We start from the raw sequence: 288,358 nt of genomic DNA, 5'->3' as shown, positions 1-288,358 counted from the left end.
TCAGCTTAAGAATCATTAAAATAGTAACCCCTCCACCAAATAAAATCAGGAAAATTTTTTCCTCCCGCAGTTCTGAAGACATGGTAAACAGCTACATGTATGAAAACCAAAAGGCTAAGACCAGGTCTGGCCGAGTCAACAACTATTCAGAGACCTGACCAAAACTGAACAGCAAAAACCCACAAGAAATCATTCATGCAGAGGAAAATGGTCAGCATTGGCGAGGGTCTTCGTGCAGAGAAGGGGAGACACTCTATAGAGGCCCATTGAAAAACACTAGTAATAATGATCAAAGAACTATCTTTTGATGCTCACTCACAGATACACGTTTAAGAATATGTCAGAGAGTGTTTCTTTAGAGTCGTACACTGACTTGCTCAGGGTTCCATGACCAGCTGACAGCTAAGGAGAACTATCTGGGAAGCCCTGTGGGTAAGCTCATTATTAGCTATGTCATCGTCTCAGGTTCTTAGCCTGATCTGCTTCAGGTCTTGATTTTTCTCAAAATGCAAAGACAGACACTGCTTGAGGCAACCTCACAAAGGGATGGTTTATTGATACTGAGGAATCAGTGGCTGTTGCTTTGTAGTCCTTTTCCCGCATCCCGCAGTGGCTTCCTCTGAATCTGAGAATGCAGGCGGGTGTCTCCACAGAAAAAGGCCTTCAATAGAGAAGATGAAGGGAAGTCACTCTCACCCCCTTCCTGATACCTGATATGGTTCTTTCTCACACACTTAGTGTCCATCACCTGTGAATATCATTCTGCACCCAATACATTGAAAGAAGGAAAAATATCACCTTTTCCTGGTACTTGGGTAAGTAGGCATTATTCCTAATGCTGCCAAACAAGCCAGCCAGGATGACTAGTAAAGATATTAAAAAGAGAATTACTTCATTTTGACAAGAAATTTTTAACCTTATGAATCAAATACTTTCAATTTCCAAGAAATTTGTCACTACAGATTTCTTATAAAATTCAAGACAACATATATAAACAAATCCCCTGAAAAAAAGCTCTAGCATCCTAAGAGTGGACACGTGCATACACCGTGCGTATTCATGAAATAAATGAAAGAATAAAAGTGAAGTCTCACCTGATATTGGTCAGCTAAGATGGAAAGGATTGGATTTTAGAATAAAAAACTCACTGTAACTTCTGCTGATATTGAGAAGTGCAGGTAGCAGCTGGCCTGATTTTTAGATCGCCAATTTTCTTGAGGCTGATTTTACTTCACAGTCTGAAGATAATTAGATGGATAACTTGTGATAACTATCTAATTGGAAATGAGAATCTCTAGGAATAGAAAACTCTGGATTACTATTGAAACAAAAATTTTTCAGAAAAATAGCTAGGAACTTAGTTAGTTTCCAGAACACATATAGAGAATTTTTCTTTGTTTAAAAATCTTTTTTAGTTTTTTGAGGTTATAATATAATTACATTATTTCTTCCTTCCCCTTACTTTCTCCAAATCCTGTCATGTATGTTTTCTTTCTTTAAGATTCGTGGCCTCTTAAATTGTTTGTGTGTGTGTGTGTGTGTGTGTATGTGTGTGTGTGTATGTTCCTGATATATATATATATGTGTATATATATATATTGATATATCATATGATACATATTCAAAAATACATAAATACAACCTGCTCAATCTGAATGTTACTTTCTATGCGTGGTTTCAGGGCTGACCATTTGGCTTTGAATCAACAACAGGTGAGCTCTTCCCTGGGGGAAACTATTTCTTCTGCTCTTGCCTTTCCTCAGTTGCCTGTGGTTCTCTCTAGACTTCTGGCTTCGTGGGCTTATTCCCTCCACCAATGTTAGCATATCTTTGTTGGCACCCTTGTTGAGGCTATGCTTAGGCAGGCATGTTGGTGAGCCTTCATAGGTGGAACTTCTGATATTTCTAGGAGACACAACCTCACAGCAGACTTCCTCTTCCTCTAGCACTTATACGGTTTCTACTCTCTCTTCCTCAGTTTCCCTTAGGTACAGGTGTTGTGTCGTAGATGTATCAGTTGGGACTAGACTTCGTAATCCATCATTTTTATTGATTATGGTTTTCTATAATGATCTCTGCCTGATGCGAAGTTTCTTAGATGAGGGGTGAAGATTGCACTTATCTATGGATATAAAGACAATATTTAGAACATAAAATTAGGGATTATGCTGATTTAGTAAAATTGTAGTTGTATGTCTGTCTCCAAGATCCATGACTTCAATAGTGGTACACACACCGTGATGTAACCAACAGCTCTCTAATTGGTCTTAATACCTACTCAAAAAGACGGAAATTGTAACTGATACCGAAAATATGGGCCAACTATCTAGTACTAGAGAACTTAAAAAATAAAAAGATTCTTTGGTGACCACACTAGGATTATACTCTTCAGTATTTACTCCAATTCTAAGTAGTCTTCTCTATACTATGAATCATTCACTCATGCTGCTGTAACAAAAATACCTCAGACTCATAAATGTATGTATAGCACACCTTCATACTTAGAGTTCTAGTGGATGAGAAGTCCTTGATCAAAGATCTTCAGATGCCGGTGAAGGCACATTGTCTAGTTCGGGATATCTGTCTTCTCACATCTGTTCGCAAGTTGGAAGGGGGCAATAGTGTCCAATAGAATCTTTTAGGAGAGCAATATCTTCATATACAATGACTCCACTCTACCAAAATTCCTATCTCTAAATATTACCATTTGGGTTTGAACAAATGTTTAATTAGTTCATTAGATTTGAACATTTTTAGGGAGTAAGAATATTCAATCTATTGAGATTAATTCTGGAAGAGTCAAAAAGTCTCTTGTTATTGTAGGTTTTAAAAATAATAAGCTATACCTTATTTAATTACATGTATCTTCCCTATGAATAATAACACAATAGAGTAAATTAAAATGTCAGAAAAATAGACCCAAATCACATGAGAATTTATACACTTTTACATGAGATCTGGGCCTTTCTAAGTCTCTTACATCAAAGGGACTTGGAAGTCCAGCTAGCAAAAGGCACTCAATATTCATATTTGAATGTAAAATAATTGAGTTTCATTCTTAACTAATTTTAATCTGGGTATGATTATCTGTTTTACTGCAGCAAGCTTGTTTTTCTCAGGTTAATATGAATTTTAGAATTTAAATGTCCAAGGAATCCACGTGCATCCTTCAGTAATTAACTTACCCTGTCCAGGCTACCCAAAGTGGTGTGATGAGTCAGGACAGAAACTATGTTTACAGAATCCATAGAATCCACTCCAGTAACTCACCATTCCAGATCTTTTGAAATTTTCCAAAGAAGAAAGGCCTCTGTATCTACTTTTCAATGTGTTGCTGTCCGTCTTATTGTGCTTTCAAAGTACACAATAGAAATTTCATGTTGGCCTCATTGCTTCCCTGTGTTCTTTCCTTCCTTTTAACAGGTACTTAGTATTGGGGATTGAGTATGTTGTCTAAATCTATGAAGTTATCACTTCATTTTCCTTATCAAGCACCTATGCCCCAACTCATGAAACACAAGAGTTCTGAACACCTCCAGGACAAAGTGCCCAATATCATGTCAGTGTCCACATAGTTATTGCCTAAATGAGCCAGTGCTCTGCACCAGCACAATCTTAATCTCTGTCTGTGGTTTTTCTGACAGAAGGCAACCGATTCATATGTGGTAAGAGTTGAAAGCAGATATCAGGAAGAAAAAAAGGATCATCAAGCATTTTGACTCTCATATGCTGTGTGAAGAGGCCTGAGGGAGATCATCTTTGAGCCTGCTTGTATCTTTTAAAAAAGCTTTTGAGCATATGAATATTATTAAACTAAGTGTGTGCTACCTCAGCCTTAATTAAGAGGAGAGGCAAAGACAAAATATCCAAAAATGAAATTTAAACAAATCCCTGAGATGTGGCCACTTCTCCAATCTAAAGCATCTAGTTTCTGCTGTTAGAGCCTTTCAGTGTTTTCAATTGCAACCAGCAGGAAACCACAAGCGATTTGTTTTAGGGCAAGTGAAGCACTTTTTCTTTAGTGTGTCAGTTGAACAACTTCCGGATGATTGAATACAGGTAAGTCTGGATGGCTTAAAGATGAAAAATACAACCACTGCCCTTCGATACTCGTTGTACCTCCCAGGAGAGGCACTGTGAGGAGAGAGACAGGGTGGAATATACATATGCTTGAACTCAAAGGAAACAGTAGATATAGCTAAGCTATTCAGCTTGGAAAGTTCAACAGAATGTCTGACATACTGCAATATTAGAGACCAGACTGTACCTGATAACTTAGCAGTTCATTTGGGGAAATGGGCCTTGACTTGGAAAACATCAGCAAGTGCTTAGAGTTGGGAACTTTGTGGGTCTCATACACACTAAAAAAGCTTGATTGTCTTCCTTGAGTAATATCTAGCATTGCTGATGCCCACATACTGTAGGCATTCCATAATAGCAGTGCAGACAAAGTTATATGTGTTCCCTGTGGCTCCTAAAGTCTCATCCCCCAACACCAGGGTTAGGACTTCAGCATGTCTTAGCTGTGTTAAGAAAGCTACGTTTGTACAGAGGAACACAGTTTAATCTATAACAGAAAGAATGGCCCATTTAGGATTTGAGCACTGGAAAATATGCCTGTGCTTTCAAAAAATTAGCTCTATATGTAAAGGAGGGGAAAGACAAGAATCAGGAGTGTCACCTAACGAGTTATTGAAGTTGTGAGAAAGAAAAACTTGAACCGATATGGAATGGTAGAGAGAATTAAAGGAAAACTGAGCTCTGTAGGCATTTCAACTTAAAGACTTGGCATCAGATCCAATACCACTGGGGGAGAGTGAGAGAAGATTCTAGGGGATTCCCAGGTTTTAGCTTGGGAAGCAGATGGGCTATGATATCATAATAATGCAGAATGTAGGGATAGGAAGATGTTGTTCTAATGATATTGTTAATGCAGCACTATTAATAAAAACCTAGAGACAGATATTGGGGTTCAACATGAAGCTCAGAGAAGCAAATCAGTCAGCCATTGGCTGTTACTTCTACCTCATTCCAAAATGGTAATCCTGCCTCCAGAAATATCAGAATGAGACTATGAGTGAGATCTGTTCCCTCCCATTTTATAATCTTTTCTAGTGCTGGGATTAAAGGCTTACACCACTACTGCCTGGATTCTATAGCAAACTAGGCTACTAGGGTTAAAGGTGTGTGTTATCACTTCCTAGTCTGTAAGGCTGATCCGTTTGGCTGTTTTACACTCTGATCTTCAGGAAAGCTTTCTTTATTAAAATACAAGTGAACTATCACTACAGCTGAGTTCACCCCTGTGCATAGACTGGACCTAGGATCCTTGAGAGACCAAAGGACAAGCAGAGCCAGGTTCATGCAATCTCCCAAGGAGAATTTTTCAAATATGTGCAAACTAGTTACATGACTACTGAACTCATGAAATGTGCCCAAGGAGCTGAGTTTTTAGTAAAATGTAATAAATTCAATTTTAATAGCTACAAGTGCCTGGTGGCGATCGTATTGGGAAGCTCTGCTCAAGCAAGTGTGCTTCATATTTTTAAGAGACATGGAGACAGAGAAAGTATCAACTGGACACTGTTGCCGTACAATGGTCTTGTACTTTGTAAAGATTTGTCACTAGCATTTTAACAAAATGCTGATTGGCCAGTATCCAGGCAGAAAGTATAGGCAGGGTGACCAGGCACAAAGTAGAGGTGGGGTGATGACAACAGGAGAATTCTGGCAAGAGGAAAATCTCAGTCTGCAGTCGTCAACCAGACACAGAGGAAGCAAGATGAGAATGCCTCACTGATAAAAGGTACCAAGCCACATGGCTAAACAGAGAAGAATTATGGGCTACTTTAATATGTAAGAGTTAAATAAGAAGCCTGAGCTACTGGCCAACCAGTTTATGATTAATGTAGACCTTTGTGTGTTTCTTAGGAACTGAACGACTGCAGGACCAGGCAGGACAGAAACTTCTGTCGACAAGACACTGAGTTCAAGTGCTCATAGGCAAGAGGGAAGTTGATAGAAACTACCAAGAAGCAGAACAGCTACTGAGAATGGGACTATGACTTAAGAACATCAGCATTTAAATGGTCCACTGTTGTAAGAAGCTGCTTGTTTGTTTCCAGCTGCTCAGCCTTGTAATAATCACACAGAAACTATATTATTTGCAATACTGTTTAGCCAATAGCTTAAGTGTATTTCTGGATAACTCATATCTTAAATTAACCCATCTCCATTAATCTGTGTATTGCCACAAGGCTGTGGTTTACTGGGTAAAGTTCCGGTGTTTGTCCCCAGTGGGGCTTCATGGCTTCTCCTGACCCTGCATACAGAGAGGAATCCCACATCTGTCCACCACAGAAGAGGGCCAGGAAATAGCTGCTGATAAATAAGGAGAAGTGCAAACTGGTATAATGTTGCACATACATGGGAATTTTTTCAAAAAGCATCTACCATGTCACATGTACCATGGAAAAGAGCTTACCCAAGTCAAAGTCAATGAACAAATTTGTTAACTAAGAGAAAGGTCACTGTGATCCACCCAAAGGCTGTGGTTTTAACTCCTTTTATCTCCTCACATGTAAGACCTTGCAAAAGTTTATGGAGGAAAGAGTAGGGAATTTCCAAAGAGTTTCTCCATGGAATCCAGACTAACATGACTCTAAAAACAAACCCATAGTGGGAGGGCCCAGGATTGTTTTCCCATGGTATCACCAGTAGAGGTTCTGGGACTTTTAATGTCTCTGCTAACAATAATATTCTTTTTATAAAAGTTACCTAACTATGTGTAGAAGTGGCTAGAATGCCTTCTAGCTTCCAAAAGAATAATTTATGGATCATGAAGTTTCAGGGATTTTTCCCTGACTGTACAAACTCCACATGGTAGACAACAAGTGGGAATTCAATTTAACTATCGTTGCACACCAAAACATGCCTTCAAACTGAAGACATTTACATTCTGCAGTAACAATTGTTCTGATATCTGCCTCCCATTTGGACTATTATTCACTTAAGGGTTTTTACCATAAAATTAAATTGTTATCTTAAAGTAATGTGGGATTGCATTATCTTCTATGGCACTCTTAATTTAAGTAGGTTTACTTGCAGGAGCATATTGTGTGTGATTGTTTGCAAAAGAGTGAGCAACTTAAAGGAAGCTACACTACTGAACTAGAACCCTTCACAGTCCCTAGAAATAGTCAATGGCATCTGTGTATTATCAGAAATAAGGGGGGCTTCCAACACCTTATGCTCTCCTCCTCTTTCAATAGGAAGTTGTAGTGAACTCAAGCTTCCGAGGCTCTTGTGCAGGTAATCATAAATGCTCTAATGTCATGATGACAACAGCCATGTACTCCCTAGAAAGACTGGGTTCAACAATACTTCCAGCTCTTCCATTCTTCATGCCCCTTCTTGTACATTCTTCTCTGAGTGTAGGTATGAGGAGAGGATGATAGAGATTATGTTTTCTCTCATTTAGGAAAAAAAAATTGAACCACTATGCCACAGCATCAATAACTTATTCCCAAAAGGTTGGTTACTTATAAGTTGGGATAGCAGCTATCACCTATGCAAAAACAAGCTTCCCTGACTTGTTTTTGTGTAACTTTTCCTGGGGAGACATGATTGAAGACGGCACCCACATGTCTATTGAACATCGTACCTTACCTGAGAAGCTTCTTTCTAGGAAGACTGCTCAGCCTCATGCCTTATCACTCACTGCCCTTCCTAAGGGCAATGCAGGTCTTGCTATTGAAATACATGCTCTTGTTTATCAGTCCTGTGTGAGGTGTTTCCATACTCCTATGTCAAACCTCATTCACCAGTGGGGTGTCTCATTCATATAAAGTAGAGGAACAAATTCCAACAGGATTTGCCCTGTGGATTTTTCACCATGATTTTCTCTTTAGGCACAGAGTTCGAACATTTGTTTAGTTCATTTGTACCATACTTTCCTGTGATTCTGTCATGTCCTCACTTGGGTACCTAGTGTGACAGGAATTCTCCTGAAGGATCACTAACAAATATCTTTTCAAAAACTATGGCACTAGTGTTAGACAAAAGAAATGATTCTGTGCATGCCTAGTTTGGTGAACCAGTGAGCTTAATTGGACTACCTATAGAAGCATGGATGAGTAGTGATTTATAGGGTCATTGAAAACCAAAGCACAGACATCTACACCAAAGAAGATGTCCACCCTAATGCATGTATATGCATGCACATGTGTCTACACACACACACATATGCTGTGGGATAATGCTCTTGTACACTGTAAAGATTTGTCACTCATAATGGTTTAATAAAAATGCTGATTGGCCAGTATCCAGGCAGGAATATAGGTTGAATAACCAGACTCTGGTTTCTAGATTCTGGGGAAGAGAAAAGGCAGAGATGCAGTTGCTAGCCAGACACAGAGGAAGTAAGATGAGAATGCCTTACTGAGAATAGGCACCAAGCCACATGGCTAAATTATGGGTTAATTTAAGTTGTAAGAGCTAGTTAGTAATAAGCCTTATCAATAGGCCAAACAGCTCATACTATAAGCTTCTGTGTGTTTATTTAGGAGTGAATGGCTGTGAGACCAGTGAGGACAGAAACTTCTGTCTACACACACACACACACACACACACACACACACACACAATTTTTTTTAACTTACTTACTTATTTATTTATTTATAAAAATTTCCACTTTCTCCCCTCCTCCCAATACCCTCCCATTCTCCCCACTCCCTCCCCCCTCCCTCCAGGTCTAGGAAGGTGAGCATTCAAACAGACTAGGATCCCAAAAAGCCAGTACATGCAGACAAAACAAGACCTATTGCCATTGTCAATGGCTTCTCAGTCAGCCCCCATGTCAGCCACATTTAGAGAATCTGGTTTGATCACATGCTCGTTCAGTCCCAGTCCAGCTGGCCTTGGTGAGCTCTCATTAGATCAGTCCCCATGTATCAGTGGGTGAACGCACTCCTCGTGGTCCTGACTTCCTTTTTCATGTTCTCCCTCCTTCTGCTCCTCATTTGGACCTTGGGGGCTCAGTCCAGCGCTCTAATGTGGGCCTCTGTCTCTATCTCCATCCATCATCGGATGAGGGTTCCCTCTGATCCTGTCTTCCTTGCTCACGTTCTCCCTCCATCTGCTTCTCATTTGGACCTAGGGAGTTATTTTGCATATCACCATAGAACCTTCATCTGGCGGTGGATGGAGATAGAGAAAGACACACACACACACAATTTTTATGTGTGTATGTGACCTCAGGTCTGTACTCATGTACCTCTTGAGTTTGTGACACCTTTGTCCTTCATGTGCCCTCCCCACCTTTGATGGAGGAATGTTAGGGGCACAATTTTGTAAGGATCTCATATACATGATCACAATTATTCCCAATTCAAGATGACAACATTCATGTCTTCCCTGGAAAACAAAGCTCCATAGCATCTACAAAAAAATTGAATAATTTTTTTATAAAACTTAGATAAATATTTCTGCCTGTCAAAAACTTTGAACCTGGGACCTGATTTCTTAAGAAGGGAAATCAGCAGTCTAGGGAGATTTTGTAATTTTCATAGATTATGTGTGTGCCTTGTGGTTTGAAGGAAATGCCCCACATAGGTTCGAATATTTGAGTACTAGCTGATGATACTGATTTGAAGAGTAGAAGCAAAAGAATGTGGAACCTCTAAAGGAAATCCATCGCTGGGGGTGCACAGTGCAGATTTACAGCCCAATTCCATTTCCTGCTCGCTTTGTGCTTCCTCTTAGAAGACGGGAGGATCCCAGCTGCCACCATGGAGCTACCTGCATCTTGCCTTACACACCCATGATACACTGCATTCCCTCAAACTGTCAGCCACTAATGCTTCCATCCTGAGGTTGGTTTTTGTCAGCTCTTCAATCACAGCAAAAGGAAAAACAACTAATAAATCTTAAGGCATGACGGGGGAAGCTTCTACTAACAGAGGTTTATCTCGGGAATGGTGCATGCATTCTTCCCATCATGGGATACCTAAAAGTCAACCTACTTTGCCATTTGACGTACAAGGAGGAGGAAGCAGGTGCTACATGCCATTTGAGCACAAAAGCAAGCCAAAAGAATCTGTGAGTTATAACAGTCTTGGTTTGTTAGGCTTTCTGATCTTTCTGTGAATGTCACATTCCTCAATGGTCCTCTTGGAGTACTCACGTTGTATGCAAGATCCAAACATGTGAGTCTGTACATGTCACTGTCTGTGGCTTACAAGTTTTCTTAGCAATGGGAATATACCCTTCCAGAAGAGCAGAATGAGTCAGATGCTGCATAGCATTGGAAAAATAAAGTTCAAACATTTACAAAGAGCTGCATGTTAGAATAGACTTTACACGCACTTGCAGAAAAGTCTCATTTTTTTTCATTGGAATTCCAGAAGCTAGTTACAATGGCGACACCAGTATGAGGCTAGTCCAGATGATTGTCAATGGAGGTACTTCCTTCTGGACAGGTCTTTAACCAGTATTTGTTTAATTCTGCAAGTGCCACCTTCAGCAGTCCCAACAATAACTCTTAAATCCTGAAGTTAACTCCCTCCATATGAAATGCAGGATTATTTCATGTATATATATTTCCATGTATAATTTTCTATTTTATAGCTGCCAGTGCCTTAACTGGGTTCTAGATTGTTTATGTGATCTGAACCACATTAAAAGAAAATATTTTTGAATAAAACAAGGAGATAAATAATACACTTGGATTGTATTTATTTTTTCACTAAATCGGTTTTATAGATCTATTTTCTTAAAGCTCTAGTTTAAGATAAGAAAAGAACCCTTGCTTTTTATGGCAATAGTTCTTGAGGAGAAAGCTGGGTTGTGATGTAAAGGCTTTTGTTCTAAAGCTTAGGTCATCAGATGGAGGGAGCACAAGGGTGGGCTTGTAAACTATGACTGTGAAAACCCAGAGTCATGTCAATAAAATTCCTAGAGTCTAAACAGCAGTGGTTTAAAAATAAAAACTGCAACATTAGGCAGAATAGAAGAACATGTGACTCACAAGCATGTTTGTGAGAGATGCCTTGAATATTTGGGTATTGTTCTGTGATTACTAAGGATGTAAAACTTCCAGAATTTTGAAATTAGTAAGAAAAAAATTCATAAAATTTCCCCCCAGGAAAAAAAATTCAGTTCTTTTTCATAATCAAAGTAACTAAATGATTTCTCTGAAGGACATCTTCCTGTACCAGTTACATATTTGGAAATAATTTAAAAATTAACAAACCAGGATTTCTTTAAAGAATCTATAATCTCTTAATTTAGTCCACACTCAACTGTATTTATAATCATAAAATGCAATTATGTTTATTTAACTTCAGCATCGCCATTATGTCAAAATGTGCCTTCGTTTTTGACCAAAACACAAAAGCTTATTAAAATACTGTTTAACATATTTTTTCACTGCTAATAGATTCTACATTTATCTTTTTCATGTTGGATTCCTGCTCTATTTTTTTTCCAAGACTCATAAAAGCTTCTCTATCCTTTACCATGTTGTGTTTTATGGGATTTGGGAATAACTTCAATATAATCATTTGCCTGTCTGTCTCCCCAAAGGATTGCAAGAAATTGCAGACACCTGAGTGTGTGCTGTGGCGACACTCTAATGGGGCTGAGGGAAAGACAGGAGGCAGGCTAGGAACCTTTGCTTTATAATCCAGTCAGATGCTATCTCTCCCTTGCTGGCCTCAACTAGACATGAGGAACAGTGTGTGTTAAATCATTCATTGAATGAATGAAAATTCCATCTGCCCATAGCCATGTAATCCAAGAATTTGCAACAGTACCATTTATTACGTTGAATTATATAAAACTAAGATGCTGTCCTGTCCTCCCTAGTCCGAATATTCCCGATAGCCCATTCTGTTTATTGCCCTGAAGATACCAGTGTATTTTCACTATCCTTTGACTATCTCTACCTTTCTAGGATCTCTAGGAGACCAGATACAGAAGTTCACATTTTATTGTGAGAATATATCATTTCTCACTTTCATCTCCTCTTCAGCTTTTATGACACTTGAATTACTCTCTTTTCTATCCTTTCTCTGTCCTTACATATTTATAATTGACAACATATTTTCTGACTCTCTTTTAATGTGTGTGAATTTATGACATATGAGTGTATGTGTATGTGTGCATTTTTGTGTGTATGTGTGTGCGTGCGCGTGTGTGTGTATGTGTTCAGGCATGCTGGTACTATGAAGCACGTGTAGAAGTCTGAGGGAAAACTTGGTGTTAGTTTATCATTTCTTCATGTTGGGGTTAGGGTCTCTTCCTATCGTGGAGTACTTCTAGATGTCTGGCTGGCATTTTTCCAAGGATTCTCCTGTCTCTCCCTCCCATCCCACCATAGGAGTTCTGTGATTACAGATGTGTACTGATGTGCTCAGCTTCACATGGTTTCTTGGGATCTAGACTTGGGTCATCATACTTACACTGCAAGTGACTTTATCCACTGTCCTTTCAGCCCACCATTTCCAGTTGTGATAGTTGATACCAACCGGATGTTTTCCCTTTGCAGATTTGATCAGTTTTTCTCTGAGACACTTTTCTGTCTACTACCTACTGCAAAGGTCAGTCATGTACCACTGAACAGCAGATCTGCCTTCTAAGGAATACATCATTAGACAGTTTCACCACTGTGGGAACAACATAGAGAAGTTGTGCAAGCAAAGATGGCTATAGTCAATATACCAACATCATGCAATGTTTATGTGGGAGTCCCCTCTGTGTGTTGTGATTACCATTAATGAATAAAGAAACTGCTGTGGACCTATAGCAATGCAGAACTTCAGTAGGCAGGGACAGCTAGGCTGAATGCTGGGAGAAAGAAGGGTGAAGTCAGAGAGAAGCAATGGAGACAGGCACTGGGAACTTTAGCCAGTAAACCACTGCCACGTGGCGATACACAGATTAATAGAAATAGTTTGAATTCATATGTAAGAGTTAGCCAATAAGAAGCTAGAGCTAATGGGCCAAGCAGTGATTTAATTAATACAGTTTCCGTGTGATTATTTCGGGTCTAAGCTAGCTGGGCAGTGGGAAACCAACAAGCGGCTACCTTCTCCAACACAGTGTGGCCACCATCATATATGCCATACACATTAGACCCAAATGTCAGTACTTGACACATGTAATTTGCGTTTAAACAGAGTCTATTACCAATTTATACACTTATTTATGTATAAACAAAATATGTTCAAAGAGTGCCTGCTGACAGAGCAGTAGCCTTGGTGAATTTCAAAAAGCTACCATCCTTTATATAAAAACTGGAATATACTCTAAATATGTTGTAAAAAATGTTCTCCTCACTTAGGAGTTTCTATTTTTCCTTTACTGCCATTCTTTCTTCAAATAGTCACCAAGAATCTTTGGCTTATAACAGAATTCTAAAAAATGTTCTTACTTTATTTTGTGTATGGAGGTATTTTGTCTGCATATATGTCTCTGTGTTATGTGCATGCTAGGTGCCTACCATGGCCAGAAGAGGGCATCAGATCCTCTGAGACTGGGTTACAGACTGTTGTGAGTCACCATGCAAGTGGTAGGAATTGAACCCAGATTCTGGAGAGAGAGCAGCAAGTGCTTCTAACCACTGAACTGTCTCTCCAACCCCCATACACAGGGACTTAAGAACAACTGGTTCTGATAGAGGTTAATTGGGCACTTTATAGAAGCATTTGGTCCCATATATTTGGTTTGATACTTTTTTTAAAATCTCATTTTCCCTTGCAAAACACCTCCTGACAGTGTGTAGTTAACTCCTTGTACCAATCACAAATGTTCTCATCTTGTGGTGGGGAGGGGCAAAGAATGATGAAGTATGATAACCAATTTTTCTATAGATGCATGCAAAATCCTATCCGGTTTTAAGATGACCATTAATATCCTCTCAGAGTTGTGGTTGAACTGTTCTTTAGTACAATATGTACTACTTTCCTGCTAAAATAAACAGTGGGCTTCTGCTTCAAGGTAGAATTTAACTAAGATTAGCTATTTAGGACTGAAAGTAAGTCATGCCTGCAAAGTCTGAGTTCCCATGTATTTAGCTGTCTTTCTGTATGTTTGTACCACAGTGCTAGAAGACCAGGAGGAGGCTTGTCGCTTTCCTCGGTCACTGCCACCTTCATGCTGCTCCATCTGAGCAGGCTCGGTAGCGTGGCATTGAGGTTCTTGTTTCTAAGTGGACTTGAAAAAGTCAATAGGTAACACCAGTGCCAGTTAGCTGAAAGGATCCAAGGAGAGAAAATGTATAAAGAGGGGAGTTGGTGTTTCTGTGTTTTCTGGTGCAACCAATAGCTGCTAACTGAGACATATGGGGTTTCTGCTTGAAGTGGAAGCCATATTCTGTTTTTCCAGTGTGCCAATACAGTGTAGTATATCGATAGTTCCATGAGTCATCTGTTTCTGCAAGCCATATCTAATGTCAGTAAATGGTTCTTTGACACATTGTCTAGCAAGAATACTTACTTTTTATTATAATTGTGTTTCAATTTAAACACACACACAGATAGACAGATAGATGATAGATAGATAGATAGATAGATAGATAGATAGATAGATAGATAGATAGATAGATTTACCTTTTAAGTTTAATACGTGAATTTTATATGGGACAATATCAAGAAAAGTATTTTATAGAAACTTCTAGGTATGAATACTTCAAGCTTAGACTATCATTTTATTGTTTTGTAATTATTGGATGCTATATATTCCATTGTGATTATATACTTTCAAAAGTTCTAGGAGGATTACTTACCCATTTTAAAGTCAGCCTGAAGGACTCAGCAAATCTTGCTATGTGTTCCTGGTAAAAGAAATATCAGCTTTCTTGGAATAAATCCTGCGCACGCGCGCGCGCGCACACACACACACACACACACACACACACACACATATTTATGTATGCATGCATAGACAATTTGTGAACAATGAAGAATTGTGAACTTCCTTCTAGAATTCCTGTGGATAAATCCACAGTGGGATGTCAAGAAGAGCTGTCAGAGGGCTTCCCAATTCTCCCAGCCCAGACTATTCCTCAAAGTTGTGTGTAATTTCCATTTCAGGGTGGGCATAAATTCTTATCACACCCAGGGAATCTTGCAGACAGAGAAAGCAAATGGCTGAAATAATCATGAAAGGCGCATCTGTGCTAAACAACCTGGATGTATTCGTCTTACCCCTCAGGGCTGCGGTATGAGTGAAGAAAGTGAGGCAGGTAAAGATTCCTGCTGTAAAGCCTTCTGTTCTCTTCCACTAGAGGGAGAGGGAGTGGATGTGATGCTTCAGGGCCCGGCCGCACGGAGCTCCATGTGGCACTCTAAAACACCTTCTCCTAGAGGAATGGAACCTACGCAAACAAGAGAGAGATTTCAGAGACCTCTCATCTTCTTAAACATCAGAGTCCAGAGCCTGGAATTGTCCCTCTTTCCTGGTCCAAAGTAAACTGTTCACCTCAGTAGAAACATACTGGCATCAGAGCCAATTCCTTGAGGACATGTGATGGTGTGTTGGTATCATGATAAGTTGGAGGCAGTTTTGAGATCCATAATTGAGTTTCTACTTACAGTTTTCCTTATAGACTTACTGTTTGTTGTTCCTGAATATTCAAAGGACTTAAATCTTCAGAAATATGGCCACAGGTGGAACTGACTGAGACATAATTTAACCAAGTCATTTATTTTTGCAGGTAAAGAAATTTGTATTTTAGAAATAAATTTTCTCCGTGTCTCTCTGTCTCTTTACATACCATAAGCACATATGGGTATGAATTTATAAATGAATATTTATATAAACTATATTGAATGCATTATTTTCTAAATAATGTCTATGTAAAATAGATACTATTATCTAAGTACATTTGGAGAGAGAGGGAGAGACTAAATTCTTGTTCGTAGAGAAAGAGAAATGAACTGAGCATTCTCTTTGAAGAATTCTTTTCCTTTAGATGTGTGTGTAATTGTGTATATGTCTGTGTCTGTATATGGGTTTGTGTATGTGAATACGGGCACCCACAGAAGCACCAAGTCCCCCCGGAGTTAGGGTTACAGGCCTTTGTGAGCCACTTAGAAACAGTGCTGGGAACTGAACTCAGGTCCTCTGCATGAGCAGTGCATGTTCTTAGCTGATGAGCCATCTCTCTAGTCCTCCGGGAGATTCTTAATTCTTTTGTGTGTGTGTGTGTGTGTGTGTGTGTGTGTGTGTGTGTGTGTGTGTGTATTCTGTTTTATTCTTACACATATTATTATTGGATCAATTTATGATAGAAAAAAATACATCTAGAGAAATTATTTCAATGTTCAGTAGGATTCTTAATTCTTTATTCCTCAACAACTTAGAAGCTACAGGAGTCCTCATCACATGACCTCTCTGGTTTCAAAGACCAGCATAGGGCTTTCAAATACAAAGAAAATGAAGTTAGCTAGAAGGAAGAATGAACTTTCAAGGACTGGAGCTTGGCCTAACTCAGAAAGCCTGGTGGTTACCCTATTCTGGGAAATTATCACAAGAGCGATGGCCAAGCAAGTAAGTACAAAGGAACGGAGGCTTTCTACAGCCAAACTCTGCTCTCTGCTCTGAAACACATCCCCCTCACTTGTAAAATACAGTCAAATCAGCTGCCTCTTCAAGATACGCTAGGAGAGCCAATCAGTTCTGTCACTGATAAGGCTTCTCCCTAGATGGAAGCAGTGCAGCTTGGGGGCTGGCCTTTCTTATGATCAGCCCTGAGGGCTATGGGAGAATCGGGGAATGAGGGAATTTGCCACTGGTCTGCACAGAGGCCTCTCCAACTGGTCTGTCTATGTGAGTCAAGATTATGGCACCCATACCTGTTTTCCTCTCTATTAATTATGACAGTTTTTGCATAGTCTTAGCAGGGCTGAGTCACTGTAATGAAAAGCCCAGGCCTAATAAGTGAATATTGCAATGCTTACCCTGTTGTGGAGCAAGAGGGTTAGAAGTTTTTAAGGAATGGTGGGACTTGCTGCCTGGGCCTCTGAAGAAGTCCAGGAGTGAAGGCTGTGGGGAGTGTCACCATTGCCCCATGTGTGTCTTTCCTTCCTTCCAGCTCAAGGTTCTATTAAAAGCCCTCATTCTTAACACTTTGTTCTCTGTCCTTTGCCAGATTCTGACTTGAGCATGCGCACATTGAGCACGCCCAGCCCAGCCTTGATATGTCCACCGACTCTGCCAGGATTTCAGAATGGAAGGGGTTCCTCTACTTCTTCATCCTCCATCACCGGGGAGACAGTGGCAATGGTTCACTCCCCACCCCCAACCCGCCTCACGCACCCACTCATCCGTCTGGCCTCCAGACCCCAGAAAGAGCAAGCCAGCATAGACCGGCTCCCGGACCACTCCATGGTGCAGATCTTCTCCTTCCTGCCCACCAACCAGCTGTGCCGGTGTGCACGCGTGTGCCGCCGCTGGTACAACCTGGCCTGGGACCCGCGCCTTTGGAGGACTATCCGCCTTACGGGCGAGACCATCAACGTGGACCGTGCCCTGAAAGTGCTGACCCGCAGGCTTTGCCAGGACACCCCCAATGTGTGTCTCATGCTGGAGACTGTTATTGTCAGTGGCTGCCGGAGGCTCACAGACCGGGGCCTTTACACCATTGCGCAGTGCTGCCCAGAACTGAGGCGCCTGGAAGTCTCAGGATGTTACAATATCTCCAACGAAGCTGTCTTTGATGTGGTGTCCCTCTGCCCCAACCTGGAGCACCTGGATGTTTCAGGTAAATGGAAACTGAGCTTAAAACCTATGTGTTCTTAATGCACCACCCCAGAGTAGAGGATACACTGCTACCTTTACAGGGTCCCTTCTCTTATTAATGTTTATTTTTATGTTTTTAAACTTACATGTAATTGCGTGTCTGTGTATAGTGTGGGCATATGAGTGCGGGTGCCCACACGTGCCACAAGAGGGCTTTGCATCCATTGGAGTTGGAGTTAAAGGCAGTCGAGGGCTGCCCTTTATGAGTACTGGAAACTAAACTCAGGTCCTCTGGAAGAGCAGTGTGTGTTCTTAACCACTGAGTCATTTCTCCAGCCCCCAGTGTCTCCTTGCTAGCTACCAGAGATGGACCAGAGTTCATAGTAGAGAGACTTTAGTCAGAACATACCTCACTGTGGACTCATTACTCTGAAAGCCACAAGTAACCCCTGCATTGAACATCTGTCCCTTGAAGGAACTGTGGGCACCTTGATCCTGATAGATTGGGTCAGTCTACCTTAAATGTGACCTTATACTCCAGAACAACCATGCACAATGGAAACCAAAAATCTAATTAAGATAAACAGAAGGAAATATCTAACTAAACAGGCCATTTAGAAACGAGCCTTTTGCATGTGATGTGAGTTAGTTGAGCCTGTGAACCACGGTAAGGCCACAGCAGTGCCCCTGCGTACCACATCATGACCAGACAGTCCGCCGTGAGGAATAAAATGCAAGCCTGGCAGCTGCCCTCACAATGGCTTGTCTTTCTCTAAACAGTGGGAAAGTCTGTTATGGTCAAGTGGTACCCCCCCCCCATTCTCCCTTCCTTTGGGTTGATTTCACAGAACTTTTAAAACATTTCTCAGTTACATAGTACAAGGACAGGGTCCATTGAACCTAACTTTTCATTCTTTTGAAAATGGAAGGAAATCCCCGTATAATTGCTTTACTTAAAAGTCTCTCTCAGGCAGGAAGAATTAAAACCCAGAGTCAAACTTTGGCGCCAGACAAGGACCCAGCCTGAACAACAGCCCCTTTTTAAATCTCATCTGCTATACAGTCAGAAAATGAACATTACAGAGGCTGAGATGTGTAATATGTGTCAGAGTTTAAAAAAAAAAAATGAGCGGCATGATCTTTGACCTCAGGAATGGTTGGGGAAAGGTCAGAAGGTAAAACCCACTGTGCCAGGCAAAGAAATAGAATTTGGGATTTACAAGAATCTGAGGTAAATGAAGCCCTTCAAAAAAAAAAAAAATTCTTGGAAGTAAAACAGCTCCCAGCATGTTCTGTCTTTCAGAAGTCGACATCTGAAAATATTTCGGCTGACAGCCCATTATTTTTGCAGATTCCTTCCCTGCCTGGAAAGCTGCTTATGGCTTTCCTGCTTGAGCTGGTTGTGGGACAGAGCCATCCTGACTGTGTGGTAGATTAGTCATGAGCTGCCATTGGCATATAGAAGCGGAAAACAAGGAGGCCTTCTCAGAGTCGTTCTCCAAGGCACTCTGGGAAACATGGAGCCCTGAGATGTGGAGCAGTTCCCTTAGTGCTCAGAGCTACAGCCTGATGTGTTTTCTCCTTAGCTAAGAAGATCGAGAGACTCTTTCCCATTCTTGCCATCTGAACATCTTACACACCCTCCCCTGTATTTCCTCGGATTAGAGAATGACCGTTTGGAACCCCCTTCTTTGTCAGAGCATGTTACCAGGTGTTCTTCATGTAGAATTCAAGGACTTCTGTTCTCCTATTTGAGGTCGTTTTGAAGTTCTTAAATGGCTGAAGCCACTTGACTTTTTGGGAATGGGATTATTGAGCTCTCTGGCCTGGGTCAGCTTGCTGTACTACTTTACTAACTGTTACGAAGTCTTGCTAGCTGTCCTCTACCTCAATACCATCCTCATGCTTATACGTATTTCTACAGCTTCATAAAGATTGCCAATAACACCACAGATCTGTGCATCTATGCAGGAGGACAAGAGGAGCTTGTGACTCACCACCTTAAGATGCAATTTCACATATTTAAGTTGGTTCACATCACACCAACTTAAGATGCTGGGGAGAGATAGACTTGAAAGGTTTAGCAGGTTGGATTAAAGGATGGGTTTGCCCTCAGCACTCACTAAAAATTTCTTCCATTTCTGGAGAAATTTGGAAGTGGTCATGCCAAAGAGAGGCCACAAGGTTAATAAAACTGCTTTCATGATTCATCACCCAACCCCCATGGTTTTAAGTGGGTTTCAGGTAGTGGCTAACTTTCCAATGACAATAAACTTGAGTATGGAAGGCTCACTTTCTGGTCTAGAGTTCAGTTCCTCTAGATTAGCATTTCTCAGCCTCTGGGTCACAACTTCTACAGGAGTTCTTATTACGTATTTACATTATGACTCATAACAGTAGCAAAATTACAGTTAGGAAGTAACAACAAAATAATGGTATGAGGGTTACTACAACATGAGGAACTATGTGATCACAACATTAGGAAGGTTGAGAACCACTGCTCTAGATGGCATGAGATTTCCTGGGCCATATTTAGCAAGGTAGAAAATACTAACATTTAATGTTACATTTTCAGATCACTAGTAATTACCATAGCCAGATGCAGTATCTTAACATTATCACAAATTACCTTTTATTAGTATTTTTTGAAGTTGTAATGTGACACAGTGAGTACACAGTAAATCCTTTTATTTATATATCTTTACTTGCAAATGTTCACTGCAAAAGTCATTGGTCTGGTTCAAGGCCTCTGATTTCTGCTACATTATTGTTGCTGGGCCCTCATTGGAACTCCTCTCGGTTCCCTGCTGTTGTCCTGTCTTGTGGAGGTCCTGCAGCTTTGGGTCCAGCAAATCACAGATAGGGTAGATATTGGGGTGGGCCAACTCATAATTCTGGTTCTGGGCCTGGGTAATGGCAGGTTTGATCAGCCCCCAGCTCCCCCTTGTCCTCGCCATCAGGGTGAGCTCTCCTGCATTGCTCTGACTAGTTTCCCCCTTGCAGCAATGAGCCAGTTCTTCTGCTTTCATCATCACCACCTGGTCTCCAACACCTGCACCTTCAAGGCAGCTCTACTGTGTTGCCTAGGCATGGCTTAGAGGGCCCTCTCCCAAATGCTGCAGTCGGTGGGGAGCAGGTCCAGCTCTTTCTCTCTTATGACCTCAGGGCCAGCTCTCCCACTTGCCTTAGAAGATGCTCCCCCCCCCAACCATGGGACAGCTCTCCGATGCTCACAACTTCAGACCTGGCTCTCCCACACCTCTGCCAATGCGGTTGGTTCTATTTTGCTCCCATGACAGGTGCAGGGGACAGGGTCTTATGAGTATTTTAAACATAATTAGGATATCTTAAAACCAACTTATTTTGAAAACTAAAATTTAATTGTTGCAAGTAAAATTACCTCAAAGGAGCTCTCTCCAATAGGAGACTTGAGAACCACCCTTTTTTTTTCTCTCCCTAATCTTTTCTTCCTAATCAGCAGAATCCTATCCAGACCATCTGAATTTCCCAACCCCTGGAGTCCATCCCCTCTCCTCCACCTGACTACCTACAGGAGCACTTCATCAACTGCTTTTTTTAACACTTCAGTCTGCACTCCACATATTCAACTTCTGGAGGAAAATTTTTCAAGTTGTAAGTCTTTACTTTCATGCCTAAAATCTCCAATTGTTCTCCATTTAAGACTTACAGGAAAGACTCATGTTTCTCAGTAGTTCATTTAAGGCCCCAGATAAATTGTCCTTGCAGTGAGATTCAAATTCTCACTTGTCCACGGAACTATCTGCAGATCCCCAAACACAAAGGACCTATGCATACATTAATGAATGTCTACCTATATGAGTTCGATACTAGTCCCCTTTCTGCTCACATCCAAAGCCTTCCCAACAACTCTCTTAAGAGATTTGCCATTCCACAGGTGGGATCTCACGTGAGCAGTCTTCCACACCTTATGTCAACTGAGCCAAGGATTTCCTCTTGGTGTCTGCATTTTGAATGTGGCAACTAAAGCATCATTGAATTTACTTCCTGGTACCTGCATATTTACAGACCCATTTCTCTGAAGTCGTGAGCTTTTTATGGGCATAAATAAGGAATTTTTGTTTTGTATTTCGGGATCTTGTATTTTTGGAAAAAGTGCCAAAACCTGAAATGGTGATCTTGAAAGAATTCAAGTTCCCATTGGTTAATATACCAAAAAACATTGCAGAAGCTGTAAAAAAAGACAGTCAAAATCTCCTCATAATTAAAATTAGGGTAGCTGAGACTTCCCTGTGTTAAGTCATTGCAGGCACTCCACTGAGAAAAATGTAACAAACACTCAATAAACAGCAACAATTGCTGTTTCACTTTGATATTTTTATCAGCAATCTTAGAAATTAGTCATCGGTCTTTGCTGATAGGACTACCTTGCATTTAAAGAAAGAAGAGATGCCCTTTACCCCAAATGAAAGCCAATCATAATGCAAAGAAAATTTGTGAGTGCTTGAATCAATACTTGTTCAACCATTGTTGTTCTTCAAGAACAACAATAAGAGTATTCACATCCCATCCCCCTTTATCTTGGACTTTAAGGCAGTCCCCCATGTTCTGACTCCAGACAACCATTCCTTATTTTCTGTTAAGTCTTTCCAGAAACCATAAGATGCACCCCATAAATATTCTCACTCCTCCAGATACTGAGTGGTTTCTTGTTTCTCAAGTTTGGTTTCCTTTGTTTCAATATCGATACTTAATGTCTGTGAATCCAAATTGTTTCTCTTTGATGATCTCCTTAAATAAATCATTTCAAAAAACTCCTTCACAACTGTCTGCGTTACACATCTACTGCAGACCCCTGTGTAACCCACAATTCTACCATATCATAATCATTGCTTACATCCCTCTTACTATTGAAACCTTGAACAATTGTGAAACTTGTTCTATCCTGTGTATAGAAGGTACATGCCTCATCTTTTAAAACTGAAGTCTAATAAATGATTTCTAAGGGTCCTTTCATGTCTGTATAACAGGAATGCATAAACTATCCATTAGCATTACTGAACCATGAAAAAATTATTTTCTTTCCAATGCAAGCTCAACAATTCAATAAGAATTAGAGATAGGTATAATGTTAAAATTTATTGATAGTAAGTCATACAAGCATATCAAAATCATTTCCTGCAACTGTACTAAACAAATATTTTCTTAAATTTGAAACTCCTATTTTTCAGATATGTTTTTGCTGAAATATTGTGTCCTTCCTCATGCACAATAGATTTTTCTGGATATTAAGAATCTAGAAAGGAAACTTGCACCGAAATATTGCATTAAAATTTATTATATAATAGAAGAAAGCAAGAATGCCTTCATAGGCAACCCAGATAGGAAGAAAAATTCAAGATATGCAGGGTTACAGTCATCACAAAGAAAGAAACCTAAAAGAAAAACAGGAAGGGAAGTCCTCAGAATTAACCACCTCCCAGAAACCCATGATGCCCTCACAGAGGAGAACCCCTTCTGTCTTCCATGGTTCTGTGCTTCACACCCTAAAACCCTTGACTTGGAGACATTACATTTGAAACATGTTATTCCCAGGACCTAAGTTTCCTGGTCAGCCTGTCGGGAGATGGGAGAAAAGTCCCCAATAGCACTGTTACAGTGCCACTCACAAGTCTCAGATATTGCATTGACTAACTAAAATTTGGGGTGTCTGAGGCACATGGTTGTGTACTCGCAACAGCATCTGATAAGAGTAAAGAGAAAATGAGAAGAAAAAATATGTAGTAGAATAAGATAGGCTCTAAATATATTTTTATAGTTTATATTAATGGGTATTGACTGCTTACATAATAAAAGTTGGCTACATATGTTTTTGTAAAGTAAAGTGATATTTGATGAGCATTTTATTATTATTTGCAATATTATAATAAACTGTACAATACATGTGTATATGTGTATATATGTATATATATATAATTTTACACATAGTTCTAGGGGACTAAAAATGATGTATAGGAGTTATCCAAGAATATCTCCTTGGGCATTGCTCCCCTATTCTTTAAATTATTATGAATCAGATAAAAATATTCATCAGTACTTTGTAGATGTCATAAGACAACACAAATGAAAGGCATTTCTATTAACTATAAAGTAAACAAGTATTTTTTAATGCAGATATTCTTGAGCTAAGGCCAAAGTCTGAGCATGTAAATGATGGATATTCAAGTCTCCCATCTGATCTATTATGGAGACAGTCTTCTGTAAATCATGTCTTCCCTTCCTCATTCATTCATTCAACAGCACCTACCAAGTGCCAGCTATAAACTGAACACAAGCGGTATGGTCATCAATTTTCCTGAGTACTTTCCCTCGGGAGCATGCATTCCAGAGTGAGGAGACAGCAAGTAAATAGCTGAACAGATAAATGTGCAATGCTACCAACTGGGAAAAGCCCTTAAAATAAAGGGATGCTGGTCTATATGTGCCAGTCCAGGAAAGCAATTGTTGGGTAAACTAGCGTTATCCTGGGGACCTAAGAAAGTTGAAGATGGCTCCTAGAGCTGTCTGAGGAAGAGCATTCCATAATACAGGCCCAGAGACTACAAGGCAGGGGCAGAGGTGCTGTCAGGAAAATGACAAGCACACAGTAGGACCAGTGGTAAGAGCACAGAGAAGCCCTTGGGTGATCTGTTAGACTGACTAGATACTATACTTGGCACAAAATGGCCCCCTTCTAAAGACACTGAGTGAAGATGTTTTGAATGCCATTTTGAGGCCTCTAATGACTTCCAGCAACTGTATGGAAATACTGGGGATAAGGGCAAAGCCAAAGAGGGAGACAGGTAGACATGTTACGGCAACAATATAGATGGCACTGTTATCTTCTATCAATACCTGTTGAATCAAATCCCACACATTAATTTTGATAAGAGTAATAATGACAGAAATATCCCATAATTTCCAAAGTCTTTCCTTATCTGTGGCTTCACTGCATATCATTCTATTCCCAAAGTATAGGACTGCCAGGCACAGCATTGAGATACAGAATGTTTGACCTCCTGGGGAATCAGTGAAAAGTGGTCCTAAACTCATTGAAAACTATTGGCCCAGAGAACCCGGCAGTGGCTGCCCGAGCAAGTTCCAGTGTCCTCTCTCCCTATTCCTCTCTCTCACTTCATTTCTTCGAATCAAGAAGCTACTAGGTCACTACCAGAGCTTTAGGAATTTCTTGAACCTCTAGGGTCACAGTCAGATATTTCAGCATATGATGGTCTTACCCCATTACAGCTTCCCTGCAGGAAAGGGCCTGTGCCCATTTTAAAACAAAGAAACTGAAGTGTGATTTGCCCCAATACATGTTGGTATTTCCAATTCTAATTTCTCCTTAAGCCCAAAATTCATCAAAATTATCAAATAACCTGGAAAACAGGAAATCGTTCCTAAGATCTTTATCTTCAGGAGTCAAGACCATTAGCGTTAACCCCTGGGTTGGGCTAGAGAGAGCTAAGAGTCAGTTCTGGCTCCCCAGAAACAAGTTCCCACTTCAGCAAGTTGTTCTGAGCGTGTGTTCTGTGTCTTTACGCAGGGTGCTCCAAAGTTACTTGCATCAGCTTGACCCGGGAGGCCTCCATTAAACTGTCCCCCTTGCATGGCAAACAGATTTCCATCCGATACCTTGATATGACGGACTGCTTCGTGCTGGAGGACGAAGGCTTGCACATCATCGCAGCTCACTGCACGCAGCTCACACACCTCTATCTGCGCCGCTGTGTCCGCCTCACCGATGAGGGCCTCCGCTACCTGGTGATCTACTGCACGTCCATCAAGGAGCTGAGTGTCAGTGACTGCCGCTTTGTCAGCGACTTTGGCCTGCGGGAGATCGCTAAGCTGGAGTCCCGCTTGCGGTACCTCAGCATCGCCCACTGCGGCCGCATCACGGATGTGGGCATCCGTTATGTGGCTAAGTACTGCAGCAAATTACGCTACCTCAATGCGAGGGGCTGCGAGGGCATCACGGACCATGGCGTGGAGTACCTTGCCAAGAACTGCACGAAACTTAAGTCTCTGGACATTGGCAAATGTCCTCTGGTCTCTGACACGGGCCTGGAATCCCTGGCTTTGAACTGTTTCAATCTCAAGAGATTAAGCCTCAAGTCCTGTGAGAGCATCACCAGCCAAGGCCTGCAGATCGTGGCCGCCAACTGCTTTGACCTGCAGATGCTCAACGTCCAGGACTGTGAAGTTTCAGTGGAGGCCCTGCGGTTTGTGAAGCGGCACTGCAAGCGCTGTGTCATTGAGCATACCAACCCCGCTTTCTTCTGAAGGGACAGCTCCCACGGGGCATGTTTTCACAGCAACGTGAACCAAACAATGTTTTGTAAAAGTTGCCCATGTTAAGCACCCACGCCCACTCACAGCCCCTGTTTCTTCCAGGAACGTTCTTTGGAGTCTGGCTTTTATTTTTATTTCTCATACGCAAATGGGGTCAAGGAAACGGAGAAAAACCAAATTTCTACCACGGTAAACTGGTTCTGGTGGGTTCATTGATAGACGTATCCTCTTCCAAAGGGTACAGCTCATCACGCTGGTCAGTGTGTCTTCAGAAACGGGCCTCACCCTGGCTTCCCTTCCCCCTCCTATACACAAGCTATGCCCCAGAGTTGCTCACCCTTGCATCCAACCCTGCAACAGCTGCAGCATTAGGTATCAGAATAAGGCCCTCTAACGCTGCCTAAGCCCCACTCCTAATTCGCTCACAAAGCAAATTGGGGTTCAAATCACGCTACCATTTTCTGTGTGCAGAGAGCTTCCCCATGCTAATGCATTATGGCAAATCACACGGAATCAGAAGAAACGTAATTCCTCTCTTAGCCCTGCCACTAACTAGCTGTGTGACCTTGGTCAGCCTCACCTTGCTGGGCTTCAGCGTCCCACCACCGGAGGCCAGAGGTGGGGATGAGCTTCACGCCCGTTTTAGAACTGAGAGAATAGTGCCGCCAATAAGCAGAGCTTTGTGTAAGGAGCACTGTAGAAAGCACATGGGCAAGGCTTCTGAGAGAACTGGTTGTGTGCATGAGCTGTGCTTTCAGGCGGGTCTGTGGGGTCACTGCCGTGCACCTAGGGTCCTGTGTGGATGTCCTTGTGCTCTTCTCTGAGACCCAGCACAACTGTGTGGGGGGCTAGGCTTGGGCGCGTATTCTGCTCATGTACCATAGCATTCCCTCTCTCCAACACACACAACCCAGGCAGGAGAGTGCACCATGACACCAAGCCCGCATCTTCCTGTCAGCTTGCATCCACTGAGCATTTTCAAATCCAAGTACAGACCCTTATAATTTTTAATTAACAAGTGAGGTCCCAGGGAGCCCACATCCTTAAAGGCTTTTCTGACCCTTCTCGGTGCACATATGCTATGCTTCAGACACATCTGTCCTGCAGCCAGCGGGACAGATGCCTGGTCCTTGTCATTCACAGTTCGGTTTGACTTCTCTCATCTCCTTATTGCTCCATCAAATGAGCCTACTGGGGTTACGTTTGTAAATGGCTCATTGTACCAATGCCACCTTGCCTGCTGTCTACATGTTTTTCACTAAAGAATGTAAAGCAGGCTTCCAGGTATTCCAATATTGTTCTCTCAGAAGCGCCAGGCATGCAGGAGAGGGAACACACTGATCACACAGATGCTGCTCCGCCCACCGAGGCACTGGGACAGAACATCAAAATTGATTCAAATTTTGAATTTTCAGTTGATGGACTTTTAAATGGTCCCTTCTGAACAAAAAGCAATTTACTAGTTTCATTTTTAAAGAACCAGATAGCCAGAAGACATCCTGTTGCTTGTTTCTGTGAACTCCAGTTGTCTTTTGTTAGTAAACCCAGGACTTCCTCCAATTTATTCTCTGGCCACACTCCTTCCCCTTCACTGTGGAAACAGTTCAACCATCTTCTTCTCAGAGCCTCCATTCGCTGAGCCTCGGCTCCTCTGAGTCAAGCACGCTGTCTTTGTTACAGACCAAGCTTCTACGCTGCTCGACAACTGCACTCCCACTGTAGGCTCCGGTGTGTACTATTGTCTTGTGTTGGGAAGAAGAAGTTAGGCGATAAGTTAGGCAACCCCTCACGAGGTTTCTGTCACTCACTTCATGAGCTCCAGCTTCTGCTCAATTCACACCATCCTCGTATGGAAGAGTGAACAAGATTATGTCATAAGGGAAAGCGAAAGTCTTGGCTAGGGACAGGATCTAGTGACAGCCCCTGAGTGTAGAATCGTAAAAGAAATTGAGCATAGTGCCCCTCTGCTCTCTGACTTGTGGCTCTACCTAAAGTTTGTGAATTGCAGAGTCACAATGGGTTGTCTGTTACCCTCAATACCAGAACATTCCCAATGATTTGGTTTGATACTCCCCAGAATGTGTCAGGGAATTCTAAGTGGTTCCCTGAGCTATTTTTAGCAGCTATCACGGCTGATGGAGTACATCACCTGAACTCTCTTCCATGTGACACTCAGTGGAGATTTCACACTTGCTGACTACCCAGCACGTGTGTCTTCCCCAGTTTCTCTCTTTCCCGTCCCCTTCACCCATTCTGCTCTCCATCGTGGTTGGGTATGGACTGTGACAGAGGTCTCTGGTCAGAGCTCAGTAGGTTTTGAGGACAAGCAAAAGGCCTCATTGAGAAATCTCCTGTGTTAAAACATGGCTTCTTTCCTGGCTCTGTTACATTGAATGCTCATTGGTCGTTGTTGTTTGTTCGTTTGTTTCTCTTTAACTCTAATGTTCAAATCACTGCGTGCTGTACGAGTCTAGAAAGCCTTAATTTACTTCCACCAAGAAATAAAGCAAGATGTTGGCAATCAGACTCAGTTCCATTTCTAATAATCTTGCCTAAGGTTGGTGCTGTTTGGACGTGGGCACTGAAAAGTCATCAATCAATTAATCAATCAATAAATAAATAATGCTTCCTGTTGAAGTCAGAACAAGTGGCTCATTGCTGCCATTGTTCCTTTAAAGTCAGAACCCAAGGTTCTGTTGTCTCCATGGACCTTGGGACTTTGGATTTAAATTAGAAAGTGAATAAAACATTGCAGGTTGACCCAAGACTTAGTTCCTCATCCAAACCCCTCCCACAAGATTGCTGAATTCATAACTTTGCATTTAAAAAGGAGTTACATTGGATGGATTTTATAATACCATGGAGAATCTGGGACAGTGTCCTTAAGGAAATATATTAGCATTCTGTACCAGTGAATATTGTGCAATGCAATTGATAGTATTAAGCTCAATAGATAGCTCTGTATTAATCCAGATCAGGTGTTAACATGTTGATTTCTACAGTAAATAATTAAGATATTCCACTTTTTTAGAAATGTATGGATTTCATAATTATAAATGAATAACCTTAAATTTGAATACACTCTGACTTTCACTACAAATAATTGAGAGAATTTTCAAGGTTTTGCCATCTATTAATGTCTCAGAGTATTAGAATCCAGAAGGAGTTATGGCAACCTGATGGGGAAGAACATAATATAAGTTAGGTAGAAGAAGTGAAATGTCAAACTGTTCCCTCTTTGCCTGAACCTTTATAATTAAGCTAAATTCATATGGAAGAAAGGAAGCATTGGTGAGCTCACTCCTTACTACTTAGAAAGACTTTTGGGGACACTGACCAAATGTAAATGTATTTGTCCTCAAACACCTTTTCAACCTGTATTGCTTTGACAGCTGTCACTTAAACCAACAGAGCTGTTAATTGCTGTGAAGCATTAATTTGGGGTAGCTTAATTCTTGTCAAGATCTGAGAATAAGGTTACTAGTGAGTAAAACCTATTCACTTTGAGATTCTTTGACTTAAAGTTTCATTATTTGTTTACAATTAGACAATGCCTTCCAGATACTTGACTTTCAATAGAATTCGATTTCAAGTTAAAAGACGGAGTAGTTTAAGCGAGAAAGTAGCACAGTATCACTGCTTACCATGCCAACATGACCAAAGAAAGCTGCCAAGTGTGTCAATACTTGACCATTAAGATCATTCCAGGTAATTTTCTTAAGTTAAATATATACTACATGGAGAAGAGATATTGATGTACTAGGTAAATAAATATTGCAATGAAAATACACTAGAAATCTGTGATATTCTCCACTTGGATGCTCTTAGTACATTCTATTCTGGGGTTTGATACATATTTACCAAATCATTCTTCAGCAGGGAGAAATGCCATTAGCAGTGAGCTTGTGGCACTTGTTTTAGTGTATGCTGGTGTTATCACTAAGTCTTGCCTAAACACAACTCAAGTTCCCTCAAGAGCAACGTGGGCTTGTTTCACCTGGGGACATGCAGTCTTTTTTCTCTTTCAGTGCAACGTCATTTCTGAGGCCACGTGTTCATCTTGTGGAGCCCCATTCCAATCCCCAGTTAGCAGATCGGGTTGTATGCTAACAAATAACACCTTGACTCAGAAGTTATACAGGTTACGAGACCTGCCTTTCAATAAAACAGATGTGCTGTCTGACTCAAAAAGCTCAAGAAATGTCTGCGTCTTCGATCCCAATCTTACTGACAACTCAAAAAGCCCACCTTTGTGGTTTCAGTGTTGTTCAAGGGTTTAAATCATTCACGTGTCTGAGGAAAGCGGTGAAGGATTGTGTTGTCTAGCAATTTTTTTGTGTTGTGAAATGGTTGTCTTAGCAGCTACTCAGCTTCTGAATTTTTTTTGTTTTTGTTTTTGTTTTTTGGTTGTTGTTGTTGTGGTGGTGGTGGTTGTTGTGGTTGTGGTTGTTGTTGTTGTTGTTGCTGCTGTTGTTGTTGTTGTTGTTGTGTTGTTGTTGCTGTTGTTGTTGTTGTTATGAATGCCTGACCTTAGCTTGGGTCACTGTTAGCCAGCTTTTCTTAACTTAATCCTTTTGCCTCTGGACTTTTATCTTTTTGTCTTTCTTTTTTCTTTTTATTTTTTTACACTGATGAAATTCCATCCTGGACTACATGGTAAATTAGTACGTTAATAGACACTGGAGATTTCAATCAGTTTTTCTCATGAATGAAAACGTGATCTTGATTAAAAAAAAAATCATTAAGTAACCATTTATTGACCATCTACCTTTTGCCAGACACCATTGCAACCTGTGGGTGAACGAGCACAGCACAGAAGGAAATCGCTGGTACTGTGCACCTGCTCAAAAAGTCTCTAACTTGGAAAGGGAAAAGGAAATTATAGACGCTAATGAAAAACATACTACTGTAGCCAAACTGCCTCCTATGTGCTTACGTTTACAAACATTGGCCAGCATGACTCAGCTGGGGTCAGAAAAGCTTCTTTTTGCAGAAGATAATGGTTAGTGCAAAGACAAATTATTCAGGTGCTAAGAATGAGTGATTATTGAGCAGTCAGCTCCAAATAATATGTCTGCATTAGCTGCTCTATGACCCAGGGACCAACTCATCAAAGGAGACAGAAATACAGTAAGACCAAGCAGAGAGAGAGAGAAGCGGTAGGAACTACCGTCCCCTGGCTATGGCATGGCCATCGCGACCATGAACACACAGTTGCTGTGACTATCTGTACACAACCTGCACACACACATGCACGAGAGAGAGAGAGAGAGAGATATTAATGCTACCCAATATTATCCCCTCGAGTGCTCACTACAGATGCCGTTTTGAACATTCAATAGGATTCCATTCTGTTACTTTTTAATACCCACCTCGCCAGAATGGGAAACAAACCACAAGGGTCTACTTCTCTAAGAGGCCACTGATATTAATTACTTGTTTCCTATAGCAGTATCTTGGTAAATTCTATCAAGGCCAGAACATAATCATCTTTCAGTAAACATTTGTTGGATTAATGAATGAATGTTGTCGTGTTTTTCCATTTAACTCTCTGAACCTAAGTTTTCTTAATGGTTTATTTATTTATTTTTTGTTAGTTTCTTCCATGTTCGTGATATGTTGTGATTGTGATGTTTATACCCCCATTAAACTCTTTGATCACTCTTTTCTTCCTATGACTCCCTTTTCCCATTGTGTAATTGTGTACCTTCCTACCCCCATGGCTTGTGTGTGTGTGTGTGTGTGTGTGTGTGTGTGTGTGTGTGTGTGTTGGTAAATAGAAGCATTATGAGAAAAGGGGCCCTGAAACATAATTTCTTTGAGAAGCTAAGATACCAAAAACTTGCATGCCCCTGCAAACAGCATATGTGATAAAGGTACAAACATGGACCGTCCATATACCCATGAACCTTTGGTCAGGATTTCCAAGAAGCTGACTGTTCCCTCTGTCAATTAGCCTTGAAGTGTTCAGCGGCGGGGTTCCCCTCTGGTATTATTCTAGTTACAAATACCTATGTTGAGGGTGATCGAAATAAGTGAGGCTTCTCGGTTCAGTTTACCATGTCCCTACACTGGAAAATGGACTGTGTCAGTAATCTTAAAAAAATAATGTGTAGCCTACGAAAGACTAAAGCAACAGCTCTGACCGTGGCCTATAATGTCATTAAGGATGAGTTCTTGGGGTGGCAAACGTGAGTTTATTTGTTCAGAGTAACAATGAACTAAACAGCAGAAGCAGCTACAAGTGCAAAAGCAACATAAAGGCTTTTGAATCCTGTCTCTAGGCAGAATGATGGTCGTCATGGTTTCCCAGAACCCTGAGTGGCTCCCAGAATCTGCAGGCCCTGATTAATCCCATTCCCAGATAGACATGTAAAAGATACAAGAGGCAGGACTTCTAGTTACAAAGATGAACCAGTAATTGATACTTTATTTACTCCCATTATTCTTTAAGACACTACCATACACACAGACACACTCTATCAGTAACATGAAAACTAAAAAACGAAGAAAGCATCAGATTGCCACACCCTTTGTTTCTCATGGGATTTCATTTACATTTTGAACAAGCTTACCATGGCCTTTTTCATTTATGGGAAAGTAGATAAAGGGCTAGAACTGTCAGAACTGACAAATGGCCCATTCCACTATTATCTGAGAGCCTGGGGTGGGTTTGGTTTAAAGATATGAAGGTTGATTTTGTATTGTTTGAAAATAACTAACAAATATTCTTAATTTCAACTGTACAGTTTTTTCATGTCTAAGTAGACACTGAGCTAATCAAGATCTATTGAGTTTCCATATTCTGCTACCACTTGGTAAAGTGGCAGAAGAGACCGTTTGGCCCAACAACTATTGAGCATAGAACAGAGTAGAGTGTTCCAATCTCTCCTCTTCTAATCTTGGCTTGCATGTGGTTAAACATGTGATTCATGATTGATCCATATGAGAGGCAGCTGTACAGCAGCATCTTTCCATGAGCGACTGGGCCAGTGGGACTCCAGTTGACTCCCCTCCATGTTTATAATCTTAGCACACCCAAAGAATAATGAATGACCACAAGCATGCTGGAAACCTAGAGATCAAGAGGTTGTGGATTTAGAGAAATGGAGAGATATTCAAATAATAACCTCTCACTCATAGGATGAAAACCAGCCTTTTTCCAGATTCCCAAGTTGGCACAGTTCTACTAGGGCCATTGCCCTGAGACCCCTATGCACACGTGTGTGATGTTTCTCTTTGAAACAGCACACAGAGGAAAGCAAACATGGACATGGAAGAACATTGGACCCTTTCTTTCAAAACTCTATTTGAGATGATCTTACAGGTGATCATGATAGATCATGGCTACACCTTCGGTGGTAGTAAGAAGTTTAGTTTCTTTAGCTTCTCTTAGCCTTAGTGTGTAGACCTTCTGGTCGTGGTGGACGATTCTTCATAGCCGCTAGCTTGTTCTGGACGAGGAGAAAATTGACCGTTCCTATCAGATGTTCTGAATGGTGAGAGAGTACCCTAGGAGCAGTCTCAAACCTTCCTCTCCACGAGGACTTGGACTCACTGGTCACGATTGCCCTTTCATTTTTGTTCTTTATAGAGTCATTTATAGAGTTACGTTTTGCTCCTGTGAGAATCAAGGGTTATTCAGCTTATAATTCCAGCCCACAGCCCATCACTTAGATGTCAAGGCAAAACCTTGAAGGCAGGATTGTTTGTAGGAGTCATAGAGACTGCTTGCTAGCAAGTAGGCTTGTGTTAGCTAGTTCTCTGACACTATTCACCTCTACACGCCTAGGAAATGGTGCCGCCCGGTGTTGGCTTGTCATTCCTTCATGAAGGAGAAACAGAGATGTTTCCCCCAAAGATGTATCCACAATCCACCGGATCTAGGAAATTTCTCAACTGAAACTCTCTTCCAAGGGGATACTAGGTTGGGGCAAGTTAACATTTAAGCCTAACGAGCTGCAATATTCGGGACAGCAGGTCCTGCGTCTTGTCAGGGCAGCACAATAGAGCCAACCGTGTTACCACAGGTGTGGGTGATTCAGGTCTGAAACTGTGAGCATGAGACAGCTGTCCCCATTACCCAGGTGCCTGTGGTGACAAGGACAGATGAGAGTACCCCCCACTCCGTTCCCATTTCTCATCTGGCAGACCAATCCTACAGATGCCCAGGTCCAGACTCAGCTTATGACTTGGCCAGACTAAACATCCACCCCATCTATGATCTGCTGAAGCATGCAAAGGGACCTGACTCACAGACCTAAAGCTCCAGAATCTCCACACCTCCCGGCAACAACAGGAAGAGGCCTAGTGAGGGCCCAGCATCGATAGTGTAGTAGAATCCAGAGGCCTCGAACCAGATCAATGACTCCTTGCAATGAACACTTACAAATAAAGATGTATGGACCAAGGGGTCTCTGGTGTGACTCATGGTGTCACATTGCAGCTTCCATGATGAAATTTTAAATTATTTCCCCTCTTTAATTTTCTCCCTTTTTCTCTTAAATTTTGTTTTATTTGGAGGGTGCTACCTGGGCAGAGGGCAGATACAAAGGGACTTGGAAATGAATGAGATCAAGATACATGACATAAACACATTTAGAAAAAATAAAAATAAAAATTTAAAAAATTAACCCGCACAATGACCATCAATCTGTCTTTGGGAGCTGTTACTGAGCTACAAACAGCCTTTTGCTAGATAAGTTTCAACAATTCATAAAAACAACTTAGAGCAGTTCCAAAGCTCTTTGCAACATTTGTTGATTGAAAAATATCATAATATCAAGAACTTTGTGGACATACTAGTTTTATTGCCCCCAAATACTATTCTCAGGTATCCATCAATGGATTGGGAATATAAATAGCTAAATGTTTAAAACAGGGGTTCTCAGCCTTCTTTATGCTGAAACTCTTCAATACAGTTCCTCATGTGGTGGTGACCCCCAACCATAAAATTATCTTTACTACTTCACAACTCTAATTTTCCTACTGTTATGAATCATAATGGAAATGTGCTTTGGAGGCAGAAGTTTGCTAAAGGATCATGACGCACAAGTTGAGAAGCATCTATTTAAAACATTTTAAATGTAAAGGGACCAGTTTTGTAAAGGGACCAGTTCTGGTTGTAACTGCGCTTCAGCTCACCTGGGCCACTGGAATATCTCCTGTGCCTGCTTCCTCTTCAGTTAGGTTTTGAAGCTTCCAATGTACGTGAATCATATACTAAAAGAGCTGTGGCTACTGTCTGTTTTATGTCAAAATACATCTAACATACAAGCAGATCTTTGCCTACTTCAGGTCAGCATTTTAGTACATTTAGTAGGACTTTGCACATGTGAAGGTGTAATAGCCCAGGAAACCACGTTCAGCTGCCATGCTGTTGTCTTGGCAGACTTAGAACTGTTTGCTGGGCCTTTCTTCGCCCTTCCTTAAAGCTCTCCAATAGAGAGCATTGACAAAAGTCTCAGAATGAACAGAGTTGATCCCTGCTCAGCGTTTTTATTAGCAGTTTCCAAATGCTCCTAAATTAACCGTGGTTCAGTGCTTGTGATGTCTCCCAAGGTGATTTCTAAAGTAATACCTTAATGTCTCCTGTCAACATTCCTGTTGACACTAGGAATCCATGATGAAGGCCCACAGAGTAATCATGGACCAAGATAAATCTCCATGCTAAGTCATCTCATACCCTGAAAGAGCAAACTCGAAAGTACAGTCCAATACAGGCTTTTAAAGAAAGGCCTGCTTTGACTTGTCATAACAAGATCAGGTCCGGTTATGTTCATTAATCACTACATTAGGGCTGAACAGTCTAGAAGAAGTTGCTTCCAGGTTCTGCCATTGATGTTGTGTTGATGCTTCTAGTTTTCTCTAAATTATTGCTTATGAGAACAATAGCAGCTTAGGAGCCAAACTTTTTGGAAATATTCCCATTGTTCATAGTTCCACGATGGTCTGATCTTCATAGAAAAGAAAGACAGACCCGAACCACACACACATATAACCACACACACACAAACACACACACACACACACACACACACACACACACACACAGACATACATATACATGCACACACAATTTGGCTGAAAAGTGCCCGGCATTGGTACCATCATAATAAAATTGGTATTCTTGGCACTTTTGCTTCTTCATTATTTCATTTAGCCTCGGGAAACATAATCATTTCAAGACACAATACAAAATTCAATACAAAACAATACAAAAATCGAAACACGTTTATGAAGAATGCTGATTCTGTTTTCATCAGCATCACCTTAATTCTGTCTCTCTGTCTGGTGAGGAGAATGAAGGAGTAAGATAAACTACTGATCCTGGAATGAAAACCAAAAAGATGTTTGACTCAGGAAATAAAATTGAGCTGCCATGAGAAAGAGCCAAAAGAATAAATAATGATCTGAAAAGGATGAAGACAGGGCTTCATGGCCTGGATATTTTTCTCAGTTCTAGTTATTGTGAGTGAAGAAGAGTGTATTTATCAGTTGCAGTTAAAAGTTCCCCTTTTGCCAAACACAATGTTTCTTTGGTACTCTTTGCCAGTGTGGTAGTATTCAAATGTGTGCTTTGTACTGCCTTTTCAAATCCGCTAGCCAAAAAGTATAGCAGAATGCATGCTGTTGATAGCCAGAAGTAACCAGCATCCCAGGGAATTAATTTCAAAAAAAAAAAAAAACACAACCAAACTTTTTATGTGAAGCCTCTTAGTGTTTTCTGGGTGCTGGAACAGTTAGATCTGACTGTGGAAAGACATAATGAAAGGGCTGAGGGCTCAGAAATACCCCAAAGATATAAAGGTACTTAGCCAGGTGAATGCCTTTACTCCCAGCACTCGAGAGGCAGAGGCAGGCGGATCTCTGTGAGTTCGAGGCCAGCCTGGTCTACGAGAGCTAGTTCCAGGACAAGCTCCAAAGTTACAGAAATCCATGTCTTGGAAAAAAACAAACAAAGAAAGAAAAGATACGAAGGTACCACTATGTCTTATATTATTGCTATTTAGCAATAATAAATTTGCTAAATAAATTGCTAAATAAATAATAAATAAAAAAATAAATTTGCTATTATCCATAGCAAATACTGTCAAGAAGAAGGGGGAGAGACTGTTCATGAGTAGTTTGTTTAGACTAGAGACTGCAGTCGGAGCAGTGGCATAAACTCAGTTTCCACTGATGGCTTGAACAATTTTATTTTTGCTTGAGTCTACAACACAGCAGCTCCTAAGCCTGCCGTGTTTAACCAAAAGGAAAATTGGAGCCTCAGCTGGGAAAAGGCTCAATGCACCTGCCGAATTTTCAGCCTACACATGCTATTAACACACAAAGATCCTTCGGGGGCTATAAAGTTGACCACTTTCTGGACATTTAATTGAGGATATCTTCACTGGTGGTCTTCCCTCTGTTTATGTCACAAGCACACAGAATTAGTGCCTTCGAGGTGTCCATCAGCTGTTGATGTAAGTACAACATTAAGAGGCATTTTGATTAGAATAATGAAGTGTTTCTTAGCCCTAAATGGGACACCTGTATCACAACTTCCCCAAACTCAGGTAACATTCAGGAATAGCAAAGGTAACCAGGAACAGAGGACAACAAAGGTATCTTCTGGACAAGAAAGGACAACTGCACTCCTGAACTAACAGGAATCTTCTGCCATCAAAGGATCCATATGAGATCCACTGAGTCAACACTTCAGCGTAGACAAGGAAGGAGCCCCCGAGGTCCCCAGAAGTTGCTCACGAGGAAGAAAAGTTAGCTCTCTTTCCATGGGATGATGTTCTGGATCCATGCTTGCATGGCTACAGCAAATAGGACCCAGTGTGCTAGGAAAGAGAATAAGAACAAGACAAGGGAGAAAGAGAAAGTTGGAGGGGTAGTGGGGGGGATGGATAGAGTCTAAATATGCTGTATGAAAATATGAAAAAAGGAATGCACTTCCATGTAAACTATTAATAAAATAAAAAATTGTAATGGAAAAGGGAATTCTTAGATGCCCATTAAAGGATGCCACGTTTTGAGGTTCTAGAGGTAGAACAAGAAATAAGATCCCATGCCCTCATAGAGCTTACATTTTAAGCCATCACAACCTGCCTCATGAATTTTCTAATTTTATTTTTAAAGCCATGGTCTCATTGTGTGGCTATGGCTTGCCTAAAACTCTCTTCTTTAACTCATAAAAACCCACCGCCTCTACCTGCACTGTGCTGGGATTAAAGGTATATACCACCAAGAGCATGCCATTCTATTTATTTGTTTGTTTGTTTATTTAGAAAAAGGGTCTCACTGTGTAGCCTTGACTTGCTACATAGACCAGGCTGGCATAAACTTTATGGAAATCTACTTGCCTCTGCCACCTGAGTGCTGGAATAAAAGGCATGAATTATTATGCCAGGCTTTAGTTATTTTTATTTTTAAAAATTTTTTTTATAAAGCATCATTTTAAAAGTTGAGAAGCCGGAGGTAGACTCAGTCAATGTCTGCACTGCCTCATAATATAGACAAACCACGCTACTGAGTAGTCTGACTGTGGCTGCAGTGCTGTTTAACGGCACAGTTAAACTCTCAGTTTCATTTTAATCAAGTTTAAATAAACACCTGTGGCAAGTGATTGTTGTGAGTGTTGTTGTAGTTCTTGTCTCTCTAGGTACAGCTCACACAGCAGAAGCATGAGCAGTGCTGAGGGTGTTAAAATTCAGACCCTGGGCTGCGGTTGCTGCTTAGTGGTAGATAGCTGACATTCGGTCTGACACCCGAGTTTCATCCCAGAACCTCAGAGAGCACACAGAGACATAGGAAAGAGAGAGTCATCCCCCTCATTTTAACAGAATTTGCAGATTAAAGTTTGAGAAACATTAAAGCAGAAAACACAGCAGACAGAAAACTGTAGGAAAGTTTTGTTTCGTGGTGTTTTGTTTTCATGATGGTTTAGAGAGTTTTCTGAAAATTAGCAAGGAAGAAAGACGCATACAGTGTGAGGGAGCTAGCCAGTCGATTGCTTTAGGAAGACGATTCTGAGTTTCAGAAGTGAACATGAAGCAAAGGCTTTTCTTTGAGAATCCTAGGGATTCAGATGAGTTTCACAGAAGTAAGGGTGGAGGGAATCGGGCGGAGGGAGTGAGCATGTGGAGCAAAGTAGGGGGAGTCAGGGTCTCAAAGGTAACATCACAGCTTGGGTTTTAAACAAAATGAAGTGTTTCATTGATTCTCCTTACAAGGAAGTTTCTGGAAACCAACCCACCAACCCACCCAAAATACCATCTTTCCTTCTGGGTCCATCTGACTCTGATTGCTCAGACCCCTTTGCCATCTCATTGCACATACTTGGTTGTTCTCTTTGCACTAAGATTCCTTTGTGGTGAGTGAACCCTCATTAAGGACTTAATTAACTCTTTACCTGTTCTAATTAAGGTTTCTTGAGACCAAAGACATGTCAAATATTCTCTTTGGTTCTGAAATCTGAACAGAGGAGACACCTTATCCCTGTGAAATTTTCTTTGCTGAAAGAAACAGTGAACAAATAAAAGAAGTTAGGTAGTGATGAATTCTACAAAGGGAATAGAGGGATTGAAGGTAAGGCTAGATGCCCGTGTTCTACATGGAAGAGTTGGAAGCTCGTCTCTGAGAAGATACATTGTAGGAAGAGAGAAAATATATTTGCTTTGCAGCAACTCAAAGTTCAATACCTCTTTAGAGGTTTCTCATTGTCTCTAAATGAAGTTAATTAAAACAGTTTTATCATTATACAGTTTCCGTGGTCAGTAAATTTTGGCCACTCTTTACTGAATGCTATGATTCAAGGTCTTTCACTGAAGATAGTAGCCACACCAACGTCGTTAAATAGTTTCATGGGCTGAATATCCCAACCCCATTCTTCTTCAGTGACTGCTGGGAGAATGAGGCTTTGGTTCCTGGAAAGTTGGATTTCTCCATATGGGAACACAGGACACAACATGAGGTGAGTGATTTAAGAATGACGGCAGACGAAGCAAGATGTCATGTGTCTTTTTATTTTATTGATTTTTATTGAGCTCTACATTTTTCTCTGCTCCCCTCCCTGCCTCTTCCTTCCCCCTTCAACCCTTCCCCAAGGTCCCCATGTTCCCAATTTACTCAGGAGATCTTGTCTTTTTCTACTACCCTTGTAGATTAGACCTATGTATGTTTCTTTTAGTGTCCTCATTGTTGTCTAGGTTCACTGGGATTGTGGTTTGTAGGCTGGTTTTCTTTTGATTTGTGTTTAAGAAGCACCTGTGAGTGATTACATGTGATAATTGTCTGCGTTACCTCACTCAAAATGATGTTTTTTAGCTTCATCCATTTTCCTGCAAGATTCAACATGTCATTATTTCTTATGCTATGTAGTAGTCCATTGTGTAAATGTCTTTTTTAATGAACTTGTTTTAGACTAGCATTCTGTGACTTATGATATACACTACCGGTCACAGAGTGTGTATGGGAGAGCTAAGGAAGATGTAACATCTAAGGAAGGGTGAGCTTTGCAGCCACAATGGAGATTGGATACATTCAACACTTGGCATGCTTTGTTTGACAACTACTCAACTGTTTGTTCAGTCATACCGCTAGGTCAATGCTGAGCCTTCTCTCTCAGAGGCCAAGAGAAAGTCAGAAGGACGGGCAGAAGAAGTAGAGAAAGCAAGGAAGAAGGAAGAAGTCAGAGAAGTAAGAAGGGAGATAAAGATATAGAGCAAAATTTCGAGTTTCTCTGAAAAATGATCCAGTTACATTGTCCTAAACAGTCAACAGGAGAGTCATGCGCAAAAAGAAAAAAAAAGAAACAGAAAAAAGAAAAAAAAGAAGAAAAATCATTAATGGCTCGTGTGGCACTATATAGCTTCCTCAGTGTTGTGAGGTTCATTTCTCCCACTCACTGTCACCACTGTTACACAAGGAGGGAATTTTGTAAAGATTTTATTTTCCCCAAGGATAAGAATTACAAGTATTTCTTTTATAAGACTAAAGCTAGCTATAAGGCAGTTTTCATTATAAATAATTGCTTTCATTAAATCTATTTGAAGACATTGTGTATTTTATGATCTGCTATCCCTTGTTCAACATCTGACATTCTTAATTCACTTAAGTTTCTGCAAAATGCCTCACACAATAAATTTCTCCTTGGCTTTAGTTCCAGGAAAAAGATTTACTCTGCAGACAAGTTTGCCTGCTTTCTTTAACAGTCTGGGAAAATGGCAGATCTCAATGTGTCTCTTTGTCTTTCTTTGTTTCTAGGAAATAAAAACATTATAGGCGAAGCCATCATTTTAGTTCTTTCCAGGTAATACCTATTCCTTCCAAAGATTTTCATGTGATTACCAGTCTTTTGTTTTTCGTTGTTTAAAGTTATATACTGTCTCCAGTCCTTTTGTAGGCAAGATTTATATTCTAATAAATAGTATAATATGAGAGCTTTAGCCAAAAGAGAATGATTCCTAGCTCCGACTTGAATGCTATCGTCTGTTGCACAAAGGCATCTTGGCATGCTGAAGTGCTGAGGAAATGTGCTGCTTTAGATCTTTTCTTCATCCTCCTCATCCTCATCATCAGTGAAATACTGAAGATTAAGAATCTTCTGCTGATCCCTCTAGTATCCCAAAACAATTTTTTTGTTTTTGTTTTGTGTGTAATTTCTTTCTAAAAACCACAAAGCTACCAAAAGATGGCTTATATTTGAACCTCCTCTGGAAATGTACTGAACCTGGATGCTGTTTATTAATGTCTCCACTCAATGCTCTTTATTAAAATTGTCTCCATCAGATAGAGACAGAGACACACATTGGAACACTGGACTTAACTCCCTAGGTCCTAATGAAAAGCAGAAGGAGGGAGAACGTGAGCAAGGAAGACAGGATCAGAGGGAACCTTCATCTGACGATGAATGGAGATAGAGACGGAGACCCACATTGGAGCACTGGACTGAGCCCACAAAGTCCAAATGAGGAGCAGAAGGAGGGAGAACATGAAAAAGGAAGTCAGGACCGCAAGGGGTGCGCTCACCCACTGATACATGGGGACTGATATAATGAGAGCTCACCAAGGCCAGCTGGACTGGGACTGAACGAGCATGTGATCAAAACGGATTCTCTGAATGTGGCTGACATGGGGGCTGACTGAGAAGCCATTGTCAAGGGCACTGGGTCTTGCTTCGTCTGCATGTACTGGCTTTTTGGGATCCTAGTCTGTTTGGATGCTCACCTTCCTAGACCTGGAGGAAGCGGGGAGGAACTTGAACTTCCCACAGGGCAGGAAACCCTGACTGCTCTTTGGACTGGAGAGGGAGGAGGAGAGGGAGTGGGGGGAATGGGAGGGTATGGGGAGGAGGGGAGGAAGTGGAAACTTTTATAAATAAATAAATAAGTAAATATTAAAAAAATAAAAAATTCAAAAAATTGTCTCCATCATTGCTGCAATTTGCACACATACACACACACACACACACACACACACACACACGAGAAAGAGAGAGAGAGATGGGGAGAGAGACCTGCTGAGTCTGTTTTTGTTCCTTGTGTGGACATGGTTTCAGGGCTGAACACCGTAAATTGGACAACCAATAGCAAGAGTCATTCCTGAGAGAAGCCAGTTCTCTTTCTCCCAGTTGTTCAGGGGTGGAGGACGGCAACACTCAGACTATACTCAAATCATACATCCAGATATCAGCAACATCCCAACTTACGTTCTGGGACTGTCTTTGTCTACCGTCTGTGACTGCAACAGAGAGGCGAGATTGATTATTTATAAACAAAAGGGATGATTGGTTCCTGGTTCTAAAGTCCAGAGGCATGGTGCGGGCATCTGCTTGGCTTGTTTTGAGGCCCTCCTGACAGAAAGCAGAAGAGAAGCAGCATGCCAGGGAGAGATTGTATGGCGAGAGAGGAAATAAGGGGAGCCAAGGAATCTTAATGGGCTTGAGAAATTCAATCTGCATTTGCAATCACCAATCCATCCTGCCGGAATGAAAGTTTCGAACAAATCATTGATCTTTCTTAATATCTAATTCAGTTTCGAATACTTCTGCACTGTTACAAGGGGGCTGAGGCCCAGAATAAACTTTCACGGAAACAAACATGTGTATATGGAAAACACCACAGTGTCAATGTTACGGCCAACTTATCAACAACTCAGTCCCCTGAAACCTCACTGGTTTAGGTCATGCAAATGGGGGAAAAAACGGGTGCTTAAGACAAAGGTCTGATTTCTCTGTATGATTGTAAAGTACCGTGATTCGCCCAGAGACAACTGTCATGTTCTAGTAATCTTTTAAAATTATTTTAAATCTCTGTATGTGAGACCTACACATTGGTAGAGGCCTGGAGCTGTGGGCAGAAGACAATAAAACATGTGCATAACCTATCAGTCTGGACACAAAAAGTGACTGACACTTCCTTCTTGCTTCCCAAAGTAAGCAGGAGTCATTCTTGGCCCAGGAAATTTCCAATATACTGCATGGCTGCTAAAATCATGGCTGTGGAACCCTAGCGGCAACTGCTCTGATCCTGTGGTTTTACAAAGTGGAGGTAGCTGAATGGGGGAAGGGAGCAGTAGGAAGTGATGGGAAGAGATTTACAACCAGGAAAAAGTCGTTGCCTATAGGTAAGTTAAAGATACACAAGTATGGCCTCTTATCCTATTACTGTTTTTCTTTTAAAACTACAGTAGGTGTTTCCTGTTAATAGAACGGATGTAAATATTCATGTGTCCCGAGGCGGAAGTGCTGATGGCACTTAGCTTCTTTTATCTTCTGTACAATGTGATAGACACAGAGAGGCTTCAAATATTTCCACGCTGGTACACCCTGATAAACATGTTTCTTTTCTGAGCTCATCCGTTGAAGCCATCCTCTCGAGGATTCAAGCCTTTCTGTGAGAGGGGGAAAAAAAGTTTTTACTTGCTGCCTTAAGTGCGCAGGTGCCAGAAAGGCGTCCGCAGCTCGATGACTCTAGAGTCTGAGCCATTTCTCACGAAGGAAGAACTAGCCCGTGGAAACAGTGGCTGTTATTTTTCAGCTGAAGGACGAGGGAGATGTATGGTATCTGTGAAGAGACTGCTCACTGCTCTCCCTGGTTCCTATGTCACCACCGGCGGCTCTCAGCAACTGCTTTCTTTCTCCCTTTATTGTAATGGCCCCTGCCTTCTCCCGACACGACAGCTATCATGGGAACACCAATAGGCTTAGAAAGCAACGCGCCAGCTCCATGCCTTCTTAGCTACCTGTCTCCAGGAGCTGTTCTCTCTCCCCGTTCCTAGCGGCTGTAAGATGACCCCAATATGACATCCTACACCTAAGGAGTCTCTACTCATGGCATGGAAGTTTCATAAATCACTGCTGCCTAATAGTAAAGGCTCCCAAAACAGCTTAGCTGTTACAAATTCCGTTCCTAGGCTGTTACTCATCTTTCACGTGGAAGAAGAGTTGATACCACATTCAGGCTGAAGCTGTCACAAGCAGTCCTATCTTCCACTTATTCTAGCAAGGACTTGTTTATGCTTTCCAAAATCCACAGGCATTTCTCTCCCCTCTTTTTCTCACAAAACATGTAGATTTCAAATTCTAATCACTTCTTGTTCCCGTTTGAATGCACCCATGTGCATGCAGCATGAACACGTGGATAGACTTCTGTATGTATTCTTCTTGTTAATCTGCTATGTTCCTGGCCAATACACCTAGGAGAAAAGCAAAACCATATTTTTACCTCGCTTCCTCATTCCTCACTTGCGAGAACTTGACCCAGATTTCTTCCTTACATAATAACTGGGTGATATGCAAGAGACGATGAAAGAAAGTGTTTTATCAACCTGAAATCATGATAAAATAAATAACAAATGATGTGTTGGTACGTCCTCAAAAGTCTGTATACTGCAAGTCAAAGACCCTTGCATCTGTTTCCATGTTCTGCTGATCCAAATGCCATGGTTATCTTTAGAAATACCCTGTCCATTTTTTTATTTATGTAGCATTCTGTCTTCTTAATCATACATCAGCATTGTATCCATAACCTGATAACATGTACCAACTAAAACTTGCTGACATTAACTCAAAAGTCATAAGGTTTGCATTAAAGCGTTGTGTGGTAGTATTATATCTACTTCACTGCTCTTGGTACATGTAAGATCTTCATTCACAAAATATAGTTCCTTAGCTCAATATACACTACCTCATGAAAATTACCCAATAACTATTTTGGACTTCTGTGAGAGTCTTCAAGGGGGAAAAGGTAAGTATACCAGTGAAAGTGTACCTATGAACTTTGTAAGATGCTTTTCCACTGCCCTTCTACACTCTAAAGCAATCAAAATTCTGTATCTCTAAATATCAAGGTCCCTCTTAAGTGTCATTGTTACACCATGCTTGTGGTTCTGTAATGAGCCTTTCTGCTGAATTCAGAGTTATCAGTTATCTAGGTTTGATTTAAGTTTGAAAATATTCCATCAGCATCCTCTTTTTAGACATTTTTTAAACAGGACCAAATTGTTTTAGATTTGTTCTCCTCACCTATCCCTACTGGTAGCATGTCATGCTCTGAGGACCCTGGCTTCTGCATGTAATCACAGAGAAGAAAAAAACGCCACCTACAGGAGAGAAGGTTCAGTAACGGTTTGCAGAGACTATGAGAGAGGCATAGACTGTCTTACCCTCATCCATGAATAGATGTACCAAATGCTCAATATAGGTACTAAAAAGAGCTGCTCTGTTTGGGGAGAATGCAGCGACTTGGTGATGAGTGAGCGGGCCTCCCCAACTCTGCCAGAGGATCTGATAACTTCTCATGATTCTGGTCATATTCATTCATCAGTGCAGAAGTGACTTCATGTAAGGTTTTCTGTGGGTCATGTTTCCTCAGCGATGCTGAGTACTTATGCAAGCTATGCAACAACAGTGAGGTGGTGAAGAAGGTAGACCATACCAGTCTGAGGAGAAGGAGTCCAGAAGGTGACTGTGATTTGTGGAAGAGATGGAGGATTCTGGAGCAATGGAAAAGCCCAGGTACCTGAGTCCTGATACCCTGTTCTAGAGAAGGCAAGAAAGTCATCCATGGTCTTGCTCAACAATTTAGTGACCATGAAGAAACTGTCCAAACAAGAGGTTCACACTCATAGACAGACATGAAGAGTTGACTTTTACTAGGTCACAACTCCATCCTTTGCTTCACTGACCCCGCCCTAAAATTGTACTCAAATCTCAGGTACCGAAAACAACACAGTAATATGTTTGCTCATTCTCTCAGCTCTGCACAATATTGTGTTGCCTTCTACTGAATTTCACAACTTACTTTCATTAAAGATTAATGAAAATTTGATATCTTTTACAGGTGTCTATTGCTTATTCTTGTTGCAAGATAAACCCACCTGAGACCACTGTGTGGATTCATTGCCAGCCAGAGGCTGCCAGGAGGACTTGCCCAAATCATGCAGCCTTATGGCCTTTGTCCTTAATACACAGAACACATCCTGGTTGCCATGCTTAATTACCAAGAAACAAAACAACAAAAGCCACAAAGCAGGATCAGTACATTTAGGGACTTTCCTGGAACTATGGAATAGGTCTTTGATGGATTAGATCTTTGTTCTCATTTTGACAAGTGTTCAGCCTACATCCTGAGTTTCGAGATCAGAATGTTGCCTCTAACATGGCATTCACTATGCTAAGGTCTAGAGTCCTGTTACATTCTAAACATAAAGCAAGCCAAAGTTTAGTCAAAGAACTTTATGTAAACACCCCCAAACAGTTGAAATTATCCTTGGAAAATCTTATTATCAGAGCGGTGTTCTGTACACAGAGAGATACAGAACTTTCTAAACCTCAAGGACTAGCTGGGCAATTGATGCTTATGAAAAATATTTTATTAGGAATAAAAAAATGAGAAGTACCTGCATAAGTCTGTGATCACATGCAATGTTCAAACATCAAACACATATACCTATAATATACCTTATTTGCCACATATATTAACTTTTAACCTATCTGTTCTTTGGAGACACCTCTTTATCTTATATTTTGGAAATGGACTTGACCTCACATCTTTCTGTAGTTGGTTCTTTTTGTTTTTAACTCTTTACTCTTTTGAAAAGTAACATAGCTTCACAGAGTTAAACAAATGCAAGATAAAAGAATGCAACACATCTTGGCATCATTACACAAATATTCCACAGCATAAAGAAAGGTAATACATCTTAAACCAATATTCCATAACACTCCTCCTAGAGCTTCCCTGAATTCCATGTGAAAAAATGTTCAATTCTCTTCTAGGTCCTGCATGTTCAGGTAAGAAGCCCCAGGATGCCTAGCTACATTGGGCTGAGTTGAAGTAGACTCAGTTGATTAAGCTGTGTCGTATTAGCAATGTCATACTTAGCTCATTATGAAAATCAGAATGACAATAGTTACCCCATTGGTTGCTGTAATGATTCATTACTTGAAGTCAGGTAAATTAGATAACTCAAGAGAATGCTCACAGGGCGTATGCTATCGCCAAAGTCTCTATGTCAAGGTCTGAGAGAGTAGTTTATTACAAATATTGATAATGTTGATTTTGTTTCTAAGCCTCTAGTTTTCTTTTAGGGAACAAGTGTCCTCAAATTTTAGCAGTCACCTGGAAATCTTGCTAATTCACAAACAGCTGTGTCCCAATCCCAGTTCTTTAGGTTTTGATGTGTCCAAAAAGTTCCCATCCCCATTAATTTTTAAGGAATGTTGGCATTTATTGAGGGCCATACCCTGAGAATCACTACTACAGACTATACACGTTGCAAAAAAAAAAAAAAAAACCACCTTTTTTCCTTGGGTAAAACAAATCCTTTTCAGGTTAAACTAAATAAATGTCTTTGTGAGATATTTCAAATCACTTATCAGAATTTCTAAGCAAAAATATACTTTTTAAGACTGGGGAAACATATTATCTCCTTGGGTAGGAAACTCAAAAAGAAGTGAAAAGTAGAACAAAATGACGACATAGCCGGAATTTATTCTTTAGAAGCTGATGTCACTCAGTCTTGCCCTTCAACTTTTGGTATCAATTACGATTTGTTTTATACCTATTGTTTTATTTACAAAACCGAAATAAAAAGTTAAAACTGTTTTGGGAATTGTGGGGTTATAGAGCAGATGGGTCACAGGCCTGGCGGCCCTTTCTTCACTTTCCTTAAAGTACCAGCTGCAAGAACTTCTGAGATCACAGAGAGAAGGAAAATCTTGTCCTCTTAATGGAAAATGAAAATCCTCGAGGCATTTATGAGAGTTGGAAAGGAAGTGGCTTTTCATGATATGGAGAAGAAGTACATGAGGCAGGCACCCAAAACTCCGAGCCTGCTTTCCATCATGTTACACACAGAGGAGGGACAGAGACATGCCAGAGAGTCTGTATTGGATACAGATGTCCTAGAATGAGTACGTTTATTCTGTTCAACTGCCATGGCAACGCCAGCTGTTTATGAAATCATGCAGGAGAGTGAGGAGGGTTACATGTTCAGATGTATATTTACAGTGATTTTTACAAACCTCATTATTTCCAAAGAAGAGCGAGATGAAAGCAGCCTACTTATAAAACCAGACTCCGCAATTAAACCTACCGTCCTCCACTCCCTCAAACACCACTTTTGCAATATCTGAGAGCCAGCCAGAGAGTTGAAGCAATTACCAGAGTGTCCAAGAAAAGCCTCCTTTGATTCAATCAAGTGTCTGCTTTCATAGAGAGACATCACTTACCCAAATGGAATTGAATCATTTCCTTATCAACAATGATGGGCTCAGACTTCTGGTTTTCAAATGACATCTGGCTAGCAGCTACTGAGAGCCTCTCTTAAGAGCCCCTGAAGCTTGTCTCACTTTTGGTAAAATTCTTGCTAAATATTGATGGATTAATCAACTGAGCAACATGTTAAGATCATAGTAGCTCTGAAAATCATAACTTTTTCAAATATTTCTATTCTTTGAGGAAGAATTAAATACTGTATAAAAATAATTTCAGAAAATGGCTAGAATGTCTGCTTGTGACCAAGAAAAGAAAGAAAAATATCAATCAGAATATTGTCCTAGGGTTTCTTTCTTTCTTTCTTTCTTTCTTTTTCTTTTTTCCTTTCTTTCTTTCTTTCTTTCTTTCTTTCTTTCTTTTTTTTTTTCATGGACATGTCACCTGAGCCACTAAGTGTTTTTGGAGGTTTGGTAGCATAGTCTCACTTAAATTCATTAGTTACTGAGAATCCATCTGTTTTCAGAATACTTTTAATACAATGAGAGGGCATATTGAAGAATATACTGTAAAGACTGAAACCAGGGATGGATCAGCATGAACAGACAGTCAACAGATCCAGTCTGCATTAAGTGACAGTTGATTTTTTATGTCACCTGAACTAACTCATAAGATGTTTGGATGGTTAGGAAGGCATCATTTCTGGGTGTGTCTGTACCAAGACTTTAGCATTTGGCCAGTAGGCAAGTAAAGCTAAAACGTTGTCAGTGTAGACTGGCATCATCTTCAGCAGGGACATCCTCTCTGCCAGTGAACACAGAGTTTTTGTTTCTTGGGATTTGAAGTTACAGTACTGTACCTCTATTTCTCATGCCTCTGATCCCAAACTTGGACATAGACCCTTAGTTTTCTTGGTCTTCATGGCTTCATGTACAGGCTGAATCTCATCACTGTCCTTTCTTACTCTCTTTCAGAAAGAATCTTCTTGACTTTGGGCTCTCTATGATGATGGCAGCAACTCTTAAATTCCTCTCCCATGCCATGCATATTTTATTGCTCCGGCTATTTATTTATATTTGTTTGTAAACTTGAAACAGCTACAGTCATTTTTGAAAAAAAAAAAGACTCAATTGAGAAAATTCTCCTACAGACTGGCAAATGAGAAAAGTGTACGGTAAATGTTCTTGATTGGTTGCTATGGAAAGGCACATTTGAATGTAATTGGTCCCATAAGCTCATAGGGAGTGACACTCTTAGAAGGTGTGGCTTTGTTGGAGTTTGAATGGCCTTGTTTGAGACACTATTAAGAGGTGTGGCTTTGTTAGAGTAGGGATGACCTTGTTTGAGGGAGTATGTCACTTTGGGGGTAGGTCTTGAGGTCTCATTTATGCCCAAGCCATGCTCAGTGCTACAGACTACTTCCTGTTGTCTTCTGATCAAGATATAGCCAGAACCATGTCTGCCTGCGTGCTGTCATGCCCTCTGGCATGATGATAGTGGACTGAATCTCTGAAACTATAAGCGAGGCACCCCAATGAAATATTTTTCTTATATGAGTTGCCGTGGTCAAGATGTCTCTTCACAGCAATAACAATCCTAACTAAGACATGATGCCACCCTGGGCAGGTGGTCCTGGGATATACAAGAAAGCAGGCTAAGCAAGCCATGAGGAGTAAATCAGTAAGAAGCACTCATCCATGGCCCTTGTATCAACTCCTGCCTCCAGGTTCCTGTTCTGTTTGAGTTCCTGCCCTGACCTCCCTCAGTGATGAACTGTGATCAGGACAGGGAAGATGAAATAAACCCTTTTCTCCCCAGGGTGCTTTTGGTAATGGTGCTTTATCACAGCATTAGAAATGCTAACGATGGCAGCAGGTGATTTGCTATCTCTGGATAGCATGGGCACATCCACACAAGCAACTCTATTGTCCAGACGTTCCTTCCAGCTGTGTCGGTAATACAATATACCTATCCTTCTAGTCTGGAGCTCTGAATATCTAGGACAGAAAAGAGGTCACATGGCACTTTACTTAGCACACCTGTTGTCTTCACTACAGTTTATCCCTGTGCATTTCCAGGCTTCCAGGAGTCTGAGAATTTCCAAGTATTAAGTACAGATCTTCCAAGTTTCTGGTTCCCAGTGCTTGGAGTAATAATGAACACAGAGGGACACAAAATAAGTTGACAAAAGAAATAACAAGGAAATGGAACTTTGAGTAAGCAGTGCTTGTAAACATTCCTTAACTATATGTAATTATCAAAGGTTTTATAACAACCAGATTCTGTTCAATAGTAGAGCAAGAGCAACACGGATTGATTAAGAAATGAACTTGATAAAATAGAATTATTGCTTTTGGGAAACCTCGGGTTTTCCCCTTAATATATCGAACTGATAGGCTGAGCCTAGCCCATATTACAGAAAGCCATGTGGTTTATATAAAGACAACAAAGAACACATGGAAAGAACATCCGTAGCATGTCTTTAAAGCTATATTACATCTAGATTAGTATTTGACCAAAAGAATGGATACTATGATTAGACACTTTGACACATGTTTCACAATAGAAGGCTTAAGCATTTACTGTTTACATAAGTATAGATAGAATGGAGGAAATCAAAACTGGTAATAGTGGAGGGTTAAACATCAGAATGCTCCTTGCTTTGGAAACAAGAAATGATAAGAGGACCATGAGCAGATTCTAGGGTCTGGGTAGAGTTGGGTAGATGAGGAACTTAAAAGAAACAGTAAACTTGAACCGGAAGACAGAATCCCAGAGGTCCAGAAAGTGCAGATTCCCAGACCCACTCTCAATTTCCCTCTATTCTCCAAGTAGAAATTTCTGTGATCTTAGCCTATGGAAAACCAAGAGGAAAAGGATTCCTGTGAGACTGGGCATAGTGGCACATGCTTTTAGTTCCAACACTTGGGAGGCAGAAACAGGCAGATCTTTGTGAGTTTGAGGCCAGTCTGGTCTAATTAGTGAAATACAGGCTATCTAGGGTTACCCAGTAGGCATTTGTCTCAAAAATTAAAAATAAAATCAACATTAGAAATTAGAGAGATGCAGAGGACCCAGGTTTGGTTCCTAGCACCCATGTGGGATGGTCCACAAGCATTGCTAACTCTAGTTACAGGGGATCTGACTCCCTCTTCATGCAGACATGCATGAGGTTCACATACACACATGTAGGAAAATACCCATTCTTATAAAAATAAATAAGATTAAATCTTCTTTTAAAAAGGGAGTTGTGAGAATGTCACATGGAGAAAGATAAACAACCACAAAGGCCTGCACCAGCAGCCTGGTATGGCACACATGTGTTTGAGGTGATTAAACACATTTAAGCACCATCCTAAAACCTCAGAAGAACAACAAAGCTTCTTTTAAAATTATTCATGATTATAGTCAGAGAAAACATGATATTAATGGAAAATACAAAACAGATGGAATGACAGAGAAGACAGAAAAAAACAAAACACAATAGCAAAAGGATGGGATAGATAACCAATGTAAGGAGGTTAGCAATACAATCAGTTGTAATCCTCTTCTGCTGGAGAAAATAAAGGACAATTGATCGAGTGAAAGATGATGTGCTATAAATGAGAACCGGGAAGGAGCTCCCCCACACAAGCAATAATAAAAGCTATGTTTGAAAAATACATTTCTGTGTTGATAAACTTCAAGGAACTTGAGTTTTAAAATTTAAGAGTGAAAATCTGAAAAGGTTACTATATTCTTGGAGGGAGGAAATCAAGACAAACTACACCCATTCTCTGCCAGAAGCTTTGAATTTCAAAGATAAAGACAAATTTATAAGCTTCTAGGATAGGTTGAGTAAAATTTGCCTTGGCAACTATGAACAGTTTGCTCCTCTGTAACTCCAAGTGCATGAGAACCTTGGCTTCACATAAAGAGAAATATGCAGTTTACAAGGTTGAATTTTCAACAAAAAGATTGTGAAATCCACCTGTTCAAAAAACTATATCTACACTTGGATTAGCTTGAATTGAATGAAAGAATGGTCAAGCTTTACATCTAATATAAATTTCACATATAATTTTGTCTATAATGTGCTCCAGCACACCTATATGGCTTATTATGTGATCTCATCCTCTACAGTCCACTGGACAAAGTGGTTAAAAAAGCATTGTGATCTGGTACTTGACTCAAGCTCATGTTACCATGCCTTCCCGCCCATAATGGACTGTGACTCTCGAATTATGAACCAACATCAAGCCTTCCTCTCTTACATGGCTTATTTTCAGGTATTTAACTATAGTGCTAAAAAAAATTAACTAACATAGAGGTACCGAGAGCAGGATTAGCATTGTGATAAATCTGACCATGGCATTTCTAGGTTTTTGGGACTTGTTTTTTCAGAGTAATGAAGAAGAGCTAGGAATTATGGCATAGAATAGCCCAAGAATATCATAATAGAGTATGGAAGTCAAGAAGGCAAATATAAAGAGAGTAAAGATATTCTTGAAGCTTCCAAAGAGAACAGTGAACTCTACCAAGAACTGTGACAAGGGCCATTACATTTTGGATATACGAGAGATAAATGGCAGATAGATAGATAGATAGATAGATAGATAGATAGATAGATAGATAGATAGATAGATAGATAGATGATAGAGGTTGACCTGTTTTTTTGTAAATTTGACTGAGTTTGGATTATAAAACATTATTCTAAGTTACTCAGTAAAGGAAATTTCAAGCTAGGAGGACACTCAGGGAGTAGCCTGGGTATTTCTTATTCCTGTTAATTAATGAGAGAGGCAGGAGGGAGAGCAGAAATATATTTAAAAATTTGCAGTTTGGCAAAGAAAAGAATATTGGAATGTTCAAAGTTGCAGACAAGGTGAGTGCAAAGGGAACAGCTGCAGTTGTTGAAAAGATGAGCAAATTTGAACAAATCTCTCCCTCTGCACTGGGACAACAGGAGCTATTTCCCCGACACACCAAATTCATTTCCAAGGAAGGAACCTGAACTGAGAATCCTAATTACTCTACAACAGGGATTCTCAACTTTCCTATACTGTGGCCATTTAATGGGGTGGTGACCCCAGCCATAAAGTTATTTTCATTGATACCTCATTACTGCCATTTTGCTACTGGTATGAATTACAATGTAAGTATCTGATATGCAAGATACCTGATATGCGACCCCTAAAGGGCCGAAGAACCACAGGTTAGGAACTGCTACTCTATAGCAACTGACTAAGGTAATGCTTTCTCAGGTTTAGTCACCGATCCACACAGAAGTTATTGCAGCTGTGTTAAGATGCCACGACTCATTTGTCTAGACAAAGGGCCAGTATTCTTTACATGTTGGTTTTTCAGAAATGCAAAATGTAAAAGTTATGGGTTATGGAGACTTATACCAGGCTAGAAAGCCTCTGAAATCATGCAAAGTGAGGAGACACAGTCAGACTCTCTTTAGGGAAATACTGAAAGGTCATGTATGAAGCATTGACCATGAAGCCTAACTTACAATGGAAATCTAAGAATTTAGAGAGCCAGGGTCATGGAATACCCACCAAGAAAAGATATCAGCACAATGTGGAGCCCACTCTTGACAGAGATTTTATGTATTGTAGTTGTCAGAGCTAAAGGAGGTGAATGTATTTGGGTATTTGGGCCCAGATTACATAATACTAAATTCCAGATTTTACATGGGGCCTTGCAGACTTGGGTATTTACCATGCTGAAATTCACCCTTGCTTTCAATTAATATTTCCATTCTATACCTTCCATTTGATACCTAACATTGGCTTTCAACTTGAAACGATCTAGAATCACCCAGGCAACAAGTTTCTGGACATATATATGAAGGAGTTCCTAAAACAAGGTAATTGAGGAAGGAATACCTACTCTGAATATGGATGGCATCTTTCCATGGGTTGGATCCCAGACTTTATAAAAAGAATGGCAAAAGGTGTGTACAAGCATTCCACTTTTTCTGCTTCCTGGCTATGGATGTGATGAGAACAGCCACATGTTTCTGCCACATATCTGCCCCATCAAGAAAGACTGTAACCTCCAATTAAGTGCCAAATAAATCTTTCTTCCCTAAGTTGTTTTGTTAGGTATTTTAACATAGCAACAAGAACATTAATGCTTGTGTTCTTATCCCATGGGTCTGAATTGGGATTGTTCTATCTTTGACAGTTCAGAGATTGTCTGAGTTTCCAAAAGCCCTCTGAATGTGGACTTCACTTTCTGAACAACGTTAGAACTTTTACAACTTGGGAGAATTGGAGAACCGGATTAAGTCACTTTGCATTGTTCGACTAATATAAAACACGGGCCGTGGTGAAACATTATGAACTAAAAAGTGAAGCATTTGGGTGGCAAGAGTAAGAATCAAGTTAGCAAGTCTGAAGTCGGCAAGATCTGAACTCTTGTGATAGTTGCTATTCATCACCTGAATTAAGAGTCACCTACGAGATTCATCTCTGGGGTATGTTAGGGACGATGTTTCCACGGGGTTTGAGTTGAAGAAGGAAAGCCCACAGTGAATGTGATGACAGTATCTCATGCGGGAGGATACTAGAGTAAATTAAAGCGGGGAGAAAGTCTTAGTCAAAAGGAGTGCATTCATCACACTCTGCTTCTTACATCACACACAAAACAGCCCCTGACTCGTCCTCTTGCCTTCTCTGCTATGACTGGTGATTCACCTCAAACCATGAGCAACATCAAATGCTTCCTCCCCCAAGTTTCTGTTGTCAGATATCTTGTCACAGCAATAAGAAATATAAATAATATGCCAAGAATGGCTATCTCTTGAGTAGGTGAAAAACTGAATCAGCAGAATACTGGAAAATTGCCTCTTTTACTTATAAAGGCAAAACTATATCTGTAGTATATTGTCAGATGGCACCTCAAGTTATTTAAATGAAAATTTTTTGTCTCACGAAATTTAATATGAAGATAAGTAAGGTAAGTGTTTATCAACCAGAAAAATAATAAATGTACTCAGAGGTTAATATTATCTTTCAGTAAATAACCTTTTATCATTTTTTCATATAGAATAAAGGTATTTTTTGATCAAAATTAATATATTGTATATCATCTCATTTCAACTATTTTTCTTTAAAATCATGGAAATGTTTTACTAAACAACACAAATGAAGAGCTACATATTCTTAATGCTTAGAGATAAATTTTGTAAGTATTTCTACTTTGTCTATGATGAGCACACAAATTTTATTTACTTTCATTTTATATGAACATGTATATTTCAAATCAGACTAAAATAGGTTTTTAAAAAAATCAAGCACATACAAGTATGTTAAATATTTCAACACCACTGCATAAAATTCACAGTAAAACATAGAAAAATATACACAACGGGTTAGTAGTACTATCTCCAAGATGGGGGAACAAGGTATTTTCCTCATTATTGCAATATTCTAGACATGTTGACAGCAATCATGATTTAGATTTATAAGACCATATAAGAAGAAAACTTGGAAGCAATTTAAAAATGATGTATCTGTGCTGTGCACAGAGAACTAGATGAAAGAAGAGGCCACGTGTTTCACTGAGGAGTTTTATGACCCAATAATAATAAAAATCATACTCATAATAGCAACAGTTACAAGAGGTAGCCTTTATGTGAAGGATATTATGTGTTCAGGACTGTCTGAACTTTTATAGTCTTACTCTTATTTTGCTTCAGAAACAACCTCATGAGGCAAGGTGTACAAAGACGATGACAACCATTTTATATGTAGAAATAAAGGTTAAAAGGAAGACAATGGGAGTAAATAACTTGTCAATCAGCTACGGGAAAGATAGGTCAATGTGAAGGATAAAATTCTGGTTCCAAACCAAAAAGAAACAAAAGGAAATAAAAAAAATGTAGATAATACGCACTCACATCCAATTCAGGACAAGAGTTGCTCCCAAAGATACGGTCAACCTTGCAACAGAGATGTGCCCAAGGCATGAACCATGTTTTGTTAACACTTGAAAATGCTTTATACCTGCTCACTAACTCTCTATGTAAGTGACGCTAGATGACTCCTTCCGTATCTGCCTCAGTGTAGTGGTCATTAAAGAACACAAGGAAAGCAGACACAGTGAGAGAGGGAAGGAGACAGAAAGGAGAAGAGAGGGAAATAGTGATGATGACAATGATGATGGCGGCGACAGTGACAAGAGGCTCAGAAAAAGAGATGGAGATGGATAAAGACAGAGAAAAGGGGAGAGAATAAGGAAGAGGGGAAGACGGAGAGGGAGACTGGTCAGTTCTCAACTTCAAATGAACCAATTACACTATTATGATCTATCCTCTCAGCCTGTTTTATCCTTGGTAGTTCACACTTATTTATGACATTAGTTTTTAGCTTTCTGTCTTTCTAATGACTGCAAACACCAGGAAAATGGAGGGCCAGAGACAGGATACTTTAGGTGTGTCCTGGTTTTTCGAGCATGACTTCGACAAATTCCACCTGAGTTACAGGGATATCTATTACTATTTTCCCTTATGCATTCTTAGATATACTAAAAACAGTACATTTTTGGAGCTTTCTATATAAGTATTAAATAGGCTAATTAATGAATAGTGATCTCCCTTTACCTACCACCTAGGAATTCAAGTATTAGGTTCTCATTTTCCCAAATGCTAATCAAAAGCATTAATGAACAAGATTTTGTTTTGTTTTGTTATCATCTTTAAAGTCAGGCTCTCGTTATATAGACGCGGCAGACCCCAGCCTCACAGTCCTCCTGTGCTTATCTCCAAGACTGAAATTACAAGGGGCACTACCATGTCCAGATCGAAAGAGTATTAGAGAGGGGGGATGGGAATATGATGGATTAGGAAGCCTGAGTTGGGGGTGGAAACGGAGAGCAACGAAAGAGATCTCTTGATAAGGAGAGCCATTGTGGAGTTAGGAAGAAATATAGTGTAGAGAAATTCTCAGAAATCCACAAGGATGATCAAAATTAAGACTCCTAGCCTTAGTGAAGAGGGTGTCTGAAAGGGTCTTCCCCTTTAATCAGATTAGTGACTACCCTATTTGCCATCATAGAACCTACATCCAATAACTTATGGAAACAGATGCAGTGGTCCACAGCAAAGCACTAGGATTAATTCCTGGAGTTCAGTTGAAGAGAGGGAGGAGGAATCATATGAGTAAGAAATGGGGGGTCAAGATCATGATGTGGAAAACCACAGAGACAGCTGACCTGAGTTAGTGGGAGCTTAAAGACACTGGACTGGTAGCTGGAGAGGCTGCATGGGACTCAACTGGACCCTTTTAATGTAGGTGATAGTTATGTGACTTGATCAGTTGGTGGTGAGGAGGGCTCTGGCGGTCACCCAGGACCTCTGCTGGATATATCAGCTAACTTTTTGGAGCCCATTCCCTATGGTGGAATACCTTGCTCTACATATGTCAGGACTTAATCAGGAGGCTAAACATTTTAATGATAAGATTACAGATCAATAAAAAAAGCAGAGGAGGACAAGTATAGGTGAAAAGTCAGCTGATTAAGAGAATCACTAGTCCATGAATCTGTGAAGACACATATGACTGTTAAAGTGAGACCATCACAGCAAAACTCACGGCAAGCTTGTAGGAACCATGGCAACCTATGCTGGGTTTCTGCCACTGCCTCTCAATGCTCATATCAATTCATTTTTGGATAACTGTCTGGTAATCAACTTTTACCTGACCACAGACACAACGCACACCAGAATGCTGTCCCTCTGGTTTTCTACCTACGAATATACACTTTCTCTTTTTTTTTCTGCTTCCTCTACCACCCTCAACATCACATGAGCTTTTCCAGTAGAACTATGCAGTTCTGGACCACCCTCAGCATTGCATGAACTTTTGCAGTAGAACTATGCCATTCTGGACCACCATTGGCATCACATGGGCCTTTCCAGTAGAACTATACTTCTCTGGATCATTCTCAGCATCACATGGGTTTTTTCCAGTATAACTACGCTGTCCTGGACCACCCTCAGCATCACAAGGACTTTTCCAGTAGAACTACACTGTCCTTGGTCACTCTCAGCATCACATGGACTTTTCCAGTAGAATTACGCTGTCCTGTACCACCTTCCGCATCACAAGGACTTTTCCAGTAGAATTACACTGTCCTGGGTCACTCTCAGCATCACATGGTCTTTTCCAGTAGCACCACACTGTTCTGGAGAAAGGTATTCTCAATGACAAACCCTATCTGAACTTTCCTCTAGAAAGCAAAGCAGTTTACTGTCTTGACGTATTATCTGTTGATATCCTCCTCTATCTGCCAGACACATTGCTGTGAGTTCCATCCCTCACTGTGGCCATTGTGTTGTTTCTGCTTATGTCTCTATTCTAGGAAAGAGACAGACAGCAGGCACAATCATTTAATTGGCAATGCAAAGTCAGAGAATGGGGCATTATTCAAAAAATTCAAACCAAACTCTGAGTTAGCTGCTTTACAAAATCTACAAGCAAGCAACCTATTTTAAGTGACACTAGCCAGGCACAGAAAGATAAATACTTCATGAATGCACACTAGCATCTAAAAATGTTGATTTCATAGAAGTGCATAGTATAATATTGGTTACCAAAGACTGTGGCAGTTAGGAAGAAAATAGACTAGAGACAATTGGCATACTTAGATATGATTAATAAATTCTGGTGTCCTAATGCATAGGAGAATGACTATTCTCCAATGAAAATGGTTTATATATTTCAAAATAGGTCAAAAATAATGTGAATATTCTTGCCACAAGGTCACGATAATATTTGAGGTGATGGGTATGGTAAACATTCCCAGCTATTATGTGTTATTTCTAAATGACATTTTAAAAATAAAATGTAAAATATTAACTTGTTAATATCCTGCTCTACGAGGCAATTGATGATATTTCAGCTTTTTTCAACTGCATCTCTGGTACCAGGGCATGGCAGACAATTTAGGTGTGTAAACTCTCAGACACACATGAACCAGTTCAAATTTGAAATGACCGAACTTTCAAATATGAAAATTCTCTAATGTAGGAGATAGAAGGTGACTGTGACTCTATGATGGAAATTGTTGAGAATTCTATGAATTTCTACTTCCTGACTTACCAAACTTTGTTCTCTCCTGATCAGACTGTCATATGTTGTGGTAATCTATGCTGTATGTACTGCCACACTCATAGAGTACAGCACATTTATCTCTCCATCATCATATGCGTCTAGCTCGTGATGTCTCAATCAATCAGACAACAGATATCAAAAACTTTACATTGCTGGGCATTCAGTTTCATTATTGTTATATCCATGTATGCTTTCTTTATGAGTTTGTGGTTTTCTTTTTATTGATACCAATTTTCAGCAATGGAGTAGTTGAAGATTGCAGTTTTTCTATCAGTTTGTCAGAGAACATCATTGATATGAATGTTCGCTACCTGACTGTGTTACAGCCATCAAGCTCCAAATAAAAGTTAATTTGTGTCATAGTTAATAAAACCTTAACCTCAGTTCAGCCGCACATGTATTCAAAACCTGACTCTACCATCCATTTCCTAAAATCCAGGCTGAGATGGCTGAGCACACCTTAAATCCCAGCACTCGGGAGGCAGAGGCAGGCAGATCTCGGTGAGTTCGAGGCCTGGTCTACAAAATGAGTTCCAGGTTAGACTCAAAAACTACAGAGAAACCCAATCTTGAAAAACAAAAAAACCAAAAACAACAACAACAAAAAAATAGACTTGGCAAATTCTCATTGGTAAAGAGTAGATAATAAGGTTCATGTCTTGGACTGCCTATAGAGAATACTGCCTATAAAGAAATATAAAAGCTGTATACAATTTGTTTTCAATACAAAGTAGCTTAATGTATTTTTATCCTAGATCTCAATTCAATAAATTAACTTTAACAATCAATAAAACGCCGGGCAGTGGTGGTGCATGTCTTTAATCACAGCACTCTGGTGGCAGAGACAGGCAGATCTTTGTGAGTTTGAGGCCAGCATGGTCTACAAGAGCTAGTTTCAGGACAGGCTCCAAAGCTACAGAGATACCCTGTTCGAAAAACAAACAAGCAAACAAAAAATCAATAAACCAAAACTGAAAAAAAAAGCTCAATGTTTAATTACTTCTTGTACAAGCATGAGGACTTGAGTTTGGTTCCCCACCATTCATGCAAAAATTATGGTGTAACTCTAGTGCCAGGGAGCAAAGGCAGGCAGATATCGGGCCTCACTGGCTAACCCGTCTAACTGAAATGGCAAGTTCCACGTTCAGTTAGAGAGACTTTATCTCAAAATACAAAGTAGACAGCAGCAGAAATAGGTACTCCAATGTAAACCTTTGGTCTTTACATACACCTGCGTGTTTGAGCATACCCGCACACACATGCACATGCATGTTTATTCCACAAATACACATGTACACACAAAACATGAAACTACAAAACTTGGAGTGAATGCATTAAAACTCATCATGGGAAACTTTTTCCTCTTTATGCAAGATGGTAAATTGTCTGGATTCCAAGAAGCAGCGGATGCCCTGTAGATACATTTCTCAATGCCCAATGATGACATGCGAAGCGGAACAGCATGAGGCACAGCTGCTGCAGAAGGTTTGCAAATGGCTCTTAGAGTGACGTCAGGCCCCACCCAATCTCCTTTTATCCCGCATATGCTCAATTTCCTATATGTATACCCTAGAGAGGTGAGCAGATGCCATTTTCACAGAGAAGCCAAGAGGCCAAGAAGTGTGAATGTTACTCCCAAGCAATAAAATTCAACCGGAAAGCTACAAGCCTTGATGTCACCTGTCAGTTCCCAGTGGGCATACACCCATGACTCCTGAAGGCCTGGGTCTAATCACCACAAACTAAAATAAAGGAGACATCCAGAAGGAGGCTGATTGACCTTAAAAATGTGTGGTTCTTCTCATGCGCTTACCTCTCTAATTGCTCTCCCTTCTGCCTGAAGTCATGACAGCAACAGTGAGTGTAAAACAACAGAGGTCATTCCTCTGAGTAGCTCTGTGTGTCACATGCTCGCCTGTCTCCCCAGAGTTCATTTCAGTGTCTCCAACTAGGAAACTTCACACCATGTTTCCTTCACTCCTCCCTTCCTGCTGTAGCTTTATGATATGTCAACTAAGTTGGCGAGGCTGAAGCGCAGAGTCTGGAATTCTCTCCCTATAATGTGTCTGGGTGAGAAATTCTTCTATGAGGGTTGGAGGAAGGAAGAAAGGAAGCAGGCAGCTGGTGGTCTCTAGACTTCTCCCAAGGGTTTAGCCAAAGAGGTTCTGTTGAAAGGGACTTTTCATATGCAATTAGAATCCTTAATCAGATGACTTATGGTGAATTATGGTAGCTAAACACCAGTCTAACCTTGGGCAGGCCTGACTTAATCTCCTGGGATCCTTGGATGGAAACAAGGGGGTTTCCATGAGATCAGAGACCCCAGTGACCAGAAAAATCTAGAGCTGTCCCTCTTGTCTGGCAGAATCCCCCTTGACTGCCCATCTCTGGACAACAGCATGACCCTGGCCCAGGGTACTCCAGCCAGTTTGTGTTCTGCCCTTTTAACTGCCAATCCTTTGTTCACCTACCAGCTGCACAATCACAAAAGAAATCACTCAATAGGTCCTTGAAAAGGGCAGAGAGATAGATTCCTTCCATGGGTTGCCAGAAAAATACAAGCCAAGTTCACAGCTTTATTTTAATTCATTGAGACCCATTTTGGATTCCTGCTTTCTAAAATTGAAATAAAATTTACATTTTAATTACTTCATAGTAACTTATTACCACATCAAAAAGAAACTGTTGTATTGTCCCTTGGGAGCTCATAGAAAATAAAATTTCGAAACCAATACATAACAATTTTTCCATTTATTTTATAAAAAAATATAATTGTATCATCAAAGTTTGCATTTTAAAAGGTATAATTTTACTTCTGTCTTTTTATATTTATTGTATTTTTAAATATTGGTGTGGGAGAATTGTCTGTATTCTGTCAATCATATTTTAATAAAACGCTGATTGGCCAGGCAGGCAGTATAGGCAGGAAAGCCAGACAGGAAGTAGAGGTGGAGCAAAGAGACTGGGAGTATTCTGGAAAGCAGGAAGCTCCCTCAGCAGTTCTGCCCATACCACCGGAGAGGAAAGATGTAAGCTGCCCAGCTGAGAAAGGTACTGAGCTGTTTGGCTAGCGTAGATAAGGATAATGGGGTAACATAAGTTATAAGAACTAATAAGTAGCCTGACCTAATGGGCTAATCAGTTTATAATCTTATGGAGTCCTGTGTGTGATTTTCCTTGGGAGTTGCTGGTTGTGGGGTACCCGGCGGGACAGAAACCCCAACAAGCCGGACCCTCATGCTATAAAATATGTGTGAGGTGGGGGCTGTGTATGTAAGTCTGTGTGTGAGAGAGCATAGTTGTACTTGAAGGATTTGAATCCCACTGGAGCTGGAGATGCAAGTGATTGCGAGCCACCCACTTTGAATTCTAGGAACTAAACTCAAGTCTTCTATAAGAGCAGTTTATAGTCTTAATTACTGAGTTATTTCTCTAGGCCCTTACCATTTGTTCTGAAATCAAGTTTCAGAAATTTACAAGCATAGAGTAGAATAAATATCTACCACATGTAATTTATTCAGATTCACCAATTTTAACATTTTGTCATGTTTCTCTCTATGCAGATATATATGAATAACTGTGTACATGTATTTATTATTGAAAGAAGATTGCATCATTAAATGTTAGAAGGGTATCTATCACAGAATAAATCCAATCTCACATATTTGATGACATTACATTGTGGTCCTCTCCTTTTCCTTGTTTTAACATGGACATGTGAAGACATTATAAGACAATTTCCTTATTTGCTATTTAGCATGTAGAAGATGCTGTTCCAGTAACTGTTACTTTGGATGGATGTATTTGCTTGCTTTAGACACCCTTATTCTATAGTCCCATGTTGGATGTTGTAGTGGTTTGGATGGGTATGGCCTCCATAAACTCATATATTTGAATGCTTGGCCTATTGGGAGTGACACTATTAGCAGATGTGATCTCACTGGAGTAGGTATGCCCTTGTCAGAGGAAATGTGTCACTATGGAGGCAAATGTTGAGGTCTCAAGTGCTCGAGCTATGCCCAATGTAGCATGCAGTTCACTTACTGTTGCCTATGGATCAAGATGTAGGACTCTTAGCTACCTCTCCATCACTCTCTGCCTGTGTGCTGCCATGCTTCCGACCGTAATGATAATTGACTAAACCTCTGAACCTGGAAACCAGTCCCAATTAAATGTTTCCTTTAGAAGAGCTGCCCTGGTCATGGTGTCTCTTCACAGCAATAGAAACCCTAAGACCGAGGTCCTCCTCATTGCTGTGTTTTTCTTGAGACATGACCCTGTTTCCCACAATATTTATGGACGTTCTGCCACCCATGTTAGAATGCTGTCCCTTGACGATATGAACCGTGAACTCATCGGCCACGTCATCTTCACAGGACAGAACCAAACACGGAGCATGAACTCTTTGCCTGTCGGTTGACAGAATTGGTATGAGAAAACAAAGTGTAGAATATAAAGTTACGTTTTGGGCTTATAATTATAGGATCCTAAAATGCAAATTTCAAATGCAAAAGATGACACACGACTCATTAGTAACTCCTTTTTTTGCTATTATGTAACTAAGGTGATTGATTCATGAAATGGGTGCAGTTATGTTTTCCTGCACATTGTGTAAAGGTGCAGTTTGTCACATTAACAATGCAAAGTGACATCCACAAAGACAGTCACAAAGGCGCTTCCCGTGTTATTGAACAGTATAAACTAGAGTGTCATAAACTTACTTGTAACTAGCCAATGCGCTCTCCCCTTCAAAAGCACCAAGAAGCTGGAGGCAGAAAAAGAAAAGAAGACTTTTAAGCAGCCCATAGCAACGCTCTGTCCAACAGGAAAGAAGAGAAATGAAAGAGAGGGAGCAGTGCCCTGATTACTTGGCAAAATGAGCCAGCGGTTACTTTAAATCAGGATAGTTTAAGTTGTGCAATAAAAAAAAATTGGAGGTCTGTAGAATGAATTTTTTTAAATGATCCAACTAAGTTGTGTCTACAAGAAGTTCATTTCCAATACAAAGACAAAAATTGAAGAGAAGAGGAAAAGACAAAATCAAGAGCAAGTAAGTAAACAGGAGAGGGTAAAACAGTTATTAAAATTTCAAAGATTACAGAATACAAAAATACATGTTAGTAAATGTTAATACAGAAAGAGGGCATAAACACTTAAAACCTTTGTATACATGATAGCAGACCTTCAAAAGATATTAAACATAAATTAATAAATTAAAGAAAAAGGTAGGTAATTCTATAATAACAGCTGGAGGTGTCTACATCCAACTGTTAGTTACAGAACCATCAGACAGGAAAGGACAAAGAAAGAAATCAAGAGCTCAATGTCACTATAAACCAGCTAGCTCTAACAGAGTATCTTTACACCAGTAACAGAATACACGTTCTCAAATATACTTGGAGTATTGCTTGAGGAACTTGAACCTTGTACATTGTTGATGGGAATGGTAAGTGGTATAGCTGCTGTGGAAAACAGAACAACAGATTTTCAAAAAGATTATAATAAAATTACTGAAGGATCCACAATTTCACTGCTGGAACTAACCACACAACCGAAAGTAGAGTCTTAACGAGATCCGAACACACCCATGTTTATAGCAGTATTATTCATAATAGCTAAAACATGGAGGCAACCCAAACATCCATCAGTATATGAATGAATCACCAAAATGCAGCATACACCTACAATGGAATATTATTCTGCCTTGTGATAGAATACAACGCCGAGCTTTGCTATAACATGAAACAACTTTGGGGAACTTATGATATGTGAAATAAGCCAGCTACAAAATGACAAACACTATATAATTTCTTTTATATGGGGTACTTAGAGTAGTCAAAAATCATAAAACTGGAAAGCAGAATGGTGGCTGCCAGCGTCTGGAAAGAGAGGGAAGTGGAGAGTTATTGTTTCATGGGTATAGAATTTCAGCTTTGCAGGATGAAATGAGTTCTGCAGATGGATAGTGGTGTTTCACAGCAGTATGGATGCAGTTAGTGCTACAGAACTGAACACTTAGAGATGACCAGAATGGTAAATTTTATACTATGTGAGTTTCAGCGCATTTTTATTTAAAATAAAATCAGTAGTAAAGTATCCACTAGTGGCCTTCCTTCAAAAGATAACTTTTTTTTTAAACTTTCTATACCAAGGTAACCAACAGCTGAAAACCACAGGGCATACTGTGTACCACAGCACAGCACAGTTTGGTTAAATAGAAAAATGTCCACAAAGCCATCAGTGGGAATACACACTTCTAGAAATGAAATATGTCGGCTGAGCCCTCCCTTGGGTTTTCTCTTCAGACTGTTCTGAGCCATCCTTGCCTTGCATCACTAATTTCTAAGCTATAACAGAGGCCTAATTATGTTCTCCCAACTGGGCAACTTGTGTGGAATTGGATGAAGTTGAAAAAAGAATGTCAGCGAACACATTAATTCTCGAAAATCTTCAAAAGTAAATGGGCTGGAAAAGACCACATGCATGTCTTCTTTGGTTTCCAAACCACAATAGATGTACTGGGAATGATTATTCTAAGCTCCTGCAATAAATGAAATCTAAGGTATTTCCAACAAATAATGATTTCATGGTGAAAAAAATAATTTCACATATTTGCAATCTTATCCTACATGGGTATGTCTTTCCATCTCTTAAAAAAATCACAAAAGTTTGTGAGTGTTCAGAGTAAGAAATGAACCACACAGGAGGCATTCTCACAACATTTACAAATAAAAATCTTACGCGTCCTAGGGTATTGAGTATTTTGGCATTATCTCAGTCTGAGCATAGTGAATTTTGCTAACGGCATCAGAAGAAGCAAAGCCTCACATTCTCTTATGACTCTCCTATGGTATGGTGATTCTTCCTTTTCTCTTTTTCTCTCAGTCTATCTGCTGTTGACAAGGAAGAGACAAAAATCAAATTAAAGAGGGCTATGTGAAATGCTGTCAACCTGAAAGTTAAGGTGCCTAATACTACGATCTACCGTTTTTACTGCATTTTATTTATTGGGGGAGAATGCACGTTCCACAAAGTGTGGAAGGAAGTGAGAGAGTAATTTATAGGAACTGGGTTCCTTCTTCTTCTGTGTGTCCAGAAATACTTGTGTTGCCATGTTTGGGGGCCGGCACCTTTACTCACTGAGCTGTCTTATTGGACCTCATTATAGTCCATTCCTCAATTCAGAGAATTAGGTTCTGAAACCAGGTTCCTTAAGGAAGACTTTAATTAATTAGTATCAATTTCTTACCAACAAAAAAGGCATTTGGAAAATCAGGAGTGTGTTCAGTTTGTGTCAAGGTGACAAACACCTGTGATAAATCAAGTTAGAAAGAGACACAGTTTATTTGGCTGACAGCGTCAGTGGTATCAGTCTGTATTGTTTTTCTCTGTACTTCTAGTTCTGTCGTAGTGAAGAGCCACATGGAAGAAGGCAGGGGAGAACTGGTCTGTTTCTTTCATTGCATTCTGGGAGGTGACAAGAAATTTTAGCAGCCTTGTTCACTTTATCCCTTAAAATACATGCTCTCTCAGTGACCTGGCTGCCTTCCCTCAGACCCATCCACTAAGTGCTCTATCACCAACAGGAGAATATAATTACTCTCACTACCAAGGTTGGTAAATAAGTATTAAACATAAAACCTTGAGGGATATTTAAGAGCCAAAGCCTGAGCAAAAGTCCACATAAGAAAAACAAATATTTCCCTCTCTGCTTCTTTGTTCTTTGTGTATAGGAGGACCACTGGTTTTTTGGAGTTCATCTTGTATCCTGCCACATTACTAAAGGTGTTTATCAGCTGTAGGAGTTCTTTGGTAGTGAATACCATGGTACAGTTGAAGTTAGAGGACAACTTGCCAGCGTTGGTTCTCTCCTTTCATTATGTGGGCTGTGGGAATTAAAGTCAGGTTGTCAGGTCGTTTGTCTGCTGAACCATCTGGTCAGACCAAATTTCTGTCTTTTAAAATAAAAGGCTAAAGATGCAAGGAACAACTACTCTTCCATGTAAGTCCTTAACCGATGTAGCATGTGTGTGGTGACTGGCTCGTTGTTGAAGGTGCTTTCCTCTTTCTAGAAAAATCTTAGAAGTTTATCCAGCATGGTCTTGTCAAAATGGATTTTCGTAAGATCTCTTGAAACAGATAATTATATAAACCCAACAGCACCGGGGATCTTCCTACTCAGCATTTCTTGCTGACCCACTATTCACACTCTCGTTTATAATTACCCTATACTGAAAACAACACAGGCGGCCAGCCAAAACACAAACCATTTCAAAATGCCACTGTTCTTTTTCATGGAATATATTCCTTACAAAAGAGAGTTAAACAGAATTTGTTACATTTTCTTCTGTTAATTCTACATTTCTGATTTAATAGATTATGTTGAGTACTGGTCTAGCCCATGCTAAAAAGGAAAAAGGGGTTTCCCTAGCTGGCCACCTGATAACTTTTACTAAAAGTCTCTGAAATCGGGCTGAAGCATTGTCAGAATCTGGCTCTTATCCTAAGGTCACCACAGGGGCATGGAAATGGGATTTGCTTCCCCATTTCTCTACTTCCAGCTTCCTAAGTTGAATTTCCATTCACGTAGCTCTGAGAGTCTGAGCAGAAAAGAACGGCATCTACGTTCCATAAGTGAAATCAGATAAAGCACCTCCCAAAGACTTAGTTTATCTCCTTTAAACCCATTCTTGCTTTCCCCTCCATTGAGCTTGCATCTGACCTTGGGTGGGAGTAAATGCCAAAGACAGGAAAAGAGAGCACTCTCCATGCAGTGTGACTGTGAGCTGTCTGTGAGCGATCGTTCGTCCCGAGCTGCAGGACCAGTCATCAGAGAAGCAAACAGTGACTAGCAGCAGAGGCCTGGAGGTCATGGGCCAATGGGGAGACAGCAATACAGATTTACAAAGGCCAATGACATTCCAAAAGAAATGCTGTGGAAAGTGGTTCTACAATATCGTCATAATATCTTACATTCCAAGCGACTGGAACTTTTGCTCAACCTCACAGACAGAGTTAATAGTACATGTTGAAGACTTAAGTCTTAAGACAGAGGGCTTAACTAACTAGAGAGTGAGGGTATAACTTAACTACCCAGAGAATGAGGGTATGCTCACACTCTGTTTAACCTGCCTGTAGGGGAAAAAAGTAACAATCAACCTTACTAGCCTTGGATTTCCCAAACAAATGCATATCTGCAATCTTAACAATGTACACTTCTGTACCCTGATCCAGAAAATGTTTGTGTATCATTTGTTGGAAGTTGTAAATACAGAAGTTAAAAACAACTTTCTAAAGTTTACCGTAAAGGTTGAAAGCAACCATTTACGGATATTGCTGGATAAACAGCGGTGTTGTTATCTGGACCAGCTGGGATCAATTGGAGGCAGTGACTTAAGCCCTCACCAAACTCTGTTAAAGATTTCTTTCCCTGTGTTATATTTATATGCTGTTTAATCAATAGAGTGTTTCCCGTTGTCAGAGAAGACAGACACAACCTGTCACATGACAGACAGTACTCGCACACATAGATACATGCTGCACATGTACACACCAGCCACACAGAGCTCCTACAACAGACATGCACACATAGGGACAGACACAGAGAAAATAACAAACAAGATTCACAAGACAGCCTCTAGACACACACAGATTCAGACCCATGAGACCACAAGACAAAGGACAGAGGACACTGGAGCATTGGCATAGGTGATGCAAACCTGGACTCACTCCCTGTTAAACAACTCCAAGGACACTGATTTCATTTCTAATTTGACACGGATGCATTATTGGTAACTCAGAGCTAATCACTAACACATTTTAATCTGTGCAGTGGATTCCATGGGACAGTTTGCACACAGCAGGTGTGGGAGAAGGGTCAATGAGATAGGAGGGTACGCCACTCCATGACTCCATGACGTCCCTGAAGCATTATAATGACCGGGGTATTAGTCTATTTAATACTATCACATCACAATGAAGTCTCTCAGACAGGCTAGCATCACAACAGAAAGAGACTTAATTACAAAATTTCAAAACAGCTTAGTCCAGTTTCTTGTGAGGGCTCTATAACCCAGCAGATGGTAGGACTGTGTGGAACAATGACACTCAAGTCTAATTAGACAAGCCTGTGAGAGACCAGGGGACCAACTCGGGCCTTATACCAACTTGTTTCCATACCCTGCAAGGCAAACTATCCCTCAGTTACCTCAAGCATAGCTCTAGCCTGCCCCCATTCCCTTCCCTTCTAAAAACAATGTTTAATATTTAATTAGAGTATAAAATATTAGGAATAATTATGACATCCCCGGGTAAAATTTGCTTCAGTTGAGTCTCCTCTCCACCAGTTTCATGCTCCCCAGCCCCAAATCCTCACCCCAGTCTTTTTGCCAAGTGTGTGCTTTTGCCCTGCCTTCCCCCAGTGTCTCCTTCTACCATTCCTTGTCCTCGTTTCTATTTTTTCGAGGCTTTACCCACACTTACTCCCATTTGTATACATTCTTATCTATATTATGAACTAGGTTTTGAATATGAGAAAGAAAATGAGGACTTTTTTAAAACCTAATTTTGGATCACCTCTTCAAATAAAATGCTTTCCCTTTTCCTTTCCAATGCCAGTCTCATAATTACTTCCTTCTTTACAGCTGAGTAAAAGGCCATTGTTTATACCCCATTATCATTATTCATTGATGGTCATGTAAACTGGCTGCATATCCTTGCTATCACAAATGCAGCAACAGTGAGCGACTGTGCAAGTGTCTCTGTAACAGTGTAGGGAGAACTTGGGGTGTACACCCAGAAATGATGTGCCTGGTTCAGGTGGTAATTATGTCTTTTTTTCTATTTTTTAAGAAACTTCAGTCCTGAGTTCCATAATGGCTGTACTGGTTTACACACCTACCAGCAATGGATGAGGATTTCTCTTCTCCTGTACCCTCAACAACATCTGTTGTCCTATGTTTTGATGACAGTATCCCTGACTGGAATGAGATAGAATCTCAAAGTAGGCTTAATTTTCATTTCCTTAATGGCCAGTTGAATATATTTCGCACAGTTACTGATTCGATGTTTAATTAAATTGTTCTTAAATGTTCCCTTAGTTCTCATTGTTCCTCTACCTCTGAAAGAACCAATCAGAAGAAAACTACAATGTCGCACCATTTGGGGTCATAGTGAAGGATAAGACACATGCTGTTATCCCTTCTTCTATGGTCCAGTAGCTTACAATATTTTCTTAAATGCTGATAACATGACCATAACTTAGAATAGTATAACAAACTAGAAAACAGTTAATTCTCACAATTGAGGAGACAGAAAGGGCAAGAAGAAAGAGCCTGTAGCTCTAGCTCCTGTGAAGTGTCCTCTTTCTGACTGATACATGTTTGAAGACGTGATAAATGTTTGAGTAGATAGATACGCTTAGTCCAGTATTTGAATTTTGGATAATCATCAATGGAAACATCACATGTTAGCTCAAAATGATAAGAAATTTTTATGTGTCAGTTAGAATATATATATGTGTATATATATATATATGTATGTGTGTGTAATATATATATATACACATATATATATTCTAACTGACACATAAAAATTTCTGTATATATATATATGTGTGTGTAATATATATATATATATATATATATACATATATATTCTTCATCTTTTAAAAAACTTGAGTATAAAATTTAACTTTTCCATGACTTAAAATGTCAAAATCAAGTAAGTCCCTGCTTTAAACAATCCCCTGCACATTCTGTGACTAGAAGATTGAGAGACCAGTGATTGGTGACATATGTGAATCTTTTCAAAATGTCATAATATTAATTTAATAACTTTCTTATGGGAATTCAATTGTACAACCACAGACCTGGAAGAGAGGCAATCTCAGTGTGTTTGAATTTATCTGGAATTCTGTATGAATTTTAATTTATACAATCATCAGAGCATCACAGTTAGATACACTCAGTGAACTATAATAAATCATAGCGACCTTTGGAAATATTAGTGAAGCTTCTAACTTATCACCTGATGTAAGAGAGTCCATCAGATGAGACAGTGATAAAGAACTGGCTAGGATCCAAGTAAAACTTTCAGGTATTTCTGAATTCTTGTTCCTTTATCCCCTGTGCAAGAGTAAGTAGGGGTGGCCTGGTGTTTTTGCAAGGAAGAAATGCAGCAATGAGCTTCGTTTCTGCCTTTTTGCCTTTTCATTCAGTCCTTCACTCTCTTGGATGGAAGGAACCAAGGAGCAACATTTAGATTGATTCCAAGATATACAATGATAAAAGCATAAAATACACACTTATTGTCATATTGGTGTGTTAACTTCTCCAGTAAGGCTATAAAATACTGCTGATGAATAACAAAAGAGAATTAAGGCCCCGGTGATCGTTTAGTTAAATGGTCAAGGAGGAGGTCTCAGAATTTCCTTCTGTACATCTCTAACATCTTTTCATTGTAAGTTACACTGGGATAAAGCAATGTGAGGTCCTCAGTATTCTCCTGACTGCTTTCCATGGTTTCGTCTGCTCTGGGCTCCATTGTTTATGTTCTGTCCTTACATCTCTACTTGAAGTAGACAAGGATGCGAGCTCTGGAACATGTGGTAGGTTAGGCAGGCTGGTTGAGCATCAAGAGAATTTTACATTTCCAATAGCAGTAGGTAAGCATTCCTCCTTCTCCAAATAGTCCCCAGCAGCTGCTAAGATTTTGTCCTTTGAATAATAATCACTCTCAACAGGGTGCAGTGAGATCCCACTATGATTTTGATTTGCATTTCCTTAGGTGTTTATCATTGTTTATTTACCCTTTTCCCTTATCAGAAGACCACGTGTGTTTCTTCTTTTGAGAAATGGTCTGTTCAGACCTTCACACATTTTAAAATTTGGTTATTTGATTATTTTGAATCTCTTACTGGTTTCTAGATACTAATCTCTTGCCACATGCATGATTTGCAAATATTTTCTCCCATTAACTGATTTCTCTGCTCAGGAGTTTCCTTTGATTTTCAGAATCTTTTTGAGTTACTATAGTCCCAATTAGTAAATTTGTAATTATTTTTCAGTCAATGTGGGATCCAAGTACCATTACTGAACCTAATGCTCGGAATCTTGTCTTGTTTTCTTATAGAAGTCCCAAAGTTTGGGATATGAAGTTCAAGTCTTTAATCTATTTTCAGATGAAAGTTGTAACCCATAAAACATGGGAGTTTAGCTCATGTGTCTGCACATGAAATTTTCCAGGACTATTTGTGAAAGATTGTCTTTTCTCCATTGCTATCCTTCTCTGGGTTCTATATACGCTGGTTTGCGTACCCTTACACATATATGTGCACATACACCAATTTTCTGTGTACAAAACATCATTGCTCGCAAAATATGAAATAAGGAAAGGAAGAGGATGGGAGAAGCTTCTCTTCTGTCTTTCCACAGTGGTCTGAGCATCCAAAATAATTCTAGAATCATGAATCTGGACTGATCATTCCTCATATTTGGATATATACAGCTAAAAACTCACCTATGTAAAATAAGGAAGTTAAACTATTTCACAGGAGGTATCTTCACACTTAGTAGAGATATGATTCTGACTGGGGTGAGAGCAAAATACTATGATGACCTCAAGCATCTTTGTGTAAACTACACTCTCCTTAACTGCAATTAGAGAGCCCGATGCTCCCACTGCCAGTTCTTGCCCATCTTTAGTAAGCTGTAATCAAAATATTATAACTGTGGATTGGAGTATAGCTCAGAATTAGAGTGCTTGCCTAACATGAGTAGGCAACCACTTACATCTCCAGCATCCTTGTGTGTGTGATATACAACTTATCTTATAAAATATGTATACATTATAAAATAATCATCACAGTAAAGTCAATTAACCTAACAACCATTGTATATGCCTACCATCCTCTCTTCTTTCCTTATTGGGGTGTTGTGTGTGTGTGCGCACACATGTGTGTGTCTGTGTGTGTGTGAGTGTGTCTGTGTGTGTGCATGTACAGGCACTTAGTTATGATCCATCCTCAGTATATTTCAGGTATACATATTAACTATATTCACAGAGTAGCTTCACTTAGGATTCAGAATGTCTTTATCTGCTGTAGCAGACACTTTGTACTCCTAGAGCTTTATTTTCCCATCTCAAGTATAGCTAGCTATAGTTCTGTCCTGCTGCTGTGAACTTGGCTATTTTAGATTCCACATGTCAGTGAGATTCTAAAGCGTTTGTCTCTTTGTATCTGGGTTATTTCACATTGTATATGCTCTTCTACTTTCACATGTGTGGTCACAACTACAAGATTTCCATCTTTGAATAATATGCTTCTGCTGTCAGGGGGAGGAAAAGAGGGGGGCTAGAGGGAGGGAAGAGAGAGTGGGGGAGAGAGAGAGTTTCTTTATTCTCATCAAAGGTAACTTTGATTGTTCACTATCTTGGATGTAGTGAATAATCCCCACTAAACACAGAGGAGTAGAAATATCTTTGATGTTCTGATTTCATTTCCTTTGTTTGTTCATGCTCTCAGAGATGGGATGCTGGATCATGGGGAGGTTCTATTTTAACATTTTGGAATACGTCCATTCTATTTTCCAGTCTCCCTACATTATTCGTGATCTTACGTACAAACTTAGATGAACATTTTAGGTAGTTTTCTATTAGTTTAGCAGAAAGACATATATCACTATCTGTTTTTAAAAACATTGTACCTTCTCAGAACATGTAAGATTCTGTTTAACCTTTAAAAAAATCTGGAAAAATTAATTACTATTTGCACACGAGTAAAATCTTGAAGTTTTAATCTTTTTTTTTTAACACTTTTTAATGTTAACAATTCCCAGAGTAAAGAAGAGGGTTTGTTCTTCTCTGCAGCAGGCAGGCAGCCAGGAGACGACACAGATCCTAAGTAGAGCAGCTGTTCACATTGGGGGTGAGTTGAGAGTCAACGCAGAAAGTCCGTGCTCCGCCCACCCGTCCACTGACTCACCAGGTTCTATGTGGAAATGGACCTCCTGGGTATTTTTCTCACAATCATTCATTCTTGAAAGGAAAGATGATTCTATAATCGTTTGTCACTGACCAGTCTCCTCTAAGAGTTCTCTGGCACATCAGTTGTCTCAGAAGACTTTGGGAGACAGAGTCCTCAGAGAATAGGAGATATGTTGGGATGAAATATTTAGGGAGTGGGTTCATCACCAGATCCAGAACATGGGGCACAGGTAAATACAGAGTGTATGGCATAGAACCTACAAAACTATCCTAAGGAAACAGAAATAGGGGAGACAGGATACAGGAGAACATCTACAATATATCTTCATAGGCAAAAACCAGAGAAAGATATAAAATTTCCCCAAGGTCACACAATATTATTTCGATAAATACACTAAGTCCTGTTAAAGCAATCTTTCCTTTTGGAAGTGCATGATTCTGAATCATGAAAGACTGGCTTTTAATCATTTCTCAATAATACTCAGGTACAGGAGTTATTAAGGGATGTTTGAGATGCCAACTTTATTTTTCTTAGTCCTGAGGTTACTACCCATGTTCGTGTAGTTTTACAGAGCACACCTTGCCAATGGTTGTGTAATGCATGTTTAAATGGCTAGACACACACATGCATATACACACATACCTCCTCTTGGATTTTCGAAGGAATATCTAGTTTTTGATGCTTACCACACAAAGGTCCATGCCAGTCTGTGTTACTTCTTTCTGGTGTGGGTTCTTTCCAAATTACAAGCAGAAGTTCCATCAATGGGCCCCACATTCTTATGTTCAGACACTGAGAAACTTTCAAAAGTGGTGGGGGGTGCTGGTACTTCTGCAGAGATTTGTAGTCTGAGATTGGTCTCAGACACCAGGATATTGTGTCCCCAGCTTATGTCCACACATAGGTAGACTTGAAAGACACAGATGAAGAACTGAGTTATGTTGAAGGAAGGATTCCACTTCAGAGTGATGCCATCAGAGTCTCTAGGGGCAGGGGGCCAGCAACAGTATTTCCTCCACATTCATTTTTATATTTTTATATTTTAACTGGTGTATATTCATTATGCATACCACTGGGGTTCATAAGGACATTTTTCATACAAGTATATAAAGTACATTGAATATATTCTCACCATATCACCCTCTGTCTACCTTTCCTGATCCTCACCAATGACTTCCCTAGACATTTTGCTTCCGCTTTCATGAAATATGTACACACATTAGTCTATGTAACTACATAAAATGTGAGGAACATAAAAGGGGGAAAACGTGATGTTTGTCATTTTGCAACTGACTTAATTAGCTTGAGATGATTATCTCCAGGTGCATTTTCCTCAAATACCATAGTTTCACTATTTTTAACATTGAAAAATATCCTTTTGTGTTTACATCCTGCATATTTCTACCCATTCCACTGTTGGTAGACACCTTAGTATGTTCCATAACTTCTTCCTTGCATTTATATAAACTCACCATACTTGTGGTAGGTGCTGGTGGAGATCAGAAGAGGGCACTGAAGCCCCTAGAACCTGACTTAGAGGTGGTTTGAACTGCCACATGGGTACTGAAGCCAAATTCAGATCCTCTACAAGAGCAACAGCTACTCCTAAATACTGAGCCATCTCTCAGCCCCCTTCAGCGGTATTTTTAAGATCTCTTAAGTGACAACAATGAATGACCCGGATTGAGGACCTCTGCAATGAAACAGTGATTCCAGGTGAGCTGAACATGTTAAGAGGTGGCTTAAAGAGATAAAACAGAGGAATCCAGGTAGCACCCTTGAGCTCAGGGCACTAAACTCACACTTCTGTCCGCGGCTGGTCATCAGGGTCCTTTATGGGCTTGCTTTATGGAACTCCTCATATCCCTTTAGAGGTGCTATACCCTACCACAGGTCCAGCTGCTGCTGTTATGACTGAAAAAAAGTGGTCCCCAGGGAGGTCCTAAGAAGCAGCTTTTGAGTATTGGAAAGCAGAGTTGGCCAGATGGTTTCCTGCAAATGGGCTCATATGCTTTTAGATGACCCTTTGTGCCCCTGCCTGGGAGGAACATCCTTGCCTAAAGTGGAGCCATGCTCACATGGTAAATCATTAAGAGTGTGTATTCACGTCATGAATCTAGTGTGAGTTCTCTGGGGATCTGAACCTCTGGCCTCTGGGGTGTTTATTTGTGCAGCATGAATCTTTACAGAAGTTGAGAGGGAGTTTATGGATAATAACCAAGCTGGGCTGACAATTCCCAGTGCTGATGAATCTCACTCCTGCTGCTAAAGGCAAAATGAGAGACAGTTATGTGGTCCATTCTCTCCAGCACCTGTCAATCACTCCCTTCACAGTGGAAGAGAACAGGCATGAGGTCTGCAATGTGCTCTAGCAACGAGAGGGCCACTTTGGCTTTCCAGCCGAGCAGTTGGCCCAACATTATACAGTGAGATTCACAATTAGACATTCGGATATTTGAGCAACATTTTGGATGTTCAGGGTACATGTATTCTTTTGGGTAACAAGGAATTTATTGGAGGTATTTATATACCTCTTATTCAAGGGTTATTTGTTGAACCCCGCAACTCCAAATTAATGTTGACTCCTTGGGCTAAAAAAATGAAAGGAACTTCTGTTCAATGGGGTAAACACTGGCAATATTATGGCTACAAGCAGGAAGAGATGAGGTGTGTTCCACAGACCACATAAAACAATAAAAGCAATTTAACAACAAAATGTAGAGGTCAACACAGAACAGTTCTGCAATACTGAAAACATGTGAGCAGTCTGCCTCATGGGCAACGATCTGCCGACTCAGGCATTCACCCAGCCTCTCCTTGTAGCCTCCCTGCATAAGAGCTGTCCTGGAAGCCAGAACCTTCCACCCTTGGAATCAGCTTTTCTAGCCAGACCAGAGAGTCAAGGCAGCATCACCAAGCAGAGCTACCGAGAGCTGTTCAACTCCTGATGATTCAGAAAGAAACAGAACCAAGGGGGTAATTTGCAGTTGAGTCAGGGACTGGTGAACTAATGCCGTAATTCCTTTCAGCTGAATGTGTGTCTTTACCCATTCAAAGAAGCTTGTTCTTGAACAAGAGGCGCCATCTATAGGACAAATCGATTATCCAGCCTTCTACCCTGGAGTCTGAAAAGAACACTACACCAGGAGTCCTCAATGAGGAGTGATTCTTCTCTCCACCAGGGAATTGTTGGTAATGGCTGGAAAAAAAAAAAAAAAGAACTATAACTGGAGCTGAAGTTCGACTGGCTGCTATCGGTACAGGGCAGTGATGCTGCTAAGCATCCTACAGCACACGTGAGAGCTCTCCATGCGAATGGTGAAGGAGGGAACTCTGCTTGGAAACAAGAAGCAGTGAAATTTACGCTTAAAGACAGGCTGTGACCCCACGACCCAAGGTCAAAAATAGTTATTTATTTAAGTATTCTCATATTTCCCCACCACTTCTTCAAATTCCATATCTCCCTACTTTTCTCTATTGTTTTTATAAATTTACCCTCATTTACTCATGATTTTACATTTATAAAATTATAGAAAAGAACCAGATGAAGAGAAATATAATTAAGTCAAAATCAGTCTTTAATGAGAGAATTTTAGCTACTAGTCCCTAAGTAAGAGCACTATTTGAGGTCCTACCCTTCCCACACAACCCAAGCCTTTCAGCAAGTCACTGCTCAGTGCAAGAAGCGGATCACTGAAGCGGGTTCTAGAAGATGGTGGGCCAAACGCTTGCTTCCAAGAGACTCGATTTCTATCCAAAGAGAAATACTCACCTACAGTTGGTGATAGAGCTGGAATTTATAAAAACGTCTTCTGTCTTTTTAAGTTTTTCAGCTATGGGGTATGAATAAATCCTTGAAGTTTTTCTTTCTTTTTTTCCTCCTCCTCCTTCTCCTCCTCCTCCTCCTCCTCCTCCTCCTCCTCCTCCTCCTCCTCCTCCTCTCTCTCTCTCTCTCTCTCTCTCTCTCTCTCTCTCTCTCTCTCTCTCCCTCCCTTCCTGCCCTTACTCCCTCTCTCCCTCTCCCTGTTCCCTGTTCTCTCTTTCCCTTCCTCCCTCCCTCCACCTTCCGTCCCTCTCTTTCTTTCTTTCTTTCTTTCTTTCTTTCTTTCTTTCTTTCTTTCTTTCTTTCTTTCTTTCATTTTAGTCATGGCTTCTCTGTATAGTCCTGGTTGTCGTGGAGCTTGCTATGTAGAACAGACTGGCCTCACCCTCACAGACATCTTCCTGCCTCTGCCTCCAGTGCTTGGACTAAAGGTGTGCACCACCATGCCTGGCAAAATCTTGAAGTCTTATGTATTCAACTTCTATGCTCTTAACAGACAATGGCCTGAGCCTTGGAAAGGAATCAATGTCCTAGTCTTGGAGCCTGGAATACTCTACTACAGGGAATTCCACCCCAAGAATGTCACCTCCAAGAACGCAAGGAGTCAATCCATTTGCGTGGGAAAATGGTCATCTCTCTACACTTACATCGTGTGTCTCTTCTCCTTTCCAATAAGTAAACATGAATATACCTCATTAGACCCAATTAACTTATTGCAGGCTCATGCCTCCTCTATAATGTGAGTTGTGGGACTCGAGAGAGGAATAAAGGAGTTCTACTCCATGAGAGGCCCAATGAGGCCATGGTAGCTGTCTTCTCTGAGCGCAAAGTTTCTCCTTCATGCAAGGGCACCACCGAGCTGGGAACGTACAGTTAAAGGAAATAGGCATGCCTGGAAGTTATCTACTCATCTGCTTTATCATTGTTCATCATTAACAACAGCAGACAATTATACCTTGAAAGTCATTAACATTCAGCCTAGGTCTTCACAGTATCTAAATTCCTGCACTCTGACCAGAGAAGAAAAGTATGTAGTAAGCTGTAATTGGGCATCTTAAAATTCATATTAAATGAGTGATGATTTAATAACTTTCTTCTTCAAATGCCATCAGCAAGAAACTGTACAGTTTTATGGAACGCTTGATTTATTGGTACTGAAGATTGCCTCAGTGCAGCCAGTTTGCCTATAATTTGTGGGAAAGAAATACGATTTAAAAGAAATTAGAAAGGAAAAAAATGAACCAAGGAAAACCTGGCAACAAACTTGTGCAGTATCAATTATAACGGAGAATGGAGAGTCCTTGCTGAACCGGAGTGTAGTTTTGCGTGCTGTGGAATGGCATATCCATGTCCCCAAATCTAGCAGACCTGTGGTCTTTGCTTTGGGTCATGGGTTTCCTGGGTAGTGAGTGTTAGAATGATATGCTCCGCATACTACAAGGTATGGCTGAATACAGTCCAGCATGTATAAGCACCATAAGCCGAGAAAATACTGGGCTGTTCTCATCCCAAGTAGGACTTGGTGAGGTGGCTATAGGAGAATAAAATGGTGGGAAATAATATAAATCACATGTAAATAGAATCGAATAAAATAGTGAAACAATATATTCATTTCAAGGTCAGACATCTTAGCATATCCAAACACTCATTCCATTCCCTAAACATAGTATGCAATGCTGAAACAAAACAATTGGCCAAGTTTGCATATCTTCCTAGATCAGTTCACAATTCAATCAAGGCTTAAGGAGTTCGATAAAAATTAAATGTCTGAGTTATACACATATAGTCTGTATAACAATAATGTTTGTTAATCAAGATGATGCAGGATTTTGATTTGCTAGAAAAATAGCTCACTTATTGCTGGAAAATGCTTTAATAAATATTAATGCTGTATCTAGATAGTGGTTACAGCGCCATGAATATGTAATTGCTTTTGTTAGCAATAAATCAAGGCTAACAGCTATGCAGTTTGGGCCAATTGTTCAGATTTCTCATGTTCCCTTTGGAAGAGGGGAGTTTATTAAATCATAACCCATTTGTTCTGAGTTTATAAAGCTTCGCTGTTGGAGTGAGGGAAAAAGACCCATGCACTTCAAACACAGAGGCTAGACTTACTGCTCAGCTCCTCGTCCAGAAAGGAGGAGATGATGGAAGTTTGAGGAAATAACGGGATTAATTTGTTTGTTTTTTTTGTTTTTTAAGACAGGGTTTTATCTGTAGCTTTGGAGCCTGTCCTGGAACTAGCTCTTGTAGACCAGGCTGGCCCCGAACTCACAAAGATCCACCTGCCTTGCCTCCCGAGTGCTGGGATTAAAGGCGTGCGCCACCATCACTCGGCTTAATAACTGGGTTTATAATTACGCTTTCCTAAAGAATTTTGAAGTTATAAAAATCAAAGGTTACTTCAGGAGGCCAGTCAGGCTAAAGCAGGGGTTACCAGAACTTTCTGGGGATCTACTTACCCTGCTGCACACACCCCTGCAGCAGGTTTAACTTATGAAAACAGTATTCTACAGTTAGATCAGATGTTTGCCTTCTAACACTTGAAATTATCAGCACTAACCTTAGACTATCTCACAAAACCATATTATACTGGCTTGTGTGTGTGCTGGTGTGTTGGTTTATATATGTATGAGTGTGTGTGTGTGTGTTTGTGTGTGCGTGTGTGTGTGAATTCTCACATTTTCAGAGAATCCATACATTATCTGAAGGAATTGTGTTGGCTGTCATCATATATAACCTTTTTCTTATCTTGGGAAATTAATCCAATGGGCCTTTAAATAAATAAAATTCTTAATTTACCTTAAATGCAAATAACTTTGATAACGAGTTGGTTCACCTTTTCTCAGCATACTTTTCTTCATCTGTGAGCAATTAAAGTTTGACCTCTCAAAGGTCATTACCATCCCAGTGATTTTCTCATCTTACTGTAAATGGGAGTGTTGTTCCATCTTTCATTCACATTTAAATTTTATTATATTATTTATTTAAAATTTAAATTTTAAATAAATGAAATTTATTTAAGTAGCTGCTATATGCTGGACACTAAGTGTTGGAGTTACAGCAATGAATGAGAGGGTCTAGTCTTTGCTACCAGAAAGCCATTTTAAATTATTCCACACCAATAGATATTAGTTAGAACACACAATAAGTAAAGAGACAAAATTTGGTCACCAAGAAAAAAGTAACAGAAAGGATTTGAGTTAGGTTTTCAAGATAAGCCTGGCTTTTATAAAGAAGGGACACCGAATCTGAGACCACAAAAAAAGACGAGATCATTGCTGCTTTGGTGTCAATAACTATACTGTAAGACCAAATTAATTTTAATATATTAAATGGGAACTATTTGAATTTGTCTTTATGCCATGCAAGTGCTCAGTGTTCAACAAACATTTTTGAGTTCTTAAAATCATATATATAAACATAGACAATACATGTATGTTTTAAGCAAATGTGGCAAACCTCAAATAAGACTTTGCTTAATGGGATGAGTATATATCCGAATGAAATTCCAGTTCCTGACTCTATGTTCAAACCTACCTGAAGACAAGTAGGGCAGAGAAACAAAGCACCTCATTCATCCACTTAAGTCTTTGCAGGAACTGTCCCCAAGTCAGAAGTTTACCGCACTGGCTGCTAGTTTTTAAAAATATATTTTGTCTGTCTTGTTGAGAACTGTATTACTATCTCTCCTCCTTAAACTTATACCCACTCATACCTTCATTGATCTGTTCCATTTTTCTTCCCAAACCTTTGGAGCGCAGAGCACTTTGGATAAATTAGAAGGGTTCTATGAAGATACACAGAAGAGGCACCCTCTATGTACACCAGGTAGAAAGAGGAGCCCTTCAACTGAGATGTCACAGCCCTTGATCTATCTGACGCTGCTGGGGTAATGACCTGTTACATTTTGTCCCTCGCTACTTACCTCCCTAAGCCACATGTGTGCTCTGTTCCATCCTGGGCTGCACCTCTATTCCTTCTTAGCCATTCCCAAAGATCATGGGACAAGATTTATTGCTTTCATTTGGAGTACTTTCTGCAAAGCAGTCTGCAACATTAGTTCTATCTGAACTTTGCTTTTCTCCCCCCTTGAAACAGGACATCTGACCTCTCGAGCTGGATTTTTATCATATGTAAAATGAGGATATTGATGAGCATCTACTCTTAGCGAACCTATGTAAAGACTGCATGAAATAACTCACACAAAGAACTTAGAGCAATGCCTGGAACTTTGCAAGAAACCCATAAATCACAGCTGTTATTGCTGCTGGTCTTTGTGAGGCCATAGTCTGAGCCAAGGAAGATTAGCCAAAGTTTCATTTTCAATTCTCCATACGTATTATATTTCAATCCCCATCTACAAATGAGGGGTCTCTCTGCTTAAAATGACAAATAGAACAGAAAAAAAGAAGTATGCAGGGTGTGATCTCACTACAGTTAAATATATGACATAATTGCTCTCTGTATATTCAAACAATGACTTAGGCTGTGATTGTTCTCTTCCAACATTTGATGATGGTAGCATCTGCTACCATCATCAGGGTTTTGGAGTCATTGAAGCCTTTCTTCATTCATTCATTCACTCATTCATTTGTAAAATGATCTTTTCTTATTTTACATACCTATCCCAGTTCTGACTCCCTCCCTTCTTCCTGTTCTCCCCACTGTCCCCCTACTCTACGCCTGCCCACTCTTCAGAGAGGATAAGGCTTCCCATGAGGAGTCAACAAAGTCTGACACATCACTTTGAAGCAGGACCAAGGAAGGTCCTTCTCCCTACATTTAGGCTGAGCAAAGTATCCCTACAAAAAGAATGGGCTCCAAAAAGTCAGTTCAGTCACTGGTGATAAATGCTGGTCCTACTGTCAGCGGTCTCACAGACTGCCCAAACCACACAACTGTCACCCTCATTCAGAGGGCCTAGTTTAGGCCTGCTTAAATGTTCTTTTTCTCTGAGAATAACAATCTTGATTCCTTTCAATCAGCCTGCATGACTGGGGTATGTACTCAAAATTTGAGTTTCAATTATTGATTGGCCAAATAAAGACCTTTCTTTATTCAATTCACCCAACCATTTCTTTAAATAACCCCTACAGCCATCAAGTTCCACCATTAAGCTATCAATATTTTCCAAAAACACTGTAACTACTTCATTCAATGGTTTTTTAAAAACTCTATTCTCTACAATTAAACTCTCCCTGCTCATCTGACTTGACACCAAAGGAGCAATTGTCCTGTGTGTTTCTTTTGCAGTCAGGGAAATCATCTTGGAAGAAAGACTGGTCAGAACTTATTAGATATCCTGAGGTTTTGTTTTTGGCTTAAGCAAGTACTCATTTTCTCATAATTCTAAAGAATGGAAAATCCAGGAGCAAAGTTGTGGCAGGATTTATTTCCTGGTACAGTCCCTCTTCTTGGCCACTTTCATATTATATACTCACTTGGCAGTGAGAGACATTGGAACTTAAAAATAAAATTGTGCTGTAAGTTTTTAAAACAGGTAATATGGTGTCCTGACAAGTACATGAGCTATGAAATGCTTCTTTCATCAAATAAATTAACATATTCGTCATCTCACAGTTACTTCGGTGTGGGTGGCAAGGACCAAGCTTTCAGCCAGCAATCCTGAGTACTATATATTAATAATTGTACTCCTCATGTTATATACCTTTCATTTTCCAGATTTCTGACTTTGTGCCCTTTGACCCACATGTCTTCATTCCCTCTCCTTCCAACCACCTCTAGTGACATTTTTTTCTTTACATTTTATGTTTTATATTTTGCCTCCTTTTTTTGGTGTTAGAATCCATATTTAAGTTAGGTCAGCAGGGATTTTTTTTTTTCTGTGCCTGCCTAAGAGAGCAAGCCTTTATTGTTGCATTGACAGCTTACTAGATGTGGCTGCCTTGGAACGTAATCATGAACTCGAGGTGAGTGACTCTTTTCTAGCTCAGGAAATTCTTGAAGACAGCATTTTGGGGCATCTGGAGAGACATGTATTGTATTTTATTGAAAACAGATTTTTTCAAATATATTCAGATTACAGTTTCCCCTCCCAGTTCTTCCACCCCCCACCCAGATCTAGTCCCTTCCTGTCTCTTATTAGAAAATAATTCTCTTGTGTGTTTCTAAGGAATTATTCTAAGGAACAATATTAAAATAAAATAAGATAAAAACAAAACCAAATCCGAATAGGAAAAAAAAAGCAGAAGAAATATAGGCAAAGAAAATGCCCGAGAAACACATAAGATGCAGAGACACACATATTACACACGGGAATCCTGTACACACAGAACTGGAAGCAATAATAAATATGCAAAGGACCTGTATGGTTTAAAAATGCACTGACATAACATTATGGGGCAAGGAATCTTCAATGATGCCAGTGAGTTTGTTTTGTGTTGGGCATAGGGTCTACCATTAAGACTTGTTTGTTTTCCCCATGAGACTAGTTTGCAGAAAGCTAATTTTCCATTTGCAAATGGTTGTCATTGGAGATAGCTTCTGTGTTAGGGCTGGAGATGTGTGTTCACTTTTTCTCTTATCTCTTGGACCCCATCTGGTGCAGACCTGTGCAGGACCTGTGCACGCTGCCACGGCCTCTATGAGTCATATGTGCCTCAGTCCTGCTGGGTTTAGAAAGTCTTGTTTCCTTGATGTCCTCCATGTCCTCTGGCTCTTCCAGTCTATCCCCCTCCAGCTCTGAGGAATTCCCTGAGGCCTGAGGGGAGGGATTTGATGGAAACATTAAATCTAGGACTGAGGGCTCCATGGTCTCTCATTCTTTACAAATTGTTTTGCCTTGGGTCTCTGTGTTTGTTCCCATCTGCTGCAGGAGGAAGCTTCTCTGATGGTGACTGAGCCAGGCACTAATCTATGAGTATGGAAGAATGTCCTTAGGAGTCATTTTATCTCTACATTTCTTTAGTAGACCAGTAGTATTCAATTTTCTCCCAGGTACCTATCCTATCTAGTATTGGGTTCTTGGCCACCCAAACAGTATCAGGTGTGGGTTCCATCTCATAGAGTGGACCTTAAAGTCAATGAAATACTGGTTACTCCTATGAACTTTGTACCACTCTTACACTAGTGTATCTTATGGGCTGGACACCATTGTAGATCCAAGGGTTTGCAGCTGTATTAGTGTTCTCCTTTGGTATTATTCAGAGTGTCTCAAAACCCTCAAAACCATGAAGATTAGTCATGGGTTGAAATCTCTGGGTAGGTGCAAGTTCAACCATTATGTGTTCAGTGAGGTGTGTAGGTGTTAGAAAGACATGTGGTTTAGTTCCAAAACTTCTACACTACAGAATTCGTTACAGAATCTCAGTACAATTTAAAGAGTAAGAACGGAAACATGAAGAGCAACTCCCAGCCACAAGTTGCCCCATGCTTGGTCCTGGACCCTTCTCTTTCCTCCAATAACTGTGTACCCCTAGAAGTTTTCCCAAAATTCCTGCTACTTACACCAAGTCTCAGCAGCTACTTCCCAAGAGGCAAAATCATCAGCATCTTCTCTCCATCCTTGACATTGGTGAAGAAATGAGCATCTGTTTTCTAGCTCTGCCTAAAACAAATCCTAAAAGCAACTCTCATTGGCCTTTGGCACTGTCTAATACGTGTCCTAACCACGCGGGAAGCTCAATGCTTCCATAACTAACCACACAAGCCTGAGTAAGTTGCTGTGGACTGATACATGATATGACTGCCCATTTCCAGGGTGCAAGTCTACTCTTCCACCATTGTCTCTGAGCAGTGAGATAAGGCAGTGTATTCCCATTCAGCTCATACACATAGTCAGGAGGAAATGGTTCCCCCAAACATGTAAGGATAATGGAGGGGAACTGGCACTCAAAAACTATGGAAGCCTATCCCTTCTGCCTGCCTTGTTGTACTGTTTCTTTTCATCAGGGTCCATGTCATCCTCACACTTGAGTCGTGAGCCCTTCCCATGCAGAGGAGAGGTGATCCCATCCCTGCTTTATCACGGAGGTGCTGTTTGTTACTTCCAGTTGTAAGTTCATGGTTATTGGTTATTCTTCAAAAGGCAGAAAAGTTTATTTTTAACATATTGCCATGGGACAATAATCTTTTGAACTTTCTTTTAAAAATGTTTGGGCCCTGACCCCTGTCTTACATTATGGACATGCTGTGGATCTGGTTCATGAATGTATATTTGAACAGTAATAAATATGTGCCCATTGGTTGTAATGTACACCCCGGATTAAGTGAGAAGCAGAAGGAGGGAGAATGTGAGCAAGGAAGGCAGGATCAGAGGGAACCTTCACCCGACGATGGATGGAGATTGAGACAGAGACCCACACTGGAGCACTGGACTGAGCCGCCAAGGTCCAAATGAGGAGCAGAAGGAGGGAGAACATGAACAAGGAAGGCAGGACCGTGAGGAGTGCGTTCACTCACTGATACAAGGGGACTGATCTAATAAGAGTTCACCAAGGCCAGCTGGACTGGTACTGAACAAGCACGTGATCAAACCAGATTCTCTGAATGTGGCCGGATTCTCTGAATGTGGCTGGCACGGGGACTGTCTGAGAAGCCATTGATAATGGTACTGGGACTTGTTTCCTCTGTATGTACTGGATTTTTGGAATCCTAGTCTGTTTGGATGCTCACCTTCCTAGACCTGGAGGGAGCGGGGAGGAACTTGAACTTCCTACAGGGCAGGAAACTCTGACTGCTCTTAGGACTGGAGAGGGAGAAGGAGAGGGAGTGGGGGGAGTGGGAGGGTATTGGGAGGAGGGGCGGAAGTGGAAACTTTTATAAATTAATTTAAAAAAATGTAAAAAAAAAAGAATATTGTTGGTACTTTCTGGTCTCCTTTAACTGTTTATTATTTTAAATTGTGACTTGCCCCATAAAGATTAACTGACTTATAACCAGTTGCTTTTATCTGAGTTGTTCTTTTTACCAATAAAGATTCAGAAGTTAGATGTTGGGGCGAAAACCTGCTAGATAAGAGAAGTCGAGGAGCAACCAACTGACCTTGTTTTTCAGCTGGTGATCGAACAAGAGAGCATCTCTCCATCTGCCCCAAACCACAAAGGACTGCAAATCCCTAAATCCATCCCACCTTGTTTCTGTGCATCTCTCTATCTATCTTCCTGGGTCTTCCGTACTCTCTATGGCTAATTATTTCTGGGTCTTCCCTACTCTCTATGGCTAATTCTTCCTGGGTCTTCCGTACTCTCTATGGCTAATTCTTCCTGGGTCTTCCGTACTCTCTATGGCTAATTCTTGTAACTCATCTCTGGCTCTGCCCCCCCGATCCAAGGTTAATTTTATTAACATAGTCTCGGAGTTTCACAGTGCAATCAAATATCCTGCAAAAATAACCAAAATCTTCTCAAACAAGCATGTACAGGATCCAGGAATAGTCTTCTGACTATTAGTGAAAGGCTAGAAAAAGAGATTTAAGAGTTCCCTTGCCTTCTGGAAGCCAATGCTCTACAAGGGAATAATCACCAGTTGACTGAAGGGAGTCTAAGGACTTAGCTGGCCTTGGTGCTCTGTGAGCATTTAGTCTGCAATGTAATGGCTTCTCTTTTCTAAATTATATGGGGAAGTTTCCAGAGCTGAAAGGGTTCAAGAATATCCCCAACACAAATTCAAAAGAAATGAATCTGCTTCTAACTGTCACACCAAGGGACAAGGACTTGTCCATATGAGTCCTTCCCTACTTCTTCCTTTGTATCTCTCCATCTTCCTGGGTCTTCTGTACTCTATGACTAATTCTTGTCAACTAGTGTCTAGCTCCAACCCCTGATCCAAGGTTAATTTTATTAACAGTCTCAGCGTTTGACAACACAATCAATTATCACCTGCCGGTCTACTCGTTAAAGACCTTTCCATTGTACACTGCTAACGCTGCAGAATTATTTAAAGATTGTATTTACCTTAACATATCTCATAGGTGTAATAAGGGTGAATGTATTTTGAATCTTTAAAATATTGCTTTATCTTTTTTTAAAACTCCCTGGGGAAAACAGCACAAAGAAAGGGAAAATGTTAAGTCCTTTGGTTCTGATAGACCAATTTTTCCAATAATAAAAGTAATAACTTGAAAAAGTTGATATTTACAGATTTTATACTGTCTTTTAAGAATTGTGGGGAATGCTTTACATGTATCATTGCATATTTTGCTGTTTAAACAAGCCTGGCAAGTGGACACATTTTTTCTTAATTCCATTTTGCATATGTAAAACTCAGTATGCTATCAACGTCTTGCAACCCCCATTACTTAATGTTGGTGACAAAAATTAACCCTGACTCCAAACAAGAGTCCCAGTCAACACTTGGGGCTTCGGTTTGGTGGACCAGAGTACAGGGCTGTTTGTGAACCTTTCACGGGCCATTCATTAAAAGAGCTTTTGAAAAATCTGTTTGAAAGACTTTTGGATCTATTGGTTTAATAGCTTATTTATTAGAGTATACACGGGTTGTGGTCAGAGCTATGTGAAGCAGGTAAACACAGTAGCTTTTCACAAAGTAATTCATATGTATGCCATGTTCATTGAGCCGTGTAAACTAAAGTGAAACAAGAGTGAGTCCTTATCAGACTCTTTTCTTTCTCCCTTATGTTGATTGATTTAATATTTGAGTTGCAATAGATATTTGTGTCCTAACTTTAAGCTCTTGGGGTTGGAGATCCTTAGAGAGTTTGACGAGGTTTAAACATCATTTTAGAGAAGTCTCTGTGGTCTTGTGTTCACCGTGCTTCCTCCATCTTCTGAGACTCAGAGAAGTCCTAAGGAAATCTGTCACCAAATTGTCCCCTGCATTCAGGAAAGCAGCAAAAATAAGATCCAGAAAACAGGGGGTTATTCAGCATTCTCCATCCTCCTGGCTTCTCAGTAAAATTCAGCTCCACTTCTGAGGCCATCCCACTCTATCAAAGTGGAGCCCTGTTGCGAGTGTGGCTGCCAGAGAGGTTTGTAGGAATGAAAGCACAGCTTGTGTACTAACTGATACATCATGCACCCCACCCGGCACTGGGCTGTGTCTTCCAAGAAAGGCGTGTATAGGTCATGCATGTGCTCTGGACCCCCTAGATTATCTTGCAATCAGAAATGACAGATCTGTGAGAAGAGGTCCTCAGTCATGAAACTTAAAAGCTCCATCTCAGCTCATACTATGCCCTCCCAGCCTTGGGAGGCTCTGAGCTGGTAGAGATCCTAAGCTGAGCATCAGTCCTTGTCAAGGAAACACAATTCTCAATTTCATATGGAAATACAAAGCCCCAGGATAGCTAAAATAATCCTGAACAATAAAAGAACTGCAGGAGGTCTATTAGCCAAGCATGGTGGTGCACACCTTTCATCCTACATATCACCAAGTCTGTCCCCCCAGAAGACTTGTTCTTTTAAAACTGAATTTATACCTAATCATTGTTTTCAGTCCTGAAGAATGCGAACTGTTGTGTTTGTATATAAAGTATCACAGTGATAATTAGCTTTATTAAATGCTGTTTCAGGGGATGGCAAGATGGCTCAATGGGTAAAGTGCTTGCCTTAAAACCTTACTTACCTGAGTTTTGTGAAAGGAGAACTGACTCACTTGAATTGTCCTCTGACTTCCACATGTAGTCTCTGCCACGCATATATGTATACACACATATACACAATAATAAATATAATACAAATATTTTTTTAAAAAAGGAATTTCCTGATGTTCCTCTCCCTTTTGTGCTTAGGCAGCCCTTAGATAGTTCTCTGATATTTCTTGCTATAAACCAATGTTATCAGTGCAATTTCCTAAAGACTGATGTTCAGAACATAAACTTGATGCACCAAGAAACATTTTCTCCCTTCCTGACCAACTTGCTATGTCCAGACACATGTAGTATCTTTAACACATAACTGCATTTCTTTCTAATAAAAGTCAAAAATGGTTTCTGCATCCTAGTATTGGATAGTAAAGTTTGTCATGAATATATCTCTGCTCTGATTTCAGAGCTTAAGAGGCTTTGAATATAATGAACAACAGATTTTTACCCATGCCATGAACATTTCTGAAGCGCCTAACATATTCAATGGAAGACAAAGAAGGGAAGAGCTGGTATCCATCCTGACCTGGGAAGACGCTCCTGAAGAGGAAATGGTACTCTGACTGCTGCCAGGACTTTTGACTTTCTGGATAGACTTATCTGATACCAATCTCACATGATCATGAAAGTTCTTGTGCAGTTAAGAGGAATGAATGTAAAGGCAAAATCACAATACAAGAGAGAATTCGGTCTCTTTTAACTTTAATACTCTACACATTGACAGCCAATCCTTGGATGTTTTATATCCTTGGGAAGGTGAAGGAATTTGACTTTCTGACCTTCAGAACATGGAAATAGAGTGAACATGGTTTTACATAAACCAATAATCCCACCAGTTGGGAGGATGAGGCAGGAAGATTCCCATGAGTTTGGGCCCAGTGTGGACTATATAGTGAGTTCTAGTTCAGCCTCATTTTTAGAGTGAGACCATACTCCCAAGTAAACATAATAAACGATCACACAAACAATAGCAAAAGTAGCAGAACTGCAGTATGGACCAGGGCTAGAGCTTGCTAATCAAGGACCTCTATCCTTGACCAAGTAAGGAAACTGACCTTCAAGCTTTAAAGGAGATGAGACAGGAAGAGACCATAATGTCTCTAATAAACCCATTCTAAATTCTTATTTCAGTCTGCCTATTCTCTCTTTTGTGTATTTTGTTTCTTTACCTAATTGTCTACATGCTGACTCTTTGCGTCCTTGCTGCTATGCGTCATGTTCATGATGTTCAGGAATAATTTCTATTGCTATGCCTCTCTGGAATGTCTCATAGCCAGGGATAACACCTTCCATTCCTATAATATGTAATATCTTTCCTGATCATTGGACCTAATATTGCATATCATATTTTTCCATATAACAGTTGAGAAGACAAAAACCACATCATATTTCCCACTGGGGTCCTCTCTAGACAGAAAGTGACTTGTTCGTTAACAATTAAGGCTACAAATTCCACAACTGTGGCATCTCCTTGGAAGCATGGCAGTAGTATAATATTGTTACATTTGGGTCATTCATTCTACGTGAAATCTTTTCAAGGTAAGAAAGATGTTGAGGAGATCTTAGTGATTGAGTCTCAGTGGCCCCTGAGTAAAATCTGCACCTAGATCAGTAACCCTTCTCCAGATGGTACTAATAGAGTTCCATGTACATTATCTGTGCTGGTTTTAGAAGGAAGCTCCTAAGCTCTCCTCAGTTCTTAGTCTGGTGTTGATGCATCCCTACACAGGTTTTGAAGTCACTAGTCTATCTACTGGACAGCTCAGCGAATTGTTCCTGAGCAGGTCAAATTGAGCACATCTAGTATTTGTTTGTTTTCACCTTTGGGCACAACACAACCAAAATAAAAATTTGTCCTGATCCAGAAGCAGAGCTCAATAAAAGCAGGAGGTAAAAAGTCAGGGAAGCAATCGGCGGGCCTCAAAGAACTTGGAGGTCAATGTTGTCAATAAAAACATTGTCTAGAATAAGACAGCTATGGAGGATACAAGCACTTATGAGAATGCTACCATCCTGACAGCAAGGTGCACAGTCATAATTTTTTATGAGTATTGCAACACATATAGTCAGATCACTTCTAATATAATGTTTTAATTGGAATCACACATTTATGTTGGTAAGATTTGGTACTTGATCATACATACATCAATGTGCAAATTTATTATTAAGAAAAGTAAATAATATGATTTTGAATAGATCTAATAATAGATCATCCCTTTCAACTGAAACTTTTGCCTGCCTGAAGGACTTAGTAAATTTGGTTCTTCCCGAAGTCAAATGCTTCCTCCTCCACACAGGTGAACATTATGAGAACAGATATTCCTTATACAATTTGATGGAAACAGACTCAGCCAGCTGTCTATCTTCAAGTGAGACATTAAAAGATTTGAAAAAATATTAAAAGTAATGTGAAAGTAGGATGTGCCAGAGGTTAATTTTTATAATATTCTAATGGTTGATTGACAAGGCAGAAAAAATAAGTCAGGAGCTGAGGAAAAGCAGTTCACAGCAAGTGGGAACAAGAAAAGGAGGAGGAGGAAGGGGAGGAGGGGAGGCCTTAGTTTGCAGATTACTCTAACATTTATGTTTTTCTAATTATAATTTTTCTTACTTATCTTTGATTGCTTAGTTTTTGCACAATGTTCAGTTTGTGTAACTTGGTATTCACTTTATGAAGGAATCCACCATATGGCTTATTTTTAATTCTGATCCACTGAATTTGGACTCATTAGTGATACAATTGATAGAAAACTTACAATAAGAAGATTGTACCGTAATATTTAAGTAGCACTCTCTAATCTCATGCATGAAAAACGCAAGATGTTTTACCCCAGTTCCATATAGATAGCACCAAAGAATACACAAGACAAACAGTAATGGGATTCACACCCATGTACACATATTCCACTGCTGTGCGTGGCTGAATGAAAAGCCAGGATGAAATATATAACTTATATATGCAAAGTTGACCCAAAGGTGGAAAGCTTAAGGGATAGAGGTCCCCATCATAAAATTAATTTGAACTTGCAACCAATATTTTGAATGAGGTCAAAGGTGGATTCATCCTCAGAATCTGTATACAAGTTAAGCTGCACGAATTTAGGTCTTGTAGTTCTCACAGCAGAGGACCCAGTGTAGGGCCTGAGAAACTGTGAGATGTTAGTTACCAACTGTTTCAAGCTAATAAGTTTTCATCACTTTGCTATATATTATAGTTAAGACACAGACAAGTCCAGAGAGACCCCTCTTCCTACTGTTTGCACATGGCCAATCTCTTCACTGCCCAACAGTGAAAATTTGTTCCAGTGCGCCAAAATTCTTTACTTAAACAAAAGGAAAGAACATCAGCTTTCATAGCAGAAATTTAATTAAATTGATTGAAGTTGGTATGATTAACGGGAAACCTTTTCTGAGACAAAGCAGCCATAGGCAAGGCTTAAGTGCGTTTGCAAATCAGAGAAGTTTTCAAGTGATTCCTTGAAAACCAGTTTAAATTTGAAACTAAAGTGTAGGGTGGGTTTATGGGATTACGACTGTAAATTTTCCCAAGTTTCTATCAAAAAACTACCAATTCTACGGTAGCGGATATGGGTACGGTTAACATAATTAAATTTGTATGTTAATTGGAATTCAAATTTGATTGAGGTTCACTCAGTTGAAGACTACTCTCTAGTTTGCAGTTTGAAGGGTTTTTCTCAGTGGTTCAGGAATGTATATTATATTTGCATTTAATAAAAGAGACTAAATTTACATGGGAGGAAACCTAGAGCTTATACAGAGTGTAAAACTATGACTTCAGAATTTAGAGATGATGATTTTCTGTTCTCTTGGCTGATGTACCATAAATTATTATGGTTGTGTGTCTCTGGGACTTGGAGTTGTGGGAAAGTTGCACCCTGCAGGACTTTTAAGTGCAAACTATTTTTTAAAACATTCTTCTTATATTCTGCAGTACATCTGTAATTCTAGCTGATGGATACAACAAGTCACCTAGCAACCGATGCAAAGGAGTCCAAACTGTCTCCTTCCAAGGAAATCAACCTAGGAAGACATAATGTGACAATGATAACTCACTATGGGCATGTGATGCATCTCCTGGGAGCAGCACTATGCTGAGATCCTCATTTATCAGGCTTCAAAGAACTAGGGGAAATCAAGACAGCGTAACTTATTCTAGATGCCTTTTTGATTTTTCAGAGAAATCTATGTTAATTTCTATGTTCAGGGAAATAAGTCCTTGTTTCAGAGAAGCCAATGTCTCTTGTGAGGCTCTGACAGCAGTCAGGAAGGGTCTCAGAATCTCAGTGGGTAAGAATCTCAGCTCTCATACCCAAATCTATGTGTGGGAAGTATGTAATCTCACTAAACCAGCTGCTATCAATCTGTAACACTCACTTGTGCTTATATGCTTACTCCAACTGCATGCAAATAAAGAGAAGCAGAGGGGACATTACTACCTACCTCATAAGATCTGATGACGACCTCATGGGTTCTTCATGGTTGAAGTTCATGAAGTAGCAATTATCCTAATAAGGCAAGAAACAAAACATGACAAGCAGAATGATAGGGATAGAGATGTCATACTGATGTGAAAACTGGTGTCTATGCAATGAGAGTTCCAAATCTTACCATGGAAACTGCTGAAAAATTCTTTCATGAAGATTTTGAGGAGAATCCTGACTATAAAATTATGTAATTAATGTTTCTTCCAATTCAGGATTTGACACAATCAAATCACTCTTCTCTCCTCAAAGTTAGCGTCTTGAGAACTTGTACCACCCCTGTTCCAATGACGCTGCTATCGGAAGATTATCTTTAGTATCATATCACTTATATGTCCTTCACTGAAGGCAGTCTATGTACAGCATTTCCTTACTGAAGACAGATGTCATCTTTTCAGGGCTAATATGACTTTCATAAGCAGCTAAATCATTTAGTCCAGTGAGGAAAAGTGAACTAAATAACAAGAAAGTATTTCACATTCTCATACACTTGCTCTGGCATTTTAATTCATAGATTCTAGATGAAATAAACAGATTTAAAATGAAACTTTCTTCAATCCCAGTACACAGTATCTTAGCTGTAACTGCCTTGCAGCCAGTCTTTTATTGCTTGCCCAGCATTATCTTTTTCTCAATCTTTTGTATGAGTCTGAGATAATTAATACCAAAATACATCTTTAAAGTATATCTTTTTATTCAAAAACAGAATTAGCAACCTAGTTTCCCACAGAATTCCCACTTCTCAACCCTTTTTAGACCTTCACAATTTCATTTCCCTGTTTTCCTCTCGATTTGGTCACAGCTAGTCTACTTAATGCTAATTTTTAAAAAAAAATTTATCCTAGTATATAGGTTATATTTACGGCTCATAGTTGGTTAACAGATGACATGTCAGACTGCCAGTGATTAAAGCCACTGTTTTCCATGCAGAGAGATTCACGTTTTCAAGCAGATGCGACAAACTGAGTGCACATTTCCTTTGAGTGTTTGGGTAAGTCCCGATTAGGAACCTGCACACCTAATGTAGGAAAATGGTTGTCCCATTCAATTCTGTGTGCCTACAGTATCAGTGAACCAAATTTGGCTAGTCTGCAAGGGCAAACACAGACATAAGTTAGGCACATGGATAGGAAGGGAACATAGAATTCATCAACAGGAACAGATTTTTTTTTTGTAAACAGCCTTCAGATTTTTATGTGCCAAATATTTCATCCTTTTCCTAGGCTCCACTTTTCCATTATTTCTCTATAAGTCTGGAGGAGTAATAGCCTCAGGAACTATGCTCTGGGTAAAAAACCTTCAGGATTCATGCAAAGTTATCTTTAAATGTTACACCGCTGTTCCCTAGAATGTACTGAAAAGCCACTTAAGGCCATAGGGTTGGTGGTGTCTGCATTGGTGTCTACACTGGCGACTGATGGCTTAAAAGTTGTTGGCCTCCATGCTGACTGAATTGCTGCAGAACAGCCTATCTGGCTCAGCATTTAGTGCAAGATCTCAGCTGGAATTTCCCAGCTACTTTCAACCTAAACTCCCATTCTCGCAGTTCTCTTTGGTGAAGAAGGTCCTTGTAAGGGATTTTGACCCCTAACACTTCTTAGTTTAGGCTAGCATTTGTAGACAGATATACTAGTCCATTTCCTGTTACTATAGCAAAATGTAGCATAATGAACTTGACAAGACAAAAGGTTTATTTGGGCTCATGATTTTCAATGTCTAAGCTTTGGTCAGTTGGTTTTCTTCTTTGGAGCCTCAGGTAATATGAAACATTCGGGCAGGGAGTGAAGGATGTTTGACGTCCTTCCTCTAGACCCAATCTCTCAAAGAGTCCATTACATTCCAATAGTGTCCGAAGCTAACGATCAGTCTTCATCACCAGTGTTTAGGAGACATTTCCGCAAACCACAGCCATCAGTCCCACAGTGCAGCTCACGCCAGTCCTGTCCCTGTGTGGAAGTGCTTTCTAATTGAGGGCTCACTATGGGAAGGCGACACATATTCCATGAACATCTCTACCTTGCTCCAATTCCTCACTTTTATCAAGCTTTCAAAAATTTCCCGACTCTTTTTCCTGATAAACAAGGGTTGTTGCACGAGTTACCTTTTTGCACAAGCGTTTTGGAAAATGAAACCAAACAATAGGAGTTAGTACGCATAATGGAATCTATTTGCCATCCAGACAGTGAGCGCTGAAATACTTGCCGGATCCAAGAAGCTCAGAAAGCAGATGGTAGATGTGTTGATTCCTCCCATCTTTTTCAGATGACAAGAAAAGACTCATAATTATTCATAGGCATCTAGGTGTTACTGTTTGAAAATTGCAGCACCTGAAAAGTCAAAACAATTCCACGACCATTTAATCCAACCTGTGTGTTTTGCAGGTGAGAAAATATTGCAGACTTTTTCCTCTGTTGCAGTGTGTCTGTCTCTCTGTACTGCTCTTATTCTCTTTGTGTCTGTCAGTCTGTCCATCTCTCTTTCACGTTCTTTGCCTCTTCCTATCTCTGCCCATTTCTCTGTACCTTTATTTCCCTTCCCTCCGAACTCTCCCAATCCCAAATATGTGTGTGTGTGTGTGTGTGTGTGTGTGTGTGTACTTCACAGTGCATCTAACCCTCTTCTAAAGAATGTGTGAGCTTGCAATCAAAGATTAATCAATGCAATGTATTTGTTCAACTTCTAACTTGGTGATTTAAAAAACCAGGGGGATTGAGATGATTCATACTAATCTTCAGCTTGGCAGAATCTAGAACCATATAAAAGATAAGTCTTTGGACATATCTGAGAGAAGGTTTCTAGAAAGGGTATGTTGAGGTAGGATGATCCACCTTTAATGTGGATGTCACCATTCTAAGGAATGGGACACTAAACTGAATTTTAAAAATCAGGCTGATCACTAAAATTTGTTTCTTTATCCATGGCTTCTAACCATGATGACCCTAAAACTGAGAACCAAATAAACTCTTTCTTCCTTGCATTGTCTTTGAAAGCATTACGTTTGCAACAATAAATGTTACTATTACAGAAAATTGATCTGAAGAAATGGAGCCATTGCTTGAGTTAACCCAGTCATGCAGCTCTCAGTAAGACTTATGGGATCAGCAATGAACATGGATGGACAGTTATTTCTGTAGCTGGATGAGCATCCTTTGGATATATATGCCCAAGAGTGATAGAGCTGAATCTTGAGGTACCTCTTTTCCCAACTTTCTGAGAAACCATCACATTGATATCCATAGTGGCTTTCTAAGTTTGCAGTTCTACCTGCAGTGAGACATTCTAATGCTCATGGTTATAAACTCTTCTCCATTCCTCCCACAGAGACTGAAAAAAATGATGGATTACCTGGTTTGATGGAGTAATTTTAAGACAGGATAACATTTGAGCTGTGCTTTGACTTCTTATCATATTCTATTCTACAGTGAGAAATAGAAAATGGAAAACTATGAAGCGTGGCTAAGAAAGTCATGTGAACACGTTTAAGACTGCGGGAAAGGAGGACACAGGTGAAGCACTCGTAGAGGTCCCCTGAGGGGCAGGTCCACCCAGCTGAAACCACTCGGAAGGAAAAAGCCTGAGCAGAAGCGGTATTTAGGAAGTGGTCACCTGCGCCAATGCATTCACGTGTACTTCCCACTTTCTCTTCTATCCTAAACAAAATAAAGGCAATACACAGCAAGCCAACAGACAATATTAAACTGAGTAGGGCCAACTTTTGACCCTCCCGCTGACCCACAGAATAGACATTGCTTCCAGGCTGTGACTTTCACCCTGCTGGGAGAACTGAAATGTGGGGCCTGAGCACTACATATAAGCTGTAGCCCAGGGGTTTGAGCTTTGGAGCAGCTGACACCAAAGTCAGGGAAGTGTGGGGCAGCTTAGAGCTCATAGGGATCCTGACCCTGGATGCCCTGCTAGTCACAAGTGATAGGGGAGTTCAGCCAATCACATTCTGTCTGTGAAGTGTGTTGCCTTAAGGCAAAAGTTTACCTATAAACCTGGTGGGTGCACTTCCCCGCCCTCTCTCTCTTTCTCTCTCTCTCTCTCTCTCTCTGGCCTGGATCCACCGTTCCGGATGGGTGGGATTCTGGTGTAAGTTTTTCCTTCTGTTTTATTAAAGCTATATCTTTTGTAAGCTAGTCTGGCGGACTTTTAATTACCGATCGCACTGCGTCTTCATCTGGCGCCAGATCCCTGATTCTGGATATGATATCTGAGAGAAGTCTCGGCAATGGTCCAGGATTCGTGGTGCTCCAGAAACTAGAAGTCTTGAACCAGACCAGTGGCTCTTTGCAATGAGTGTTTGCATGTAAAACGGTTTGAGCACAAAAAAGATACAGTGTGACCCATTGCAGTTTGCAATGCCACTGTGACAATGAATATGTGCTGGAGAGATGGGAACAATGGAGGACCAGATCAGCATGTGCCTGGGGAATAACTAGAGGCCCACGGAGGTGGCAGATGTGGGAGAAGGCTGCAGTTGAATGGGGAGTATGTCCTTGCTGACTGCGGCCTACAGGGTTGTATGCAGCAACCTGAAACTCATGTAGGCTCTGCCCCCAAACTTGTTTCCCAGCTGCACGATCACCTGGCTCTGAGCAAAGTCTGGATATCTGAGAACAGTTCATTTTCTGGATTGGGCCTCCTTAAAATAGTTACATGGTCCATGTTGCCGCCAGAGGAGGCCATGTTGGGGTCTGGGGTCTGTGCTGCAGCTTGAGGCCATGTTGATGTCTGTGGAATTGGGTGGGAGGCCACTTGACACCTACTGCCTGTGCTGCAACTGAGGGCCATGATGGGATCCATGGCATTGCTGTCACTGAGGTCTGTGTTGACTTCCGTGGTCTGTGCTCCCTCAGGAGGCCATATTGAAGCCTGAGGTCTGTTACCACAGAAGGCCATATGGATGTCCGAGGTCTATGTTACCTCCTGAGGCCATGTGGATGTCTGTGGTCTGAGTTATCACCTGAAACCATGTGGCTGTCTCTAGGTTGTGCTGCTGCTGGGGGCCATGTTGTTGTCTGTGCTCTGTACAGCCATTGGAGATCATACTGAGGTCAGTGGTCTCTGCTGTCACCAGAAACCATGTGAAAGAAAGTCCATGATCCATGCTACCCCTGACTGAAAATGTCAAGGAACTTCTTTTGCAATTATATTGATAACTGCTGACTCAATGTTGAGAATTAGAGACATAGAAGGCTTCTGTAACAACCTCTATTCCCATTCCCCCCAAAAGAAACAGTCTAGACAGGGAATCATTGAAGAGAACTCTTAAATTTGTGATAGGAATGGTGACATGTAGGTCTTCACAGTTGAGAGCTTCTGGCAGGGGTTGGGGAAGGTATAAGTTTCCTTTAAGGGAATACTGGCCACTGTGAGTGTGACCATGCTCCAGTGAGTATATGGCAACACAAATTGAACTTGGCATATTTTTTACTCTTCTTTTCTTTTCTTCTTTTATTCAGGGTGGGTGTGTTGAAGTAGAGGCTGGGGTGGACCTGGGAGAATGGGGAAGTGACTGAGATAGTGACGCATTACATGAAATTTCCAAATAATCAATAAAAATATTATGTTGGCGAAAAAGAAGTAATACCCTTAGGTGCAAAGCTAAGAAAGAGTGGATTTGGGGAAGCTAAATGATGATTGCTGACTTGACCGATTGACAGGTTCTAAAGTCTCCCAGGAGACAAGCCATTGTACACAGGAGAGCTTTTAAATTCTGTGAACAGAGGTGGGAAGATCCTCCCTAAAAGTGGGTGGAATTGTCTCAGGGGCTGTGGTCCTGAGCTAAAAGAGAAGGAGAAAGTGAGTTGAGCACCAGCATTCGCCTCTCTGCTTCCTGTCTGAGTATGCAAGGCACCCAGCTGCCCCAAGTGCTTGCCACCACGCCTTCCTTCCCCAACTTCGTGGATTATACCCTTAAACCGTGAGTTACAATAAATAGACCCTTCTTTAGATGCTGCCGAAGACTCAAGGCCTTTGCCTGTCAATTCTTCCCTCACGTTGGCACGTGGTGTACACATTACTATGTGCTACATACAGCTATTGTAGAGAGATGAACCACAGAGTCTAAAACGTTTACCATGCAGCCTATTTGACTGCCAGAAGCATACAAACCCTTGAGACTACTCTACCCCACTCCAATCCCAGCACGAACCTAGGCCTTTGCTGACTTTGAGGAGAGTCTGTTGGAGAGAAGGGCCAATGAGCACAGCCTTGACTTGATTGTTGGCTTCCAACAGCACTTGCCATGCAAGTCTAAATGCACGTGGCACAAACAATGAGGAGACCACTTTTGGAGAGCTCATGTGCAGTGGTTTGAATGTGTCCCCATAAAACTTACATGAGAAACTTAATCCTCAATGTCACATTTTCAAGAGAAGACTAATAAATGATGCTGTGTCCGTGAATGAATGTGGTTCCCTCAGAAATGGAACCTTTACTTTGAGAATTGGTCATGATTACAAGCCAGTTCAATGCTCTTCCCATCTGTGAATCTCAAGCCAAGGCCTCCTTTAGCAACACACCCATCTCTTCAATGGCAGACACTGGGCAAAGACACCACAGTGCCAGTAGATGGGCATGTTCAGTAGAATGATTACAGTCATATTTAATATCATTTTAAATGATTGCATCAACACTTATAAGCAGAAGATGAATTCTGACTGGGTCGGCCTTTTGTTCTCCTGAGATCATCAGAAATTATGTTCTCAAATTATCACAGAAAGTTTCCCAGAGAAATAAAGGACACCATCGACAGCAGAGAAACATTACCAGCATCCCTATCAGCCAAAATTTTAATCTCAATTCTGCTTGCTTCCTTGTCTGCAATTCAAAGAAATAGAGACAGCCACAGTTGGAACAACTAGGATTTTATAATTGTGTATATATATTCTTCCCTTATTATCATATTTATGCATGTAAAATACAAAGAAACCTTCCCTAAACAGATTTATTGCTGATGCTGTTGTGTAACCAGACCAGGCATTCTAACTTTTAATCATCTTCTCCTTTAGATTCGGAAAGCTCCTCTTGTAAGTCGTGGAGTCTGTGCTGATATCTGTCATTTTAAGGAGCATACCTCCCACCTCTTTGAACATAGAAACAGTATTGTCCTTCAGGGTTAGTCAGTTAAAACTGACCTGTAAGAGTTGCAATCACTTCACGTTTCAGTAATTGTGGTTTCCTCCATGTGTAGAAGGAGCAATGAAAAGCTGTGATGATGACCACAGGAATACCAAGAGCTTTCTTCAAAGCACCTTGATAATTACAAAGTGTCCTTACAAAAACTAAACACACACACACAGACACACACACACACACACACACACACACACACACACACCAAACCTGCTTAAATCTTCTAGCCTGTGTTGTGCTTCATTTAACCCAGATGCCAACCCTGAGCAAATAACAACTATTATACTAGATTTTTTTAGCAGAGAAGTAATCCTACAACAGTTCCGGCAAAAATTGAGCAACTCTTCTGAAATGAAAACAGGAAAAATCCTTCCAGGATTGTTTAAGAAAACAAAACAGCCTCAAGTGATGAACTGAACAGGTAGAATTTCTTACTGGGTTTGCTATAAAAATTGAAAACGTTGATTTTTTTTTTTTTTTAGGGCAAAGCCCAGAATCCCAATGCTGAGAGAGAACGCATAAAGCTGGGGGCACGGAAGGTAAGCTGGGTAGCAGCTGAGGAACAGGGGAGGTGGCTGTCGCTGTCTGAGAGAACATTTGTAGGGAGACTGAGTGCTACTCCTCATGGCATTACAGAGCATCTCAAGGGAATGGCACATAATTAGTTCTGTTTTGTACAGTGTTGAGGTCCTCAGCTTAGGTTAGGCCACGGCCCTGAGAGGCCTTTTCCATGATACTTCTACGGCAGGTCCTGCTTAGAGAAAGGAGCATAGGGGGCAAATAAATCAATAAATTGGTTCGAACTGCAGCTTCCCTGGTGCCTTGTCAGCATCGTAGACATTTATCTCTTTCGACCACTAAGCTAGCATGCAGGACACTGAATTTGGCCCTTTTCATACATCTCAAGAAGTAGTGAAAAGTAAAACACTGAAGAGAGTCATCCCCTCCCTCTTTCTCCTCCTTTCTTCCACCCTTCCCTCCCTCCCACCCCTACCCCTTCTTTCCTACTTCCCTCCCATAATTCTTTCCTCCCTTTGTTTCTCCCCTCCCTTTTCCACCCCCTCCTTCTCTTTCTTTCTTCCTTCATCTCTTCTACCTCATTTTCTTCTCTCTCTCATCTTTTTTTGAATTTATAGTTTGCCAAGCTCTACAAATGAAAAGATGGGGTTGAGTAGAAAGTTACGCTTCAGTGCTCACTAGGCACTGGAATACAATTTGTCTAGCCAGCCAGCTGCGGATTTGTCAGACAATAACACTGCAGGGTACAATGAAGAGAGATGAAGGAAAAGTGCTTTTTCTGAGTATAACTTTTCTATGTCTTAAGCTTGCTGTCACCTGTGAATGTCACTGGTAGCCTTTAATGAAGGAAAACCAGAGAAAAGTGGAATGGGGAGAGAGCTAAAGGGAAAAGGGCTTCTGCCAGGCGTCAGCCACCTCAGATGACCCACACTGGCATTCGTGCCAAGGCTGGCTCTACCTTGTTCAATTATTGATGCGAACATTACCAGAAGAGGCAACTTTTTATTCAGCAGTGATAGAATCAATTGTTGCTAGACATAACATGGAATTTGGAGGCAGACAACCTCAATTGACATGTCATTTCCATCACTTACTAGTTGCATTATCTTAGACAGGCTTGTTTGAACTTTCTTTATCCTCAGTTTCCTTGACTATTGAATGAAATTGCAAATGTCTACAGCCCAGAGGAATTTTTAATGAGTTAAAATTAAAGTATACACTTCACAGAGTGGGGAAAGTCGGTACACATTAGCTTACTTTTGTGGTTCCTTCCCTACCACCAAAAAAGGATTCTGGTTAGATCTAGGAGTCTTTGAAGGAAATAAGATCATCCTCCACAGAGCAAAGGTTGTGATTGATCCACTCAACAGATGGACATATCATATCAACTTATTTTCGGACAACTTAAAACACATGGGATGTCTCCCTAACTCAGGAAAATTCTTCCTATTTCATCTCAAAGATACAAATTTGTGAGAAATTTTTGTTTAAAAAATTTAATCCTAGAGAAATATGGAATTCCACGCATGATTTATACCCCCATTTGCTCATTTACGGTATTCTGCATTATAAAGCTGCCGGAAAAATTAACTAGTTCCTTAAAGGCACAAAACTGCTCACATGGAAGCATGTGCATATGCATGATTTGTCTATATATGTGTGTGTGTTGTTATATAAATTTTTAAATAAAATATACTACACATTTTGATCCTATTCTGTTCTCTCCTCCATCTCTTCTCATATACTCCTTGCGATGTGACTCTATTTTGATGGTGTCCAATCAGCCAGTGATGTATATACATGTGTGTAATTTGCAAAGTGAGAAAGAAATGAGATGCCATTGCATGCTTAAGGGAGGGTGAGCAGGGAGTACTTTCTGATTATTTCATTAGAAACACCATGAATAAAGTTTAATTCTTTAAATTCAAAGATGCACCATAGACACAGCAGCTGTTTGGAGACTGTCTTATGCAGTACTTGGTTCTTTAAATTCAAAGATGCACCATAGACACAGCAGCTGTTTGGAGACTGTCTTATGCAGTACTTGGTTCGACAGTCTGTGCTCAATGCCACTAAAAGTTGTTGTCATTTGGGTGAATATAATGGGCCTTAAAGTTTCTTCTTGTTTTATCTCTGCCTCCCCAGACACACCTCCCACATATACTCCTATCAAAAGAATAACAGTGTCCTTTAGGTCCAAAAAGGACAGTTGCTGTGGGACAATGCTCTTTTATCCTATCACTTGTATTATTTTTAATCAAATGTTGATTGACCAGTAGCCAGGCAGGAAGTAGAGGCAGGGCAACTAGGCAGGAAGTAGAGGCAGTGGGACGAGAAAAGGAAAGAGTCAGTCTACAGTTGTCACCTAGACACGGAGGAAGCAAGATGAGAACGCCTCACTGATAAAGGTACCAAGCCATGTGGCTAACACAGACAGAATTATGGGCTAATATAAGATGTAAGCGTTAATAAAAAGCCTGGACTAATAGGCCAACCAGTTTATAACAATGTAGGTCTCTGTGTGTTTCTCTGGGACTGAACGGCGGGATCAGGCAGGACAGAAATCTCTGTCAACAGATAGTGACCAAAACAATCAGTTTCTAAAATATTCATGAACTCTGTGTAGAAGTAGACATTTGAAAAAGTTAAATTTCTGATTATTGGGCATCTCTCTAACCTGGATAAGTGAGATGGATCCAGGCCCAGGTGTCTTCTGGAGTTCCACCCAAATTGACCCTGATTCGGGCACACTGGGTTATCATTTCCTTATAAACTGAGGAAAACACATATTTGGGTTTGGGTTTTGAAGGTGAAGAGGCCTGTTATTTTTCCATGTGGTTCAACTGGAAGATAATAATTTCTCATTGAGTTTGGGACAACATCCCAGCTAACTCTGTGGATTTTGTATCTTCCGTATGTAACTCACTGCCCAGAAATTTCCCTTCCTTGATACCTCTGGAGGAAGGGGTGAGTCTGATGCTACATGATGATTATTATTGGATTCCTGATGTCTATTTGTCTTATGGGTGGCTAGGGTCCTGAAAATATTCAACTGTCTATTAAAGAGTAAAGGCAATTCTTTCTGCTCTTAATCTATACCCATTAGGTTGCGTAAGGTTTTTGAGAAAAGAAAAGAAGCACAGACAATACAGGAGAAAATAAATGTCTACAAGAAAAATGATGACTTTAAAATAGGAACAGCAGTCAGATATAGCAACAGCTAAAGCAGAAGTAATAAGGACATGTGAAGTATAATCTATGCATGTGAGCTCTTGAAAGTTCAATAAAAGGAAAAGAGAGAACTAAGGCAACACACACAGAAAGCCCATGTTCCTGAGTTGAGAGATGGCTTTCAGTGGGCAAAATATTTGTGCAGAAACATGAGGCCCTGAGTACAGATCATTAGAACCCACTTAAAAAATACTCTGGAAACACAATGCTGCAGGCCAAAGTAAAGACAATTAGATCTTAGGAGTTTACTGGCCAGCAATATAGCCAAAGTGATAAGCTGTGAGTTTAATAAGACCTTGTCTTGAAAAACTGGAGTGTGGCAAATAAAGACATTCAATATCACCATCTGGCATTCACATGTGCATGAATGGATGAATGTACCTGTACACGTACATGCACACATGTGCATACCACACAGAAAAAGGAGAAGAAGGGAGGGTCACAAAGAGTTGGACTGATAGAGTTAAGTTAGGGTTATTTTTAAAAGAAAATATTGAGGAAAAAACTTGGGGATTAAATATTTAAAATTTTGTAATATTTCAACATAGATTATCTCCCATATTTCTTTCAAGTATAAGATTGTCTGTGATGTGCAAACAGGCTATGTACTGACAAGATGTATTTTGGAACAATTGAAAGATTTTTCCAGCAACATACCTCATTATACTGTATTACTAAGCTGAAATTTTCAATTTATAGACTATGAACTTTACAATCACACATGCACATATATACATTGTCTTAGGCCTGCTCTGGCCTAGGTCACTGGCTCAGTTGCGTTTCCATAAATCTACCTGGTCTGGATCCACTCCTGCTCCTGTGAAGTTTGCTGTCTCAGGCCTGCTTCAGCTTAGTTGCTGACTCAGTCCTGTTTCCACAAATATCCCTGGTCTGGATCTGCTCCTGCTCCCATAGAGCTTGCTGGCTCAGGCCCTTAGGGGCCCATGTCACTGGCTCAGTCTTGTTTCCATAAATGTCCCTGGTCTGGATCTGCTCCTGCTCCTGTTGAGTTCACTGTCTCAGGCCTGTTCTGGCCTAGGTCGCAGGCTCAGACCTGCTCCCAGGGAGTTCTCCACCTCAGGCCTGCTCCAGTCTAGGTCTCTGGTTCAGTCTTGGCAATCTTTTATCAAGACTAATAAATTCTATATTTAGGGGAAAGCAGTGGTTTTGCCCTACCTCAGAATTAGAGGTGTTAATATGGCAAGGGTATATAGACAAGCAGAGGTTTCAGGGCTCACTACCCTGAGAAACAGTCTCATATTTAATTCTGGATATGTGAATCATAAAGGCATTTTCTTGTTATGTATGTATTTATATATGCATTCTTATATGATGAAAATATTTGTACTGATTCAATTGCCTAAGCAGAATTATCATATCTAACACCTAATACATTTATTGTTCTGTTTTGGCAAAGCATTAGAATGAAACAACTAACATGTAACTACTTTTAAATGTATAAACTCTTTACTTTTTCAAGGCGGTCTCACGATGTAGACCTTCACTGGCCTGGAATTCACTGTGTGGTCCGGAATATTCCTGATCCATAAAGATTCACTAGCATTTTCCTCCTTAGTGCTGGAATTAAAGGCATGTATCACCATAAAATAAGGAACATGCTGGCGAGAACCACCTTTTGATTTTCTGTGTTAAGACAAATAGATATGGGCTTTTCACTCATCGTTTGTGATGAGACATGCAGAAGAAGAGCTGTTTCTTCACAGACAGGTCAGACAAATGCCTTCAAGGAAATAACATTTGAAGCAGCTATCTACCGTCTATCAACATCAAAGTAAGGGCATAAATTATAACCCAAAGGCTAGATAAAACTGCTAGTTCACAGAGCCAGAAATTAGAGGCTTGGGGAGACGGGCATGCATGTAGCATTTCTTTCAAAAAGTAAACACGTATCATTATAATGGAGTGTTTTCTTTTTCACATAGAGCCACAGCTGTATACACTATGCATATATGTGTCTCAAATTCAAAACACACACTAAAATGGAGTTAGCAGCCTGGTTTCATGCACCTAAATTTTGATAATATCAAGGTTATGCCAAGTCTCCCAGCTGCACACAGTGGTAAGAGTCCATCTTTCGTCTGGTCCTGTACAGGGGGTCGTCTGGGCACTGGACACTTTCTGGTGATCTGCAAAGCCGTGGCTGTAGTTTGTTTTCATTTTTCATCCTTTGAGGTCAAGTCTCAGTGGGGAGAGGCCAACACCTGTTAGCCTTTGAATTACCTGCATTAGTGATGAGTAAAACGAGGGTGATGGCAATGCGAAGGAGGAAGAATGACAGTTTCCATCCATGTCCCTTGGTGGAAACTAAGAGGAAGAAGACCAGATCATAGCGAAGAAAATTCTCGGAAACTTATAAGACCCCTGTGTAAGAACTGTGGTAGATAGGGAACAGAGGTGAGCCTTGAAGTTGTATCTTAAGTCTGGTTAAAGCAGACTTAGGAGCTTTCCCTTGAAAATAATAAGGACCAGAGAAAGTATACTTTGGACTTCTGCAGAACAAAGATTATGCACTAGTGGAGTGGAGGATATTCATTACATTTCATGTCACCATGACAAAAATAACCTGTCAATATAATATTGGTTGATGTAAAGAGAGTCTGTTTGGCCACTCAGATCTCAGTTTCCACCCGTCTCTGTGGGGAAGACACAATAGAGTTCACAATGGTGAGTTTCACGGGTAGCAGAGAAGCTTCAAGTAGAGAACTCACGCTTGAAAACCAGGCTGACAGATGCTTTAGGACCCACACCCTCTGCTAGCTAGGCCACATGCCCACCAACTGAATCGACAACCTCCCCAAGCAGTGTCACCAAGTGGACATCATGTGCCCTAATACAGGACCTCTGGGAGACCTTTCACATTCAACCATGTGAAAGCATGTGAAAGTCATTCAGCATGACTTCAAATCTGGATGTACACTTTATCTAAACAACAATAACAACAAAAGGAGTAATTGCATATTGATTATGTAACTATTCTATACCCACGTCTATCTTGTTCTTTTCCATGTAGACTATACACATGCAGGTAACAAGAAGTGTTGTCTATCCTAACAGGTCTTACAATTGGAGAAAAGTAACTCTGTAAGAAATCTCCAAATCCTCTCAGGTGGAAATTAAAATGTGTCTTCTATCATGCTGTGCTGGATGCTGCTGGCACTGCCTCCCTCTCACTGTGGTGTGTGACCTCAGGGAAGAACAGCTTCGCCTCACCTCCTTTCTTTATCTCTTTATCATTATAGACATTGGAATAACAAGACACACAGGATGGCCATGTGAGGATGCAGCCAGATGATAGGGGAGTTCAGCCAATCACATTCTGTTTTTGGGGCGTGCCGCCCTCAGGCTAAAGCCTGCCTATAAACCTAGCAAGCACTCTCTGCTAGCTTTTTTCACCTGGCTCCTGCTTCTGGACGGATCGTTTGGATACTGGTGTAAGCTATTGTAAGTCTTACTTCTGTTTATTAAAGCTGTATATTTTGTATCAAGATAATCTGGGGACTTTTCATTACCAATCGCCCTGCGGCTTCAGTCAGAGATGGCATTTTCAAGCCAGGGAGAGATGTCTGGGATGGATCCTTCCCTCAGACCCTCAAAGGAACCCCCATGCTGGCATGCTGGTCTTGGACCTCCAGACTACAGAACTATGTTTAAGCCATCCAGCCTGTGATCTTTTTCTAATATTGCTGAAGCAGAATAATGCAAGTTCCCATAAGGATTTGCCATGAAGACAAAGAGAGTGGCAGAATGCAGGTTGAGGCAACTCTGGAATTGAACTGCGTGTGGTTACAGCTTCTCCTTTAGATTGTCTGGAGTAGCGCCATCCTTCTAGCACCACAGTGGACGCCTCTATCAGTAAGGATACCCTGGAAAGAAGTGCACTTGCCACAGACAGAGAAGTAAGACATTCCTATCTGTGTCAATTTACAGATTTATTTTGGAAGATGATTGTGAAAATCATCCAAAATCAGCATAGGAACCAAAGGAGCCCATAGTCTCCCCAAAGGTACTGTCGTTTTGCAGCAGATATTAGTCAATACTGTGTTTTCAAAATGCTTTATTTGCTTTATAAAAGTCTTGACTTTTCCACGCAAAGAGAATTAGAGTCTGGAGTGAAATGAAATAGCTCTGGAAGGTCTGTGTCAGCATCTATTAAAGAAGAACTACTTACGGCAGCCACTAAACACAGCATTCACTGGAAGTTGCTTGCACTGGGTAATATATGCAAGTGGTATATGCAGTTCCTTACCATAGACCCAAACTGTTAAGGTTCCAGTGCAGCACAAGAGGCTAAAGGGGAACGTGCCCAAGGCTCTGCATCTTAGCAATGTCATCGCAATCACAGCAGCACCAAAAATTCCACAGAAATCTGATAGTATCTTGCTGCCAATAGCTCAATCTTTTTATTACTAAACATTCTCTTGCTCCTTTGTTTGTGGCGTATTTTTAAAATCACATAGTACAGCTTATGTTTGGGAGAGACCAGATGATATCTCTAAACCCTGAGGTCTGACCCCAGTAGCCTATCAGTTAGCACTTGTCTGCTATGGACTATGTGTGCAACATTTTAAGTACTTCATTAGTCTGAGGCCATGCTCCCTGGGGCTCCCATATTACAAAGGGTATTATGGGTGCTTTCCAAATGTTTCACTGTTATAAATCATTGTTATTAAAATGTAGATGCTGTAGAAGGAATAGAGTCCTAGGATTTTAGATGGTGCTTTTGAAATCTTCCAGTCCATGAATGGTAAGTAGACTTAACCCCAGTGGTAAGTTTATAACAGTTGCTGGTGGCTACCTAAAGCATCCTATTAGTTACTCCTACCCAAGAAAAGTCAAATCCAGTAAGGATGGGTTTACTTTTGGCTTATAGTTTGAGGGCCAATCCCATCATGGCAAGGAAGTCTTAGCAGCCGGAATATACAGGGTAACATAACAGAATTATATGACAACTGGTCACATGGTGCCCATAGCCTAGAGGCAGAGAGGAATGAGTGCTCACATGTAGCTTACTCTCTTCCTTTCTACATTTTATTCAGTCTGGAATGCTAACTGTACTGTAAGATGGTGTTGGGTGCATTTAGGATTAATCTTACATCCTCAGCAAACCTTCCTAGAAATATGCTCAGATGTGCCCCAAATTGTCTAACTGAAGTGAATCTAATTACCATTACACTGACAATAAAAATGAGCAAGCATAATCTTGGGAAATGTGCTAGCACCAAATTGATAGGGAACCTCCTTCAGCCAATGATCTGTAAGAGGCTGGACCACGTTAGGACATGACCTCTTAGGTACCCAGAGAAATCCACCAGCCTTCCCAGGGCTACCTGTGTCCTCACTCCCCTTTCCAGTAACATCTGGAATCTCATGTGAAGTTCAAACCCACAACCCTGGTGCTAAGAGTCTCATGCTCTACCAACGGCACCCCCACTCCCAACACAGTTTTTCCTCAGGGTTGGGAACACTACTTAGGGGTTGATTATTACTTTTATAGGGTAGAGGGTTAGAGTAGAAATTATATAGGCCCAGAGAGCTCTTTAAAAACAAAGAGGAAATATCGAATGGGATAATAGGCAGTTTAGTGTAAGCTTACATTAATAATAATAGTAAGTAAAAAAGTAAATACTTGTGATCTATTATTTATGGACAATTAACATTGGTATAGATTCTTGTATATTGATACAAGTTCAAATTATATTTGTTATTTCTGTTTACAATATTATATTTGTATACCTTTGCAAAGCTATTTTGTCAGGTTGTATAAATGTATGTTTCTACCTCTGTTTAAGGCATTTTGTTTATTGATACAATTTTTAGGATATATTTATTATATTACATTATATATTTCTACCTCCAATGAAAATACTTACAAGTTGTTTACATTTTGAGGTCATTGTCTTCATTTACTGCACAATTGTTTACAGAATATTTAATATTCTGATATAAAGTCTTAGTCTTTAAGTTATATAGGTATTAAGTATTATAGGTCAAATTTCATGTTTGTTATAGTCAGATTAATTAGGTTCTTTAAATACATAGAGATTGTATATATATTTAGGCATAGTTAAGTAAACTTCAACCACTTCAAAGATTTGTAGAACACGGCATTTAAGTAACTTAGAATTTTGTTGACATGAGACACCATTGATCCTGACAGCACCAATCTATTCCTGAGAGAATACTGAGCACCAAAGACACTCCACTTGGAGTTTGTTTTCTTCTAGGCACAACTGGCCTTTGGGCAAGGAACTGCCCTTGCCTTGACCACTGACAAAGTGAATGGTGTCTGGACTGGACAAGAAGCATACAAGAAAAAGACTGTCAAGCCTTGCCAAGACAGGGTAAGATGGTTCTAAAAATTTTCCTGCCTCTAAAAAATGGTTTGTCAGTTATGCTAGGCCTTACCCAAAGTTAGTTGCTTCAACATTACAAATGAGACTTTGAGTGATTACTCTGGTAGCCAGTTGTCTCTGTCATATCCTGCAAATTTTGGAAGCTGCTTGATAGAACTTCTTGTCTATTCAAGTAATATTATCTCTCTTCTCAGGCATTTGATGGAACAAAAGATTAAATAATCATAGTTACCTTCCTCTTATGATTTAACCAAACCATTTTCAATGCAAGACTTAGATTCCTTAAGATAAAATGTTTATTAAACATTTAGTATATGTACCTTGCTTAATATTGTTTATGTTGGGCAATCCTAATTTTATACTTGATATCTGTTCCTAGTGTATATAGTTTTGTACTGGGTTTGAAACTCTCTTATTTAGAAAAAAGAGGGAGGTGATGGAGAACCTCCTTCAGCAAATGACCTTTAAGAGGCTGGATTAGGTTTGGGTGTGACCTTTTGGGTACCCAAGGAAAACTGCTGGCCCGCCCAGGGCTTGCTCTTTCTCTTTCTGGTTCTTGTGTTACACACCTGAAGCTGGACTTCTCGTACCTGATCCATGAGTTTGTCCCTTAAAATAAATAAATATAACTAAAGTGCCTTGGAGTCACCCCCCTTTCCAGTAACACCAAATGTTAGCATAATAAGTATCAATATTAAGACAGAAGCTGGTGTCTTGAGCAGACACAAGTATAAAAGTTATGACCTTTCCTTATCTACAGTCAAGGACAAAAAAAAGATTGAGCCCCCAAAGCATCAAATGGCAGTCAGAATGTCACATACATCCAGAATCTTCTGCAACACCACTGAAACATCCTAGTAGCCTGAGTATAATTTAGTTCTGCCTTTCAGGTGGTGACACTGGACTTCAATCTCAAAAGAAACTGTAATCCAGAAAGTATTGCTATCTGGCTTCCCTTCCTGATACAAACGTGGTCTTCTTTCTTTAGGGGTTTCTACTTTACATCTGTTCAGGGTCCCCTTCATCTGAGAAGCTTTTTGGGAGGGATTGAGACTAGGGACAGGTCTACACATCAATGCTCATCTACAAATTGTGACTCAGCATGAGGTCTGCATTCTGTATGCTCAACTCAAAGTGCTAAAGCTCTGAGTTCTTTGAAAAAAAAGTACAATGGAATATAAATTTCGTTTGTTAGCAATATGCCAAATATAGCTAAAATATTAATGAACATAGAAATATAAAACATCCTGCAGTTAAATTGGACAAACCATGGCGGGGACCTAAAAAATGCCAGAAAACCTTTTTGAAGTACTAAGAGCAAGGAGTTAAATTTTAATTCCTTGTAGCAATTATTTTCTCCCCTGGGGAAAGGACATTAAGAACTTTGTGTGGCAATGACATCTATTTTTTATTATGCCCATGAACAAAGTACATCTCTCCAAACTGCTGCTATTCATTGCTTTTAAATCAGAATAGATGAGCTTGAAAAGATATGAAGATTCATTAGTCCCTGCTCTAAATATTGCCAGAGAAATTATTCTCATCTACTGCAACCTATTGAAGACTCAAAGGACAGTCAAGTAATACCCTTGAGCCGAAGACTGTGTCCTTGTTCATATAAATTCAGAGGCAGCAAGGCATGGTCTCTTTGCTCACTAATCCAAATAATCGTGCATTCTAACCAGCAACGTGCATTAGAACTTCACAGGAAGGGTCATTTCTGTCATTCCAAAATGCTGGGAGAAGAGAAGTTTACTTTTTATGTAGAATTTTAGATATCTTGTAATCTATAGAAATGTGTTATTAGAATCCATGTATGATAATAAAATTATAACCTCTAGAGTACAGTAATGGGATGGTATCTGCTCTCTGCTAGAAACTGGTATGAAAAGCCATGTATTCTGCTGAACACCTGGTTGCTGGTTTTAGCATCACCATTTTAATTGGCACAACATTATAAGTGAGTTGATGCTATAATCATATTTTACAGATGAAATATTGAGACACATAGGACATATATGGATTAATGAGAGGATGAGTGACCAGCAAATGTGAATACTCAGGGAAAGCAAATAGAAACTACAGGGAGTCATGACTTTCCATTAGGTTAACACGAAGGCTGCTCTAGACCATATCTGGTAACCAACTCACATCCTCAGAATTCATATTTTTCCATAGATCTTCTTTATGAATAAGTAGACATGTGCAAAGACAGGCGAGAATCTGGTTCACAGCCTCACATGTCCAACCTGGGAATGAAACCTCTGATCCTTCCCAAATATTGGGAAGACTAAGTGTACAGTTGTTCGCAAGGTGATATTTTAAATGTGCAGTACACACAGATATTAAAATACAAGTGAAGAAGCATTGCCACACCTCATTCATTTATGATATTCACTTCACCTTGCTTTTTTTACTATATTTTGTTATTTCTGTAACAAGGACAAGCATTGCATCAGACACCTTGAATCACCCACAGCATTTTATACTTTGCACACAGTGGGCGTTGAATGCAAGTAAGATTTCCTGATTAAGAGAAGGATCCATCCACATTAATGTGACAGCGCGCCCTTAGCTGTCAAAAACACTCCCCTTCTTAACTCACCCGTGACTCTTGAACAATTTTCCGGATATAAGAGCAACCCCGTCTGACCCCCTTTCCCAGCAGCTCACCTGGGATGCCCTCAGTTCTGCCACCTTCACTGACTCACCCCAGTGTAATGAGGCTCAAGGAGAATGACTCAGCATCTACATTTTCCATTCTTTTTTCTCTTTCACCGTTTGCTTCATTGCTAGTCCCAGTGACTCAGCTTTTGGCTTAATGGAAGCAGTGTTTGTTTACAGCATATATAATATTCCTTGTGCATAACACATTTTCAAAAGTCTTCCACATCTACTGTTTCATGTGACGATGTAGCTTCCTGAGATCACCAGGATTCATCCTTGGGGTTTTATGCCATTGAGAGGACAGAAACACAATGTAACTTGGTCAAGGTCACATAGTTAAACCACTTAACATTAGAACCATATATCTCATATTCTTGTCAGGTTTTGCTTCTTGTTACCTGTGACACTGTTCCCATCCCCCAGGTCGAAGTTTCACCCCACTTTTTCAGACCCCACCTTAGCATACTGAATGCTAGGAAATGGGACTCCAACTTTCAAAAGTTTCATTATAGTTCTTTACATTTGTTACAGCTTTCAGAATTGAAAGCAGTTCTGGGGGAATATTTTTGTTATGAACAAAAAACTGTCAGAAATATTTGATATTTTGAAATGATGTTTCTCTGAAATCTTATAAAAAGTGGATATTCTCTATTCTCTCTTCTATGAAGATTTGGACATGGAGGTGGCATAAGAATATGAAAACTCTGTTTTTTATTTATTTTTTATGTCCCAGAGAGGCATCCTAGAGACAAAGTTACACGAGTAAGACTCCTAGGTTGTATAAACCACGAATGGACAGAGGTGCAAAGGGTTCTATCTTGAGAAAGAAGAAGGCTTGTCTAGGAGGAATTGGAAAGAGAAGGGATTCTTGGAGAAAAAGAGGACGTAGACAGAGATGTGGAGTTGGTGGGCTAAGGGCTTGGCTATAATATGCATCTGTGGGAACAAAGAGGATTGTATGTATTCATGCCTGCTTCTTTCTTTGTTTTATGGTGGTTTAAAAAATATTTTCACCTGAGAGCATTTTGTGGTCTCTTAGGTGGTTACACTAAGGACAAATATACAGCCTCTTAGCTACCTGTACCAGGGTAGGCTTTCTGAGCCTCGACCTTCTGTCTCTGAAACAGTGATGACTTGGTGCACACTGTGGCAGTGCAGTGAAGTGAGATGATCTGCCTGGTGCAGATGGTTGACAGGGAATTTATCTGGATGGATTTCTTGTGCCCCTCTTTCTCCATCCAAAATGAATGTATCCCAAACTGTCTTGATCCCCAAAGTCCGGATCTCTTCAAACACTCTTATCAGTATTTGTCAACCCAGAAGTATGTTGGTTAGGCAGGTAGGTAGGTAGAAGATGGATAGACAGAAGCAAACATATAGATGGAAACATGCTCAGTGTAAAATTGAGCAGCATAGACAATAGAAATTCAAGTATTGTTCTCAACCCACCTGCACACTATGAAAAGTTACCATTTAGTCTTGCTGAAACCAATGCCTGAGTAATTGCAAATGATGCTTGGGTGAGGAGGTTTTACTGAAGGTCCTGGTTATTTATATTTTGTCTTGTTACTGAGCAATGAGACATCACAGGATAAAGGAAGTAGTGGATAAGAGAAATGCATTAAACCTACTCAGATACTAAAATTGGGATCAAATAAAAGCTGGTAAACAAAGAATGCACATTTTTTCTCATTCTGATTGTACCTTTTCAAGTCCTGTAACTCTGTCATGATTTCAATGATGCCTACTCCCTTCACCCCCATACCGCCTCTCCCCTGCCAAAAGTACCCATGACCTCAAATATTACCATGTAGTTGGGAGGTAACTAAAATTACTGTTTACGTGGCACTCAGGAATGCCAAAATTTAATCTGTTTGAGTAGGAGTGAAGGCTGGAATTGGAGAATTCTCAGAACAAACTGAGGGGTAAGACCTGTCAAAACTGAGTGTATTGGAATAATCTATCCAGGTTTCATATTTCTGGAGTAGGAACAAGTCCCAGGACTAGCATTTTTATTGACCATCTCCCATGTTCAGAGGATTCTATAGTTTGGATCTGGAATGCATCACAGAGATCATGTGTGAAAGGCTTGGTCTATAGTGCGCTTTGATACAGTAGTTTTTGAAGTTGGATATTTGGTACAGTGGTTAGAGCATGATGTTTCAGGCCTCGTTGATGTCTTAGTCAAGTTGTTTTATATTAATGGGTAATTTGGAAATGGCAAGAAAAATAGACACGTAGAGGGATGGATATTAGAGGAAGGAATGAGGTCATACCTTGAAGAATGTATTTTCCAGCCACCTTAGTAGTAATGTGTCTCTCTCTCTCCCTCCCTCCTCTTTCCCTCTTTTTCTCTCTAATTTATCTGTTTCTCTTTCATATCTGTCTGTCTCTGTCTCTTTCTCTCTGTGTCCCTCTCTCCCACTCCCCGCTTTCTTTCTCCTAGCTGGCAAGAGATCAGTAGCTCAGGCCCATCATCAGCTCTCTACCACAGTGACTCTGCTTCATCACAGGCTGAAGAATGGTGGGAGAAGCACCTGAATGCAGGGACTGGATCCTCTAAACCTGGAAAAGCTGATTTTCTCATACATTTTTCACAGTGACAGAAGGCTACCTAGTACATGGAGCATCGAGAAAAATGAACACGTCTCAGCAGAGAAAACCCATGTATTAACTGCCTTGCATCCAGAGACCATAGCATCGAGGATTAACACCCACAATGAAAGTGGCTCTGATTTTTCCAGCCAGACTCCTAGAAAAAAAAATGTTTTAGAACAAAACTTCCCATAGTTCAGAACTCCTTTTAAGCTATAAAGTGTTTTATATCTGCCTCTGTGTTGTTGTAATTGTTGCTAATACTTTTGCAAGGCTTATCCGACACTAGGCGCTGTTTAAATGCATTAATATTCCTTCTATGCCAGGGATGGAAATGATCACATGTCATTTCATAAATATAAAACTCAAGGCACAGTGAAGTAACTCCCACAAAACCACACAGCCAACAAGGGGGTTCTAGATATGAGCCCAGGCGTTCTGAGTGAGCTGTTCTCGTTCCTGCCAGCTTTGCTATGCCTCCTCCTAATGGAAGGTGTGTTTTCTCTGGAGAATGAGTCAAGGAAGGACAAAGGTACATCACAAGACACTAAGTTAATGTCACACAGATGAAAAATAGCATGCCTACTGCATCATTTATTTACAAAGCATGAAGCAACATTGGGTATGTAATTCCTCTTTTTGGTCTGCTTACTCTGATCATGTATGAACAATTCCCATATACTGAACACCCACAGTTCCCTAGTTTTAATGTTTTTACCGCTTCGAGGCCATATCTACCCCTTTGGATGCTGACTGAACCCTTGAGTTCCTGAGGTCTTCATTATGGTTGTTTATCTACGCATCTTGACTCATACCTAAATGAAGCAGAGTTCTAAGTTTCACTCCTCCTTTGCCCACCAAGGATTTTTGAAAGACAGATGATCCCGAAACATTAACTTACACTGTACAGTTGATGCTGATTCTTGGTACTTTGAAACAGAGATATCAAGAGATCTTGGATTTGAATGTTCACCCTCTACAGGAACAAATAGAAACAACATCATAGGATCAGTTCCAAGGGCATCTTCTGTGGCACCTGATGTACCAGCTTTTACAAGACAGTTAGAGATGTCTGCTCAGTGGAAACAGCTGACCGGTGTCCGGAACACCTTCTGTGAAGATGACAAGGTTTTGGCGAGTCCAGGGTTGCTTCAGACTGTGACTTTCATGTGAAATGTGAGACAGAGTAAGAAGCACGTCCCCGCAGTCCTTACAGATGACACAGTTGCTAGGAAGATGAAGCAGATGGATTTAAGAGTTTGGAAAATCTGCCTGGCTGCTTATTCCAAATAACTGTATAATGGGAGTTGGCGCCTTCGGGTCAGATTCTGGACATCCCACAAAGTCTTTCTCTCCAGACTTCTTCCAAGAGCACCCCCCTGAAAGGGATGCAGGTACTGTTATTTAAACAAACAAACAACAAAAGAGACACAGTAACACCTGACGAGAATTCCCATGTAGAGAATAAAATTGGAAATTGTTACCCAATTCCAAAGTTGTTTGTACCTGGAGAGTCCTGGATTGCGTACTATTCATGGATCTTATATTTACCACAGGGAGAATTTGGGGCTTCATACTCTACGTTGCAGCTGAGAAGTCTTAGGTGACGCTCAGGCTAATAAATAGCCTGAATAATTAAAAATTAAATATTAAAATTAAATAATTGCAGCACTGAATAAATAAAAACCCTCAAAAGGTATCAAAATAAACCACATGTGATTTTAAAGCGACCTTTCTGACATGGATATTCTATCACTGAGTTGGAGAGAAGTTTTGATGTTAAATTGGATTACATGTGGGAAGTTAGTTTATTCCTTTCTATAAAGGCCCATGTGACCCAACTCTTGTGTTCACCTCTGAGATGAACGAGATAAGAAATAGAGAATGATCTCAAATAACTTGCCATTAACTTATGACACAAGACAACTGTGTCTGATGCCTGTTCAGAAAGCGCCTTCTGAGCTGACAACCAGGAGAACTGTAACGTTCTTGTTTTTCACTTGTGAATGGATTTCCTCAGACCTTTAGTGATATTTGGGGGCTTTTTCTTAAACCTAAGTCCTGGTGCTCACACTACACGTGAACACAGCAGCAAGGCGAGCACAGATTAATCCTTGCCAGGCAAACTTTTACATGTCTCCAAAATAAGAAACATGAGAAAAACTACGTAGGCATTGTCAGACTCATACATCCTTTTAGTTTGTGTTGTCAAAAAAAAAAAAGAGCCCTCAAAATCAGACACACTGCTTGCTGTGGGAGAGGACCCGTTCGGGACTGGCAGGATCAGGTCTCTCCATCTGAATTACACAGAAAATGCAATTGCAGATTGACCAGACAACAGCTCTGAATTCGGCTGTTTCTAATTAGGACGAATAAAAAGAGACGGGCAGAGAAGTGAACCTGAGTGTCATGAGCAGTAACAGTTACTTGAGGATCGGAAATGCATTTTTCCTGGTACCTTGGAAAATTGCTTCATCTGTCTGGCCCATTATTGACACCATAAAATTTGCACCTAATAGGCTCAAGGATGTTTCTGATCAACCACTTCCAGAAACCCAGTCTATAGGAGCTACATGAGCCCAGTCGGTAAAGGAAAAGAATGGATATGATTTCATTTTCATTTATAGTGAGTATTTATTTTTTTTAGAATGCCATACATGAGCACCGTATTACCTTATTCTCTCTCTTTGCATCTTCAACTCCTCCCATGCACGCCCAAAGAATGACTCTTTTGGTCTAACCTATAAAAAAGATGGTTTACCTTCCCCTTACCTTACAGAAAGCACTGTGCTGAGGGTGGCGTGACACACAGATGCCCATCTGATAATCAGTCATTTCATTTGTACCTTCTCATGTTGTCTGCCCTCTCTGGGGCTTAACTCACATTTCTGTTATTGTATTTATAAAAGAAATGAACTTCTAAGCCTATGCAAGGTAGAGACAACTTTTTTTTTAAGGTACAAGGGTAGAAAGAAGAACTACATAGACAAACCACATAACATACCGAAATATTTTGTAGGAATTTTTCACGTTGGAACATCCTCCCCCCACCAAATACACTCCTACTTTCCAGCCAAGAGTGAGATTGGAGAGTTATTTTAATCTTAACTCTATTTGCGGGGCTGGAACATTCCAAAGAGAAGGAGGGTTTTGCTGAGCCTTTTAAACAATTGATTCCAGATGGAGTCTCTCTGTATCATTTCTGGAATTGTTCTCTGAATGTGTTCTAAAGATAGAGTGTACATGTTCACTAAAGCCTGAAGGATGCTGAACTATTCCGCAATACAAGAAAGCAAAACCTTCTGCAGTTTTGGTCTCACTTGGCCAAACGGTTTTAATTCTCACCTTTTTTTTTTTTTAGTTTTAGTTTTTGGAGGTCACTCATTCTCACATGTGTGCATATGTGTGTTCATGAGGTATTCCATACATCAACTCCAGGGAGATAAGATCTGAAGGATAAACGCTGTGGGACAATGGACTGTACACTGTCAATTATATTTTAAATAAATGCTGTCGGGCCAGTAGCCAGGCAGGAAATATAGGTGGGGCAACCAGGCAGGAAGTAGAGGCAGGGCAATGAGAATTCTGGGAAGAGGGAAGTTTCAGTCTGTAATCATCACCTAGACAGAGAGGAAGCCAGGCGCAGAGCAAGCAAGATGTCACTGCCCCGCCAAAAAAGGTACAAAGCCACGTGGCTAACACAGACAAGAATTATGGGCTAATATAAGTTATAAGAGTTAATAAGAAGCCTGAGATACTAGGCCAATCAGCTTACAATTAATGTAGACCTCTGTGTGCTTATTTGGGACTAAATAGATGTGGGACCTAGTGGGAGAGAAACCCCCAGTCCAAAAATGGTTTCCAACGTGTGCATCCACATAAAGACTGAGAGAGCTGGGAGGTAATTCTAGACAAAAAGAACAGAGTTGCATGGCTTCTTGGTAGCTCTTTCTCAGGTGGGCTCTGTTTGCTAGAGACAAGTGTGCCTCATTTAAGAGAGGCTTCCTGACTCAGCTTTAGCTGCAAAACCTTGCAGCTCTTTTAAGAGGACCTGTCACCAAGCACTTAAATGGTGTTTATGAATTGCCAACAGCATGCTTCTTGGTGATGTCAGGGATCTTGAAATGCCATAGAGTTGTGGCAATAAACATGGCTCTGGTACCTTTGCATTGAGGCTAGACTCTCAGAAAGCTAAGGAATGGGTTGGATCCAGCTGTCAAAGCCACGGCTTTAATCCTATGCATATTGCTTAGCAAATTAAAGACATATGTGGTCAGAAAAAGAGAGATATACAGTAAAGATAGATTCAGATGAAGAAAACCTCATGGTGAGACAAAAACCTCAGCCAACAGAGAAGTATAGAGGATCCACTATCCACAGCTCCACTCTACTCAGGTAAGTACTTTGAGACTATCTTATGGTAATAATGTGTGGCTTTTCTTTTGAACTAGATTTTGGCATGGCTAGACTGAGAAGTGTGTGTGTGTGTGTGTGTGTGTGTGTGTGTGTGTGTGTGTGTGTGTGTTGAGGGTAGAGAAGGAAACACTCCGAGTAACTCATTGCCACTCACATTGTATGACATACATCTTTTATTCTATTTGGTTTTTATCCAATAATACTCTATCCAAAACTCCTGATTCAGAAGACCCTTGTTGGATCCCTAGAACCAATAAAACAGAAGGACCATCAGTCATAGCTTCCAAGCTGACTGTCACTGTGCCAGAAGCTAAATATCAGCCTTGAACTGATGCTCTACAGCTCTACACCCTCAGAACGGAAGTGAATCACTGTCCTATTCCATGGCAGTAAGCATACCGTGTAGATAAAACTAATTGAACCAGACCTTTACTTCTTAATTAAAAACCCAGCTTTGAAATGTAGCTAAATGAAAATTGGAATCTCTGTTTTGTGACAAAGAAAGGCTAGCATAGAAAGAGACTTGTCCGGAGAAGTTTAAGAGTGATTTAGGAAGGGGAAAAAGAAATACAGACAGGGAAGCCATCAAACGTATCAAAAAACAGAGAGAAAAAAAAGTAAACAAAAGGAAGTTAGACGTTGAGAATGATACATTTAGTAAACGGGTCCCAGTGTGCACTGTCAATAGAGAAGAGAAGGTTCCAGAACAGCTGGAAATCTTCAGAGATGCTCCAAGCCTTTTGACACCTCGCTGTGGAGAAATTGAGGTTATTTCCCAGCCATACGCATATTCCCAAGTGAGAGTTGAAATTCCCATCACCCTGGCTGTCACCAACCTCTCTCAGTCCTGTAATACAAAGCAAGCTAATAATAACTACAGCAATAAAGTGTGTACTGTACACCAAATATTTAAATCAATTCTTTTAGTGATTTTCAAAAATTGCAAAGCATGTATCATAATTATGTTATTCATTGTACAATAAGAAAATAGAAGATATGGAAAACTTTGTTTTTTAATAAATATTAAAAATGTAATTTTAATTAGCATAAAATTACATCATTCCGTGTTCCATTTAATCACTCCAGCCCTTTCTAGCTACCCTATTTTAAACCCCTCCTATGTCCATTATACTCTCAAATTGATACCCTATTTTTATTCGATTATTAATGTTACATACATGTATATAGGTGTATATGTGCATCTGTTACATAACATATATATTATGTAATATACACATACATGTGTTCATATTACATAACAGCACACACAAACACATTAAAAGTAATTGGACCCATAAGCTCATAGGCAGTGGCTTTCTTGCAATATGTATAACCTTGTTGGAGAAAGTGTGTCACTGTGTGGGTAGGATTTGAGGTATCATACATGAGCCACATACAGTGTCCCAGACAACTTCCTATTGCCTTTGAGTCAAGATGTAAGACTCCAGCACCATGTCTACCTGTACACCACAGTGTCACACCATTATGATAATGGACTAAACCTCTGAAAATTTAAGCCACTCCAATTAAATGTTTTGCTTTATAAAAGTTGCTGTGGTCATGGTGTCTCTTCACAGCAATAGAAACCCTAACGAAGATCTATTCTGCTGGGTCCATTTTTGATGATGGTTTTAAGAATGAGCACTCTTAATTGGAAAGCCAATAAGGGTACTCACCCCTGGGAGAAAAGAAGCTAATTTCCTCCCAGAAATTATTAGTTGCCTATACTTCTTTGTCTAGGGGTGGGGCCACTCAAAAATCCCTGATTCATGTTAGCATGGCCAATGAACCATTGTCCCAGTCTTGCTTTTGCAGCCATTTCTAGGAGAGTCTAGCATATGTGTGGAGAAATGGGAAAAGTTATTTGTTGTTACTGGGATTGCAAATGGGTCCAGCCACTACGGAAATCAGTGTAAAATTTCCTCAAAAAGCCAAAAATACATCTACTATTTAATCCAGATGTTTCACTCTTGGACACGTACCTGAAAAACTCTAAATCTCACTACAGAGATTCCTGTTCATTAATTCCACTACTGATCCATTAACAATAGCCAGGATATGGAAAGAGCCTAGATATCCAACTGATGAGCAGGTAGTAAAATGTGTGTATTTCCACAACGGAATAGTAATCAGCTGCTAAGAAAGATGTAATTAACAGGCAAATTGATAGAGCTGGGAATGACCATTATGAATAAGGGGATCTAGATTTGGGAAGACAAATTTCACAGTTTTTTTTCTCATTTGTGGTTATTAGCCTTAAATCTGCAGATACACAGTTCATTAGAGAGAGTCATACATGTCAAAGAAATTACTAACGGGTCTTGGATTTGCCTTTAAAACATGGGGAGGTAAAAAAAAACAGTAGTTAAAAGGACACATGGGGTAAAGCTTGGAAACAGAGAGGAAGAAATAAAGGGAGAAATAAATTACTCTTAATGCCCTTCAAAAAGTCATATGGAAAGTTCCTTTCTACTGTAGCAACTTCCAAAAATATGTGAGTATCAATATGCAATCTCAACAATATGGCTGCCCAAATAAGACCAGAACAATCACAATTCCACTTGATATGTCAGTATGGATGAGAGATATATCACAGGATCCCACTCCAAGACAAAGAGATGCAGTTAATTAGTGACTACTGAGAGAGAAATGGAGACTCTTCTTCATGGGTGAAACCTCTGATTTGTTACCCAATACCAATTGGTAAGCCCTAAAACTATATGAGCAACACTGAACTGACTTAGTAGGCTTTGTGTGTAATATATTTATGCACATATGTATTCTCTCTATATATATATGTGTGTGTGTGTACATATGAATGTATATCACTGTGTGTGAATATATGTATATATGCAACAACAATAATAAAAGAAAAAATCAAATTTAGATGGCGTCGGGGGGCATGAGATGGGTTGGAAGGAGGAGAGACATAAGAAAATGATGTAATTGTATTTACAATTAAAATAAAATCAATTTTGAAAAAGAAAAATGAAGTGCTGCTATTTGTGGCTGCATGGATAGCACTGGATGATATTGTGTTTAAGAGTAATGAGCCACAGAATGAAAAACAACTACTTCTCCTCCTCATTTTTACGAGAATGTTAGGTTAGATTTCATAGAAGGATAGAGCAGAAGATTAGTCATAGACTTCATAGGGTAGAGGGGTAGATGAATAGAGGGGGAAGTTGAGTAAAAAGGCTCAAAGTACAGTTAGATGGAAAGAATAAGTCTAGTGTTCTACAACATAAGAGGCTGACAATATCTGTTAATGATTTATTATACCATTTATAAAGTACTGGAAGAGACAAGTTTCCCCACATCTATGACCAATATTTAAGGAACTAGAAATACTTAAATTCATCAGTACACACTGCAAGCATTCATCAAACTGTCACTGTGCTTTTTACAAACATGTACAATTATTATGTCAATTATCAAATTCATAAAGATAGTTTTAAAGTTTTCTATTTTCATTCTTGAGTGTTGATGGATTTTAAGACTGTCAACTGAGTTCATAAAGCTGAGATAGAAGCCAGACTGTCTGCACACCTCTGAACACAGCTAGAATTGAGTTAAAGTGGCTCTAAAGAGTAAACAGGATGGATGAGAATTAGGTTTGGCTCAATGACTTCAGGGCACAAAGACACCAGACATTGGAAAATGAAACACTGAGCATCATCTCAATCTTCTACTCTCATGGTGGCATTTCCATGGGAAGTGACAAAGAGCTACTGTCCTTCCTTTTCCCCATCCCATGTCCCTAACTAAGTGCCTATTCTTCTGGCAGGGAGCACATGAAGAAGAGAATATGACTGGAGCAGATGATTGCATTTCTGTCCTGTGGAATGTTGTAATCTCACACTTAGGAGATTTATTCGAGAAGATCTTGTCCTTGATTATATCTGAAGAAAGCCTCTGAGGACCCATAGAACCTTCAAGTATAGCCCCAGTGACACTTACTATAACTCATAGGTCTTCTAAGCTTGTATATGTTACAGAAACAAACCCATATACTGAATTTTAGTGTTATGTTATCAAGTACATACACGCATATGCCCAAAAAATTATTACATAAAAAAGAAGTGTCTCTAGCTATAACTGGAAATGTTTTAATGCTAATTTTCCCAAGCATAAAGGACTTGTATCATAAGGTCCTATAGAAAATTTTAACCTATGATCTTTATTGAATTTAGTTCTGACAAAGACAGAAAGAGACCTCTAAATGATATTCTGGAGTGTTTCTGGTAAAAGAACAGACTGGGAGAACATTTTGATCTTGCACTTTTGTCTGTAAATTTAATTTGCTTTTATTTGGAAGGACATTGATGCAAAGTGTTCATAAACATGATTACCTGGAACAGATGTTATTGAAGTATGATTCTCCTGGGTGCAAAACAAACCTGCAGTTAAAATTCCATTTGCTTTAATTATCTCAAATCAAAGTAAACAAGAAAGTTTAAACCTGTGAACAATGGAGGCTGCATTTTCTCCCAGGTCACTGGGAGAGTCATATGTGTTTGTGCATGTGTGTGTGTGTCTGTGTGTGTATTTATGTGTGTATATAGATATGTATGTACGTACGTATGTATATATACATAGATAGTTTATGTATATGTATATATGTGTATGTATATATATAGACAGATAAATAGATAGATAAATAGATAATAGAAAGATAGATAGATAGATAGAAAGATAGATAGATAGATAGAAAGAAAGAAAGAAAGATAGATAGATAGATAGATAGATAGATAGATAGATAGATAGATAGATAGATGATAGTGTGTGCATGCATCTGTGTGTCTGTGTGTACAATTTTCTACAGGATATTGTGGCACAAGTTCTTTATCTTTGGGGAAAATTAGTCCTAAATATTTATTTCCAATTATAGCTAGATATTTTATTAATTCTTTGAGAATTTCATGTGTACACATAGTATATTTTGATCATATTCACTGGGAGTTTGTGGACAGACTTACACTAATGTATTTCTAAATACTATGATTTTATTTCAGGTCAAAATCCCTGGATGGTGTTTTTAAGTCTTCTCCAAGGGGAGTCTTGGAATTGAGGCTTAAGTGTGCACAGAAAGGCCCTTGCTCTGAGCTCTCTGTTGGAAGCCTGTATAAAGAGCATCTCCCGGAAAGTCTGCAGTCTTGGTTTCTCAGTCACACCATATCCAGTCCAACTCTTTACTGCTTACCCAAGAATATGGAGGTCATGTCTGGAGTGAAGAGACAAGCAAAAGGGATTTGTAGGAGGGGAAAAGAACAGGAGCAGGAGAAGGAAGCTCTGCTCTGAGAGAACAGCTGCCCTCTGCTGTGCACCGTGTTTTGTGATTAGTCCACGGACTTTTCTTTTACAAAGCACCAAGACTCTGCTTACTCCTATCCTTTTGGGACAGTTCCCTGGCCTTGATTTTACTTTTCAGTGACATTTGGTAACTCTTGAAGTCTTCCATTTAGAAGTAGTCCTTTTGGCCTTGGCACTTGCACTTTTTAGTATTTCTGTTGATTCTGTGAAATCCTCACTCATATTCTCCCACCCTCCCTCCTTTCCCCAACCCCCAACTCTCACACACACAGACATAGAAACACATACACAGAGAGGAGGGGAGATAGAGCGAGAGAGACAGAGATCATCTCAGGGCACATCTTTCTGTTTTCTCTTGTGGTGTCAGAACAGAAAGGGAAAGTCAGTTTACAAACAGAAAACGCAAGAAATAGCAGAAGTTGAAAACATGCAGAGACTGCTGGCTTGTTTTGGAAAGTGTATATAAAATCTTTTAGATTTTACACTTTTAAAAATGTCATATCATGAAGACTTCAGAGGGAATTACATATTACTCTCAATCTCCCATTTGCTCCAAGTGATCTGTAGTTTTTAGGACAGTGTTGTTTAAAACAACCTTGTTAGCCTTGACTAATTAACAAGATCAATAGCAGTTGTAGAGGTGTGGATTTAATGTCCACACACCCCTGGAATCAGAACTTTCAGGGTTACTGCAAACAACAGCACTTGCTTACATGATGATATCTTTTTCTTGAACTGATAAAAATTAAGCTAATTGTGTAAAGTATCATGGTAAGACCTTTAATCAACTGTTTCTTCATATATAGGATATTATTATATATAACCATAAAATTTTGTTATGCTGTATGTGATTACCATATTACATATATTACACAGAATCAATTCAAACTTTGCTATTAGCTTGGAATTGGAAGAACTTGGGAAATCATCAGAAATTTCAAGGCAGGGGTAGGCAGATCTCTGTGAGTTGGAAGACAGCCTGGATTACAAAGGGAGTAAACAGTTCCTTTATAAACAGTCAAGGCTATTATACAGAGAAACCCTGTCTCAAAAATGTTTGAAATGTGCAATTAAAAAATAAACTATAATAGAGAACTGAACAAAGTATGTCTTTACACATTTTAAGTATAGGTTATGTATATATGTAGATAGGTAGGTAGGTAGATAGATAAATAGATAGATAGGATAGATAGATGGATGGATGGATAGATAGATAGATAGATGATAGATAGATAGATAGATAGATAGATAGATAGATAGATAGATAGATAGATAGATAAACACTCACATTTGTGTTGTTCACATAAATGTCTGTGTACTGTGTGCGTTCCTGATGCCCCTGACGGGGGAATAGGGAATCCATTAGATCCCCTAGAACTTGGCCTACTGTGACATGTCATGTGAGGGATGTGAAATAAACCAAAATCCTCTGCAAGAGCAGCAAGTGTTCTTTATTTCTGAGTCATTTTTCCATCCCCTAACGTGTGTTTTATAAATGACACATTAATTGCTACATTATAGGTAATTGTTACATTTCAGGCCAAAATCAAATTTGTTTTGTTTAACTCCTCAGGAGAGGGAAGAAGAATATTTAGGCATCATAACAACAACAAAAGGGTGTCACTGATTCTGAGATATGATGGCAGGGATTGGAAAGAACAACTGGGCTCTAATGGAGCAAAAGCAAGGGGTTGGAGAACACAGGTGGGAATGCAAAAGCAGGCACTTGATTTACTATGGTGATCTCTGTGCGTGCGTGTGTGTGTGTGTGTGTGTGTGTGTGTGTATGTTAGCAATAGAACACAGGGCCAGTGTGAGACAAAAACTCTACCACTGAGTTATAATCTAACTATTCTGTCATATATTTAGTTAGTGCAACATATAAAAAATTAAATTTTATATTAAAGAAATATCAGATGGCAAGTTGTAATTACTCTGAAGTGTTTGCGGAGCTTTTGTTAGTGAAGAAGCCGTCTCCTATTTTATGAAACTGTGATCAGCGTTCCTTTCTGGAACCGTGGTTTTGATGTCTCCTGAGAAGAGGGAAAGGACACATAGCTGTCCTGGGGATGCTCTGGTGTCTCTCTTGTTGCACATTACCTGCTCCAGTGGATGCAGAAGACACACTCACGCCCCAGAACTGGGTTTGCAAGTCTTAGTGCTTGTTCATGCATCTTTGTGGCGTTCAGTCCCATACTCTAATACAGGAGGGAACCTGTCTTGACCTGCACGCCCCATCCCCCTACACACAGTGTCCTTACTTCTGTAACGTGGCCCCTTCTTCCTAGAGTGTTCATTGCACCTCCTCTTCTGATTTTCAAATGACCACTCCGGCTTGAGGAGCCAGGTGCCATCGTATCCCAGGGACAACCTCTCCTGATGCCCCATGGACAACTCTTCCACACCCCACCCCTCCAGACTGCCCGTCCCTTAGCTCACCTGGAACTGCCATGGGTGGTGCAGGACTATATAGGTGCTCATTTCTTACCTCCAGGGCCTTAGTCCATCCTGCTAACAGTGCCTAGTCCTAACAGACTGATCTGGAGAAATTCATACTACATTCAAAAGAGAGAGCTTGCTTATAGTTTCTGAGAGTTATCATTTTGGAAGTGATTTTGAAAATAATAATTTAAGATATTTCCAATTCATTTCTTGATTATAAATATTTTTGCATTCAAGATTTCGCTTGAATTACAGTATTGAAATTTAAAAGCTGTTTCTGTCATCATAGAGTCAGGCATGCCATATCCCTGATAGATCTCTCCTTCCTGTGCTACATGACCATGTTGCAGAGAGTTTCTCATCCTAGGGTCCTTCTGTTCTAATACAAATTCACAGTGTACGCTGCCACAGAGACAAGCTAGCTCTATGTTGGAGCACTGTCAGTCTGAAATATGCTGAAAATCTATTAATGAGGTTTTATCAAGACAATGCTCTATACTGAGATGCCAACAGTAACCGAAATTGTTCCCCATTAAGTGCTGTGTTGTTAGACTCTCCAGGAGTCTTCCTCAGAACTATGCCACCTAGTGCCATACTAAAACAAGCAAACAAACTCTGTTTGGAATAAAATTCCTGATACCCTCCCTTCCTGGATCTGCCCCAATGGTGGTAAAATTCTCCTCCCTTTGTGGCTTTGTGGTTTCTCTTCTCATTTCTACAAACTGTCACCTTTTCATCATTTGTGACACTGAACTGTAACTGGAAAAGTATTGTTTCCAAACTAAAGAATATTTTCTATGGGGCAATTATAGTCATAAACACAAACAATAATGTTGATAATGACTCCAGTGCTATTTTTAGGAAGTGGAATAGAGCACATTTTGTTTTTTAAGCTTTTAGATCTGACTTTGAACTTCAAATTCCCAGCAGGCTTAACTCATGTTCATAAGCATGGCTGCCTCCCTTCTTGTACATTTAGTTATTACCCTGAATTATGTGTTAATCATTTTGTTGTAAGGATGAATTATAGATAATTGCCAAATACTACTACTTAGAATTCTGTTTCTGGGAAGTCAAAGGCTTAATTTTTCTATCCAGAGGAACAGAAAGATCTTCACCATTGGTAGGACTTCATTAAGTCAAGGGGTGGGATTAGTGTTCAGTTGATTAAGCAGACATATACTTTTTATAAGAGGAAAATCTGATTATGATAATTCAAGACACTAATTATTTACCAAATTTTATTACAATAGTCTACTAGGTTGTGCTGATGTGAAGGGACTGTGTGAGCCTCTCCCATTACAGCACCTGAAGTATATCAGTGAGCTAAGCTCCCAAGGGCTGCATGTGCTCGGGATGTCTTTGTCTAACATGAACTGGAACCTTACCATCTTAATCTATGCTCTTCTTCCTCCTTTGACATTCCCTGTGCTGATTCAGGGGATTAAATACGAGCCATAGTACCTAGATCCTCAAGGAGTACCTGGGGTACCTGGAGTACCTGGAGTACCTGGAGTAGCTGGAGGCTGTGCCTGAGGCAGGCACTCTGGAACCTGCCTTCAGCATTCTGAACTGACCCATTTGTACTGTGCCTGAAATATTATATGTGTGGCAAAAAGTTTGATTCACAAATATTTTAAACAAACAAGAAAAAATGCCTTAGGTCCTCATGACTACTTCTATTATTTTTTTAAACATGGAGAGTTAAGTGGTGTGTATGACAACTCCAGTAGCTAACTTTAAAAAGATGTGTTAAGTCATAAAGCAAACAAGGAGCCTCTTTTTTTTTCAGAAAAATGTATTTGCAATTCAAATGTTCATATAAAAAGCATAGATTTTAAAAAGTCCATGGATGTACGATTAGAAGTGCTATGGTTTTGCCATTCATTGCAATTACATTCCAAAATGTGCAGGTCCCACTCTCTGCTGCTGCGTGTATCTGTCACACGGACGTCACTCTCATGACCACCTCCCCGGAGCCATTGTCTTCTGACCCATCTTCATGGGCCCGCATCCGATTGAATAGATGTAATAGCACATAGCCACACTGAAACCGTGGTGAGGTTAGCTGCGTGGGGTGGACCAAGTTCCTGTTCCTCAGAGCTGACAACGGTAACCACAAAGTCCTACTTGTGGAAGAGTCTCCTCGGCTGCTCTCTTCAATGTCTGTGGCTTTGTCGTAATTTAATACATCCCAGTGCAAATTGACAGCTCGCCACCGCTTAAAGACTCTGTAAACTGCAGCTCCTTCATGGACAATGAGGCCTAAAATTCAAGGAAAGAAAGTAATTACTGACAAAAGGTTGGAAGCATTATGATGTGTAAAGGAATTTAAAAAATAGACTTATCTGTTCCCCAACATATCAGACAACACAGCATTATTAACAATAGGGTAGCTACAAGCAAACTACTCCATGCTAGGTAGAGGTGTTCATTATTTAGAGATAACTCAGTAACATGTGGAGAGTTTAACTGTCATTAATGTAAATGTTTTCTAACATCCTAGCTCAGAGTACACAGAGAAGGATCACATTGCTTTCGATCATTGGGTTCATTTTTTAAATTCGACATTGTGCCAACCATCTATCATGCAGCACGTTAGTAACTGGGACTGAATAGACCATCTAAGAGATAGATATTAGGGTCATTACCATTTCCCTGCTCTTAAAGCGACAGATGACACAGCCACAGATGCCTTGAGACCATAATAAAAATGTCAAAATCACAGTGGGAGGAAATGGAAGCTTCTTACAGCATGATTGAAGTGAAGAACACTCAACTTTTTTCTCAGTACACATATGTGATCAATGTATAAAATATGAAAAAGTAAGGCTGGAAAAGACAAATGAGACTAGGGGAGCTTATAAAAGTCCTTTGTGTTATACTTCAAATAAAGAAATAAGGACACAGATAATCAACTGTCATTCTGAGTGTTTTTTGCACCCGAGTAATTCAAATTTTCAGATAATAGATAATTTAAGAGTATTCGAACATTTATTGAAACCTTTGGGGAGACAAAGATGTTGCTACCTTAACCTTCAAGATTAGAGAAGTCAAAGTCATAAATAGACTACAGAAGGAAAAACGAGTCTTCACAGAAGGAAATGGTCAGAGTTGAAGTAACAGAAAGGAGCACAAATCAGCCTAGGGACTTAAAGTTTGAAAGAATGAGGGATTGAAAGAGTTCTGATTTACCAGACGCTCAGCAAGTGGGGGTTGAGAGTATGCTTGTCTGGAGAAATTACCGGCCCCTCCCTCTCTTCCCCCCTCTTTCCCTCTCTCCCTCCCTTCCTTCTTTTCTTCCTTTTGTTCTTCTCTTTTCTTTTCCTTCCTCCCTCCCTCCCTTCATGCACTCAGCAGTGAAAACAATGCCAAGCAAGTGATGAATATATCCAGACCTTGAAAAAAGAAGTCACAATTTTATCTATTCACACTGGCTCCTTAGCAGAAGAAAAGTTTCTTGTATATGTGACTTAACAGCTTGCTGGGACATTTACAGGCCTACTAAAAATGTGTGTGACCTGGTACATAAGCATATCTTCAAGGTCAAGTCTTTCATGTCCCAAATAGCAGGGAAAATATGTTCTGTCCACCATGAGAATAAAAAGAAAATCAGTGTTGAAGCTCCATTTCCTAAAGGAATGACAGAAGTTGACCCAGCCAACCAGTTATTTACAGGGAGCAGCCAGAATTACAAGTCAAGATGACTACATTTTAATTGCTGCTTCTATTATTAGCTTCCAGAATTAATCACAGCCAGTGAGTTAGCCTTTCTGACTTTCTCCTTCTTCCTTAAAATGCATTGAAAACACCCAAGTTTTGCATTGAGCAGGAGAGTTTGCAGATAAATTGTAATTCCTCAGTACTGAAGGACTTGGATTTCCTCTTAGATAGTAAGTATATATATATGTAAGAAATTACTATTAATTACAAAATCAATAGTGAGTCTATGGATGTGAGACCTTGTTCACACTAATCAAAAAGCAATTATAGTCCAAGGTACAACACATTCAGAGTGTGTGTGGGGGTGATGAGTGTTGCAGGATGGCTTTATCACAGAAAAACACTTGTTTTTCTGACATTTTATTCCTTTTCCACTAGCTCTCTTTGAAAGGCCAGAAGTTGGATCATTTACAAGAACATAGAGTCACTTTCTAGGAATATATTCTAGAATCACTTCCTTGAATATAAAAACCACCCCAAAGTGTAGGAATAAGTTCTGCGGTTCCCTGGAGTACATTCTGAGTGGTGATTAAAGAGAACCCCTTCAAAGTTCTCAGAAGACACAGTCATTTTTTCTGTCCACCTCCATAGGTGGACATACTTATCATTACATCAGTCATGAATCATGTCTAGATCTTATTTTAATCCTCATAAGTGTTTGGAGCTTCCCTTTGCCTTCTGAAGCTTAAATTCCCCTAAACAGAATAAACCCCATGCTGTCTACAAGGAACCTCTCCTCTCCTCTCCAAAGTCTTTGAAGTTATTTGAGCTAGCGGCTATGGGAAGACAAGACTACCAGGATCTGAAACTAAGGGTTAGGATTCATTCAAATCTACCTCATTGTGCTGAAAAACCAACAGTGAAGAACTCTATCAGTGGTACTTTCCCACTGGTCAAAGGAATTTTTGTCCTTAACATTTCAGGCTACATAATACGAGGCTTGAATTTATATTTCACTTCCACCCTTAACCCTGCAGAGAAAAACAATGTAATTCCTATAAAATATAAATATTGACTATTTTAGGATACTTTTTTATATTTCATATCATAGATGCCAACAGAGTATGAGAGTTGAGGAGTGTGGCGAGCATGTCGTCTTTTTTTCTTGCCAATGCATTTAACTGAAAATATTATTGATATTCAAAGGGCACTTTTGTTAAGCTTAAATAGGTTTTGGTTTCATTGTCATAAAAAATTATTTAAGTAAAATCAATCCCAAATTGTTAGTTGTAATCATCAAGGAAACAGAGCATAAGAAGTGAAGGAGATAATCAAGGACTATGCATTCACATGACCACATGTCTGCCCATGGGCACACATGTTCTCACACATACACACAAGCCATGTTTGTCTCTATCTACTTCCACGCCTGAAGTATTGTAACTAACAGTGAGTTGGACTAGGCGTGTATCTCAGTGGTAGAGCACTTGCCTAGGGATGTTGCAATGCCCTGGGTTCAGTACCCAACACCACACAATAGAAAGAGGAAAGGATTGCGGGGGAGAGACTTTCAAGCTCTCTAATCAAATAAAATTATGTCGGGCATTAACTACAAACCCTCCGGCAAGCAAGGCAATGTGAAGTTATAACAAGGAGATGTCAGTCCTAATGGCTCTATGAGATATGAAATATGCCAGTACCGTGAATTATCTGACTTCCAGAGCCACAACAAATAAATGTTTGCTGTTTCAACCATCCAGACTCTGGTATTTCATTATATCATGTGCTCTGACTTCAATATTACAGAAAATCTATTGTTGTCTTCATTTAAAACTTAAGTAAATCAAATCTGGAGGTTGCAATTTGAGAGAAGTTACATAACTTGTTGCTATCATGTGCACCCCTGTGCTTTAGTGACACTGAATATTGCTAGGATGCTTTCCATCTTATGACAAAATCCCTGAGGTAAATGATTTAATTGAGAGGATGGTTATCTGGTTTTCAGTTTCAGGAGTTCCTTGACTTTTAAGTCCAAATAAGTTGAGCTATACACACATGGTGGTCCAGGGAGGGCTTGGACTAACACCAGATAGCGTGGTACTACTTCCTGGTTTCTCCCACCTTCCACTAGGATCATCAAGTTATGGATTAATAGCATAATAATTAATTGAGTAGGTAGGAGCCCACAACTCCAATCACATCCTCAGAACCTCACCTCTGAAGAGAGCATTAGGGACTAAAACTTCAGCAGGGCCGGGCGGTGGTGGGGCACACCTTTAATCCCAGCATTCAGGAGGCAGAGGCAGATGGATCTCTGTGACTTCGAGGCCAGCCTGGTCTGGTCTACAAGAGCTAGTTCCAGAACAGGCTCTAAAAAACCTACAGTGAAACCTTATCTCGAAACAACAACAAAAGCCTTCAGTAGAACACATGTCTTCATGGGACATTCTATAGCCCTAACAACAGTCTTCAAACAGCTATGGCCCTGACCAACCCCTTCTACTTCATGGGGAAAAAGGCTGTAGAGTCTTTTTGAAAGACAATATCACAATCTGTGAAGACTTTATCGAGTTATTGGGTAAATTATTCTCATCTCAGTTTTCCCAGGATGCGCAGCCATGATGTATAATTAGGAACACAGATCAGAATTAGTTTAACCAGCTGAAAGAAACATCAGTGTTATTCATCAATAATAATGAAATATCTGGTAACAAAGCAGAAATACCCTGTAGTGTGGGGGCTAAGGACTGAAGACAGCCTGGTTTGTACAGTGGTCACTTTACTTCAGAGTAACACAGCACTGTTGTTTCACTTGTTGGGGAGGAGATAAGGGTTCTAAGACCTAGAGATGGGATGTGACGTGGTTCATTCAAGGGCCTGAAGGTTAAATCTGAGCCCAGATACCTGGGTTAGGATGCTTGTAATGTACAACTTCAGACCTCAGAGCCAAAGACCTCAGAAGTCAAAGCCAGGCATTCCTGACCACTGAGTGGTCAGTGGCAAAAGGGAGATTATACTACCCAAGAAGTAGATGAAATAACACCTAAGGCTGAGAAGAAGCCGTTTCCTAGTGAAAATTCAACAAACACACCGAGTTCCCATTCCTTACCCAACTAACAAACTCCTACTGAAAACTCACACAACAGGATTAATAAACCTTTAAAACTGGGATGATACATGTACTACTTGGTTGGTTTTGAGGAGTGAGAATGATATGTTAAAACACCTAAACTGAAAGATATAATTGAGTAGTTAAAAGTGTATTTATCTTTATGAATCATAATAGGCTTCTTTATTTCCATTGACACCTTTTTAGTATTTCCAATAGAACATAAAAAAATGGGAAAAATTTCCAAACGTATGGGGTCAGCTAAGCATTACAATAATTTTTGACTCCTCTTTTATTCTATGAAACAAGCAAGATACTTTATTTGAATATAATGAAATTTTTAGTTATAAACAAAAATTCTCAAACTTTGATTTCCTTAATATTTGTTCTGTAACCTAGTTAAATGGGGAACTCCAAGCTGAGGGAGGAGTGAGTGAGTGAGTGTGTGTGTGTGTGTGTGTGTGTGTGAGAGAGAGAGAGAGAGAGAGAGAGAGAGAGAGAGAGAGAGAGAGAGAGATTGGTGTGTATATGTGGGTGGCATGGCACGTGTATAGATATCAGATGGCAACTTCGTAGAATTTGTTCTTTCTTTCCTTTTATGAGTTCCAGATATGAAACTCAGCCCAGCAGGCTGACATTACAAACAACTTTACCCACTGAGCCTTCTCTCCAGGCCAGATGAGATTCTTCATATGGATAATTTTTATTAAGAAAAACAATGAAAACAAAGAAAGGGCTTATGGAACAGGTTATCATGTTTTATACTCTCTTTACTAATACTTCTATACATTTAATGCGATTAATTATAAATAAGTGAATGAATAAAGATATATATATATATGATTTTAGGAAAAAATATTTTCTTATCTAAAATCGGCTCCACTTATTCCTTATGCCATATTTTCATATTCTTCCATTATTATATAGACATAGCTCCCACTATTATATAGATGATAAGCTTTATAAATTATTCCAGTTTAGCACTGAAGGAGGGTTTTTTAGTCAAATAGGCAATTTAATTCACTGTCACATAACTATTATTAGTGTTTCTACAGAATCTCTGGAGCAACAGAATGCCAATCTTAGATCTTGTTTCCGGTCTGTGCAACCATGGTCATGGGTTAGCTGCTGTCTGTACTCAGATTTGTCTTCCATAAGATGATGAGAATGGCAACAAGGTCCGCTTCACAGTCTGCTGTGAAGGTCAAACATGAACACTGAGGTGAAGGGCTTGGACTGGTGCATGGGTCCTAGCAACTCTGACTTCAGAAATCTCCTAGGATACATTACAAAGATCTTGTCTATTTACTTGGAAGTAGCTGTGGAAACATACAAAGCTTTGACTTCTGGGCCACTCCCCTTAGCTCCTGATGACTCAAAGCAGTGTTTCTCCCCTTTCAGCCTCCAGGGTCGTAGTTATCTTAGGAGGAATGGTCATGGTCCCTTGAGTGAGAAATGTATCTCAAATTAGTACAAAGCCAGGAAGTGCCCAAAGGTCTAGGTATCCAGTGAGAAGGACAGTCGCGGGGTTTGGGGGGGGGGGTTAGAGAGCAGCCTTTTCCTATGTCCTTCTGAATGACGGCAATTGGGTCTTCTTGCAAGTTTGGCCCCATTGTCACGTGATCTGATTTCTTCTTTCTCTTTCTAAGCTGATTTATCTTTCATGACCTCATCATCTCACAAGGCCATAGAACACACTCTAGTTTCTCTAAGATTGGAACTGCTGTTTCCAAGGCTCACTTGTTTTCCCGTCACACAGAGCCTAGCCTAGAAAGCACCCAGGTCACAGAATGCCTCTTTACCCTCACATGGAGCACATAATTACAAGAGATGCGTACTTAGACCCACTCCAAAAATGTCTAAAATCACAGAATGTTTGTTTCCTATGCCTGCAGGATCTATGGAAATGCACGTTCTATAGACTCAGATGCAAAATCCCATTCTGGGCATTGCCTACTTCCTGAAAGCAATATTGTCTCCAAGCTCCTACTCCACTTCCCAGTTCTCTACCCTATTCCCTTTCTTCACCTTGTTACCTATTTTTTTCAGAGTTTTTTTTTTTGACAATTTCATTGTTTTTTTGCAACATTTTTCTTCCCTCTGAGCCAGCAAAGAGCTCAGCCCATCCTGAAGCTATTGTCTCGCCTCCTCAGGTCAGATGCATGGCTACTCTCTCCTAGAAACTCTATTACCAAATCTCACTTTATCCCATATACAGCACTTTATCCCTCTAGAGTGCTGCTTCCTGGGATAAAGTGTACTGTCTGGCTGTATCTTGCAGGGCTAGTAATCTCTGGCCTTGGGAGAATGCGGGGTCACTCCCAGCGGTTCTACCTATTCCTGGGACCAGGCTAATCTCCCAGCGCACTCAACAGCCAGCCGCCAAGTTTATTGCTCTCCCGAGACTCTTCTTCCAATATTGTGCCATCTCTGGGGAGATGCCCACTCCACTCATCTTTCAAATGGTAGAGGCTGACTTGATCAGTGGCATTCTCTCCAGCCATGCTCACTACCACCCCCACCCCGCTTCATTCAGGGGAATGGGCCAGCTGTTACTGGGCGTGGCACTCTTGCCCCCTGGAAGCTGATCTCGGGTCTCTGCACTCTTGGGGACGTCAGGCTGTTCCCTCCCATCTCTGGATCTTCATTCTCTCTTCTGACTTCGAACAAACATCTCTCTTTACCAGGTGCCTATATCTAACCCTACCATTAAAATGTGCAATCCAGTTAGAAACACCTCTCTCAAGCCCACGTTCCTCTAGGTTTTATCCATTTTTAACTGTGTCCTCTGTCGGGCAAGACTCACAAAATCAATGTTTGGAGCCCTCTTGTACCCAACTTCATGTTGCTGCCAGGCTGCGCTTCTCCATGCTCCCCCTACTGCCAAATCGGCTCTGCTCCCCCTACCTGGAATGATTTCTGATTGGGCCACCTGATACTCCTCTCCCCGTCAGCTGACCTTTCCCACTCTGGCCATGCTCCTCTGCCCTTTCTATCTCCCTATTTTCCCAAGCTTCATCTCATCCTGGCCCGATCATTTCCTGTGTAGACACCTGTCTCAGAGACCACATACAAATCTCTAGCTTCAACATCTATCTTGAGCGGCAGACACTCAATTCCAGCTGCTTGCTGGCCACATTCCCTAAGATTCCCCAGACATTCTGACACAAAATAAATGTTGAAGAGGAATCCATTGTTTTTCTCGCCTTCAACCCTCTTTTGATGTCCCAGCCTTCAGGAACTGACAGTAGCTTCTGTGGGTGCCAGCTGAGGGGGCTCTCCCTATATCCCCAGCTGCAACGCCTCCCAATTGGTACCACACTGATCACTGTCATCTGATTCATCTCTTTTCATTCTGGTAGTTCCATACAAGGGCTAAGAAATCCAGAATCACCCTTTCCTACATGACTGTCTGTCCTCTACACCTATGTTTATCAATGATATTTCTTCAGTATCAGGATGTTCAACCCCACAGAAAAGGATTTCTTAAAGTCTTTTTAACTGCAGTCCAAAAGTCAGCCTGATTTATATATCATGCTTCAGTCCAGCTAGGGCTGTGTAGTGAAACCCAATCTTTAAGAAAAAGAAAAGGAAAAAAGGAAGGAAGGAAGGAAGGAGGGAGGGAGGGAGGGAGGGAGGGAGGGAGGGAGGGAAGGAAGGAAGGAAGGAAGGAAGGAAGGAAGGAAGGAAGGAAGGAAGGAAGGAAGGAAGGAAGGAAGAAGGGAAAGAAGGAGCTAAGAACTACTATATGTATGCTTATAGTTACATTAGTCCCAGTAATTGCCCCCTCTCTGGTCCTTTCCAAGCCTCTGCTCTTCTGCGAAATTTAGCTCAAGACTTTCTCCTCCACGTGGGCTTTACTGACCCTATATTAATTACCCTCCTCTTGCCAGGTCTCAGAAATTTCTCTCCTGGCACTTTCTAGGTTGCAGCCAATCTTTTCTTCCTGTGAATGTCTCCCTGTGGCGAGTAGACAAAGTAGCGGGCATGCTAACATCCCTGCTTAGCAAATGCAAAGGGGCCAGATAGGGAATTTTTAATTAATGTACATTGTTGGTTTTGCCTGCATGTGTGTCTGTGTGAGGGTGTCAGGTCCTCTAGAACTGGAGTTACAGACAGTTGTGAGTTGCCATATGGATGCTGGGAATTGAACCCAGGTCCTCTTGAAAGAGCAGCTAGTACTCTTTTTTTTTTTTTAACTCTCCAGCCCCAGGTAACGAAAGTTTCAGGCTGTACAAACCCTCTGGTCCCTGTTGCAACTTCCTATTGATAGCACACATATAAATGGATGAGTCTCAATGTAATGTTATGAGCATTAAAAGTTTCAGTTCAATATAATTTTTATGTATCGTAGGTTAATATTCTTTTGAGGTTTTTATCCATCTAAAATGCAAAAAAAAAGTGAAATTAGTCTCAAAGTCAAAAAACAGGCATTGTGTGCTGACCCACTTTCTGCTTCTTTCTCTGCCCTGCACTTCAGGAGTAACACAATATAAACACATGGTGCGAGCGGCATGCGTCTCGACAGACGACTGACACCCTTTCGGCTCGACAGCGGAGAGACACCACTGAGAGTGTCTTCATTTCCCGTGTATGAGATGGGAGTCAATAAATAGCAGCACACTTGGTCTGCTATTTGGTTAATTTGGTTCATATTTCTTCAGAAGAACTAGGTCTTTACAAGGTCATTAAGATAATGGCTTTCCTGGGTTTTTCTGTTTTCTTCCTCAGGGGAGACCTATATGGTTAATTAGTAATGAGACCATTCCAACACAGCCCAGAAAGCTTGGGTCAAAGATGAGTTCCTTTCTGTTTTAATCCCTGAGGTTCAAAATGCAACAGTATCACTAATAGCCAACCAAGATAATAATCCTTTTAGAAATTGGTAAACATCACTATGATTAAGGCTTAGAAAACCCTATAATTTATACCTCCAGAGAAAGGGATAATGACCTACTTCTCAAAGCTTATGAAGTGTAAAAGTCTGTTTTTCTTTAACCATTTCAAACATCCCAGGGTCACCCTGCCTCTGCCCACAGCACACACTCAAATTGTGGTCACATTCTGCAGCATTGGAGGCTGGGGCTGGTGATTAGGGTGGTGATTAGACTTGGTTGACTTTCTGAATGAAACAGTAGCATTTCCTAGGGTCTGGAGCACGTTAGCCTATTCTGAAGTCAAAGAATAATGATATGTTCGTGTAAATAAGTTCTACTACAACTGAGGAATGGTTTCCAGTGAGCTAGCACAGCGTGCTTTCTGTAGCAGCTGTGGTCAAATATGGCAAAGACTCAGACAGTGCAGTGACCCACACAGCCTATGAGATGCATTCAATGGGGAAACACCAGAGGGGTCAGGCCAAGAACAGAAGAATGTTTTGTCCTTCATATAGAAGCAGATGGGTGAAGGTCTCTTAAGTAGCCAATTTGTAGTACTGAAGGAAGTGGGTACCTGATCAAATACAGTTCTAAAAAAATAAAGAAATTTCCTAGCGTCTAAAATTGTAGTGATACAGACATTCAGGACATTATGGTTATTATGCCTAATGGTGTTTAAGCACCTCCATCATGTCTTTTGAATCATGTGACAAAGGACCACCATCACCCGGCTGATAATTTATTTTTTAACACTTCTGTCTTCTCTGTAGATCCATTTATCAACCAAAACACTTTAAAATATTGTCATTTCAAAAGGCACCAGAAAATAAGAATTAAGTTTTTTTCTTAATTTTTTTTACTTTTATTTTTCTTACTTTTTGTTTCCATACCAGGAGATCTGTTTATTCATTATGTTTTTTTATGCCAATTGCTTCATATTTAGTGAAAGCAATGGAGATGACCCACAGTCTCATTTTGAGTGGAAATTTTTGGTCATTATGAGGGCACCACTGAGGAGGGAATATATTTATGGTCATACTGAAATTTCTTCTTGCCAGAATTATTCATACTTATTCACATAATACCAAGAGTTAGAAAAATGTATTTTAATATTTCCTATTAATATATTAGACCACATGATTATTTAGTGCTCTGCCTTCCTCCCTCCCTCTGTGTGTGTGTGTGTGTGTGTGTGTGTGTGTGTGTGTGTACAATGTATGTGAACACAAACTCATGTGCCACCACAACGGTGTAAAGTCAGAGGATAATTTTCAGTCCAGCCTTTACACATTCTTTTATGGATTTACTTTCTATGGGTATGAATGTCTTTGCCTGCATGCATGACGTATGTGCAGCACATACATACATACATTCTTTGCCTGCGTGCACGTATGTGTAGCACACACATGCTGGCAGAGAAGGACTTCAGACTCCTTGGAACTGGTGTGGCAAATGGCGGTGATCTGCTTTGTAGGCGCTAGGAACCAAACCTAGGTTCTCTGAAAGAGTAGGAAGCATTTGGAGCCACTGAGCCATCTTCGCTGTCCCTGTCCACAATGGTTTTGAGGCTGGGTATCTCTGGGTGTGCAAGCCAGCGATCATGAGCTACATGGCTACTTTCCTGTCTTCACTCCCATTTCCCACAAAAACAGTGGCTTTACTGGAACCTACTGCCATGGTACAGTATTTGGCATCTTACTGGGGGGTCAGAAATGTGAATGCATTGGTGACTGTGACTCAGAGAAGCTTGTGCGCCCAAGAAACTTCAGTCAGATAGTCAACTATAAAGCGTGCATTTCAATAGGGCTACCACCACAATTATAGGAATTGTTGGAATTTAAATAACTGTTTTGATTGAAAATCTAGGCGAATAAAAGTTTATTTGGGGTAAAATGAGCCTCCTGCCTAAGAAGCATATGTCTCCGTGTTGACTGCACTTGGTACGGCAAGAAGAAGAAAATATTTTGATCTGGTTGCCATTCTAGCACATCCCAGTTTACTTTCTAGAATTCATAGACTTGGAAGCATTCAAAAGCAGCACAGTGTGAAAGTCATAACAAACTCAAGTCATTATTTTATACGAGATCAGTTGCATTTAGGGTGTAGACAAAGTCACTGTTGAGTCACCCTGAGAGACTGTGCTTGTTCATGGTGGGTACATCCAAAGGTGCCTGAGTATGTCAGTAGCCCTCCATCCTGTGATCCTGTGCTTTAAAATCAGAAATTTGTAGGGAGAATAAAAGTTAACAGATTATTTTAGCTGGTAAACCAAGTGAGAGAGCGAGGCTGTTTTCTTCAACTATTTTCAGGCAATGGATTCCACACAGAAACAAAGTCAAAGCAGAAGCAGCTGACCCCAGAGCATCTAAGCGTATTGGGGAAATCACAGCCCGTGAGAGTGGGTCGGTGCCGCTCTCCACCACCTTGGAGAGGAAACGTGGAAATGACACACAGGAAACTTACTCGGTCTGTGCATTGCTCTAGGAAAGACGAGCTGCCCACTGCTGTGACTCAGGGCAGCCTTGCTTGTTTTCTTAGATAAAATGGTCATAATGATTTAATGATAAATGCAATTTGGAGAAAGTGAGTCTAATGTTGTTCTGAACAGCTGAAGCCACCAGTGACAAAGTCAGAGAATGGTGCCATTCATGGCTGTCAAGGCGTGGGAAAACAAGAACTGTTCCTTGGTGAGTTCAAAACAGTAAAAGCTAGATAGCGTGTCGTTTAAAGCTATCTTCTAAGATCTATTACACAGGCCCACTGCTCTGTTCACACTCTACTCTCAGGATCTTGTCTGGAGACATGGTTAAAACAAATGTCTGCTACCACAGGATCCCTCATGGCAAAAGTGACACTGAACAGTGACGTCACCATAAGCAGATGGAAGGTGAAGCAAATGGTGGAAAAACCAGTAGAGGAGGGTCTTGAGGTCACATTGCTGGTGAAAAGGATTATCTGCTGTACATGTTTGCAGAGCATAAACATGAACTTCCTCAGAATCTCTGTGCATAAGAACAAAATGATCTGGATTGACATTTCCACAAAGGGACTATCACACCAAGAAGAGGCGGGTGGGCGAGGGGGCCTTGGGATAACTGCAGATTTTACAAGTACATAAAGTATATGCCTCTAGTCTTCTTATGTGCATAGTTGGAAACAGATTAAAGGAACAATGTCAATCCATTTTTAAAAGAAGGGAGCAAAAATCAGTGTTTTCCATATTATCCCAGGAAATAAACAAAACTTATCTTTCAGTCATGTATTTGTCATCAAATTATAGGGTTTATTAGAATTTTTAGAAGTAGACTTTCTAACTCTGAGATATTACATAAACAAAGATGCAGTAAGTTTAGCAAGAAGATATTTCAGAATTATTTGCTGTGGCTACCACAAATACTTTACTCCTCTCTCTCAGAAATAAGTCCCTTCAACCCATGTATTCAAACAGGGTGAAACTTGTTTGTACTATACTTATAAAAATTTCAACTTACACATTGGCCATTTTGTCATCTAAACCAGCATGGTATTCAGGAGCCATATATGTCTACTTAAATTAATTTAAGCAAAACTTAACTTAGAATCTAATCTTCTCATTTATCACAATTTACATGTTAAACAGTCAAACAACTATATTTATGGTACTCAACAGTACAGATTTGGACCACTTTCATATCTATGGAAAATTTCTACCTGGCAGACGTGATCTCAACATTTCAACTTTGACCCTTGGGATAATTTAAAACACTAATAAAAGAAAGATGCTAAATCTTAAGGGAGAAGAAGCATGAATGATTAATAATAAAAATATACAACAAATTCAATGTATCAGAAAATAAGTAATCAAATGCTCTCAATTAAAGATGTCTCCTGGGGTTGGGAATTTATCTCTATTGTAGAGGACTTCCCTACCAAGCACAATGCCCTGAATTTATTCCTAGACCCAGAAAACAGGCTCAGAAAAAACTCTTTAAACTTGTGTTTAATGATTCAATTCTATTTTTAATGATTAAATTTCTTACACATTTCATAAAATAGATGCACTTTAATTTTTTATCCTATAATAATCACCTGTGTATTTTTCTGGATTATCTTTTTTCTCTTTTTTCTTTTTTTTTCCCTTTACCTCCCCTCGTCCTGATTCCCCCATCATCCCCCCACCACACCCCCATCCACTACCCGAGAGAGGGTAAGGTTTCCCATGGGGAGTCAACAAAGTCTGATATATCACTAAGAGGCAGGGCCAAGGCCCTCCCCGCTATATCTAGCCTGAGCAAGAATTATTCTCTAAAAGAACATTCAAACTGTCAATTTGTTTTCCTTGTTTAAAAATGAGAAAGTTTGAAAACCTCGCAGAAGTCCTTCCAGTGGTGGGAAGGGGGCATTTCTGCTTTCATCAGACGTCAGTATTAGCTTGCTTATCTATCACTTCCTCCTTGCAACTTACCCTCCATGCAGCCCCAAAGCAGAGATCATTCCCTGCATCACTGAATGATCATTTACCTGCCTATGACATCACATCCCATTATTTTCCAATTACATGTTTACACACCTATGCTCTCTGTCAAACTAAGTAACAAACAAACAAAGAAAGTCTCCAAAGAATTAGGCTTTGTAACAGCAATGGGAATATTGATACAGCTTAGATATGTGTTCTGAGAAATGGAGGCTGGCAAAAGTTTTTAAAGAAAAATGAAGGGAAGTAGATAAAAAGGCTTTGAAATAACAGTCTTTAACAACAGGGGTTAAAATCAACTATGCTCAAGGATAGTTACCAAGGGAGACACCGGTTCAATGTCAAACAGGGAGCCTGTTTGGCTACAATGTCCTCCAGAGGTATTGTCTGTGTGAGTTTGTGCTGGCTTCTGTTCAAAGCTGTGATTCTGTCGTCTTTGGAAACGGTTGTTACCAGGCACAACATGGACTTGTGTTCTAGGAAGTAGTTTTAAGGTGTAATCTATGTGGTTGTTGTTAGTGTGCACCTTTAATGAAAAAAAATTCAAATTAATTTGTAATGTTGGCTGGGGCTAACACTGGCCATAATCCAGCTGGCTAATGCATCCTTTACTCTCTAACTTCCTCAGTTTCTTAGGGTAAAAACATAACATTTTCATAGTTCTAAAATAAACTAATTAATGAGGTTGCCAAATGAAACAATATTCCATCTGAATTATTTAAAGTTTTTCCAATTCTGCAAATAGATCAGTGAATGATGAGAGCTGGGGTCTGATGAGCCAAAAAGACAACAGAATGTGTTCTCAATATTTATAACACAGATAAAATTCACTTTCTAAAATGTCCCTAGAAAATATGGCAACTATTTTTGTTTCTAAGAAATTTGACTTTTATAAGATGAAAGAATATTCAATTTTTAAAAGAGGAGCCCAAATATAGCACATATTTCCCAAAGATCACTAGTTCACATGCCTGTGTTCTTGAAGGCAGTTCTAATAGTCTTAATTAAAATACTGACAGTAATAGGGAAGAACTCAGCAATGACTGCACACCGCGAAACTCATAGAAATGATTTCCTACTTCAGGGGTAACTGGTCCTTCTTAGTTTTTCAATGAGGTAGGAAAGGCAGTTAGGCTTCCCCACAGGCTAACTTCTGAGCTTAATGATATAAAGTGTGTGTTTGTTGTGTTTAACTTCCTTTCTTAAATTTGTTCTAGTTGGTTCACAAAAATACAAAACTGAAGCTATTGATGGACATACAATGTTCATATTAAGGAAAAAAATAAATCTGTCCTCTCCTGAATTTATTCATTATTTATGGTGAAAACTTCCAAAATCCTTTCTTCCAGGTTAAGGAAGCGCTTCCCCTGCAATATCAAAAGCATGCCACATTTTATAACAGACATCGAAGGAATTAACACATTCTCTGAGCTGCTGGAGGGATTTGGTATGCTGAAGGGTTTCATTTCTCCTCTTTATTTAGAGCAATGCCCTAGAGATTAAATTTGAAGAGATTTGGAATTTTCCAAGCACTTGCATGGGCATTAGCACATTTACTGTAGAGTGCACTCCTGTGTGTGATCGGTCTAATTATCCAGGAAACCTGTACTTAGATTACCATCTTCACAACATTTGCCTCCTTCATTTCTCCTTTGAGACTTAACTTTCATCATTTCCTTTCTCGTTAGTCTTGTATTTGTGACAAGGGAAGAAAGGCAGGAAGGAAAGCGAGAATGCTTACATTTTAAGTGTGCATAAGCTTCCTTCTATAAAACAACAGAGGGTATGAAAATTCCTTGTTAACTTTAGACTCTCATAAGTACAGACATTAATTCAAGTGGCCGAGAGTAACTTTGGTGTTTCTGACTCATGCTTACAGATCCCACCTGCCATTGCCTGCTAACAATGGGTTCTTTCGCAGTCGCTGCTGCCTTCATTTAGATTTACGTGGTGGAAATTGTTGTTCCATTTTGTGGGTAGAAAGACAGGGCCTCGAGTAAAGGCTGGGATTGGAAACCAAGTCATCTGATCACCCAGGCATCATTTCCTGAGGCCCTTGACTCTCCAGCTTCAGGATCCTCACCACTGCAGAAAATGTGGACAACTCAGAGGCCAGCTCCACCTGTCCAGTTTCTGATTCATAAGGTCTGGAATGGGCCTGGTGGTCAGCATTTCTAATCAGTGACAGGATGCTACTCTTGCCAGTGATCTGGGGACCACATTTGGGGAAAACTGTTGCTTTAAATCATGGCTACCTTTCCATTTGGTTCTTTTCACAACCCAGGAGGCTGTGAACCAACTTAAAGCTGGCAAATTCTCCTGGGTGCCCATCAGCTGTCACCATCACGGTGCCTGCAAGGACACCTCACACACACACGCCACACAAAGTTGCCTAAGTCAACTTCTGGTGACTGGTCCAATGAACCATAGCCTAACCTTCCAGTGAAGTCTAATTGAGCTACACTTAGGGAAAGGAGGAAGTTTTCCCTCTTCTCTGACACTGAATTCATTAAGCATGATGAGAAAAAAATGAACAAGGAAAATTTCCCCATGCCCTTAACTTTCCGAGGGGCCATTTATGTTCCCAAAGGAATCTGAGCACCAATTATGAAGCAGGATTTTTAGGGCATAGTCATCTCTACAAACCCACAATATTGCTGTTGGCACTGGCCATTCTTCCTCAGCTTTGGAAAGGGCACCAGTTTGTTCTTGCTCCCTGGAAACAAGTGCAATCCTAACATTACTCCCCCCCCCCCCACTTTTTAATTTCCTCTACCACTCCATCTTCTTTTTGGTTGCAAAATATGCCACATTCAGTGAACACTAACCTGCTTTTTTTTTCTTTTCAAACTACCCTGGAAGCAGCCAAGTTGTGGCAACCTCCTCTTCCTGCCCCAACATTTAACTAGAAGTCAAGATAATTTATACCACAACATTCTGCATATATTAGACGTGCTGGCAGAAATGCAGGTGCTGAAAAAGATGCGTTAGGGACAGTTTGTGAATATTGAACACCGTGGTCTTACCTATGCACACTAGATCCATAAAACCATACATTCCATAGCAGATTTGAAAAAGGATGTCCTTCCTCTGCCACACTGCATAGGGGCTGAAGGCTGACCAGAGGAGCCAAGTCACACTCGCTATTAAGAACAGGGATCCTAGGATTACAGCAACCATCTGAACTTTCTCAACCAGTGTTATAGAAATGCTCTGCCACTAAAAGAGAAACAGAGGCATGTAAGAAAGAGGCGCCGTGCAGACTCAGAGACAAAATTTACAAAATCACATTCTTAGTGTTTCTCGACATAATGCCAGACCCCTTCCAATTTGGTCATTCCCCAAATGAATTTCTCCATCATATCCAGGATAGAAAAATAGACAAGTCGAAATCATTAATGAATTGTCTTTGACTCCATTCTTGTCATTAATTTGCCATTCTCAAAGTTTAATATGGTTTTAGTCCAGATAATAATACTGAGGGTAAATGGTTCAGGAATACTTGGTACCTGGAAATCACATACCCACATGAAAATAAATACCTTCTGACAATACACAGTGAAGATTCCTCTGTCTCATGCTGTTTGCTCCTTCAAATATTTGGTTTTAAAGAAAGGAAAAAATTCTTTCTTGTTCTTGTAGAAGAATGTAAAAATAGCAAATAAACTATATGTGATCATCAGTGAAAATCGTAATTGAAAGTAACACAAAGAGTAATCATACAGGCGTCACAAATCTGGTCTTATCTGTTAATGGTGTAGCTCATGTTCTCAGACATAGTTGCCATTACTAGCAGTAGGTAAGCCTTGGAGCATTCTTGTCAAGATTTAGAATTTGTATACCAATGGCAGATCCTAGAAACACTTGAATGCAAAGCAGCACACAGTAGTCAACGAAGAGTGACTTGGTATAGCCTAGGTGTCAGTATTTGAGAGGAATTACAGGGGCTGACAATATCCTTCAGTGGTCCTATTAGGTTGAGAAGATCAATTAATCTCGTTCTCACTTTTATATGCTTGGGAAACACACAAGACAAAAAAATGGTTGACCCATAAGCAATAAAACGCATAAGAACCTACTCAGTCTGTGGAGGAAAGGTCTGGCTCTTGTCACTTTGGGCTCATTAAAGAACCTTTCCCAAAGGAGCTCAACCTAATATGTCCATTAAATAAATCTGAGTTTTCTTAAAACTCATACTTACCTTAAGTCTCTGCATGTACATGTTTCTAACAGCAAATCTACCTCACTTGTAATTTCCCTCTGCATTCTCCCTTTCCCTCCTCCCCTTTTCACAGATACCTCATCAGCAGATAACCAAATAATCCACTTGTAATATTTTAAATTGGAACTTAATCTCCAATATTTACATATATATTATTGAATTCTTTGTTATTATGGGTTAAATGTCAACATACATTTAAAATAATACTCTAAAGTCATTTACGTAACAGAAGACAGAACGAACCGACAGTAAACAATTGTTCACTGTGATAAACATATTCTTCATTTTAGTGGGGGCTTTTCTTTTATAACTAACACATATGATAATAATAATAAACTATTGTGTATTATTTCCTCTTTATAAGTTAACAGGGTTGCATTTCAAGTGCATTTTTGCTTTTTCCCTTAGCTTCCTGATGTAATTAGAAACACATTAATCCCACCTGCCAGAGATTTAACGGCAAAGCATCTCAAGCTTGTTGTCACCTGGAAAGCGGCCCTGTAACCCGTTCTTGTTTACTGTGGGTTTGTGTTAAAATCTGCCTTAAGTACAGCAACACAGGACGCACCACAGAAAGCAGCCATGCATCCTAAATGGAGGTGGCCACATCTACATGCAGGCAGGATCTTACCCTGAACCAATCACTTGGGGTAAACAGAAACAAAACATAAAACAAAGCATACATTTGGGGGGTTGCTTTTCAGACAAGTCCTCTATCATAGCACTGAATTTACAGTTCTCTTGAGGCACAGACTCCTGACCACTGTGGAATACACCACCACAACTGACTCTAAAGTAACTCATACTTTTAAGTTCACAGAGCAATGGTGGTGGTGGTGGTGGTGGTGGTGGTGGTGTGTGTGTGTGTGTGTGTGTGTGTGTGTGTGTGGTGTATGTGTGTATGTCTGGTGGTGGTGTGTGTGTGTGTGTGTGTCTGGTGTGTGTGTGTGTATGTGTGTGTGTGTGTGTGCGTGTGCCTGGTGGTGGTGATGTGTCTGTGTGTGTGTATGTATGTGTGTCTGTGTATCAATGTGTGTACTTAATTTTCATCTGGAGGTTCATATACCAAGGAGAAAGGACTGAATCACAGGACTCCTGGATTACCAAAAATTCCTGAGTAGGATTCAATGAGTATGTTCTTTTACATGGTCTATATTTTTCTTTTTCCAATAATCTGTGTAATGGAAGAGTGGAATTTTCAAGTTGAAGAGTTCAGTGTTAGGTAAGTCATTAGACTCAGCTTTGGTTAGACCTTGTCTGCAGGTCAAACTTCTAACCTAGGAGATATGCCCCTCACTGGCAGAGAAGCCAAATGAGTAAAGGAACACTTCCAGGAACAAGAAATACGAATGCTTCATGCTTGTCTGGTTGAGGCCAAATTTAAGGTGGCTTGTGTGAATGCCTGGAGTTTGAAGGAACGTGTGTAGGCTCAGGAGAGCAAGCTACGGGAAACAAACTGATCACGCTGCACTGGGAGGGTCAATTATGTGCTGTTACAACAGAAATTTACTGTTTCCTGGGATTTTTCGAATTTAGTTTTAAAGAAGGATAAACCATATATACTCTATAAGGAATCCTCTGTAATTTTCAGAATAACTCAACTTTCTCCATTAACAACACAAACAAACTTCCCAGTACATTTATGTTCCTCACGTGCTGATGAGCGCTAAATGTCACATTGCTTTACTGAACGGCTAGTGAGGACAAACACTGTCAAAGGGTGAGTTCGGGAATGTGGTCATGCGCACAGGGGCTACCCTCCACATAGGAACATCATGTTGGTCGTTTCTTTGCTCTCCCTTGACAACTCCCTCATATTTCTAGAGTTAACTACAAAAGGAGAAAGAGTTGCCTCATTTCTCCCATAAAAATAATAGATCTAGCTTCTATGGTAGGGAATTCAGCCAGCATCATTGCTCTCAGAAGTAAGAGAGTACCCATAGTTTCTGCTCAGAGACCACGAGACAACAATAAAGAAGTAGATGATAATGACCATCTTGGGGCCTGTCTTTCCACCTCATGGTATCTAAGGACTAGACTTCAGTTTGTGAAACATTTGAAACTTGAGCTAGCTTTCAATGGTGAAACATAATTGTCTCCTCTGGAGATTCCATAGTAGTGCATGCCTGAAATCCCAGAACTCAGAGTAGGAGGAAAACTACCATAAAACTGAGCCGACCTGGTATGCTGAGTAACTTCTGGAATAACTAGGACTCCATGAGACCTTGTCTCAAAGGGATGTTTTCCTCATACTCTCCCTTTCTTCCTTTCTCCTCTCCCTCTCTCCCTCCTCTCTCTCTCTCTCTCTCTCTCCCTCTCCCTCTCTCTCTCTCTCATGTGTTTTCTAATGACTTCATGTCATTGATGCGTAGAAAGATGATACAACAGTGCCTAAACCGGTTTCCCATACTTAATGTTATTTCATTTTAGTTCATGAGACTTGATTCACAGTCTTAAAAATTATTTGTATCTATACAACAAACTACTATTTCATTAAAAACTGGAACCAAGAAGGTCCTCTATTGGATGTTTACCGTCACTTAATGTCCTGGAGATAATTTAGTAATACTAACTTCCATGCATATAGGACCACATGTGGCTATCATCCTGCATTAACTCACCGAATTACCATAGCAACTCTGTGAGAGCAGCAACCATCGCCTTAAAGAGAAGTAGATGTGAGCAGAAATGACATGATACTTAATATTGATTACTAACTTGACAGGATTGATAATCACTTAGGAGAAGCCTCAGGGCCTAACTGTGAAGGATTATATTGATTAGGTTAGTTTTAGGTCATGTCTGTGAGGGATTGCATTGATTAGGTTAACTATGGTCGGAGAGTCACCATTCCCTGCTCTTGGGTCTTTGACCACATAGAAAGGGAAAGAAAAACCAGCTGAGTACAGTAATTTGTCATTCACTGATTCTTAACTACAGAAGCAATGTGATCAGCTACCTCACGTGTCTGCATGGTGTGTGTCAGAATAAACCTTTTCACCCTTAAGCTGCTTTTGACAGAATATTTTATTACAGGAGCAGGGAAAATAATTAAGACATAAAATTGGTGCCAGCAGTGGGGTCGTTATTGTGATAAACCTCACTGAGCATGAGGTCTCTAGGCCTCCACAACTATTCCGTGAATGAAATGTGGAAGAGCTTGACAGTTTGTGCTTCAAAACGCTTTGCCTGCTGCCACCCAAGCATAGCTGGTTATTCTGGTGGGGGCCTGGAAGACAAGGAATATGCATAGCAGAGGCCCCCCAGTTCATGAGTTTGGGGGAGAACAGGAACTCTACAGGAACTGAACTAGGAGGCAATTATGTGTTATATTTTGACCAAGAACCTGGCTTCATTCTGTCAATGTCCAGAGAAGATGAGTACAGTTGAATTTAAAGATGATGGACTAATCTGCTTGCTGGAGAACATTTCAAATCAGCAGAACATTTCAGTTTTGAGTATAGCTGATGAGTTTTTATGACTCTTATCCATTTCTGTAGTAAAAAAGAATAAATATTGAATAGATAGATATTAAAAATGTTCAGATTACTGAGGAAGAGAAGGGCTTAATGAAGTTAAAGTTTGCAGCCTAGGTGCACACTGAAAAGAGGGTTGCAGTTTTTAAAGAAAAACACCCTGATCTTCACAGGAATAGTAGGACATGTGTCTCAAGAGCAACCTTCCTCCCACCAAATGCAGCTCAAGAGGGCCCCTGACCCAAGGAAGGGATTGCCTGGGCCAGGGTAACCCCATGATCAGCACAGAGACGTTTACATCTGCGGTCTGGTAAGGCCTGGCTACATCTCAAACTGATGGAATTGGCAGCAGCACCAAGATGATGCCGTCTTCAAAGATGTGAAATATGCAAGATCATGGGATCATAGTGAGCGAGTAAGGCAATGTGTGATGGCATGGGTCAGAATCCAAGCGAGGAGCTCATGGAGGCCATTAGGCAACGTTGTAAAGATGAAGTCTAAATTGCAATGGAGACTCCAGAAAGATGAAGACGACAGAACCAAGAGGTGCCTACGTAGGAAAGTTGCATACACATAAGGGAATAAAGTCACAGGAGAGGCTACGTGTACTGCGGGTAATAGAGCTGTGATAGTGGGCTACCTAAGCTTTTGGCTGTCCCGATGATTCTATCACAGGTCCAAGATGCTAGAACTGAAGCTACAGGATTTAGTGCTTTTCCTACTGGATTTCAATCCTACCTTTGTCTCATTATTACTTGATTTGCCTCCATACTTCCCTTTCAGAAATGGGAATGTTCATTCATTGCTGTTGTAGGTAGGAAATATGTAATGACAGTAAAGATGTTTAAAGTTAAATTCAATGTGCTTCTACATTATATGACATGCCATGAGCCACAGAGGTGTAAAAGTTTGGCTTAAAGGTGTTGTGTTTGGATGTCAAGTGGGCAAAGGTAGAGTTGTGTTAATGTTGACTATTGACATGATCTAGAATCACCTAGGAGGCAAGCCTCTGGGCAGAAAGGCAAGTAATTATCTTAACTAGGTTAACTGAGGTCTGAAGATCCAGCCTAAAAGTGGGCAGTGTCATTCACTTGGCCTGAGTCCTGGGCTGCATGAAGTAGAAACACATGGCTGATCTTGAACATTCTTCGTTCTCTACCCCTTGATGGTGGAAACTATATAACTGGCTTCTTCAAACTACTGCTACCAAGGTTATACCCTTGAACTGCAAAGAAAATAAACCTTTTATTCATTAATTGACTTTTGTCACAGTGTTTTATCAAAAAAGGAAAAAAGGAAGGGAAAGAATATACATATATACATTTTCATGTCCTATATACAAATATACATACGTATACATATGACAGGAAGCTACAATTTCCCTAAGATCCCATTTAGGACTAGAAAAGAGGCATAGGCTCAGGCAGTCTGACTCTGGCAATTTTACTGTTAACATGTTAGATTTTATAATTCTAGTGAATTTTAAGACAATTTCACATATCCTCTATATACTCTTCTATGCAGCACTGTGACATGCCTCTGCTGATGCTCCAATGCTGTTGCCTGTGGTTTGCTGGAAGAACAATCCAGCTGGGCTTGTGACTGAACGCTATTCCCTGCTCTCCCGGGCAACCCTAGATCCACATTCCTAAGAGAAGAAGGGCTGAGCCTGTAAATCCCATCAAAGAGGGCTCTTCAGATGAACATGAATCCTCCATGCTTGGCACACAGTTGCTACAGAATGTAAGGAGAGCTGATCGGAGAAGAGCAAGGGAGGGAGAATGGGGGTAGGAGGAAGAAGAGCCCTCTCAGTTCATTTTACTCCGTTCTCTTGGATGTTATTCATCGCTTTAGGAACCGAGAATTTCCTTCTCCTTCACTTGCTGACTCTGTTTCTCACCAATTCCCACTGAGCTCGAAAGCCACCTCAACTACCCATTATTTCTTACTTCAATCACAGACAGCACTATGGTCTCTACATCTTGCACAGATCACAGGTTTCATGATGGTTGAGGCTGAAACTTACACCCTCATGTTCACCACACTGCTGAACCCACCTACCAGTGCCTGGAAATACAGGCTACTGAAAGTGATTCCAGCCATCCATGTGATCATGACTGGCAAGGGATCATTCTTTTCACACCCATCATCCTGAAGTCCTGGATCTAGCCAAACCACCACTGAATGCAGATTTGTCCCTAAAAACTTAAGTTATTTCCAAATTTCCCTCTCTGCTTCCTATGTCTTCTCTCATCCTTTCTCTACTTGTTTAAGCCTGTACCTTAAAAGAGGAAAACACAGACACAATCACAGCAATCACAGAACAGGTTCAGAGAAGAAAAACCATGGCCAGCAAAGGCAACCAAGCACAGGGCCAGCTAAGACAGACACAAGCTCTCTCAAGAGCATCCCCAGTGCTTTCCAAGTCTGGAAATGATAGCTTCTGAGATATTCCCACATAAGAAAAAGAATCTCACAGAGTTGAACCTCTTTAATTTGAACTAATTTTGAAAAAAAAATAAACTCACATGACAAATTATGTCTTCTCTGAACAGGACCTTTTTAGAGGTGCTTTTATTTGTTCCAAAAAGATACTGACCACACATACAGCCAAGATTAGTAGAGGGTCCATGTTGGTCACTCTTCTTAGAAAATACTGTTAATGTCTCTAAAACTATAATAATGATGATCTTACATAAAGATTATTACTAATTAACTCAGCTTTATTACTGAGGAGACAAGACACAAAGAAAAATCTAAGAATTTTCTATAAAACATGACAGGAAACCAAGTCAAAACAAGGTCTAAAGCTTCCTCCTGTAGAAATGACTTCCAACCAGTAAACCATGTTTGTTATCTAGGACACCACTTAAGAGATGTGTTCTCCATCCTGTTATCTAAAAGAGTTGAGGCCTTTTCTAAGTTAAGAGCCCAGTTTGTTCCTGGAAAGGAGCATGTGCTGAGAGAAAAGCAGCCTGGACTTGGAGAGCGCAGTTCCGTTTGGTGAGCATTAAATCACGGAGTCCCGAGTACTGTGTCGTCTTTGTTTCTAAAAGAAAGGCCAGATATGAATCATAAGCTAATGGCTCTGTAGTCAATGACAGGTGGGGTTACTCACAGGGCTACTCGAGAGAACATCTGTTCCTAAGGGGCGTCCTCATCAGAAAGAAACGAGATTAGACGGTATCTATTTTCAGTCACCTTGGCGTGGTGTTTAGATTGCAGTCCTAGAGTCAGGATTAACAATATGGGCAGGGAACTTGCTTTTGTGGAATCAGAGTGACAGGAAGATGCAATGTCCCCTTGATTACAGGCCTTATTCGTCATAGAGTTTTTATAGGCTGCAAGATAGAAGTGGCTTCATGGATTGAACCAGATCTTCCCTGCAAGAAAAATATCTTCATTACCTTTTCAGAGCTGAAACAAAATCAGACAAAAGAAAGCTGAAACCTGAGCAACTTCTAGAAAATAATCAGAAAACAGAACTCTACTTTTGGGAAAGTTAACAGCAACTCACAGGGTGAAAGAGAATGCAATCATTGACTTCTTGTCAATCAACTCCAGACTATATATGAAAGGGATAGGTGTCATGGGGGGGGCAGAGGACAATCACTTTCTCAAAACTGGCACATGGAGAAGAGGAAAGAATGGATAGCTTGATAGGTTATGTAGTCCAGGCTACCCCTTGAATCTGTTATGCGTCTCAGACTGGTTCTTCTCCCTAAATCCTCCTGCCTTCCATGCTATTCCTCAAAGAAATTAAAGACTCCAGTGAATTACAGTTAAAGATTGAGATGTACTGTTTTTAGGTAGTTATTCCTCTCAAATTTAAATTCTAGATAAAATGGATTTGAAATGTTATCATGAAGACTGTTTCTTTGCTATTTATCACATATTTACAGTACAAATCATTCATCTAAAATGATACTCTGATAGGAAGTACCAATCATTCCAATTTTTATTTTCTTGGATAACAAGAGACAATCAAAGCTCCAAATCTCTGATTGGGTTGAAATTTCTCTAAGAACCAGACAGCTGGAAAATCTGAGCCCACTTTCTTATGTGAAAACTGCTTTCATTCTAATCTCTTGGATACTAGAAAGTCATGGAATTGACAGACACTGTCCTGACTGTAAACTGTCATTTTATTTAACTAAAATGCCTAGACCCAAGTCATATGATCAGAAAAATAAAGCAAGAGGGGAACAGGTTACACAAGTGCTCCAGATATGAGAACTCCACTCTATTGATAATATCCAGAAAATCAATGAAACATTGCCTTCCAAATACCTGGAAATCTGAGAGCAGAATAGATGGGGACAGGAAGGAATCTGACTCAAATCATGTGCAGAGAGGACACACAATATGGGCGAGGACAAAAGAAATCTGGAAGCCTGAAAAGTTCCAAATTCTACCGTAGGAGAAGGCAGAATCAGTGTGAGATGGAGGTTGGGTTATGAAATGAGTCAAGGTAAGCAGAGGATGGGGACTTGGATCAGAAAGGGTGCGACCCAGAGAGCATCTGTGAAGAGCCAGAGGCCGAGACAACTATTGCAGGAGTCGAATGAGCCCGTCAGGGTGGTGTCTACCCACAGTTACCCCCATGGAAATTTGGCCTTCATTTACAGGCCAGTTATTTGAGAATAGGTGAATGATCTTTTAGCCACAAATTGGGAGCTTGTTAAGAAAAAGCATATATATTCCTCTATTATTTTCCTCCTAATTTCCAAAGAACTGTCCATATTTCATCTCTCTCACTTGATTATCTAGATTCTTGAAATCTTGTGCTACATTTTCCCTCCCTGCCTAATTTTTTATATCATGTTACAGCTGTCTAAAGTCAGTAGCCTTGATCTCGCCACACATGATTTAAAGGTGTGTGCTGGTGCATGGTGCATGCTTGGCTTATTACTCCTCTAAATACAGAGTCAATATGTTTACCTGCTGGGCACCCAGGAGCCCTAAATAACATCTGAGACTATAGATGGGCTGAGTTCTTCTCTCCACAAAGATGCAATAACTGTCTCTGCTAAAGGAGACTATTCTAACTTCAGTGTTTTCAAATTTGCTTTTCCGCAGAATTTCCATTGCTGGCAGTTGCCTCATCATCGCAGTTCATGCAGAGCATGCACCGAGTATTCTGTTAGTGGGCAGAATGGTGCCCTCGGTCATGTGGAATGGCAGCAGAAGCCAGACAGCCGCTTCTGTGGGATTTTTACAATGCTTTTGTCTCTTGCCCATGGAAAGGCAGCGTAATGTGGTAGGACAAAGACTAGAGGCTAAGAAGTGGCCCCACAACCAAGTGCTTCACCTCATTGAGGCCTCAGTGGCATTCTATGTAATGACACTTGATAATTGCTTTTGGCACAGTTTGGATATCGTTTTCATACACTGGAAATTTTATAAGAAAAAGGCTGATCAGTGTGTAATTATGTACTTAGGAATATGTATGTATATACACATACAAGTATGTATATAACAACAATTTAAAAAGAGGCCACAAATTTGAAAGAAAGCAAGGAGGGATGTATGAAAGGGTTTGGAGAGAGGGAGTGGAAGGGAGAAATGATGTGATTGCACTGTAATGTCAAAAACACATATTAAAGTCTTTTTTTTTAAAAAAAGGAAGCTATATTCCCAGAGGAGTAATGCATGTCTTACCCAGCCAGTTCTTCTGAGTGAGAGCAGTTATAAGAAGAGGAAGCCTGGCCCTGCAATCTCTTCTGCAAATGCTCCCAATGATGTGATTCTATTTACCTGGAGGGACTCTCAAGAGGACGAAAAGATAGGGCCACCTGATCTGGAGCGTCAACCTCCAAAACTGTGAGTTCAATATTTTCTTAATAAAGTACTCAACCTTAGGCATTTTGTTATATCAAATCAATAAATAAAAAGAAACTAAGAACTCAGACAGTTATCTCAGAAAAGCCCTACATTTACATCATCATAATGAGCTCTACTTCCCTAAACAGAGGGCTGGGGACTGGATCAATGGAAGAAGACCACAGAGAGGCTGAGCCCTGAGGAAAGACACAGTCTGTAAGGTGGGGGGTGATCCTGTAGCATCTACTAAGTGCAATTGGACTTTGCTTTAGCTCCAGGTTTGAGAAGTCGCACTATGGCTTGACACCACCAATGTAAAAGTACACATAGAATTTTCATTCTCTCTCTCTCTCTCTCTCTCTCTCTCTCTCTCTCTCTCTCTCACACACACACACACACACACACACACACACACACACACACATACACACACACACACACACACACACACACACACACACACACACACACCTCTTACACCTCTTTAAGACCAAAACATAAACATCCATTAAAAGTGCATTTGTCAATTGCCTGGCATATGTAGTTTGCATAGAAATTACTAACTTTGTGAAAACTTCCTGTTCTCAGGAGATCATAAGCCTGGGTATACTCATGGAGAAGATGAGTATGGTACTTAGCAAGGAGACATATTTTCTTTTCTGTGGCCATCATGGGGAAGCTTCCAGGAAAAGTAACCTTGAGTCACCTTGAGGATGAGTAAGAGAGTTTGGTGAAGAAGTCCCTGCAGTCTTGTGCGGAGGGTAACATATGTGGAGAGACACTGGGGGGAAAACAATAAGGTTTCTTACTAGAAAGTAGGAAGTAAGGAGGAAGTGCTGGTAGGTTTCCACTATCAATCACAGCTTGTGTCTTTACCACAAAGCATGGAGCATTGCGTAAGCACAACAGTGTCATGGCTCTGGATGTAACAGGGTGACTCAGAGACACCTCCTGCTTAGATCAACCTTGCTCTTTCTCATTCTTCTAAGGATAAGCAAAAATGATGCATCCCAACCCAAGTGTTTTTCTGTCACATGGCTCTTGCAACCATGGAGTGGCAATCATTTCTCTATCCCTGTCAGTAAGGGAACACAATTTGACCAATAGCACATGACAAGAATGAGCCTTGTGTCTACCCCCAAAAAGACTGTCCCTGTGTAGCCAACATGAATTTCCTAGGTTTTACAAACCACAGCAATTAACAAAACTGATTTCCTTCAAACTGGCTCAGGCTACATGTGGAGGCCCTGGGCCAGACACTGTGAGGAGAGGAGCTTCAAGGTATTAGTCAGTTGATAGAGGCACCTCCTGGAAACAAAGTCTTTATCTCCAAAGTACAAAAGCTGGCCACAGTTACATAGCCCAGTCAAAACTCTTGAGACCTCAGAATGGAATGGAAGATAAAGACAGTCTCTTAGACAGCTGGCATGGGTCAGCTTCTTCTTCCAATTGTGGTTAAGAACATGTTGAGACTGATGGTGAGAACATACTGAAACTTATGATGAGAACATGCTGAGACTGACTCATGGTGAGAACTTGCAGAGATTCATAGTGAGAACATACTGAGATTCATGGTGAGAACATGCTAAGACTCATGATGAGAACATGTTGAGATTCATAGAGAGACCATACTGAGACTAATGATGAGAACATGCTGAGATTCATGGTGAGAACATGCTGGGACTCATGATGAGAACATGTTCAGATTTGTGGTAAGAACATTCTGAGACTTATGGTGAGAACATGCTGAGATTCCAGCATGAGAACATGCCTAGACGTGGTGAGAATATGCTGAGATATGGTGCAAACATATTAAGATTCATGGTGAGAACGTGATGAGATTTATGGTGAGAATATGTTGAAGCTCATAGTTGAGAACTTGCAGGGACTCATGGTGAGAACATGTTGAGTCTCATGGTAAGAACATGTTGAGACTCATGATGAGAACATGCTGAGACTCATGGTAAGAACATGCTAAGATTCCGTGATGAGAACATGCTGAGTTTCCATGGTAAGAACATGTTGAGACTCATGGTGAGAACTTGCAGAGACTCATGGTGAGAACATTCTGAGATTCCATGGTGGGAACGTGCTAAGTTTCCATGGTGAGAACACGCTGAGACTCAGAACTGTACAGTAAGTTCCTAAAATTTCACTGATTTGAGTTGTACAATTTTGCCACCTCTCTCTTTGCTGCCTTTTCATAGGATTCCAGTCCATGACTCTTCTGCTTCACCACAAGGAATTTACTAATTTATGACTTAATCTGACCTTTCTACCCCATCTCTTTTGCCCTACACTTTAAGAATTTTGTAACAATTAAAACAAACCAAACAAATAAACAAACAAATAAAATACTTAAAAACTCTAGAGATGCTTCATGGGTGACAGAAGTTTAAAGCCTAAAGACCCCTGCAGTATACACTCAAAATAAATGAGTTGCATGGTATGTAAGTCATACCTGATAAGACTAAAATTTAGAGTTCTGAAATAAATTTAGAGCCTTAAAACAGAAAAAGAGGGACCTATCTTACTCCTGCTTAAAATGGAATAACAGTACAGGGTCGTATGGCTCGATGTTAAAGTTCTTATCTAACATACATAACATCTAGAGTTCAATCCCAATGCCAAAACGAAAAAAAAAAACACATAAAACAAAAGAGCGGCACTTGTTTAATATGGTTGCAATAAGGTTAAATAAAATCATACACACTCAATCATACACACACATGCATACGCACGCAGAAGGGAGAGGCCACATTTAGCTATAGTCTTTTTCAAAGAACAAAGAGCCCTCACTTACACCTTCCTTGAGAAAAGAAAATTCCAGAGCCCTTTTGTTTTCAAGCAACATCTGGTAAAGAATGCCACTGCTGTGCCTGTGTATGGCTGCACCATCCAGCTTCCTGGTTCACCATTCTCCTCACCAGATGATGTCATGTATCACTTTAGCTGAAGTCCAAAGAAATCCCATTCACCAGCACAAGTACTGTAACCTGCAATGTGCAAATTGGTGACACATTGCTCCCTTGTAAGGAGTGCAAGGAGAAGGAGAGCTGATACCCTGTTTTATTCTTTACTTGGGAAACACATTAATAAAGTAGATGAACACCTTTCTGGAATCATTTGACCTTTTCATTGCCTCTCCAGTAAAGTAAAACAGACAGAAGCTATTCCTCAAGGGCATCTTCCCCTCACTTAAACGCTACGTCACTCGCTCACACGAGAATTGCGAATCTACGAATCTGATGGCCTTGCAAGAGTTCAGGCTGCAGCTGCAGTGAGATGCTCAGCTCCCAGACAGAGCCCCTGACCATGCAGCAAGAGTGAAGACCTTATGGTCAGTGACTGCTAGGAGAGTCGGTATTCCCAAGGCACAGGGATGCAGGGAAGTAAGTGTGATGTAGAGGTTTAAAACATAAGAAGGAATAGATGAGGAAGAAAGAACAATGTCCCTCAGAGTTAAAAACACTTCTCAGGATGTAGATTTTTTTTTAATTCGACCTTCCACTTGCCTTTGTTGAGACCTGCGAGTTCTCTTGCCTGCCTCACTCAGCAAGTCTACAAAATATTCAAATAGCATCTCTTTTAGTCCAAAAATCTAGTATAACATCTGATTTCTACCTTCAGATATTGTACAATGCTTGTGAGCAACATTCCTACTGGGTTAGAAATGGAACTAAGCCATGCATTGCATCGTAGAGTCACGAATTATGAAAAAAACTGTGTCCTTCCCAGTGAGCATTGAGTAGATGACAATTCCAGTTATGACAAGCCAGAACCACTTCCTGATGGAAGTAAGTCTTTCTGTAAATGGCAGGGAGAATCTGAATACATAAGTCTGAGCTGAAACCATCAGCCTAAACAAGCACCACAAAGGATATATGTGTGGGTTGCCCATTTAAAACAAGTCTGTGCCTGCAGAACTCCAAAGGATCCATCTCAACAGTAAAAGGTACAGTTGGAAATATGACTGTAGGAGTTGGTCTCCATGGCATCAACAGCAGAATGAAGTATGTCCCTGTAATTCCCACTGACCCATGATTGTCCATCTATACGTCTGCTCCCCTGACAGCATCATGAATCTCACAGCAGAGACTATAAGTCATCGATGCTGAGACCTTGGAACTGAGTACCCCAACACAGAGTGACATCAGAACTTAGACTCACTGGGTCATGGAGCAAAGCTTGGTTTTATCTTAACTGGACAGACAAAATGAAAGTATCTCCAAAGTCACTGTAGCTTCTAGCACACTCTTTCTTAGATGCACATGATATTTTGCCTCTGCTCCACCCTAAAGCCCAAGTTTATTCAATAATTGGTTGGCGTTTTTACAAATGGTGCCACCACCATCTGTGAATACTGCTAAACACTATATGACACACAAGACATACCCCTCAGCAAAACCAAACCATCAGTGGCAGCAAGTTCAAGAAACTCTGTCTATTACTAACAATTACTGTGTCTAGACCTTGGATGTGCTGGTGGGGCTTAAAGTGCGTTTGTTCTAATTCATCCATAGTTATTTCCCGTCAACCCAGGGGAGCTGGCATCGAAGCGACAGAAACCACCTGTGTCATCAATGCCAAAGGAAACATTACGAGAGGGCCCTTACGCTGTGGCTTTGGCTGCAAGTGAGGGAGTAGTGTGTTATTTCCTATGAGAACTTCGATTATCTTGACAAGCACTCCAAAGTAATGAATTTTACAGAACAAAATAAATCTGAACCCTTCTGCCTGGTGACTTGCCCATTACCAGTCTATTAAGCAGGCCATTTATCCATCAACAGATGTGGGGGGCACACTCCCTGGAAGGCCCCTCTGCTTACGTCCTCAGAGAAAAGAGCCCAGAACGAACTCGTGGTTTCACAAAGAGAGAGAGGCTTGAAAAAAAAGCACTGTTGGTCTTTTTCTGAAAATCAAATCACCCTATTATTGGTTTCCAGAAAGTTGTGTCCCCATTAAAGGATAATTTAGTCTCCAGCAAACTTCTCTGGGGAAAAGAAAAAAATACCTATGCTTGGAAGAACTGGGGTTACACTGACAATAGTAAAATAAGAGTACTTAAAACTTCGAAACAATGAATGCTGCTAACGATGTGACCGCCCTTTTCCACACCCTCCATGGGAAGTAAAAATCTTCAGAATGTTTCAGAGCTAAGAAAATGGGAAGGGAAGACAGCGCTGGTTTATGGTGGTGAGTGAGCGATCTTGGAAGACTGTGCTGTAGCTTCTGTCATAAGAGAAAGGGAGCTGAGTGACTGGGACAGAAGTGCTGCTGAGGTAGGGACAGAAGCCAGGTAAAGAGTAGGCTGAGGGGACAGAAGACATCTCAGCTGTACTCATCCAAGTAGCTCGGTGTCAAGGCAGGGAGGGGGCAGGAGACGCTACAAAGCAAGATTCACAGAGCTTGAAGGCCACAGCCCATAATGTCCTCTGAAAAGTGCCTTCTCCTCCCATTACAGCACCACAAAATACAACACAAGGTCAGTATTTTTCCAGGGAGCCGAGGCACCTGAAAAAGCCGCACAGTATTTTTCCCTTGCAGCTCTGGAAGCCAAGCTGTGTTTGGAGCACATCATGGAGACAGTATTTGTAAAATGTGTGCAGATGTCTTTGGGCACACACACATGTGTGATGGGTCCTGTATTCTCCATCTGCTGTTGAAGAGGGGTCAGGACTTGATGACAGTTCTAATATATATAATGTATTTAACTTTTTCTATTTAACCTCAGCAATATGCTTGACCTTCAGAACCTTGGCATTGTCAGCCGAAGGACAAACAGAGATAATAACTCCGATCTCACTGCTCTCCACTGAGCACTGTGACATAACCAAATATGTGGGTGCCTTGTCTCTGTCCCCATTTCCGGGCATATGCCTCTTACATCCATCGGGCTCGCTCAGAGTCACAAGCATCTTTCTGTATGTTAATGAGAAGACTGGGGTCTGGGGGGATCCTTGCTTAGCATCAAGATGATAATGCTTCCACGGGAACCAACTACATAGTTAGAGGACATAAAATTGCATTCCCTCCCTTTGATCTTCAATGAGGAAGAGGAGTTGAAGGCTGACCTGACCATCAAGGACCAGTGAGATAATCACCTCCACACAATGAGACTGCTATTAAAACCTAAGAGGAAGGATCTCAGAGAACTCTGGTGTGGCCCTCAGAGGCACCGATTTGCATGTTTTGCCATGTAGCTTACCTTTTTTTTTGTCTTTTACACTGACTGTCCCTACATCGTATCTTATAGCCCACCAATTCAAATGCAATTAAGGTATTTCTTGATTTTAGGAGTCATTCTTGTAAATTCCTAAGGTGCAATCTCAAGAAAGGGCTTGGAAATCTCTGATCAACAGCTGCCAGATACATGAGAGAGAATTCAACTTGGACCTGCGATTGGCGACTGACAGCCAAGTCTGGGACAGTCTTAGAGGTCTAAACTTAAGCTGACCTGATGCCGACTCACATCAGTCCAACTCACTTCGGTCCACGTGGGTAGCGTCACAACTGAATTGAGCCAGGAGGCCCAGTTACTGTGTCTGCTGAGAACTGGAAAAGTGCTTGATGTGGAAAAACGCCCACACATATGGTGACAGGAGTAAAGCATTGTGGGTACAGAGAAGAAGCAGTGGATTCTTAACAATCTAATATCTGTATTAGTCATCTTTATCATAATAGCAAAATACTTGAGGCAATTAACTTACAAAGGAGAAGACTTTTTTTCTTACAGCTTGGGAGGCCCGAGCCTATGGCTGGAGGGACTTGCTGCTTTTAGATCTCTGATAAAGGTGCAGGATGACAATGTGGAGCAGAAAATGAGGCAAGGAATGAAGCAGGACACTTACTGGCCAGAAAGCAGAAAACCAAGTAACTACATAGAGAGGATGAACTCGAGGTCCTGCAGTCCCCTAAGGAGCATACTCTCCAATGGCCTGAGGCCCTCCCTCGAGGCTCCACATCTGACCTGGCCGTACTACCCGGGAATCAAACCTTAAAACTACGTTAACATTGATATTAACACCAAAATTCAGCATCCTGTCCCTATCCCAAAGCTGCATGCCCGTTTCACAGTTTGAAATGCACCAAGCCCATCTTTAAGACTTGCCAAAGTCTTGTTTGTTCCAGCCTTGCTCTGCAGTTCGAAGTTGCTTTGGGGATTCAAAGCAAACTCAGCTGTGAGCAACTGCAGAAAGTATAAAAGAAATATCCATGCTTATAAGATACAATGGTGGAATACAACATCCCAAGGTGTACTTGGGCATGGTCTGCCAAGGGCATGGGTATCCCTAGCTTGTCACCCTGCAGGCTGCTGTGCATGTGGCCTCTCTGACAAGCTCATGTTGCACACTGCCTGTAGCTTCTCTCAGCAGGTGGTCCTTGCTCCTGGAAGCCTAACTTCCAAAGTCTCTACTGAAGCTTTGACGTCACCTTCACACGTTACCCTACAATGGTTGACGGCCGAACTCTGGCTTATGCACTGTGCAGCCTTTTAGACTGCCTTTTGAAATTTCAATACCAGATACCAAAATCCGTATAGCATGTTGTCAAAATTAGTCTTGCATATATCATCGAGGTCTATTGTTCATATAAGCCATACAGGGTTCTGCTTCAAAAAAGAGCTGCAATGCTCCCTCAGGGACTTTCAGGCTGAACACAAGGAAACAAATCCTATAGTCTTGAGCCCAGAGGGTTCTCCAGGACTCTTCTCTAAAAAGATTCTTCCCTGGAAGGTCTTTGAAAGAATTCTGCATTTCTAAATATCTGAGCTTGTGAGAACTGCAGTCTTGACAACTTCGGAAATGCCTTTGAAACATTTTTCCTGGATGCAGGCACCGAGGGGGTCCCTCTTTTCTGGCGTTTTCAGTTAATCCTAAAATGAATAATGCCTACAGTTTTAAAGCACCCTCCCTTAAAAGCAAAAGCGACAGTGCAGAGAAAAGTGACAGTGTAGAGTCCCTGGTTAAGACACGAACTAAGCTCACAGAGTTTGCTCACTGCGTTCACAACCTGTTCTTCACAAGCGAGTGATTGTTCTGTGTCACCGGATGAAAGGAGAGCTGATGGGACACAGACACTGTCCGGCAACCCTGCTTAGGCGAGTGCCCGCCGCGGGCTCACGGGTGTCAGGTAGGGGAAGGACTAGCACGTCACACAGGAGAGAGTAATACTGGTGCATGAAATGTAAATAAAATGGGTGTGTATCTGCTCTGTGGAGGTTCAAGTACTAGATTGGTGCTCAAAAATCCTCTACTTCAAAGTATCATTTAACAAACACTGAGGAAATGTTCAACATCCTTAGCTATCAGGGAAATGCAAATCAAAACAACTTAGATATCATCTTACACCTGTGAGAATGGCCAAGATCAAAAACACTAATGATTTCTTATGCTGGAGAGGATGTGGAGTAAGGGAAACACTCATCCGTTGCTTGTGGGAATGCAAACTTGTGCAACCACTTTGAAAATAAGTATGGCAGTTTCTCAGAAAATTAGGAATCAACCTACCTCAGGATCCAGCAATACCACTCTTGGGAATATACCCAAAAGATGCTCAATCATACTACAAAAGCATTTGTTCAACAATGTTCATAGAAGAAATTATTTCTAATAGCCAGAACCTGGAAACAACCTAGATGCCCCTCAACTGAAGAGTGGATAAAGTGTGACACATTTACACATTAGAGTTCTACTCAGCAGTAAAAAACGATGACATCTTAAATTTTGCGTGCAAATGGATGGAATTATACAACAATATCCTGAGTGAGGTAACCCAGACCCCCAAAAATGAATATAGTATGTACTCACTCATCAGTGGATACTAGCTATAAATAAAGAACATTGAGCCTATAGTTAATGATCCTAGGGAAGCTAAGTAATAAGGTAAGCCCAAAGAAAAACATATATAGACCCACCTCGAAATTGGAAACAGACAAGATCAACTGACAAAATTGGGAGCATGGGGGTGGGGGTAGAAGGAAGGGGAGAAAGGGAAGAGGAGGGGAGGAGAGTGGAAGAGAACTTGAGAGAATGGGATAGTCGAGATGGAGGAAGGATAGAGATGAGAGCAAGGAAAGAGATATCTTGATTGAGGGAGTCATTATGGGGTTATCAAGAAACCTGACTCTAGAAAAATCCTCAGGAATCCATAAGGATGACCCCAGCTAAGACCCTAAGCAATAGAGGAGAGGCTGGACAAACTGACCTTGCCCTGTAGTCAGATTTAAATATCATCATAAAAACTTTGTTCAACAATAGATGGAAACAGAAGCAGAGGCTCACATCAGAGCACTGGACTGAGCTCCCAAGGTCCAGTTGAAGAGGAGAAGGAATGAGAATATGAGCATAGAGGTCAAGACCATGAAGGGTTCATCTACTGAAACAGTTTACCTAAACTAATGGGAGCTCACCAACTCCAGCTGGACTGGGAAGGAACAAGTGTGGAACCAAATTAGTCACTCCGAACGTGGCTGACAGTTGTATGGCTGGGGTAGACTGAGAGGCCACTGGCAGTGGCACTAGGATTTATCTCTACTGCATGTACTGGCTTTTTGGGATCCTATTCTCTTTGGATGTATACCTTGCTAAGCCTAGATGTGGTAGGGAAGGGCTTGGACCTCCCATAAAGCAAAGTGCCTTACCCTCTTTTAGGATTAGAGGGGGTGGGGTGGGAGGGTGTGTAGAGGGAATGGGAGGAGGGGAAGGAGTGCAAATTTGGATTGGTATTTTCTTTAACCTAATAAATAAAAAAACAGTAAAAAATAAACAAACACCGAGGGCAAAGATGAAATGACTACCAACAAGTCACAGCTAGTGAGTGCACAGCAGAATAAAAGCTACAGGCACGCTCACTATAGAAAGCAACCATAGACTTGGGAAGTCTTCCCAGCCTATGACATAATGATTACTGCATTCCCTAAGGTCTGACAAGAAGATGGGGAGGACCCGAACAGGAGCTACCAAAATAAAAATGATGTAAATGGAAAACACAGTATGCATGCTAACCACACAGCCCAGCACACTAGGAAACAAAGGGGAAATATGTGATATATTTAAAATAAAATCAGCTCCGGCATACATACAGTTTCCTCAAAATCACTGGACCTTAAGGTGATTGACCAAAGTCCCTTTGTATATTGGGCTGGTGACATCTCCATGACATCCTCTCACAAACCAGAAGGAGGCCAACAAGACATAAGGTGCAGGTCACTATGTCACTGAGACAGTCATCACCGGCTGACCAGTGTGCCAGGGGAAGGCCTGCCTGCACTACAGAACAGCAACGAAAGAATTGGGTCTTATTACTGATTGACTTTACAAAGGATGGGGTCTCAACAAGAGAATCTTTTCAGATAGATGTGATCTTTCTGCATTACACAAAATGTATTGATTCATACATGGAATGGGGGTCCAGAAGGGCTCAATGGAAGAACACCACTTACTAGAATTTCAACACCAGGCTGTCTTTGAAGAATCATTAACAACAGAATACATTACTCTAATTCTGAAATTTTTAACCAAGAGGGTATTTTTATTTTCAAAGGAACACTATTATTTTACTTCTATTTTTTTTCTTTTTGGTTTTTCGAGACAGGGTTTCTCTGGGTAGCTTTGTAGCCTGTCCTGGAACTCACTCTTGTAGACCAGGCTGGCCTCAAACTCAAAAAAGATCTGCCTGCCTCTGCCTCCCAGGTGCTGGTATTAAAGTCATGTGGCACCATCACCTGGCTCATTTTCATTTTTAACAGAGATAGTTTGTAATGCCAGAATTAAAAGTAGCAGAAATCTTTTTACAAGGATAACTAAAGGCAAAATAGATAATTTGGGAAATTCTGCACCTTCTCTGCTTTCATCCTCATGGGGGCTATGTTTAAGGTCAATCTCCAGCAACTTAATTTTTCACATATATCTTTGCTTATCTTCCAGAAATTACCATTATTCTGTGTGGTAGTAATCTCTACTTTTCTCCCAGTAAACCTGAATCCCACCCTGTCCCTCAGCTTTGCTACCAGGGTCCGTGTCCTTACAAGGTTTGTTTTGCCATTAGGATGAAACGACTTTCATACTTATTAATATAAAAATTGACTACAACATGGTTGTTCATTTTTAAGGGTCACATTTTCTTTTGACAAGCTGGATTATTGTTTTGAGGATTAAAATCATGGTCTGAAAAATTAAAGAAATCATCCAAGAATTTCTGCTTGTAGCATTTAATTGTCCTCTGTGCCTCAGGCCGTTGTGATTGCTTTGTCCATTTGCCCAGGAAACAACAGGGCGGTTCATAAACGAGATCGTGACTCCTGGCTCTGCAGTGATATTTTTAACAGAAGCTGAGATGGGAATTTGTAAATGGCATTTTGAAGGAAGAATAACTTAAGATGAAATATTTAACCCATCTCCTTATTAAGACAAAATTTGTGAGTCTAATTTCAGCCATTACTTTGTAATGAGTGCCCTCTAGTTCCTTAATTCGTCAATTTCCTCCATGCCGCTTGCATTAGCTGTGCACTTAGCTCCCTTCCTGTGCTGTCTCAGGCTCCGCTCATGTTCTGTGCTGCCAGCTTCCTCCCAGCCAAGGACCACTGTCAAGTGGCTCTTGATTTCACAGCCTCATCCACTTAGGGGAAGAGAATGAGCTCATCAATAAATCTGAGCCCAGAGCCCCACCCCCACTGCAGAAGCCTGAGAAAAGCTGAGCAACATGCCACAGGGAGGAGAGTCATATTGCATATTCAGAAAGCCCACGTGGTAACGGGCAGGAAGCAAGAATAAAACGATTCCTATGAGATCGACATGCCAGTTAAATGGGAACTTGGAGATGTTTACTTTCTTCCATAGTTACCTTTGTCAGTGAAAATGACTCTGGCTTACACTATTTTCAGATGTGCCTTTGGAAGAGCTACATCATACAGCAATAGAGACACAGCTCTGTGGGAAAGCACTGGCGGGCGTAGGATGTGTAACAGAAGACACACTTCAAATGGTAAAGAAAATGATCTCTTTTGTGTTTATCAACTCAGCTTCAAAGGAAAGAAAGTGTTCTTGTCACTAGTGCCTTCAAACGAAGCGTTTGTGTCAGCGACGCAAGGCTTTCTCTGGCTTCTGACGGACACCACCACAAAGCTGGATCTACATGGATAAAAGCAAACTGACCACACACTTAAGTGCCCGGGGCCTGCGGGATCAATGCTCAGCACAGTCCACTACCCTAGCCCCTGCTCACGTGGTCACCTAAACAGGCGTGGAGCTGCCCTTGCCCGTGCTTAGAGCTTGACCAAACGAGGTTTCTCGCAGGAGTAAGTGCAGTCAGTCACTCTACCTCGCGAAGCACGGACGACCGCTACTGGAAAACTGGCAGTACTTCAGTTTTCAAAACAAACAAACAAACAAACAAATGATACTGTTTGCTACTTTTCATGATGACGTCACATCTTGTAATACCTGGAAAGAGTCAACATTGTGTTCTATGTAGCAGCTGTGAGAAAGTGCTTATACCTAAAGACAAATGCTTAAGAAGCCGGACATGGGTAAATGGAAAGAAGCAGAAATTCTTTCCCTCTGATCCCAGAGGGTCAGACAACAGTTCGAAGGTGTTTTAAGAGCACAAAATAGCAAAATCAAGAAGAGTCACTGCTTCCCGGGCAGGACACTTGAGGAGGACAGACAGAGAGGCAGAGTTAGACTCAGTATGAATAGCAATGTCACTCCAGAGACTGGGACTTCAGGGCAGTTCCTTAAGTCACAGAATGGAAATACGCAGAGAAGGACAGATGTGCTAACACTGTCGCGGTGACTGCAGGGATTTCACCTGCTTGATCTTGTTCCTCCAGAACACTCACTCCACACACGCTGGACCAAGAAGATGAGTACAGGACTCTGGAAATCCACAGATAGATTTTTTTCCAATACAGAGATAAATAAAATATGACTCTACCGGCTTTTCTATAGCATGATTCATTGGGGATGCTGTGAATTATTTATTCCTGACTGTCTGCACAGCCTACTTACTCACTAAGCTTCAAAGCTATACGGTAAAATGGTGGAAACTTTCCTTAAACTGGTTCATCTAGGTAGACATTTGAAACGACTATATGATAGTGTGTGTGTGTATGTATGTATATATATATATACATATATATATATATATATATATATTCAACAGCAATGCTTCTCAGGCAACAGAGAATATGCCCCTCATTAAGGTGGAAAGTATATGGAATTGTGGCTGTTTAATTTAAATTCATGTATCTTGCAAAATAAAATTTTTCTTGCATCAGCTTAGCGGTCCCTCTGCTCATACATTAGTGCGGAGACAGGAGATCAGAGGAGACCCTCTCATGTAGCAAGTAGCCTAATAGATGCTATACCTTAAAAAAATTAAATGAAAAGGTCAGGATGTAAGTCCATGCCTATAAATTTGGAGGAAGAGAAAGGGGGAAACTTAAGTGGGTTTGGGATTCCAGGAAACCTCTTTTATTTAAAAAAAAAAAAAGACAAGAAAAGAAATAGGAAAAAAAGAAGGGTATTTTTATATCAGTCACATTTTAGTGACTGTGACAAAATAAACTTTAGGTAACATGGTTAGTTTTAATCGTCTCAAGCTGACACAGTCTTACAACCATGATCCACCTAAGAAGAGAATGTCAGTAAGGGCTGTGTCCATTAGGGAGGCCTGTAAGCATGTGTGCGGCTGGCTGTCTCGGTTAACTGCAGTGGGAGATCTCACTGTGGGTGGCGCCACTCTCTAGGGCGAGGGGAGACGGTGAGCTGAGCAGGAACACAAGCACTGATTCATTGCTCTCCACCCTTGGCTGTGGATATCATGTGACCAGCTGCTGACTCAGGGTCCTGTTACTTTGACGTCCTCAAAATAGTGAATTGTGAGCCAGAAAGTTGTCTCTCCTCTACGTTGTGCTTGCCATGGGATTTTACCATGGCAACGGAAATGTGATTAGACAGATGACTTAAAGGACCAGAGACGGACTTTAGCCCACCTTTTCGTGCCCTTTGGTTCTGGGTTACTTAGTTCTGTTCATATGGGGCCTCGGGCAGTACAGTGGGACATCCAACACTTGACCAAATGGAAAAAAGAAAAGTTTTAACCTCATGATGGTTTTGAGCAGAGAGAGAGAAAAAGGTGGTGAATTCCAATATACCCTTCAAGATCATGTACCCAGGGACTGAGCTTCCTTCAATAGACCCCACCCCCTAAAGGTTCTGCCACTCACAAAAATGTCACAAGCTAGCCACCACACCATTAGCATGGAAGCAATTTAAGATCCAAACTATAACATTTAATCCAAAATGCTAGAAATGTATCAATAAGAATCATCCATCAAGAACAGGGGACACATGGGCTTAACAGAGGGCAGAGCCCTGGTGAACAGGCAGCGTTCTGAGGCCTGTGGAGAATACAGGTAGTAGGAGGCAGACCAGAAACAAGGAATGATTTCAGAGAAGCAGGCAGGACCAGCAACAAAAGGGGCCTTAGCTCTTTTAAGATAATTGAGATTTCTCCCAAGCTGGCCAGCCAACCAACCACTAAAGAGGCCAACAACTGGCGTTTCCTTGTTGCTCTATGCAGCGTGAACCTGGGTGGAGAAGCAGCAGAAACGCCGTTTAGAAGATGATGCGATTGGTCGGACAGGGTGAGCTGGACCAGGGGCAGCTGTGTTTGACGTAGGTGAGAAGAAAAATAAAAGACTAAAATGGAGAGTTCAGAAAGCAAGGGCATTTCAGGAGGAAGACCATGAGTTCTGTTACAGGCTCACTTAAATTCCATTTCTCATTAGATGCACAAAAGACGATGTCAATAGACAGGTATTTATCTATTCACACAAAAAGCTTCCATATTCAATGCAGGAAGCACTAGGGTTTTCAAAAAAAAAAAAAAGCCAAAGCAAAACACAGAACCAAAATAAACCTGAGCATTCTAAGACACAAAGAGAACTCCAGAGAGGTAACAGCAAGAAATGAGTCACACCGTGAGATGTCCAGAGCCCCTTCCAGGCCAGGAGGCCAGGGCTGGCTTCGAGAACACTTCCATGAAAGCAATGAGGAGACACGTCAGCACTGAGTAGAGTGAAGGGCAGGCAGAAAGTGAGGAGACACGGTGTTTAAAGCACCTGGGACAGAGAATTACAGAAGCAGCAAGGTAGATGGAAGGCTTGCTTGTCAGCTTCTAGAACTAAGGGGTGCAGCTGTGTGAGTCTGTGGAACCTGGACCTTTGGAAATAATCCAGCGGAAAGGGACACGTGACTGTGGGGAAAGCTGGGTGCAGAGGAGAGGATAGAAGCCTTGAGGCAATATCTGGACTGAGCTTGAAGAGTGGGAAGACAGATCCTGAATAACTCAATGGTCCCTCAGATGGAGAAATGTCACTCAGGGGCCACAACTCAAACATCTGATAGGATTTGAGGGAGGATTCACTCATACTTCCAAGCCTTAGAGTTATAATAATTAGAAGATTTACAGTTGTCAAATATTTGAAAAGAGGCCAATGAATACTGTGTTTGGAGCTACTGAAGTTCCAGGAAATACACACACGCACACACACACACACACACACACACACACACACACACACACACAGAGTTATGCTGCGTGACTTGCTGACAATACCATTTAGGGCTCCTCAAGTTTTTGAGTTTAGTCTACCAATTATTCCTTTAGAGCAAAAAGCACAAAGTTCTCTTTTATTACTTCTATTTATAGTAATAAAAACTCAATCCACAGAGTCAGGGAAACAACCCAGAATGCAATGGAGTAAAATGAGGTAGCTTAAAACACAACACTAAATAACCCTCCACAAATGGATCTCCGCCTCCCTTGGCTTCGTGTCCACACATTTCTGCTAAGTGCTTTAACCCCGGGCACTCCTACCCAGCAGTCAGTGTGAGGACAGCAAGCACAGACCAGCAACTGCACAGCATTCAAGGCCCCTGGAGAACTCGACAGAAATTCTGAGTAGGGGGTCCTATCTGGCTTCTCAAGTTCACCTTGGCAATTTAAATTCCCTTGATTTTGAACTCTTTTGTTTTCAAGTGTTCTTAATTGAAATACAGTCACATCATTTTCCTTCCTCCACCCCTCCCAGTTACTCTCCTCCGAATCCCTCCCAGGCCCTTCAACTCTCAAGCAGATAGTATCATTACACTCTTTCATTTAACCAATATGCATTGAAAACTCACAGCGTTCCAGTTACACACTGAAAACATTGGGGGAAAGTGAGACAGTTCTTGCCTATATGCCAAATCTCACTCAGGTAAAGACAGTGGACTCCTTTCTGGGCATTCGCCATCTGCTCCTGGGTTTCTATTGGATAGAGTAACCTAGAAATGCTTCTCAATGGTTACATCATCTCAGGCTTGAGCTCAGCTCCAGAGCCTCGGGAAGCTTTACAGCTCATACACGCAAGGGGACAACTGGAGTTAGGAACAAAATCTAAGGAGTCTCTTCCTCTCTTTGGGAATCCAGGCCTGCTGCAAGGCATACTCTGACCAAGAAAACATGGTAAAAGAGACATATTGGGGACAAGCATGGGATAGCTTTCAGGATAATAGACCAACATGGGCCACAGATAAGCCACCCCACATAAGCACCACAAGACTGACCAGGATCCAGCCTCCTGGGTCTGCTACTGAGCCTTGCAGACGAACTGCCTGGCTGAGCCCAGCCAAATTGTTAATAAACAGGTTACTGAGATAAACAAGTAGTGGTTGTTTGAAACCATCAATTTTGTGGTAGTCGTTCAAGTTGGCGAAAGTTAACCAATACACTACTTCTTCACCTTTTGTTCTTGCTACACCAAGCTCCTTATTCTGATGTGAACACAGTGTATCTACTCTGCATTGCCCTTCCTGCCCAACACATCTTACCCAGGTAGACACAGGCATCACTTCCTTCAAATTTCTGCCTAGTTGCACTCCATCGGGGAAGTGAAGCCCTCTGCAACAGGCCAGATATTCTTAAGCCTAAATACCACATCCCAGATGAGAACCTCATGGGGTTTGTGCATAGGATTTACCACCATCTGACACGGTGTTTTATTACATATTTACTTATTTGTTTTTAATCCACCTTGCTCATAATGACAAAAAATTTCTTTTATTTCATAATTTCCTGTTTGCCTTAGCACACACACTGACTGTGACATAGTAACAACATAATACATGTCGGTGACATAAACAAGAAAATGAATGAATGGCACAAATCAGGAAATTAAAAACCGACAATAGACGTTATACAGAAACTTAAAATATGATAACAAGTGGTGGTTAGTGGGTCCAGTGGTGAAATTAGGAGCCACAAATCAAGGTAGCAACTGCGTGGATCCTTACATTCAAGGATTTCTCAATGATGAAGGTCCAAGTACTAGCAATGCTGCTGTTACCAGCGCCACTTTACTACACTGCAATAGCTCAGAGAACAACCTCCATTGCTAGATCTAAAGAGCAGGACTGAAGCTTTTATTCCCAATGAAATAAACATACCTATCCTGGAGCAACCACCTCTATCCCAGCTGCCCATCAATGTCCTGCCCCAGCATCTCTGCAGCTCCAGATCTCAGGTGCCTAACAAGAGCAATGCCAACTCCTTTGAGCACTGTGCTTTCCTAGGCACTGCTGTTGGAGAAGCTCCGGGCTGTGAGCCGCGGTTACTATTATCTCTACACTAGTACTCAGTGGCCCTGTTAACAATAGAAGCTCTGAGACAGAGTTGAGATTCTCTGTCTGATAACTGGGAAGCCATGTCTTAAGATAGGAGAATGTAGCTCCCTTGCTTCCACCTTCTCTCATCCACATATGACCCCTCACATCGATCCCAACGCCTTATCTAGAATCACAAACAACGGAAACTTCTGGTTCCAGATGTCTCAGCATTATGTCTCCCCCAGGAAGCTGTTCAAGCAATGAGTTACTCCTCTTCCCCACTCAGCAGCACCACCAAAGCATGGGGAAGGAGACTCCTTCCAGGAGAGAGCTGAACTGAGCTTCTCCACATTTGTAGTGGAAGACAGTCTGGCCCAGCCTACCTGCTATCTGACTGTCTCTGTTACAGGATATTTTCTTGGTCAGTAATCTGACACATTAGCTCACAGCATCCATGTAGGCATGCTTAATACCTTCCCAATGCCTGGCAGAAACGAGCAACATTTAAGAGAAGCATTTTTCCAAACAAGGAGAAGAATTACACAAATGATACATTTCACACATTGGTATTCTGATTCTGCCCGCTGTTTTTACTGCCCAGTCTGACCTCTATCCCTGTATTCCTGTAGTTTTCTCTCCTCCCTCGTTCCATCACATAGGCTCATAGCCCCGACTTGCCGCTGAATCAGCCACTACATACATTGCATCCTCACTAGACTATACCCTTGGCAGCAAGGCCAGGGCCAGGCACAGCAGGGGTATATTGTCCCTCCTTCAGAAGAGTAGACTTCCCATCAGGGGAGAATGGCACAGAGATGTTTAGAGGAGTTGATCATACACTCATATCCACACACCCTGAAGAGATTGTTCCACGGAGGACATGCTTCATTAATCCCAAAAGGTTGGCCTGTGCCACCTTAATGCTACATTTACTTCTTAAAATGAGTGGTCCTTTTACAGTTGATGCTGAGAGGCTGTGCAGACAATGATTTCCTCATGAACTTGACTCATCCCTTCCGACTGAAACATGCCTTGAATCCATACCCTTTAGTTCAAGCCTTTCCCTCTCCCAACCTCTTCGCCCTGCTTCTTACCACATATGATGCCCTAATCTCCAATGAATCTTCTCGGAATCTCTACACTGAGGTCTTAGTCCGACTGCCTCAAGCTGTGGTTGGCAGCGTGGAATGGGGCACAGTAAGAACAGCTGAGTGGGTTACCACTGAAACTGAGTGGACCTGTTGAAAGAAGAGTGAATGAGGATGCAGGCACACAGGCGCAGCCTTGTGAAGAGAAAAAGATGGCACCTGCAGCCAAGGAAGAAACCTGGAACAGACCCTTCTCTCGCAGCTCCCACAGATCTTGCCAGCACCCTGATCTAGGATGCCTAGTCTCTACTTGGGAACAATAACTCCCTGTTGTCTGAGCAGGCAGCTCAAGTGAACCAATACACCACACCCAGCCTGGGGATATATGCCTCGTCCTGCCTTGTCTCTGGACTTCTGGGGTCTTATGTTTGATTGGGCTTCATGGTGAAGCCATGGTGTGCTGCATTATTATTTAAGCCCTATGTGGACTCATTTTATACAAAGGTCAAAGGTCAGAAATTATGTATTCTTATTTAATTGCACAGACATTTGTAGTAACATTGCCAATGTCATTAGAATCATTATTTGGCAGACTCTACACACATGAAGATGGATATGCAGAAGACAAGCATATGCAGTATTGCCATATTAATAAATAAGTCACGGGCCTCATTTAGAATATAGGTGCAAAAATACGCCTTTTACAAGCCACCATATGGCATGAAATTGTTCAGATATCCATGAGTCAACAGAATAAAATGCTGAAGCCGGGACTGCTTGGGAAAAGCTCAGGCCTTTCCTCTTAAGTAAATAGAGTTGTGATGTGTTGGTTTTTACAGAGCTGTCAAGTGTAAATCAGGCTACTATCTGAATGCAGGAGATGAGGAGAACACAGCGTGCATCTCGTGGGCTTGTTGCAATTTCTGAGCATGAAATTAACCTTGAATGAGAGCAGGGATGGGCTGAGGACAGAAAAAGCAATTAGTGTGAAGTTGTAAAGAAAAGAAAATGAGGAATCGCTACTAGGAAATGGGAACTCAGACTGCTGAGGAAGAGTTATGGGAGTGACTCACAGGAGAGAGGGCAAGAGCAACTGAGAGGGGGAGCCGCAGGAGCCAGCGGGCTAAAACTGCACCGCCTGCATGCAGTTCCTGAGAGCATCTTCTCTGAAATTCACCATGTCCACAGAGCTCCAGGAGGTCTCTGTGATCACCACATGCACTCTCAGTATTCAAGCTCCAGGAATTTATAGGATCATTAATTTATATCTTGAAAATCAAGCACATTTAGGGACAAGATACTACAATGACCTACAGCTGATACGAGTCTATATTTTTCATCTTAATTGGTTTAGGAAGGATCCACTAAAGGAATGCAAACCAGGAGGGTGGGGTGGAGGATAGCTTGGCTTCTGGGATAGGTACTAGGTGGCACAGCTATAGCTGTCTGAATGCCGATGAGAATCAAGTTTCCAAGTCAGGAAGTGGGGTGTCTTAGCAGTCCCTGGTCTCAGTCCCATCAATGTTGGAAGTGCACTGGGAGGTCTCTGTATTGGTGCTGTGATGAAGAGAGGGTAGAAACTGAAGTCTGATAGCAGCTGCCGTAAACAAACCCACTCAGAACAGAAGATTTGCAGAGCCCCTGCAGCCTCCCTCGCATTTCCCTTCTTTGTACAATCACTTCGCCCATTTGAGGGTCCCATCCCGAGCATCTGTCAATGCACTTGAGTTGACAGCACAGACCAGCAAGCTCACCATCACAACAACCACGTCTAGGTTTTGGCTGATGTCTATCATATCTGGGGGTGGGGTTTGTGTGTGTAGTTTTTGTTTTGTTTTTTTTTTCGTGTGTGTGTGTGTGTGTGTGTGTGTGTGTGTGTGTGTGTGTTGCTTTTTTAGAAACAAGGCAGTATTTATTCAAAGCATGCCAGATTTGTTATGGTCTTACTGTTCTAAGATTATTAAAATTCTCTTCCATCAGCGATTTCTTTGGAGGAGTGTTATTCAGCCTCCCTTTGTCAGTTGTGTGAAGTGACATGGTGTTTAAACCACACAGTGCACTAGACAGTATCAATCCACCAGGGTTCCCGTGACTGTGATGGACCACAGTGTGCAGAGACAGCAACGGGTGAAGACAGCGCTGATGACAGCAGATTCAAGACCATCTGACTTGAATGCACAGCAGGCCCCAGAGCTGACCCCCACACTAAACACAGGTAAAGCTGCTGCTGTATGGATGGGGAAAATACACATAGCTGGTCTAGATCAGGAGGGGACATGTTACATATTAAATCAATCATGTTTGTAGCCTAATCCTAGAATTCTCAGGGACTGAGGCAGTCCCCAAATGGCCCTGGGCCGTGTGGCCTTCAAAGCATGGGATTAACTTCTGAGCAAAGCTTGTCCGCCATGAGGAATCTAGTCTCCAGGCTCGCTCCGGGAATGGATTTAAAGCCTGTAAAAGCTGCCAACACCGTGGGACTGGCTCCGCTACCAAGGTCATCCAGCCCATTAACCCTGGCTGTGATAGCTTCGTGGTACCCACTGCTTTGATAGAATACCAAAAGAAAACATTTCAGGACACCTAGAGTGCCCAGCTAGGAAGCAATCCTATTGCACCTGCACCATGAGGTGGGGAAAACGTTAAGTCAATGTCATGAGAATTTTCTCATTCTGATTTATAAACATAACTTCTTGCTTGAAAGTCTCTAGAATGCAATTGGATTTAGATTAATCACTTGCTACAGTTGCTGGCTTGGATTTCTTAAATACTATCACTTTAGTCAGGAATCATTGTGCACAATAAGTATCATAAACTACTACAGAAGGAGAGATTAATGGAGGGATAAAAGATTCATGATTGCAGCTCATCGATGAGATTTGAAGCTGAGGTGGTAGATGAAAGGGGCAGGCGTCCTATGGTTGGTATGTTGTTTGAGTGTGTTACCCAAAACTTCCCTTTCGGAAGCTCTGATGCCAGTGTGGTGACAGAGGAGTTGATGAAGGCTCCTTAGGGATTAGGTCAAGGTAATGAAGTTGTTGCGGGACTCCTCCCCTCAGGGGAATCATGGCTACTCTCCTGAGGGGACACTGTTATGTCCACTGAGGGTTAAGGGATGGCACAGTGGGAAATGTGCTTATTGTGGGAGCATGAAGAGCTGGGCGTGGGTTACCAACGACCAAATGAAAGGCTGGGCAAAATGACCCATGACTGCGTAGTTAGCTCTGGGTGACTGAGACACGTAGATTCCTAGGGCTTGCAGGCCACCTAATCTAGAAAAATGATGGATTCTAGATTCAGTGAGAATGCCTGTCTGAAAAAATATTGTGGATAAGTAACAGAAGAGGAGGTTAACATGCAGCTTTCCTATAGGCAAACACATACATCTCTCTGTACTACCCAGATTAACCTCCCCAGCATCACGCAACACATAGAGTAAGACTGCAGTGTCTCTGGTCTCTGGCTTCCTGTTTCTTCATGGGATTTTCTCTGCCAACGTGCACTCCCTCTCTGATGCCTTTGGCCGTGTTGTGATGCAGCCAAGGAAACCCTCACCAAGCCCCGGCTCCACATCTCTGAACCTGCATAGTGGTGAGCTAAATAACCATCTTTGCTTTTAGAGCGTTTATCTTTCCACTAGCACATCTCCGTTTTATAAAACGATTGACCCTGTTGTACTTTTAACCTCGGGCACTCCACTCATATTTGCCACCTGTTCACTGTGCTTCCCTGCCCCCAAGTCCCACCTTCCGTTAGTCCCCATCTACCCCTCTGCCCTTACACAGCATCTAGCTTTCATATACAAGCATCATTTGCGACTTTTTGGCTTGCTGAGTCTCACTTATTCTACTCAACATGAGGATCTTCAGTCCCATGCATTTTCTTGTAAATGAAATGCATTATTTCATTCTTTCTGGTTGTATAGAATTCCTTCGGGCTCACACACACATAGACACAGACACACATGCAGAGACACACAGAGACACAGACACACACACATCACATAACACCACATCACATTTCCACTATCCATCCATAAGTAAATGGACACATGACTAGTTATGCAATATGGCTTTATAAATAGGGTTTTAATAAACATGGGTGCACAGGAATCCCGTAGCATATGACATGGAGTTCTATGTGTATATTACTAAAGTGGAATGATCAAATTATGTGGCAGTTCCATTTTTGGTTTTCGAAAGGATCCTTCGTATTGACTTCTTCCAGCAAGGCTACACTGGCTTCTGTCCCACTAACAGGGAAGACGGCTCATTTCCTTCTCTCAGTCTCACCTTGATGATGCCCTCCTGTCTGGGATGAAACGTGATCTCAGCGTAATTTTACTTTTTGTTTCCCTGATGGCAATGATTGTTGGGTATTTTCCCATATGCTTATTAGTCATTTGTACTTCTTTGGGGATGTCTATCTTCAATTAATTTTCTTATTATTGATTGGATTTTTAGTTGTTTTGGTAAAGCAAGACAAAATTGGTTAATAAATACAGCATATAAAGGAAAGGGAATCAATAATTAAACAGTTTTTGATTTACATAAAGCTCACTGATTCCAAGAAGTCGTATGCCAAGAATGTACTATATAAATGCCACTAATTAGCAATGTAGTCATGTATTATGTTGGCAGTTAAATTAATTTATAACACATGAATTATTATGTTCCTTATTCCTAGTTTTAATACTTTGCATATTAAATTAAGCTTAGGTTCTTAACTACAAAGTCCCTGTTTGTCATTAGCATTATAATAGATACATTTTAATGCCCTGCATGTACATTTTTTTAAAAAAATCAATTGTTTGTAATAACAGAAAACTCAGTACCATATAGCGGTCCTAAATTTCTTAGGGCAAGAAAAGCTAAATGATACTATATTTTTCCTGGGCTTTGATCCTGTGTCAAGGATTTTAAGTTTCTCATACTATGATGTCTACATAGTTAAGACTGTAATGAGTATTGGCATTAAATAAATTCACCCTACACATTGTTCATTACTAATACAATTAATGTTTTTGACCTTAAGAAATGGTACCTCCTTTGGTTTGCATCTGTTCTTCATAGAAATAAAGGGTCAAATGAGTAACTGATTAAAGTATTAAAACTTGGGGGGTGCATAGCTAAAGAATGATAAGCCTTTACTATCAACATGAGTCTGCCTACTTATACTGGCACAGTTCAATCAAAAGGAAAAGCTTTTCTCCATGATTTGTTCAAACAATGCATAATGAAGTTAGAGCAATATATGTAGAGTTACTTTAAATATTCAAGTTTTACTGAGTATAATGCAAATTCCTGGGACAACAGGACTTAATGAATATTATAATACGTGGAATGAATATTCAATTGGCTCCAACTCACTCCAGTCATGTTTGGAGCTGATATTCACATGTGCTTAGCCCAGACTATCAATCATCTTTAAACCTGCCTTTCTCTGCAGTCAGTTGAGGCAATGAAACCGTGTGGTCAATTAGATCTGAGTACACAGGTGTCACCACACAGGGATGGCAAAGATAAAGATTGTCTTATGTATTCAACATGTGCTCTCCTCTCTGGTGATTCCTAAGGCTCCAAATTCCAGATGGTACCTTTACAACACAAAGGGTATTGGACAGGGACATGAGTGTCTAACTCGTGTCCCTTAACTAGTCTGAACTGTCAACTTGACACAGTTCAGAATGACCTGAAAGGTGTCTCAGTTGGGTGATTATTTTTACCAGGTTTGTCCGTGGACATGTCTTGTTGGGACCAATTGGAGTCCTGGCCTTCAGCTGCTCTTCCCTGTCTAGAGCCTTCTAATTGGAGTTACTAAAAGCTGGGCCTTCCCTAGTGGATCAGAGAATGGGATTTTCACCTGTTGGCCATTGACTGCTGAGTATTTAAGCCTCCAGGATGCTATTAAAAAAGGGGTTTTGTACCAGTGATTGGAGGTCTGTGTGTCTGTCTATCTCTGTGTGTGTTTCCTCAACCTCCAGCCCCTTGCACAAAGTTCGCGAATGGTATTGTAGCGCATAGAGCACAGACGGGAGCGCGAAGTGCGCGGCAGATTCTCTTCATTGGTAATCGATGCAAGGTGGCCTGGTTGATGGTGGGTGGCACTCTTCCTACGCAGGTGGTTCTGGATGTATATGAAAATTAGCTAAGCACGAATCTGTGAGCCAGCCAGCCAGCATGCCAACACGAAGTGTTAGGCCAGGGTTCCTGACTCGGGGTTCCTCCCTTGAGTTCCTGGCCTGACCTCCCCCTCAATGGTGAACTGTGACCTATGAGTGTGAGATGAAATAAATGCTTCTTTCTCAAGCTGGTTTTGGTCAGATCATTTATCACAGCAATAGAATAAAAAAAAAAAGCCAGCAAGCCACTCTGCTGAGGAAGCCACTGAAACTTGATTGCCCACATCAAGCTACTTCCTTGACTAATGCATGTCAGAGAAGGTCTGTAACCCACCTGAGTCAGCACAGTAGACTTGCATTTGCATGTGTAGCTGGCTTTCTAGACAAGGTCTCGATACTACAGTTGCAATCTGGTATTGCTCTACAGAGGACAGAGGCTGTCCAGTGTGTAGGGTCACATCTACTTTGCAGGATTTTATTCTGACCCAATTCCTGGGCACTGTGCATGCTATGCTGGGAGATCAAGGGGAGAGGCTATGTACTAAATACTTTTGATTGGACCTTGTCTTGATCATTTTTACTCTCCTGTCAATCCTAAGAGGTCACCTGCCCTCTGGATTCTAAGTAAATAGGATCAACTGAGGGCAGTTTAGGAAGTCAGAGGGTGAAAATAATAAAATTGTGGTATTGATTACACATGGTAGTGAGCTTCAACAGACCCTGCCTGCCGCCCAAGAATGTGGCAGTTGCTATATTCCACCATATGCCAGCTCATCTCCTTTTTCTAGCCACAGCCCCTGATCCTTATACAAGTGGTTCTCATCCTATGGGTCCCGAACCTTTCACAGGTTCACCCAAGATCACTGGAAACACAGATACTTACATTATGATTTACAACAGTAGTCAAATTACAGATATTAAGTAGCAACAAAATAATGATTCCTGAAAATAAGGAACTGTATTAAAGGGTCACAGCATTAGGAAGGTTAGAAACCACTGCTTTACACCCTGCTATTGCAGGCCTTGGTGCCTATCAACTCTGGCTGGTTTTCACAACCATACCTACTACATTGACAAAACCTACCAGGCAATCCATGACCTACAGGGGGTTGCTGAGAGCTACATGGAGCTCAAAGGGCTAATGCTATTTGTATGGAATTTTCTAAAGGACACTATGAGTAAAGGTTGCACTGCAGAAGAAACAAGTGTAATCACTGAAATGGCCTAACATGGTTCAGTGGGCTTCTTAAGACCCCCAGAAGCACACAGTTGTACCACGACTGCAGTGAGTGTGGTTAATTAGCCCCTCTACCTGTGGGCTTAAAGAACAATGCTTGTCTAGAGGCCGTTCACATGTGGATGGAGGCCGGGGCTGAATCGTTTGCTCAGCTCTACAAAGTTATGAATAGCCATTAGCTTCCAAGCCATGTTGCAACCTGCTAGAGGGAAATGAATTTGAAATGGATAGGATCACACTATAATGAAGGAGAAAGAGTAGCCAGAGAAATAATATCAGATATTCTTTATATTATCAATTGTGGTGGTTAGTGTTGTTAAAATGATAGAATCTAAAAATCACTGGGGTGGTGATCCTCTTGGCATGTTTATGAATTATGATCTTGATTATGATCTTGATTACATTGATTGAGGTGGTAATACCTGACTGTCATGAGTAGTGCCGTCCTTGGGAGGATCTAAAGCAGCTGCATTCACTCATTGCTCTCCCATTCCCGATTGAGAATGTGACATAAGCAGTCACTCCAAGGTCCTCATGTTTTGATGTCCTACCACAATGGACTACACCTTTGAACTGAGCCACAATCAATCCCTCCTTTTTTAAATTACTTTTGTCCAAGTACATTACCACAGAAACATAAAAGTAACTAAGACACAAACAGTATGACTCCAAACTGGCATTGTCTGGGAAAGACTCCTAGGAGAGGGTCGTGTGGGAAAAGGCACGTAGAATACACCCCACAAAGAGAAGTAATGTTAATGTCATTGGTCATGAATCAAACTGTATCCATACACACCTCTGCAAGTGCATCTTTCCGTGACCATCAAAATGAATTCAGAGTTCAAAACAGTTTAGAAAAAAATATGTGAGCACACGTTGGCATCTGTTCATGCCAGGAAATTAGAAACCATTTGGGTATCAGATTGGCACTTAAACTTAAGAGACTAAACTTACCCTGGAATATTATGCCTGGTTCCTCTCAATGACAAAACAGACTCTTTCCTTCAGCAAGTATGGACCTACCCTTCTATCACTGACATTTTAGTTGATGAAGGACCATCATTCCTGACAAGTCCAGGTTGATGGAAAGATGGCTTTGTTTTGGAAGGGACCCTTGGGTTTAGACCATAGCTCAGCATTTGGTGTGAGAACCAAAATTCTTCAGGTATTCACACAGGCCGTACACTGGCATGGGACTGGCAGAGGCTGGCACTCTGCAGTGTGTAAGGGAATAACGTATATAAATAAGGACACAATGCTTTCTTCATCGGACGTGACCAGTACCTTAAACTTTAATGTTGGAGCATTCCTAAAGCCTTTTATAGATATTTAAGATCAAAAGGGGCTAAGGATAGTGCCCATCACTTCCTCTCTATTAGTAGTATTCCCTTGGTGATATTTTCCCGAAACCTGTCAGGCAGACTTCTAGCAGAGAGGTTATGCCTTTGGGTTTTGGGACTTTTGTATTTTTTTCTGTAAAGTAAAATACTAAACAACTTATCAAGTAATAGTTTACAATGAGAAAAATATTTCTTTTTGAATGTTTAATTGAAGTAGCTTTGGTAAATTTAATGATAAGATATTCAAATAAAATATTTATTTTAGAGTTATATTACAGTCCCATTATGCCTTAATTAAGAAAATTAACAACTTGCCGGCTCAGCAATGCTTTCTTTCCATGCTGAGTTTCAGTGACTCTAGGAAAATCTGTATAAATATAACTGTAGAGGGGGTGGGGTGACCCCGATGTCTTTCTAGAGCTTGCTTTGGGTTTCAATAAATAGTGACCTCCAGTTGACATTCATTCCGATGAGTTATATAATTCTTTGGATTGATACTATATTACTATGACTGTTCTAACTTACTTTAACTTTACATGTACTAAGAAAAGCAAGGATCCGAAAAGAAATAAATGAATGTACAGAAAGTATACAGTTAAATTTATGATATAAAATCCAAAATAGATATTTCCTTCTCTTCCCCTTTTTTATGTTTTAAGCTTTATTTTCTTTTAAAAATCAATAAAATTACCATATTTCATCAGTTACAGAGAAAAAGAGAGACCAGTGTTTATTGCCCACTAATTGACAAATATAGGTGGAATCTAATTTTAACAAATCTTAATATTATAACCAGATTCAGCTTGAAAATTAGATCGATCTCTCAGCTAACAACTCACATTGATTGTTCTACATACTCACATAAACATATATTGAGTAACTGTCAGCCTCTGCCACAAATCAGTTAAAACTATCAGAGCTTCACCAAGACTGGGTATACACAGACCTGGACTTGTAACAATTGTACTATGCAAAATATGCCCACACATTGGGAATACTGAGTGCTGTCCTCCTGACATTTGTGCATTTTAAATATAGTTGTATTGTTACATAGATTCTACAGAGATTCTCCCCAGGAGGTCATAGAATATAACCAAGGGGATGCTAATAACTAGAAATGACAAATTGTTCTTTGAAAAAGAAAAGAATCATGTTTGTGATTTAAAAAAAGTCAATTGTTCTGCTGGGGGAACACCTGAAGAAACCAGGTGAAAAAGACAACTACTCAATTCTTTTATGAAAATAATTCAAAAGGCATATCTGAAAGCAGTAGAAGAATGTTCAGGATATGCTTCAAATTTGAGATGTAAATAGGGTAGAATAGAAGCCTCATTACCACAAATCAACCTTCCTCTGCCTCATACATGGACTTTGGGACCCCAAATACTCCTACAACCATGTTATCAGGTGTAGTGTCCCCCCTTACTGAAGCTAGGTCACTAAGTCTTTTACGTTTGACATAATCGTTTCAACACAGATCTCTGTAAGGTTGGGTGGATTTATTAGGAAGATGAAATTGGCTAGATGTTTCATTTTAAGCAAACGTATGCCTCTAATTGCACGTGTAAATCCAGCAACCCTGTGTGTTTTCCATTTATCAAAAGTTAGTCTGATGCAGTAAACTGCAGGGAGGAGAAACTAACACTTTCCCCTATGTAAAACCAAAGCAAGTCAACAGTTAAAGCAACCCATAAATGTTCAAGGTTCAAATCATGGTGGTGACAATCCTTCAATCACAGGAAAAGAGTCATCAGGAGGCATAGCAGAAGTTGCTTTTGTTCAGTAAGTGACCTTATTACCCAACCAGAATTGTCTTCTACGGGTACATGAAAGTGGAAAACAATAAACTACAGCTCAGGATGATGCAAGAGTTTCTACACAGCAAGAAATAGATTCCGGAAATATTTTTAATCCAATTTAGAGTAAAGCAAACACAATGTGGAACGGCACCGGAACAAAAGCGCAAACATAGACTGTAGAAGTAGATGGAGGGGGCTCTAAAACAAAATGTATCTTTATCAACAAGGAGCTGGATGAGGAGGAGACAGGTGGGACACGGAAGACATTCAGGAGTCTCCAGCATACCTGCTGTGGTCAGGAACGAGTCAGTCACCCACTCCAGGCTGTTTTCTCTCAGAAGCCTTCTCAGTTCTAATATTCTGGGCAGCTGAAGCAGGAAGATCACTTTACTGTGTGCCCAAGAGCACTCCCCACCTACACCAATTACACACTCAGCTCTAGTTTTTGTGGTTTGAGGCTTCAGAAACTGAATGCTGGTGAACAGGCACAATTGAAACAGCCCGAGTCATTAAGTCATTGAAAAAGGAAAGTTCACCAAAGTAGAAATACGAGAAGTCAGAGAAGAAGCTCCCTATTTGACCCATGAGTGTCATTTGGAGACTGACTGCAGAAGATTCGTTTTAACAGGAGTTTAGCTGCAGAAACAGTCCAGAGGATGCAGGAGATTGCGTCCTGAGTATGAAACACTTAGGGAAGGCTTACCACAGTGTTGAGAACCAAAAATAAAATCAGCTCTGTCTGAGGTGTCTAAATAGCCAGAGCAAAAGTATGCTGAAGAAACTATAGTGGCAAGTTGGGCACCTTCCCTTTGGTGTGACCTCGAGGACCTTCGGCCTAAAATTCATGATATAATGTATATCATGTATACACGTGTCTGTCAATTAGAAGTTCAATAACTTTGATCTTAATAAGATGCATTGGACTCATTGTTAATAGCATCAGGTAAGAAAAAGCAACTCGGAAGTTGAAGAATGTGAAAACTACAGTAAGTCTAACACAAGCATGACGTCAATACTTACGGAGTAAAACCGTGATAAACTGCAGCAGTGTGAGGATCACTGCAGAGTTGGAGGGGTCCTGCTGGCAGTTCATAGCTTTCAGGGGAATACGATATAAGAATAAAGCCACAAACAGATCGACACATAAATGGGAGAGCATATCAGAAAAATCAAGATGGGGTTTCTTTACCAATGTCTACTGAATGCGTTTACTATTCATTAGTTTTTTTTAAAGTCCCTTTAAGCTATAAAAATAGAAAGGAACAATACTGTTTGTTCACAGTGCAGTGAAACGGAAAATTTATAAAACCAGAGGGAGAGAAAGCCTATCTACCATCTGTACAAAGTTGAAATTCTCAAAACTTAGTTGTCAAAAATGAATTCAAAAGCAAAAATATACAATATTTGCATAATACTGTAAAACAAAAAAATGATCTCTTGAAATCTCCAGAGTCCTAATATATTCATAGGAAAGCCCACTGATCACACTGCATACACTACTTATGTTAATAAGCATGGAATAATAAGACTATTTAAAAAGAATTTTTTCCAACTCAATGAATATGATAAACCCTTAAATAGCCAAAATGGATGCAAAGAAAGGTCAGAAAGTGGAAATCATCCCAGAGCACCCATGGAACATGTGTGTCCTGACAATTATTTAGATTAAATGGGATTTTTAAAGCTTTTTAAATTAAATAATTGTGTGGAGGGGCACATGAGGTCAGGTACTCAAGGGGGCAAGAAGAGGTTGTAAGATTCCCCAGAGCTTGAGTTACACATGGTTGTGAGCCACCAAATGTGGATGCTGGGACTGAATGTGGGTCCCCTCAAAACAGCAAGTGTTCTTGACCTTTGAACCATCCCTTTATGCCCCTTAGAAAACAACTTGATGATACATAAAAACTTAGCTAAGTGGATCTTGTATACCTACAACCAGTTACTAGAAATGAAGATGTCATGATTTTTGAGGCACAGCCTTCCCCCAATGCACTAGACGGCGTCTACTTCACACAAGTGGACCTGACAAATCCTTCAAGGACGGGTGACGCCAGTGTCTACTGTGCCTACGGAAAAGGGTGTGAGTTTATGAGTCCTCTCACACAATCAGCACAATCTCTAAACCAACACCCAAGCACCCACACAGTCATGTTCCCTCACACATGTGTGTGCATGCATCTCTACAAACAACCCTGTGGCCTTATTGTAAAAAAAATCTTAAACCTACATAATCTAAATGGTATAGAACTGTTCAACAGCTAAAACATACATGTCAATAGAACTTCTTGCATGTTTTCAAGACAGCAGACACCAGGTGGAAACCACAGATCTCCTCTCTATTCCAAACATGACAGCCACTGGAGTTTTCTGGGAGGAGCTGGGACCAGGTAGAGGACTTGGGAATGGAGCAATCACTAAACAAACTGTCCCGATGAGAGCTATGCTTCTTCTTCCCATAGATACCACAGAATCTTAGAAGAGGGCTGAAGATCAGGAGTCCACGATGGGAGATGGGGATCTTGGGATTGAGCTTGAAAGATAATCCTTCTGGGACCCCCGGCCTGCAACTCTAGGGTAGCTGTGAGGGTACCTGAGCCTTGTCCTCAACATCAAGAAACCTAGAAGTGTACAGTGTTAGACGCAGGTGGCCGGGAGCAGAGATCTTCATATTAGTATGTCGAAGGGGAGAAACAATATTTTCCCATTCAAACTGAGAAGGAATTTGAAAAATTTAACAAAATTTAAATGTATATATTTAATTTTTAATTTTTTTTCAATTTTTAAAAACCTTATAGAATTAGAGAAGTGGTAAGAACACTAACACCTTAGGAATAGGAAAGACTAAGATTTGTGTGAAACTTATATTTCTGGCATCTTCATAGACGTGTACAAATATCAAGATTATTATTTTTATTTTTTTCCTGAAGTCATGGCAAAGGGTGCCATCCCGCTAAAAAGGAAGGGACTAGGGCAAAGTTCCGAAGCTGAGAGAATCCTTGCACCCTCAACGGTGGATGACAATCTAGTCTACACCAAAAGAGGAGGAAACCCCAAGCGCTCCATCATGCCAGTGTATCTAACTTTCCACATCTACCCCCAAGACTTTATGTACAGGCTGAAGAATTACACAGCAGTGAGCAGACATTCATAAATTAGAGTCATTACTAGTATCACTGCAGAGGCCAGACACCGTGAGTCCTCAAGTTCTGTACAGAAGACAGCTGTGAGTTAGTGACCTATATCCCGTGCAGGGAAGTATTCTTTTAATCATCTTTCCGCTTGAATCATCTCTGGGTTACTAGTAATATGCAATACGACTTAACAGTGGTGGCATTTTCTTGAAACTGTCTCCACTCCACTCAAGGAACAGAGTTTTAAAATCTTCCTCCTGAGACCACGGTGTTTCTGAATAGATGGCTCTTAGGGCAATCAGATGACAAAACAAGTCACAAGGAACTCCGCGAAAGCCTGCCTATACTCTCAAGGCCCACACTGCCCACGTGTTCCAGCTGCCAGCATTTCAAAGGAACACAGTGCAGAGTTTAACTCAGTGAACCAGGTCAAGTTCCCAGTCATGGCTTTCGTTGCCCTTGTCTCTCTCCTTGGTTGGTTCTACTTATAGCAAAGCTCTGTTTACATTCTTTGCATATCGTGTTTTAACGAATAAAGAATAACTTTGTCAGACTTAAAATGGAGCAGAATGCTCTATGCCTACGCTGCCTTTCGCCCCCTTTCTCTGTGTCCTTACTGGTCCTCGGCATTTCACACTGACTGAGGCACTTCTGATCTTTTGCTCTGTATCTGCTTCTCATTTCTGACACAGCACAGATTCATGAGAAGTCAGAAACCACCATCCATGAATGTGCAGGCTCAGTGCTGTTTTGTAAAGACACAAAGTTAACTATCCCACCCAGGTATTCAGAAGTTCCTGGCTTGTAACATGTCACACTGTAACACTCCATAGTCCATCTGAATTTCAAATTGAATGTTTAAACCAAAATTAAGACCATTAATTAAGTTGATGTCTTAAGGTAAAATTTAGCAAATTGATCCATGATACCCAGATCATGTGTGCTTTCCCAGTGTGATTCCCATCCCAATGCACAGTCTCTCTCCATCCTTCCTCCTTCCCAGCACCTGCCTCTCTAGCAGCATCCTTAACAGGCCTGTGCTCTCTAGCACTAACCATTAAACGTCTGTTCATTGCTATTCTCTCTTTCTCATCCTTTAATCCTCCCTCTTGTTTCCCATCAGCCTGCTTGATCGATTTGAGAGTTTAGCGTTTAGTTAAGCCATGCATTCTGATTCTAAATCAAAGCAACACATTTCAATCTGTGTACTGAGTACACAGAGGAATACACAGAGGTGAGTAACGTGGCTCTAAATTCGGAAAATTATGTCAAAATCTAAGAGTCATGTGGGGATCTTCTGGTGCTAAATAAAGATTATAAGTGCATAATACAAAAAGCTGTGAATGTTACTAGAATGGAGCATTCAGTTCCTTATCTAAGTATTTAATATGTTAGGCAAACATCCAAATTGAGTAGAAAGCTGGGGGTAACTAGTAAAGCTTAAGTGTTGATTTGGATTTCAATGTCATGTGCACAACATATGAAATCATCAAAGTAAAACGTGATCACTGATAGCATGGAAGAGGCTACCTGTGGAACCCATGGGGAAATCCTTCCCTTCTGGGTTAGGATAAGGGTTCAAACAGAAATCTGTGGTGTAGGTTAATTGAAGAGAGTTGAACACATTTTAAACAAATATCTTCTACTTTAAGCATAGATTGCACATGCTGGCTTGTTTTCAATGAATAAATCATGGAAACAGGTGAGGGGCTTCACAGTGGGGTAATGTGACAAACACTACTACACATTTGGGTTCGAAGATCTCCTCTATCATTCACATTGCAGAAACTTAGTCCCCAGTCCAAAGTGAAAGAAGATGGCCATGCAAGGCCAAGATGTATGCTGTTACAGTCTTATCAAAGAGTTTAAAGAAATGGGTTTCACTGACAACTGGAAAATGTCACACACATTAACTACTTACACAGCAAGCAGTGTGTAGAGTGACTGCAGAGCAAGTTAAGTTGTGGTTTCTGAGTCCTCAGATCATACTAAATCAGATCTCTCTTCCATATTGTCCTTGTCCTTTTTGATCCTTTGGTGTCAGGTTCCCTCTGCAGCCATCAGGGTCCCACAGCCAGTCTCCCAGGTTGGTCTGGGGTGCCCTTTTGGGTTTCACCCCCTACCTCCATCTCATCTTCTTTGCAGGCTCGTCAATTCTTTAATTTTGTATGTGTGCGCTTTGTGTATCTGTGTGCGGGTGTGTGTGTATGTCTCTGTCTGTCCATCTATCTGTCCATCTATCTGTCTGTCTGCTTGTTGGTCTGTGTCTGTATGTGTTTGTGTGTTGGTGTCTTAGTTAGGATTTTTATATCTGGGAAGAGAAACCATATCCACAGTAACTCTTATAAAGAAGACATTCAATTGGGGTGACTTGCTTATAGTTTCAGAGGTTCAGTCCATATCATCATGATGGGGAGCATAGCAGCGTGCAGGCAGATATGGTACTGGAGCTGAGAGTGTTACATCTTTTAGGCAACAGGAAGTCAGCTGACTTTGCAGCTTGAGCAAAAGAGACCTCAAAACCCACCCTCACAGGGAAACACTTCCTTCAACAAGGCCACACCTCCTTTGGGGGCCGTTTTCTTTCAAACCACCACAGTTGGTGTACATGTGTGTATAGAGACTTCAGACATTGTTTCTTAGGAGCTGGCCACCTTGTTTTGAGTGCGCTCCATCACTTGACCTATCAATTGTTAAATAAATCAAGCTGGCTGTGTGGTGAGCTCAAGGGAACTGTCTGTTCCTCCCTCCCAGCACTGGGATTACAGGAGCACGTAACCATGCCCAACTTTTCTTATTTTAGTACCGAGTATCAAACTCAAATCTGTGCTTCCACAACGCAAGCACTTTACTGACTGATTCTCCCTCTTTAATTTTTGTTAAGGAGTCAATTTATTCATTACAGCTAACATATAGATAGCTACAGAAATCTTTAGGTAATAGGTGGGCCACTTGGAGTAATGTTTCGAGACAAAAAAATAAATTCTAGGGGGACAGGAGTATAGAGGTGGAAGGCTGAGACATAGTGTAATATGCTTTATATTCAAACAAACATTTCTAGACAATTCATTAGTGACTACACCCCACGCCCAGCTAGTTCCCATACCACTCCTTTGTCACATCTCACTTTTCAGACTGTTCTAACTTTTTAATATCCTGATAGAAGAAAGTTATCACCCTTTGGTCTTATATCCTTCATTCAGAAGCATATTGTATTTGTGTGCACATGTGCAATTGTTTATTTATATACTCACATCTGGAGATATTAAAAATAGAAATAAGTTCATTTTTTCCTTCCAGATCTCCATTGATACCCACAAGTAAACTGGTTATACATTTTATCCTTCCCTGATATTGTTAGTAAACCCATAAAAAGAAAAAAAAACTATTAACCAAAGAAGGGGACAGAAATAAAATAAGTTGCTTTTTCATTTTGTTTTGTTGGAATTTAAGAATGAAGAAAAAGATAACATTCCCATTGACATGAGCGTAGTGTGTGTGTGTGTGTGTGTGTGTGTGTGTGTGTGTGTGTGTGTGTTCCTTTCCTAATTATCTAGCTCTTCCAGAATAATTTGAAGTAACCTTGGAGAGAGCACCAGTGTTTTGATGCCAGCATGGGATTGCTGTATTTCCAGTTTCCCATTTATTACGTCTGAGGTTTGTAGTCGAGCTTTATAGTTTTAATTTCTACTTCCCTGTCCTATGTGCCAAGTACATTCTTTGCATTTATCCATATGAATGTGCCCTAACGCGTATACAGACAGTGGTGATGGTTCAGACCAGACAGCTTCTGCCTGACCAGCCGTATAGCAAATGTCTTCTCCTGGCAAATAATGAGACTTATGCCAGGTTTCTAGGCCAAGGAACAAAATACAAATAAAACATAATTTCAGTATTTCTTTGGGATAAGAATAACTTTGTCTCATGCAACCCATATCACAAATCATTGCAAGCCCTGACCATTCATCTTTTAAAATACAACCAGCCTTCCTTTTCTCAGGACCCATTTGGGTTTTACCAGAATCCGGTTTTGTCTTGTAAGGATTTGATCACCAGTGAAACAAGAACAGCTGGGGATGGCCCAATAAATCACCTCCAAACATTGTCTGAGCAGAATCAGACCCTCAACTCCCTCTCCAATCAGAGACACAAATGTAGCCAGGATGTCTCACCACCCCCTCCCAGAGTCTATGAGAATCCTGCCCTGAACAAATTGTAGAAGCTGGCATTAGTCCTGAATTCTGTTTCCTCTACTTGGCTAAGCAGGAATCAACTAGATATATATATGTGCTGGGATTGGACTCTAATGTTACCTGCCACTAGCTGCTAGCTGTGATATCTCTGAACTGAACATATCTGTCCAGTCACTACTATGATTAATCACCAATAATGTTATTTGGACCACACAAAGTGTAAACTTCTTGAGTGTTATGTGATTGTTTGGATTGTATAAAATAACTGTTTGGCACTAAGTGCACACATGTATGTACACTAAATCATCTGTCAGCTCCTGTTATCAGTGTGCTGTTCAGTGTTCTTCTCTGCACACAGACAAGAAGAGAAAAACAGACAGCCCCTCCCCCCTCAGCTTCTGCAGCAGGGTCTTCTGTGTTCCATGGGACGCCTCCCGGCCCCCACAGCTGCCACCCTTTTCTCTCCTTTGTCCTTGGAATACCAGATGTCCCTGTTTCAGTGCTGAGGAGATCTATCCAGAGATTGCTGAGGAGTTCTATCCAGAGAGTGCTGAGGAGTTTCATCCAGAGAGGAGGAGATGGGCAGGTGCCAATGCAAGAATTCCTCCAACAATCTGAAAGGCAACATGACATCACCAGAATCCAGGGATCACGAAACTAGAAGAATTGAACACCCTACTCCAGAAGAAATAGAAGAAATCGACTCTAAGTGGATCTTTATGAAAATAATAGAGGAACTTAAACAGGAGGTGAAAATCTGCCGTAAGGAAATGGAAGATAAGTATAACAAAAAGATTGAAAAAATGAGTAAAGAAATGGAAGAGAATTATACCAAAAAGTTTGAAGAAATGAGTAAATCCGTAAATGAAATTCTGGGAAACCAAGAAAAAACAATCAAACAGGTATTGGAAACAGTTCAAAATTTGAAAACTGAAATGGAGGCAATGAAGAAAACACAAACTGAGGGCTGGCTGGCTATGGAAAATCTAGGTAAACGAACAGAGACCTCAGAAACAAGCATAACCAACAGAATATAAGAGATAGAAGAAAGAATCTCAGACTCTGAGGACACCATAGAGAAAGTAAACGCTCTGACCAAAGAAAACAGCAAATCCAGAAAATTCTCATCACAAAACATTCAGGAACTGTGGGACACAATAAAAAAACCAAATCTAAGAATAATAGGAATTGAAGAAGGAGAAGAAGTGCAGATCAAGGGTCCAAAAATATATTCAACAAAATTATAGAAGAAAACTTCCCCAACCTAAAGAACGATATCCCTATGAAGGTCCAAGAAGCATACAGAACACCAAATAGACTGGATCAAAAAAAAAAAACCTCGCCATGTAATAATCAAAACACAAAACAGTCAGATTAAAGAAAGAATATTAAGAGCTGCAAAGGATAAAGATCAAGTAACTTATAAAGGTAAACCTATCAGACTTACACCAGACTTCTCTATGGAAACCACGAAAGCCAGAAGGTCCTGGATAGAGGTACTGCAGAAACTAAGAGAACATGGATGCAAGCCCAGACTACTATACTCAGCCAAGCTATCGTTCACTATCAACAGAGAAAACAAAATATTCCAGGATAAAAACAAATTTAAGCAATACGTAGCTACAAATCCAGCCTCACAGAAAGTATTAGAAGGCAAATCACAACCAAAGGAATCCAACATTCCCAACACTGCCTACAATAACTCAGACATCTAGCGACCCTTCACAAGCACAATGCAAAGAAGGAAAACACATACACTCTACTACCCAAAAAATGACCGGAATCAACAACCACTGGTCATTAATATCACTTAATATCAATGGACTCAATTCACCTATAAAAAGGCACAGACTTAGAGATTGAATATGAAAACAGGATCCAACATTCTGCTGTTTACAAGAAACACACCTCAATCACAAAGACAGACATCTACTCAAAGTAAAGGGCTGGGAAAAGATTTTCCAAGCAAACGGACCTAAGAAACAAGCAGGTGTGGCCATTCTAATATCTAACAAAATTGACTTCAAACTAAAATCTATCAGAAGAGATAGAGATGGACATTTCATACTCATAACTGGAACAATTCATCAGGAGGAAGTCTCAATCCTGAATATCTATGTCCCTAATATAAAGGCACCCACTTATGTAAAAGAAACACTTCTAGAACTCAAGGCAGTCATCAAACCACACACACTAATAGTAGGAGACTTCAACACACCTCTCTCACCAATGGACAGGTCAATCAGACAGAAACCAAACAGAGAAATAAGAGAATTATTGGAGGTATTGAATCAAATGGACTTAACAGATATCTATAGAACATTCCACCGAAATAGGAAAGAATATACCTTCTTCTCTGCAGCCCATGGAACCTTCTCAAAAATTGACCACATACTCGGTAACAAAGCAAACTTCCACAGATACAAAAAAATATTAGTAACCACCTGTGTCTTGTCAGATCACCATGGATTAAAGTTAGAATTCAACAGCAATGCTACCCCCAGGAGGCCAACAAACTCATGGAAGTTGAACTGTCAACTATTAAATCACCCCTGGGTCAAGAAAGAAATAAAGAAATTAAAGTCTTCCTTGAATTTAATGAAAATAAAGACACAACATACTCAAACCTATGGGACACTATGAAAGCAGTACCAAGAGGAAAGTTCATAGCACTAAGTGCCTAAATAAAGAAAAAGGAGACAGCACATATTGGAGACGTAATAGCACACTTGAAAGCTCTAGAAAAAAAAGAAACAGACTCACCCAGGAGGAGTAGAAGACTGGAAATAATCAAACTGAGGGCTGAAATCAACAAAATAGAAACACAGAAAACAATTCAAAGAATCAATGAAACAAAAACCTGGTTCTTGGAGAAAATCAACAAGATTGACAAACCCCTAGCCAAACTAATCAAACGGCAGAGAGAGAACATGCAAATTAATAAGATCAGAAATGAAAAGGGGGACATAACCACAGACACAGAGGAAATTCAGACAATCATTAGATCTTACTACAAAAGCCTGTATGCCACAAAATTGGAAAATGTAAAAAAAATGGGCATTTTTTTAGATAAGTACCATATACCAAAGTTGAACCAAGACCAGGTGAACAATCTAAATAGACCTGTCAGTCGTGAAGAATTAGAAGCTGTTATCAAAAACTACCTAGCAAAAAAAGTCCAGGACCAGATGGTTTCAATGCAGAATTCTACCAGAACTTCCAGGAAGAGCTAATACCTACACTCCTTAATGTATTTCACAATATAGAAACAGAAGAGTCATTGCCAAACTCTTTCTATGAAGCTACAGTTACCCTAATACCAAAACCACACACACAACCAAGAAAGAGAATTACAGGCAAATCTCACTCATGAACATCGACGCAAAAATTCTCAACAAAATCCTGGCAAACCAAATCCAAGAACACATTAGAAAAATCATCCATTATGATCAGGTGGGCTTCATTCCAGAGATGTAGGGCTGGTTCAACAAACGCAAATCGATCAATGTAATCCATCATATAAATAAACTGAAAGAAAAAACCACATGATCATTTCATTGGATGCTGAAAAAGCATTTGACAAAATTCAACACTCCTTTATGGTAAAGGTGTTGGAGAAATTGGGGATACAAGGATCATACCTAAATATAATAAAATCAATATACAGCAAACAGACAGCTAACATCAAACCGAATGGAGAGAAACTCAAAGCCATTCCACTATAATCAGGAACACGACAAGGCTGTCCACTCTTTCCATACCTCTTCAATATAGTGCTTGAAGTTCTAGCAATAACAATAAGACAACATAAGGGGATCAAGCGGATTCAAATTGGAAAGGATGAAGTTAAACTTTCATTATTTGCAGACGATATGATAATTTACATAAGTGACCCCAAAAACTCTACCAAAGAACTCCTACAGCTGATAAACACCTTTAGTAATGTGGCAGGATACAAGATCAACTCCAAAAAATCGGTTGCCCTCCTATACACAAAGGATAAAGAAGCAGAGAGAGAAATCAGAGAAACATCACCTTTCACGATAGCCACAAATAGCATAAAATATCTTGGGGTTACTCTAACCAAGGAAGTGAAAGACCTATTTGACAAGAACTTTAAGTCTTTGAAGAAAGAAATTGAGGAAGATACCAGAAATTGGAAAGACCTCCCCTGCTCTTGGATTGGGAGAATCAACATAGTAAAAATGGCAATTCTACCAAAAGCAATCTAAAGATTCAATGCAATCCCCATCAAAATCCCATCAAACTTCTTCACAGACCTTGAGAGAACAATAATCAAGATTATATGGCAAAACAAAAAACCCAGGATAGCCAAAACAATCTTATACAATAAAGGAAGTTCTGGAGGCATTACCATCCCTGACTTCAAACTCTATTACAGAGTGACAGTATTGAAAACAGCTTGGTATTGGCATAAGAACAGAGAAGTCGACCTGTGGAATCGAATAGAAGACCCGGATATTAACCCACAAACTTATGAACACCTGATTTTTGACAAGGGAGCTAAAGGTATACAATGGAAGAAGGAAAGCATCTTTAACAAATGGTGCTGGCATAACTGGATGTCAACCTGTAGAAGAATGAAAGTAGATCCACATCTATCACCATGCACAAAACTCAAGTCCAAATGGATTAAAGACCTCAACATTAATCTGACCACTTTGAACCTGATAGAAGAGAAAGTGGGAAGTAGTCTACAAGATATAGGCACAGGAGACCACTTCCTAAATAGAACCCCAGTAGCACAGACAATAAGAGAATCAATGAATAAATGGGACCTCCTGAAACTGAGAAGCTTCTGTAAAGCAAAGGACACTGTCAGTAAGACAAAAAGACTATCTTCTGACTGGGAGAAGTTCTTCACCAACCCCTCAACATACAAAGGTCTGATCTCCAAAATATACAACGAACTCAAGAAGCTAAATACTAAAACTCTAATTAACCCAATTAAAAAATGGGGGTACTGATCTGAACAGAGAATTCACAACAGATGAACTTCGAGTGGCCAAAAGACACTTAAGGTCATGCTCAACCTCCTTAGCGATCAGGGAAATGCAAATCAAAACAACTTTGAGATACCATCTTACACCTGTCAGAATAGCTAAACTTAAAAACACCAATGATAGCCTATGCTGGAGAGGATGTGGAGTGAGGGGAACACTCATCCATTGTTGGTGGGAATGCAAACTTGTGCAGCCATTGTGGAAATCAGTGTGGCGGTTTCTCAGGAAACTGGGAGTCAACCTCCCTCAGGACCTAGCAATTCCATTCTTGGGAATATACCCAAGAGATGCCCTATCATACTACAAAAGTATTTGTTCAACTATGTTCATAGCTGCGCTATTTGTAATAGCCAGAACATGGAAAAAACCTAGGTGCCCCTCAATAGAAGAATGGTTAAAAAAGGTGTGGAACATACACACATTAGAGTTCTACTCAGCGGTAAAAAACAATGACATCTTGAATTTTGCATGCAAATGGATGGAAATAGAAAACGCTTTACTGAGTGAGGTAACCCAGACCCAAAAAGAGGAATATGGTATGTACTCACTCATAAGTGGATTCTAGCCATAGTTAAAGGTCTTTGAGCCTATAATTCGTGATCCTAGAGAAGATAAATAAGAAGGTGAACCTGAAGAAAATCATATAGTTATCCTCCTGGATATAGGAAGTAGTTAAGACTGCAAGGCAAACTTGGGTGCACGGGGTGGGGGGGATGTGGGGGGAAGGTAGAAGTAAGGGGAGATGGTTAGAGAGAAGGGAGAGAGGGAGGATTGGGGATGGCGTGGGGAAATGAGATGGGGGGAGGAAGAATGGTTATGGGAGCAGGCAAGCATATATCTCAACTAAGGGAGCCATTTTGGGTTGGAAAAAGACTTGTTTCTGGAGGGGTTCTCAGGCCCAAGGAGAGGTCCCCAGATTATTCCCTGGGCAGCATAGGAGAGGGTGCCTGAACTGGCCTTGGCCCATAACCATACTGATGAATATTTTGCATATCACCATAGAACATTCATTTGGCGATGGATGGAGATAGAGACAGAGACACATATTGGAACACTGGGCTTAACTCCCTAGATCCAAATGAGAAGCAGAAGGAGGGAAAACGTGAGCAAGATAGGCAGGACCAGAGGGAACCTTCATCCGACGATGGATGGCGATACAAGATCCAAGGTCCAAATGAGGAGCAGAAGGAGGGAGAACATGAAAAAGGAAATCAGGACCGCAAGGGGTGCGTTCACCCACTGATCCATGGGGACTGATCCAATGAGAGCTCACCAAGGCCAGCTGGACTGGGACTGAACGAGCATGTGATCAAACCGGATTCTCTGAATGTGGCTGACATGGGGGCTGACTGAGAAGCCATTGACAATGGCACTGGGTCTTGTTTCGTCTTCATGGACTGGCTGTTTGGGATCCTAGTCTGTTTGGATGCTCACCTTCCTAGGCCTGGAGGGAGGGGGGAGGAACTTAAACTTCCCACAGGGCAGGAAACCCTGACTGCTCTTTGGACTGGAGAGGGAGGAGGAGAGGGAGTGGGGGGGAGATAGTGGGGGGAATGAGAGGGTATGGGGAAGAGGGGAGGAAGTGGAAATTTTTATAAACAAACAAATAAAAAAAATAAAGTGAAATCAGGGTAAAATACTAAAAAAAAAAAGAGAGAGAGAGAAATACAAATCTTGTCCTCAGGTATCTCACAAAGTAGTATACACACACACAAAAGCTTACATCCAAATTCCAGAAGCAAAGACAGATACAGTTCAATTCTTAGGGTCAAAAAAACTAGTTCAATGATTAAGAGCATGTGCTGTTCTTGCAGAAGACCTGGGTTCAGTTCCCAGCACCCACTGTGATGACTCATAGCTCCAGGGAATCCAACCGCTTCTGTACTTCCAGGGCATCTGCATTTATGTGTGTATAGACACAGCCCATGACATGTATAATTTAAAAATAAAATTAGAATGTTTTTAACATAGTGCTGAGGGGGTTCTAAGAGGGAGGTGAGGAACACAGTGGCCTAGAAACTGATGGTGACAAATGGCTTAGAAGACGGGGGCTTTGGATACGCCTCAGAACTCTAGAAAGGATTTCTCCCTGTGGAGAATGGAGTGAAAACACTCAACAGTGAGAAAGTGACAGAAGCAGGAATCTGTCTGTGCTGGGGAATCAGGAGTGACCATGGCCCCATAACCAGTCCTAGGAAGTAGGAAAGGAGCGAGCACACGCCTTGCAGCTCAGCCAGCTTCCAGAGGCCTCCTGCCATACCAAGAAACATGGTTGCCCCTCTGCATTTAACTGGGTGTGACTGAGAGGCTCTTAAACCGTAGTAAACAGGAGGCTTGTGCTGTGTGTTAAGATGTAGAAAAGCTGAAAGACAAGCATTGCTGAGAAGTTCACATCCGAAGCTAAGTGCAGTATTCACACCACAAGAGACTGGAATAGATTGACCTATTAATTAGCGGACACGCGTATTGATAGAACTGGCTGTAGTGGAGAGTGATAATTGCCCAGTATCTACTCACCCAGTTCTTCGTAAAGAACTAATGAAGTTTACTTCAGTAGATCTCATGTTAACCAGAACAAATACAGCACATTTGAGCTTATCTTCTCTCTAGACATGATCATATGAATAAGTTGTGGTTCATGAGATATCTATCATCTTCAGTACTGTAAGCAATTTCTGAGAAATACTCCCTGGATATTGCTAGATGTATCTGGAGGAATTGTCTTTCTCCTCTCCATGCCCCACCAAGGAATGTGGATGTGGTGTCTAGCACTAAAGTGGCCATGGCAGACAAGAAGACAAACTTGAGGATGAACTCCTCACAGTGACACAAGAGTGGAATCCTCATCCATACACAGTAGTAGTTCAGAGGTAGGAGGGAGGCAGAGAGGCAGCTGTTGTCTCTAGCTGATGGGCCCACCATGCCCCAACAGAGAGCTCATGTTCACCAGGACAGGCCCTGTTAAAGTCAGTGTGTCACAAAACATAACAAAAGGGACTTGTGGGAAGGGGGATGGGATAAGGAGGGTAACACCATGTATGTGTATAAAACTGACAAGGAACAAACTCAACAAAAGATTGTCTTTAAAGACTGGAATTTATACAAATGACACAAAAGGAAGGCATACTAATGGCCAGCAAACCCAGGAAGTAGCATTCAGCCTCTCTGATCAGAGAAATGAGAATTAAAATAGCAGAGTATCACTTTTATGTAGCATTAATAATTTAGTAATAATTAACTATTTATGATTTCCTTGACCGTGAGGATATGAGAAACGATCACTGTCCCACAATGCTGATGGAAAACGCAGGCTCCTACAGTGCTGATGGTGGGCAAAATCCAACCCTTCCCCGTCTGATGTGGTTCCACAGCAAGGATCCTTGTGTGCATACAGAATTCACGATTTTACCTTTATAAGAGTGAAGATCAGGAGCCGATAATAGGAAAGCATTGCAACTGCCAAATTCATTCTAAATAATACAATACATTTGTGGGGCGGGGGGGGGGGGGCGCAGGAACATGTGTACTGAGAAGGCAGCCAGCATGTAGGGGTTTCCCGTGAGGAGGGACAAACAGCACAAATGAACACACATACACAGATACACATGTAAACACATCTGCAGAAGCCTGAGAAGTCTGTGGGCCTTTCCTCTTCTCAGGATTTCCCCCAAGGAATCATAGGTAGGATGAGGCCTGGGAGAGAAAGAAAAATCCTACCTGTTTCTACTACACTGGTTAGTTTGTTTTCTAGGTTTGTAAACTGTCAACAATATTATACTGTTTGGAATTAGTTGTGTGGTTAGAAATGAATCAGTAGGCTATATGAGATTTAACCCAAATCTCATAGTGTTGGGCAGTGCCTCGTGAACTCGCTAAATGGATGGGAATCTTCTACTTCTCCAAATTGACTTAACCTTTTAATTTCAGAAATCCTGGCTGGTCCTATGACTCTGGGTACAAAGCAAGAAACACATTCCTAAACTGATCACCCTTACTCATTTGAAGGGTGTCAGTTCTACTAAGCACTCTGCGAACACATAAGAGCTCCCCACGTGGCAGCTGCCATCACTGCCAGCATTTGAGGAGCTAGGGTTTGTTTTGATTTGTGAAGTTTGAAATATAGGAGTCCCTTATCGGAGATCACCAAGTTTCATCTAGTTGGCTTGAAAAGGTGTTTATGTGGTGAGATATAGAAACACACTCTAGCCCTTCACTATGAATGATTTCAACCATATCTTTAAAATGTTTTCAATCCTAAAAGGAGCATACCTCTCTAAAAACAATAAACACCTGCCTAATTTCCATCAGCTTCCACTGCCACTTACTATGCAAAGAAGTAAGCCTTAACTCACGAGGATCCACATGAATGAACAGTTTTTTGTATAAGTCCTGGATACATTTGCCACAAAAGATATCGACTATAATCTAATCACAGCGGCATCGTTTTGTGGACTTTGCTTGGTTTTCATCAAACATTGAGAAGGAATTTCATTACCAGGCTCTCTGATAAGATATGAAAAATGAACTCTCTTACTTCTAAAGTACTGGACAGATTGACTCAAAACTGATGAGAAGTTATATACCAATTTTCTATCATAAAACTGCTTCCTATACACAGTAAGTACCTTATTTGAAGGGCTTTGTCTTAGAACTATAAATTGAAACTGCCTTTACCAATGTGGAATATCTTCTTAGCTCCTCATGAGGAAACTAATCTTCAGTTAGTGAGGTTCTGCCCAGAGATAACCTAGGTGAGTTTAATGCACAGCCCAGAAAGCACCACACACACACACACACACACACACACACACACACACACACACACACATTAAGTATTCCTTCTTTACTCAATAAAATTTTATGCTATGCCATTGAATGTTTTCAGTTTGGAACAGACCCTTTATTAAAACATGAATTAGTTTTAGTATTATAATATTGCCATACAAAATAGTATGCTATGCATGGGCATAAAGGCTTAACTATTGAGACCATTTTATTGACCATACAAACCAGCCTTCAATTTAGCATGTGTTTATTTCATTCACTGCCTTTACTTGCTACAGAGAGAAAAAGAATATTTTCATAATAAGTGTCATGTCATTTTTTTATTGAAGTAGGGTAGAAAATATTATTCAAGTTGTCTGAACTAAAACATATACCCTTAGAAGATATGACTAACAATTAACTGTATCCATTTGCGTTAATGTTATGTTTAACTTTCTAAATAGCCTGTAAAAATTAAACGGATCTATAAATATATTCCAATTTTCAGTAGAGCAAAAGCATTATTTGTACATCTTTATATTTAGTACATTTGATAGTTATTCACTAATCTCTTTTGCAGGGTACATCTACTTTAAATGGGTTTAAATAGACTTTAACGCACAAACTATACAAAAAAGGAGCTCATTATATATTACAAAGGAGATCAATTCATCAAGATGTTCTAACAATTGGAAGATATATACCGTCATACCAGAGCAAATGCATACACACAGGAAGTATTAAAAAGTCTGAAGGGAGAGCTAGATTAATGAAACAATCATTTAGGACTTTAGTAACACACTTTCAGCAAAGCTCAGAACACTGAGACAGAAGTAAATAAGTAAACATCAGACTTCAAATACACTTCAGACAAAATAGGCCTAACCAACAAATAGAGTTATTTCGATAGAGTGTCTCCACAGCGCACATGCAGCATTCTCCAGAATGCACTGCATTTTCGGCTGCAGAGCAAGCTTCACAAATGAAAATAGCATCAAGTATGCTTTTCAACCACAATCACATGAAACCAGAAATCATTAATGGTAGAATTTAAGAAAATTCCAAAACACATGGGCATTGAATAACAAACACATTAAAGAAGAAATCAAAAGTGAAATGAAAAAATATCATAAGACAAAGGACAGTATATGAATCTATATAGGACATAGCAAAGAGAGACCTAAAGTGTTTTATAGTGATAAATTTCTTCATCAAAAAAGAAACGGCCTCAACAACACTACATTTCAAGGATCTAGGAATATATCAAACTAAGTACAAATAATACAAAGGAATATAGAGTATACTCATAAATGAGATCATAAAAGTCTAAATAAGTCCACATAAGACAGTGAAATAGAAAACTAATAAAGTAAGAATTCTTTTGTGAAAAGGTAAACTAAATAAAAAATATTAGATTAACTGGGATAAAAAGAAAATCAGAAACAAAAGTGTTTCAAATGATGCTACTAAAAGACAAACAGGTTAAAGGGTGACTTTGAGCAATTATGTGCCAACAGATGGATAAACCAAGAAATGGGCAAGTTCCTGGATTCATAGTACACCAAGAGTGAATTACAAGAAGATAGGAAATATTAATCTAACAATAACTAGTAAAGAGATTGCATCAGTAGCCAAATAAATAATTAAATAAGCCCAAGACTTGATGGCTTGACTGTTGGATCTATCAAATATTTATACTGTTTCCAATCCTTTTAAACTCTATGACAACATCTGATGTTGGCAATTCACTGCTCACAGTGCTGAGATTTTAAGACACTATGAGAAAAGTTACCAATATCCCTACTGAGAACTACCAACAAAATACCAGCAAATGACATGCAACAGAATATCAAAGATAAAGTGGTGTTTATTCTCAGAATGTGAGAAAAGTTCAGTCTATGTAGAGTATAAATATGACACACCACATTAACATAATTAATAATAAAAATATTATCTTAGTAGATGTGGAAGATGAAATGCACTAAAAAGTTAGACACTAAGCATAGAGAGAGCTACCTTAGTACCACAGAGGATAAGAATGGCTGTCTCATAGGTAGTATCAAACTCAGCACTCAGAAGGGGTTTTTTCATTCTTTGACAGTTTCAAACTTGCATATAAAGAATTCAGTCATTTTCACCCCATCACCTTCTCTCAGCTCACCCTCCCCAGTTGATGTGGGATTTCCCTCAGTATGCTGTGAATACCATTGGCTAATGAAGAAACTGCTTTGAGCTTATAGCAGGGCAGAACAGAGCTAGGCAGGGAAAATTAAACTGAATGCTGGGAGAAAGAAGGCTGAGTCAGGAGAAGCCATGTAGCCCCACTGGAGACAGACACTGGAACTTTACCAGGTACTACAACCTCATGGCGATACACTGATTAATGGAGATGGGTTAATTTAATGTATGAGTTAGCCAGAAATAAGCTTAAGCTATTAGCCAAACAGTATTGCAAATAATATAGTTTCTGTGTGGTTATTTTGGGAGTATGGGCAGCCAGGAGCAAACAAGCAGCCCTTCCTATAACACCTAATGACATTCTTCTTCTCAACAACCCCTTTGTACTTTTGCGTCTTTTCTTTCTGCGTGTGACCCACCGAGTTTATGAGTTGCTTACATAAATGTTGATTTGTTTAGATAAGACACTAAAATCACAGATATCAAAAATGAAGTAATAAATATTAATGAAACTTAAATTTAAAAGATCCTATGTAGCAAAGGAAACTATCCATTGGGATAAAGAGAAAATCTACAGAATGAAAGAAAATATTTGTAATCCATACATTCATGCAGGTAATAGTAAGGAAATAAAACCTGCATTTAAAAAACCCAAGTCAATATTTCTGAAAAGACCAAAACATGTGAAAAAAGTTCAGCATTTCTAGTCATCAAGGAAATGTAAGGAAACCACAGTGAGTTATCATTTTGTACCTGTTAGAATAACTATTATTGAAAAGATTATAGAGGGAAAGAATATAGAGGCAAGGCGTCTCCACACAGTGTTTAAGGATAATATAGTTGTGTAAAGGCATGAGGACTGCTCCAGAAGAAGAAAACAGAATTACCACATAGCCCAAGAATCTTAACACTGGGTATGCTCCAAAAGAAATGAACTCGCTTGGTACCTGCAAGGGCTACTTCACCAACACAGTTCATTACTAAGAACTAAGAAGGATAAAACAGATCATACTCACCATGTGCCAGGAGTGTTGGCCAAGGGATTTAATTTTCAATTAGGAAGAACCCAGTTCAAGAGCTCTATGGAGACTATAGTCACTACTACAGTGATGTGTTCTTAAAATAGCTAAAGGGTAGATTCTAAGGATTCTCGCAACAAATACTAATGCAGTAAGGGTGTGTGTGTGTGTGTGTGTGTGTGTGTGTGTGTGTGTGTGTTATCTTGATTTAGCCTCCTCACTATATATATGTGTGTGTGCATAATGTAAATATATATTAATCATGTAAATATATATTACATGTTTTACAAGATAAGCATTGTAATCTTTATCTGCCCATAAAGTAATTAATTTTAAATGAATAGACAAAAATACGTCAACAAATGATCTCAGTAGTTGAAATCCAGTGGTCCATCTTGAAAAGGTTATGTAAATGAGTAAAATAGGTTCAATAAATGTTATGAAACACTATCATCAAATAGATATTTGCATGCCTAAACTCAGCCCCACTTCCTTGGCTTCCCCAATACAAGACTGAAATCAGAGTTGAAATGGATTTCCCTGAAAGAGACAGCAATGTTCCCACTGTTTGCCACACTTCCATACCCTTCTTGGCACATTAGTGAATCAGTGAGAAAGGTGGGGACAGATGAAAAACAGATTTCTTAGAACAATGCCCTTAAATGATTGCGGTTTTGAGGCCTCAAACCAAGAGAATTTTTGGCTACACTAATCTGAAAAGATAAAATTTAGATGTGTTTGCAGACAAATAATTTTTGCCTAAAACAAACTGTTCAAGATGTTAAAGTGCATTATAACTCTAATGTTAAATTTTTTGTGGCCTCCTAGAAAAGTGAAATGATTCACGTCTCTCCTCCTTCTTCCTTCGATGCCTTTGCTATCTTTAGGATACACCACTAGGGACTCACAACTGCATAGAAAGTATTCGTCACACATCTGCTCACCATGAAACTTCCTCAGAGATGGTTGGTGCCTCAGTAGTCATGGTTTAATTAACGTTCAGCTGGTTGTTAACTAAGAATTAAAGCCGCCTGGAAAACAGTCCTCCCTCAAGCATGACGGCTTGCCATTAGTAAAATAATCAGTAGTGATTAAAAAACCTCAGTTTCAAATATCGTTCATAAGCTTTATATCATTAAAATTGTGTTTCATCTAACTCTCTTTAGACGTGTGGCCCCAAGCAATGTAAAATGTTTTCTCTGAAAATGAAAAAGCAGAAGCTAAGATGTTATCAGTTTCTCTTTTAAATAATAAAGTCTTTCCAATTATTGGTCAGTAGTTACTTTTATACATGTGAGACCAGATAATTATGTTGTTAAAGAATTTATGCCTTCTTCATCAGTTTGATTTTCAGTATATCACAGATATTCTGACACTATTAGGTGCTAATAATTACCTTAACTTTAAACATACCCCACCCAGAAATACAATGAACAATAATAATTGAATGCCCCTCCCTAAAATAAATGCAAGTGAATTTACACTCTGCTTAAGTTCACAGGCTTTCTTTTCTTAAATTACCTTAAAAATTATTCCAAAAATGCCTAAAGAGTTTGACCTCCACCAACAAGAAGACTAGTAGAGAGATAATAGATAGATAGATGATAGATAGATAGATAGATAGATAGATAGATAGATAGACAGACATAAATGTTTTGATTAAAACCCGAGACAAATAGAAAATTTTTATTCACACTTATTAGGTAAACAATGATAGATGATATATCTTATTAACATTGATTTTTTAAAAAAAATTTTAAATAAATTCTAATTTCAAAATGGAAACCTTCAATGATTTAATCTTGGCTTATTCATTTACAAGGAACATGAGAAAAGTACAGAGACCCTAACTCAGAACTCCAGCAGAACCCAGGAACACTATGGCATGGTTCCTCTGAAACACTAGAGGGCAGAGTTGCACAGGGAAGCCTATCTGCCACCAACCTAGAAAGGGATGCAACATGGGGCTTTCTTGCTCTATAGACTGATTTACTCTATAATTCACTGATTTATTTGGGAATAATTTTAACCTTTTAAAAGGTGGCTTAAACTTTTTCAATATGAAACCAACAAAACACAAGAAACCCAGAGACGGCCTCATGAAGAATAATTTCCTATGAATGACCATTCCTCCTTCTTGCCTGTATCCATAACAAACATCTCATTCCTTAAGACATGACTGCTGCTTTTCTTCTGAATAAAAGTCTTAATTGCCAAGGTACACTTGTACACTCTAAAATCTGAAGATATTGAGTTAAAAATGCCTTGAACTATCAAATCTGGGGAAGCAACTATTCCATCTGTGTTAATCAAGTACCATAAGATCAAACACAAAATGTCTCCATGCTATTGAAAGTTTTCCGCAGACGGAGGAATTCTCACACTCCAGAACCTTTTATATCCACATTTTTTATCAATGGCAGAGATGCTAAAACAACATTGGCTGTCTAGCATCCCACTACACTGATAAATGAAATCCATTTATTTTCCAATGGATGCTGGAGGCCCAAATATCAATTTGCACAGCTCCAGGAGCAGTAGAAAAAGTTTTTTCTCACTCCTTAAGTCAATGCATGTCTTTCATGGTGGCCACGTCATTCAAGACACTTTAATATATCTCGATTATATTATGCTGAACATCAGAGCACAGTCTTTCTCCAAATAGTCAAGTTTCTACTGTACATTCAATGAGACAACTGAACTCTCCAAAGCCATTCATCTTAGGAACTATGTATTTCAGTGAGAAAAATTTACAGTTGTCCAAAAAAGAAATCATATATTTTACCTGTTTTCTTATCACTACCTTAAAAAACCAGCATTAAAAGTAACTTCAAGATACAACATAATTATCCATCTATAATATTTGATTTAGTCATTCCTGTTGCATTAAAGAGTTGATAGACATGGTATTTCTGCATCTCACACAGCTTGGCAAGTGGCTGAGCTGACACTGGTCTGCATATCCAAAGTCTATGCTCTTTCAATGATATTACAATAATCCTCATATTATCTCAATGCTTGTAAACGATACGTGGCAATTTTTAAAGGGTAATGGCATAAATGACAATGGCTAGTTGTGCCAACTTGGCATCCTCCTCTGGAGAGCCTAGAGTTACAGAGGATGTTAGCTACATTAAAGCAGTAGTAAGTGTTGTGTTTCTATTTACTTGTAAAAGTTAATCTCTAAATTCTTCATTTCTCATACCAGGTTCTGGGTGATGGAAAGAGAACAAACTAAGAGAAGAAAACCCAGACAGCTCCCTCAGATACTGGTGACGAGGACAACAGCATGAATGTCTAAGTTAACACATGTTCACAGAAAGTTCATTAGAAATTAAAGAAAACATAATCCAGAACATAGGAACCCCTGAGTGTAAATCTTGGGCTCCGTAAATTGATAACTTTATAACCAGGGTATAACAACTATTTGTTGATTTTTTAAAATTTCAGTTATAGGATTCACACACAATAAATCAATCATACGGTCTCTCCCAGAGACCCAGTTTAGATTAAAATGCTAAGCAGAGGGAAAGATTTTTAAAATGAGGAAAAATGTACATCATGGGAATGTGCAATCAGTCACAGAGTCAGAGTGGACAGACTGACATCAGGCAAAATCAACATCAAGACAAAGATGTAGAGTTCTGTGTTTGGAAAGATAGTTGCCCTCAGAAATGTATATGTGGAAGTTTAATCACCAGAGTAGCTACCAAGAGGCAGATATTAAAGAGATAATTAAGTTATGAGGCTCAAGCCGGAGTTTTGTTACATAACTTAAAATAGACTAGGACATAGAAATAAAGAGTATTCTATAATAAAATGGCCAGTATGTAGGATGACATATGAACATATGCACTCAATACAAGACCCCTAAATACATGAAGGAGAAATAGATTTGAAATTGCCTTTCAAATTTCAAACTAACTAACTGCTGGAAATGTCAAGGCTCTGCTTTCAACTAGAAAGGAAATCAACAAGAAAACAAAAAAATGCTAATATCACATAAACAATTATACCGAACACTATCTGATCAACCAGAGAGTGCAGCTTCTTCTCAAGGCCACTTGGAACACTCTTCAAGACAGAAAATGTACATTAGACCAAAATGTACGTTAGGCCAAAATGTTTCACCTAAAACACTTTGAACCAAATGGTAATTATAACTCCAAATTTTCTGGTTCTGTAATATAAAATAGAACATTTGGGTATATTATGGAATACCCACATTATCATTATGAACGTCAACACCCGCTAATCAATTATAGTTCCTCGCAGACATAGGCACCTTTTGGCACTGAGACAAAGGTTATAACAGCACTACCTTCGATCCAATGTCTTATCACCAAGCCCTTAGCTTTTCCAAAAGAGTTTGTTTCCTTTAAACTCTGATGCACTCACTGAGTACAAGTCACTGCTGTGCTCCAAAGCTTTCTACCAGCATCCATGCTTTTACTCCTTCTCTCCAGCCGTGTGTCCACAAAACAACAGCGGCATCCACTGCTACCACTGTAGTACTAGAGTGTATCTCAGTGTGTCCACAAAACAACAGCGGCATCCACTGCTACCACTGTAGTACTAGAGTGCATCTCAGTGTGTCCACAAAACAACAGCAGCATCCACCACTATAGTATTGGAGTGTGTCTCATATGATGTAAATATCCATGCATGGTTACTGAGATCTTTGGCATCCTGAGACTGATAACTTTCTATTTGAGACCTTTTTTCCATACTTTTTATTTTACTTTTCAATTTACATAACAACGCCAGTTCTCCCTTTCTCCCCTTCTCCTGCCTTCCACACCTCCCCTTTCCCATCCCCCATCTATTCCTTAGAGGGGGTAAGGCCTTTCTTGGGGAGTCAACAGGTCTGGGATATCAACCTGAAGCAGGACCAAGCCCCTCCTCCCATATCAAGGCTGAGAAAGGTATCCCACGATAGGGGATGAGCTTCAAAAACCCAATTCATGCACCAGGGATAGGTTCTGGTGTGACTGCCAGTCCTCCACCACCAACAGATTAAGCCGCATTACTGTCACCCACATTCAGAGGGTCTAGCTCGGTCCCATGAGGCTTCCCCAGCTGTCAGTCCGTAGTGCATGAGCTCCCACTATCTCAGGTCTGCTGACTCTCTGGTTTTTCCCAATCATGCTCTTGACCCCCCATTGTTCATCTGATCCCTCTTCCTTCTCCAGGAGCTCAACTCAGTTCTTGGCTATGGGTCCCTGCATCTGCTTCCATCAGTTACTGGATGTAGGTTCTATGATGACAATTAGGGTAGTCACCAATCTGATTAAAGGGTAATGCCCTTTCAGACACCCTCTCCACTATTGCTAGGAGTCTTAGCTGGGGTTATCCTTGTGAATTCCTGAAATTTTCTCTAACACCATGTTTCTCCCTAACCCCATATTGGCTCCCTCTCTCTAGACATTGAGACCTTTTAACACCTTCCCATTGCTCTTCAAATAAAATATGAATTTATCCATACAGCTGGCTCTCAAGTCGATTCCTCCCTAGCTTTGTCAACTCCTCCTTGTTCAGAGTCCTAGCTACATAGACTTCTTTGATTCCCTCAAACACCCCTTTACTTCCCTGTTAGAGTCTGGCTTTCCCATCCCCCACTTCAAATGGTTATCAGAACCAGCAGCAGCATCACCAGCAGCATCTGATCTCAGATGCCACATCCTATAACTTCCCTAAGTCCCCATCTAGCTAAGCTCGCATTTCTCTATGTTCTTTTGCTTTTCCTTAAGAAATGTAGTTTTAGTTTGCCTCTGTTTACAAATACATGCAAGGTTCACACAGAGCCCACGAGCAGTTTTCCTCTTGTTCACCTTCGGGTTGCCATTGCATATTTACTGCAGCTGGTAAACCAGCCCCCACGTTAACACACCAGTGGGTGCTGACTGGTTTCATACTTGGCAACTCACTGTCTCTTTTTGGTCTCCACTTCAATCCTAAGCACTATTCTGGATTCTTTAGTCATCATGCCCTGTTGTTGGAGACCGATCGTTTGTTTCCCAGCCATCCAGACTCATAAAATAACCACACAGAAACTGTATTAATTAAATCACTGCTTGGCCCATTAGCTCTAGCTTCTTATTGCCTAACTCTTACACCTTAATTTAACCCATTTCTATTAATCTGTATATCGCCATGAGACTGTGACTTACCAACTGGGTAAAGTTCCAGAGACTGTCTCTGGCAGGGCTACATGGTTTTTATCTGACTCCACCTTCTTTCTCCCAGCATTCAGCCTAGCTTTCCGCACCTAGTTCTGTTTTGCCCTGTCAGGCCAAGCCAGTTTCTTTATTAAACAATGGTATTCACAACATACAGAGGGGAATCCCACATCAGTGCCCTTTGTCTTTTCTTGTCTCAGATGTTCCTCATTCTTTCTCCTTCCACTTTAAGAGTAGTGGCCAAGTGCCTTTTATGCTCCTCCCCGACTTGTTTTGTCTTGTGTCGTTTTTTTTTTTTGTACATAATTGTACTGAGGTGGGTGTTTCATCACATAATATCAAGGGTATGTGCTATCAACATGACTTATCACTGAGGAAACTATCTTTCCATGACAGGACTGACCTTAATCATGTGACTAAAGCAATGTTTGTTAGACATCACAAGCATAAATTCCTTCCTTTCTATCATACCACAGAGTAATCTATTCCTTGGAAACAAATCACTGAGAGGTGTCCACACCCAACGGTAGAAGGAATAGACTTTTACCTTTCAGGGAGGGAAATTACAAATAAGTTATTTCAAGTATTCTTGAAAGATTTTGCTATTCTTTCACATTTGTTTGTTTGTTTGTTTGTTCATTTATTTCTCTCTGTGTCCAGTCTACTCAAGGACTCCATGGTCTATTTTAGCAAACCCTAAAACCTCCTAAATGTGGAGGATTTGATGAAACTCTCCAAAGAACCAATATTAATAGCTTGTGTGTGTGTGTGTGTCTGTGTCTGTATGTCTGTGTATATATGTCTGTGTGTATGTGTCTGTGTCTGTGTGTCTATGTCTATTTCTTTGTATGTGTCTGTGTGTGTATGTATCTCTCTCTCTCTCTCTCTCTCTCTTTGTCTATGTGTGTGTGTCTATCTCTGTGCGTGTATGTGTCTGTGTACATATGTCTGTTTGTATGTGTCTGTGTATATATTTCTGTGTATATGTGTCTGTGTGTCTATGTCTACTTATATGTATGTGTCTGTGTGTGTATGTGCATGTCTCTCTCTGTGTGTCTATGTGTGTGTGTGTATGTGTCTATGTGTGTGTTGCAAGATTTATGGCAAGAAATTAGCTCACATGATGGAGGCTGGTAGTCAGTAAGCTAGAGACTCATCAGTGCAGGTGCTGGTAACCAAGTTGGAAACTGAAAACCTGAGAAACACGAGCGCAGACAGGATGCACTGAGAGCCCACCAACCTGAAGGACAGACAGTCTGAAGGACAGACAGTCTGAAGGACAGACAGGATACAATTCAGGAAGAGACAGGGCTTCTGTTCAAATACAGTGGCAAGAGAAAATTACGTCCCTGACTTAGAAACAGAGAGGTGGAATTCCTTCTCCTTCCAATTGATGATCTGTCCTTTTGTTCTACCTACAACTCCAATTCACTGGACAGGTCCAGCCAGATTAGAGAGACCCTCTGCTTTACTTCACCTACAGATTCAAATATCAGTCTCTCCAGAAACATTCTCACAGACACACCCAGAATAATGTCTAATAATTTGTCCAGTACACCAAAACATAAAATTAGCCATTATACCCAATTTATTTCACATAGAATTATTACACATTATAATTAACAAGGTTTTATAGTTATTCTCTATTCCTCTTGTTAATGATCTTAGCTCTAGAATCAGAGGCCCTACTGGCTTTAACAAACCTGGCAACTCCGAGCTTACAGCAGTGCTTTATAATTGATAAATAAATGGAAAACTAGTCAATCACAAAGTATTGATTATATAGCACATAGTACAAAATAACCATGATGGAATATTCTGTGGTTACCTCTGGGATGTGAGTAAAATCACCTTCTAGGCCAAAAATAAACATATATGTACTAACTGCTTGTCTTGCTACTATGACAAAATACCTAAAAAAAATCAATGAAGAAAAAAATAAAAGGTTATCTTAGTTCATAATTTAGGGGTACAATCCCTTAAGAAAGCCAAGGCAGCAGGAGCTCAAACAACCTGGACACATCCTATCCACAATTAAAAAGCAGAGAATAATTAATGACTGTAACATGAGGGGCCGACTTGTTGGCGTTTCCGTCCTGCCCGGTACCCCAACAGCCGGCAAATCCCAAAGAGAAATTACACACAGGACTCCATAAGGTTATAAACTGATTGGCTCATTAGGTCAGGCTTCTTGTTAACTCTTATAACTTATATTAACCCATTATTCTCATCTATGTTAGCCATAATGGCTCAGTACCTTTTCCAGTGGGGGCAGCTTACATGTTGCTTCTTCAGTGATCTGCGCAGGAGTGCTGAGGAAGTTTCCTCCTCCCTAGCCTTATCCTATTCTCATTGCCCCGCCTCTACTTCCTGTCTGGTTGACCCGCTTATACTTCCTGCCTGGCCAATCAGCGTTTTATTAAAATACATGATTGACAGAATACAGATAATTCTCCCACACCAAATGACTGCATTACCTCTTTCTCAGCTTGCCTCTTTCTCCACTTCATAAAATCCAGAATCCCATGACCAGAGAGTAGTCTTGTTCATGCTTAGGACAGGTCTTCATATATCAGCTAACTTCAGACTCTCCCCATAGGCATGCCCAGAGGTCCATCTCCCGGGCAATTCTAGACTTGCCCGACAAGTTGGCAATACATACTAACCATAAGTGTTGCCTGTCCTGGTAAGCAACTCACAGTGGCAGGAGCCTAAAGAAGCTGGTCACACTGCAACATGTATCAGGGAGCAGGGAAAGACGAAGTTTAGCACTCAGCTCGTTTTCTTCATTTTATGCAGTCTAGGACTGCAGCTCACATGTAAGGTGGATTCTCACAGCTTGGTTAACCTAACCGGCATGGCCCGAAACTATCTTAATCACAATAGTTCCTCACAGGCATGTCCAGATGCTTGTCTCTTCTGTTACTCTAAATCCTGTTAAAGGAACAATTATTAACTATCACAACTGCACCCTATACCAACTTGATACTCAAGCACATCACTTTTAAGCCTCTAACTTGTCTCCATAGGCATATGGCGCCCTCACAGTGCATTTGCACAACATTAGAAGTCTTCAAAGACTTTAAGACTTCCAACACTGTTTAAGAGATAGAAGAGCAATTCTCATATATGAGATTCAAACACTATCTTAACTATGAGTTCCTACATAGTCAAAAACAAATTATATACTTCAATTTATAATGGCATAGAATTAATACCTGCATAGGTAAAAAAGGGAGTAAAGCAAGGATCAGACCAGATCCCAGAAGGGAAAACAACCAAATGCTACAGCTGTGAGTCTAGGGCTCTGGATGAAATCACCTGGGTTTGAATGGAATTAAGCATCCCCACACCTCCAGGTGTTACCTGCAGCCCATACCCCCAGCTGCTGCCTGTAGCACACACAGCCTCTTTCCTAAGCATCTTTTACCCTGATCCTGTTACTTTCTTTAGAGGAGGTCCCATGGTCCTGACATCTACAACATCTCCCACCTCAACTTTGCACTTTTACACAGACACTCCCAGAGTCTAACATAGTCTAGATAATACCTCACAGGCATGTCCACAGACATCTCTCTTAGCTGAGTCTCAATTTTGTGAAACTGACACTATTAATCATCACACATCCGTTCCAAAACTATCAGCATGCTCACGTTAGACATCTGCATCACTCACCACTCATGGTGACTTGATGGGGAGTTTCCTTATAGGCAACTTAAGAAATAGATGATACTTTTCTTCTTGCAACTTACAAGAATGGAACTTAATCATATTCCACATGAAGATGCATGATTCTTTTGTAAGTCTTTTTCTGTAATGGACATTAGCCTCACAAGTAGCAGGTCAGAGGAGAAGACTTATAGAAGAAAGGGGTAGTCATCACTCACCCTTTAAATCATTCAGAAATGTTTCAGTATCTGTGTCTTCTGTGCTCCACAGCCTGAGAACCACACAGCCCAAAGCTACCCAGTGAATTTCAGACAAGTTCCGTGGAGTCTCGTTAGCTAGGCTAGCATTTTATATGATTTTTGTTTTCACTTCTTTAACTGCTCAAGTTGTCTAGATTTAACATGAAACCCACAGAAGCTACTGCACAATTCCTGAACTGGGCTATGAAAGAAAGATGTTACAGCAGGAAGCTTGAAGAAGCTGTGCTATCAAAATTCAATTCAACCTCTAGGTCTTGGTCCTGGGAACACCACATAGGCAAAGGCTACTCCCTCTCCTCCTTGTGCCGTTCTCTCCAAGGGATTAGAAAATTCCTTGGAAATTTCTCTTCTCTGCATATAAAAGTGATGGAAAGATGATGTTCAGAAATTTAAGAAAGATATGGGCCAATGATAAAACAAATAGTGAATAAAAGAGACCCTGTCCTCTTTTCTATTTAATTAACAAATTCTTTACACAGTTTACTAAAAAGAAACTAATAGGCTATTTAAATGCATATTCATCTGAAAATCTGCAACTGTAACACAGAGAAGTTTAGTACAGTAACTTTTGAAGCATTCTTCACAAAAACATAAAGTCCTGAGATTTGTGAAAAATGCTATCCTTTCCTAAGAGTCTTTTAAACAAACCGAGCCTGTGTAAGTGTCTTGAAATAGTTCTCTACTTGTCTGAAGCTCAGTATCGCGATGGTAATTGAGGAGGAAGATGCCAGTTGGCACAACTGGAAGACCATATATAGCAAATTCATACCCAGAGACCTCCTGGAATAAGAGCTAGACACTTGAGGAGGTCATCCACCCCATCCCAAATTAAGCTCTTGGCCACTTGCATGTAATCAGCAGGCTAAAAAGAGAAGCAAGACAAAAGGCACATTGAGGAAAGAACCTTCATTATTCCGATTGGGATACATTGCCCATGTGTCACCAATCAAAATGAACTGACTTGAGATGAAAATAGAAACAGAGTAGGCTATTAGATGCAAGTTTGCACAGTGTGTCAAACCTAAGGGATGGGAGCAAGAAATGTCTTTTTCCTAAGTCCCTGTATTGCATTTGCCCGTACTCAGTGCTTCTAGGTTTCCTCCTATCCACCCACACAACAGTTTGCAGTCCACCTTTGCTGATACCAAGCTTCATTTGCATAAATCACATGGAACAGATGTTGAATTATGAGTTACGCTCACAGGGGACACGCTGTCAAATATCCAAGGATACAGAAAGTACAAGCCACAATACAGTTGTTCTCGGCAGAGTCCTCCGAATTGGCCTGCATTTACTTGTAATTGTAGTGATTATCTGCTCATCAGACCACTCGCTGCCATTCTGAATGGTCCAGTGCACTCCCAGTTTGTCCTCCGCGTCATCCTCCCTATTCTCAGAAGGTCCAAGAATAGAGGAAGCTGAGTTCCCTTTGTTCTGGTCCCTTTAGTCACAGCACAGCGAAGACACAGCCAAGGTAAAGCAGGAAACGGGCAGGGAGGGAAGAGCCCACCCATTGCTTTCTTTCCCCTGCTGGTGTAGTGTGCCCTGCAGTCAGAAATCATCTTTGAACTTAGGTTACAGTGGTACAAACCACACATCAAAAAATGTAGCCTTGTTTTCAGTCAGGTGGCAGATTTCATAGCAAAAAGTTATATCCAGTAGACTTTCTTAGCAGCTCATCCACAGCTATGAGCACACAGTAAAATTTCCAACAAATTATTCAAATTCTCTGAGCAAATGTTATGTGAAACCCTTCAACCAGTGACAGTCTCAAGAAAGCAAGTGTGTCACACATAGCAATTCCATTTTCACTGAGTCTCTTTTCATGACATTTTAAGTTTTTTAAAGAGTGGATATATCTCCCTGGAAGGTTTTTTTTCTTCTAAAACTAGGTTTTAAAAATAGATCTCTTTATTACTTTTGAGGCTTTTTGTTGTGGCCTAAAAAGCTGAAAACATTTGTCCAGACAAATTCTGAATCTCACTGCTAGTAGATCTAAGAAGACAAATGGAAAACGAACAGTCAGCAAGCAGAAAACCAACCAGTACTCTGGGAATAAAAGCAATGTTAATTCCTCAAGACAAAGTCTCCCTGTAGACATAACACAACCGCCATGCTTCTGGAGCCTTGCTAAAATGCTCACTTGTGTATTCACATACCCATGGATTCACACACTCACTTGTGTATTCACACACTCACCTCACTCATGTTTTCACACACTCACTCAAGTAATCACACACTTACTCATGTATTTATACACTCATTCATGTATTCACACACTCACTCGTGTATTCACACACTCACTCATCAGTTCCTATCACCAGTACTCACTGAATGCTCACAAAGTGACCAAAGTGATATTTAATTTCCAGCACTGTTGTGTTCTGTTCTAAAACTTGTTCAACTCAAGACTGCGCATGCCCCGTTAGAAATCCAGGTCTAAGAGTCCTAAGCAAACTGGAGGAATTCAAAATCAGGGCATTCAGAAGGATCTATAGACACCCAAAGAGTGGCAAATGCTGGACGGATCTATGTCCGGATGGCTCCACAAGCAGTACTCTGCACACGTGTGCCAGGACTCACTGAGATGAGAGGATGTTTGCTCCAAGGCTACTGAGGGCTTGTATGGCTCTGTCTTCCATTTCTGCTGATATGAAAACCATCCCTGTGGTCTGAGACACCACCTCGAAAACTGCTTGGAAGGGACAAGGGGTTGAATATTTAGAGATAGTCAATATGTAATACTTTTATGAAGCTGAAATGCGCCCATCTTCTAAATGACTTAAGTTCACTAGGGTTTTACTTAACGTTGCAAATGTTGAAACTGAAAACCCTTTGTCCTTGGGATCCTCTAAGGGACACCCAAGTTTGCCTTCGATTGTTTGAACTACTGCTGACCACCACAGAGCAGACCCAGCTCTGTAACTGTTTTTTTGTATATAATACTGCAATTTTTTTACATTTCAAAATGAAAGGAGGGGGAAAGTCAAAGGAGTACCATTTCCTGAAACACTGTGATTAAGTGGAATTTAACTCCGGTGTTGCTAAGGGGAACTTCCCTGGAATAGCATCGCGTCTATTCACCTATACGGGGTCTGCAGCTAAGACGGTGGCCATGATGTTCCTCAGAGCTTAATTAACTTCCTATTCTGGTCCTCTGATTTAAATAACCAGGCATCAAGTGAAGATATGTCGGAGATACATTTTTAGTCCTCTACTCAAGTATTCTCTGCTGCCCTAACATGCGTTGAGAGATAGATTCACCCATACATCTGTATTATAGATCCTTTCTCAGAGAGGCAGGTAAGTGAACAGGAACAGACAGCGAAGAAGAGAAAAACTATCCAAACAAAGGAAAGATAAACTTTAAAACATCTATGAAATATGGAAAAGCAGAAGCATGTGAAGGAGAAATTTCTGGAAGGTGTCATCTATCTGATCTACATTGTCTCTCAGCCACTCTCTAGACAGGTTTTTAAAAGCACCAGAACACATGAAGCCCCAAATGCTCCCTTCCTCCTTCCCTCCCATTCCTCCTGTATCAGAGCCATCTGGCTTTGGGACAAATTGGAGGATCAACAGTACACAGTGCCATACAGTAAATATGACAGCTATAGTAGTGTACAAAGCTCATCTACATATTTCATTCAGCAGGGAATCATCAGTCTTGTCTAGTGATGCAGATTCATGTGTCTTGAGAATTAGCAAATAAATGAAACCAAAGCAATTTCTAAAGAAAAGAAATTGTCCTGTGGTGTGTTCCCTGTTTATCTTGGCATTTTTAGTTGCCTACAAGTTATGCCAGCATGTACATCTGAAATATATGTCTGCACATCGTCTTCTTGTTATTGGGCATGAGCATGAAAAGCATTGTCTCTGCCCCTCGTCTACTGTTGAACCCATGAAAATGTCAACAAGGGCAACAACTAGATAAAAAGTCATAGTGAGCCAAGGTTGCACACACATGGACACACTGACATCATCGTGAGCAAGCACTGGGGATGTTTCCTAGTGAGAGCACGCCAGTCTGGTGGTTCCATGTTCTCACATTTTCTTAATCAATTTTCACAATCTCAATTAATTTTAAAGATAATCCATAAACTTCCCTTGGTGCACTATACTAACTATGAGGTTCAGCGAAGGTGAAATTATCTCCTTCATCTCCCATTTACGAAAGTAGCCATGCCTCCCAGATAGATCTAGAAGCTTATGTAGACCTTAGAACAAGATAAATACAAACACTGCTAACTTGTACCTATTGTGGTGGACTGTAGTATTTTGGTGATAACATTTAAAACTGGAAAATAACCCCATGCCCTTGACCATTTTGTGGGCAACGTTCAGGTTATTCTTATCACTCTGAGAAGAACTGTGACCCAGAGTGCATTATGAGTGTTTAAGGAAGCACCAGGGAAGATGAGTAAAATTGGCCAGGGTGCTATTTCTTTAAAACATGACTGGCCAGCATGCAAGTCTGTCCTTTTCCAGGGAGATAAGCCAGGGAGACAGCACACATCTTTTCCTCTGTTCTGGTAATGGCAGAGGGGGAAGAGAAGTTGAGGGAGAAGCATCTATTTCCCTGTTGAGCTGATTCACTGTGGTTCTCTGGCTGGTCTCCCTGTGTCATTGCCCTCCAACAACCTGGAAGGCTCCCTAACTTCCCACTGAAGTTGCAATCCAGCCAATGGGGGCCAGTACACAGTACAGATTTACAATGGCTCTCTGACTTTGAATACAACTATTCTGTGAAATAACCACATTTAAAATTCTCCAGGTCTCAGATCTCCAAATACATGAAGACTCAAGATGGCTGTAAATCAGACTCATGGGGAGGGATATCTGGGCTGTAACTGTGCTTACAACACTGAGGTCAGTATATCTCAGTGCTTCCAAAACGACTCACAGTGATGGGTTCAGTTGAAAACTGGGGTATGTTTTGCCTTTAAAAGGCATAGGTGAAGAACAGTGTGGAAAAATGGAAAAAAAATGAAACAGAAAAGGGAACTCCCAATCACCTGGTTACGGAGATCTGCGCACCTACAGGATATGATGTCTATAGCCAAAGGAACACTATTTAGCCTTAAAAATCAAAAGTAAACAAAAGACTCTCTGTCACTTGTCACATACGGGTGATGCTTTCGGGTTTCATGTTAAGTGGAATAAGCCTGGAACTGGGTGATAAATTAAATACATATGACTTCACTTATACATGGAATCCACAAAATACTGATTTTTATGCCAGTAGAATGGCAATTATCAGAAGATGAGGTGGGGTTGGAGTATGGAAAAGAGGAGACAGCGGTCACTGGGTAGGAAATTGTAGTTAGATACAGAGAGTAAATTCTGGTTCCCCATGTTGTTAGCAACAATGTTCTCTTGTATTTCAAAAGAGCTAAGATACCGTGTTTTAGATAATCTGATCACAAAAATTGTTAAATATTTGGTGTGGTGAATACGTCAACTAGTCATATTTAATCATTCCACAATGAAGCATCTTTTTGTACCCTGTAAGTTTATACAGTTAGTATTAACTAGTTAGAAATAAAACTTACAGGGTTATATGGAAAGATGGCAGCAACAATTTAGTGACAATAGACAGGCAACAAGAAGCACCTCCTCTCAAAGGAGACCAAAACCCCCATCTCTTAGTGGGTTGGACAAGCAATAATGATGACAGACAAAGAGAAAGTGCAGCTATTCTTAGCATGTCATTTTTATTTATGAAGCTAATGTACAAAATAATATATAGAATAGGTGTCGTCATGCTCTTTCTTTTGAAGATAAGTCATTACTAGAGAAATGGCTCAGAGGGTAAAGGCACCTGCTACCAAGCCCGATGACCCAAATTTGATCATCAAAACTTACATAACATAAGAAGAGAACCAACTGCCACAAGGGATCTGTCCTCTAACTGCCACAAGAATAGCATGGCATATGTGCACACACACACACACTCACACACAAATACACAAACACACATGCACACACAAATGTGCACAAACACTAAGCAAATAAAGGTAAAAACTATTAAATATAAGTTAACTCATGTATACAATAATATTGTTAGGACTTCTTGTGTATGTATGCTTTTCTATTTTTTATGGAGGCCCTGCAGTCTGAGTTTTACCCATGGTTACCCCTTAAATGTTATCCCCTCAAAGATTCATGTCACTGACAGCATTCATAAGCTACAACGTGACCTCATCAGCTTGTAATGTCACCAAGGTCTGGAAGTAAATGTGATCTTATATACTCATGCATCTCAATCTTCAGATATAATTATGTGATTCAAAACAGAATTAGCTTTTACTTTTAAAATACCATTAATGTATCATCTTGGGTGTATTAATAACAAGATTCTGTAAGTAAGGAGGAAGGCAAAATGCATTTTAATCACCTCAAATGTCTGAGTTAACGCCTATTGCTAATGATGCAACAATTAAGGTGTAAATGTGTCTGCTCGATTTCTCCAAGGTCCTACCACTGAGCGTAACTGTAACATAAAGCAAGCGAGTGGGAGAATTTGAATCTTGATGAGAAAAATAAATGAATAAAACTCAAGTGTCAGGCGCTCTGTGGCATGTTTTGCTCACACATGCCTATTTCCTGGCAATCACTGTCCCTGTCTCTCCGTGAACAACCAGGACATGATGACTTAACAGCAACAAACACTCCCAGAAAGGGCTTAATGAAATCAAAACACCAAGGGTGAATCAAACTTCCATGCAGTGATAGCCTCCTTCAGCTCAGAGCTCCCAATGGGGAAGTTTGAGCAATGCCTACTGGTCCACATGGACCTGATGAAGATCAAATAGAGAAATGAGGGTGGGAAGGTTGGTCACACTACACATTTTTTTCCTGCAGAGATGGTCTCTCTTTTAAAAATGTCTGACTCCAAGAAGTGGAGTCGGTTTGCCCTTCTCTTGAATCAGAGTCAGACTAGATTTGCTTTAGGCCAAAGAATGTAGAAGATGTAAAATCATGTCACTTCCAAAGTTGAGTTTAATAGATTAGTAATGCTCATGTACATCCTCCTCAAAACCAGGCGTGATAGTGCTGGAAGCACAAGATGTGGGAGGAGAACTGGGGTGTCAGTGAGTATCTCCAGAATGAACCCCAATCAACAGCTACCACCAAGAAAAGTCAAATGGCAAAGTTATCCAGGATGCTCTTAGAAGGCCAAACCTTTGGATTACAGTTTATTATAGTTTTAGGTTAAAAAACTCACTAGCTGACCTCAGTCAAAACACAGACTCTTGTCTGTGAGATTATAATAACAAGATAATAAGTTATAGCCGCTGTTTAAATCACTAAGAATTTAGAAAGCAAAAGATTTTCTAATCCTTCCTAGAGATCTGTGTTAAAACCAGCTCCTGCTTCAAAAGATTGTGAAAAATCAAGACACGCTAGCAGAAGACTGAGAGGAACTTTCCAATACAGTGGTAAAGACCATGAACCCTGAAGCCAGATTGAGTTAGAATCCAGGTATACCCTGAGGAGAGACTGGCTGTGTTCCAGCTTCACATTGCATAATGTAGAGATAACAGCATTGCTCAAATTACTAATATGTTACAACGACTAAATATCAGTTCTTTTACGTATGTAAGGCATTTAGAACAGTAGTGGCACAAACTAACTGCTCAGTAAATGTTCCTGCTCGCTATTATTGTTTATTCTCTACTCTGTTCTCATCCAGTGAACTGTCTGCTCAGAGCCATGAGATGACCCTACTCTTAGGAGACAGAGATAGACAGACGAAGGGAGAGCCCTGCGATGCTTCCTGTTGGATTCTGCCCTGGAGGAGGTGGCTTTCTATCAGGCCACAGGAACACGGAAGTGATGCCTAACAACTCCCAGGGTCCTCACATTAGGAGTCAGAGTGAAGGCTCGGGTCGTGGGGCATCCACAATAAAATGTCAAACTGAGAACCAAACTCTATCTCTTCACCTGGGCATTGAAAGTCCATTCTTTGAGGCCTTGTGATCAATTCCTGTTAGGTAAGTGTAGCAGGCTTAGATTTGGAGTACAGCTCAGTGTTTTAGAACACTTGCCTCATATGTATGAGGGTCAGAGTTCAATCCCTAGCACCTTAAAAAATGAGCACCAAGCTTTTTATATATGGAGTACAGTCATGTAAAGTTCTTTCATGCAACAATATACTAGCATAGCATTCGTGTGAACTTCTTTCTAAACATTACTTTCCATCTCAGTGTAATAATCAGGTAGCAACACAAATCATATCTATAAATGTATGTATGTGTAGATGGATATACAAACATATATGTATTGCAACGAAACTAACCTTAAATACATTAGTAATGTTGGTTAACTTGACGGGATTTTGATTTTTTGAAGGGAAAGTGGATAATTGCTTTTGTTAAAATAAATACTGTATTTTTAATGAAGCAAAAAGGCATGAATTCCTTTCCTTCTCAGATTATAAGGACTAGAAATAGCATTATTTGCCCTAGACTTTTATCTCTGTTCAGTGGTCATAAAGAGCCTATTTCTATTCACTGCAAAATTAATGCTCAATGAAATGAATATATAGTATCTCTCAATTGAAGTTTTTGAAATATCTAGTGTTCCACTGTAGCTCCACACATTGTCTCACTAGGCTCACTACTGAAGATAAGACTCCTGTGTCATACCTCTTGTGTGGAGACACATGATGTCAACCATGCCATGGCCTTTGGGCACAGCTCCAACTATCTTTCAGGGCAGCATAAGTAGATTCATTAACTCATGCACAGTCAGAAGTTCTGGAAGAGGTGTCAGGTCTGTGACTGACTTCAGTGTGGCCATACCTCTCACTAGATGAGCTCCCCCTTTTCAAGTAACTTGTAAGCCTGAGGTGGAGATATCCCCTTTTTCATTTCAGGATTGCTAATCATGCCTTAAATGCAACTCTCAGAGATGCAAAGTCACTGCATAATAAATAAGGTGCCAACTAAATACTAAGAAATTTAAATGAGTAGTGTAATAACAATTCACATTCTGGGTTCCTTCAGAAATGCTGCAGTGCCATGCATATTATTTAGCTCAATGTAAAATGGATTTGGTAGTTTAGATACAAACAAGGGACGCTAGGTTCCATCATGTTCCCTTCTCCACCAACCCACTGCTTCTTTCATGACTGTTGAATCCCTCACTGCTGAATTTCCCTGCCAGATCTCTGCTACACATTTCCCTACTTTGCTCTAAGATATCATTCTTAATATTCTATATTTTAGACTTCATCAACTTATTCAAAGAACTTGAGTCATTTCCACCAAGAAAAATAAAGGAACAAGAGAAAGAAGTCTATTGGTGTCATTCATATGCCTATAATACTGTGTCACTGTGTGATTTTAAACAAAAGTTTGAAACTATGTACAATTTCAGCATCATTATTGAGCTTCCTGCAGGGAACATGTCTGCATGCACTATATAACTAAAGCCACTAAGAATTAATACGAGAAAAAGTAACTCATACGAAACAGAAGCTTAAGTATGAAGAATACAAGAGTTGAACTGACAGGTTCACTTGTTAAGTTTCTGCCCTAGTAAGTAGCTACTTTATTTGCATTTGTTTTCCATAAACTGAGTCCGGCATAGTTTAAATAAATGTAAAAATGTCTGCTTAATAAGCTGTATAACATCACTAATTACTAAAACAACTCAAGTAGATTGTGACATTTTACCAACATACTCTTTAAGAAATGGAACTAGCTATAAGTTGATTAGTAAATAACAAATTATGAAGGAAATCATTTGGTTAAAATGTCCTTTGCATTTCTCAGACAGAATGTCACAGTGTTTTCTAAGCGCATCCTACAAATTCTAAATCTTGGGCTTACTTCAGTTTGCATTAAATATTCCTAAGTAGCATCAAGGGAATTGCTTAAGCAAAAATAAAAGTCAAGTGCACCCGTGTTAACAAGAGCACGCCTGGAAAAGCAAGCGCCGTGTCTACCTGGCAAGGTTGCTTCATCTTAATGGCTGTGACGTGGTACCTGTAGCAGCACAGCTCGCAGGTCCAGGAGCCCCTCTCGCTGATCCACTTCAGAAGACACAGCTGATGTGTGTACCGCACAGACCCGTCACAGCGGCAGGGATTCAGCAACTCGCCCTGGAAAGAAAACAGCTCACTGTGAAAAGTCCTGTTCCTGCCTCCGCTTAAAAACCCTAAGCTCCCTTTCTTTCCCTTCTAAATGGTTTGCCCAGATGGGTACGAGCATCAAGCTCTATCCCAGAAAACCAAATTAAATTTTTATATGTCTGATGGGAATGATACTAAAGTCTTAGAAAACTATTTCCGAGATAGTGCTTAGAGTCATGACATCAATGTTCCACTGACATACAGAATGTCTGCAAGACATAGCCCCCAATACCCTTGGGAGAAAGCTCTACTATTAAATCTCTTTAATAACTTTTAAGTGGATGGTCAGATGCATTTCCTCTGCAGTTATTCTTAATCATCGCTGAAGAAGAAATGCATGGCAGAAAGCAGCTCACAGTAGCATTATGCTTTTACTTTTTCTAAATGCAGCATCATAAATATTGACTTGGACGGAACACTATATTTCTGAAAGCCTGCATATTCTTATGCAACTTCCTTACTCTTAAAGACATCAAACCCGGTGTTTTCACACACTTTGGAAGGGCAATGCATTATCCTTTTTCCCTGTTTGACGATTCTCATGAAAGTTCGCATGTGCCTCTCATGGTGTTTATAATTTTCGAAATGTGTTTCTAGCAATGCATCAAGTACATCAATTGGCCTTTCTTTTAATAATTTGCAGTAATTTTTTGCAAGTGATAATTTGCAAAAAATAATTAATAGTTGCAAATAATTAATAATTTGGTATTGTAGCATGGCTTACTCCCCCCATGCTCCCCTCGTTTGTAGTCTAAGACTATGCCATCTGGATACATAATAAAAAAAAAACAGACTTTGCTTTTGCATCCTATAGATTTGATTCTACTTACAAACTAAAATACTTTGAGTAATTCACAAGGAACGCTTAATGATGTTACCATTATAGCACCTGAAGCGTAATCGACTGCAAAATCAAGTAGAGGGAAAAAGTGTAGGTTTAATTTACTTCTTTATTCTCCAGCCACCAGGACACTTTATCTGCCTTCATAGAAAGAGGACTGGAGTATTAGAAGCTGCTAAGAGGCGTGCGCTGTCCGCGGTGCTGAAAAGGCTAACAGCCTGCAGACCTGGGGTCCCTCTGGCCTTACCTGCTCAGCGCCTTGAAAGCAGATCTTGCAAATGGGCTGATGGTGCTGGTGATGATGCCCCGAACGTTGGTCGCCACAGCCGCCGCTGCTACTGCTGCGGCTGCTGCACACGGAGCGTGTTTCGGGCTGGTCTCCCGTGCCGCGCCGCTCGCCCTCCCCACACGCGCCGGCCTCGGGCTCCCCCGGGCTGCCTTTCTCCGCCGTTTTCTCGGGGACTGCCACTTCAGGAAGGCGCCTCCGACCTTCACAAGAGTCGCCGGCCGCTGACACCTCCTGCTCGCGGGGCAACAGAGACGGTGGCAGCCGCTCATCCGCACGCCGCGGGGCCACCTCTAGCGGCGGCTCGCCCGACCCTGCGGTGCGCTCCGGAGGAGCCGGCAGAGGCGGCCGGTAGCGTTGGGAGGTGGGGACCAGGGTCGGCTCTCCCGGTGGCGGAGGCGGAGGCGGCGGGGGCAGGGGCGGCTGGGCTTCCCGATGGTCCACCCGGCTACACCGATTGCTGCCCTCCTCGCTCATGGTGGAGCCGCCTCCGCCCTCCTGCCCGCCCGGTGGCGGGCCGGACAAGGACTGCAGCCAGAGAGAGAGAGCTAGGGGAGGCCGGAGAGGGAGGAGGAAGGAGGGCAGCAAGGAGGACCAGGGCGCCGGGACTGGGAGGGAGGAACCGGGAGGGGACACGGAGGACCAGCGCGGCGGCGGCAGAAGCGGCTGTTCGGCTGAGCCGCCGGCTTGGCTCTGATGGAGGCGGCGTAGAGTTCGGCTGCGCGTGCCAGGCGCGCGAAGGGTGGGTGGGGGGAGGGAGGGAGCGCGGAGATGCGCAGGGAGGCTGGGAGGGAACAGGCGCGGGACTGGGGAGGAGGGTGCGAGTCGTGCGTGAGAGGGTTGTGTGGGGTGCAGAAAGGACCAGGCTGGAACTGGGGGATCCCTGGACTGCTTCCACCAACCCCGCCCCTGGCCTCTCATGTCGATTCCGGGGCGGATTGCCCCTCTTAGAAGCGCGAGGCACTGCGGCTCCCGTGAGCTAGTGAAAGGGGGAGGGGTCGGAAGCTGCTGATCCAAAAACCGTTGCTGGGTGGGTCTGGGGGGATTTCTGTGACACCGGCCGGATGAGGGCGCGATGAGTCAAGAGGAGACGCGCGTGGGAGTGGGGATGAGGGAGAGGCAGGTAACCCTGTAGTGCAAGGACCCACTGAACAGAGGCACGCGGGATAGGACTCCTGGGGGTTGATCCACTGTTATTTGGGGATCGCGATCCTTTCCCCTTCAGAGGACTCTGCATCCTAAAATCCTCCAAACAGAAGTCTCTGGAACCGTTGTCATCCCACTGTTTAATTTTCCCCTTTGAATCCTTCAGTGCCATGTCCCCTGCAGTATGCACCTTTGGTTTGTAAATTTTCCAGATGTCTCAGAGGTTGGAGGGTCACATCCTGTAGCAATGCCCCAATGGGTCTCCTTCATCCTTTAAGTGATGATGCTGCCTCCTTCCCAGGAGAAGGGGCTACAACCTTGAACCTCTATTTGACTCTATGTGAGTCCAGTTTTTCTAACTTCTCAGGCCTGGTTCCTTTGTGAACATCCCCCCCCCCACGCCCCCGCGCGCCTTCCTGCAGGATACTAGACAGAAATCTGCGCTCCTGTGCGCTGGCAGAGTGTATTTCAAATCTTGCCGTCTGAATTCTGAAGTCATTGGATTTATACCCCAAAGGGTACCTATGCAAATCAACTGTGACTTTTCATGGCCCTGGCACTTTAATGACTTTGACACACGCAACTGGCCCCGGAGACATTCATTTTGGCTAACTTCATAGCTGAAGACCCAGGGTCAGCTGGCAAACCACCACATAGCTCAAGGTCACCTGCCTGTTAAAAGAATGTTGAGACTGACTTCAGCTTTCGGGGCAGGGGCTCGGGCACCAGAGCGCGTGTGTGTGTGTGTAGGGAGGGGTGTGGTGGCTGAATTCACACCCAATCCTCTCTTCATTCTCTTAAAAATAGTTCTGTAGATTGTGGCTTGTTGGGTGTCTCTAACTTCAGTTAACAGATTTCAAAATGGTTGAGACAAAACACCAGCTTAAGTAAGTTTTTCAGTTACACATTTGGCAGTATGAAGTATATTTGCCTTTTACAAAAGAGGAAGAGAGAAAAGGCCTGGATCTTTTGACATCATATATCAGTATGATGTGAATGAAGTTGCAAAAAAAGAAAAAAAAATCAAGAATGCTTTGTCACAAATGGCCTCAGATGAAACAGCTTCCAGGAATGTCCTCTCACCCTTAATTCCCTCAGACCGGTTTATTTTTGGTAGCAGAGTGGCCGGCAGCAAACACGGTTTTAAAATAATCCTTGCAGGCCTGGGGAACTTACCACGTTGTGGAAATGTGATTGTAGATCAGTGCTGTTTGGGTCTTCACCTGTCAAAACTGCACTGCACACGTCTATATAGTATCCCACTCTAAGGGTTTTCATGGAAATTAATATAATCAGAAGCCTAGCTCATAAATCCTTAAAGGGACACAAAATTTATAGACAATGCCAAGTAATGCAGTGTATTGCTAATAAATCTCTATGAGATATGACAAAATATGTTTTTAAAGGAGCTTGTGCAGATGGCGATGCAGTTAAACAGCACCAAGGTGCATCCTTTCGACTGCTGTCTTCTGTGGGGGAAAAAAACCCAATAACAGAATAACAGAAAAGTCTGTTTCCTTAATATGATGGCTAACCACGTCAAATCTGAAGGAAGCATTGTTTCCCAGTTTCATTGAAATCACAGGTAAATTTCCCTCCTCCATCCCCAAAAAGCTTGTTCAGGGTCTTCACTTCACCTGCAGAGTCTTCAAGGGGCAGTTGGAACTGTAAATTCTGACCTCTTCTGAAGAAGTGTGAAGTAATGAGAGACATGGAAAGAGGAAGAGGAACTGCCAACACCCAAGTGGAAGAGAGGAAAGAGACACACAAAGGATGGTGCGGACGGACACCGCAGCTCCGACAGTCACCAGAAGCTGATGTGCATCCGCCTAGTTTATTTTAAAAAAAAAAAAAGTTTTATCAAATCAAGTGAATGCTGTAAAGTATATGAAGCCATTCTTAACTTATAGAAATAAGGATAAGGCTATATATAACATAGCAGATTAAACAAATCCATTATAATGCTCCCCGCATTCATCCTTCAACACGTGAGCTGTTTCTCTATAAAGTCCAGACCCTTTACGTACCACTAGCCGAATCTTAGAGTGGTGAAAGAAAAGAGAAAAAGCCAGGCAAGTGTCAGGTGTTCTTTTGTGGCATTCCTGTGTGTCCCTAAGAGTTTCTTCTGCAGCTCCCCTAGTGTGCACATCCTGGAATTCGAAGCTGGGGAAAAAAATAACAATAACAGAAAATTCCTTCAAAAATTCCAACAGAAAAAAAAATCACTTCAAGAGAAATGGTTAGACAGCAGTTAATGCTGGCCATGGCAGGTGGGAGTGATTTATTCTGAATCTGAGCTAGGCATGATGGCCTTGGTATGCCCTTCAAACAAATAAAGATAGCTGGGAGAGCTTTTTAAAGTTGCTCCTTTAACTCTTTTAAGTGTAGCTCTTAGAGACATTGCAAGGTTGTTCCTTTGGCACCTTTAGGATACGTTGATGCCCCCGTGAAGACAGAACATAATACATAGTATTCTCAGTTATCTCCACATACTCAAGAACAGAAACTAAGAATCTAGCCTGTACTTCATCACAGAGAAATCATTTCCCTAGCCTTGTGCTGCGCTTGAGGGTGGGGCTCTTCACGCATCCCACCCAGCACTGACCTGTGCAGAGGTTAGCTCTGTAAGGCACCAGAACCGAAGCAGTGTCTGTAGCCTCAGGGCAGCATGGTTCCATATAAAAAGAGGGCCATAATTCACAGCTTTCCTCCTCTTCACTTAACCCTAGTGTCACATACTGGTTTCATCATCCAAAGCCACATCTCACGAAGCAGGTCCTGTCCAAAAGTAGATGACTTCCCAAGCCGTTTTTCATCTTCATTATGCCTGAAGCTAGTTTCTCACTCATTCTGCTTTTCAAGCCAAGAAAACAACAACAACAAAAACGATGTCATTCTTGCACTTTATTTTTACATTAGTGTATGAAATTAAAACGTCTTTCAAAGGTACTTTCAAAATATATACTAAATTCTACTACTTCTTTTCACTGATGTGCCTACCGCCCCAGTTCAGAGCGCCATCCTGGTGCACCTGTACCGTCAGCATGGTTCCTGATTGCTTTTTAGCAGATGTCATTTCTCCCGTAGTTTGAGAACACTCTTTCTTTCCATCACTGTAGTCTTGGTTTCCACATCTCCCCACAGTTTTCTATTCCTGATAATGTGTCCACTCTTCTAAAGGCTTCCAAATCCATGATAGCCAGGTCCTCTCTACTTTTGCTGTTCTCACTGGTCCTCATCAGCTTGATAACTCTGGCCACGGTCCTCCAAGTCCCTGGTCTCATCTCGAAAAGCCCTAGGATACCCAAACTCTGCAAACAAATAAACATCATCAAACTTCCTGATTGCGACCAAAACCAAACCTCTTCAGACCCCTCCCCAAATGTTCTGAGACCTTGAACACAAGAAGCTGGTCTCTTAAAGAGGGTGCATGATTTGTGAAAGAGCATATTGCTCTAAAATAGTAAGGAATCCTTGTGCTCTCCTATGTCTTGAACCTTGGGAACACAAAAGAGTTCTTCCCCCTCAGAGATGTAAATACCCAGAGTGCCTAATTAAAACACTGTGGACGTCTGCACGCACAGGGCATCCAAAACCAACCTGCCATCTGGAAAACAGCGAAATCGATGTCACTTGACAGGGCAGCCACGCTCTAATAAAGCCATCTCTGATTCTGCCCAGCTGAAAATTATCTTGTTTGCTACCAAACTCATACATTAAATGTGATTTTATGCTACCTCTCGAATGCTATGCCTTGCGTTATGGCACTGGACATGTTTCCATTTGTGTCTTTCCCATTGGTCTACATTTTAGCCCATTTGAATTGGGTCTGCCTATGCCTATGCAACCTTTGTCTTAAGGGCTATAATTACTACGATGCTCAATAAGCATGAATTAAACATTAAATTAACATGAATTTTAATTCAAAATATCTTATTTTTAATCTATTAATACGCTTTTAAACAAGTAACAACTTAAAAAGAGGTATGTTCCCGCCATGCTTGGGTAGAGGGCAGAGGAGTCAGCTACAGAACTTGGTAATGCAGACAGCCACTTCGTAGCTATCTTGATAAAGACTCAGGGTCCCTAGGAACCGTTCGAGAGCTACAGCACATACAGGGAACTAACAAGTGTCCTTACTCTTCCACCCATCCTTCCCCACTTTTCTCCAAATTGCTGACCGCGCTACCAGGACATCGGACCTTGCTGAGGAGAGTGGAAATCTGAAACAGGAAGCAACGCTAGTTTGCAGACTTTACACGGATGTCAGTCTGTTTGCCACAGTGCCTACCTCTTTCCTGGAGCCTCTTCCACAGAGGCTCTCTTCAACAAAAAAGGGAACCAGTTCCAGGTTTACACCAGACCACTAACCCCAGCAACCTCCCACTGAGCCATTTCCCAGACCTGACACACCCCAAAGGAGGGTTGTGATGTCCCCACAATACATCACGCCCTGTGGACCACCCAGTGAAGATCCCACTGATGAAAATGCAGAATTACTGTCAGTCAATACCAATTCCTGAAAGGGAGGGAAGTATTCTTCCCAGTGGAACGACTGTTTGGCTAGTAAAATCCTCTTTATGCCTACTTCTTGGATGAAATCTGTAGCTTGTAGCAACTATTCTATTAACCACCTTCTGCTATGCGCCTGAGTTCCCACACCCACGCAGCTAGCCCTCTCCTCAGCTAAGGCTATAGCATGGAAATGTGCATCCAGATATAATTGTTATTGTGATACAAATGCAAGCATTATAAAAGCTTTAGTTATATAATGGGTGCTGAAGTGATAAATGTAAAAAGGCTTGAGTAAAAGGGCATAAATTAATCATTTACAAAAATAATAATTTTAGGAATCAACATGATATCTCAGAGGGTAAAAGTGTCTTTTGCCAGGCCCAGTGACCAGAATATGGCACCCAGATAAACAGAGAGAAAGAAGAGGACCTACAAACACACATACACACACACACACACACACACAAATGAAATAAAATAAAATTTAAAATGTAAAACAATATTAAATACTGTCATGACCTCAACTGTTAATCCAGATTGATTGTAAAAAATAAAATTGTTCAATCATCAGTTAGCAATTCAAATCTACTGGACGGTGTCCTTTGACTGATCCCTTAATACCTGTAGAAAAACCAAGAAGATGGGAACGTAGGATTAAACTCATTGCATAGACTGCGCTGTAGGATTAAAAGTGTTATGATAGTCCAGAAATGCAAATAACTCTGTATGGAAAAGGGTACTCATTGCAATAAAGCTTCTCAGAATCTATCATTTGAACTGGGTTTATGTGATGGAAAAAAAAAATGTCAGTAGTAACTCAGCTGAACCAAATCAAGAGGTAGAGAAGCTGCTGGCCATGTACAGTGAGTTCAGTGTGACGGCTAAAAGACAAAGGCCTGTAGCAGCTGTGATGTAAGCAGGAGAAAGTGTGACAAGGGAGACAGACGAGTACCTCCTGCTCCAAATCACCCCTGCAAGTTCCAGCGTTTACCTACCAAGGTGTCAACTCCAACCGAGAGCTGAGAACCGGGAAATGAACAAGCAGCCCGATAACAGATCACCTCAGCCCATGCCCTGAACACTCTCACAGATTTATATGTTAATGTTTCCACTTCTTCAGGTGACATGATATCATCTTCTTTTAACCTTAACTAGAACCCTACTAAATAGGCACCCCAATTTCCCTGCCCACGGCAGACTGCTAACACCGCACTTAGAAATGCAAGCAATACCCCCGGCATTTGAAAATAACTGCTAATGTTAATCCCCTCCAAAAAATAAATAAATAAAGCCAATCTCTTAAAAAAAATATTTCAGCAGCAGGAGTTCGTTTTTGAGCAAAAAGCTTTGTGCATGCTTGAGTGAGCTCCTGGAAATATGGCCTCGTAGCCTCCACACTCACTGGCATCTCTAATGAAGAGTGTGAGTATCCAAGGAAAGTATATAGCTTTCACATATTGCTCTAGAGAGCACAATTACTTAGCATGCATGATCCCTTCGTTCAATCACCAGGACCTTAACATTAAAAAACGAGTGTGCTGCCCACGCCACGTTTGTTGATTAGCCTATAAAGGGCAATGAAGCATGTTCAGGTTCTTTTACAGTAAAGCCGGCATATTAGTTCCCTTCCTTTTTCTGACTTTTAATTTCATTTATTTAGTTATGATTGTGGGCACCACTTCAGATTCCTAGGAAGTCATCTCTTGATACTGCTACAATGTCATCGCATAAAGGCTTTAAGTGTAAGGACCATGATTCTCGACTAGAAGCCTTGACGCCAGGTAATGTTTGAAAGAACACATTTGATATCCATGGTCATATGAAAGATACCAAAATGTCAGGTTTTCCTACTGCTGTAATAAAACGCAATGACAAAGGCAACTTATAGAAGCAAGAGTCTATATGGGCTCTTGTCCCAGGGAGCTAGTGTCCACGACGAGAGAGTAGAGCCAGCGGCCATAGACATAATGGCTGGAGGAGAACCTGAAGGTTCACATTTTGAACCAAAAATAGGCAGCAAAATGTGTGAACTAGAAATGGCACAAGTCTTCACACTCTCAAAGCCTACTTCCAGTGCCTTCCCTCCTCCAGCAAGGCCACACCTACTAAACCTAACCAGTGTCACTAACAAGAACCAATTATTCAAATGCCAAAGATTGTGGATGGCTTTATTATTATTCAAACCACCACATTCAGTTAAATATTTCTGTCACTTAAGATAATCAGGTTGAGAAGTTTCCTTCCATTCTTCTCCACAGCCTCTGAGCGTCCTGCTTCCCCAGTCCTGGTAGGTACATGTTGCTGGAGGCTGCTCATTCATTCCAGGCTGCTCAGACCCCTGAAGTAATCACATTACTTGTATTAATTGTAATACTGTTTGGCCAATAGCTTAAGCACATTTCTGGCTAACTCTTATATCTTTAACCCATTTCGATTAATCTGTGTTTTGCCACATGGCTGCAGCTTACCAGCAAGGTTCCAATGGGCTCTGGTAGAGGCATCTGTCTCCTGTGGGTGGCTACATGGCTGATGTGAGATTATCCTCTGTATGCTGTGAATATCATTGGTTAATAAAGGAACTGACTTGGGTCTATAGCAGAGCTATAGGGGAACAAAGCTAGGTGGGAAAAACTAGACTGAATGCTGGGAGAAAGGAGGTGGAGTCAGGGAGAAGTCATGGAGCTGCCACAGGAGACAGACACTGAAACTTTAGCCAGTAAGCCACAGCCATGTGGCGATACACAGATTACAAGAAATGGGTTAATAAGATATAAGTGTTAGCCAATAAGAAGCTAGAGCTAATGAGCCAAACAGTGATTTAAATGATATAGTTTTTGTATGGGTTTTTTGAGGCTGAGCAACCGGGAACCAACAGGCGGCCTCCTTCCAACACATGCCTTCTCAATGACTCTACCTACTTTCTCCCAGCATTCAGCTTAGTTTTCCCGCCTAGCTCTATTCTGCCCTATCACAGGCCAAAGTGGCTTCTTTATTCATTAACAAATAAAAGCAACATGTTTACAGAAGGACTTCCCACACCAGGTTCACATTGTGCCTGCCACTGCCTTGACAAGCACGCATTAGCACCACTTTCCACTTCAAGTTCTTCCTTCTTCTCCAACAGATCACACATCATTCGAGGGCAGGTCGTTTATATTCATGCAACTTTGATAGTTTTTCCCCAGTGTCTGGTGCAAATGTCTAACCCATAATGGGTTTTCAGGAAAAGCTTGCAAAGGGAACATGAAGAATGAAGTGATTGTAACATTTTCAAAAATTCATCTTAGAAATGAATGAGCTTTCAACTACACGAACAATTCTTTTGTGCTTATTGATGATAACTGAAATTAATTGCTCATTTACTAGGTCAGGCACTGTTCCAAGTGCTTCATATGCGCTAATTTTCTTAATCCTTGTTTCAGGGCCAGCATCCAGGTGCCATTATCTTCATTATAGTGAGGAAAAGAGGGGGTCCCAGAGAAAGGGAGCTGCCCACTCAGTTTGCTGGTGACAGGAGCTTATGTTTCCACTCTGGGAAATCTGCTCTCAGCCTATTCCATCACCAAACGTTATGTGCTTCTTGTACTAATAGGTCCATAGAAGACCAACTCAAGAGAGCTGTGCACCTCATAGTTGCAAGACTATGGCTGAGAGCATCAACCAGCTTTACCAGTTTGAACGGCAACACAACTTCCTAGGGTAGCATAATCTTCTGAAGGCATTTGTGATGTTTAAACTTGATTGCATGGTTCAAATAAGAAGCAAATGATATTAAGAAAAGCAAACACTGGATGTGTCCATGAGGGTATTTCCAGAGATGAGGAGCCAAAGTGGAAAATTCTGCTCTTTACCACTATGATTTGTTTTAAAGCTTGGAAACTTTTTATTTCTATAATAGAGAACTATATAGTTCTGTCTAATATAGTTTTGTCCCAGCTGTCTGTAAAAGGGACTTGTCTTGAAGCACCCTCAGGATCTAGGTTCTTTGAGTCTTATAAGCCTCCCGTCTATTTGCCTTCCATGAGCTTTATTTTGAAACATCCTTTCATGTTTCATGCATTTTTCAATGATAAAATAGGTTTGATCATGCCATAGTTTCCATGTACGTATATAATAATGCACTATTCTGAGACATACAGAAATCTGATTTTCTATATTGGTAATATCCAGAATTTAAGAAGGATGTCATCTATATTCTATGCCAGAACTCAGGAAATCTCTCCCACCCAAGAAGAAATACAAGTGGAAAAGTAGGTTTATGTATACATAACTGTTAGAATTTCATCCATCATGAGGTAGGGATTTAGTTCAGGGCTGTGTGAATCCTCAACTCTGGGAAGAGTGAGTATCTAGACATGGTAGATACTCAATAAATATTTGTGGAGAGAATCATGAATGCCAGTCTGTTCTACCTAGTGCTTGGGGAAAAGCTGATTTCTTCTCACCCTAGCCTTTCAAGTGGAATTTTTTGGAAGGGCTCTACATTCAGGAGACACAAAGGACTAGTGGGTGGTTGACTCATATTCAATATAAAGAGGATGGTGAGCTTTGGATCCACTTCTGCTCTGGATAGGGAGTGAGTCAAAATAAAGCAAGCTGCTCCAACATTTGGAGCTATGGACATGCTGTTGTCTTGAATCTACCTACATTTCTGGGTTGTGTGTAAAGGAGTGTCTCAGTATGTAATTCATCAAACTGTCACACATGAGAAAATGTGGTCTGCTGTCCAGCTCCATGACAAAGCCAGTAAGGTTCAGCAGTTAGAGCTGGAGATGAACTTCTCAGTAGTCATAGACTAAGAAATCCCTGAGTCATAATGAGTAATTTCAATGAGTTAGGCAGGCCAAGGGAGCCATGGAAAAGCTGAGAACCTCCAAAGAATTGGAAAATGCCAGATCGAGTTAGCATCCATGAGAGCCCGGAGTAAGATAGCTCAAAGTGCACATCAGTCCCAGTCAGGACAAACGGATCTGACAAGAAAGGGCTACCACACATCCCTACTTCTCTCATCGCCCTACTTTTACCCAGAAGAGCTTCTGGCTATAGAAAAAGATGAGCCATGAGGGAAAAGTGAACGATACAAGCATTAAGATCATCCCCATATGTCCCAAGAAAACACTCTTCACATTGGGGTTGGGGACAGGAAGAATCTGGATCATCGCCAGACACTAAACATTTGAATGACTGAACTAAGACGTTAAATAAAAGTGGGGCAATTGGTCAAGAATGGTGAAGAAACTTTAAGGCCAGTAAACATCACCAAGGGTAGAAAACACTAGCTACCACCACTTCTCATCACACTCTATCTACATAGCCCAGTATTATTTTTGCCCCCCCATATGAGTTGTATTCATTAAGGATGGATTTTGAAAAGACAGATACAATACCTGGAGTTTTGTGGGAGGAGGGTTCATTTTTGTCCTTATTCACTCAAGGTTTAATGGCTGAGATTTCTGTAAAACAAAATAAATAAGCAAGAAAAAAGACACAGATTTGTGCGGTACAAATTGTGCAGAACACAGGAGGTTTTCTGAATAAAGACAATAACCACAGAAAATTATATTCTCTTCATTGTTTGCCTCTGATGGAAAAGTAAAGAGGCAGGACAAAACTACTATCTGGCAAAGGGTAATCTGACATTACTAAATTGGAGGGATTAATCAAGGGCTATACATATTGTTCTCCGTGTTCCTGAGTCTTAAGAGACAGAAATTCCCTCCCTCCAGGAAAAGGGATGGTATTGGTCTCACAAAAGTCATGTGACCCGAGTTACAAGAAGGTCATAGAAATCTTTCACAATTTGTATCAAGAAAGAAGACAAAAGACAGGGAGGAAGAGGGGTCAATAAGGCCTTTCTGCTTCTGCTCTTTGATCTAATGCCAAGGTGTCATGTTGTAGGTTAGGGTGACCTCACCCTTATTAATATCTGTTGATACCTACACAGATTGTCTTATGCTCACTGAGGAGGGAAGAGAAGCTCCAAGGCTTGGGAACAGAATATGTTAGGCTAATAGCAGACCCCCAGGGTAGTGCCAGTGGTGTACTGAAGACTTTGAACCAGAATTACAAGAATATCAAACCCCCAAGAGCTAACAAAAAAGATCTGTTGACCAAAGTCTCTGTCCTGCCACAGGAAGTAGAGGTGAGGTGACAAGAACAGGAGGATTCTGGGAAGAGGAAAGACTCAGTCTGCACTAATCAACCAGATACAGAGGAAGCAAGATGAGAATGCCTTGCTAAAAGGGTACCAAACCATGTGGCTAACAGAGACAAGAATAATGGGCTCATTCAAGAAAGAATTAATAAGAAGCCTGAGCTACTAGGTCAACCAGTTTATAATTGATGTAGACCTCTGTGTGTTTCACTGGGACTGAATGACTGAGAGATCAGGTGGGACAGAAACCCTGGTTAACAAAGAACATTCAACAGCTAGAACACACAGCCTATAAAGATGGAAGTTTTACTGCATAGGCCTTCACAGAGAAGAAGGAATCTCACCCCTACTTTCAACAGCACAAGGTCCTGAGAGGAATCTGAGGTTCGGGGGGAGATGAACAAGTATTAACAAACATTCGCTGACCAACGTAGCATGAGAGAGTATGATGGGACTTAAGAAAATTGTATTTAAGAAGGACCAGACTAAAAGAGAGTGAGGGAAGGAATATTTAACAGAGCTCCAATTGGTGTTCATGTTTCTGCCCCTAAAAAATAATGGGTGAAGAAAGGATGGGGTGGAGCAAGGAGGCTAGGCCTGACCTTCAGAGATTGATGGCATGAAGTAACATAACCACACTTCTTCAAAATTACATTTTGATTCTGCTGACAGAAAGAAAATAACAGGAGTGGAGGGTCATTGAGTAAGTATGACATTTCTATCTGTGTTCTATCAGAAAAAGACAGCCTACACTAAAATGTCTGTCTAGTTCCCTGTCTCAAAAGCAATGCATTTACAAATTATAACTAAAATGATAACAAAGGCCTAAACTCATTCTCATCCTGTGTTCTTAATGAGAAGCAACTTGGCCAACATCTACCCAACTCCTACCAGCTGGGGGATATTTAGTAATGTTTGTTGTTTGTGAACAGTTTTTAAATTTTGTTGTTATTACATTTAGTAGGGTAGATATTTCAGATATCAAGATATGTAGACACCAAAGATGCCAATGAGCATTGGATGACCAACACTGTCCCCCACATACATATATCATCATAGCAAAGATATCAACATTATCAGTGAAGAAAGATACTGTCCTAAGTAATAGTGAATTTCTTTTAAAGATATGAATATAGCAGAAACAAACAACTTTAAATGCCACTAAGTGGCATGGGAGATGCTTCAGTGTATTAAATGCTTGTTGTACAAATGTGAGGGCCATCATTAGACTCCCCCTAGACCCATATAAAAGATAGACAGGCATGGCAACTTCCAGCAATTCCATTGCTTGGGAAGGGATCTCAGAGCAAGTTGGCTAGCTGGATAAATGGGAATTGTCAAGCTTCAGGCTAAGGGGAGACCCTGCTTAGTAAATGCAATGGGGAGCAGAAAGGATGACATCAGAATGAACACATTTGCACATGACATGCCCATACGCATTGAATATCTAGAATGTACACTGTACATTCATGCAAAAAATGTCACTGAAAACCAAAAAATCTACACAAATAAGGATAATCTAAAAGTTTCAGAAGTTTAAACAAAGTGACAGTAAAAATTTAAACCCTGGAGTCCGTTGTTGGATTTTTATTTCTTGATTTGAAGGAAATAGAAGGTTTAGGACAAAGGGCAGTGTCTGAAACTAACTGGGCAGGCTGTGCACAACACAGAGACTTATGCTTAAAGTAGAGGTTAATTTAAAATGGAATAAATACAATGCATGTGGACCAGTAACATGGCTCAGCATGTAAAGCCACATGCCACATGCCACCTAACCTGTCCAATATCTATGGCACATCATGAAAGTTGTCCTTGGACTTCCACAAATGCACTATGGCATGTGCGCATCCCCGGAGCAATATATGTATGTATGTATGTATGTATGTATGTATGTATGTATGTATGTACGTACGTATGTGTGTGTAGATAGATAGATAGATAGATAGATAGATAGATAGATAGATAGATGGATGGATGGATGGATGGATGGATGGATGGATGGATGGATGGATGGAGGGAGGGAGGAAGGGAGAGAGAGAGAGAGAGAGAGAGAATAAACAAATGTATTGAAAGCAATGGAATTCAGTGAGGTGCAGTGGGAGAGGAAAGGCGTCTCGGATGAATGAAGTCACGTCCTTTCTCTCATCTCTCATTTTCTTCAGTGCTCCGTGCAAAAGTTTCCCACTGACTTCAAAGGACAGTTTGGGTTTTTGCTGTGGAAGCTGAAAATGAGACATTGAAAATTATAGCCCTCAGTGAATTAGATTTTAAATCTCCTAGAATGTAAAGGCATGCTTATTCAATTTTTGCCGAAACTCATGTACTAAACGGAAACAAACATTTTGATGATAGTTGGGGAAATGAAGCTTGCACTCCTCAGAGGTGATGCTGGAAATGAATTGACTAGCAAAGTGCATTGCAAATCAAGAACTAAAAAAAGTAAACAGAGAAAGGAGAAACAGCAGCCAAAGCCGTGTAGAGGACAACTGTTTGTTTCTTAATTTCAATAAACATTTTTAATATTCTTATTAGTTACTTGAGAATTTCATACTGTGTATTCCATGGTTACTCCACCTCTTCCCTTAACATCCCCAGATCTACCTGCACCTCTCTCGACCCCTGCAACTTGGTGCAGTTCTTATTTTGTTTGTGCAGTCATTGTTGTTACATCTCTTCCGACTAAGGCATTATACCTGCTGCCTGTAGTGCTGCCGCAACATTGATGTTTCCTTCCCATGGTGATCCTTCCGCTCCAGTTGGGGGAGTCTTCGTTTTGTGTTCAGCATGTGAGATGGTGTCCAAATGCCTGGCTTCGGTATCGCTGTTTCCATAGTAGATAATGCAGAGCCAGGCAGGTAGAAGTGTGGAATAGACATGGACTGGACACTGGTCAAGCCTGGCATTGGCATCTGAGATGTTCGCAACCATCCCAAGAGCCCCCGACTCATGATGATCATGCTGGAAGCCAGGACCACAGCCGGCTCTTCTCCAGAGGTGCGGGAGCGGATGAAGTAGTTCTCTGCCAGCATTGGCCTTTTTAGTGTTGGGCACATCCCAGACCTGCTTTCTCCAGTCCTGCTCAGTGTGAAATTTCTTGGGGAGAAGCTAAATTTGGGGGTTAATTTGCACTATTATGAGGTTCTCAGCTAGGAAAGCATTTCTAACAGTTTATGACCACTTCCCTCTTATGCTCCCAAACTGCAGCTTTTGTTATACAACTGGCAGGGGCCACCAGCTTTCTAATACCTATGTATTCACACAGGTGTCCCTATTTTATTATAACGGGGCTTGAGAAGGGAAAGTAATAGTTGTGCTTTTCAATTGCTAAACTGATTAGAAACTTCTTTATCTATTAAGATTAGCAAGGTTCACAATAAGATTCCATTTACCCTACAATCTGGGTAAAGATGTCTCTGTTCCCTCATTTAAAATATGCATATATGTGCATATTGCCGTGCATAGAACATGTATAGAATACTCTAGATACAATTATTCTAGATATAATTATTTTGTTATGTATATTGTAACATTTTATATCTTGTAAAAGAAACCTTTTATGTGTGGGCCAATATGCTTATGTGAATGCGAATATCTTTATGCCTTCCAGTAATAAAGTTAGCACAGATACATGGTATTAACCATATACCTTGGAAGCACTTCACATATATTAACCCATGGTTCCGAAGAAGAGAGAACAGAGGAAATTGGAAAGTATTTTAAGCATTAATGAAACACAACACAATAAATTTAGGGTGTGTTTTTTGCCATTAGGCTTCCTAATTAGCTATTGCTCATTCTTAAAAATGCTTTCGTTTCTGGTCATTTATTTTGGATTTAGTTCATACAGACCAATGCCTCAGGCAGAGGTCTTATGAGTTATTTCAGTATTATTATTCTAAGGAGAGGAAACAAGGCAAAGGGCAGGGAGGCAGAGAGGCGGTCTTCTGAGGATGTGCTATGATGAGGGACACAGCCAAGTCACACACTCAACGCTTGAGGCCTCTCTGCGGGGATATAAGCTTCACTTCAGGATGGCATCAGTGGGGACAAGGAGGAAGAGGAAATTCTTCATTGTCTGTCTTCTTCCTTATCTTTGGGACATCAGGCCCTTAATTTCTCTGCTTTGGCAGAGACCCAACTCAATCAGCTTGCTTCTCTCTGGGAAATTCCAATTGCTGCTGTGATTGCTCTAAAAGGCGCTGGAGACTGCGCTGAGGTCATAAAAGCTCATCTCTGTGTTTTGTTTGATACATAAGTCTTCATTGGTATTTGTGAGATTTTATCATATCTATGTATATATACATGCACTGTTTATATGTGAATATACATATACATGGGCAGGTATATGTTTATTCCTGTTTTGTAGCATATAACGCCTAAAACCACCAGGAGCTCCAAAGTGGTGTCTTTCTATGCTAATAAGTTGTCTGATCTATGCTAATGAGTTGTCTGATCACTAATGATGTGAGTGACTGTCATTTCATAACAAAGCATCCATTGAAGACCCATGGGCTTTATCAGACTGAAGAGCAACTAGATCTATGGAGATTCCTGGAGCACAGTCCCCTTCCCACATGCCTAGGCCTGGGTATCTCTTCCATGTCATTCTATACCTGTATCTTTTGTATTGTCATTGTAAGTGGTTAAAATGTAAGTGACCATTACCCTAATTCCTGGGCGGTGTGAATCACATGCACGGCTGTGAAAACCCCAACTCATTGCTAGGTGGAAGGGTAAATAACAGCTTATTATGTGTGAACGGTAACTGAGGAGGGACCCATTCCTGTGGGATCTGTCACCAAGTAGAACGGGTCCGAGTGAGACTGAGTTAGAAGACACCTCGCTTGTGTCCATCACAGAGTCTACTGCTAAAGACCTGGGTATGTATGAAGAGAGGTTGCTCAATACAACACATTTTGGTTCCCAGAGGTGATCTGTTTTGAGAATTATTGCAGAAACACTCACTCTGATGTCTTCCTATATATTATACTCCTCTTTTGTAGCCAATAGTTCTAGTTGAGATTACATCTTCTCTAATAAATTTTGACTAAATCGTTATCATTTAAGAGGCTTGTTGGATTTTTAAGACAGCTTCTGTTGTGTAACAAAGCCTCTAGGATGTGGTAAGTAGGACAGTCATATGCATCATCTCAGCCCCTCTGTGGATCAGGAGGCTGGGCAGAGATCAGCTAAGACCCCGCTACCACAAAGTCTCCCAGAACAGGTACAATTTGAGCTCATCAGTGACTGTGTCTATATCACCACGCCCATTGGAAAGTTCCCAAGCTCACTGGGGCCATTGTTGCATGAACTCTTTTCCTTCAGCATGTTTGGATGTTTGTGCCCTTCCTGTTTGTGGGCAAATGTTAAGTCCCTTACTATGTGGGTCGCTTAATACGGCAGTCAGCATCATGTAAAATGAACAACTGAGAGAAACTCCAGCAAAAAAAAAAAATCAGTCTTTCATCATAGTCTCAAGTTAAAAGTGGCAGGTCATTGCTTTTGATGTATTCAGTTTTCTCAGAAGTGATTTACTGGGCTCCAGGCATATGCAAGGCTTTAGCTGTGTGTGGGAACAAACCCTCGAGGTGAGAAAGAACTGCAGGCTTGTGGAGAATGAGAAGAGTCCAGCGTCTTTTCACTGGCTTCCTAGCAGCTGGAAGACAAATGCCCAATCTGCCCTTGTCTACTTGGATCTACCATTGCAAAGTTTAAAACAAAAGCTGCTTTGCTGCTGCAGTGTGACAGGGGTGTTCCCAGCCTGCTCTGCATCACTCTACAGCCCAAGCTGTACCATCAGTGCCCGGGTCTCTGTACAGTTCCTGGAAACCCATATTCCAAGGCTGTTTCTAAGACTTTCTCGGTGATATTGAGACTTAACCAATGTCTGTAAGTAAATTCCTTTCCTCGTGAAGTTAACCAGTGGTTTGGTTTTCCTCTGAAGCTTATCACTAAGAAATTGGAAACCATTAATGTTCTCATTATTGTGTTAACTCTTTCGTGTGTCCTGTCCAAGATCAGCAGTTCTCCATCAGAACTCCCCTTTTCCTCAGCCTGGTCATGTGTTTGTCTTTTCACTCAGCATCCTAAGACAGTCTCAATTCTCTTACCAAACACTGATTTGTTGTATAAATTAGACCTTCAATGGTGATTTGTTCTTTAAAAAATATATTTAGTTTTTTTTATGTGTGAGTGTTTGCCTGTATTACACCTGTGTGCCATGTCCATGTAGGGCCCATAGCGGCCAGAAGAGGTACTAAAGTTACATGAGGTTTCGAGCTACTATGTAGGTTCTGGGAACCAAATCAGGATCCTCGACAAGATCAGTGAGTGTCCTCAACTGCTGAGCCATCTCTCCAACCCTTTGAACTTTATAATTTACACTTCGTAGAGTTTTCACTTGACCTCACACTGCTCTCTTTGACATAGTCTTGTTCAAAATGACTTAAACTTTCATCTCATCCCTGTTCTTACTTTCCAGAATTCTAGAATTCACCAAAGGTGATTTCCAAATCACATTGGAAATGGTGACAAGTTAGTGGGCATGGGAAACAAGATGCTGGTTGGGTTCTCATCTTGCCATCATGTGCCTGAAAAAAGGAGGGGGCAGCTGCCTGACTGCTCCTCTCACTCTGAATATCTCCAAAAAGACAAGACAAAGATGTGCTACATTCTTGACTCTTGGGAAAAGTTCTGGAGACAGACACAGCTAGAGAGCTATTTCTATAGACTGTACCGTTATGACCTTTGATATTTGACCCAACTTAATTTAAGTTTTATTGAGTTTGCACTGATACAGTCATGCATTTTTATATCTAGATATCACAAATGTTTTGATTATACTTGCACTCATTCTGTTTCATCGTGAGACAGGGTCTTGCTATGTAGTCCAGGCTGGTCTCGGATGTGTGATCTCCACTCTCAACTTCCCAGGAGTCAGGATTACACTGCATGTGCTTCCAAGTACAGCCTCCTTGCATTTATAATAGAATTTTCTCAAAGAATGGGAATCTTAAGTCATCAGGCAATTTTACAAACTAAGTGGAAGCTATTTTTAAGAATGAAAACAAACTTATCCACAAAAGTGTCTCAGGAGCAAAACACTAGACAGTGAAGTAGCTTTGGGAAGTTGAGGGCAAATGCTTAGCCATCCGATCCTTTTAAATTAATCTTCATTTAGAAGATTTGCTGTTGCCTTGAAAAGGCTTGCTCCATTTAGAGGATGTAGACCCCCGCCCGTGTCCACATATGAGACCATCAGCGTTGAACATCTGGTACTTTCCTTGGCTCTCTTACAAAAGTGTGGGCTTTTGATCTTTCTTCCAAACCAATTTCACCTGTGTTGATTATTTGGTATAAACATTATCTTGATCTTAATTATGTATTTTTTCCTTTTATTTCTTCCTCTTTACCATTTAAATTTAATTTCATGGATTTTTTTTCATTTAAGTGGGAGTTTCTGTTAAGACTGCCAGGGTGACTTCATAGTGTGCAGTTAATCTACAGCAATCTTTAAGATAATTTGCCAAGATTTTGAAAGAACTGAAGTTTTATGAGTAAGGGGATGCTTTGTTTGAAATATTGCATTTAAAATAAAAATTAAAAGGACTTTTTAAAAAATCACAGTTCTTTTTCATAGACTAAGAATCAGTTGGATTTTAAGGTCGGCCTGCATATGAGTGTCTAATAGATGACAGCATAACAAATAGCTATGAAAAATAATTTAAAGGAATGTTCTAGCTTCCTTTCTGTTGCTATGATAGAATACTGTGACCAAAATCGACCTACAGGCACAAAGGGTTTCCTTGGCTTACTCTTCAGGTCACAGTCCATCACTGAGGAAAGTCAGTGAAGGATCTTAAGCAGACCTTGGAGAGAAACCATGGAGGGATGTTATTGGCTGACCAGCTCACAACCTCCAGCTTGTACAGTACGGAACCAGCTTCCCAGATAATAGAGACACCCACGATGTCCAGGCCCTCTTACATCAACTAAGAATGAAGACAATCTCCACAGATACAATCACGGGTCAATCTGATCAAGATAATTCGTCAGTTGAGACTCTCTGTCGGATGACTCTGGGCTCTGTCAAATTAACAAAGCTAACAAGGGTGAGCAGAAAGAATTTATTTTGAATCCTGGTTTTGGTTTGTTGCTGTGGGCCTGTAGTGAAGCAAGGCAACAGGTTGAGAAGGACAGAGTGAAAAGAGCTGCTAGTGTTGTGATAACTGGTGAGCAGGGAGACAGGAGGTGCTGAGGACAAGGTAGAGCCTTCCGGGGAAAGCCCCAAATGACCCACTTTCTACAACCAGGCCAACACCACATCCCCGAAGTATTAACAAATTGTGAACTCATCAACTGATTAACCCTTTAATAAAATTAAAATCTTCATAATCCGGTTTCCTAAGGTCTCAGTCCCAACCTCTGCTACATTGGGGATCAAGCTCAACATAAAAGCTTTCGGGAGATACATCACCTTCAAACCCCAAGAGCACTCCTGGTCAGATGTTTAGATTCCTTATCTCTCTCAAGGACAGATGAAGCAACACTGGCAATAAATTATAACTACCAAAGTAGGACTTCAACTTCAGGATGAGCTTACCAAGTTCGTCTCTCCATGATTGCTGTAGTTACTGTTCCATTGCTGGGAAGAGACACCATGACCCAGGCAACTCTTACAGAAGAAAGCACTTAAATGGGAACTCACTTGCAGTTTCAGAGGTGAGTTTATTATCATACCACGATGAACAGGAAAGCATGGCAGCAGGCAGACCTTGGTCCTGGAGAAGTAGCTGAGAGTTACATCTTGATCGGCAAGCAGACAGCGGAGAAAGAGAGAGAGACAGAGACAGAGAGACAGAGACAGAGACAGAGAGAGAGCTTGACATGGGCTTTTGAAACCTCAAATCTCACCCCCCAATGACACACTTCCTCCAGCAAGGCCACACCTACTTGCAGAGGGCCCCACATCCTAATCCTTCCAGTCCTCAAACAGCTCTGCTCCCCAGTGACTACGTGTTCAATATCCGATGGAGGCCATTTTCATTCAGATCACCACAATGTTGTTGCTCGAAATTTCCACTATTTGAAAAAATTCGTGCATGCATCTGAGCTATAGATGATGCTTTGATGCACATATATGCAGTGACGTAAGATAATTGCTATAGACAACAATTCACATATCCATGAACTCATACTGATTTTGCCTCTATCTGTCTCCACTTGTCTCACATCTCTCCAGCATATACACTGTATAAGGATGAGCCGTCACACAACATCTCATTTTAGGAATGGGTATCAACGCCACCACGAAGGGCACTTCATCCATTCAACAAATACTCCTAAGGGCTCCAGTGGACCATGACCATTCCCTAGTCTTGAAAATCCCAGAGCTGTAGTAAAGCATAGTTTTGAAAAACACTCCATCTTCGTGATCTAGTGCTTTTTGACCTTGAGAGTCTTCCATCAAGAAGTGGGATCCAGGAGACGGAGAGGACCGCTCAGCAGTCAAGAACACGGGCTTCTCTTACAGAGGACCTAGGTTCTAAACCCAGCCCCCACACAGCAGCTCCCAACCATCTGTAATTCCAGGTCTAGGGGAGCTGATGCTCTTCTGGCCTTCACAGGCGGCAGCGTGCAAGTGGTAAGCAGATGAACATACAGGCAAAACACACAGAAAATGATATGTTTTTCTTAAAATATCTTAAAAATTAAAACTGTGAAGTAGTTCCTAAGATCCTGCCCCTTGGGTCTAGCTCTACTTTAAGCAGTGTGATTTGATAGAACAGTCCACATGACTTGAGAAAGACCTACACCTACTGCCTGTTTCTCTTGTGTGGCTTGATTTTCTACAGTATCTTATTTTATTTTGTTGGTGGAGGGATGGAATGGAGGTTGTCCTGGCATTCTGAAGAACCCTGACCTTCACCCATTAGGTGACAGCCGTGACTTTCTTTAGGTCATAACCACCAACACTGTCCCCAGATGTTTTTAGTTGTCCCCCCTCAGCCCCCTCAGCTGAGGACCACTGTCCCCACGAAGCCAGCAAAAGTTTCATCAAAACTCCATACTGTAGATCACAGACAGGCTCCCATCTGTAGGCCCTAGGGGAGCCCAGCCTTCTGGCCGCTCCTACCAACCCGCTGTCTCTGTGAGAAGAGATCAACTCATCTGTCAGGAGAGTACAAGTGAGGAAGCCTGGGCAATTCCATCACACCCTGCTGGAGCCCCCATTTGGAGAACTTCTGAGGTTTGATTTTTTTCACATCTATTTTATTTTATTTATTGTAAGAATTGCATCACTAATACACCACACACTGGAACAGTTTGTAGCAACAATGACAACCCCTGAATAGACAGAAAGTAAAATGATTTTTTAAAAAAATAATGGAAATTAGTATGCCGTGTTTTTCCTTGAACGCTTTTTAAATTTTCATAAATTGCTGTAGAGCAAACTATTTTGTAAATGCATTCATCCTCTCACGAGTTTAACAAATATTTATCAAAGAATCATTTTCGGTGGCATCATGTTGGATTTTAGAGACACATCAGAATCGATATATTGAAGCATAATTTGCAGACTCTTTCCTTCATTTTTCTGTGTAATCTAACCAGTTGCTCGCTTTTGTGAGGTGATGACTCTGGTATGACCATCACTCTTGTGCTGGCATCTGCTCGTGTGCTTTTCCAAGACTTTCTCTTCTCTCTCCAGTTCCCTAAGTTCTGCCCACATCAGGCACAAATGCAGCTCCACCTCCAGAGTAAAACCTGATCGTACTCAGCAGCCGGAAGCACGCTCATCCTGATGGCCCCGATTTGAGCTCTCAATATCACCTGCTACCATCCTTCCTTGGGTTGTAATCTTTCCTTCTGCTCTGTACTGAATGCAGAAGCCCTGACCACTTAGTATGTTAGAGCCCCCAACCCCACTCATGAGCACACTCACAGCTCTGATGGGAGCAACTGCACATCCATAAGTAGAATTTCATTGAGTAAGGCATTTCTTCAACTGACAGCCTGGATGCCTTTCGCTTTCCTCTTCCCAGTTGCCTCTGGAAGCCAGAGTGTCTAATTCATCCTCTCTCTCTCTCTCTCTCTCTCTCTCTCTCTCTCTCTCTCTCTCTTTCTCCCTCTCTCCTTCTATTTGTCTACTTTTCCTCCTAGTAGCTTTAGCATCATGGGATAAACTGAAACCTCTTCTGCTAATAAAAGGGAAGGACCTTGCTTTGTCCTAACTTTGGCTGCACTAATTCTCCTCTCAGAGACTCCCCATGCACAAGTGTTATCTCCAGCCGCCCTTACTTACTCCTTTCCTGCCTCCTCCTCCCTTTATGCACTCCTCATCCTCATCCTGTCTCTCGTGTGTTCTGGTAAGATGCCCTTGAAGTAGGTGAGGACTCATGTTGCTAAATAGCAGACAATTTTCAGTTCCTGCTTCAGCAGCCACTGTTTTAAGCAAGCCAGCTACCTACTCCCTCGGGCTTATATATAACCCCTTGGTTTTCCCAGTTTCCTCCCTTCTTCACCTTGTAATTTCTTCCCTCTCTCTGTTTGGTCTTCTTCTCTGTAAACAAACGTAAAGGGTCTCTTCTTCCTAGTTCCTGCTTCTCAGACCTTCTAAGAAACGGCATTTTCACCGTAGTCATCGCATCATCATTTACCATGGATGCTTTGTTAATCTGCGGCTTCCCAGTTCTGCGCAGAGATCAGAACTCATGGACTTGGTTGCTTCCTGGGTGATCCACCCATTTGTTCACCAGGAGCCTCGAGAACCACAGGTTCGAGACCAAATACATCATTTGCCTATTTGAATATGCCATCTGAGGGATGACATCCCCTTCTCTGAGCTGCCCTGCCAGCCACCTCAGGACCAACCCTTCACGATTTGACTGGCATTCCACATCAGTTCTGCCTGAGCTCAGGACCTCAGCATTTCTACCTTGGATCTTTGCAGCAATCTGCTTGCTAACTGATGGTCATCTCCAGCTTCTCCCTGTCTTCCTGCCTCTCCTCTGTGCTGCCAGATCCCTCTTCTTAAGAAAAGCATAGAGATCATGATAGTGACACAGAGTCAATCTTCCTTGAGAAAGAAATCCATGTTCTCGAAATTGCAGAAAGGACAAAGCTCTGCTCTCTTCCTGACCCCCCTCTTCCTGTACCAGCTGCGTTCTGGCCACGCTGATTGTGGATCTCTGAGAACTTCTCCCTCTCACAAGTCTATGCTCTTCTGAACTTGTTTGTTCTCTTATTGTTAGTGGAGGCTGCTTGTTCATTCCTGGCTGCCCAGACTACAAAATAAAAGAATTCTTAGGTTTTACGTGGATTTAATCAGTCCCATGTTGGTGCGCCAATCAGTTGGCGGAAGCTGCTTGTTCGCTCCCTGCTCTCCTTGATTCTACATACTCTCTCCTCTTCTATCTGGTTGGAATTCTGTTGTATTTCCTTCTTTATGGCACTTTTTTTCAAAAAACTCCTTTCGGCATTCACTAGCCAGCTGTGCCCAGTTTTAAAACACTCAACCCTTTGGCCAACTATCTGGGCAGCCCCTAAAGGAAGACGACTCAGGATGCCTGGCCCTCTTCTGGTGACTCAGCCCACCTGTCGCTCTGTTACAGCTCTTACTCATTGTCCCCAGCAAGGCTATCACAAAGTCATCAGAGCAGGGCTCTCCTCTGCGGTCCTTAGGTCCTGGCTTACTCTCTAGGTAGAGTCCTGCTAGGTTAGGTGCTCTCAATGCCTTACATCATCACATTTTGCTCGTGAGCGCACGGTAATGCTGCTTCTGTCTCTTTTGCTGGTCACCAAACTTCTATGGGAATTTCTCTTTTCAAATCTTTCTCCTACCACACTCTCACATTCAGATACATAATGTCGTGTGGAACTAACCTGCCATATTGTGTCATATATTGTCTTTGTTAGGGTTGTTATTGTTGGGATGAAATCATGACCAAAAGTCTAGTTGGGAAGAAAGGGTTTATTTGGCTTACACTTTCACCTCACAGTTCGTTATCAAAAGAAGTCAAAACAGGAATTCAAACCTGGAAACAGGAACTGATACAGAGGTCATGGATGTGTGCTGTTTACTGGCTTATTCAGCCTGCTTTCTTATAGAACCCAGGACCACCAGCCCATGGATGGTACCACCCACGATGGACTGGGTCCTCCCCCATCAATCAGCAGTTAGAAAATGCCCTGCAGTCTGGCCTACAACCCAGTCTTACTGAGACATTTTCTCAGTGCTCACGCCTTCTTCTCCAGTGAGTCTAGCTTATGCCAGGTTGACATAAAACTAGCCAATACATACATCCAGATGAACCTAAATGATATTAAACAAAAATATCAAGATGCTTTATTTTTTCAATGCTGACCAGCAACAGGATGTCACCAAATTAAAACAGGTAGCCAGCTGGGACTTCTCAAGCCCCATCACGTATGTCCTTTCAAGGAACAATGTACTATACAATCTTTACCCATCCAGTCTACATTTGATAGCTTGCGACATCTGTGTTAGATTTTACAGGAAGGAGCCTTCTCTTCTCAACCAGGGCCAGTGTCCAGTCTACTAAGAGCAGAATTAAATAGCTACAGCACAATTCAACTCTCCTCGCTGTAATTGCCTGTTAACCAAGGCTATGCATTATTTATCCACTGGGCAATAGGATGTAAATAAATCCCCGACTCTGCCTCCGGGAAAGTGTTTATTTGGCCTTGAAAAATTCTGAATCAGGCCCGTTTGTGAGATTTCACACTCTGAGAACATCACCTGTGATCCACTAAACTTGGATGCATCTGCATAAATTTTGGCAAAGCTATGACTTAATCACTTCAATACTGGATAAATGCCCTTGCATGGAGACAGATTTTGGAAGCAAAGAGGATTTTCATATGATTTTGAAGGCAGTTTGCTGAAACTATTAGCTAATCCCACTTAACTTTTATTTCATCTTTTCTAGTTTTTAAGAGTATTTGAGAGGTTTTCGTAATCGAAGTGTTACACTGGTAAGGAGAATATAAATTTAAGCTCAGTAGGGTTTTACGGGTTTTACTTGTACTCAGGGTTGGTTCTGAAATCAACTGTTTTGGCAAAAGTCGTGTGTAAAACAATTACCCTTGGCAGTCCCCTGGCTAAACCAGACAACCCTTTTCTTCAAGCCCACCGCAGCCACAGTCTCATGTCACCACACACAGCCAATTTGATATCTGAGATCAAATGAAGCTGTTGGCTTGAATTTAGAGGCTATCACATAGAGAACAGACAATCTATTCTCTTTTCTAAAAGAAAGGTAAGGACGCTTTTTAGCAGTATGAGATAACCATGCAATCAAAAGTCAAGAGGACTGCTAAGCCCGCAACAGATTTGTTTCCCGTTTCGTTTGCACAGGAACGAATGATGTCTGATATCGCAGACACAGCAGACAGAACCACAGCGAGGTTCTCACACTCCTTTCTGTTGTGTAACTCACAGAAGCTAGATGTTTGTGCTTTGTCCCTGTGATGACACTTAAATGTCCTCAGATCCTTTGTCACAAACTTGTGCAAAGATGCAGCGGGCTTTCTCTTCATTCCAGCCTAGCTCTCTTGTGTGACACTACCCGTCACACTTCCCTTCCGGGCTCCTAAAATACCCTTTTGGCAATCACGTGTGGAAAACTAGATTTTTCCCCAAATCCCCCAGGTTCTAAAACATACAGAATATTTCCCTGATAGCACTATCTGTTGTAGTGGCGTTACAATTGTATTTTCATAAATATAGCCCGCCTAAAGATCTGAGAATAATACAACCCCATTGGTCAGCCTTACAGACCAGAAAGGTAATGATAACCACACCTTTCGGTAGCCACAATGACACACACCTTTAATCCCAGTAGCCACAGTAGTTGCCATAGAAACCGGGCAGTGCATACTTTTAACCATGGTGGCATTCGCCCTTAATCCTAACCCTAGAGAGAGAAGGGAGTAGGGGAGGAATGGGGAAAGCTCGGTGGCCTGGGATGCGGGGGAGGGAGGAAGGATGAATATGGGATCAGGGAAGAATATATTTCAACTAAGGGAGTCTTTTTAGGGTTTACAGGAGACTTGATTATATATGGGATCCCAGGTCCAAGGAGAGATCCCCAGATTGTTCTCTGGACAGAGGAGAGGGTGCCTGAACCGGCCTTGGCCCATAACCATACTGATGAATATTTTGCTTATCACCATAGATCCTTCATCTGGCGAAGGACGGCGATACAGACGGAGACCCACATTGGAGCACCGGACTGAGCCCCCCAAGGTCCAAATGAGGAGCCGAAGGAGGAAGAACATGAAAAAGGAAATCAGGACTGCGAGGGATGCTATCACCCACAGATACAAGGGGACGGATCTAATGAGAGTTTACCAAGGCCAGTTGGACTGGGACTGAACGAGGACGTGATCTAACCAGATTCTCGGAATTTGGCCGGATTCTCTGAATGTGGCTGGCCCGAAGTCTTTCTGAAAAGCCATTGACTATGACACTGGGACTTGTTTCCTCTGCATATACTGGATTTTGGGGATCCAGTCTGTTTGGATACTCACCTTCCTGGACCTGGAGGGAGGGGGGAGGAACTTGAACTTCCCACAGGGCAGGAAACCCTGACTGCCCTAAGGGACGAAGAGGGAGGAGGAGAGGGAGTAGGGGGAGTGGGAGGGTGTTGGGAAGAGGGGTGGAAATGGAAACTTTTATAATTTAATAAAATTACTTTCAAAAAACAAAAAAAAACCAAAAACAAACAAACAAAAAAAAAAAAAAAACAGGAGGAAACACTCTCAGATTCAGTCTCATCCTGAGAGTCCTGGAGACAGGATCGCTATTTCAGACTGAGGTAGAGGTAAGAGTCAGTGGCTGACTGCTTTGCTTTTCGGATCTTCAGGTTGAGACCCAATTTCAGTCTCTGAGTTTTTATTAATCATGCTTCATTCTGTGATTCTTCTTTTAGGACCATGTTGATATTTTTTAATAACTAATGATTTGAACTTTCATAAACACCTGAAGAAATAGAACCTGGCATGTGGAAAGTTTGCCATGAATATACAACTGAGGACTTCTCATAAGATGCTTTTCCACCCTCTCCTATCCTCTGAGATTCAAATACTACATGGACCCACTGAAGACTAAGGAAGATTTTATCTGGCATATAGTTGTAGCAGCGTCTCAGTGACGGACAGATCTACTGCAAAACTGTCAGGAGGCAACCCCCCTTCTACTCATTATCTCTCTGGTCCTTGAAAAGCTGCTACGAGCATTAGTCCATTTTGCAAAGAAAAAAAATGGCTATTGAAAGACATTCCATAGCATATTCAAGACCATAGACACTGTAGGTGGTACAGCAGAGTCACAAACAGCTCTCTCTGCCTCCAGGACTCCAATAGTTGTACTATGTCATGCAATTAAAATTATTCATAAGTTCCATGCTTCCTCTCAGCCTGTATCACAAAGATATTCTTGTTTATTTTTGACACAGTTTTTATTAATCAAGCAAGAAAAGTTGGAGGGCTGATTTCCTCCAAAGATTTGCATCTAGCTTATTTAGATTTATAGCAAGAATTCTTGGTCTGATTATTTAGAAAGAGCTAGGTGTTACTGTCCACACAAAATGCATTCTGTTTCATTTAAAGCCCTTGGTTTCAATTCCTTGTCCCCAAGCAGGAGCTCTCAGACCTCGATTTTCTCTGCTTCCCGTTCTCCATAGAATAACCTCTTCTCTCCGGACATAAGAGCTTATATCCAGGCTAAATAGGAACAAGGGAGCAGGTTTGGGGGTCACCGGATCACATAAATACTCACTGGCAATCTTTCTGTGTCCACCCCACACAGATCCAATTTGCAGAGGTAGATAGAACTTTCGATCTCCCCAGACTCCCACTTCAGGGCTTCTGTGACGGCCCTCACCTTGACGTGCCCTCCAGCTCACACTTCAATTTCCTCTGTGTTGCTAACTCTCTTGCTTCCTAACTTCTGAAATTGCATTGCTCTTGTGTTTATACCTAGACTTTTTAACTTGTGGATTTCTGCCTACAAACGTCTCTACAAATGTTACACATTATGTTGGTTCAGTTCCCCTCCCACTTGAGTGTAGGTGTTCCATTTCCCCTTTCTTTTCCTCTCTAAGGGTTGTATACACCAAGGGTTATATACAGAAGTACTAGCTCTGGTTAGATCACACGTTAGCTACTGGATTCCAATAAGTCAGGCCCCACGTGGGACGGATGAACGGGCATCACGCTGAATAGAAAGAGTTTATGATTACTGAATAGCAACTAAATTACTGAATGACCCAGTGACTAAACAAATCAGATATCAAATACTTGATTTAAGGAAAGCTGCACAGTGGCCCTGTGATCCTTGCTTCTCTGGAAGCTGCATCCAACATGGGAGGATGAGATGCCGGTGGCAGAATCTGTGCTATGAATGCCACCGTCCTGGACAACAAACTCAACTGGCCAATCAGACCATCTCCACTTAGTTTCAGCTTTGAACTAAGTGGAGAGAATTGGGGGTTGGCATCAAGTAAACCAGCACGTGATAGCATTCCAGAAGGAAGGTCTTCAAACTCCAGTATGGGGGTCAGTGCCCCAAGTCAGACATCACAGAGCTTGGGAGTGGGCTATTCTTGGTGTCCTGTGAGATATGGCTATATACATATATCTTTCCAAGGAACCCTTCCCTTTCAAAGGTGATCCTGCCAATTACCACAATACAGGTGGCTATTGTACTCCAATTGAAAGCCAAAGTCACATGTAAAATCTTCTAATTTTACATTTAGTGGCTTTACAAATCAACGTCATCCATGATGGTGGTACTTATTTTTAAAAATGGAAAAATGGTTCAAATTTTTGCTCTACTCCAATGCTCCCCAGGGCAATCTGACTCTTTAAACACTTGACAGTATATCTCTGATTATTATACTGGCTGCAGCTTCCTTTAACCTCCCCCCCAGTTTGTCCATGATTAAGCGGGTATAAAACTTCTGTTATCCTTTGTCATTAGACAACACGTTATTGAGTCTTGAGCTAAGCAATGAAAACAAGTAATATAACACTATTGCAGCCTCTACTATGAATATCCAGTGAGTAAATTCTCCACGCATTTTCTATAGCAAAGGAACAAGAATGCTAGAGAATAAAAATCTAAGTAATATGTTGGTGCCCTCCTTTCTCTTTTACTACATAGCAAATTTAAATTGCTCTTCTTGGAATGATTAAAACAATCACCTTTTCTAAAGGTGAAAACCCTTGTCAGTTCAATACATTATTAGCTTGTATTTGACATAAATATATTTTACAAAGCAAGTCTATAAGCTTTATGATCTTCAACTATTAGCGTCTACTTTTACTTCAGAATTCTAGTACAACTTTCACCATGCTCTTCCCCTTTACTCACATATAAAATAGACATTCTTAGATAAAACACTGATTGAAGTTCAGTTTCTGGCGAGGTGTAAGGATGAACAAATCCTATGTTAGATCCATATCTTGAACTTTATGGACTCTGCTCTGAATGCTTGAATTAACATCAACTCTATGTCCCTCATTGGAAATGGTTGTTGAATCAGGACAGTGTGGCTATTTATCAATATGGGAAAAAATGTTATGGGGTAGGCCATTCAGATAACGTTAGACAGCTACAGCACACCCGGTGTTCTGAATATTTACAGGACTGTTCTGAGAGCGGAAAGAGGAGGAGTCTTGACAATTGTGTCTGAAGGACGAAAGTGGAGACAATCACAGGGAGTGAATCAGAAGGCAGGCCTCACGGATGAGCTATTACTGACCTTGAGTTTCATCCATCTTATTTCCCGGAGCCATCTTTCACACCTTCTCCTAAGGGGAGGACTTTATTAGGGGACTGCATTCAAAGATATGGTGAAACACAATCTCAAGACAAATTTGGGAGGAAGAGACTTTGTTGAGAGAAAACTAAAAGAAATACAATTTTCACATGTAAAACATAGCCTGAGAAAATTGATAGGGAAAAAGAGAATATCAAGGCTTAAAGAAAATAAGGAATGGATAAATATGGGCAAGAGAGAGGTAAAATTTGCCTAAGACAAAGGGAACAAAGACCTTTACAGCAGTTATGATGTATCACATAGCATTATATCTTTATTTGCTAACTGCTCAAAATTGTACAGCCCTCTCAATCTAAGTGCTCCCTCCCATACCAGAATAAACCTGCAAAGGAAGACAGGAGCAAACCCATACATCTTTCCAGGTGCCCAATACATAGGTCCCCACCAAGAACCTCCCAAGGTCTTTTATCTTTGAATTTTCTCTTTGATTTAGAATGAAAAGCCAGGTCCGGTTAAAGCAATTTCAGGCATCATTGAACAGGAAAGATTTGGCCCATGGAATCTATCACCTGCTACCGTTTGTATATACCTATGTATTTTTAATTATTTTTTAGTTTTGACACAGGCAAAAATATAACTTCAAAGTGCTGGTAGCAACATTGAGATTGAGTAGGTAAAATTTTTCAATCTGAAAATCAATTAAGCATGTCTCACAATTGGATATTGTAATGGCTATTGTCAAGGCTGAAAGCCACTGAAGATCTTGTAAGCGAAGAGAATTAGCAGCTTCAATGATCTATCACATTAGTAATCTCCTCCATCCTTTACTGATTTCCACACTGAATGTGTATTTACTGAGTCAAGCCATAATCATAGCATTTGTTTTCTGGAGAAAGTTAATACAAACACACACACCGAAAACAACACTGTCCCCCATGGACATTCCATTATAGGCGGCAAAGAAAACCAAGTGAACGATTACAGAAAAACATGTCAACTAGTGATGAAGTGTTCTACAGAGACCTGGAGAGTCATGACTATAAAGTCGTGTGGGCAGGGATCTCTCTGAGGAGGTCATGATTTACTAAAGTGAGTATTTATAAGAAGAAACACAATGAAGAGAAATGGAGGACACCATAAGAAGAGGAAACAGCTCTCTCAGCTGTGAAAGGAGCCGCTGTGGGCACCCTGTGCTAGATGAGGAGGCGGGTGAGGCGAATCCCAAGCAGACAGAGAAATCACATCTCCACTTCAGGTCTAATTCCTGCAAGTCAAATGCCCCCTGAAAGACAAAAGGCGGTGGGGTAGATGGGAAAAGGACAGAGGGAAAACTGTAGCTCATTAAACTTCACTTTAATCTTCATAACTGACTTTCAAGCTTGAGCGCAAGAGTTTTTGTTAAACAAATATTTATTGTTTTCTTTGTGCACAAGCCACTTAGATGTATCTCTAAATTAATAAATTTGACTTTACTAAGAAAGAAGTGAGTCTGGTGTCTATATACATCACCCTTATTCTGCACTGAATGAAAACAATATTATTTCTGGTACCTTGATCCCTACACCAGAATGCAATGTCGTTTCAACTGTTTCTATCACCCTTTCTTGCTTTTTTTGTTTGTTTGTTTGTTTTTTCAGGCTGGAGAACTTTGAGACAAGGTTTCTCTTTGTAGCTCTGGCTGTCTTGGAACTCTCTCTGTAGACCAGGCTGGCCTCTCCCAGAGATCTTCCTGCCTCTGTCTCCCAAGTGCTGGGATTAAAGGTGTGTGCTACCACACCTGGTTCAACTGTTTCTTACTGTCGGACAACGGCACATCTTCTTCATAACTAGGAGCAAGTGCATTGGACAACCACCCATGCCGTACTTCCTCTCATGTCTAACAACAAGATTAGAAATTATACCCTCTTTGTTATATCTTCTAGTTTTTTCTTTATTTTTTATCTCACACACACACACAAACCATGTCCACCTGATTGCCACACAGGGAATTGTTTTGACCCTCGGTAACAAGTTTAGGAGCTGTTTGCAAACCTGTTCCTCATTTGTATTCATGACAAACTGTGCCTAGATGATCTCCCTGAAAGAACTCTCGCATAGAAGCCAGGGGTCACTTTAAAGGCTGGTTGCTTTTCACATCTTTATTAAGAGTGTGAAGGAATGTAAGAACACTAGCCATGTAATCTGGTTTTAAGTTGGGAATTTCTGTGCTGACAGAGGAATAAATTGAGGAGAAAACCACAGAACAGCTGAATTTCAACTTGGCAGGTTATAATGTAATATATCAGTGATCTGAAAAAGAACACAAAATGTGAATTTCCAGGGGATGAGTGAAGTCAGTCAAATATTAACGTCTTCAAGGCCCGAGGGTGATAGCAAAGTTAACGGTGCATGTTAGCAGAACCGTGACCGGCTAGGCAATGATCAATGCTATTTTGGGCCACATATGAAGATTCACTATAGAAACAGAAAACATGAAGAATCAGGCAGATGACATCAGAATTGAGCATTGTGTTGAATCTGTCATTATGTGGAAACCCTTTTCAATTGAATATATATCAAAGGCAAAAGCCAAGAAAAGAGGGGAAGGCGAGAACTGACCTTCTCATAGATGAGTAGAGTGGGTGTGTAGAGCAGTTAGTAAGATCTAGCTGCTGGGCAATGACTGAAGACCACAGGAGGGAGGGAGTGTGACGCTCAGGAAGAACTTGAAAGCCAGATTTTGTTTTTAAAGCTCCCATTCTGACTTTTCTTTGCTGTTAAAGCTTGGGAGACAGACTTGACTCACAACCTTTCCATATCTTGGTCTGACAATCTACAACAGCAGAAATGCTAAATCCTTATGACATTTGAGACGTGAGTGGGAAAGCATGCACTAAGAAACTAATGTAGTCTTTGACACAAATTCTCAGTAAACAATGGGTGCAACAGACAAAAACAAGAAAAATCTTGGAAAGGATTTTTTTTTATATAGTAATGCACACAGCATTTTGTCAGAAGTTTTGCTTCCCCTTAGACTTGGGCAGGACAATTATTCCAGATGTGCCGTTCTACCTATACTTTCTACCCAGCTACTCAACAACTCACTGTTACCAGAGTGTTGATTGTAAGTAGTTCACTGCCCGCATCCCTTTCTCCACCATGCAACTCTACCATCTGTCTGCCTGTCACTTCTTAATCAGAATAGCCCTAATGGCTAGTCCTGGATCTAGTGCTTTTCTATTAAATAAAGAGAATATGGAAGGGGAGCCAGATGGTAAATTCAAGGATATTTAGGACAATCTCTATTTAGCTGCAAAAACAAACAAGCAAAATTGAACAGTGTCTCTTCTTCCTTGTACATTACTTTCCCGGTCCACACAGCTTCTTAACCCTTTTTTGAGATGCCAAAAATGTTCCATCCACTCATCATGCAACACATATTATCTTAAGCCACAGCATTTCAGAATGTGCTCTAGCTGAGCAATTTTGAAAGGACCCAGTCATCGCATAATTAATTGTTCCCCATTGTCCATGCCAAATCTCTTTAGTGATTGTAGACTGAATGATATCCTTTTTTAAAAGAGAAATATTTGAGAGTAACTAAATTAGAAAGACTGGGTACAGAGATGGGCAAAGGCAGAACATCACTAAAAAGACCATGATATAAGTGACCTGGCCCAACGGTCTCCTGCTCCCTGGAGGTCGCTCGCTGATTCACACATTTCCCTGAGACACAAGCAGCTGAACAAAGTATGCTCCCCGCATGAAGTTAGAAGCCAGCACCCCCTGTGGCAGTCCAGATCTGCTCTATTAATTAACAGACGCATTCCTTTTTCAATTGAAAGCTTGTGCTCCAATGGCTTGGTCAATCAGATAACACTGAAATGAAAGCGTTCCATTCCCAGTTATTTCTTTATGAAAAGAGAAATGAATGGCATGATACTTACACATTGTCCAGATAGGGTCATTTCTTTGTCCAAACTGAACCTTTTTCAAAGAGTAGGTAAAAAACTATCAAGTAGATATTGTTTGAAGTAATAGAGCAATTTTCAAGTCTTTCTGTACCATTTTGGCTTTAATGCTATTGAAATAAGTTCTTGTGCTTTAGGCTATTCCCAATGAGGTTATCAAGCTATATCAAAATACTAGTTAGAAAATTTAACTTTTAAAAATTTGATATTCTTGATAAATAACTCATTTCCACCCTTAACACTGTAACTCAGCATAACAACAGAGAAGATATTTTAACTGTCATAATATATTTTAAAGAATATTGTTGAGATTATAATCTAATTATATCATTTCCCCTTCCCTTTCTTCCCTCCAAAACTTCTTGTACATTCTTCCTTTGCTCTTTCAAATTCATAGTCTCTTTTTTCCACTTATTTCTTTTACATAGTTGTGTGTGTGCATATATATATTCTTAAATACATAAATACAAACTGATTATTCTATATAATATGACTTGTCTATGTTTGTTAACATTTGATATTGACTGCCTAAATGACACCTGGACAAGGAGGACACCAATTATGTTATATGAGGCTACTTATTCATCCCGGTCACCCAGCACCAAATGACCACACAGAAACTGTATTAATTAAATCACTGCTTAGCCCATTAGCTCTAACTTCTTATTGACTAACTCTTACATCTTAATTTAACCCATTTCTATTAATCTGTTTATCATCACAAAGCTGTGGCTTATCAGGTAAAGTTCTGGTGTCTGTCTCCAGCGAAGCTACATGGCTTTTCTCTCACGCTGCTGCCTTTCTCCCAGCATTCAGTCTGTTTTTCCTGCCTAGCTGTATTCTACCCTGTCATAGGCTCAAGACAGTTTCTTTATTAACCAATGGTATTCACAGCATACAAAGGAGAATCCCATATCATCAATAGACATGCCAAAGTGAACAGGACAGGAAGACTTAAGAGGCCTCAGCTCTACACAAAGAACTACAGGCGAAGAGGAATGCTGAGAGCAGGATAAAAAGCCTTCCCCGGGGAAGAGAACACCAAGTGGTTCACCATCCAACAGTGAATGGTCGCACTCCCATTTATCAGACTTCTCATTTTGAGTCCGCGTGTATCAATTACTTTTCTGGTTACCATGATAAAACACCTGACCAAAGCACTGTAAGAATGGAGAGTTCATTTTCGCTCACTGTTGGGTAGGACCCCGAAACAGTGATGGCAGCAGTAGTTTGAGGCAGCTGGTTGGGAAACAGCACTGAGGGCAACTCTTCGTCTCCTTATCATTTAGCCCTGGATGTCACCTCATGGAAGATTGCCTCCCACATTTCAGGTGGGCCTTTCATTCGCATCAATTAACCTAAAACAAAACAAAAACAAAAACAAAACAAAACAAAACCCGAAACACTCATAGCTGTTCACATTGGGTGAATTCCATGGATGATGATCTAAATTTCACCAATGGGGGAGTTTAAACCAGGGTTTTGTGTGTGTTTGTTTTGGTTTTTGTAAACCAGGTGTCACTCTCAAGTACTGGAACTGTTGGGGAGGCACCATGAGTGATCTGTTTTTCATTTTTGCCCAAAGGAAGTTTTTTTTTTTCTCAAAAAGGGGAACATTTTAACTTTATGGGTTATTTTGTTTGTTTTGTAAATATAAACATTACAAAGGTCTGCATGGGAAATTAGTCAAATTAAATACAAGTTATCATTCTTGAGAGGTTGGGGGAGAAGGTTGAGACCAGCCACAGAACAAGAAGAACCTTTACCCAAAACCAAACAAAACAAATTTTTTCAACTAAAAATATGGGGACAGCACATTATCTAGAAGATTTTCATGGGACAATGTAGAACATTTACCAACTCTGACCCACAGTGGGGTGAGTTATATTTCATGACTGAATCACACTGCCCGTCTCACTGCACCAAGCTTATCCAGGTATCTGCAGCAGATTCTACTCCCTTGCAGGTGAAAACAAGGTGCCCCACACAAGGCCCAGGACCACCTTAGGGTGCCCTCTGCGGTTCTGACTCAAGCGCTTGATAGCGATGTCTGCTAACATTTATTACTTATGACCGGGAAGTCTATTCTCCCCAAATGTCCTTGGTTATGGGAGGGAAGGGATAGAAATAGCATCCCTGCTATTTGCTACAGAGAACGGCTCTTTTTCTTACATGGCTAAGTCATTTCTGTCTAAATGACTTCACTCGTAACTAAATTACTGTCCTTTAAATTCTTCTAGCTTGTGAGTACACTGTCTTGCAAACTTATGTGTCTGTCATTGTGTTCATGGAAGGGAAATTTTAAAACAAAAATGAAACAGGGAACTACTCAACATTTTTCTAAGGCTTCCCCAGACAAATAACTCTTCAAACTATTTTAGATGTTAAAGATGTTTCATTCTTCCAAAACTTGGTTGGAAAACAAGCACCAAAACCCAAAATATAAAATAAAATAAAAACTGAAAAACCAATCAAGCAAAAACAACAAAGCAAAACAACTCGAGTGGTTAAGAAAAAGAAAGAAAATCTATAGTGAGTGTGACTCAGAGGGCAGAGCTAACTGGCAACTGAGAAAGACAAACATCACAGGAAACTACAGACTCAGTCAGAGCAAGGATTCCAGATTTCTCAGCATTTCTGAACACAGACTGTAGATCCTCACACTGTCCAGAGAGCATCTGCGGACAGAAACAGGAAATCCCAGAATTGTCAAGCCCACTACTCTCCAGGTATTCTTAGGGACAATGAAATCTGCGAGCTGCTTGCATGTGCAATCCTGTGTATTAAAACTCACCCTACCCTGCCCCTAAAACTACCTTGATGGCATTTAATGTGTCAAATAACAGCAAAAATTATCCCTCATGTGTCTTACCTCATTATCAAAATGCCTCCAAAGACAGTAAGTATCTCTGACCACTCATTCCGGCCTCAGCCTCCTTTAAAGTGCCCACCACTCCTTACCAAAGCCTAGCTAGAAGATGTTTTCTTTTAAGTCAAAATAACATCCTGCTAGTTTTTTCAGACACACTATGATGGCTGTGAATCTCAGCCTCCTTCAGACTGCAACACAGGCTTCTCCTGCCGGTCCTTCCTTTAACCCAGGCATCCTGCCAGATTGAGAATCTTGCAGATTCTCAAACACACCCAGTCACTCAATCTCTCTCCTGGAGCTTTTGAACCTTTAATAGGTTTATTGTGTGGGCTAAATTTTCTAGGAATAATTAGAAAAGGACTCAACACCACCAGCAGCACCCCTAACACATACATACATATACACACGGTTTCTGGAAAAAGATTCCTTCTGCCTTGACACCCAGCTTGGGTTTTATAAGGTCTCACTGTCCTAGTTCAGTTCCTGTGTTACTGTGATAAACACCTGACCAAAAACATCCTGGGGAGGAAAGCGTTTGTTTGTCTTGTTTACAGTCCTGTCCCGTAATAACAGGAAGTCAGGGCAGGAACACAAGGCAAGAGCAGGAGGCAGGTACTGAAGCAGAGGCCAGGGAAAAATGCTGTTTCCAGTTTAGCTTTTTTCTTTCTTTTAAAAAAAATTTTAACAATAAAATAAAACTTATTCAATCTTATTTTATTTTTTTTAAATCTGTTAATTTATTTTTTGAGTATTTAAATTTTTATATCTAATATATTTTAATCGTTTTTTTCCTCCCCAAATTCCTCCCAGGTCCTCTCCACTTCCCTACCATCCAACTTCAACCTCTCTCTCCCAAGAAACAAAATGAAAATCAAAGCAAACATTAAGATCAAAAAGAAAAAGAAAAAGAAAATGAAACAAAAAGTTTACGAAACAAAAACATGGATTAACACTCTCACTGTCGACTGGGCTCTCCAGCATCCACTAGCAATCAAGAAAATGCCCAAAACATGGGCACAGTGGCCAGTCTGATGGAGGCAATCCCTCAAATGACACTTCGTCTATCCAGACCTATCAAGTAGACAGCTGAGGTGAGCCACCACACTCACCCTCCCTCCAGGGTAAAGTGGGTTTCTTTCCCACTTCCTGTTCAGCCTGGTGGTCAGTAGGTGGAAGCAGTTCCGCCCACTTCATTGTCATGTCTTACTTCATCTCCTCCTTCCATCCTCAGAGGACAGACCGTGCGTAGTGTGGGGGTTAGAAGAAAATGATAGTACAACTCCTTTATACACCTGAAGCTGCTTGAGGTGCCTCTTTCTGTCTTGGCCAACGCCCAGCCGCTCGGGCTCAGTCGAGCGGTTCTTCTCTTCCACTGTGACTGTGATTAATCACTTGGTAGCTTTCAGTGAGCTGGGCTAGAAGGTTGATGAGGATGCCCTCCTGTGTCTGGATCCTTCGTGTTGTTTGGCACAGTTCCTTCTCATTCCTTGTGCACCCTGACTGCGTGGACGTCTCGGGGAAATTTTATTTTAATGCATCTTGCTAAAATAGAATAGAAGCTTCTAGTTCTCCCAAGAGATCAGCTGATACCCAACACAGCTTCGCATCTGCCTAAGCTCTTGATGACACAAGCCCAGATTCAAATGAAGGAAAACAAGCCCCCACCACCACCACCACCACTTAATTGGAGGAGTGTCACGCTTGCCCAAGGTGGGAAATAACCTAAGAAGTTCAACTTTGGAAATTCTTTCTCATCCTGGCTCTTCTGCTTTGCTATATTATTTCCAAAGCGCTCTGGTCACCAGCCTTCCTGACATCATCTGCATCTCAATTTAAACGTCATTGCCAAGGCCTTCACCACTCCATTAGCTAATAAAAAACACCTCAGTGGTGATGCTGAGCTTGACTTCCTCATTGCATTTCATATTTACTGTTTATTATTCAACGTGGTTATTTACCATAGAGATGTTATTTATTTGTTACTGTGTGTGTGTGCTGTTTATCACTTATGTCTAATTCTTCAAACATCACAGAATTTGTTCTTATTATCTACCCACTATTTCTTATCTAGACTAAGGGTGTCAATCTTTGGGAAGGTAAGAATGGCTCACTCAGTTTTACTACACTAAAATCCAGCTCCAGTAAGTGTTAGAAGGACACAATTCTCTTTTCTTACCTAAATTTCAAGAGACAGAAATATTTTCGGTATATTCATTTTATTTATTTTTCTCTCTAGAGAGTGACAGACTCCTGGGTAAGTTTATACCATCAATCAGTCTTGTTTCTTAACATCATCTAGATATAATGTCTTCAGATTTCACGAAACTGAAATTTAGTTATTTAGTTTCAATAAATAACAGAACAACATTTTCTTATTGAAGATCAGAGGAGATTATTAATGTCACACTTTTGATTTTCCTTCTTTCCATAGTGTATTCTAGAAAACTAATGTTCATAATTTCAGTAAGAATCTTCTCAATGCTGTTGGTTTTACTTGGATGATGGCAATACTTAAATATCTAGTTTCTTGACATCTGTTTTTGTGCCAGACCCCAGGACACATTCTTTTCATGGCTCAAATGTTGGTTATTCCAAACAGTTGACCCTAAAATCATCTGTGGTCTTTGGGCAAACGCCTAAGCCTTTAGGCATACACTCTCAACACAAATCACCACTGGAACGGCCTCCCTCCAGATTCATTTGAAACTCTGAAAGAAAATAGAGGGATTGTTTGGCCCATCACTTTTTAAGACAGAGGGACAATCATACTATAAAGTACCATGACATTTATTTAAGCATGACTCAAGTTTGGAGAGAATGGTCAAAAGCATATTCTACTCTTGCAGAGGACTTGAGTTTGTTTTCCAACATCCATATCAGGCATCTTAAAAACACCTTTAACTTCAACTTCAGGGAATCAACTGCCTCTTGTCTCCAACCTGTACTTATATGCACAAACTCACATGCAGAAACACGTACACATAATTTAAGATAATAAAATAATTCTTTAGATGTGATCCATTATTTTATTCTTTGATATATAAGTCAATTCTTAGTCCCCAAAGCATCCTGTGCACCTCATCAGAAATGTACCGAGTACATGAGCTGTAGATATCTTATTATAATTACATTTTTACTTGATGACATCTTCCAGTAAGGGAATAAGGATAATGGGAAACTCAATGTTATATACTTATTATATAAATCTGCCTGTACCACAAATAACATTTCAATATAAAATATATTTTTGTACCTTAAGTTATATTCTAAATATATTTTGATGATATTCTCTGGGGACATATAAATTAATTTTTTTTTAAGTTGAGTAACTTTCTTAAGTTTTTGACAAATACTATCTCAAAAGGCAAAGAGCTTCTGCTTAGAAATATGTCCATCTAGTGGGTGCTGTTCAAAGTCCACAGCTTACCTAACTATATTACATATCAAAAACTCTGGTCTGAAGATCATTATTTCCTTAATTGATGGCTACTGTCTTCATCACACAGCTGTTAGCTCATCAAGAAACTGTTAATGAACTTGGCAATATAAATTACATTAACTTTTTTGCCCTAAGGTTAATCATGGGGAATATTTCCAAATGCACTTTTTATGTGCTGAGCTTTCCTAATAAATATGATTAAGTAAAATCGGTTGAGAGGAAGAATATCAATACAGTGAAGATTGCTGAAGATTAGGCATTGGACTCAGGTCTGAGGAAAGGGAAAGAGTTGTCTGTGCAGCTGACAAAGAACACAGCTCTGAATCAAAGGAGCAGCTCCTCCATTTAGTTAAACTATGGAAGTGCTGACCAATACATCAACATCGCTGTTCTGAACAGGATATCATTGAGAGACTTTGCATATAAAATGCATGCAGTTTCCTGGTCTTTGTATCAAAATGGGCACTATGATTCTTGCTATAATAGGAGAATATTATATAGTTACATTTATAAAAACTAACAGTGTTGGAGTAGTACACTCCCAAGAACAAAACATGTTTCACTAAAGAGACACAAACTGAAATCTTAAGTTTAAAACAAAGCATATTTTCTTACTTTTTTAGGAACAGCAAAGTAGAATCCATCTGTTGCTGCTGCTTCTCTGACTGTCCCTCTTCTGAAAATGTTCTTTACGTCTTTTGTTCTTTGAGATTATTAAATTGTTAGGTAATTTCCTGGTTCCCTTTCCTTCCTCAAACCCTTCCTCCCATTTACCCATTCTGGCTCACTTTCAAATTCATGGCTTCTTTTTTCATTAATGTTATTGTTGTTGTTGTTGGTGGTGGTGGTGGTGGTGTGTGTACATATATATTCCTAAATAAAGCCTACTCAATCCATGTAATGTTACTTGTGTGTATGTTTTCAGGGTTGGCCAACTAGATACAGTCAGTGTACTCCTCCCTCCCTGGGGAAGACTATTTCCCCCTTCTCAGGATTCTCTAGTTGCCTGTAGGTCTTTACATAGGGTTGAAGCCCCCTGGACCTTCCTCTGTCTACATTGGTGTTGTTGTGGTTGTCCTTGTTCAGCTCATTTATATGTAGCTGTGTCTGTCTCTGTGTGCACAGTATATGTATATAGATAACTGACCGTGGAGACCAGAAGAAGGTGTCAGATTCCCTAGAGCTGAAGTTTCAGAGAGCTGTGAGCTTCCCAATGGGTACTGGGAACTGAACCTAGGTCTTCTGCAGGAGCAGCAAGTGCTATTAACTGCGGAGCCTTCTCCCCTGTCTGACTTAGATCCATTGTTCTGAGTGCATCATTTTAGCTCTTATTGATTCATTTGATATTGAACTAATCTGGTAACAAAATATAAGCTATATGGAATTTAAAAGTACGAAGATTGTACAGGTCATTAGAAACACATTTGTGATCTAATGTTCCTTATTTTAGTTTCCATTAGTGTGATAAAAATAATGCCTTTGGATTTAAACTCTGCTTCATTTGTCTGGATCTAAAACGATGTTATTTTTGAACATTTTGATATAGTCAATTTAGTCATTTTCTCTGATGCCTGGAATGGTGACATCAGTATTGGAGATGATAGCAACCACCATTGAAGAGAGAAAATTAATTTATATTTGAATTGGATCCAGGATTTTTTTTTTCCTTTCAAGCACAAAATCAGTACGTCTCGGCTCTTAGCACAAAATGTATTCGCAAAGGAGGAAAACCTGAGAGAAACTTCCTGAATTCATCTGAGTTCATCTTGACTGAAGGAAAACAGCCACAGAGTAGATGTCAGTGAGGGAGTAACTGCTGTTCTTCTCACATGTCTCCTTGGGGTGGTTCTCTCAGGAGTCACCAAGTCACCCTCTCCAGAACAACTGCCGCTTTCGGGGGTTGGCTTCAGCTCGCATAGGTAGTTTCTGTTTGTTCATTAACTGGTGCGTTTGAGTGTGTGTAGAGAATAATTTCTGTTTGGTCTAAGCAGTCCAAAGAATGCTGAATTAGCAGGAAAAGTAAAAACAGTAAAATGTGTCACACTTTAAGTACACTACCCACTTTATCATGGGGGGCATAAATCAGACCTTTTCCAGAACTCATTAGACATAGATCTCATAGCTTCAAGCAAGAAACAATGTAGACTGAAGAAGACATTCAGTATTAAGAGCTAGGAGTCTCTGAAGAAGACAGAGGAGCCGATGGACATGTGACAGTAGTCTGTACACTGTAGCCAAAGCTGCTCTACCATCTATTCCTTTCCATTTAAAACATGTAGTTGACTAATAATGATAGTATGTGTTCAACATACATAATGTGATGATTTAGTATATAAATGCATTGGGTACTGTTTGGCACAGTTACATGAAAACAGACATCATCTCACAGTGATACCACAAGGTGAGGAAGAGGAGGATTGAAATTACTCTTACCAATTTTTGAAGAAATAATCCAGTATTATTAAATGCGATTGCTATGCCAGACATGAGATCTACAGAGTATATTCATCTTGGAACTAAAAAATCTGTACTTTGACCAGTGTCTGCACATTTCTGTCACTTTTCCCCCACCTTGGGAGCTGCCAATTCATCCTCTGCTTCTGCAAGACCAGCATTTTCATAATGGACGTCACACAGTTTTTGTCTCCCGACACTTTGTTTATTTTTCCAGAACGATGTCATCTATGTCTGTCCTTGTTGGCACAAGTCAGAATCACCTCTTTTCATCTATAAACCCAGCCACTGTAGCATAGATCATATTTACAAATATTATCCAGCACTGTAAGTTTGATATTGAGGGTTTTTTATTGTTTCCTTTGCTGTTTTAAGCCCTTTTAATTTGATGGAGACCCAGTTGTTTATTTTCCCTTTTGTTGTTGTCATCTGTTTTAATTAAATTTTACTAAGACACAGTCTCAATTTTCGTCTGTGTATTGTCTGACTGTTTTTGTGCCCACACTCTCTCAAGAGTAGCTATGGTAGGTGAATTTAGTCTGTGAAATATAAAGCTCTCCTATCTGGTTCTTTCTAGAAAATGTTTACTTGTCTCTAATCTAGAAAATATGATAAAGAGAAAGGCTATCAGAAGACTCAGAAATGCTTCCCCTTTGGAATTCACTGGATGGACATATTACAGAAGGAAGGACCATCAACAGGGAATGCTTGAACTGGTTGCCATGAATCTTTGGCTTCTTCAGACTTTTGTTCTGGGTGTATTTGTGTTGCAGGAACAGTGGGCCACATTCCTGCCGCCCTGCATGGAAACTGTATTCTTTTAAACATGGCCTGGCCCATTAACTCCAGCCTCCTATTGGCTAACTCTCACATATTGATTCAACCCATTTCTAATAATCTGTATCTTACCACGAGGTCGTGGCTTACCAGGAAAGATTCAGCATGTCTGACCTGACAGCTTCATGGTGGGTGGCTCTCTGCCTCAGCCTGACTCTGCTTCTTTCTCCCAGCATTCTGTTCTGTTTACTCCACCTAGCTAAGCTGCTGTCCTATCAAAAGCCAAGGCAGTTTCTTTATTAACCAATGAAAGTAACGCATAGACAGATGACCCTCCTACATCATTTCCCCTTTTTCTGTTTAAACAAAAAAGAAAGGCTTTTATTTTAACATAGTAAAATTACATATAGCAAAACAGTCATAAAGCAAGAATTATAGTTATAATATCTATATCTATTTTATCTTTTATCATAATTAAGGAAAACTATAACTATTTATTCTTCATCTCCATTAAAGACCCCAGAAGGATATAATATTACCTAATTAAACAAGAAATAAGCAACTTCCAAAATCTAGAAATGACAGAGACATCTCGCTGCCTGTACAGTCACCAAAGTTCTTTTGTACCATTGGGGCATCCATCTTTGGCCTATAGGCCCATAGTATTCAGCAGACATTTCCATAAAGCAGGAAATTTCAAGGGCAGTTCAGTCATTATCTGCTGTGTCCTGCAGAATGTCTCACAGACTCTTTCATGAATCAGGAACCCCAAAAGACCATCTCACCTTTAGGCAAGTTCAGCAGTCCTCTCTCTGTGGGTTCTTTGTGTCCAGTTTATGCAACAGTCCAGGCAAGAGCAGTTTCTTGTTCAAATGGTTATCAAACTCCATAAGGAGCCTCTTCAATGCCCATCTTCCTCTTGAAGTAGATTGGTGCTGTCAGGAGCAGACGTGTTTCATTGCCATGAAAAACCCTAAGTTATTAAAACATTTAAAATGCCATATTCTGTAGTCTTTGAAAGATATGAAGAATGTCTATCTAACTGAAATATATCTCTATATATCTAAAAAAATCTAACTAACATGATTGACTATACAAGTTTGACTATTATCGATGATTATACATTAACAACCTATACTTCCTAATTATACATTACATTTTTAAAATGAACTACACAATCACAATACCTTAATCAATATCAGAAATACATATACATATAACAAAATTGACCTTAAATTTCAATCAATAAGGCAAAAGTTATATCAATGTAAATTATTCATATCTATATCATATCCCCCTTTAAATGTAAAAGAACATTTATAAGCAATATTTGGGAATATGGGCACAGTTATTTCTCTCCAAATTGCTTCGTGCTGAATAGGGGCACTGTTATTCAGGTCTTTCATGGTATAACCTGTGTGCTAGGTTCATCTCAGTTGGCAGTTAAATGAAGTAATTTTTTGAGGGTGTTCACAGCAACCTTTCAGGAGGACGTGGTTTGTCATACCATATTGGGATAGAAGCAATCCACAGGGTCTCATCCTCTGTGAAAACAAAAGAATCTCTTTTCCAAAGTATCATATCCTTACATCCAAATTCTGAAGTCATAATACCCTTATATCCATTCTGATTTAGCTTGACAGCCCATATAATGAAATGTCTCTCTGTACTTAGCTCCTTCACAGTCAAAAATTTTAAAGAAAACACAATGTGCATAATCCAAACTCTTGGTGAATTTTCCATTTTTACGTGGCTTATTTTTCTTTATTTCTTTTAATCTATAACTATTTTGAAATCTCCGGTAGGAACAGATGGCCCAGATGTCTGAGTTCTACATCCAGAACAGATTCAAGATGCTGCCTGAGATTATCAGGACTCACAAGATACTCCAGTCAAGACTTGATTATAACTCTAAATTTTCTTTAGGTCCCCATAAGATTATTAACACCCCCAACCAGCTGGAAGTAGCCTGGAATACTACACCCACATTCCCTGAAAAAATGGATTATGGATATTTTCCCTTGTTTTTCTTTTTTTTAAAAAAAAGAGGGGGAAATGGTATGGAAGAATTGTCTGTAATCTGTCAATCATATTTTAAATTAATGTTGATTGGCCAGGCAGGAAGTATAGGCGGGAAAACCAGACAGGAAGTAGAGGTGATGCAATGAGAACAGGAGAACTCTGGAAAGCAGGAAGCTCCCTCCGCCAGTCCAGTCCAGACCACCAAAGAAGCAACATGTGAACTGCCCAGCTAGAAAAGATACTGAGCCATGTAACTAACGTAGATAAGGATAATGGGGTAATATGTGTTATAAGAGCTAATAAGTAGACAGAGCTAAGGGCCAATCAGTTTATAACCTAATTTAGACTCTGTGTGAATTTCTTTGAGATTTGTTGGCTGTGGAGTACTGGGCGGGACAGAAACCCTAACAAGCCAGTCCCTCATGTTACATTATTGTTTCTAAATGCCTCTCCTATTTTTTCTTCATATTTTATGCAGCATATCTTTCTGTTAATTTATCTCTACATAAACAAGAGACTGAAAATAAAGCTAGGTATGCCTCGGGTCCCAAAATGAGGTCAGGCAGAACAGAAGTGATGAAATATGAAGAAAAACATCGCTGTGTTGTATGTTTGTAAGCCCTAAGTACAATCACTGTGTTCAGTGTGATGGGGGCCATAAACTGAAGTAGTATAACATCATCTTTACACAGTGGAGAAACACTGAAGATTTTGACAAGGAAAGGAGTATATTTGAATGTTTTCCTAAGGAGATGCAATTTCTACAATACTTGTAATGCATATTGAAGAGTAATGGAAGTCGATCAGGAAGAATAGTCAGTACACTCAGCCGAAAAGTCCCAGCAGGCACCAAGAGCTAGGGGCAGCCAAGGATGAGCAGGTGGGGCGCAGGGGTGGGGTTAAGAAAATGATTCCACATCATGGTATAATGTAAAATGTGTCAGTGGACATTAATCATGATCCCTTAGCATGACCAAAGACAAGGGAGAATCTGAACATAAACTAAGTGCTGAGTTTTTAGTGCTTGGAACACTCAGGTAGAGATACCCATTGTGGAAGTAGCTGGCTGAAGACATGCAGATTCCCAGGCCTATGAGAACGTTCAAACTTTTGCCCAGTTTTGTTGTTTGTCTAAGTCCCCAAATTATTTTTTAAATCTATTTTTTCAAATGTCTCTGGGGAGGGAAGAATAACCCCAACTTTATCAGATGGCTGGAACAGGTGCCTTTAGGGTCTTCACAAGGGTACAAATCTCCAAAGAAGGTTTCTAGGAGAATGAAGCTAAAAGACAGTTTGATTTTAGACTGTAGTGCAGGGTCAAGTAGATGTCTTGGCAATTAAAGGCTACTGCCACCATGCTTGATGACACTGGACCCCTTTTGGTATAAGTAAGAAATCACTCTCACAAATTTTCTCCAACTTTCATATATGCATTGTGTCATACACACACACACACACACACACACACACACACACAACAAATGTAATTTAAAAAACTTTAGTCCAGAGAATCTGTGCAGATTGCATTTCCAAAATAGCTGTTTAAAGAGCTTCTATCCCATTTTTCTTCTCTTGGTGTGACACTGACCTCTGCAAGGGTTTTATTCTGTCTCTTGAATCTTGGCAGGTCTATACAGTGTGTTCATGCTGTGGAACTTTTGGGGGTCAGGTATTAATGCAATACAGGTCCCACCTGGTTCTTTGGGGAAGCTTACTACCATGCTGTAAGAGAATAGGTAGATCTGGCAGAAGCCATCTGTGCGTTTCTGGCTTAAAGCTGCAAGTGTAGCCCCATCTAAAAGCTACCCAGTACACTCCGCAGGTGCTTAGGTGAGCAGTAAAATTGTTAGAGTTCTAGACAAGAAGCCACCACGTCATGAAAAGCCACCTGTAAAACTGCATAAGGGAACCCAGTCAGCAGACCTTTGCCAAAGGTGAAATGATTCCTGTTGTGTTCACGTGTGATTGATTCGTTGCATGGCAGTAAAACGCCAAATATGTGCAATAAGAAAGAAAGGAAAAGATGCTCAAGCGTGTGACCACTGCTTTGAAATGAACCCATGGAAAAGTGCAGTTAATGTTGCCAGGTCCAGTGCTCATTTTTTTTCACTTTGAACAAGTGGCTTAAGATTTAGCTTTCCTCAATGTGCTGCTGGACTGACAGGATCCTGTTTTGCCAAGGAGGTGTCTGTAGGAGCCAGAAGCAGAGTGTCCAAATTGCTACCTATGCATTTCATTGGAAATAAAACATCATACATTCTAAGTTCATCCATTTTCCTCAAAATTTTGTCATGTCGTTTTCTTTTGATCTGACTTCTATTCTACTACAGATATATACGAATGAGTATATGTACACAAATTTTCGTTATTCACTATTTGTTGATGGAGAGTTTGGTTGTTTCTAAATCTTCATTGTGGTGAATAAAGCATAAATAATATAGTAAATAAAGCATGTAATCTCAAAAATAAAAACATGGGTTTCTTCCTCATCTGTAGAATCTAGCCAATCATATATACATGAACAAACATACATACATGTGGATACAGTGCAACATGCTGAAAAGGGAACAGGAAAAGCTAAACATTAGAGGAAGAAGAAGGATGGAGAGTAGACAATGGACTTGAGGTGCCGAAGACAATTGCTTCTGTAGTTCTAATTTTGTTGTGGATGTTTCATTCTTGATATGGATAAAAGCATAAAACATATATTCAATAGTAAAACTACAAAGTTCAATGTGGAGTTTTACAGCTCCAGAGTGGTGATTCTAATTGTACAGAAGTTCAGTGAGATGCATACTCTTTGCATCTTGTTAACTATGGTGTGATGTTTATTTTATTTGCAAGGATATTTTTAGCAATAAAGTCTATGAAATTTTAAAAAATTAAAAATATGTCATTCTTCATTCCTTGCATCCAGTTCCCAGGAAGTCAGAATGGTGTCAACAGGGTACTGAACCCTAGGGTTATGATTTATTTTTAAGAGTATATTTACTAATTACACTAAATATTTATTCTAATGCCCACAGAGAAGTCTCATTCCTCATCATAGAAACATCTCTTTGAAAGAGACAAAATCCATTACAGAAGACCACAACCAATCAAAAGGCAAAGAAGAAATGAACATCCCTCCACCTGCTACATCTATGAGAACACACCTGCACCTGAGACTTGGTAATCCCAGCACAGGAAATAATGAAAAGATTGTGAGAGCCAGCGGAACAGGAAGGCTGCGGTTAGAGTGTGTGCCCCGGGAATGCCAGAGGAGCTACACCCATGCAGCCTCATCAACACGGCTGCCTAAACAGGACCTGTACGAAGTTGACACCAATAAATTTGATGACATAGAAGAAAGAAACCTTAGCGTCTCAACCAATACACAAAGAACTACAGGCAACTAAGGAAGGATAATGGGAAAATAGTCATCCCTAGGGAAGAGCACACCAATTAAATAGCTAATACCAAGATGCTGGCTCTGAAATCATGTACATACAGGTTACATATGGAGTAAGGAGTTAGCATTTATATATTTTAGAATATTTAGGAATATGGTTTGTGTGTGTGTGCGTGCGCACATGTGAACAATTCATGAGAAAAACAGCAAGGAGGTATATAGGAGGGGTTGGAGGAATAAAAGGAAGGGTAAAATGTCATGTTTTAATTTCAAAATATTAAACATACCTTTAGAAGACTAGTGTTACTAAGTCCCCTCCTTGTCTTTAACATGCTGCCCCATTTTTTACTTTCTACTACTCCTGTCACAGATACTGTGAGACCCTGCAAGTCTCACGAAGGCCCTCTGGCATACACTTTAGTCTAATTATGGCAACAACTCCAGAAGCCTGTCATTCATTTGGATGCTATGAGATATGTGATTTAACAGGTCACATTCTTGGTCACATTCCACTCTAGTCAACCGGGAAGCAGCTGCATTAACACACCCAAGGATGCAGAAAGTGGACTCATCTGCTTCCAAGGCTACACTTGCCTCTTCCTTCTCCAGAAACAAATTTCCCTCCCACTGTAGGACTAAGAGCAACGTCTCTGGGATTGCTGTTGACTTCTTCCTCTCGTTTATATGGCAATGCTCCTCTATTACCCTTGCTATATGTTCTCTTAAACGTTATTTTGTTCAGTGTGTGTGTATATGTGGAGGGGCATGCCATGGTATGGGTATGCAGAGGGCAGAAGACAATTTCATAGAGTCTCTTCTCCCCTTCCACATTTACATAATCTCGAGGGGTTGAACTTGGGCCATCAGACTTGTGTTGGTTTTTCTGTTTTACACTTTTTTTTTAAATTGGTTTTTATTGAGCTCCGCACTCTGCCTCTCTCCTCTCCTTCAACCCTCCCGCAAGGTGCCCATGCTCCCAATTTACTCAGGAGATCTTGTCTTTTTCTACTTCCCATGTTGATTAGATCCATGTATGTCTCTCTTAGGGTCCTCATTGTTGTCTAGGTTCTCTGGGATTTGTGCTGTTAGAACATCAATCTATGGAACCATCTTCGTAGATCTCGGAACAAGTCCTTTCTAGTCTAACTTTCTTCTTAAATCCACCCCTTTCCTATGTTCCTTGAAACTTTGCCCATAAGTCATTCTCTGTCTTTTAAATGTCTGGCTACCCCCTTCTTTTATGACCCTAACTATGAAAAAAAATCCCACTAAAAAATCTACCACTTCTTCATTCATTTGTCGGCAATGCCTGGCTCAGTTCCTGCTTGTTCCTTGTTGCGGTGGCATTTGGGTGCCAACCATCACTGAAGTGATTTTCAGGCTTATTGCACTTGGCTTTCAAGGAAGCCTACCGATTTTTCACCATTTTATCCTTGAGAACAGCTCACCTTCCTGATTTCCAGTAACTCACAGCATTATTTTGCTGTTTTGTTTCCTTCCTTCTTTGTTTCTCTCCCTAGATTTTTTTTGTCTCTGTCTATTTCTTGTTGGTCTGGACAGTAGAACTCCAGGCCTAGTGCATGCTAGGCAAGAGCTCTCCTGCTACGAGGCCCGATTAGTTACTAATTTTCCCTCTGCTTCCTAGCTATCTCATGCCCAAGACTATCGCCTTTCCCATGTAGATTCCCTCGCTACGATTTCCCTTCCCATCACACCAGGCCATTCAGGACCTTGTATTTCTTGTATTGAGGTACATAGCATATTTTCTTTTATATCTTCGTCTTAACACTTTTCACTAGTACTGGCTATGAAGATGCCATGAAGATAGAAGAGACTGGAGAGGACCTTCTCCTTTTCACTGTTGAACTACCTATATCAGCCTGGCTCATGAGCCTGTGAAACCAAATTTAATTCAGCTGTTCAAACCTATAGGCACAGAAGCGATGGCACAGCCTCGCCTACATTAAGCCAGACATTTGAAGGACTACTACCATTCACTTTCTTTGTAATTTAAAGGAATGAGAACGGTACTTTCTACTAAAGACTACAAAAGCATCCAAAGATATCAAAAGGTTAATTGACCCCTAAAACAACATGATGTCTTCTATAGGTAGGGGTGGGTGTGTATTAATTTATTTCACCATTTTGTGTGCAGTTTCTGCCCATCTGCATGACATGTGGACTCCCCACAATGAGTCGTCATCAATGTCTGAGTTTACACAATAAATCTTGGCTCTGCTCAAGTCAATGGTCTCATGTGGGTCTCTTGCTTTATCCTGCTGTGATTTTTTTTTAAGATAAATAAGCCCATTAGGTGGGAGGAGGGAAATTTCTGACCATAATGATGCTCTGAAATAATTGTGTGGCTCAAAAAGGCAAGAGCTTTCTTTTCAGAGACAGGAGGTTTGCCTCAGTATTTCAAGGTTGCAAAAGTGTGATTGATATTTGAGAAAGACTATATAAGAAAGCGATATATTCTTTTGAATACAGGTCAAAAGTTGAAGGCATAGCATATGTGATTATATCAGAAATATTGTAATAAATCATAACAATTGAGACATTCTGCTCTTCAATGAAAGTCTCAGCATAACAAATAGCTCCAGAATATGAGACCATAATTAAAACTAAGATAAAATTAAAGTATTATATCATAACTTATCCTACTACATTTAGACACTTTGATTAAGTTGGAGAAGTTTATTGGCTGCTAAGAATATATAAGTGGTTTTCAATTAATTTGTTACAGATAAAAATAAATAAGGTGTCTCCTCTAAATAAACTGTTGTTTATATTTCATTATTCTTTTTTATTCAAATATTTACGTGGGAAATTTCAACTTTTGTCATAAATTTATCTCATTATTCGCACAGCACCAAGAGTGATATGTCTTATATTTACACAGTGTCTTATTTTCTCCTATGTCTTCTTTGACCTATCTCACTATATCTAAGTGTCACATTAATCTTATAAAGTAGATAAGCCAGATATAATTTCACAGATGAAAGAACTGTCACCTCCTCCATGGTCACATGAGTAGCAACAGAGCTAGGGGAAAAATCTGATCGCCTGATATTTAGCCTAGTGCTCTGTGAAACTCATCAACGATTCCACACTCAGAAAATAAATCTCTCTCTGACTTCTCTGGAGACGAGCACTGGATTTGCAGGGGGGGAGCAGATTTGGAATTGCTTGCTGACTTTTGATCATTTCTTTCTTTTTGCCATTTCAGAACCGAAATGGCAAAGCTTGGGAAGGTGTCCAAGTTTTACACAGTGAAAACTTTACTTCCTGGGACTTGGAAAAGTCCACTTGATTCTGTCAAAGTAGGGAAAACTGTCACTCATGTAAAATTCATAAGACAAATGAATTTTTAAAACTCGTGAAGATGGCTAAGTTATAGCCTCACAAAGTGTGTTTCAAAATTCATCAGTGGTCTTCTGCGTCCTGCCAACACAGGGTAACTTGTACCAGAAAGGCCCTCTCATAAGAAACAGATAAAGCCGGGCACAAATACAAAATAATTATTTTCAGATGCTAGGAAGGAGGCAGCACAGGTCTGTGAACCAAGAGTCAAGAAACCATAAGATAAGCTTCACAGGGACCCAGCAACAAGTCTGGGAACACTGGCCAGATGACAGCAGTCCAGGGAGCTGTGTGCTGAGGCCACTATTAGAGCTCTGAGCTACTGTCTCTTTTCCCTAGGAAGCATGTGGCTTTCTTTTTTGTGCCATCTTCTGACAGCTTATCTAATGAAAGAGATCACTGGTGAGCATCCCTGTGTTCTTGGCACAAAAGAGAGACTGAGTCTACATATATTTTGTTGAATGGGAGCTGATCATTCATGTTCATAGAAATATTATCTTTGTGATTAAGTGTATCGGTGTTGAGAATGAGAGTGGCATATTAATAAGCGTGCGATGTAAATGGATAAAACCAAAATCCCTTAGAGAAAATGAAAAGATGCGACGGGGAGAAGGAAAGACAGAAAGAGATCCAGCAATTATCTTTGTCATTGTCACTTTGCCTGGAGTTTATGTCCTTGGAAGAATTCTGCCACTTTTCAAATTCCATACTGTTTTCTAACTGACGTTCTTGAAATATTGAATGATGGCATCAGCACGTGCCACGCTCAACTGACCCTGCATCATAGCTTCTTGTATGTGAGAGCACATCTTCCTCCCTTTATGCATTTGACAAAATATGCTAATATTTCATACGTGCCAAGCACAAATTTTTTTGGATTTATTTATTATGTATACAATATTCTGCCTCCATGTATGCCCGCATGCCAGAAGAGGGCTCCAGATCTCATTACAGATGGTTGTGGGCCACCATGTGATTGCTGGGAAATGAACTCAGTACTTTTGGAAGGGCAGCCAGTGCTCTTAACCACTGAGCCATCTCTCCAGCTCCCAGCACAAATGTTTTTGAAGTTGAAGACCAGCACAGTAGGGGTGAAGCCAACAGTCCAGTGAGGGAAGCAGATTTGAGAACAAGTATGGAGGAAACTGACAAGTCCTGATGTAGAAGCCTGTACAGATTGCTAAGGAAACTCAACAAAGGACATTTAGCCAGACCAGATCTAGGGAGAAGCACTATAAGAAAACTGTGCATATGCTGAGCCCCAAAACATGTGTTTATCTTGTATGCAGAAGGAGGCAAAGAAACAAGAAAAAGCCACAAGTCCAAAACAAAGATACAAGAAAGCTCGCCCTGTAGACCAACTACCAGAAGTTCTTCCACATTGTACCAAATGCAACGTAAGAATAAATAAGAGGCCAGATCAGGAATGTGGCATGCTTTTGAGTATTTTATATTTAAAAATGAGTAAGTATTGAAATATTAAAAACATGACCAAACTTGGAACACTGAAAGAATATTCAAACAGTTCATTAAAGAAAGATCTGTTCATAGACTGTTGCTTGAATTCAATCCGAAATAATAAAGACCTGGTCCAAATTAAGAATGGTAGTGAGACAGAGCTGGGGAAACATAAAGGATGAATGGGACAGAACTAACCATGGGTTTTAGTTGTTGATCAAATGTCAGACATCATGGGCAAGGAAGGGTGAGGACTTCTGAGTAGATGATTGTGTGGATGGATATGCTTACATTAAGAGAGATCCATTGGTGACTATCATTTATGTTGGTGATGTTTCTGTACATATATATCTCAAACTCAGGAAAGTCCTAAGGACTGATATCTAGCTTTCCTCATGGTCAAAATGAGTGTGCAAACATGTTTATCTTTTGGATACATGCACTGTGAAGTCATGGGAATAGAAGAGATATCAAGAAAACAGCAAAGAACATTACAACAAAACTGATGTTCTGCAAGGAGGATCAGGATCATGATTGGGAACCCACAAAGACAGCTTACCAGAGCTTGTGAGAACTCAAGGGCTCTAGCCTAACAGCTAGGAAGCTCGCATGGAACTGACCAAGGCCCTCCACATGTGGGTGACAGTTGTGTAGTTTGGTCTGTTTGTGGGGACCCTAGCAGTGGGACCAGGATCTGTTTACAGGGCCTGAGCTGGCTTTTTGGAACCTATTTCCTATGGTTGGAGGCCTCGCTCAGCCTTGATGCAGTGGGGAGAAGCTTGGTCCTACCTCAACTTGATATACCATGCTTTGTTGACTCCCATGGGAGGCCTTACCCTTTTGAGGAGTAAATATGGGTGTCAGAAAGGAGGTGAGGGACAGGGAATATGGGGAGAAGAGGGAGGAAAACTGTGGTTGGTATGTAAAACCAATTTTTAAAATTTAATTAAAATGTGGTTCTTTGATTGGCATTCCAATGCTGTAATAAATATCATGACCAGAACAAGTGGGTCTCTAACTCTTGTGCCTGCTCCCAGGACTCTTTCCCTCCTTTTGGGTTGCCATATCCAACTTTCATATGATAGCTTTTGCTTCATCTTATTATATTTTATTTATTTCTGATCGTTGTCTCTTAGACACCTGTTCCTATCTAATGAGAGACATAAAAGGGAGCACGTGCAGAAGAGAGGGAGGTGGGAAGGAACTGGTAGGTGTGGAGGGAGGAGAAACTATAATCAGGTTATATTGTGTAAGAAAAGAATCTACCTTCAATAAAAAGGAAAATTAGAATAATAAGAAGTACCACATAATAATAATACAATAAAACAGCACATAGTCTATCCAACGCTAAAAGTATAATGACTACAAATGTTGTGATTGTTTGGGGGTAAGTAAGCAGTAATCTGCTCGCTTTCTGTACAGCTAAGCATATTTAAAAATGAGGCCTCTTTATTGAATTGACTTCCTCAAATAAATTAAAGGTGCAACTAAATAAATAAATAAATAAATGGTTGAATGAATGAATACCATGACCAAAGAAAACTTACAGAGGAGAGGGTGTATCTGGTTTATAGGTTACAGTATATCATCAAGGGATACCATGACAAGAGCTCAAGGCAGGACCCTGTAGGCAGGACTTCAGGTAACATCATGGAGGGATGCTGCTTAAAGACTTGTTTCCTCTGGCTTGCTTACCAGCTTTGCTTGTACAGACTAGTCCTACCTACCTAGGGATGGCACCACCCACAGTATGCTGGGACCTCATACATGAACTAACAATTAAGAATGCTTTGCGGAGATGGCCAAGATATGATCCAAGAAATTCTGCAGTTGAGGTTCCCTCCTCCTGGATGACTCTGGGTTGGTGCCAAGTTGACAGATGAAGTTATCTCTAACAAGTGGCAAAAGGCAATTTTCAACTAAAATATGTGTATATAATTTCTGCATAAGCAAACATCTTTTCTTGTTCCAGATCCAAATTGGGTATAACTAACTCCTGACAGGGATTTCAAAGATGAGTTTCACCAGGCAGTGGTGGTGAATGCCTTTAATACCAACACTCAGGAGGCAGAAGCAGGTGAATCTCAGTGAGTTCAAGGTTGTGGAGGGGAGGGGAATTCTTTGAACGTGAGGTAGTGATAAGGGCTCCATATCTTCGACAAGGATCACTTTTGCTTCAGTCTGACTTTTATAGCATACGCTATTCTCTACAATTCCACTTTCAATGGCTCCTCCTCCCCTGCTTCCATAAGCACAGTGATATTAGCAGTAAGCAAGCCATGGAAGTGGCTTAGCTAAGGTTTTCTATTACTGTGAAGAGATATGATGACCATGGCAACTCTTACAAAGGAAACCGTTTACTTGGGGTGGCTTACAGTTTCAGAGGTACAGCCCGTGATCATCATGGCAGGGAGAACGGCAGTCTGCAGACAGATGTTGGAGAAGTACTGGAGAAGGAGCTGAGAGTTTTACATCTTGTAGGCAGCTGGGAAAGAACTGTCTCGGTGGGCATGACTTGCGCATCTAGGAGATCTCAAAGCCCACCTCCGTGGTACACACTTCCTCCAACGAGACCACACCTACTCCGAAAGGACACACCTCCTAATAGTGCCACTCCCTTTGGGGGCCATTTTCTTTCAAACCACCACAGGGAGCAAGCCAGTATGCAACTCTCCCCCACGTATCTGCTTCAGTTCCTACCTGCAGGTGTCTCCCTTCTTGAGTTCCTGCCCTGAGTTCACTCAGTGATGGGCTGTTGCCTGGAGTTAAAATGAAATAAACTCTTTTCTCCCCAAGCTGTTTTTGCTCCTGATGTTGTATCACAGCAATAGACACCCTAAGGCAATATTTTATCCATCAAATTATATCAGTCAGAAACATGGTACTCACTCAGGTCTTCCGCAAGCTTTTTGCTCCAGCACAGGTTCTCTACCTGTTTACACATGGCAATCACCCAGTGGAGAGCCGAGAACTTCATGGTTCAATACAGACTTAACAATGACAAAACCACATCCTTGAGGAAATATCGCCAGAGGACACAACAGTGAGACACGGATATGAAGTTCTTTGTGTGTTTTTAAATAATTCACTGGCTGATGGGTGAATTGTGCCGAGTACTCAAACATTTACTCATGTAAAGGAAAGTCATTTTCCTCATGTGAAGAAACTATAATGTAGTAGACAGACCATTTCTATTTGCTTTGCACTCCGTTATTGATATTTTATGGTTTGGACTGCATAATTAAACATCTAGCAACTCCCTATGTTCTAATCTACATAAATCTGAATAAAACATTTGGGTTCAGGTTTTATTCATCGTCCTTTGAGTCCTTTTCCACCAAGCGCATGAGCTCCTCATGTCACTGAGAAACTGTCTTTTGCTCTAAATTTGAATAATGGAAAAAGAGTCGTTTTCTCTAGCACCTGAATCCTTTTTGTTTTATTTTATTAACTTTTTTCATTTATTTTTACATACCAACCATGGTTTCCCCTCCTTCCTCTCCTCTTGGTTTCTCCCCCCCCAACTCCCATCTATTTCCTTCCCTATACCCCTCCCCATCCACTCCTCCTCAGCTTCCCACATGCAGAGGACCTAGCTCAGTCCCATGCAGGCTCCCTAAATGTTGGTCCAAAGTTCATGAGCTCCCATGTCAATTAGTGCTGAAATTTGAATTAATTAAATGCTTATGGTATCATACTTGCATATACCCATTGTGAGCACATCCACTCATTTCCCTCTTACACCCCGTTCCCCCAAAAATCTTCCTCCCAACTAGTCCTTCCTTTTTTCCTCCCTCCCTCCCTCCCTCCCTTCCTCCCTTCCTCTATGTTCTCCTCCTTCTCTCCCTTCTTTCTCTTTTTTCCATGTCTTGTGCAGGAAGTCACAGGGGCTGCACATTGTGATACTTTTAGCCACCTATGTTATTTCTAGAAGTCAGTGCTCCTCTGCTTCCCTCCTAACCCTCCTGCTCCCACAGTCCTTCTACCTCTTCTCCCTTGACGTTATCTGGGCCTCAGAGGT

At 40.6% G+C, this 288,358-nt stretch overlaps 2 protein-coding genes across 2 annotated transcripts in view; one reads left to right on the top strand and one right to left on the bottom strand.

Annotated features, from left to right (window-relative positions):
• The window catches only part of Fbxl7 (F-box and leucine rich repeat protein 7), a 357,688-nt gene extending 329,112 nt beyond the window's left edge, over positions 1-28,576 (top strand). Inside the window, exons 3-4 of the mRNA XM_048457034.3 lie at positions 17,153-17,764; positions 25,307-28,576. Of these exons, the coding sequence (XP_048312991.3) occupies positions 17,153-17,764; positions 25,307-26,043 (1,349 nt within the window). The 3' untranslated portion in view covers positions 26,044-28,576. The remainder of the gene's footprint in view (positions 1-17,152; positions 17,765-25,306) is intronic.
• Positions 28,577-128,302: 99,726 nt separating this feature from the next.
• Positions 128,303-230,666, bottom strand: Marchf11 (membrane associated ring-CH-type finger 11). Its single transcript, XM_048457049.3, has 4 exons — positions 229,949-230,666; positions 228,675-228,830; positions 148,569-148,761; positions 128,303-131,705 (listed from the first exon to the last, which is right to left on the bottom strand). Exons 1-4 carry the CDS (start codon positions 230,462-230,464, stop codon positions 131,383-131,385), a joined length of 1,188 nt encoding a protein of 395 aa, XP_048313006.1. The 5' UTR covers positions 230,465-230,666; the 3' UTR covers positions 128,303-131,382.
• Between the last annotated feature and the right edge of the window lie 57,692 nt (positions 230,667-288,358).

The sequence above is a fragment of the Myodes glareolus genome, chromosome 15 (genome assembly GCF_982192425.1).
Source record: "Myodes glareolus chromosome 15, mMyoGla1.1, whole genome shotgun sequence".
Taxonomy (NCBI): domain Eukaryota; kingdom Metazoa; phylum Chordata; class Mammalia; order Rodentia; family Cricetidae; genus Myodes; species Myodes glareolus.
This window is presented reverse-complemented; position numbering and strand designations above follow the sequence as displayed.

Bases quoted from the DNA above. Each gene is read 5' to 3' on its own strand.
- Marchf11 (XM_048457049.3), bottom strand. From the start codon at position 230,464: ATGAGCGAGGAGGGCAGCAATCGGTGTAGCCGGGTGGACCATCGGGAA. The intron at 148,762-228,674 runs GTAGACACGGCG...TTTCTCTTTTAG, and splicing joins AGATGAAGCAACCTTGCCAG to TGGCAGAGCATTTCTATAAC. The intron at 131,706-148,568 runs GTAAGACCACGG...CTTGAATTTTAG, and splicing joins TATGGATCTAGTGTGCATAG to GCCTCATTGTCCATGAAGGA.